The sequence below is a fragment of the Geotrypetes seraphini genome, chromosome 12, assembly GCF_902459505.1.
Source record: "Geotrypetes seraphini chromosome 12, aGeoSer1.1, whole genome shotgun sequence".
NCBI classification, from domain to species: domain Eukaryota; kingdom Metazoa; phylum Chordata; class Amphibia; order Gymnophiona; family Dermophiidae; genus Geotrypetes; species Geotrypetes seraphini.
Window position 1 is genome coordinate 113,694,114 of NC_047095.1, and position 255,410 is coordinate 113,949,523.

Here is a 255,410-nt window from a genome sequence, read left to right on the forward strand (position 1 = left end):
CGTAGAGCTTGACGCGATTTACAGTAGGAGAAATAGGAAGGAACTACAACAGAGGGTTAGAGGTAGAAGTGTGAAGAAAATTTAGAGGACTTGGGATGCCAATATATAAGAGTTTCCTGCCTGGTCAATTTTAAATGTCCAGCTACATTCATTAACTCCCCCCGTAGGGACCATTTAATGTAAAATTTGTGATCATAAACCTGATTTGGATGAGCTAAACAAGGCTACTAACATTTCTTTAAAAATGTATTGAAGTTTTGAAGGAGGAGTTTTGAAAAAATACATAGTTGATTTAAATTCAAACAAAGTTGCCATTCCCCCAACTATGATGTCTCCATTCTTGTGATATCCAGGTGAAGCCAAAAAATCCTTCCCTAAAGAGCATGAACACTCAGTGAACTTCCATAGGATAAGAAAAATAATTAAAATAATCAGAAGAGAATGAGTTTTCATCTTTAAAACTGTGAAATAGTTTGTCCAATGAAACATCTGCTGAGACTGTATATAATTCATTGGTCTGGCAGAAGATGTTGCAGAGTTCTTGCTGATCCCACTCAAATTCATCTTTAAATTATTGACATTCCACTCTCCCTTAAAATCAAATAAAATTGATAAGCAAAGAAACAGAAATCAAATTAATGGGAGTGGGGTATCATTTAAGTATGTTGCTGATTTGAGTTTAACTCTCATGCTAAGGATACAGAAACTTTATAGTGTCCTTCTCCTCCTCCTTAATCTCAAGTGCATCTGCTGTAGTTCTCTGTACTTAACATTAAATATAGTTTGCTGCTGTTTTTGAAGCTAAACTCATATTAAGAGAGAGACAAACATTAATCTGGCTGAAATGTTTGGGGATCAGAATGATGACACTTATCAAGTACATTGCATATGTGGGCAGAGATGTTATTACAAGGAAGTTAAGCCTAAGGTGGACAAACAGGTTGAAAAGGTGACATTGAAAACTAGAAGGATGCTAAGGTGTATATGGAGAGGTATGGCCAGTAGGGAAAAGGGGGTCTTGATGCCCCTGTATAAGACTCTGATGAGACCTCATTTAGAATATTGTGCAAAGTTCTTGAGACCGCAACTTTAAAAAGATATTTAAAAAATGGAGTTGGTCCAGAGGAAGGCTACTAAAGTGGTGCATGGTCTTTATCATAAGGCTTATGGAGACAGACTTAAAGATCAGCGAATCCCAGTCCCCGATCATTGGCCCACTAGCAGGCCACGGCCATCTGACTACTGGGCCACGAGAGCATCAATCCCTCCTTCCCAGCCACAGCCGTCTGACAGTTGAATCGCAAGAGAATCCATCTTTCCTTCCCAGACCACCTCTGTACTGAAAAGTGCAGTGGCCTTCCCCGGGCCTTCCCTCTACTGCCGCATCACTGATGATATCATTCATGAGGCGGCGGCAGAATGAAGGCCCTAGCGGGGAAGGCAGCGAAGCAGCCTGTTCAGTGTTGCCACCGCTGCACTTTACAGAACTGAGGTATGTTAGGGTCTCGCATTCGGAGGGTCATCGGGGTTTGCTGCATGTGGGAGATGGGAGAGATGGAAAAATTGCAGGGGGATGGGTTGTCGAGGTTCTGCTGCATGTGGGGAATGAATGGCAGATATGGAAAAGTACGCAGGAATGATGGGTCCTCGGGGGTTCTGCTGCACATGGGCTGGAGAGATGGAAAGGTGCGCAGGCGGATGGGTTCTCAGGGTTCTGCTGCATATGGGGGATAGGATGGAGAGATAGAAAGGTGCTCAGGGGGATGGGTTGTTAGGGTTCTGCTGCACATGGGGGATGGGAGGAAGAGATGGAAAGGTAAACAGTGGGATTTGTCGGAGGGTTATCAGAGTTCTTCTGCATGGAGGGATGATAGAAAGGGAATGGAGATATAGCCTGACCAGTGGAGATTATGTACTGATATTCAATTTTATACAATCAGGAGAAGGTAACCTACTAACATATGAACCATATTACTCTTCCCGCTAACTTTAAAGTTAAAGTTAAAAGAATAAATAACATCATCAGTAGGGAGAAATTCAGCCCAAATTCTTGTGATAGTATGTCATTTAATCTCCATACACAAGTGCACACATGGATGCACTGCCTCTGGCTATCACTCCAGAAAGCCTTCCCGAGAAAAATATTTCATCTCAAACAAAGACTCTGATGCCAGTGAAGACTGAGCTGCCACATGCCACACAACACACTGTGATTATGCAAGGGGCACCTAGCACACTTATTCTGTGCCTGTCTATGGGCAGATGGCAGCAAGTAGTCAGCCACAGTTATCCATCACCAGCACTGTAGGGATCTCAGAAAGAGAAGATCTAGCAACATACATTGATCACAAGAGTGAACATGGGACTACTTCCAGAATGAGAAGCCAGTCGAGAGGTATAGCAACTCTACTAGAAAGTCTGCAGTAGTGCACAAGATGAACGTGCTTCCCAAAGCAGCTCAACCAACAGATTATCCTCCTACTGTACAAAAAAATAGAGATCCCAAAAAGACAATGTCCAGTATATAAGAAATCACATCCTGTTCTGAAATGTTGAGGTTTGAAGGAGAAGACCTTGAGAGATTGAAAGGAATTGCTGAGAAAATGTCAAATCAGTTATAAGTATTGCTCTTCAATCAAGAACATGGCCAAAGACTGTAAGTGCACAGTATGTGATAGTGACCAACACATCAGTGCCTTACGACCTTGCAGGAGTAGACCAACCTCTCTGAAGGTCCCAGCCCCAGAATCAGGCCAAGGCACAGATAAGGGGACAGAGCAAATAACATCACAGAACATCACCATGAACTGCACAAATGTATGGGGAGAAGTCCTCATTGGAAGTCATGCATCAAGATATATGTGGCAAAAGTATACCCTAGAGCAGAGTGTCCAACCTTTTGGCTTCCCTGAGCCGCATTGTCCCAAAAAAAATTTTCTGGGGCCATACAAACACTAACACTAGCTGATGAGCCCAAAAAAGGTTGAGCAGGTCCCAAATTTACAATCATTAATATAGAAGATGTACATTTCTAATAATAAACATTCATTAAAGGGACACTATGGAGAGGAACCCAAAAAAGCAGTAATACCCTGACTGGGTGATCCTCCACGTACACCGCTGACAGTGGGAGCAGCCACAGACTTCAGCATCCCCATTCTGATGAGAAAGGATGCGAGCTCCTGGTTCTCCCATTCATTTCTATTACAGCTACATTGAGCCTCTTCAGAGGTGAGCCTCATCAAAGTGGCAATGCTCAATCAGCTGTCAGCAGCGCACGTGGAGGATCATTTAATCAGGGTAAATATTACTGCATTTTTGGGCCTCCCACTTTGAGCTTAGGCTCCCTCAAAATGAATATCTCCTCTGCTGTAGCTAGTAGGGATCCCCAAGCTTCATCAACTGACAGCCACATCCTCCCCCCTTGAACTTCCCAAGTTCTGCAGCTGGCAGCAATATTGCAGAGCTGCCGCCTTCCCTCCTCCCTGCTGCCCCTTTGGCTTTCATACATGCATGAAATCAGCGGCAGCTTGAGGATATTGCCACTGGCTGTAAAGCTTGGAGATTTTGAGTTGCTAGACTGGATGAAGATGTCTTCAGTTGGTAGGGCTTGGGAATCCCCACTAGCTCAAGTATTTATAAATTGCACTCAGGCAGGGATAAACTTTGGTGCCCATCCACTAATTTTGGGCTCCAGTCCCTCCCCCAAATCAGCTGTATATGACTAAGCCACTGAATACAAAAATTGTGATACACATATCCCAAAGCTAATATATTCCAGTTAATAAATTCAAAATAAAACAATTTTTTCTACCTTATTGTCTGAATGTTATATTTTTCCATCATCTTGATCCCAGTTTCTCTTTCTGCTTTTTCTCTTTCCAGTGTCTGCTGTCCAGTTTTTTCTCCTTTTCTCTCTTTCCATTTCCTTCTTATGCCTGTCTCCAATGTATTGATTTTTCCCTTTCAGATTCTTAACTTTTTCTTTTCTGCCTCTTATTCAAATCTTGCCTTCTTTCTCACCCTTCTTTTTAAATGTTCAACTATCTCTCAATTCTCCATCTTCACTTAGTCTCTAGCTCTCCCATTTTCCATCTCACTCCTTTCCCAGTCTCCTATTCCCTTCTATCTACTCTCTATTACCACATTTATATCACTGCACTCACTGCTCTCTGACTCATCTTGTCATCTCTATTTTGGACCTGATTCACATGGCTCACCACTTTCAGAATCCCCCTCCCTCTCTCCACTGTCCCTTTCTTTCCATCCCCTAGCATCATCTTATTCTAGCTCTCTTCCCTCCTGCCCTTCCATGGTTTCATCTCTCCTCCTCTATCTCCATGGACCAATATTTTGCTCCCTCTCTTTTCTGCTTTTCTTCTTCCCTCCCCCCTTGAGGCTGAACAATGAAATGGAAAATAAAAGAGAGATGCTGCATCTCTCTGCTTTCCATCCACAGACCTAACATTTCTCCCTCCCTCCCATCCCCAGATCAAACTTCTCTCCCTTTCTCTTCCCAACTGTTCTCCCATTCAATCTATCCTCCTGCCTACATGCCTTCCTTCCCCAGGTCCACCATTCCTTTCTTTCTCTTCCCAACAGTTATCCCTTCAAGTATCTCTTTCCCTCTTCCTCCACACTACCCCAGGTCCAACTTCTCTCCCTTCAGACCATTGCCTACCATCTCTCTCTCTGTCTTCTGTTTCTGGTCCCATAAGCTCTTCCCCCACGCCCAACATGGCACTTCTTTTAAAACCCTCTCCCCAGAAAAAGTCCAGGAGGCTTCCTCAGCCCAGCATGTTCTCCCCATTCTCTCTGTACCAATGCATCTCTACCTCACTCCTCTCCCACCACCATGTCCAATAATTCTCTCTCTGTCTCCGTCCCTTCTCTCTCTGCCCAACAGTTCTCCTCTTTCTTTATCTCCCCAATTGCACCATCTTTCCCTCTCTCAGACACCCAATTCTCCCTTTCTATTATCTCCCTCACCTGCATCTTTCCTTCACTCCCTCCATTCTTCCATCTTATGGCTCATGCTCCCCTCTATCTTTCCCTTCATTCTGTCTCCTTCACTGCTGCCCCAGCCCTCTCCACCTTCTCCTGAAGGGATACTCACTGCTAGTGTCTATATCTCCCACTTCCTAAGCCCGTTGATTTTAAAGATTATTTTAGCACAGGGGAAGAGCTTGGATCCTTATGAGACTGAAGAAGAGAGGGCTTCTTCCATAAACTTTCTATCCTGTGTCCCTTCTCTCCTTTGTATATGATTCAATTCAGCTTCACCCCCTCTCCATTTTTCTGTCTCCACCCCTTTCCTATGCTCTGGCATCCCTTTATTCTCCTTCCTTCTTAACCACTAAACCCTATGGTCTGGCATCTCTTTCTCCTTCTTTTCCCTTCCCCCATGCCCTGGTAGTTCCTCTCTGGCACCTCTTCTCCCTCTGGTATGGCATTATCTCCTTAGTTTCCCTTTTTTCCCCATGCCCTGGCATTTCTCCTCTCCTTCCAACTCCCCCTTGCCCTCCCCCCATTATCTGGTATCCTCTCTCCTTCCTTTCTTTCTCTCCCTCCTTCTCTCCTTCCTTCCTTCATTTTCCATGGTCTGGCATCTGTCTCCTTCCCTCCCCCATGCCCTGGCATCTCTTCCTTCCCCTCCATGGTCTGGTATCTCCCTCCCATGGACTTGGCATCTCTCATTCCTCTCGATCCTTCCCTCTATCCCCCAATTGGGTGCAGCAGCAGCATTTCTCTTCCCCCTTACCTTCCCTGTGCAGAAGCAGCATTTCTCACCCCTCACACACACCCATCAGCAATGCAGCATTCACCCCCAAATTACCCCTCCTGGCCAAAGTGAAACATTTGCCTAATACTGCTGATCCCTTACCCACTCTCCAGCAGGGTAATGCAGAGCACTGGGTTGTTGGCCTTGTCCATGGAGCAGCACTGTAGGTACTACATGGCCATGTGCAGCAAGGGTCGGCACTTGTGCATGCCAGGGAAGGGCTCAAGGGGCACGTTCGCCACCTGCAGCTGCCCTGGGCCACCGGCAGGGAGCTCAATCTCTTTGCTGTTCAGACTCAGCAAGGTGCGGTTGGGCTGTGGCTTGCATGCCAGCTGAAGCTCCCAGTTGGGCTCCTGGCGCACAGAGGTGGGCAAGTGCTGGTTCACACAGATCTCGAACTTGACCGATGGTGTTTAAGTGCCTGCAGCGTTCACTCAAAGTCGCGAGCAAGCAGCTTCCACACGTCTCCTGAGGCTGATCTGGAAGCGTTCCCTCTGATGTCGCAAAGTCAGAGGGAACACTTTTAGGTCAGCCACAAGAGGTACACAGGATCCGCTGTTCGTGGCTTTGAGAAAAAGCTGCTGCAAGACGGAGGATGGAGCCGGCAAGACTGTAAACACCTGGGGGCAGCAGAGAAAAACACTGTATCACCCTCGAGCATAAGCTGGGCTACATAAAATATTTCACGAGGCTGCATGCGGCCCGGGGACTGTGGGTTGGACACCCCCTGCCCTAAAGAGCAACCAGAAAAGGCAGTGAAAATGTATGTTGTCATCATGAATAAAGAATCCCGTCCCTGGCAAGGACAGATTTTTGATATCTCGGTTTACCCAAATGTGTTTTGCGGTCGTTGTAGCTTGCACAAAATGCTGCAGCACGTCTTATTGTTCACACCTTCAAATATGATCATATCATACCGATTCTTCGTGAGCTTCATTGTTTGCCAATCGTTATGCATATTGAGTTTAACGTTCTTTGCTTGATCTTCAAACTGCTTCAGTTCAACTGTCCATTGAGTGTTCGCTCTTTGTTGCAGTGGTATCGTCCTTCACGGGAGTTGCATCCGCTGATAAAACTTGTTTGGATGTGCCATTCTTAGCAATGGTATGACTTTCGAGAAATCACAAGTCAATGATTTCAGTCCAGGCCCAAGCTCTGGAATGCCCTTCCTTTGTTTTTGTGCCAAACTACTCTGCTTTTGCATTTCAGAAAGGGGTTCAAGACTTTACTGTATGAGTGTTTCTTTGGCTCCATCTCTGAGAATGTTTAGATTTTTCTGTTTTACATTGTGTATGCAATATTGTTTTTGTGTGTGTTTTTTACCATATTTTGTATGTTACTCTGTTTCTCTCCTAGATTTGTGGATAGGCAGGTTATAAATTCTTTTAAATAAATAAACAAATAAAAATCCAGGGAAACCACTACCCCTACCACCTTAGAACCTGTTCATGGAGGACTAGGAAGACAGGGAGAAAAGCGAGTGAATAGCAGCATCAAGCATGATTTACCAACTTTAATTGCAACCAGATACCATACATCATGGAAGAAATCCTTACACTTGAAGTTGCACAACAGTACTCTTCTCTGAAACCAATAGCAGAACACCTGCAATCAGTGCATCCAAAAGCCAAGATCCTGCTCTTAATATGAAGAGATACACCATACCTTGTCAGAGCTCTTGAGCTAAAAGTAGGACCAGCTGATGCTCTATATGCTTACCAACTCATCCTCAGATGGGTGATTGTAGATGACGTCTGCCTCAATGGGCTGAGGAGACTAAATGAAGATGTGCACAAGATGTGTGTCTTGGCCAACAGATGCACTACCTTATTCAAGCCTTGTCAGAACCATCTGCATGTAAAAATGTCTACAGTTGGAAAGAACCAGAACCTAGTTCAATCATTTACCAGAGCAATATCCAGAAAATCATTTGGGTGATACAGTGTTCCAAGTCATGAAGGATGATGACAAACTTACTTTCAGATGAGGATAGAGAGTTCCTCAAGGTCATGATTCAGGAATTCTCTAAAGATGAGTCTAACAGTTGGGTGGTTATTCTACCCTTTTGGACACCCAGAATACAACTTCTAAACAATAGAGAACAAGCTCTATCTCAGCTCACTTCACTGCAGAGAACTTTATGGAAGAAACCAGAGACAAAACAGCACTTTATAATATTCATACAGAATATGCTGGACAATGACCATGCAGAACGAGCTCCATCACTGAAAGATAATAATACTTATCTATCATTGACATATATTAGAGAATGACGGGGAAAATTTTTTTCATTGTTCCCACCCTGTCTCTGTGAGATTGTCCCCATCCCTGCTCAATCCCTGTGAGTTCAGTCCCCATCCCTGCCCCATCCCCACATAACATATATGTCTTCCACATTCCCTCCACACTATAAGTAAAATTTCATATACCCTATAGTATTATTCAGTGAAGTATTTAAATAGATTTTTTAAAATTAAAGTAAATTTATAAAGTAATTAATAAATTTAAGAAGTTTTTATAATAAGATGTAGGTAGGTTTGAGAGTAGAAGTTCATTAATTGGTAGGGAGGTGGGATATAAGCTGGTGATGTTATAAGGAGGCAGGAGAGGAAGGCATTTCTTGTTATTTTTTCTCTTGAAAAAATCCCATTATGGGAATTATGCACTCCGAGGTCTGAGGCTTGTTCTCAAAACTTTTAAAATGTTTAAAATTAAAAATAAATTATTTAAATTGAGTATTTTTTATAAAATGATAATTTAATGATTTAATTTAAACTAGTGGAAAATAGTAATTTACAATTATGTGTCCATTTTTGAGTTTTTGCTAATGGTCTCTAATATATAATTTTGCTAATAGATTACCATTGATATTGTGGTTGTTTGTTGTGCATAAAGATTAGTAACAGATACAGGACATTTATCGACACACAGGTTAACCTGGACCCATCTTCGATTAGTATCATGAGAAGAAATGTGATATCCGGTCTATTTCTGACTAGGGTAAGGACCCCATTTCTTTTCCCTAATGCAGGAGAAAAGTAAGGTAAATGGGCCCAGGGAAGTCGTATTTTATTAGCCTCTGTAGCATTGAAATGGGTTTCCTGTAGTAATATGACATCTGGTTGTGAGGAACTTAAGTACAACATAATTTTCTTTCTTTTAATAATATTATTAAGGCCCTTGACATTCAGTGATATATATATATATATTATATATATATATATATATTTAAAATTATTTATTTATTTCAATAAGTGCAATGCTTTATTCATTTCATTAAATGCAATAACTTTCAATAAGTGCAATACAAGATAAAATCATTTTACACTTTAACATCACTTAATACTCTATCAAAGTCTAATTCATATCACATATCTCTCCCCCACATCCCCAACAATTATTCTCAGGCTTAAGAAAAGAAAAAGTACCCGCCTCCCCCTTCAACTTTGACTTGTATATTCAAAGGGAGAAAGTAATATTCATTCTTTACAATATTTTGTTAATGGCTTCCAAACATCCTTAAATTTCTTAAAATGTCCCTGCTGTATGGCTATTAAACGTTCCATTTTAAAGATGTGGTATAAAGAATTCCATCAAAAATTATAACTCAGCCGGTTCCAATTTTTCCAGTTTTTTGTAATATGCTGTATGGCAACTCCTGTCATAATGAGTAAAAATTTATTATTATAAGAAGATATTTGGCTCTTAGCTCCCATTGATGTACCAAATAACACAGTATCATACGATAATGCCACCGGATTTTCCAGTAAATTATTTACTCGACCCCAAATAGATTTCCAAAAGATAAGTACCAATGGACAATAGAATAGCAAATGATCTAATGTCACAGCTTCAAGATGACAATGCCAGCATCTATTAGACTTAGAGCTGTCTAATTTTTGTAAACGAACTGTGGTCCAAAATGCTCTATGTAATAAGAAAAACCAAGTTTGTCTCATAGATGCCGACGCTGTACATCTCATCCTCCAAGCCCAAATTCATAGCCATTGAGATGCAGAAATCTGATGCTTTATCTCAATGCTCCAAATGTCACGCATGCCAGTCTTTGGTTTCTTAATCAAAAATCCAGATATTAATTTATACCACTGAGTGGCCTGGTGTCCCAGGAAGTCCGCCTGAAAACATAAGACCGGCAAGCTATATTGATTTTCAAGATTTTTCCATTCAGGGAACCCCTCCTGAATGGCCTGCTTCAACTGCAACCATCTAAAATTTTGTGATTTATTAAGACCAAATTTGTGTTGCAATCATGAAAAGTCAAGCAGCTTACCATCTGATATGACATCATTCAAAGTGCGTATACCTGCCTTCATCCAATGTTTCCAGAAGACCTTAAACCAATTTGAATCTTGGAGTTCAGCCAAAGGGACTGACAGTTTGATTTATGAATTGAAGTAGGTGTTAAATTATTAATAAATTTTAGTGTCAGCCAGGTATTTACTAAGATTATATTGTCTCGACCGATTTGAACGAAACTTGGTATGCAGATCCCTCACTACCTGGGATGATATGTTCTGGGGGTCTCGCGGCCCACCTGCACACGCGGGCAGAGCTAAAAACAGAAAATCAGATTTCACCCATTCATGTCAATGGAAAAAATGTAAAAATCTCACAGTAATTCAAATACGGCTTGACCGATTTGAACGAAACTTTGTATACAGATCCCTCACTACCTGGGGTGATATGTTCTGGGGGTCTTGTGGCCCACCTGCACACGTGGGGGAGCTACAAACAGAAAATCAGATTTCACCCATTCATGTCAATGGAAAAAATATAAAAAGCTGCCATTCTCACAGTAATTCAAAAACGGCTTGACCGATTTGACCGAAACTTGGTATGCTGATCCCTCACTACCTGGGGTGATATGTTCTGGGGGTCTCACAGCCCACCTACACATGTGGGCGGAGCTACAAACATAAAATCAGATTTCAACCATTCATGTCAATGGAAAAAATGTAAAAAGCTGCCATTCTCACAGTAATTCAAAAACGACTTGACCGATTTGACCGAAACTTGGTATGCAGATCCCTCACTACCTGGGGTGATATGTTCTGGGGGTCTTGCGGCCCACAACTCTATGTTGCTTGCTCAAGGGTGGGTTCAACCAAAAATTTATATGTTCTTGCTCCTGGAGGTGAAACTAAAAATGTAAAAAGCTGCCATTCTCACAGGAATTCAAAAACGGCTTGACCGATTTGAACAAAACTTGGTATGCAGATCCCTCACTACCTGGGCTGATATGTTCTGGGGGTCTTGCGGCCCACCTGCACATGTGGGCGGAGCTACAATCAGAAAATCAGATATCACCCATTCATGTCAATGGAAAAAATGTAAAAAGCTGCCATTCTCACAGTAATTCAAAAACGGCTTGACCGATTTGAACGAAACTTGGTATGCAGATCCCTCACTACCTGGGGTGATATGTTCTGGGGGTCTCTCGGCACACAACTCTATGTTGCTTGCTCAAGGGTGGGTTCACCCAACAATTTATATGTTCTTGCTCCTGGAGGTGAAACTAAAAATGTTGTTTATAATCACGTTTTGCGTTAGTTGTATTGTATTCATTTTGTCAAATATTCCACATTATAATTTGAATATTGTACTTTTTATTAAGCTGTAAAAAAATAATTTCATTCACCACTATAAAGTATCTTTATTTGAATCCATTTACAGTGTTATTGCTATAATTAAATACCCATGCAACGCCGGGGCATCAGCTAGTAAGATATAAAAAGGATGGAGTCGGTCCAGAGGAAAGCTATTAAAGTGGTGCATGGTCTATATCATAAGGCTTATGGGGACAGACTTAAAGATCTCAATACGTATACCTTAGTGGAAATGCGGGAGAGGGAAGATATGATAGAGACGTTTAAATACTTATGTAACATAAATGCACATGTCAAGTCTTTTATTTGAAAGGAAGCTCTGGAATGAGAGGGCATTGGATGAAATTAAGAGGTGATAGGATCAGGAGTAATCTAAGGAAATACGTTTTTACAGAAAGGGTGATAGATGCATGGAACAGTCTCCTGGAAGAGGTGGTAGAGACAGACACTGTGTCTGAATTCAAGAGAGCTTGGGATAGGCACGTGTGATCTCTTGGAGAGAGGAAGAGATAATGGATGGGCAGACTAGATGGACCATTTGGCCTTTATCTGCCATCATGTTTCTATCTTACTATATATCAAGCCTATTCATAAACACAATAGGCATCTATGTGCTTTTCCCCAGAACTAGTCCCACTCATATCCCTATACAAATGCTCACAAAACCTTCTTAAATGCACAAATGCCTATGCACAAATTCACATGAGATCCCAAAAAAGGTAATTGTTTCTGTGTACTCCAAATTAAGAATTTTTCACTACCCCCTCACATTTGCAACTGCAAAAATTAAAAAGAGGTATTGGGGGGGGGGATTCTGCACCTACTCCAAGACCACAATGGGGCAATTCATTGTGGCCAGTTCATTACAGGACTTTTCATCTTAGCCATGCTGAATCATCCCCAAAGCTGGAAGGAGAGGTACTGGATTGAATCATGATCAGGGAAGAGATTTATTTTTTTTTTTGGGGGGGGGCTTCACCAGATCATGAGCAAGGAGGAGATTGGTCCCCCTGCTTCAGATTTTGTCACAGAGTCCCTTATCCCTAGAGCTACAATACACTCAATCTGTCTTCAGCTCCTTAAGGATAGGAAAGTACAAGCCCTTCTGCCCACCCCCATGAAATTAATGGGCCAGCACCTGTTTCTCTCTTTTTGCCCCATGCCAGGATTGGGGGTGGGGCTTCCTTCAGTGTAGCTACCCTAAGCCCATCCTACTGCTGAGGAGACTTTCCAACTACCCTTTCATCACAGCCATAATCATTCTGGTTGTTCAGGTCATGCTATGTCCAGGTAAGTGGAACCAACATTTTAGCCATCAGGCTGTGGTTTTCTCCAGGCTGAAATGCTGGTTCTACTTCTCTGGACACGGCATAACCGATATTACCATAAAGATCATGAGACTAGCTAAGGAAGCTTAAGACAACAAGCTAGGCAGAGTTGTGCATTTCCAACAGGATGGTCAGGACCTACTTGCATTGACACAGGCTCCTGGAACAGCTACTGGGGCTGATGGAAGAAGAATGTGGTAAAATCAGTTAGCTTAGCAGGGTTTTAAAATGGTTTGGATAATTTCCTAAAAGAGAAGTCCATAGGCCATTATTGAGATGTCTTGGAGAAATCCACTGCTCATTCTTAGGATAAGTAGCATAGAATCTGTTTTGCTACATGGGATCTAGCTATGTACTTGGGATGTTGGTTGGCCAAAGTTGGAAACAGGATACTGGGCTTGATGGACCTTTGGTTTGTTCCAGTTTGGCAAATCATATGTCCTTAACTGCTCAGAGAAGCAAGTTTTCAGAGGAGCAATCCATCTGGATCAGGTACTTTAAAAAAATCCCTGAGTCTACCAACACATTTAGCATCAAACATTACAAAACTTTCTTTGAAACAATGCTATGGTACTTTTTACCCTGTTATAGAGGAGGCTAAAGAGAAGCTATTGATACATTTTAACTAGAAAGAATACAAGACAATTAAAGAGAATTTCTAGATATTGCTTGCTAACTGCCTCTGCCAAACTGACTCCCTCTGCTGTTATTATTGTGCTTTTTATTAACAAAAAATATGTTTAAATAAACTGCTTCAGACCACAACTACTTGAGTGGCCTGAATTATCAACTAAGTGGAGAGTGCAATCTGTGTGAAATACCTACGTCTCCCAGGTTTTTACTGATGACAGTCTAGGTTCCCGATTCTAGACATTAGTTATGTGAATGGCCCTCCTTCAGTCTCTGAGTATAAGCAAAGGATGTACCTCATATAAACATATTTGCAACTGCATGGAAAAATTAAAGGAGACATTTTTCTGTGTTTGGTTTGGAAGGTCCAATATATATGTGTATTTTGTATTTTAAAAGGCGACACACATATATACCTCCCAAATTTCCTCATTGGCAAATTCATTTTTGATGTCAATTGTTTTATTGATTATTCTCAATGCTATGAAAAAACATATAGCTATATATATATATATATATATATATATATGTCATTTTTAGAAATTTCATAGTTTGTCCGTACTTGAGCATTGAGATCATTTTCAAATCACACAAAACTTGTCCTATTTTGTACTTAATTTTCCTCCCTTTCATATTATAAAGAATGTGCGTTTACAAGAACTTTATTGATTACAAACTCATAAAATTATATTTAAGAAAAAAACCCATCACATATAGTTTGAGAAATATCAGAGGTGTATTCACAGGGCAGGAACATGGATGGGCCATAGATGGGAATTACATTTAAGTCCAGGGATTTCAGAATAGTACGTGTTATGTGTAAATATTACATCAAAGCACTAACATTTATGTGGTCCATAGACTAGGGCTGAAGGCACCTCAACTTTTTTATATGGAGGTGAATCAAGTGTATTAACTTATAATTGTAGTTTGTCTTCATAAGAGTACAATATTTTATTTAGCGTTTAAGGAAGGAGAGTATTACATCAATAGATATGCAGGTCTGAAGCAGTTTGCTGGAGTGTTATTTGAAAGCTAAGTAACTTTAATGGATACTGAACATTGGATGTTTAATCAAGTCTCCTATTAAGAAAAAGTGCAGTGATTTAAAGAAATGAGATTTTCAATAAGCTGATATTTTTAGAATAAATTATTAAAAATTTTCTAGAAAAGAACTTGGAATAAAATTAAAAAATTTTTTAGTTGAGGTTAGGGACTGGAAGGTTGCCGATGATTAGAGCTAAAGAGCCAGGAATGTACGCAGACTTGTAAGGTCAGAGTCTATGACTTGCGTAGGCTCGTTGACTGAGGCCCTTCCAGTTAGTTACGGATATCCGTTGCACTCTTTCATATCTTGTGGGAAATTAGGGATCTTTATTATTGCTAGTATTATTCCCACGTAGGGATTTGAGTTTAGAGCATATTAATATAAACCAGAAGTTTTAGACTGCCTGAAATTTCAACTCATAATTTTGATTACCGGTGCATAAGACGTACCCCGTATTTTAAGCGCATTTTGAGGGAGAAAAGTGCGTCCTATGCACCGGCAAATATGGTAAATGTTATCTGTATCTGTGTGTTTTATAAAATATGTGAAACACATTTCTTTCCATTCTCTGCAAACACCTTGTACACTGAAAACCATAACTTTAGGCACTTTCAATCCATACAGACACTTTTTCCATGAGGATGTGCTCGTGCCCGGGCCTTTACTTAAGGACAAAGCTCCATAAAATCATGGCAGTGTGCAGTCATTTACATGGACAGAAAACATATCGATGGCATGTCTTCTATGAAAACAGGCAGGATTTTGTTTGCCAGGCACAGGTCTGCAAACGACAGTGCCCTCAAATCCAAGGCCTCACTATGTCTAGGGTTATCAGGCGTCCGGATTTCCCCGGACACGCCTCCTTTTGTGGACATGCCCGGGGATCCGGACGGCTTTTCAAAACCCGGCACTTTGTCCCTTTTATTGCCTCACTATGTCTTCTGTATTGCTCCATGATGTGAACCTCTTCTTGAGAACTGTATCCAATTCTTGTGACCTTATCTCAAAAAAGATACAGTGGAACTAGAGAAGGTTCAAAGAAGAACGACTAAGATGATAAAGGGGATGGAACGCCTCTCATATGAGGAAAGGCTGGAGGGGTTAGGGCTCTTCAGCATGGAAATGAGATGGCGGAGGGGGAAATATGATTGAGGTCTACAAATCCTTAGGGGGTTAGAATGGGTACAAGTGGATCAATTTTTTATTCTGTCAAAAATTAGAAAGAACAGGGAACACTCAATGTGGTTACAGGGAAATACTTTTAAAACCAATTAGAGGAAATATTTATTCACTCGGAGAATAGTTAAGCTCTGGAACACATTGCCAGAGGATGTGGTAAGAGCAGTTACCGTAGCTGGTGTAAAAAAGATTTGGACAAGTTCCTGGAGGAAAAGTCCACATTCTGCTATTGAGACAGACATGGGAGAAGCCAGTGCTTGCCCTGAGATCAGTAGCATGGAATGTTGCTACTATTTGGGTTTTGGCCAAGTACTTGCGATCTGGATTGACCAGTGTGAAAGAGAGAGAGGGAAAAGGATTGAGATTTGATAGGCCACTTGGACAAGGTGTATTAAGTTCACTATCTGTCCCAGTGGGCTCACAGTCTATCTAATCTAATGCAGGCTACTGAGCTAGATGGACCATTGGTTTGACCCACTAAGGCTATTCTTATGTTAGATACTTCTTCAATATTCGTGGGAGTTAGGGGCGGAGCCGGCCCACGAACATTTTAAAAATGTGAATAACATTTGAGCCAGTTCTGGCCCCCCCTCCTCCCGCCTTCTCCCGGAATCCTGGACCTTACTTTAAGTCCTCTGAGACTCCCCGGAACCGTACCTGGTGGTCTAACGGGCTTTCGTGGCAGGAGTGATCTTCCTGCCCTCCTGCCCCGTGCTGATCACTCATAAGCAGTACAAATGGAAACATCAGGTTAGAGTTTTGAAAGGCCTACACAATAAAGTTGACTATGTTAAGAAATAAAAGTTTAAAAGGATAAAATAGATTCAGAAAAAAAATGACATTAAGATCCTGGTTTGTTAAATAGGTAGATTTTTATCTGTTTTCTAAAGTCTAGATAGGAGGAAGCATCTAAAGCGGTTTTTGCAAGCCACGTATTCATTTTGGCCAACTGGAAGCAAAAGGTTCTCTCTAGGAACCTATTGTAGAAACAGAGTTTTATTGAAGGATATGTGAACAAGTGCGCTCTTCTGGAGCTCTTATTGAAATGTCTTAAAGTAAAATGATGAGTGAGATATTCTGGAAGCATACCAAACACTGTTTTGTAGCAGATACAGGAAAACTTAAATAATACTCTAGATTCGAATGGCAGCCAATGAAGCTTTTGGTAAAAAGGGGAGATATGCTCCCATTTTTTTAGACCGAAAATAAGGCAGACAGCCCGTATGGAAGTACCCAAGTACCCAAGTTTCTTGGAAGTACCCAAGTAAATGATATTGCAGTAGTCCAAAATACTTAGAATAGAAGACTGGACTAATAAATGAAAAGCAGCTTCGTCAAAGTACTTCTTGATGGTACGGAGCTTCCAGAGCACTGCGATACTTTTCTTAAATATTAAATCAGAGTATTTTTCCAGTGTAATATGTTTGTCCAAAGTTACTCCCAATATTTTTAAGGATTGTTCATTATTATAGTCCAGCCCATTTACATGCATCTTTGAATCTTTAATTTTGTCATTTGGAGTTGCTAGAAGAAATTTTGTTTTTTCTGGGTTTAATTTCAATTTGAAGGCAGCCATCCATAGTTCGATCTGATTTAAGATTGTAGATAGTAATCTACAATAATAATACTTTTTCAGAATGTTTTCATCTGGAGAGGGGAGTTAGACAAGGGTGTCCATTATCTCCTTTCCTTTTTGACATTGTACTGGAACCCTTGCTATTGGCTATTCAACAGGCAAAGGAGATACAAGGTATTCCTTATGCAGGTCGGGAATATAAGATCTCTGCTTATGCAGATGATATTTTCATTTGAGGAATCCTGAAACTTCAATCCCACATTTACTGGATTTGATTGACCAATTGGCAAATTTTCTGGATATAAAATAAATTGGAGTAAATCAGAGGTTCTTCTGCTAGATGTACACTGTCCAAAAGGATGGTAGATGGTATAAAATATTTAAGTATTTGAATTCAAAAAACGATGAAGAAACGATGAAAGTAAATGAAAAATCTTTATTATTGAAGGTCACAGAAATGTGTGAGCAATGGAACCCATTGCATCTGTCTTGATGGGGGAGAGTTCAAACGGTTAAGATGATGATTTTGCCTGTAAAGATGCTAGAGCAAGCTTGGTCTCTTTTTAAGAATACGGTCACCGAGGCACAAAATCTATATATACCATGTATCAACAAGGGATCAAAGAGAAAAAAGAATAAAGAACCAGCATGGCACACTGTAGAGGTTAAGGAAGCGATCAGAGGAAAAAAAAACTCATTTAAGGAATGGAAAAGATCAAAAATGGACAAAAACTGGAATAAGCACAAACAACATCAATGCAGGTGCCATAAGGTGGTAAAAACGGCCAAAAGAGACTATGAGGAAAAACTAGCCAAAGAGGCAAAAAACTTAAAGCAGTTCTTTCGATATATTAAAGGGAAATGACCCACAAAGGAAGCGGTGAGACCACTGGATGACCAAGGAACAAAGAGAGCTCTAAAGGAGGACAAAGCAATCGCAGACAGATTGAACACATTTTTTGCATCCGTATTTACTGAAGAGGATATACACAGCATACGGGAACCCATCAGGCTATATGCTGGAAGTGAAAACGGGAAACTGACAAGGTTAACGGTCAGTTTAGAAGAGGTATGCAGGCAGATAGGCTCAAGAGCGATAAATCCCCGGAACCAGATGGCATCCATCCGAGGGTCATCAAGGAACTGAAAGGAGCCATAGCTGAACTGCTTCAACTAATAGCCAATCTGTCAATCAATACAGGAAATTTTCTGGAGGACTGGAAGGTGGCGAATGTTACACCGATCTCCAAAAAAGGTTCTAGGGGTGATCCGGGAAACTACAGACCGGTGAGTCTGACCTTGGTACTGGGAAAGATGGTAGAGGCGCTGATAAAGGACCGTATCATTGATCACCTTGACGGACATGGTCTGATGAGGACCAGGCAGCACAGTTTCAGCAAAGGCAGATCTTGTCTGACAAACTTGCTGCACTTCTTCGAGGGAGTAAACAGATAGAAAGACAAGGGCGACCTAGTCGACATTGTATATCTGGATTTTCAGTTCTTTCAGTATGTATTGGATCCTTCCTGAGCTCATGGAACATCTCCCTGATTGGCTTTACTTAGAATGGCAACTCATGTCTCCAATGCGATTGTGTCATGTTTTAAGTATCAAGTTACCCAGATATGTTAAGGACAATAGTATTTCATTTGACACCTGGAAAACTTTGAAATTTATTAACACCTAACAGATGTTCCAGTAAAGAGGTCTACGTGTCAGTCCTTATGGCTAAGCTCCAAGATTCAAATTGGTGAGTCTAAGATCTTCTGGAAGCATTGGATGCAGGCAGGTATGCATACACTAGATCAGTGTTTTTCAACCTTTTTACACCTATGGACCGGCAGAAATAAAATAATTTTTCTGTGGACCGGCATCGGTCTGTGGACTGGCAGTTGAAGAACACTGGGCTAAGTCGTGGGCCAGACCCCGCCCATCTCTACACAATCTCCACCCCAGACCCCGCCCCCATAATAGTACTAATTGCACCTTGCACGTCCTGTGCCTCATCTGGAAGCCTTCCCTCTGAGGTTGCAACGTCAGAGAGAAGGCTTCCGGTTCAGGCGCAGGATGCCCGTAGGAGCCATTGCCTGTGGCTTTGTGCACTGAATCAGTTAGGAAGAGGGAGCTGGCTCGAAGATAACACCGCATCGATCGCACCGTGGACCGGCGGTTGAAGAACACTGTTTTGGGCCTGATGCACGTGCTGGCCCTGTGGCCCGGCAGGAAATTTCTGTGGGTCAGCACTGGTCCATGGACCGGTGGTTGAAGAACACTGCACTGGATGATGTTTTATCAGATGGGAAAATGTTTGATTTTTCACGACTGCAACAATCATTTGGCATAGCAAACTCTCAAGTTCATAAATGGTTGCAGTTGAAGCAAGCAACAGTATAGTTTGCCAGTCCTAGGCTTCTAGATGGATTTCCTAGGACATCAGGCCGTCCAGTGGTATAAATTAATATCTGGTTATATGAATAAGAAACCAAAAACACTGAAGCCTATAAGGGGATTAAGAGTGCATATTGGAAACTTTAGCAAGATTTTATTGAGAGAATTTTGATTCCACATTCTTCTCAGCGTTCTCTCCGATCATCTAATCAAAACTTGCTCTCAATCCCTTGCTCTCAATATCTTTTCTGTATCTGCCCCTACACTCTGGAACTCAGCTCCCAATAACTTAAGAGAGGTTACATCTTTAGAAACTTTCAAATCTAACTTAAAAACATTCCTGTTCGAAGATGCCTTAGAATTTTATTATAATAATAATAACAGTTTATATACCGCAGGACCGTGAAGTTCTATGCGGTTTACAATGATTAGAAAGGTGCTTCAAATTGAGTGGAACATACATAGTTAGAGATTAGTGGCTAACAGTTTAAGGGATCAGATTTATGGGAGAGATTGTGATGGGAGCGATTCTCCAGATTCGTCCTTTTAAGGATGTTTTACAAATATTTTACAAGCTCAAAAATTTTTGCCACAAAATTCGTACTCAAGTATATATCCGCCTGGAAACAGTACTAATTATTCATACCGAAACCTTATCACATTTATATTTAGCTCAATGTATACCTCTTTACATATAGCAGCTACATATATAAGAGATATTTGTATGGACCTTCAGAATACAGCCTGGCATTTCATATCTACTGGCTGCTAAAGTCTCCATCAGTCCAATCTTTTATTGAGATTTATTTCTGAAACTCTTTTTAAAAGCAATTCACTGTTTTATTATTTATTCATAATTTTGTAACTCTATATAACTTATTTTTAAAATTTAATGTAGCTACTTAGCTCATAGTAGGTTCTTAATTGCCATCTATGCCACCTCTCCTGACATGCATGTTTCAAAAGAAACTTTCTTCAGGGTCGAGGTAGCTGAGTAGTCTCATGCATACACTGGAGGTGAATATGCCGGGGGGGGGGGGAGGAAGGTTAGGGGCATGGGAGATTGAGGAGTGGGAGGGTGAGTATTAATCATATAGAAAATAGTTGTTCATGTATTACACTATTAGTAGTTTTTTTTGTCTTTGATGTTCAAGATGCTGTATTGGTTCTGCAAGCTTTCATCCTATGCACTCTCATTCCAGTGCTTCCTTTCAATTAAATGAGACTCAACACATGTGCATTTATGCCACGTAGATGTTTAAACGTCTCTATCATATCTCCCCTCTCCTGCCTTTCATCTAAAGTACACAGATTCAGATATTTAAGTCTGTTCCCATACGCCTTATATCATAAACCAAGCACAATTATAGTAGCCTTCCTCTGGACTGACTCCATCCATTGTATATCTTTTTGTAGATGCGGTCTCCAGAATTGTACACAATATTCTAAATGAGGTCTCACCAAAGTCTTATACAGGGGCATCAATACCTCTTTTTTCCTACTGGCCATACCTCTCCCTATGCACCCTAGCATCCTGTTAGCTTTCGCCGTCACCTTCTCAACCTGTTTGGCAAACTTAATATAATCACATAAACACCCAAGTTCCACTCTTCTGTCAGTTACATAAGCTCTTCACCCCCTAAACTAAACCGTTCCTTTGGTTTTTTGCAGCCCGAATGCATGACCTTGCATTTCTTAGCATTACATTTCTATCTAAATTTTCTTTTATATTATACAGTACAGTGGTACCTTGGTTTATGAGCATAATTCGTTCCAGAAGCATGCTCGTAAACCAAAATACTCGTATATCAAAGCTCTTGGAGAGAGCGTGAACTCGCAGGCCTTAAGCATACGCAGATGCTCAAGGCCCAGCAAAAAAGAGGAGGCCGATCTTCGGGCACCGACACCAACGCACAGGACATGCCGGTGCCGAGGCCAAGATGGAAGTAAGAAGCGTGTTCGGGTGGGTCTGGGGGACTTCAGATTGCGGCGGAGGGTGCCGGATCGCATGGGGGTGTCGGATCACGGGTGGAGGGTGCTGGATCGCGGGGGGTGCCGCTCACAAATCGAGGCAACCTTGGTTTCCGAGGCGCCGATTTTGCGAATGTTTTGCTCGTCTTGCAAAACACTCGCAAAACGGTGCACTCATAAACCGAGATACCACTGTATAATGATCCAGAGAGGGCTAAACTTGTTTCTATAGTTATATATTTCCTTTATGCTGGGGTTGTGTGTGCTGTCTACACCATTGTACAATGTTCTACTCTTGAAATGTGGTTTTAAATATCATATCCCTGAACACTAAGGGCCTGTTTTACAAAGCCGCACGGTAACGGCCCCGAAGACCATAGAGATTTAAAGGGCTTCGCGGCTGTTGATGATTAAATAATCCTATGAAGCTTACCTTGCCAAGAAGGAATCGCATTGAAGTAAGATTTTGCGATCAAATCAAAATTTTATTAAACTTGAAACTTGATAGTTCTACTCCAAGAAGCTCATTTAAACTATGCAGAATCCCAGAAGCTACAACGTTCTTAGGTCAAAAAGGTATATTATTCTGCTGCTCCTGGTAAACGTAATGGTGTAATAATATTTATTTATTTATTCATTCATTAAGATTTATATCCCATCCTCTGCTGAGAGCTCAGAACGGGTTACAAATTAACATTCACAGTATTACAATATTACATTATGTATTGATAGCTAGCAAAATTGATCTGGAAGGCCACTGAGTTAAAATCTACCTCCAAATAGTTGGTCATACTCTACAGATACTTGCCTTATAGGCTCCAATGAAAGATGATTCTGAGTTCTTTATTAACAATAAGATAGAACTTATATCCCGCAAATATCAACATGGAATCATTGTGGCCTACATCAAGTTGAGTTACATTTGTGATATTTGTGAAAGACACATATACAAAACTTATAACCATGATACATTAAAATCTCGATACATTAAAATCTATTGCCTTGGGGCGCTGGCAGGGAAACTGTATAACCAGCACCTACAATTAGGCATCGGTAGGCACCCTGCCGATGCCAAAGTTAATTGAAAAATACCATAAAAATGGTAATGTTGAAGCACCTATTGGTTACAGAATTGTGCCTGATGCAGCCAGTATAGGCGACTGAAATGTAGACCCAGAAAACCCTGGCCTAAAATGTCTGCTGCCTATTTATGCTGCCACAGGATCCTAAAGCCAGCCCGCAGCAGCCATAAGCTGATCACGGCAGCGGAAGTTATCCCTGATCAGGGCTCCCCAAAGCTTAATTTTGACGGGCCTTAGGCACCTGAGCTAATTAGGGCCTCAGGCCCCTACCCAGTACATCTCTGGATGTCCTGGGAAGACCAACCATTATGAAGAGGTGGGCCTGTTGGCCGGAGGGAAGTAGGCATCTCTCCAGCCAGCCGTAATGCGAATGATATGAGACAGGGGGTTGTGGTGAGCTTAGAGATGCTTCAATTGGGGTTTGTGGTTTGCCAGGGTAGGGGCTTCATAGGTATCAGTGGTTAAGGGGTCATGGGTTCAGGTAGCCTGACATGGGACTTCCAGGGGGGTCCAGGGGTTCAGGAAGTAGGGAGTGGGCATTCCTCTAGCTGTAGAACTTTGAGGGGGGTTGAGGGTTGTGGCAGGAAGGAGTAGGCATCCCTCCTGCTGTGGGACTTCAAGGGGGATTCAGGAGTTCCAGCAGGAGGAAGTGGGAATCCTTCCTGCCGATGCCACATATCTTGGCTGCATCAGGCGGAATTATGTAGCTGGTGCTGTTGAGTGATTGACACAAAATCGGCGGCCACTTTTAAGGAAGCTGCCAACATAGGTGCCAGTTACAGAATTCGGACCTAAATGCTCTGATGCTGCTCTGACTCTCATTGGAATTCTATGAGCATCGGAGTAGGATCAGAGCATTTAGTGCTCTGTGCTGCAGTAGAAATCTCTACCATGGCTTAGTGAAAGGGGGGAAGGGGAGTTATATGTCTTCATATACATATATATTTCCTTATATATACTGATATTTATCCACATTTGCTTATTTCTGATCTGAAGGAGGGTTGTAGGAGTGGTTCCTTTCTCACACCTAAGGTTAAGCCTCACTCATGTCAAGAAAGCCTGAACCATCTTCTGCAAGAAACATCTTTGCTGCCTGATGCATTTTGGATGTTTCTATAAGAACTGTGTGTTTCCAGTCAAGGACATCTGCCTATTCATACATGCCCAGCTCCTGTGAATCTGGAGGAAGAATGAACTATGCTATGATCTGTGTTTCTGTGCTTATCTACTGTGGCGCCTTCCAAGGCTACTGTACAAGAAAAGGCTATTTATTATTGCTGTTCTGTTTCGATTGGTCCTGGAGGGTCATCTGACATGACCTAAGGAGAAAGGTGTCTAAAAAGAATTTGTCTATGTTTGGATGTGAGGTAGCTCGGATCTAAACTTAGGCTTCTCTGCACACACACACTGCAACAATAAGAACTCATAAAAGTTACCTCTTGTGGTCTGCTCTCGGATGAGAGTGGAGACACAGAATTGCCTTTTAAACAGATCTGGTTTCTGTCACATAAGAACTTTGGCAGACATATATTACAACTGCTCTAGTGACAAATGTACTTATCTGACCCAAAGAAGTTTTATCATCTGCTATGCTGAGGAAAACTGACAAATTTCATCTCCCGGATCTGCTGAGGCATAATCTAAAGCAGTGGTTCCCAACCCTGTCCTGGAGGAACACCAGGCCAATTGGGTTTTCAGGCTAGCCCTAATGAATATGCATGAAGCAAATTTGCATGCCTATCACTTCCATCATATGCAAATCTCTCTCATGCATATTCATTAGGGCTAGCCTGAAAACCCGATTGGCCTGGTGTTCCTCCAGGACAGGGTTGGGAATCACTGATCTAAAGGGTGAGAAAAGGAATTATCGTTTCTTTCAGCTGGGCTAGATAGAATTGTATTGGTTCTGGATAGGAATGTTAATTCCCCTTGGTGATAAGCTTTATTAGATTGCTGCTATTATCAGGACTCAGTATTATAAGGAATTACTTAGTGTGTAAGAATGTCATATTTACTAATTTACTTAGTGATTACTGTGTAATAATTATGTGCTGAAATATATGTATGTATTCAGATATATTGTGAACAATAATTAGTTATTATTTACTGCTGGCTTGTGAATTATATTTTTATATCTATAAAAAATATTTATATTTAGCTTTGGGTCTCTGTATTTGTATAAGTTGGCAAAAATCGGAATCCATGGGTGTAGTTGTGAGATCTCCTAGAGACGAGATGTGCATGTGACTTGTTTATGTTACACTAATTAGTTATACCCATAAATATACCTACAGAGTTACCTATGAAAGCTCATCATAAAATGCATTGAGTTAGTCCAATAAAAACGGTACAACCTTATTGACTTTTCACACAACATGTAATTAAACTTTAGAATTTGTTAACAGAAAATGTTGTAAAATAAGTTGGCTTAGCAGGGTTTAACAAAGATTTATATAATTTCCTAAAATAGAAGACCATAGGCCACTATAAAGATGACTTGGGGAAACCCAATGCTTATTCCTAGAATAAGCAGCATTAAATCTGTTTTACTACTCAGGCTCTAGATAGGTACTTGGGACATGGGATGGCCACTGTTGCAAACAGGATACTAGGCTTGATGGACCTTTGCTCTGTCCCAGTATGGCAATTCTTATGTTCCTCCTAAAACTAATCACCCCAGCAGTATATAACGTTATCATAAAAATTAGTGTAAGATACCGCTACTACCAGACAATACATATCAGTATTGTTAGCCCAACAAACTTGAAAGGCTATGGCCTCAGAATCGGAGCCTACGCACAGCAGCGAATCACAAACTGAGATAATCCGTGTAGTTATACAGCTCCTGCTCCAATCATTGGCCGGTATTACTATTTTTAAAAAAATTTTTTGAAAGCATTTCAATGAAGCTAATTCAAACCCTTCACCCCAAACTTCAAAAACTTTTAGGGAATACTGTGTATATATTAGCCAGGATTTGAAAAAGTGTAGACCAAAAAGACTTATCTTGTTGCTGACTTGTCTTTAAAACATATTCAGTCACTAGTGTCTATTTGCCAACGCGGCCAGCGTTTCGCGGGAATTTCAAACATCCGCTGCGTCAGGGCCACCAGGACATTCAAAATCACAGGCTCAATCAGTTCACTCATTCACAAATTCACTCAGTCACAAATTTTCAAATTTTGAAAATTTGTGACCGAGTGAACTGATTGAGCCTGTGATTTTGAATGTCCTGGTGGCCCTGACGCAGCGGATGTTTGAAATTCCCGCGAAACGCTGGCCGCGTCGGCAAATAGACACTAGTGACTGAATATGTTTTAAAGACAAGTCAGCAACAAGATAAGTCTTTTTGGTCTACACTTTTTCAAATCCTGGCTAATATATACACAGTATTCCCTAAAAGTTTTTGAAGTTTGGGGTGAAGGGTTTGAATTAGCTTCATCGAAATGCTTTCAAAAAAGTTTTTTAAAAAATAGTAAATACCGGCCAATGATTGGAGCAGGAGCTGTATAACTACGCGGATTATCTCAGTTTGTGATTCACTGCTGTGCGTAGGCTCCAATTCTGAGGCCATAGCCTTTCAAGTTTGTTGGGCTAACAATACTGATATGTATTGTCTGGTAGTAGCGGTATCTTACACTAATTTTTATAATTCTTATGTTCCTACCTTAAATATCAGATCCTTAGTGGTAGGGATATATTCAGCACAAATGCTGGTAACAGAATTTAATTTAATTTCTATAGTCTGCCTTGTTATATGTAAAAGCAGGGGTCCTGAATATTTCAGATATTAAAGTCACTGTGGTGGCACTATACATTTAAACTTAGGGATGGATTCTACAATTGTCATTATCAGCAGCCACCTATAAAATGGCCAACAATCACGTGTCAGTCACACAAAGGTGCTGTTTGTAAAATCGCATCCACGTGAAAGGTAGGTGTTGGAAATATAGGCCAGGGTATTAAAGACCTACATTTTTTTCACCAACTTTCCATGAAAATTGTGTCTAAAGAGGCACTGAAGACACCTAAGGCCACTTTCAAGGTTAGCCAGACCTACAATGGCCCATCCTACCCTTGTTCAACCCTCTTGAGGATGATGGGCATACACCTGGCTTTGAATATTGGATGGACTGTATATGAGTTGGAATATAACTATAGAACAAATTAATTTCTGACATAATGCAAGAATGTGTTTTTAATTTTGTTTTCCTTTAACATTTAGAGAAGTTTAAGTCAATTTATTTTTTTGTGATATATTTCCTGTTATTCCTGTCAGGCCACAATAGAATAATGTAGCACTTGGGGATAAAGATACACCCCAGTATTCCAGAACCAGAGGCCAGGATAGCAAATATCTCCACTGCTACCATATACTTGCCCCTGGTGCTCAGATATGTTGGGATGAAAGATACCCAGACACTGCAGAACACCAGCATGCTGAAGGTGATATGCTTGGCCTCATTGAAACTGTCAGGTAGATTTCTTGCTAGAAAAGCTACAATGAAGCTGATACCAGCCAGAAATCCCAGATAACCTAGAACATAGTAAAATGCAATTGCCGACCCTTCATTGCATTCAATTTGAATGATTCCATCTTCTCCTTGCATGTTAAGATGTGGGAATGGAGGAACAGCTGCCAACCAGACAAGGCAAATGAGGACTTGAAAAAGGGAACAGGAAAGGACTATAGAGTATGAGACCCTGGAACCCATCCATTTCCGGAGCTTGCTTCCAGGCTTGGTGCTCTGAAAAGCCATGACCACAGTGATTGTTTTTGCTAGGATAGAAGAGAGAGAGATGGAGAAATTTATTCCAAAGGCAGTCTGTCGGAGAACACAAGTTACTTCATTAGGACGGCCTATGAATATCAATGAGCAGAGGAAGCAGAGCATGAGGGAGACTAGAAGAATGTAGCTTAGGTTTCTGTTGTTGGATTTCACAATAGGAGTATCTCGGTAATTGATGAAGATTCCCAGAATGATGGCAGTGATGATGAAAAAGAAAATGCTGATATGAATCAGAATGATTCCCAGAGGTTCTTCAAAGGAAAGGAAGCTTATTAATTTTGGGACACAGACATCTCTTTTATCATTGGGCCACTGGTCCTCTGGGCATCTTATACAGTTGTCCATATCTAAGAAGAAAGAATATTTTTTAGCATCTCAAAAATGGCATCAGTTTCCAAGAATGGCTAATTATTGCTCTAAATTTTAAAGATATGAAGGTTGATATACAGCTGGTGGTTCTTAGCATTTTGCTGAACACGGCTGACATTACGTCTGAAAATTGAATGCTGGGCCATGTCACTTGCCAGAGTAAAATAAAACCAAGATTTCCACAAAACATACAGTAAAAGCATATGGGTTCCTTTTACAAAGGTGAGCTAGCGGTTTTATCGCACGCACCGGATTAATGCACGCTATAGCGCACGCTAGCTGAAAATCTACCACCTGCTCAAAAGAAGGCGGTAGCGGCTATTGTGCGTGGCAATTTAGCACTCGCAATTCCGCACGTTAAGGCCCTAACGCACCTTCGTAAAAGGAGCCCGTGGAGTGGAGTGTTAGGGCTCCTTTTATGAAGGTGCGTTAGGGCCTTACCGCGTGGAATAGCGTGCGCTAAATTGCCACAAGCGCTACCCACTACCGCTTCCTTTTAAGCAAGCAGTAGATTTTTAGCTAGCGCACGCTGTAGCACGCGCTAATCTTCTGCGTACGCTAAAACCGGTAGTGCACCTTTGTAGAATGAGGAGAAACAGTTTGTCTCTCTGTGGTTAACATGTAGCTTGGTGGAAGATGGCAGAGAATTGCTCTAAGTAGCTGGCTACCTTTACACGTATGTGGGAGTGTGTGGCATAGTGGTTAGAGCTACAGCCTTAGCACCCTGAGGTTGTAGGTTGAAATCCACATTGCTGTTTTTGCCCCGTGTACATTAGATAGAGTATGAGCCCACTGGGCCAGATAGGGAAAAATACTTGAATACCTGAATGTAAACCACGTGAAAAGACATAATAAAAAAAAACATTTAAGTCTCCTTTTGGCCTAAGGCCTTAAACGTTGAAAGTAGAAGCAGGGAAAATGTCCTTTATCAAAAAAACGTCCAAAAGGAAGTTTTTTTTATAATGGCCTGCCTCTACATTCAGCTGTTTAGACACCCAGATCACCACTACGTCTACACTAACAACATATAATCAACCTAAAAAAAGCCTAACTCCCAAACGCCCAAAACAAGAGTTTTTAGGCGAAAAGAAACCAGTCCTTCACCTAAAAGCTAGGTTCTGTAACCGGTGTCTGTCAAAAACAACATCAGTTACAGAATCCACCCCCCATAACGATTGGAGCAGGGGGGAGCCCAAGCCCTCCTGCCTGGCGACACCCTGAACCCCTGACAGCATCAGGGAAAGAGGGAATCTAAGCCCTCTTGCCCCGCCAGCCCCAAACATCCCCAACAGCTTCGAGGCAAGTGGGAGCCCAAGCCCTCTTGTCCCGGAGATCCCCAACCCCACCTCCCCCCGCCAATTACGATATGGCCAGAAGGGAGCCCAAGCCCTCCTAGCCACGACCCCCCCCTACAAGATCGGGCAGCAAGGAGCTCAACTCCTCCTGCCCAGGCGAAACCACTACCCCCCACTAAAATACGAGCAGGAGGGATTCCAAACCCTCCTGCCCTCGACGCACCCCCCACTGACCCCTCGATCCCCCCACCCCCAATCCCCAATACCTTTAAATCATTGGCCAGACGGGTGCCAAGCCCGTCCGTCTGGCAGGCAATCCATCCATCCATTGAATAGCTGGCCTTAGGACCTGATTGGCCCAGATGGCTGAAATCCCACCCACGGTAGGGCCTGAGATGCCTGAGCCAACCGGAATAGGCCCAGTAGGTTTATGCCCCTCCTGTAGGTGGGGCTTTAGGCAAATAGGCCCAATCTAGCCCATGTGCCTAAGGCTCCGCCCACAAGAGGGGCCTAAGCCTACTGAGCCTATTCCAGTTGGCTCAGGTGCCTCAGGTCCCACCTGTGGGTGGGGTTTAAGCCGCCTGGGCCAATCAGGCCCTAAGGCCAGCCATTCAACAGATGGCTGGCCTGCTGGATGGACATGCTTGGCACCCATCCATTCAGCCAATGATTTAAAGGTATGGGGGGATTAGGGTGGGGGGATTAAGGGGTCGGTGGGGGGGATGTGTCGAGGGCAGGAGGGCTTGGGATCCCTCCTACCTGTATTTTAGTGGGGGTGGGGGTTAGTGGGTTCACCTAGGCAGGAGGAGTTGGGCTCCCTCCTGCCAGATCTTGTAGGGGGGTCGTGGCCAGGAGGGCTTGGGCTCCCTCCTGGCCCCATCGTAATCGGCAGGGGTGAGGGGACGTTCGGGGCTGGTGTGGAAAAAGGGCTTGCCCCGATGCTGTCGGGGGTTTGTGGTGTTGCCGGGCAGGAGGGCTTTGGCTCCCTCCTGCCCAATCATAATTGCCTGGGGAGGGCTGATCGCTGCAGGAGAGATCTCATCTCTCCTGCCTTGATGGTGAATGCCCACCCCCCTCCAAACCGTGGCACTTCAGGGTGAGGATCGCCGGCAGGGGAGATGCCCTGCCACGATGCTCACCCTGATATGCCGCGGTTCGGAGGGGGGTGGGCGATCAACATCATGGCAGAAGAGATGAGCCATCTCTCCTGCAGTGAACGTTGCAGTAGGGGGTAGGCAGGTTGCTGGGTCCGCTGAGCTACAGCGATCAGCTCAGCATCCCCTTTTCGGCACTTATATCTGCTTTGATTTGGTCTAAGTCAAAACATATAAGTGCCGACTAAGCAACCTGCCAAAAGTTTTGGTTATACCTGCTGCACACCTAAGTCTAGATCGGCCCACCTCCCACCCTTTCCCCTCCTCTAAAAATGCCTCTTTTCTCTCTGTGCGTTTAGAGGCAGGGGAAAGGCCTAAGCTGGTTTTAGATACGTCTAAAACCAGCTTTGATTATGGGTACTTGGACAATCAGGCTTTTTGATCGTCCAAGTACCCATTTAGGCCACTTTTTAGACGTTTGTTTTTATTATGAAATAAAACGTCACCAACCAGTTTGATTAGAGATTTCTCCAGCTGGACAGGGAATACAGTCATAGCAGCAGATAGGCTTCCCCTCTTTGGGTAGTTTCCTACTGCCAGAAGCACAGCTCTGACTACATCTGGACTGTGGAGGTGCCTGAGGATTGAGGAAAAAATCCCTCCGTTTTCAAATGACAGTGGGCTGTAGTGTATAAAATGCAAATTCTTTTTCTGTCCACTTATGGACCAATTCAGACCTTTTCTTTCAATATCACAAATTACCCTCTAGAACTACTTTATCCCTAGAAGAGCTAATTATAGCCAGCTATTTTTCATAGGAAGAAATATTCAACTACTTTCTAAGTACAAATTTCTGTAGAAGTATTTAAGGTAATAGAGAAACTAAGGAGCAAAGTTACTACCATTAAGACATGTTGTTTTCCTGTTAACCTCAGTTATTAGTAACTAGGTCTCATTGGTAATATTCAGGAGAAAATTGTGTTGAGCAGAATGGACATGGAGGTATACCAGGGACATAGTAGACTTTGAAACATGCAAACGGAAGTTAATGAAATAGGTCACTATTTGTGATACTGAGCTTAATAGTATAAGGAAAAGCAGGGCTGATTATAAACATGCTGGAACCAAGGGCAAAAATTAAGGAGGAATCCCCAATTAATCTCCTCTCTTTCCCCTCCCAGAATATTCCCACCTACCAAATGCCCTCCCATCCAGCATCTCTCTCTTCGTCATCCTTAACTCTTCCTCTCCGCACCTCTATGTCTACCACATACCCTCCCATCCAGCATCCCTTTATTTTAAAAAATCAGCTGCTCCAGGGGGGTCCATAGCAACATGGTACCACTTTGGGCCAGGATGTTCTTCCCTTCTTCCTACCCCATAATAAAGCCATCCTCACCTTTTAAAATGTGAAGGGATCACCGGTTATTTGAAAGGAAGTGATTATCTAGTTCTGCTTGTGGAATCCACAATGTAGTTTCTCTGCTGCAATCCACCCAAGTGGAAACAGGAAGTTGCATCAGAGGGGGTAGAACATAGTAGAGGAACAGTGCCAAGGAGCAGTGACCAGTGCTAGAGAATTGCTGTTGTGGCGGAGACCCCTCTGCATTTTAAAAGGTGAGAGGTCTTTGAAATTGGGTGGGGAGAATGGAAGGACATCCTAGCCCATGGAGGCCCCCTGGAATACTGTGGCTCAGGACAGATGCCCTGTTTGGCCCCTCCCAACACCAGCCCTAAGGAAAATATTGGGTTTCAATAAATAGACCAAGTGAGTTATTTCCAGCTGTGAAACATTTATCTTATGGGAATGACAGAGAAGTTGTTTATGGTGGCCCAGGTGCTGAGAAGTATGGTAAACCTTGTTTTAAAAAAAAGTTGCTGTAGAGGAAGAAGTGATAAAGCTTGGTTTGGATGAAATGCATGTTCTTTTTGTTGTTATGATGCTATAGCAAGATGTTGGATGGACTAATTTTCAGATGCTAAATGATGCAGTTGCTTTTTTAAAATGTATGGAACTTGAAACCAAATAAATCTGTTTTGGATTTCTGTTCTTCAGCGATTATTAGGCAGTTGGATCAGTCTGTGGTTCAATCATTGATATTTATATAGAATTCCTCTTTGAAGTCTGGAATATTTCTGATGTTCTGAAGTTAGCAGCAGTGAAATCAGCATTGCATTCTGGGAAAGTAGACATTGCAAATAGCTATAGGTAGGAAGAGTGATTGAAAGGGTTGTGCTGAATGAGAAAAATAAGTTATTGAATGTATCTAAGACTGTAATTGTGATGGTTGGAAGACAGTCCGTGTTGCTTCCATTGGAAACTTGTGATTGGGAGTTGCATTGGACTCTCATTTACTGTTCAGAGAGCAGCTTAATCAATTTATAGTTATCATTTTATAGTTATAGGGGACTTTTTTTGATAGTGGGTCTAAGCCTGATTTGGATGTCCTGAGAAATACATCAAAAAATCAGATGTTAAAATCATCCATTTTTGATACTGCTAGACATCCATCTTTTTTTTTATTGCCTGTTTAGACATTTTGGCTAACAGGACATCCAACTTTAGGACACCTAACCTTTTTTTGATCATTTTGACCACAAAAACATCCAAACCCAAGGAATTTGGACATAGGCAGAGCCACCATTTATACCATACTGACTACACAGACATGTCAATAGAGTAATGAGGCACCTAACGGAGCACTGCTGTGAATGTCACATAAAGGGTGCCAGATTTACATCTCACTATAATCCCCTTATAATGTATGGTGATGCCTCCAAACTCTCCCAAATCCAACTATTCCCAGCTCTCTGCCACCTCAATAGCCCTAAGGCTGCAGGTATCATCTATTTGACAGTACAGTAGGATTTTGGTGGGTTTTGATGGCCTCACACTTTCCAACATAAATATAGTTGGTAGAGTGGGATATAAGCCTATAACATAACATAACATAGCATAAATATTTATTTATATACCGCAAAAGTCTTTCGGTTCGAGTTGATTTACAGGAAGAGTGGCTGAAGAAAGTCAGCAAATTACAGCAATGGAGAAAGGACTGAAAATTGTATAGATTACATAGAGCGAATTTAAGCATAGCTTTGTAAGGAGGGAGATAAATAAATAGGTAAGAATGTTCATAGTCATAGAGCAACAACATGGAATAGAGTCAATGGGTCGGAGGTCTTTCCATGGAGAAATTTAAGGTGGTCGTCCTGTTTGGGGAAGAGGAGCATTTTTAGGAGCTTTCTGAAGTGCATGTAAGAGTTTGATGTTCTGCTAAGTTGGTTCCATTTGTGGTCTTTGGAGGCTGCTTAGTAGGGTAGGAATCTGTTGTTGAATCTCTTAAGGATTCATCCTTTAATTGAGGGAAAGGCAAAGAATGATTGAGGTCGAGTAGATTGTCTGTGACTGGTGAATGTGAACTGATTGGTGAGTTAGTTGGGCAGAAGACCATATAGAGCTTTGTAGAAAGACATCTGAATTTGAAAACTACTCAGCTCTCCATTTTCAGCCAGTGAAGTCTTTGGTAGAAAGGTGTAATATGTGGTGTTTTGGTTGATGCTTAGTTTCCGGAAGTGATTGCGTAATCCTGCTAGGTAGATGATGTTGAAGTAATCTAGGATGCTTAGGACTAATGTTTCGACTAGGACATAAGAACATAAGCTGTGCCTCCACTGGGTCAGACCCAAGGTCCATCGTGCCCAGCAGTTCGCTCACGCGGCAGACGAACAGGTCCAGGACCTGTGTAATAATCCTCTATCTATACCCCTCTATCCCCTTTTCTAGCAGAAAATTGTCCAATCCCTTCTTGAACCCTGATACCGTACTCTGTCCTATCACACCCTCCAGAAGCTCATTCCAGGTGTCCACCACATGTTGGGTGAAGAAGAACTTCCTAGCATTTGTTTTGAAACTGTCCCCTTTCAACTTTTCCGAATGCCCTCTCGTTCTTGTAGTTTTCGAAAGTTTGAAGAATCTGTCCCTCTCTACTTTCTCTATTCCCGTCATGATTTTGTAAGTCTCTATCATATCCCCTCTAAGTCTCCTCTTCTCCAGGGATAAGAGCCCCAGTTTCTCCAATCTCTCAGCGTATGAAAGGTTTTCCATACCTTTTATCAAACGTGTCGCTCTCCTCTGAACCCTCTCGAGTATCGCCATATCCTTCTTAAGGTAAGGCGACCAATATTGGACGCAGTACTCCAGATGCGGACACAACATCGCCCGATACAATGGCAGGATAACTTCTTTCATTCTAGTTGTAATACCCTTCTTGATTCTATTCACTCTCTTAGCGGCTGCTGTGCATTGTGCCATCGGCTTCATTGTTTTCTCCACAATTACCCCCAAGTCACTTTCTTGGGTACTCAAACTCAATAACATCCCTCCCATCGTATAGCTATACCTCGGGTTTCTGCTTCCTACATGTAATACTTTACATTTCTCTACATTGAACTTCATCTGCTATCTCGTCGCTCACTCCCCTAGTTTGTTCAAGTCCTATTGTAATTCTTCGTAATCCTCTTTAGTCCAAGCACCACTAAATAGTTTGGTGTCATCTGCGAATTTTATTATTTCACACTTCGTCCCTTTTTCTAGATCATTTATAAATATATTAAATAGCAGCGGTCCGAGCACCAAACCCTGCAGAACACCACTCGTGACCTTCCTCCAGTCTGAGAAGTGCCCCTTCACTCCTACCCTCTGCTTCCTACCCGCCAACCAATTTCTGATCCATCTATATACGTTTCCTTCTACCCCATGGTTTTTCAGTTTTCGAAGTAGGCGTTCATGGGGTACCTTGTTGAAGGCTTTTTGGAAATCTAAATATATGATGTCTATGGGGTCCTCTTTGTCCATACATTTGTTAATTCCTTCAAAGAAGTGCAATTAGTTCATTAGGCACGATATCCCCTTGCAGAAGCCATGTTGGCTGGTAATCATGTTTATTTTTTTGAAAATGCTAATCGATGTTGTCTTTTATCAGTTCTTCTACCATTTTCCCTGGAACTGAGGTCAGACTCACCGGTCTGTAGTTTCCTGGGTCACCTCTTGATCCCTTTTTAAAGATGGGCGTAACATTGGCTATCTTCCAATCCTCCGGGATCACACCTGTTTTCAGGGACAGATTGCATATTTGCTGCAATAGTCCCGCTATTTCCTCTAGTTCTTTCAGAACCCTTGGGTGAATTCCATGCAGGCCCGATAATTTATCAGTTTTTAATTTTTCTATCTGCCTGCGTACGTCTTTAAGGCTTACTTCCATGGATGTTAATTTTTCTGCTTGGTCTCCTTTGAAGATTTGCTCAGGTTCTAGTATGTTGGATGTGTCCTCTTTTGTAAATACAGACGAAGAGAACATGTTTAGTCTTTCTGCCACTTTTTTCTCCTCCTTAACCACTCCCTTCCTTTCTCTGTCATCCAGCGGTCCCACCTCCTCTCTAGCTGGCTGCTTTCCTTTAACATATCTGAAGAATGGTTTGAAATTTCATGCTTCCCTGGCTAGCCTCTCTTCTTATTCCCTTTTGGCTTTTCTGACCTCAAGTTAACATTCTTTTTGATACTTCCTGTGCTCTTTCCAGTTCTCCTCAGTTTTGTCCTTTTTCCATTTCCTGAATGAATTCTTATCTCCTATTGCTTTCTTCACTTCTTTAGTTATCCACGCCTGGTCTTTTGTTCGACTCTTTTTGCACCCTTTTCTGAAACTGGGGATATACAGATTTTGCGCCTCGCTCACCCTGTCCTTGAAAAAAGACCAGACTTGCTCTACCGTCTGCCATTTCTTGGAGGTGTTCCTAAGTTTCTTCCTTACCATTCCCCTCATCGCTTCGTAGTTTCCTTTCTTGAAGTTGAAAGTTGTCTCTATGGTTCTCTTTCCCTTCGGTATTCCTACTTCAACTTTGAACTTGATTATATTATGAACACTATTTCCCAACGATCCCACTACTTTCACTTCCTTCGCAGATCCTCTTAACCCATTTAGGATTAGATCCAGAGTGGTATTCCCTCTCGTCGGTTCTCTGACAAGCTGCTCCATGAAGCAATCCTGTGTAGCCTCCAGGAATCCTGTTTCCCTAACATTTTGAGCTTCTAAGACTCCAGTCTATCCCGGGATAGTTGAAGTTTCCCATAATAATTGTGTTACCGCTTTTGCTTTCTCGCTTCATCTCGGCTTCCATTTCTTCATCGATTTCTTCAGTTTGCCCAGGTGGATGATAGTACAGGCCCATCCTCATCTCAGGCCCTTTCCTTTCTGGTATTTTAACCCATAGCTATTCCAGTTTGTTGGTCGTCTCTGTTGTGTCCGCTCTGGTCGAGTGTATGCGTTCTTTTATGTATAGGGCTATTCCACCTCCTTTCTGTCCTGACCTGTCCTGGTGATAGAGCTTGTACCCCGGCAGTGCTGTATCCCATTTGTTTTCTCCATTCCACTATGTTTCGGAGACCCGAATGATGTTTATGTCCTCATCTTTGGCCATGACTTCTAATTCCCCGATTTTGTTCCTTAGGCTCCTTGCATTGGTATATATGCAATTTAAATCCTGGTACCTTCTTGTCTTCATTTCCTTTCCGTGTGCTTCGATCTTTAGTTTCTTTTCTTGTGCTACAATCCTCCTAACCTCCTCTTCTGGGTTAGTCAACTCCTGTAATTTGCCCGTTGTTTCTTTCCAGTCTTTTTCCCCCTTAGTATCTTCACGTGATACCTTTTTCCGAATCGTCGACGCTTGGTCGACTGTCAGCTTTCCCCTTCTTAGTTTAAAGCTTGTTCTATTCCTCTTCTGACGTTCCCGCCATGCTCAGGTGAAATCCATCTCTCCTGAAGAGCTTGCTCTTGCCCCAGAATGTTGTCTAGTTCCTCACGAAGTGGAACGCTGTTCCTCACACCATCTCCTCATCCATGCATTTATTGATTGTAGTTCCTCCTGCCTCTTCACATCTTCCCTCAGTACCGGTAGGATCTCTGAGAATGCTATCTTCTGAGTCCTCATCTTCAAAGTCCTTCCCAGAATCTTGAACTGTTCTATCAGTGCGCTTCTTCTGTAGTCTCTCCTGCTGACATCGTTTGTCCCGATGTGGATCATTACTGTAATCTCTTCCGTCTCTGCTTCTTCTAGGATTTTCCCAATTTTGTCAACGATGTACTTTGTTCTTGCTCCTGGGATCCTCTCTCCCTCCTGCTATGTGGCTGTCCACATGCCTCAGGATTGAGTCTCCCACTAGGATCGCAGACATCCCCTTTTTCAATTTTCGCTTCGGTCTCAGGTCTATGTCCTTGGAGTGCTTTGCTTCTTCTTCTTCTGGGCATTGACTAGCCCTTTCCTCCCCTTCCTGCGGTTTTCCTCTGTGGGCATCTTCCTTGGGGTCATCTTTCTCTTATTTTCCCTTCCTTGTTGGTGTTAGTGTCACTTCATCTTTCATCTGGAATTCGTTCTCTTCCACCCTCCTCCTGTAGGCTTCCTCAATGAATTTCTTGAGTTCCCTGACTTCCTCCTCTTCAATCCATAGTTGCAGACAAGGGAAAGCTCAGAAGACCCGTTTCGAAATTTTGAGTTTATGTCCAGCAGCGTCTACTATGAACTATCAAGGCTCAAAGTGAACAAAGCCATGGGACCAGACAAACTACATTCCAGGGTGCTTAGGGAGTTGAGAGATGTCTTGATGGAACCGTTATCCACGCTCTTCAATCTTTCCTTAAGTACAGGAAGAGTCCCATTAGACTGGAAAACAGCTAACGTCATTCCACTCCACAAAAAGGGATGCAGGATGGAGGCCGCAAATTACAGACTGGTAAATCTCACATCGATAGTGAGTAAACTTATGGAAACACTAATCAAAAACAAATTAGATACGATCCTGGATGATGAGAATTTATGAGATCCCCATCAACATGGATTTACAAAGGGAAGGTCATGCAAATCCAATCTAATCAGCTTCTTTGACTGGGTAATGAAAAAGCTGGATATGGGGGAGTCCCTGGACGTCATGTACTTGGACTTCAGTAAGGCTTTTGATAGTGTCCCACACTACAGGTTATTAAGCAAGATGAGTTCGATGGGATTAGGAGGAACGTTAACTGCATGGGTTAAAGACTGGCTCAGAGGTAGACTTCAGAGGGTGGTGGTGAACGGTACCCTCTCCGAAATGTCGGAAGTGATCAGTGGAGTGCCACAGGGCTCGGTCTTGGGTCCGATCCTATTTAATATCTTCATAAGGGACCTGGCTCAGGGGCTTTGAGGTAAAATTACATTATTCGCCAATGACACCAAACTATGCAACATAGTAGGCAAAAGCACAGTGCCATAACTTGGCAACTAAGTTTTAATACCAAAAAGTGTAAGGTCATGCACCTTGGCAGCAGAAACCCATGCAGAACTTACACCCTAAATGGTGAGACCGCAGCAAGAACTGCAGCAGAACGAGACTTGGGAGTGATCATTAGTGAATACATGAAGACTGCCAATCAAGTGGAGAAAGCTTCATCCAAGGCTAGACAAATGATGGGTTGTATCCGAAGAAGTTTCATCAGCCGGTAGCCCGAAGTTATAATGCCATTGTACAGATCCATGGTGAGACCTCATCTGGAATATTGTGTACAATTCTGGAGGCCACATTATCAAAAAGATATAATGAGAGTTGAGTCGGTTCAGCAAATGGCTACTAGGATGCTCTCAGGACTCAAGGATCTCCCGTATGAGGAACGCCTGGGTAAATTGCAGTTATACTCACTCGAGGAATGCAGAGAGAGGGGAGACATGATTGAGACATTCAAATATGTCATGGGCCGTATTGAGGTAGAAGAAAATATCTTTTTTCTTAAAGGACCTACGGCAAAAAGAGGGCATCCATTGAAAATCAGGGGTGGGATATTTCATAGCAACACCAGGTAGTATTTCTTCACTGAAAGAGTCGTTGATCATTGGAATGATCTTCCACTGCAGGTAATTGAAGCCAGAAGCATGCTAGATTTTAAGAAAAAATGGGATAAGCATGTGGGATCACTTCAAGGAAGAAATTAGGGGGGTGGGTCATTAGAGTGGGCAGACTTTTTGGGCCATGGCCCTTTTCTGCCATCATTTTCTATGTTTCTATGTAATGTGTCTCTCACTTATGAAGTCCTCGGCTGTCCTGATTGGGTCCTCTGTGGTGTAAAGTCCTTCTAGCTCCTGTATCTTGTCCTCTAGTCGCTTGACTTACTTCTTCAAGCTTTTCAGCTCCTGGCACCAACCGCATACATATGACTGTCTCCCTGAGGGGAGGTAGTCATACATATGACAGTCTGTGCAGAACACTGGAAAGCTCATCTTCTGGATTTTCTCTGCTTCCATTGTCGTTCACCTGTTTTTGAGTACTCTCTTTTATCTCACGGGTTCCTTTGTACTTGTGTGAGTGTGTGTGTTCTTCTGTGCCTGCTGTTTGCTACTTCCTTATTCCCTTTGTTATATGTTTTGCCCTGTATCCACTCTTAATGTGTCATGTTTGTCTAGTGCTGAGTAGTGTTGTGGTGTTCTGTGTTGGTTGGTGTTCCTACTTTAAGTTAACAATTTACGTGTGACCTGTGTCTGCATTGTTTTTGCTTTTATGTTCTTATTGGTTATTTTAGCTGTGTTAGTTGTTGGCTTTCTTACCTTATTGCCTTTCCTTGTTGTACTGACTCTGCCCTTCTTGAGGCCCTTCACATAGGTGCTCTTACTAAGGCGAGCACCTTTGCCGCTTGCCTTCGCCGCATGCCGTTGGCTCCTCTCCTTTTATGGGGGAGTTCGATGTGGGGTGCTGCTGACATCAGAGGGGTGGGTAGAGTTATCTCTCGCCTATGACCCTCTCTATGCCTTGCCTGCCTTTCTCTTCTCTGTCCTCAGCTCTCCTTTCGCTCACCACATGCTCCCACTTCTGCCCAGCCACCTCCCGACTCTCCTGGCTGGCTCTGAAGCTACTCTCAGTGGTCTTCTCGCTGTTGGCTCCTCCCCTTTTATGGGGGAGTTCGGCTGTAGGGTGCCGCTGACGTTGGAGGGTGGGCGGAGTTATCGCTCACCTCTGCCCCTCTCTATGCCTTGCCTGCCTTTCTCTCCTCTGTCCTCTGCTCTCCTTTCGCTCACCACGTGTTCCCGCTTCTGCCCAGCCGCTTCCCGACTCTCCTGGCTGCCTCTGAAGCTACTCTCAGTGGAGTTTGAAATTCACCTGGTCAAAGTATTTTGTGATGGATCTGAGTTTCCAGAGTATGTTGAATCCTTTGCAAGTGACATGGTTGACTTGGGATACATGGATAGTTGTCTATTTAGATGCATGCCCAGGATTCTGATAGTGAAAGAGATGGGGGAAGTTGGTTCCCTTTAGAGTTATGGATTTTATTGAAAAGTTGGTGGTTATGGCTAAGAAGAATTTTGCTTTCTCAGTGTTCAGTTTTAATTTGTAGAGGGTCATCCAATTTTCTATTGTAGATAGGATGGTGTCTATTCTGTGTGTTTCTGTGGGTGTCAGGCATGTGACAGAGAGGACGATTGTAATATCATCAGCATCTATGGTTTACTACACCACCCACCTGCTTGCTGTTCTAGATTTTCCAATACTAGATTCTGCTGTTCTGTTTCATTCAGATATTTGGGTGGTGGAAAGGGGTCAGTGACCACTTGGGAGTGTGGAAGGTCATGACTTAATCCCTTCAGTGGTCATATGGTCAGTTTGGGTACCTTTGTGGCACTTAGATGCTTCAAAACTGGTCTAGCTACGGATATCTAAATTGCATCCTGGACATCTTTGGAAATGTTTGAGGTCGGCATATCACGGATGTTGTGGCCAATCTAGTTCCATCAGAATGACGTGACCCTGTGAAGTGATCCTACAGAGAAAATGACCTATCATGGGCCATGGAGGGAAAACATAAAAAAGGTCCTCACGAGGTAAAGGCTGAACCAATCTCGTGTGTCCTCCTTCACAATGGCTGAAAAAAAGCCACTTTCTTTTTGAACGCCATAGCCATCACTGAAAGGCTTTCTGGGATAAAGGCCAAAGTCATGCACTGAAAGGCTCTCTAGGACAGGGGTCATTATCCTGGGTCCAGAATCTATTGACACTCAGCCCAGGTACTGCCCCCATGGTGATTGACAAAATCTACTACAGTGGCATTGTCTGAGAACACTAGACCACCCTGTTCTGCAATGTTCATTTGAAATGCCAGAAAGCCAGATGAATTGCTTGAAGGTCTAAGTGATTGATCTACCAACTCTTTTCAGAAGAGGATCACCGCCCCTGAACCAGGCTGTCCTGGCAAAGGGCCCACAGTGATACAGACTTGCATCTGTTGACAGAATCACCCAAGCAGAGATCCAAAGAGGAATCCCCCTTGACAGAGAGGATTCAATTGCCATTCGACTATGTCGAGCTTCCAGCATCCTGTACACCACGTCTACGTCTCATGAGTTGTTTCCCCGAACGCTGTAAACTTTGTAGCCATGTTCATCACTTAAAAGTATGATTAAGTGATTAATCATATTTTAAATAAAACTTGTGGAGTGGATTTCTCTATGGGCTCCAATGAGAGATGAGAGCATCCTGGAGCAGGCATAAATGGGCCCTCATCCAGGGGACCACATCTATGGTTACAACCATGGAGCCCAGGACCTGCAGATACTACCAAGCTGTGGAGGCATGAGTGTCCATGAAGGCACAAATCAGCTGATAAAGCTTCTCCTGGCAAGAAGTGGGAAGAAACTGTGTTGGCAGTGGTGGCAAAACAGACCCCCCCCCCCCCCCCCCAGGTATTCCAGATCCTGTGTTAGGACGAGCTGGCTCTTCTGAAATTAAACTACCCATTCCAGGCTTTGAAGCAGCTAGACCACTGTATGCACCACCTTATGCCCTCAAACTCTGATGGAGCCCTTATGAGCCAGTCATCCATGGACCTAATCCCGAGCTGCCTCAGGTGGGCTGCTACAACCACCATCACCTGGGTGAAAGTTCGAGGCACAGTCACCAACCTGAAGGGCAATGTGGCAAACTGGAAAAGCTGCTGCAGAACATGGAATCACAGATACTTCCCGTGCTCCTGAAAAATGGGAATATGAAGATAAGGCTCTATCAGATCAAGGGAGGCCAGAAATTCCCAGGTGCCACAGAGGTGATCACTGACCTCACCATTTCTATTCTGAAGCAGGGAACTTTGAGGGCCACATTAACTGCCTTGAGATGCAGGATTGGTCTCTAGTCCTTGGAGCCTCTCTTTGGCATGATGCAGTATATCGAGTATCTCTTGGAGCCTGAGTCTTCCTCTGGAACGAGTTATATGGCCGCTATGTCTAGTAACCTCTGGACAGTGGTTCTGATCCTGGCCTCCTTGTCTGGCCTTCCCACAGGAGAATCCAGAAAGAAGTCATTTTGCTGAAATTCGCCTTAGACAAGGAATCACTGGACCACTGCCAGATCTATAACATCTGGCACACAGAGATAGAGTACGCCAAGAGCTTACTGACCACTCTAAATGGTCATAAAAGGCATTAGCCACATAGTCCATGCCTGAAATCAAGAGTGGGAGATCATGAAGTACTATGGTGCCAGGATCATGGCGCAGCTTGGAGTGACAAGCGCTGGCCACAAAAGATGCCACAATGGCTGCCTTCAAACCAGAGTATGCCAAGTTAAAAAGCTGTTTAAGGATAAAATCAATCCTGTGGTTTTATGCATCCTTTAATACCACTCCATCTTTACTACAGAAAGAGGTACACTTGGTGACCTGAGCCACCAAAGAATCCACATTTGGGGAAACAATGCACTGCTTATGCTCTTCATTCACTGGATAGAGCTTAGACATAGCTCTCACCACTCTTAGAGATAGTTCCGGTGCCTCCCCAGTGATCCGTGAGCATTTTCGCAATGACCTACTTTGGAAACTGAAGTGCCATGGGATGGAAGGAGACGTACACAGATGGATCAGAAATTGGTTGGCGGGTAGGAAGCAGAGGGTAGGAGTGAAGGGCTACTACTCGGACTGGAGGAGGGTCAAGAGTGGTGTTCCGCAGGGGTCGGTGCTTAGACCGCTGCTGTTCAATCTAATATAATAATACTCTAATCGCGCATGCGCACTCCCACCTGCGTGTTCCGTTTTCTGTGCGCTGTAGTCTCCCGCAGGTAGGAGTGCGCATGTGTGTGGTGGCGCTGAAGCTCTTGCCGTCTGAAGGATAAACCTGTAAGTTTGCGGCCACCGTTGCCGTCCTACCCCAGAACCCATGCTTGCGGCAGCAGAAAGAAGAGGCCGTACAGCGCCGCGTCTACCGCGGCTTCCGAGTGTGAACTAGCCAGGGCGAGATCAGCGGGGGCCGGACCGGAGCTGGAAGGGAGAGGAGCTGCTCTCCACCCTCCTCCACTACCCCAACGGACTTTACTTCCTGGCTCCCATGCTTCTCCTCCTGCTCCGGCTGGGCCCGCGTAAAAAAACCAAAAACCCCCAGAGCTCGCTTCAGGTCCGGCAAGGGCTGCGGATCCTGAAACCTTCCGATTCAAGCAGCGTCTGCAGCACTCTACACACGCTGCTTTGGGGTCTTGATTTGCCCTGATTTGCTGGGCAGTAGAAGGCCCCGAAGCAGCGTGTGTAGAGTGCTGCAGAGGCTGCTGGAATCAGAAGGTTTGTCAGGACCGCGGAAATGGGGGGGGACGGTAAGAGACTAAGAGAGCCGGCAGACTGTGGGTAGGGAAAGGGGGTGTAGGGGAAACGCTGCTTCTGCACAGGGAAGTGGTGTGGGGGGAGGGATATGGAGGGGGAGGGAATGCTGCTGTGGCTGCTGCACAGGGAAGTGGTGGGAGAGAAATGCTGCTGCATAGGAGGCAGGGAGAGAGACAGATAGATAGAAAGACAGACAGACCGCACAGAAATAAAAGAAGAAAGACACAGGAGCAGGAAGAGACACACAAAGACAGACAAACAAAGGGGGCCAGGGAGAGAGAGAAAGACAGCGGGAGGGAGAGAGAGACAGAAATAAAGACACACAGACATATATTCTAGCACAGGGGTGCCCAACGCGTCGATCGCGATCGACCAGTAGCTCAGGAAGGCAACTCAAGTCGATCGCACTCATGTTGCCGTCCTGATCTACGGGCCGATCAGCCTTCCTCTCCAGTGTTCTCCCTAGGGCCTTTTAGCTGGGCGGTCCGCCCAGCTGTCATCTGCCGCTGCTGAACATTAAAAAAAAACCGGCTTGGAGATTTCAGCCCCTAGCGAACTTATGCTCCGGGCTCTAACGTGTGCGTGCAGGCTTCTCTTCTCTTCCCTCCGAAACCGGAAGTTATGCCCGGGGAGGGGGAGGGGGGGGAGAAGGGAAGCCTGCACGCACATGTTGAGAGCCCTGAAGCAAGCGTTCGCTACGGGCTAAGGCGGGAGACATGTTAGTGAAGCATTTCCTCTTCTTGCTGCCGGGTCCTGCCTACTTTCTGTTTCCGCGAAGGCAGGACCCGGCAGCATTTCCCCCAACAGTTCCTCGCGATGCTGGTCGGCCGAAGCAGGGAGAGGTTGGGGCGGCGTCGGCTTTTGGGCGTGTTATTGGCGTCGGCTTTCGGGCCTGTTATTGGTGGCGGTTTGGGTCCTGGTCCCCGATGGCAGTTTGGGTCCCCGATGGCAGTGGCAGTGTCTTGGGGGAGGGCAGGGAGAAAGAAAGAAAGAAAAAGGGCAGGCAGGGAGACAGAAGGAAAGAAGAGAAACAGAAAAAAAGGAAAGGGAGGCAGAGAGAAAGAAAGGGCAGGGGAGAGGAAGGAAAAGTTGGGGGAGGGAATGAGGTGTGGAGGAGAGGAAGCATACAGGCTGAAAGAAGGGAAGAAAGACTGGATGCACAGTCAGAAGAAGAAAGTGCAACCAGAGACTCATGAAATCACCAGACAAGGTAGGAAAAATGATTTTATTTTAAATTTAGTGATCGAAATGTGTCTCAATTTATATCTGCTGTCTATATTTTACACTAAGGTCCCCTTTTACTAAACCGCAATAGAGTTTTTTAGCGCAGGGAGCCTATGAGCGTCGAGAGCAGCGCTGGGCATTCAGCACAGCTCCCTGCGCTCTAAAAACTGCTATCGTGGTTTAGTAAAAAGGGAGGGGGGTATATTTGTCTATTTTTGTATGGTTGTTACTGAGGTGACAGTGCATAGAGTCATCTGCTTTGACCTCTTTGAAAAACCCCGGAATAGGAATGATAATTAACATTTTCTATGCGTACAGTGTGCGTTGTGTTTTTTTTTAATTTTATTGTTGGTAGATCATTTTGACTTGGTCATTTTAAAAGTAGCTCGCAAGCCCAAAAAGTGTGGGCACCCCTGTTCTAGCACCCGTTAATGTAAAGGGCTAAAATACTAGTGTATTTATAAATGATCTAGAAACAGGGATGAAGTGCGAAGTAATAAAATTCGCAGACGACACCAAACTATTTAATGGGGCTAGGACTAAAGAGGACTGCGAAGATTTACAAAGGGACCTAAACAAACTAGGGGAGTGGGGACAAGATATCAGATGAAGTTTAATGTAGAAAAATGTAAAGTCTTGCACGTAGGGAACAGAAACCCGAGGGCTGTTACTGAGTGAGAATACCCAAGAAAAGGACTTGGGAGTAATAGTGGACAAGACCATGAAGCCGTCTGCACAGTGCGCAGCGGCCACTAAGAAAGTGAATAGAATGCTAGGTATAATCAAGAAGGGTATTACAACCAGAACGAAAGAAGTTATCCTCCCGTTGTATTGGGCGATGGTGCACCCGCATCTGGAGTACTGCGTCCAATATTGGTCGCCATACCTATAGAAGGATATGGCGACACTCGAGAGGGTTCAGAAGAGAGCGACACGTTTGATAAAAGGTATGGAAAACCTTTCATTTGCTGGAAAATTGGAGAAACTGGGGCTCTTTTCCCTGTAGAAGTGGAGACTTAGAGGGGATATGATAGAAACTTACAAAATCATGAAGGGCATAGAGAAAGTGGAGAGGGACAGATTCTTCAAGCTTTCGAAAACTACAAGAACGAGAGGGCATTCAGAAAAATTAAAAGGGGACAGATTCAGAACCAATGCTAGGAAGTTCTTCATCACCCAACGGGTGGTGGACACCTGGAATGCGCTTCCAGATGGCGTGATAGGACAGGGTACGGTATTGGAGTTCAAGAAGGGATTGGACAATTTCCTGAAGGAAAAGGGTATAGAAGGATATAGATAGAGTGTTACTATACAGGTCCTGGACCTGATAGGCCGATGCATGAGCGGACTTCTGGGCATGATGGTCCCCTGGTCTGACCCATCAGAGGCACTGTTTATGTTCTTATGTTCTTATGACCTAATAGGAATCACAAGTGATCAATTTAAGAGAGGAAAAAGGGTCTCAGAGACCTGCTTTAAAAAACCAACCAAAAATTCAAAGGCTTGATTCTTATTAGTTATAGAGCTCTTATATTAAAATAAACATGAAGCACTTAATTTTATTGTTTTTAGTGTGCTCTGGACATTAAATTCTATTACCTTGAAGTAAATATACTTTACATATCAAATTATATTATTTGCTGCTCATTGAACAAGAACTTTTTATTTTATTTTTTAATTATTCAATTAACTTCAATTACCACACCATTTAAGCTAATTGAAATAATTTAGTTTAGGCTTAGATTTTAGTTAGGTGTCAATATGCAGCCTCAATAACGGCACCAAGTGAAACCTAACTAGTCCTCCCTTATAGGCGCTACAAGAGTGATTGGAGGTATTCCTCAGAATAAACATGTCACTCCTGTATTGGTTAAGTTACATTGGCTTATGATGTCATGGAGAGACCATTCCAAGATTTTAGTATCTAAATAGAAATTATTTTTATGGTTTTTCTATACTGGCAGGCTTATGTACTTTTTAACACGTGTCTAGATTTATTGATTTTTCACATATTCAAGAATGTTGTACATGGTTAAAGATTGTTTAATGTTTTTATAATTGTCTTTTTAATACAAGTTTCTTAATTTATGTACTATTTATATTAACAAGTTATTTGTTTTGTTTTATTATAAGTTGTGGATATAGCTGTTGACTCAGCCCTTGTGTGGACATGCTTTGTGTTTGTTTTTTTCAATTCCCAAAATTTTTATAACATACAATAAAGCAGGAGGAACAAATTAAACACAGCAGAGGCATTGCTTATGTTCATAACATTATTAACACAAAGTTTAGGATATTAAGAGCCAAAATCCATCCTTGAAATAGACTCTCTCTCTCCACCCACCCACTCAACCCAATTGCAGAGAGTGAAAAACTAACATCTATCCATCCATCCATACCTACATACACACATTTCTATTCTCTTATTACACTTTTATTGCTATGTGTGCCGTGTGTTATGTTGGCATGGTGAATAAAATTTTAGCAAGAAATATTGCGTGATCTGTTGTCATATTTTATCTTGTCGATCTTCTGCTCAGTCGGGGTTTTTTTTTTTCGATATTACAAATGCTACATCACTCTCACCTGGATAAATGCAGCTTTCCACCCTTTCTCTTTTTCATTGATTGTGAAATCCTCACCAAGGGGAGCATAAGGTTTATATCTTCCAATAATTATGTCTTCTATTGTCTTATTGGGCAGAAAAATCAGATTACTAATACTGTATTCAACGGGTAGGCCTCCCTTTTCATCAATAGAGATCTCTTCACCCAGCACATTCTTAAAGCGAACATTCCTCAGATAATGATGAAGCTAAAGAATAAAGGACACATTTTCAGGAATGTCCTGAACAGGCAAGTTTGTTTAAGAACATTTATCTACAAGGCTAATGTACACTTACATGGCATACTTAAAAACATAATTACACTGTTATTCAGACTGATTTAACTAGTCAGCGATGGCCCTAATTGGTTAAATCACAGCTGGTTATCTCTGCTGAATATTAACAGTTACCCTTAGTGGCATGGTAAGGGTAGGAAGTATCCAGGGCGGTGGGCCCCTCCACACTCCGATCCTTCCCGGCCCCCACTCCACACTTGCACTCTCCTTCCCCCTGTACCTCTAAATCTTTGTAAGCACACGTGGCTTCTGCAGCATGCTCCTCATCCCAGCATTGGATTTCCTTCTGGCATCAGACCTGGAAGCGATTTAGTGAGGAACCAGTCTGGCACGAGCAACAGGCAGAAGTTGTGAAGAAGTGCCAGCGCTCCCACTGACACAGTGCCCAGGAAGTCTACACCCCTCCCCTAACTATACCACAGGTTACCCTGTAACAGCAAGCTGGTTTCAAAAGGTTATAAAGAGCAAATGGATGTCATTTCAAAAGACCCTCTTGAAAGCCCAGGTCAGATGGCAGAGGCAAGACCAAAGGACAGCCAGCAATGGCGTGCAGTCAGAGCCTTCAGGGGAATCACCCTACCCCTTAAAGGCCCTGAGGCCACTGTTCTGAATTTGATTGGCTGAGCAGGCAACAGGCAGAAGCTGCTCAGCCAATCAAATTCAGATCAATACTGTCAAAGCCTTCTGGGGATTCAAAGAATATCCAGCCCAAGATCCCTGCTTTTTTTTCCGTTTACTTTTTGTTTGATGCAGTGTGACTGGTTGAGCAGGCTGCCTACTGAACAAATCAATCTGCATCAAGCAAAAAGTAAACAATAAAAGAACGTGGCTGTAGAGCTAGGGATTCTCTGAACCCACTGAAGGACCTGACAGTACTGATCTGAATTTGATTGACTGAAAGCCCTCACCACATGCCATTGACAGCCAGATCATGGGTGTACTTACAGAATAGTGTAAGCTATGTATGTTTCAACTTCATTTAGCTGCCGATCTATGGCTGTCATATGTCTGGGCATCTCCACTAATATTCTATAATATAATTTGGGCGTCTGGATTCTATAAGAGAGTAGACGCCTATTATGTGGCTTTAGGTTACAGAAATGAAGGCAGCCATATAGAATTATCTACTAAGGGGCAGAGTCTATAAACGGCATCCCGACTGTAGGTAGTGGTAGGCGTCCTACCGCTATCTAACCAGCCAATCGGCATGCACTTTTTTAAAAAGTGTAGAAATCTGTTGCAGTTACAGGGAGACACATCAGGACACTTAAGCATGGCCAAGGCAGGGCATGCGTGTAGTTTTACCCAGAAGTGGCCTTGAGTGAGCTTAAGCAGCCCTAGGTGTCTCCTAGGGCTGTGATATATGCCTGAAATTTAGGCCAGCATATTAATATTTATTAATATATGAAGGAAATTAGGAATACATCTTCTAATATACCTCAGTATTTTATAGTAAGTATTTTATCTTCATTTCAGCAACTATTTCTCATCTTATTCATTTCATTTATGTACTATGGGATAAGACCTCAGCGGCTACTTCTGTACAGAATAAATCTGTTGTAGTACAGAATTTCCAACGTAGCTAGCCTCCTCATCGGTATATCCCCTTTTCTTTCATCTAAATAAACCTTTTAAGCATTAACTATTAAACATTAGATATTTTCATGGAGTAATTTAGTAAATAACTTAGCTTTTCTTACTTGAGCGTTTAAACGGGACTCCGGCATGGAACCATGTTTCGCTAGGCTGTTTCAAGGAGATTCACCAATAATCAGACCCACTGTCAGTCTTAAATCTTTTGCAAATGAATAAGATGAGAAATAGTTGCTGAAATGAAGATAAAATACCTACTATGAAATATTGAGGTATATTAGAAGATGTATTCCTAATTTCCTTCATATATTAATAAATGAAGATATGTATATCGATGAATGGACTTATAAAGAACCTCATTTAAATTGGACTTTAAAATCAAATTTGCCACTAAAATATATGATTTTACAAACTATGGGAACATTTCAAATAGACATGGCTGCTTAGCTGAACACAAAAAGAGAATCTCCCTGTCATGATCAGCTGAGGGGCAGGGACAGCAGCAGCAGGAAACCCCCCTGAAACTGACCATGGCAGGAAGGATGCCCAATCCCCCCTGCCAACACCCCCGAACCCTACCACAACTCTCCACAGCAGGAGGGATGCCCAATCCCTCCTGTTGCAGACAGTTGGGGTAGGGTTCGGGGGTGGCAGCAGGAAGGATTGGGCATCCCTCCTGCTACGGACAGATAACAGTGACAGCAGGGGGGATTGATATCCCTCCTGCCGTGGACAGTCTCAAAGGGGTTCCCTGCTGCTACTCAGCTGATCATGACAAGGAGATTAGTTTGCTTCAATCAGCTAATGGCAACCTGATTCTCTAATCAGCGCCTGTGACATGGGTGGCAGATAGAGAATAGGCATCTGTCCATTAGATATGGTTGAATTTATTAATTTTTTAACCACTATTTAACAGATCTCTTCTGTTTTAAAACACTTGCACATAGATTTAAATTATAATGGATTTTTCAGCTTTGTCTTCCGTTTCCTGGTTTGTGTTTTTGCATACAAGTTAGCAGATATAGTGAGGATGTTTAATATGAAATAAGTAGATTTTTATGTTGTACACTTTTAATTTTTAATTTTTCCTTCATACTTAAAAGATATTAATTTAAACACTACATAAAAATATCCCGATTTTATAATGGATGAGTGAAGTGGTATATGGCACATGTTCTATATATCAAAAACTAGAGCAGATAGGAAAAAACTGTTGCCATTTTTTTAATAAGCAGGTAAAATATCCTATTAAGAGGAAAAAAAACTCTTAATTTTTTAAAATGACAGGATGCAGATATATATTATATCCAGGAAACACACTTATCCGCTATAGAATCGATGAAGTTGGAAGGGGGTGGGTTAAGCATTGTTTTTTCACACCAGCAGTGGGTAAGAAGGCTGGGGTGGCTATATTAGTACATAGGAAATGCTCAGCTGCATTTAATCTCATGCAGATGAATCCATGTGGATATGAGCTTGGGGAAAGATATCCTGGTGCTTTTAAACATCTATGCCCCTAATTCAAATCAAGCTGAATTTTTTTGAACTCTTCAGCAGTTGATTCTACCACAGGCTGCTTATAATTTAGTAGTGGCGGGGGATTTTATTGCTGTTATGGATCCATTGTTGGACAAAAAAACCCAGTAAAATACTAAAGTCATTAGGGTTAAATAACTTGGTACAATCCTGTGGATTGAAAGATATATGGCGGATTCTTCATTTTAATGCTTGGGAGTTTATTTCTGCTCCCATGTCCATAAATCATTCTCACGAATAGATTATGTTTTTGTATCAGATAAATTAGTACAGCAGGTCATCAAAGCCACCACTGATCCAATTATTTTGTCAGATCATGGTGGAGTTTAGATTGAATTTAAAATTGCTGAACAAGATGGTAGTAGACCTGTTTGTATTATTGGATGCAGAGAAGGCCTTTGATCATGTGGAGTGGACCTTCATGTATCAAGCATTGGATTGGTTTGGTATTGGTTTCGGTTTTATACAAATGATTCAAACCTTGTATAGTTCCCCTTCTGCCAGATTCTATATTAAAAATACTTTTTCAGAACCCTTGCTATTGGCTATTCAACAGGCAAAGGAGATACAGGGTATTCCTTATGCAGGTCTCTGCGTATTGTAGCATGGCCGTCCCTTAGGGCATAGCAGGGACCGGCACACAACCACCATATAGTCCCAGTGTGCTTCCCCAAAAGGGAGGAAGTCCCTGTTGTGGAAAGCTTACCCTGTGTGTAATAGTCAGAATGGCACAACTCAGGTAAGTATCATAAAGAAATAAATCAAATTTATTTATCATTCAGTTAGGGCAAAACTAAAAATGTATGAAAAGCAAAAGTCCAAAAGTAATGGCAATAATAATGGGAACAAAATAATGCTGCACTCACCAGCCTGGTCTGGTCAAGATTCAAAAGCATATACCTTATGTCCCAGGAAAGTCTTACTTCATTATAGGAGCGAGGGAACAAATACTCAATTCAGTCTCCCATAGTCTTCAGTGCAATCACAAAAAAAACACAACACATTGCAATATTATAGATCTTTTCTTCCCCTCCGAGTTCAATAGCAGAAAGTTGGCGGATTTACCAAATCGGCTCCTTGTACGGACAAAGAGCAAAATAACCCTCAGATCCCACCACTAAGATGTTGGGCAGATCCTGCCCTAGCCTTCAGGGTTTTCTAACTCTATGAGAGTTACTGCTAGTGTTGCTTCACTGCAGCCAAGCCACAGCCTGCAGCAGCCATCTGGCTTCAAGAAAAAAAACTTCCAAACAAACAAAACAATGTACTAGCATACGTCCCTCTGCTAGCATGCTCAAAGAATTCACTTATTGTCCCAGAAGTCAAACATTCAAAAACCCAAAAAGGAAAGTTCACTCAAAAAGAAAGCTATGCAAAACACAAGCCCACAATTCAATCAGCTTACATCCATTTCTTCAGTAAGCCCCAATTCTGGTAAAGCACTCCAGTCCATTTCCTCATGTTCCTGGTTTACCAAGGCTGTTTCTTCTGGCTCTGTGTTCAGCATTTTCACATCTGTGGGATCTGGAGGAATTGAAGGCTCTTCCCACATTAGAACTTCCTTTGACTCTCCCTTCCTCCTAGACAGCCAGCTCTTCAAGTGCTCAAGAGCTGCTGTACCACGCCCAGCCCTACACGGGGGGGGGGGGGGGGGGGGGGGGGGGGGAGGGCTCTCTCCAGCTGAGGCTGCCTTCTAACCTGATTAGCCAGCACTTTCAAAGATGGAGGATTTAAAGGGGCTAAACTATTTTTCCCAGGGCTATGTACTAAGCCCTGCCTGAACACAGCCTATGCTTCCTGGTCTTGTTCCTACCCCGCAGGGACATATTGTTCAGCTCTGATTATTTTCACTGGGCGATTCCTGGGGCTCTTCACTGGTACAAGGCTGGAACTGGGATCAGGCTTGTGACAGTATACAGATGATATTTAGCTTCATTTGAGGAATCCTGAAAGATCCATCCCGCATTTACTAATTTGATTGACCAATTTGGCAAATTTTCTGGATATAAAATAAATTGGAGTAAATCAGAGGTTCATCCGTTAAATGTACACTGTCCAAAATGATTATTTGATACATTCCCTTTTCTTTGGAAGGATGAGGGTATAAAATATTTAGGTATTTGGATTCAAAAAACGCTGGAAGAGACGATAAAAGTAAATGAAAAATCTTTACTGCTGAAGGTCACATAAATGTGTGAACAGTGGAACCCATTGCATCTGTCTTGGAGGGGGAGAGTTCAAACAGTTAAGATGAAGATTTTGCCTGTGGTTTGATACCAAATGGGCATGATACCAGTATTTTTACAGGGGTCCTTTTATAAGAAATTAAATGGTATTCTTACTACATTTATTTAGCTGGGTAAAACTGCGAGAATTGCTTTAGTATCTTTACAAAAACCAATTGCGGTGGGTAGGGTAAATTTTCCCAATTTTTATTGGTACCATCTGGCCTATATACTGTGTCAGGGTATGTATTGGATCCTTCATAACAACTTAACACATGTTCCAGTAGAGAAGTCTACATGTCAGTCCTTATGGCTAAACTCCAAGATTCAAATTGTCAAGATTTACACATGCACAATCTGTCCCATTTAAAAAAAAAAAAAAGAAAACGCCCCTCCCGGCCGATGCCCCCGAACCAATCCCTTCCCCCCAAAATAGGCAGGAGGGATGCTCCTGCCACGCAGAACACCCCTGCACCACAGTTACCAACAGTCGTTTTTTCCGATTGCAAAAAACCCATTTCTTTGGAATAGCCAAGCGATGTTAGTGCATCAATCGCTTGGTTACTTTGCATGGGGTTTTAGCTAATTTGCATGTCCGGATGGGCTAGCAAGATCTTCTGGAAACATTGGATGCAAGCAAGTATACGTACACTAGATGATAATTTATCAGATGGGAATATGCTTGATTTTTCACGACTGCAACAATCATTTGGCATTGCAAACTCTCAAGTTTATAAATGGTTGCAGTTGAAGCAAGCCATTCAGAAGGGGTTCCCTGATTGCCAAAATCTAAAAAATCAGTGTAGCTTGCCAGTCCTATGCTTCCAGATAGATTTCCTAGGACATCACACCACCCAGTGGTATAAATTAATATCTGATTATATGAATAAGAAACCAAAAACTAGTCTTAGAGACATTTGGAGCATTGAGATAAAACAGCAGATTTCTGTATCTCAATGGTCACAAATTTGGAATTGGAGGATAATATGCACAGCGTCAGCATCTATGAGACAAACTTGGGTTTTTTTTTGTTACATAGAAGTTTTTGGACCCAAGTTAGATTACAAAAATTAGATAGTTCTAGGTCAAATATATGCTGGCACGGTCATCTCGATATAGGGACAACGGATCATCTGCTCTTCTTTTCTCTCTTGATACTTAAATTTTTGCGATCCATTTGCAGTCAAATCAATAGACTACTGGAAACTCCAGTGGGATTGACATATGATACAGTGCTATTTGGCACGTCAATGAGGGCTAAAAGCCCAATAAATTCCCATAACAACAAACATCTCTTTATTATAACAGGAGTTGGCATACAACTTATTTTGAAGAACTGGAAAAACTGGGATCAATTAAATTATAATTTCTGGTGGGAATCTTTATGCCACACTTTTAAACTGGAACATATGATGGCCATACAACTGGGACATTATAGAACATTTAAGGATGTTTGGGAACCATTGACAAAATTCTGTAAGGAGTGATTATTGATTTAGCCCTTTGATTATACATGTCCAGGGTGGGGAAATACCTTTAATTTAATTTATTGTTGATTGTAATTTTTTGTGTGTATAAGAGGGGGGAAGAGATATATATTTGTTATGAAATATATTTTGATTGAATTTAAGTGCTGTTTAAAGTATAAAATATATATGTCTACTATGCACCAGAACAGTTACGCACCTTTTTAGATTTAAAGAATCTTGCTACCCGGAATGTTTAAGAGTAGGAAGAAAAGAGGGGGGTTAAAGACTGTTAAGCCTTTCAAGAATATAGTTATTACTTATGTTTGTTATCTCTTCAATATATTCATCTCCTCTCCCTCCAGAATTAGTGGTCTAAGAGGCCGCATTATCGCAAGGATGTGCTGAGACTGGAGTTGGTGCAAAGAATGGCCACCCGGATGGTCTCGGGACTCAAGGATCTACCATACGAAAAACAGCTTGACAAATTACAGCTCTACTCGCTCGAGGAGCGCAGAGAGAGGGGGGACATGGTCGAGACGTTCAAGTATCTTACGGGCCGCATCGAGGTGGAGGAAGATATCTTCTTTTTCAAGGGTCCCACGACAACAAGAGGGCATCCGTTGAAAATCAGGGGCGGGAAACTACGAGGTGACACCAGGAAATTCTTTTTCACTGAAAGAGTGTTTGATCGCTGGAATAGTCTTCCACTGCAGGTGATTGAGGCCAGCAGCATGCCTGATTTTAAGGCCAAATGGGATCGGCACATGGGATCTCTTCACAGGGCAAAGGTAGGGGAGGGACATTAAGGTGGGCAGACTAGATGGGCCGTGGGCCCTTATCTGCCGTCTATTTCTATGTTTCTATGTTTCTATGTAAGAAAGAATGAAATTTTCCTGATAGCAGTAATTGTGAGTTTATTTAATTTGTTTCTTTTCTGTTTTACTTGTACAAGATGAATATTCTTGTGAATTATGTAAAATTTCAATAAATAAAAAATAAAAAAAATAAAGTATAAAATATTTGTATATGTTGCACTTATTGTTAGCTTTAAAATGAATAAAGATTTTTTTTAAAAAAAAAAGACCAATAATATTTCTGAAAGCAGCTTCTTCTTACAAGAATTTGAAAAAAACCACCAGACTCCCTTTAGAACATAAGAATAACCATACTGGGTCATGCCAATGGTCCATCTAGCCCAGTATCCTGTTTTGAACAGTGGTCAATCCAGGACACAAATACCTGGCAGAATCCAAATACTAGCAAAATTCCATTCTACTGATTCCAGGGCAAGCAATGGCTTCCATCAAGTCTATCTGAATAGCAGACTATTTACTTTTCCTCCAGGAACCTATCCAAATATTTTTAAAACTAGGATACAATAACCACTGTTACCACATCCTCTGGCAAATGACTTCCAGAGCTTAACTATTTTTTCCATGGAAAAATATTTCCTCCTATTTGTTTTAAAAGTATTTCCATGTAATTATGTAGTCTTTGTACTTTTGAAGGAGTAAAAAGTCAATTTACTTTTACCCATTCTAAACCATTCAGGATTTTGTAGACCTCAATCATATCCCTTCTTGGACATCTCTTTTCCAAGTTGAAGAGCCCTAACCTCTTTAGTCTATCTTCATATGAGAGGAGCTCCATTCCCTTTATAATTTTGGTTGTTCTTCCTTTCGTTTTTTGAAAATGAATCTGATAGTTGAACAAGAAAAAGTTCAAACATTCAAAAAGTGGCATAAAGGAGCAGATGGTTGTTTATCTCACCAAATGTTCCAATCCACTATTTTCAAAACATAGTTTGTAGATCACCTCTATGGTAGTTGTCTGAAGTCCATCTCAGTCTGAAGAGGACATCTTGAATTCATGGTTTGGGTTTAAAATAAACATTAAAATATAATAAAAATAAATTAAACAATGGGTTTGTTGCATTGGTTAGATGTTTTCTATCTTCGGTCATTTATCTGGTTTCTTCAGTGGGTAGTTGGCCCTTTAAAATGCTTCTGAACTTTTCATGTCATTGATGACATCATTGGGCCAGCCCTTATCATGCTCCGTCTCTCTCACTCTACGTGCGGTTGTTAGCAGAGAGGTCACATTTCCTGACGCAGCAATAAATGGCAAAACAAGGATTCTCTTGTTGAATTATTCAAATAAACCTGGGTTCTGGCAGCCGACGTTGTGGTATGGATTTCCCTGCTTGGACTGCTGCTATAAAGCTCTATACTGCATGACACAGCACAGCGATTTGAAAACTACAGTAAGGCTATGTGGACATTTTTGAGCGTTTTTCTACTGCTAGAAATTCTGGAACGCTTTTTGGATTACCGCCACCCTTAGTTTTTTTTCAATCTAACTTACTCCTGATGATTACTCCCCTTAATGGTGGGTGTTCCTTAACATTTTAAACCGTAATTCTAAGCCCAGGTTTTCTGTAGTTTTGAGAGTTTTTCTCCTGTACTGGGGTTTCTCTCTGATAGTTTTTCCCATAGCAGACCAGTGATAGTCTCTATGTCTCTCTTTCTCAAGTCTCTGTACCTCAGGAAGCCATATCCTTCTGGATTTGAGTTCCTTTTGTAAACCATTTAGGTTTCTTGCTGGTTTTGGAACACCCTGCATTACGTTTAACACACAATTATTATGTGGTCTATTAGTATGAGTGTTTTTTGCTCCTTTTATTTGGGTGGGACTAGGACAGGATTATGATTTGGACATTTTTCTTCAATAATCAAACATTTTAGAAAATGTCCAGTGCAAAATTTGAACATTTGAGGCTTGACTTGTTTTAATAATGAAAAAGTACCAAAAAGGTGCCAAAACTGACCAGATGATCACTGGAGGGATGTAGGCATGATCCACCATACTCCCCCAGTGGTCAGTGGCGCCCTCCACCCTCCAAAGATGTGAATGAAACAGTACATACCTGCCTGTATGATAGCTTCAGAAGTTATGGCCAGTCCTAGTAGAGCAGCAAGAAGGTTCCTGGAGTTGCCTAGTGGTTAGAGCTATAGCCTCAGCTCCCCAAGGTTGTGGGTTCAAGACCAGCACTGTTCCTTGTGATCCTGGACAAGTTATTTAACACTCTATCACTCCAAGTACATTAGGTATATTGGGGACGGTTAGGGAAAAATATACTTGAGTACCTGAATGTAAAAACTGCTTAGATAACCTCCAATGGTAGGCAGTATATAAATAATTAATAAACCTGGTGTGGTGTCCAGTAGGATTTAGAGGACTCACCATACATTATAAGGGGGTTATGGTGAGATGTGTTCCTGGGCCTTGTTATGTGAAGTTTAATGCAGTGCCCCCACGGGTGCCTGATTTCTCTGCTAGAATGTCTGTGGCCTTTCTACTACAAATGCTGGGCCCCTTCTTCATCCTAATGGCTTGTTTTCTTCATTTTTCTTTTGTTTCTTTGCTTTTTGAAAATGTTTCAAAAACACACAGTAGATCAGGGGTGCCCATACTTTTTTGGCTTGCGAGCTACTTTTGAAATTACCAAGTCAAAATGATCTACCAACAATAAAAATATTTAAAACACAAAAAACACTGTACGCAGAGAAAAAGTTAATTAAAATTTATATTCGGGGGGTTTCAAAGAGGTCAAGATCGATGACTTTAAAATATGCAATCAGTAACAACTATAGAAAAAAATAGACAAATATAGAGCAAAATAATAACATATTTTAATCACTAAATTGAAAATAAAATCATTTTTCCTACCTTTGTTGTCTGGTGATTTCATGAATCTCTTGTTGAACTTCCTTCTTCTGACTGTAAATCTAATATTTATTTATTTTTCCCTCTTGCATGCTTCCTCTCCTGTAGACCTCATTCCATTCCCCAACCATCTCTCTCTGTCCGTCCAGGAGTCCAACTTTTCTTCCTCTTTCATCCCCCAGAGATCATGTACAGCATTTTTCTCTACTGCCCACCAGCTTCATGCCCATTTCTCATTCTATCACCCCTCTCCAATATCATGCCACATCTCTCCCTCCATCACTATGCCCAACATTCCTCCCTCTTATATCCCCTTCAATCTATTCCTCTGTTCCCTCTCCACCACCATATCCAACATTTCTCCCTCTCATTCTTCAATTCCTCATGCATCTCTACCTCACTCCACTCTCTCTTTATGCCCAATTTTCCTCTTCCCCATATGTGCCATTTCTTTCCCTCTCACTCACACACTCAGGCCCAACAATTGTCCCTTTCTATTCCCTCCCTCCTATGTCCCAAGTTAGTGCCCCCTTCCTCCCTCCCTTGTGTCCTACGTTCATGCCTCCTTCCTCCCTCCCTTGTGTCCCACATTCATGCCTCTTCTCTTCCTTCTCTGCCCCGAGTTCATGCCCCCTCCCCCTCCCTGCCTTCCAGCCTTTGTCCTACACCCCCGAAGCTGACCCACATCGAAGTCTGCCTGCCCTCTCCACCGCCACCCAACAGCTCCAGAGGTACAGACCTTCGGGGGGGTGTAGGCCTTCAAGGGGGATTTAGGTCTTCAGGGCAGGTGCAGGCCTTCAGGGAGGATAGACTTTCGGGGGGAGGTGCAGTCCTTCGGGGGGACAGGCCTTCAAGGGGAGACAGACCTCCAGGGGAGGGGGTCCTGGTGTAAAAGTACACGGAGGGAGGGAGGGAAGGGGGGTTTCAAAGATACGTATATATGCCGAACTTTGGGGGGAAGAAATAATGGGTCTAAAAACAGAGGAGTGGGAGAAAGATGGTGGATAATGGGATTTATGGAGGGAAGGAACAGAAAGGGAGAGAAGTTGGACACAAGGGATGTTGTGGAGGGAGGATAGAGATACTGGATAGGAGGATAGTTGGGAAGAGAAAGAGAGAGATGGTAGACCCTGGGGTGGTGGGGAAGGAGGGAGAGATGCTGGATGAAAGAGTAGTTGAGAAAAGGTGAATCTGTGGATGGAGATGAAAAAAAAGGAAAGATGCCAGACCTCCGGGGGAGGGAAAGGTAAACGGAAGTGGAGGACAGAGATGGCAGATTGATGGTTAGGATGGAGAAAGAAGAAAGAAGGAGACCATGGCAAGCAAAACAACCAGAGCCTGGGACCAACATGAGCCTGGGACCAACAAGATTTGAATATTGACCAGACAACAAAAAGGTAGAAAAATAATTTTATTTTCTCTTTTGTGATTACAATATGTCAGATTTGAAAAGTGTATCCTGCCAGAGCTGGTGTTAGACCGCAAATGTGAGCTAGGATTTAACAGAGAGGAAAAGTCCTTTTTGTTTCTTTATTTTGTTTACACCACTGGTTCCCAACCTTGTCCTGGAGGACCACCAGGCCAATCGGGGTTTCAGGCTAGCCCTAATGAATATGCATGAGAGAGATTTGCATATAATGGAAGTGAGAGGCATGCAAATCTGCTCCATGCATATTCATTAGGGCTATCCTGAAAACCTGATTGGCCTGGTGGTCCTCCAGGACAGGGTTGGGAACCACTGGTTTACACCACAGTTCCAGTGTGGTTAGGAGAAGCCAAAGGGGGTGAAAAAGCTATAAAATAAACCCACCAGGAAAATCGAATCGAATTGAAAAACCAATTCAATAGGCTGAATCGAATCGAATTTTTTTTCCTGAATCGGGCAGAACTAGTTTGCGCTACTGTCTTAGACTTTAGGACCTGGGATTGGGGAGAGATGGCATCCTTAGTACTTTATAATGCAAGTGAAATGAAGATTTGGTCAGACTTTTGAAGGGTCTGCAGAAGAAAAATATTGTATAGGCCGGGGGAAATGGGAACTTTTCTTCCTTCTGTTTTTTGTGAATGGCAAGGCTGAGGATGTTAAGAGAGTTCAGTTAAAATATGTGCTTTATAAGAAAATATAATAATGTGTTTTATAAAGTTTATAAGCATTGCTGGCCTACCCGGTGAGGTGTCCCTAGTGGTGGAAGCGTGTCAATGTGTTGAGAGGAAGAGGTGGTCTGGGAAATTCTGCTGAGCAAACTCCAGGCCCATTTCCACCCCCCAGTTAGTCCACTCCACTCAACTGGTTCACACACTGAGTGGGTCTTTGGGTGTTGTGCCTGGGTAGTTGTTTTGGGATCTCTTCCAGTGGTTTGTCAGTATCTCCTTGTGGTCCAAGGAAGGAAACTTTGTTAACCTTAGCATTGACCTTCAGAATATGTTTGTAACAGCGCTGCTTGTGTGGCATTAGGCTATGTAGTGATCGAAAGAAAAAACCAGACCTTTGCACATTTTTGCAGTATATGGTGGGTGTATGAGGAAATTCACATTTCCTGCACAGCTAAGTCCGTGTGAAGTTACCTTGTGCTGTATTTGACATCTAGCAAGGTCTCTGTTTGGAAGGAAAGATCTAAACTTAAAAATGAAGTGTCCAGAAGTTATGGTAAAAGCAGATAGCGTAGCTGGATTTAAGAAAGGTATGGACAAATTCCTGGAGGAAAAGTCCATAGTCTGTTATTAAGACATGGGGGAAGCATCTGCTTGCCCTGGATCGGTAGCATGGAATGTTGCTACTCTTTGGGTTTTGACCAGGTACCAGTGACCTGGATTGGCTTCCATGAGAATGGGTTACTGGGCATGATGGACCATTGGTCTGACCCAGTTAGGCTATTCTTATGTTATGTTCTCATCTGTAGGGGCCTTTGTTTTCACTTCTTATTTTAATGTATTTTTTTTCTGGGAACTTATCAGTGTTTTTTATAATGGGAACAAAAATGGAAGAGAATTAATGTGTGTAGAAGGGGGGGTAACTAATTTCTTCAGCTAAATTAGTTTATTTTGGTGTTCAGATGCCAGGCCATTAAAAATGGATATACTAACAGTATAGGATCCCTAGAATAGAGGTTCCCAAACTTTTTAATTTCTCCTTTTTTTAACCTATCTTCCTCTTTCTTTCACCCCTCCCAGTATCCACTTTCCTCAAATGTTCTTAAGATAAGCCATGCTATGTCAAGCCAAGTTCCTTGGGCAGTCTGCATCACAAGTAGCTGGCAAATACCAGAGTAGATCATATTTTTCACAGTTGATCAGAAACAATGTGATGGCTTTTACTGGTCTTTTCATTCAGCCATCTCCATTCTGTTCTCCATACTCTCTCTCTTGTTTGTTCTCCTCTGCTTAGGTTATCGGTCCCAATCCTAACTCTTTAAACTCTTACCCCACTGGTTCAAATTGCCACCTTTCCAATCTTATTCTTATTCCTCCTCTCTTTCTTATGTACCTTGTGAAAAGTCTTTTGTCTCCAACAAGTTTGCCTACATTCATCTTTCTCTCTCATACTTACCAACTCCCAGAGCAATGAACTACTCCTACTAAAAAGACAATGCAGACAACTAGAAAGAAAATAGAGGAAAAACAGTCAAGATTCCACAACCGTGATAAAACAACTACAAACAATAAAAAACACAGCCCTAAGATTGGTCTACTCACTGAAGAAATTCGATCATATCACAGAGGCATACCACGACTCACATTGGCTCCCAATACAAGCGAGAATACACTTCAGATTTTCCTGCCTACTATTTAAAGCAATAAATGGAGACAGCCCAGCCTATAGGAACAATCGACTAGTTCAATCCACTTCAACCAAACATAGGAGAACCCACACCATTCACACACCCTCCAACCAAAAACGTCAAAAGAAAAAAACTGTATGACAACCTCCTAACCACTCGAGCTGCAACACTCGATTCCCAACTCTACAACCTATTGACCTCGACCACAGACTACAAAACCTTCAAAAAAGAAATAAAAACCCTTCAATTAAAAAAACACATAAAACCGAACTAACACAATCAGAAATGTCCCAAGCATTACTTGCAACTACACCATATGTACTTCTAATGTCATGACAATTCAGATATAATTTATGTTATGGCATGTTTGGAATAATGGTTACATATATGAGGTTCAATAAAATAAAATTTTCACTGCCTGTTTCTATTCTGACCATTTATTCTGTTTCATGGTTATTACAAAAAATATTTTTTTATATGCGGGGGTATTAAAAAACAATGGTCCCCGGTTGCCACATACCCTAGGTACGCCACTGCCCTTCCTTTCCCGGAGTTGTGGCGGTGGTGGGGAATGATTTAATGGAGCTGTTGAGTGGCAGCAGCGGTGCTTTTATATTGCGTGGTCTCTTGGCAATTGACTTGCATTGCCATCGCGATCGACGTTTTGGGTACCCCTGCACTAGATGCACTGAGGTCAAGCACATCTAATAACTGGCCATTTTTGAAATAAAAAGACATTTTGCTCTATCAAAAATGGTTGTATTCTGCAAACAGTCTAAACTCAGTTGTGGATGTCATTGAAAATACCACGCCACATATTTTTTTGAGCTAAAGTGACCCTACAAATTCCACAGTTTAGGACCCATATACTCAAATTTATGTGATGATACAAATAGCACAGTTACTTACTGTAATAGATGTTATCCAGGGACAGCAGGCAGCTATTCTCAACATATGGGTGACGTTATCCACGGAGCTCGGATGCAGACAATTTCACAAGCAGACTTGCTTAAAGAACTTTTAGAAAGTTTGCGACTGTGGCACCGCACACGCGCAAGTGCCGTTCTGCCCGTCGCAGGGCAAGCATCCCCTCAGTTCAGATAGCTAGCAGAGAAGCCAACCAGGGGAGGTGGGTGGGCTGTGAGAATAGCTGCATGCTATCCCTGGATAACACCTGTTATAGTAAGTAACTGTGCTTTATCCCAGGACAAGCAAGCAGCCTATTCTCAAAATATGGGTGACTTCCAAGCTAACCAGAATGGGATGGTGGGAGCATTAGCAATTTAGGAGAATAAATTTTGTAACATTGCCTGGCCAAAATGGCCATCGAGTCTGGAAAAAGCATCCAGACAATAATGAGAGGTGAAAGTATGAACCGAGGACCAAGTGGCAGCCATGCATATGTCCTGAATAGGAATTGATGTGAGGAAAGCTACTGATGCTACCATGACTGTAACTGTGTGGGCTATGAATCGACTCTGTAGATGTAGTCCATTCTGAGCATAGCAGAAAGAGATGAAAGCAGCCATCCAGTTGGAGATGGAGTGCTTAGAGAGTGGATGTCCCAACATGTTAGGATCGAACAACACAAAAAGTTGAGGAGTAGACCTGAATGGTTGAGAACATTGCAGGTAAAAAAGCTAAAGCATGCTCACAGTTCAGAGGATGAAGAGTTGATTCTCCAGGATGAGAATGAGGCTTTGGAAAAAACACTGAAAGTACAACGAAGTGATTGAGATGAAATTCTGAAACCACTTTAGGTAAGAATATAAGATGAGTCCGTAGAACTACCTTGTCAGTATGAAAGACTGTGACAGGAGAGTCTGCTACTAAAGCAAGCAACTCACTGACACTGCAAGCAGATGTGAGAGCAATGTGAAAAAACACTTTACAAAGGAGAAGTTGAGATGAACTAAAACCATTGGTATAAAAGGAGGCTTCATCAATTGAGCAAGAACAACATTGCGATCTCAAACCACTGGAGAAAGTGTGAGAGGCAGTTTGACAGTAAAGACTCCTGTCAAATATCTGGAACCCACAGTAAGAATAGAGAGGGGTTTCCTATCAATAGACTGATGAAAACAGCAATTGTACTGAAATGGACTTGAATGAAAGAGTTGAGGCCTGAGGCAGAAAAGTGGAAGAGATAATCCAAAAGTAAACACAAAGAGGTAGACTGAAGCTGCTTGTGATGAGAGGTAGATAGGATATTCAAGTGCATAGGCTGCAAGGTTGAAGGAGAACTCCTTGACTCTATGAAAACAGAGAAGACAACACAGGTAGAAGTTGAAGGAGAAGAGAGAGCCAAAGGTACCTGGGCCACCGAGGAGCTATTAGAATGAGGGTGGCACATTCTTGGTGGAATGCGACAAATGTCATAAGAAGGAATGGAGGAAATGCATAGAGGAACTGAAGCGTCCATTCCTGCAAGAAAGTAACTGCCTATAGTTGGTGAGGATAGTATATCTCAGAGCAGAACTGAGGCAGTGGTAATAGGGAGATGCAAAGGGATCTATCAGAAGAGTTTCCCACTGAGAAAAAATATGAAAAAGAGGTGAGTAAAAGAGCTGCCAGACAATTTTGCACTGCTTGACTATAGACAGCTGTCAGGAAGATGTCGTGAAGGTCTGTCCAATTCCAAATCTGAAGAATTGCTTGGCAAAGAGGGAGAGACCCGGTACCGCATTGCGTATCAACAAAATACAAGGTGACCTGATTGGCTGTACAATGTCATGAAGGAGGTGCTGAAAAGCTTTGAGAGCATTGAAGAATGCTCTGAGTCTCAACTGATTGATGTGACATGGACCTTGAGGAGAGAACATCAAGATGAGCCCCCCAAGCAGAGTTTGAAAAGTCTATCATGAAGACTAGCCAATGAGGTGGCATTTGAAACAGCAAGCCTCTGGAGAAAGTGGGAGAAAGTATCCACTAGTGAAGAGACTGATTCAATGAAGAAGTCACTGTAATATATTGAGAGAGTGGGTTGAAAGCCTGAGCTCACTGAGATGCCAGAGCTCACCGAGGAATTCTGAGGTGAAATCTGGAAAAAAAGAGTCATATGAACGGCAAAAACGATGTGACCTGGAAGAACCATCATGTGACTGGCTGATATCGAAGTGAGGAAAGACACACTGCAGCAGAGTTGAAGAAGAGCCCCCTGATATTGATGAGGAGGGAAGGCTCTGAGTGGCACAGTGCCAAGGACAGCTCCGATGTACTGCAGAGTCTGAAAGGGGTGTAACTGGGACTTCGGAAAGTGGGCTGTGAACCACAGCCTTGTAGGTACCAAGATGTCCATTGGATCGCTACAAAAAAAACCCTGAGAGATGAAACTGTGATGAGCCAGTCATCCAGAGAAGGAGGGGATCCAGAGGCAACCCGGGGAATTATAGACCAGTCAGCTTAACCTCAGTTCCGGGGAAGATGGCCGAATCATTAATCAAGGACCGTATCAATGAACATATAGAAAAAAATAGGCTGATGAGAACAAGCCAGCATGGTTTCTGTACTGGAAGATCTTGCCAAACGAACCTACTTGCACTTCTTTGAGGGAATAAGTGAACAATTGGACAAAGGTGACCCCATTGACATAGTATACCTGGACTTCCAGAAAGCCTTCGACAAAGTACCTCACGAGCGCCTACTAAGGAAACTGTGGAACCACGGGGTGGAAGGGGACATACATAGATGGATCAGAAACTGACTGGCGGACAGGAAACAGAGGGTAGGAGTAAAGGGAAACTATTCTGACTGGAAAGGAGTCACGAGTGGTGTCCCGCAAGGGTCAGTGCTGGGACCACTGCTGTTCAATATATTTATTAAAGACCTGGAAACAGGGACCAAGTGTGAAGTTATAAAATTTGCGGACGACACAAAACTCTCCAGTAAGGTTAGATCTGTTGAGGAATGTGAAGAACTTCAAAGGGACCTGAACAAGCTGAGTGAGTGGGCAAATAAATGGCAGATGAGCTTCAATGTAGAAAAATGTAAAGTCATGCACATAGGGAAAGGAAACCCGATGTATAACTACATGATGGGGGGGATGATATTGGGGGAAGGCAACCTAGAAAAGGACTTGGGGGTTTTGGTGGCTAAAACAATGAAACCAGCGTCACAATGCGCAGCGGCCTCAAAAAAGGTGAACAGAATGTTGGGCATTATCAAAAAAGGTATCACTACCAGAACTAAGGAAGTTATCCTCCCACTGTATAGGGCGATGGTGCGACCACATCTGGAGTACTGCGTTCAGTTCTGGTCGCCGTACCTCAAGAAGGATATGGCAATACTCGAGAGGGTCCAGAGAAGAGCAACAAAAATTATAAAGGGCATGGAAAGCTTTTCATATGCTGAGAGGCTGGAGAAGCTGGGGCTCTTTTCCCTGGAAAAGCGGAGACTTAGAGGGGATATGATAGAAACTTACAAGATCATGAAGGGTATAGAGAAGGTAGAGAGGGACAGATTCTTCAGACTTGCGGGGCAACAAAAACTAGAGGACACTCAAACAAATTGAAGGGGGATAGGTTCAGAACTAATGCTAGGAAGTTCTTCTTCACTCAGAGGGTGGTGGACACCTGGAATGCGCTTCCAGAGGAGGTGGTGGAGCAGAGTATGATTTTGGGTTTCAAAATGGGATTGGACGAATTCTTGAAGGAAAAGGAGATTGAGGGGTACAATTAGAGGGTTACTGTACAGTACAAAGCGCTTTAGAGTAATAGATCACTTACAGGTCATTGACCTACGGGGCCGCCACAGAAGCGGACTGCTGGGCATGATGGACCTATGGTCTGACTCAGCAGAGGCAGTGCTTATGTTCTTATGTTATGTTCTTATGTTCACCTAAAAACTACGGCTCTGCAGAGCTGCAGCCACTACAACTAGGCACCTGGTAAACACTCTAGAAATGAATCCTGGCTCAAGGGAGCACTCTGATCCCACCCAAATCTGAGGAACTGCGAGAGGCTGGGGAATGTAAGCCTCGTGAGATTCAGAAAGCAGAACGAAGCATGCTGAGTCAGAAGGAGATAAAGAATGCCTCAGACAGCATTCAAAAGTAGTGTTCTGAAAGAAGAATTGGATCCAAAATAGGTTGCAGATTCCCCGGTTCCTTGGGAATATGGAAGGATAGGGAAAAATTGCTATACTCTAATATTCCAAAGGAACATGCTTGATGGACAGAGGCAATGCGACGGATTGGAAGGATACTCTCCTGAAAAAAGGACTGGTGGCCCTGATTGAAATGGAGAGAATAATCTGCAATGAGCAGAGAGATGACCTAGAGATATAATAGAAAGCTCTGATAGAATGAACTCCCAATGGTCAGAAAAAGATGAAAATGACTCCCCAAGGGAGAGGAAAAGACAGAGCGAGACCAATGAAGGTGGTGCTTTGGTGGTGAAAAAGACTGAGAAGTGAGTAGGAGGCACCTTCTGAGGAAAACCAAAAATGTCTGGTAGGTCTGAAGGCCGTAAAAGGCTTAGACAATGTAGAAGGAAGCAATTGCTCATGCTCAAAAAAGCAGTGATAGCTGCTATGAAAAACAGTGAAGAATTCATTGCCATGGCAATGAAAAGAAACCAGATGCTTTGATAGTAGCCAGTTCATGACTAAAAAGCGGAGCCCGGCAAGATACCACATCACCACTGAGAAGGCAATGACTCGAGAGGAGAGAGACAAGGCATAATGTGCAACTTAGAATAAAAAGTGCAAAGAAAAGTGGGCAAATTGCGGCATGACATCAGTAACTTGTGATGTAGATTATAATAATAATAATAATAACAATTTATATACCGCAGTACTGTTAAGTTCTATGTGGTTTACAAAAGAATAATGAAGTACAAATTGAGAGAGCTTAAGGGATGGGAAAACAAGAGGGGGATAGGGCGAGAGAACTGTTATAGAGGGGAAAGAGAGGAATGGGTCAGCTGTCTAGATACTTCAGGAACAGGTGAGTTTTGAGGCGCTTCCTGAATACCTCGTAAGTGGTGGGCGAGAGCAGTTGTTCTAGATCTTTACCCCATAAAGTTGCTTGAGGTGAGAGAAGGTATTCATGGTGTTTTTTTAGTTTGCAACCTCTGACCGGGGGAGAAACGAAGTGCAAGTGGGAGCTTCTCTTGTGTCTGTTGGCTGAGAAGGAGAAGAGGTCAGTTATGTATTTAGGGGCTAGACCGGAAAGAACTTTAAAGCAGAGGCAGGCGAACTTTATACGAGCTTACAACGGCAGCCAGTGTAGCTGTTTGTAGTATGGGGTCACACTTGTCCAAGGGCTTGCCCCCGCTGCCAAGAGGGACTGTGTCCAAAACATCAGCCGGACTGGATCTGATCAAAGAAGAGGCCACAGAAAAAGATTTCCCAAAGGCCTTTCAATGGACCATCCTGGATTGAGATTCCGAATGTGCCTGCCCAGCAGGAATGGAATATGTTGACTCAAAATGCCCGTGGAATGTTTGAGGAAGAAGACCAGAAATAGATAATATGAAAGACTCCTCGAGAGAAGGAAACATACAAGAGTCATCCGAATACACTTTGGAGTGGTTGGAATCAGACTGCAACAAGATGTCCAGATCCTGAAGAATAAGAGCCCGGTCTGAAAAAGGAGCTCGTGACTACGAGCCATTGTGCCTCACTGAGAGCGAGGAGGAAGCCTCCATGGAGTACTGATATCTGTGATCTGAATCAGGAAAATAATGTACAGAATGCCTCACAAGCACAACAGATACTCTCAACAAAGAAGGTGGAGGCCTCAAAGAGCCTCCAAACTGATGATCAAAACAACAGACATTAAAGTGTTTCAAAAAGAAATCAAAACATTTCTATTCAAAAAACACTTCCCTGCTTACTAACCTCCTCCCTAGTCGCACATGCTTTCTCCCCCGTGAATACCACATTAGTCAACTCCTCGAACCATACCGCCAATATATTCTCAGACTCCTAAACAAGTACCTCCATCTGTATCCAATAAACTTCTTCCTTCAATGTTAGGTGATTTTCTTCTGTTACCCGAATGTATTGTTACTCTCCACCGTATTCCGTAATTACTTGAATCTTTGTTATGAATTCCCTCGGAAAAATCCAGATATCTTCTAATTTGTAATTCTCTACCATATCATGTAACTTTCATGAATCCTTGTTATGTAATTCTCTCGGGATTGTCTAGATCTCTTCTAATTTGTAATCCGCTTAGAACCGCAAGGCACAGGCGGAATAGAAATCACTAATGTAATGTAGAATCGAGACCCGTCTTGAAAGGAGGACCTGGGGCTTGTCACAATCCTATCCCTAGAGTTCAGCTTTTGCCAGGACAGGTTTTAGCTAAACCCTGCCCAGTTATCCAGAGAGCTAACCATGGGGATAGGATTGTGACCAGAGATAAGGAAAAGGCTGTCTTTCCCTGGGATGCAGATTTTACTGATCTCCAGGGGGGAGAGGAGTGTGAGCAGAACAGCCCACAACAGCCTCAGAGGAACCTCCCTCCCCCTGGTTACTCCCAGCTGAAGGGAATAATTAAAGTCCCAAAGAAAGCTAGACAGATTTTGCAGGTAACTCCTCCCCCTCAAAGGGCAGGGCGTATTCACCTGAGTACTTTGGAAGCTGCTTTGGGGAAGAAGAAAGTCAGTCTATCCTGGGCCAGCCCAGGAAAGGGTCTCTCCCGGCTGTGCTCCTGAATCCCAGGACTTTGAAATGCAGGAGCCAGACACTGACCTTTCTGCCAGCCAGCCAGCAACAGAAGAACCTATGGAGTGTTTGGAAACCCCCAGTCTGCCTGAAGACATCTTGATGGAAGACAGCTAAGTGACAGGGCTGGGAAGTTTGGGGTTTATTAACCCACTGTGTATGTTTTTGAACTGCTTAAGAAAGGGTGCTTTCCTTTATAAGTTGATTGGGGACTTGTGCTGGCTGGGGCTGTCCTGCTTGAGGGAAGCAGGAAGAAAAAAAAAAAAACGTTTTTTCTTTTTTGAGATTTAAAGTTTCCAGCCAGGTTAAGCTGGCTGGGACTGTTACTGTTTGAGAGTGTGAGAGGGAAGTAAATGGGGAGAATCCACTGTCCAAACAGGTTGGGTTAGTGGGGCCATTAGTGGCATTCTGAAATTCAGAAACTTAATTAGTGGATTTGCTTACTCCCCTCCCCCCACCAACTCCTTCTGAGCTGGCTGGGGTCAAGCCGGAATAACTTAAGGCTTGTGCACAGAGCTTTTGAAAGTACTGTGAAGATTGACTTTGTCTGAAAGTAAAGACAGCAGCATTTTTGCTTTTGTGGTTTTTTCTTTGTGTTTTTACTTACCTGGACTACCTGATTAAAGGCTAGAGCTGGAACCTACTCTTTTGGGTTAGCTCTAATTTTGGTTTGCTGACATGAATTGATTTTTGTGGTTTTTGAGCTTGGACTATCTGTATGTCAACTCTTGACCCTTACCACTGAATAAAGTGGATGTTGCAGGATCAGTAAAAGTGACTCTTTGTGTTTTTTTTTATTTCCTGCCTAGAAGGTGAATGTTATACAGCAGGACTTCCTTCCTTCAAGGGAAGCACGCCAGGGCAGCGCTAATGTGAGCGTGAGCCGGACCTACTTGAACCACGGGTACCGGCTGCGTTACAGGCTCGATGTGTACCTCGACAGAGAATGTGGAGAGCAGTGCCTCAAATCACGGTCTCATGATTGAGGGGGGTCAAACCTGGAAGATGAATGTCAAAGAGACCTCACGCTATGCCTCAAAAAGGGCAACGCCTTATGTGAGGAAGAAGGGCTAACAATTGGAGGTCGAGGACGAGACACCAAAAAGGATTCAGCTCCTTGTGACGAGGTGTCTTGAATCACTCTGCAGGACTCAGGTCCATGCATAGAGTGTGTAGAGTGACCTCGAGGCACTCTGAAGCACTCGACTCCTTGTATTGAGTGCGAAGCTCCAGGTCGAGGCACTCTGAAGGACTCAACTCCTTGCATAGAGTGTAGGGATTGAGATCAAGGCACTCTCAAGGACTCGACTCCTTGTACAGAGTGTGTAGAGTGATCTACCAGACCCACCCAAAGGTATAAATTATCCTTCCCCTCTCTACACGGTATTTGCTATGCAGGCAAACTGGGAAAATCCCTTCTCTTCAGAATCACAGGTCTTTGGAACGACCTTACTACCCCGCTGCGGAACCTGGGCTCCCTCCAATTATTCCGCAAGCAACTGAAAACCTGGCTTTTCACTAAAATGTAATTCTATCCCCCCTTACTCTTCTCTTCTATATATAAGTTCATGTAAACCTTTTTTTTCCTTCCCTTCCTATATTTTAAGTTCTTGTAAACCGTGCCAAGCTCCACAACATCCGTGGAGATGATGCGGTATATAAACTTAAGGTTTAGTTTAGTTTAGTATAGAGTGGTGTGGAACTTCAGCTCGAAGCAGTCTGGAGGATTCTACTTGTGATGCTGCTGAGTGCCCAGGCTGGACTGCAGGAAGGAGAGTCAAGGCAGGAGTAACATGGGTAAGAATGTTACTGAACTCCTGATGCAGAATGGACTGAAGCATATGCTGCAAAATTGGCATCAAGACCAGGGAAATTGGTACAGATGGTGTGGAAGTAGACTACAAAAATGAGGAAGGATGAAGCCTCAAGTTGAAGACAGGCAGCGTCGAAGCCACCTGCTCTAAAGATGGCATGGTCGGAGGAGGATGCTGAGCTATGAGATCTGAGGGAGACAAAAAAGAAAAAGGCTCCTCAGAAAAAGACATAGCAGTTGGAATCGGATGAAGACTTCCCAATTGAGAAAAGTTGAAATAAACTCGACGATGATGTAGAGGATGGAATCCCCTCAGGAGATCTGACTCATTGAGACCAGGATTGAAGTCGTGACAGGACCTTATGGAAAGGCCTAGTTACACCGCCCAAGTTGCTGTACCTAAACTCGACATCCGGAAGAAAGGCAGGATGGAGATTGACCCGGATCCAGACTAGAAAAGGCCGCAATGCAATTGAGCCCACAGGATTAGATGGCGGTAGGCCCAACGTTGTTACACGAAAAAATTTGTTTTTAAAAAAATAAATAAATAAAACGCGCCAGAAACACAGTGACCCTAAAGAAAATAAAGCACGAGTCACAGTGAGAGAAGGCATGAAGTAGAACTGAGTATAGCGCAGAGCGTTGAAACATGTCTTGGCTCCACGGAAAACTGAGAACTGAGGAGACGAGCGCCCTGCTTCGGGTAGGAAGGCACTCGCGCAAGTGTGGTACGACAGTCGTGAACTTTCTAAAAGTTCTTCAAGCAAGTCTGCTTGCAAAGCTGTCCACATCTGGGCTCTGTGGATGATGTCACCCATATGTTGAGAATAAGCTGCCTGCTTGTCCTGGAATAAATTTCATTTCACTCAAAATCTGAAGAATTGTTTTGAGATGAATGCAAAAGTCTAGATAGCACATATGGTAATAATAAATCTTTTAAAAAGCATGCAGTGGATCATACACAAATTTTACATTTCACCCTCCACTCTACCAGTAACCAAATTCTGTTTCTGAATATAGCATTCCTTTATAAAATGATGTTACCTTCCATGGCAAATAATCTGATAATCTCCATCTGTCTCCATTCCACTTTGTGGTATTTCCAGAGCCGGAGAAAATCATGTCTTTCAGTGCATGTGCCAGGGCATACACAGCATTGTAAATGGTATAACTGTTGGAAAACTGCATATCGACACAGCTGAAACTGTCGTAAGTATTTTTATCTTTACTACAGGATTTCTTGATGTGGTTACGTGCTCCATTCCACCAATTTTTAATATTTGTACTATTAGGAAACATAATAGGATTTACTTCTCTTATAAATTTTAGAAAGCTCGGAATATTTTTCTGTATTCTTCTGAATAACAAGGTATTATTCTTGAAACTAAAACCCTCTGATTGAAATAGTGAGTGGCCAAAATCAGTTATGAAAATAAAGACCTTGCCAGATATCAACAGAATAAATTTCATTTTAATGAAAGTCAATATATCTTCTATATGAAAATGAACAATGATTACATTAGTTGAAGATGTATAAATAGTCTCATTAATTTTGACAAATCTTTCATATGTCAAACGGAAGATTCTGATTATTTCTATGAATTCAATGCAGGCTCCTGTCTGCTCAATCTTTTCTTTCAAGATTTGGATAAACCTAGGGCTGTTGCTTTCATCAGATGCAATGATACCAACCCAAGTCCAGTTGAAATGTTTCAGTAATGTCACGATCCCAGTAGCAATGTTAAGAATACTGGGCATAATCCAATATAGATATGGAAACTTAGCAACATCTCTATTAAAAGCATTCTGAAAAATATAGTTGAACTGTCAAGAAATATAGTTAATTCAGAATTATCTTTGTCTTCCAGAGATTGTGGAAGTTGTCTACAAAACTACAGTAAAATACCTTAGCTTAGTTTTCTGTAGAGTCAATAACACAACTAGTAATTATGATCAACCTTACAAACTGTATTATTTTATTCCCTGGAGTATTAGGCCAGTAAAGTGAAGTTCATTTCTTCTGGACACCATCTTAAAGTGGACAGTACACATTAAAAAGGGTGTCCCAAATAAAGACTTCCTTACTCAGAGCAGACTCTCACCAATCTGAATTCACTCCAACTTCCTGATGCTACCCCCCTCCTTCAAACATACTACCAGACCCTTGAGTCAACCCTATTTCCCAGAAAGAAATACCTCCAAAGTCACATTCACAGACCCCTCACTCACCTGAAGTCACCCCAGTCCCTTAACTCCCCAGAGATTCCCTGCATCTACCAGAGCTGTCTTGCAGCTGGGGAAGGAGTGATCCCAGTCAATTCTTCCCTATCAGGCTCTTGATTAAAAATCTAGGGTTTAAATTAACAATTAACAATTAATTTAAATCTAGGGTTTAAATTAACAATTAAAAGTGCAATATGAAACTTTCTTATTTAACATTTGACCCTAGCAGCAGTAGCGTAAGAATACTGAAGGATTTAACAGTTTCCATTTTGAACTTGGAGAGTAAACGGGCTGGAACAACTGGGGATTGCTTCTGCCTCAGATGCTAGATCCCAGGGAATGTTTTGGTAGTTCCTGAGGTGTTTGGGGGAAATGGAGATAGGGGTTCTGTGAGGAGTTTTTAAGAGGGTGATTGTCTATTCTTGGGGAGGGTAAGTTGACTTTGGGGTTAGGAGTCTATATTGGGAACTGGGATGATTTTGAGTGCTGGGACTGGGGAAAGAGAAGAAAAGGAGGTACAAACCTCTTTGTATGCATTGGCCCTTTTAACATAGAAACATGATGGCAGATAAAGACTCATCCTGTCTGCCCATCTGCAGCATTCACTATGTCCTCCTCTCCCTAAGAGATCCCACCTGCCCATCTCATGCTTTCTTGAATTCAAATACAGTCATTGTCTCAACCACTTCTACCGGGAGACTATTCCGCGCATCTAGCATCCTTTCTGTAACTTCAATAAAATGGCATCTAAGGAGGAGAGGGTGGTGTAATGGTTAGAGCTAGAGCCTCGGCACCCTGAAGTTGTGGGTTCAGACTCCTTTTGACCCGGGACAAGTCATTTAATCCTCCACTACTCCAAGTACATTAGATAGATTGCGACCCCACCAGGACAGACAGGGAAAATGTTTGGAGTACCTGTAGGTAAACTGCTTTGAGTGTGGTTGTACGACTACAAAAAAGGTGGTATACAAGTCTCAATCCCTTTTTTTCCTTTCTAAGGGCATTAGGCCAAACAATAATAACCTTAATGATCTGGTGCCCCAAACATATAATGCTGGCATTTATTTCCTCAAATAACACTGCTTGCCTAGTCCAACAGAAGCTGTGTTAGTCAATTTGCGTCATAATGAGGTCCTTTGCATTTACTTGCATGCTTTCAATTACATTATATAAACATAAGAATAGCCTTACTGGGTCTGATCAATGGTCCATCAAGCCCAGTAGCCCGTTCTCACAGTGGCCAATCCAGGTCACTAGTACCTGACCAGAACCCAAGGAATAGCAATATTACAGATGTACTGGGCCCTGAAGGAAAGATGGTATATCCAGCCAACTTATTTATTTTATTTTCTATGTTGTTCTCCCAGGGGAGCTCAGAATGGTTTTATTTGGGCACTCAAGCATTTTTCCCTATCTGTCCCAGTGGGCTCACAATCTATCTAATATACCTGGAACAATGGGGGTCCAGGTGGCCTGCTCAGGGTCAGAGATGACAATGTGGACTTGAACTCACAACTACAGGGTGCAGAGACTGCAGTTATAACCCCTGCACCACACTCTCAGAAAATACAAGCTAGCCAATGTTTAATAGAGATGACAAACATAGTTAACAATGCAGGGTAAAGCATAAAATGGCAAAACATGGTACATTGAGCATGGTGAGCATAGAAATGCAAAGCATAGCGATCATAGTATCACAAGCATGGCTGATAAAATGAGACATGACTTGGCAAAAATGGAAAGGCAAATGTGCATAGCATGGAAGACATGGTACAGTAAACGCTGAGCTGCAAACATGAGGCACTCCACTACTCACCTTACCTTCCTTTCGAGCGAATTCCATTTACCATTACCCTCTGGCATCTGTCCGTTAACCAGTTTCTAATCCAGTTTACCACTTTGGGCCCTAACTTCAGCCCATTGAGTTGATTTATGTGCCTCCTATGAGGAACCGTGTCAAAGGCTTTGCTGAAATCTAAGTAAATTACATCTAGCTCATGTCCTTGATCCAATTCAGTGGTCAACCAGTCAAAGAATTCAATCAGATTTACCTTTAGTAAACCCATGTTGCCTTGGATCTAGTAATCCATTAGATTCTAAGAATTTCACTATCCTTGCCTTCAGCAATGTTTCTATTATTTTTCCAATAACTGAATTAAGTCTTACTGGCCTTTAGTTTCCTGCTTCATCTCTGCAACCACTTTTGTGAGGAGGGATCACATCTACTCTTCTCCAGTCCCACGGAACTTCTCCCATCTCTAAAGATTTATTGAACAATTCTGTAAGAGGACCTGCCAGAACCTCTCTGAGCTCCCTCATTGTCCTGTGTGGATCCCGTCCAGTCCCATAGCTTTGTCCACCTTCAATTTTTCAAGTTATTCATAAACACTTTCTTCTGTGAATGGTGCAGTATCCATTCCATTCTCAGGTGTAACTTTGCTGACCAATTGCAGTCCTTCTCCATGTTTTTCTTCTGTGAACACTGAACAAAGAATTTGTTTAGCACATTTGCTTTCTCCGCATCACTCTCCACATAGCATTTCATACTTTCTTTCAGTCTCGTAATTCCATTAATTATTGTCTTCCTTTCACTAATATACCTGAAAAACATTTTATCTCCCTTTTTTATATTTATAGCCATTTGCTCTTGCGCTTTCGCCAGATGTAACTCTCTCGACTTCTTTCAGTTTCATCCGATATTCCTTTCTGTACTCTTCTTCTTGAGTATTTTTCATGAACGCCAATTCTTTTGCCTTTATTTTTTTCCAACACTAGTTTGGAGAACCATATCTGTTTCCTTTTTCTCTTGTTTTTATTTATTTTCTTCACATAAAGGTCAGCAGCTCTATTTATTGCACCTTTCAACTTTGTCCACTGTTTATCCACTTCCCTTATATCTTCCCAGCCAATCAGCTCTTTCTTCAGGTATTCTCCCATGCTACTAAAGTCTGCATGTTTGAAATCCAGGTTTTTGACTTTTGTGTGGCTATCCTCCTCTTTGGCTGTTATATCAAACCAAACCATATGATGATCACTACTTCCCAGTTGGGCCCCCATTCAGACATTAGAGACACTTTCACCATTTGTGAGCACCAGATCCAGTATCGCATTTTCCCTCATGGATTCCATCATCATTTGTCTGAGCAGAGCCCCTTGAAAGGCAACCATGATCTCTCAACTTCTTTCTGATTCTGCAGACAGAACTTTCCAGTCCATATCCAGCAGGTTGAAATCACCCAGCAACAGCACCTCTCCTGTCTTTCCCAACTTTTGTTTATCCGTAATCAGATCTTTGTCAATTTGCTGTGATTGAGTCAGAGGTCTGTAGACAACACCCAAAGTGGACAGAAGTTCCATCCTCTCTTTTCAAAACAATCCATATCACTTCTTCCTTTCCATAGGCCCTCTGCATTTTAATCGCTTGAATATCTGTCTTTACTTAGAGAGCTACTCCTTCACCTTTTCGACCATCTCTGTCCTTCCTAAAAAGATTATAGCCTGGTATGTTGGCGTCCCACCCGTAGGAATCAGTGAACCATGTCTCTGTGATACCAACGATATCCATGACTGCAGGGCTTGCAGATCCTGATTTTTGTTGCATAGCGTTTGTGGTCATTGCTTTCCAGCTACTGTTCTACAGCAAACCCAAATTTTGCATAGTTTTTAATTTCAGCTCATTTCCAGTTGCATCGCTAGGAAGTAAATTGCTAATGTTGTTTTCATTGCTGTCTTTGTCATCATCAAATCTTGACTTTTGCCACCGGAAATAATCTCCATACATACAGCTCCTCCCACCTTCGAGTTTAAATGCCTAAGATGCTTTGGGTCCTATGATTCAGGAACGATGAGAACCACCAGAGTGGTCGATCACTGATTCCAATCTTTGTGAGTCTGACAGGGAGGAAGAATGATCGATGGTATCGAAGTCAGCACTGATATCCAGAAGGATCAGTAGCGCATCACTTCCTTTGTCTAGTATGTTCCAGGAGTCATGGATAATGTCCACCAGGACCATTTCCATGCTATGGAATTTTCTGAAACCAGACTGGTAAGGGGAGCGGGATCTTATTGGATACGGGTTGTATTTAAGAGACATCAGTGATCAAGATAGAGGAAATTACATTACTGATGAACTGGTCAATGACTGGATTACTTGCTCAGTGGCACAAAGTAAAATCCTAAATTCAGTTGTCCTGTCATACACAGCTATGTTAGGATTAAAGCAAAGTTGAAATCCATAGAAATATGATGGCAGATAAAGGCCATCTGCAGCATCCACTATCTTCTCCTCTCCCTAAGAGGTCCCACTTGCCTGTCCCACAATTTTTTGAATTCAGTCACTGTCTCCACCACCTCTACAGGGAATTTATTCCACACATCTATAACCCTTTCTGTAAAAAAGTATTTCCTTAGATTACTCCTGAGCCTATCATCACTTAACCTCATTCTATACCCTCTCACTCTGGAGTTTCCATTAAGTTAAAAGAGACTCGCCTTATGTCATGTATGCATTTAAACATCTCTATCATATTTCCCTTTTTCTCCAGAGATCTTTAAGTCTGTCCACAAACGCCTTATGATGAAGAACACCAGCAATTTTAGTACGCTTCCTCTAGACCAGTGGTCTCAAACTCAAACCCTTTGCGGGGCCACATTTTGGATTTGTAGGTACATGGAGGGCCACAGAAAAAATAGTTAGTCTTATTAAAGAAATGACAATTTTGTATGAGGTAAAACTCTTTATAGTTTATAAAACTTTCCTTTAACAGTTAAAAGGAAAGATATATAAACTATAAAGAGTTTTACCTCATGCAAAATTGTCATTTCTTTAATAAGACATTAACTATTTTTTTCTGCGGTCCTCCAAATACTCTATTTTTTTTTCTGCAGCACTCACATTTAAAGTTCAATATCTTTTCTTTCTCAAAACTGGCACATTTCAATCACTAAATTGAAAATAAAATCATTTTCCTATCTTTGTTTCGTAATTTCATCAGTCACTGGTTGCACTTTAATCTTCTGACTGTGCATCCAATACTTCTTCCCTTCTTTCAGCCTCCTTTATGCTTCCTCTCCTCCAGACCTCATTCCCTCCCCCAACTTTTTCTTTCTTTCTCTATGTCTGTCTTTCTCTGATTCCGTGCCCCATTTTTTGCTTTGTTTCTGGTTCCCTGTCCCCCCTCCTTCTTTCTTTCTTCCTTCTTTCCTCCATGCCCCATTTTTTGCTTTTTTTCTGGCTCCCTGTCCCCACCCCACCTTTCTTTCTTTCTTTCTTCCTTCCTTCCTGCCCTCCCCCATGCCACCGCTTCCGCAGAATAGGCTGCTGCCGCTGCCGCTATTGGGAACAGGCTGAGATCTCCCTGCTTCTCTTCTGCATGGGGCCGACCAACTCTCACTGCCTGACGTCAATTCTAACGTTGGAAAGGACGTTCCGGGCAGCCAGGCAGCGATTGGCTAGCCAGAACGTCCTCTCGACGTCAGAATTGACGTTGGGCCGCGAGAGTTGTTCAGCCCCGCAGGGAAGAGAAGCAGGGAGATCAAAGAACACGGTGCCGGCCTGATCCCCGATGGCAGCAGTGAGAAGGGAAGGGAAGCAGGTTCGGCACCACTACTCTAGACGAGCCGCGAGCCGCACTCTAGGGAGAACAGTGGACCCCCCCCCTTGGTACGCCACTGGAGCAGCAGCGTGTCTGGCCGGCTTGTTTGTTCATAGCCGCGGATGGCGGCTCCTTGCGAGATCCGTGCCTGTGTCTGAAGCCTCTCTGATGTTGTGACATCAGAGAGGCTTCCGATGCAGGAGTGGATAGCGCAAGGAGCCACCAACCCGCGGCTTTGAACGAACGAGCCGGCTGCTGCTCCAAAAGGAAGAGAATGATGCCTCCAGACTGTGGGCCGCAAATAAAACCTGGAGAGCCACATGCAGCCCGCGGGCCGCGTGTTTGAGACCGCTGCTCTAGACCGACTCCATCTTGTTTATATCTTTTTGAAGGTCTCCGGAACTGTACACAATATTCTAAATGAGGTCTCACCAGAGTCTTAAACAGGGGCATCAATACTTCCTTTTTCCTACTGGCCATACCTTTTCCTATGCACCTTAGCATCCTTCTTGCTTTTACCATCTGTTTGGCCACCTTAAGATCATCACATCCAATCAGGAGAGGAGAGAGCATTATATTAGGGGTCAGATGGTCAGAAGCAACTCATGAGCCAAAACAGAAGCAAACAAAATATGGCCTCTTTGCTTGGCATTGTTAAATATGTAACATTATATTAACTACATAAATAATATTAAAGACAATTATTCAGACTATTTGTATGTTCAAATAAATATTGCTTAATTTCTACATATTTCAACTTGATGGAATGTAGTTTACTTATTTTAACTGCATGACCACATCATGGCTCTTTGGAATTACCGCTTGATTTTATTGTTCTTCTTTTTTATCTAATTAGTTTTAGAAGTAGGACAGCTGTCCTGTCTTATTCTGCCCCTATTCCTGTATATTATTCAATCACCCATGTTTTTAAGACTAGATTTCAAACATCTCAGCATCGGGTTCTGTATGATTATACGGAATCCAGCCCTTTCCCGATTCCATTCTTACCAGCATCCCACAGACCTAACAGGCCCTATATTAAAAAACAACGAACTCTAAAAAAATCTGGTTTATTCTCATTATAATCATTTAGATCCTTCCAGTTATCAAAATCTTTGCAGGTTCTATTTAAATATAAGATCTATGAGAAATAAGTCTTTGTTAATTAATGACTGGTTGAGAGAAAATAATCCTTATTTTGTTTTATTCACTGAGACTTGGCTATTATCAGATAATGATGTTATCATTCAAGAATGCCTTACCCATAGGTTTAAAATTTTATCTCTAGCCAGAGCATGGAGAAGGGGTGGAGGACTGGCTATAATCTTTAGAGACAATTTAAATTGTACTGTTTTAAATTCTAAATCCACTGCTAGTTTGGAAATTCTATCTTTTACACCAGGGGTAGGGAACTCTGGTCCTTGAGAGCCATATTCCAGTCAGGTTTTCAGGATTTCCCCAATGAATATGCATTAAAGCAGTGCATGCAAATAGATCTCATGCATATTAATTGGAGAAATCCTGAATATCCAACTGGAATACAGCTCTTGAGGACCGGAGTTCCCTACCCCTGTTTTACACTATCCTCTAAATCACTAGTGGACGTTTTAACTATTACTATTTTTTATGTCCCTCCGAAGAAATGGAATTTAGCAAAAGACGATTTTTTTGAATTTTTGCTAACCAACTCCTTAACTGGTTCATATAATTTATTAAGTAGGGATATTAACCTACATCTTGAACAAGTTGACCAATTAAAAATTACTGAGTTCTGGGCCTTTATATCTTCACTAGGTTATTTTAAATCGTCCCCGGTAATAACTCACCAGAAAGGCCATCAACCAGATCTGATAACCTTTTCTTCCAAAAATTTGGTTAACCCTAAAATTCACTGGAAACAAGTAAATTGGACAGATTTTTTATGGTCTGACCATAAACTTTGCAATTTTGTTTTTGAATGGCAATCTAAGACAACACATGCTGTTAACAATGATACTAAAAAAAGAAATAAACAATTCCATGCTAGTAGAGGCAGGGTTAACCCCATAGAGTTTTAGTCCCACTATGACAGTGGTTCCCAACCCTGTCCTGGAGGAACACCAGGCCAATTGGGTTTTCAGGCTAGCCCTAATGAATATGCATGAAGCAAATTTGCATGCCTATCACTTCCATCATATGCAAATCTCTCTCATGCATATTCATTAGGGCTAGCCTGAAAACCCGATTGGCCTGGTGGTCCTCCAGGACAGGGTTGGGAATCACTACACTATGATATAATTTCTAAACAAGATGAAGAAGCTGATCTATTTATGGATTCATGAATTAGTACTAGTACCTACATTTTAAATGAAATGGCTCCTGTTAAAATAAGAAGAAAGAGATCTAGAAATCTAGATGGTTGGTTCGACTCAGAGCTTTTACTGATAAAAAGGGAATTAAGGAATTTAGAAAGACAATGGTTAAAATCAGGAACTTCAGAGCATAGAGATAATCTGGAGGCATAAATTGAAAATCTATAAAAATTTGACAAAGGAGAAAAGTAAAAATTTTTATACCCAAAAAATTGGGAATGTATCCACTAACAGTAGTAGTCTTTTTAAATTAGTCAATGATCTTTATGATATTCAGACACTTACAGATCCCGCAGAAGAATCCACTGTGACTGCAGATAATGTGACTTTTTCAATTTGAAAGTACAAAAATTAAGGCATTCTTTAGTTGACCCTATTTCCCATCACTGGGATTTCCTTATTATCCAAGATTTAGACGCTTCTAGAGCAGATTTGAGTTGGACCAACTTTACTATTATAGAATGGCAAACATTCAACAAATTCTATTATAAATATGTTAAATCATACTGCAGACTCAATAGTTGCCCTCCAAATGTTATGAAAGCAGCCCCGGTTAATTTTAAGACCAAATTACTTGTTTGGGTTAATTTCCAATTATCTATAAGGAAGTTCCCAGAGGAACAGGGCCAAATTGGGATAACACCAATTAAAAAAATATCAAAGAATCATCAAATACTATATCAAATTTCAGACCCATTGCTGGTATTCCATTATCTACTAAACTACTGGAGGAGATGGTGAATGACAAATTGACTACTTATTTAGATAAGTTTAGCATCTTGCATAACAACCAATCAGGTTTTAATTATGGTTTTAGCACCAAAACAGTTATGGCCTCTTTGCTAAACCATTTATATTTTCTTTTTAGTCAAGGCACAAGTGCTATGATCCTGCAGTTAGATTTAAGCAGTGCCTTTGACTTGGTGGATCATATCATCCTTCTGGATTGCCTGGAATCTATTGGCATTTCAGGAAAAGTTTTAAACTGGTTCCAGGGATTCCTGAGCATAAGATCCTAGCAGGTGTTTAAGGATGATAATCTGTTCTACCGTTGGGACAACTCTTGTGGGGTGCCGCAGGGTTCTCCTCTGTCTAAAATATATCTTATTTCATTGGGTAATTTGCTGCAAAGTCTAAAGTTAAATTTCTACATTTATGCAGACGACATCACTATAGTTATTCCGTTAACTTGTCTGTCATCAGATTTCATCATCTCTTTGGTAAATATTTTAAACCAGATTGAGCTTTGGATGACCGCTTTCAAACTAAAATTAAATACTGGAAAAACTAAATTCTTTCTAGCAACGCCCAATGAAAAGATAAAAGAAACTATGATTCATGTGAGAGGGCTGGAATATAACATTGAACAGTCCATAAAAATATCGGGTATAACTTTGGATAAACATCTGACTTTGGAAAAACATACAGATTTACTGTTTAAGAAATGTATTTCGGTTCTCTGGAAACGCCGCACCATTAAGAAGTTTTTTGATGAAGTTTCTTTTAGTTTACTGGTTCAGTCATCCATTTTGAGTATTTTAGATTACTGTAATATTGTATACTTAGGGGCTTATAAAAAAAATACTCAAAAAATTAAGACTGTTCCGGAAGACTGCTGTTCGTCTTATTTTTTGATTAAAAAAATGGGAGCACATTACTCCTTTCTACCAAAAACTTCATTGGTTGCCAGTAGAGTCCAGAGTCCTGTTTAAGTTCTCCTGTATCTGTTTTAAAGTGGTTTTTGGTATGCTACCAGACTATCTTACCTATCATTTTTCCTTGAATAATTCCACTAAGAGTACACGTAGGATAAATTTTTTTCAACTATCCCTCTATAAAATCCTGTCAATATAAGAAATTCTTTGACAGAATGTTTTCATTCCAGGCTGCTAAATTGAATATGTGGCTTGGAAAATTAATGATAGAGGCTTCTTCCTACTCTGATTTTAGAAAATTACTTAAGACACGTCTGTTTGACAGGTTTTCATCTTAATTGTGTTCCTATTTTACTTTTTTAGGCTTCCCAACTGATGTATTTTACATTTCTAGTAAATATTTGACTGTTTAATTTTATGTTATTTTATTCACACTGTATGTATTCATTTTTTGTTGTGAACCGCTTTGAACCTTTTTTGGTATAGCGGTATACAAAAATTAATTATTATTAATTATTATTAGATAAGACTTTAAGCAGGGCCGGCACGTGCATCGTGCCTGAGAAAGTGTTCTTCAACCGCCGGTCTTTGGTGCGATCGATGTGGTGTTACCTTCAGGCCAGCTCCCCTCTTCCTTTATTGCCGCAGTGCACAAAGCCACGGGTGGCGGCTCCTATGTGCATCCTGCGCCTGAACTGGAAGCTTTCTCTCTGACGTTGCAACTTCAGAGGGAAGGTTTCCAGATGAGGCGCGGGACGCTTGAGGAGCCACTGCCCGCAGCTTTGTGCACTGCATCAGCGAGGAAGAGGGATCCGGCCTGCGGCATAAAATGCCCAGATGGGAGCAGGCTAGAAGGTACATAAGAACATAAGAACTGCCATCACCGGATCAGACCCTGGGCCCAGCCAGGTGCGACCTGGTGAAAACTTAGTCACCGGTATCCCTCTATTTGCTTTCCGAGGAGATGTGCATCTAATTTGCCCTTAAATCCTAGAATGGTGGGTTCTGCAGCAATCTCCACCGGGAGAGCGTTCCAGGTGTCCACCACCCGCTGTGTGAAGCAGAACTTCCTGGCATTTGTCCTGGGCTTGTCCCCCCTCAGCTTCAGTCCATGACCTCTTGTCCTAGTCACATTTGACATCGTAAATAACTTTTTGTCCTGCTCTATCTTGTCGATTCCTTTTATTATTTTAAAAGTCTCAATCATATCCCCTCACAGTCTCCTCTTCTCAAGGGAGAACAGTCCCAGTTTTCCAAGTCGTTCTTCGTAGCTCAAGTTCTCCATACCTTTTACAATCTTTGTTGCTCGTCTCTGCACCCTCTTGAGCCAGGCACAGCATGTGTATAATGGGGAAAAAAAACCATGCCCTTTGAGGCCTCAATGCTTAAATAGTATCCTAAGCTAGTTTTCTACTACCCTATTTTCTAAACTTCTGATTTTTTACATAGTGTATAAATCATATATCACAATCATTAATTTAAGTTTTAATCATATTATTACATAATGTTCATCCACAAAACAAAGCATTAACTGAGTTAGGCAAAATTGTCTGATCTAGGGCTCCTTTTACGAAGCCGCGTTAGCGGCTTTATCACAAGCAACTTTTCTTCAAATTCACTGAGCTTTGAAATAACCTCCCTGCCCCACTGCGGAACCTAAGCTCATTCCAATTATTCCAAAAGTATCTGAAAACCTGGCTTTTCTCCAAAACGTAAAGCTATCTATTTAAAATGTAAAGCTAGCTATCCTCTTCATAACCTCTAATTTCTTATTATGTCCTTCCCTCATTTATTGAGTTACCTCTAAACCGTGTCGAGCTCTAGGTTTAGTTTAGTTTAGTTTAGTCAAGTTCACTTATAACATCTTCTGCCAGGTTCTCTAAAGCAGGAGGAGGAGGAGCATGCAGGTCTTGTCCTAGTGGAGCTGGCCTAATGGATACATAATTTGGTTTTTATTTTTCAAATTGCACTCCTGAACATTAACTAAACAGAAGTAACAGTCATTAAGGTGGTCTTTAGGCTCCCTCCACACCATAGCAATTGCAAATGTAATGCACGTTTTCTTTCCTTTTGTACACAATCTTAACTTCTCAACATAATAGCAGCAAACTTTGGTGTCCATGCCTTATCCTGGTCACCAAGTTTCACTTTAAAATAAGCATAGTAAACTTTTTTCACAGTCTGTTATATCCGTTCTTTGCTTAAGCACTGTATAATTACCACAAATGTAACAAAAAAATATTTGGATTGTTCACACACTTGCGTGTAGACATTGTAATACTTGCAATCACAACGGAGAAATAAAATGGGAACAGCACTGGTAATGCAAGCATCTGAGATAAACACTTCCAAGGTAACACAATAACAACTATTAGCAAAACAGTTGTGCCAGCCTAAAGGCTTACAGGTCTGTATTGAGGGATTTCCCTTCAAGTATTGAGAAATTTCCCTCTAACAATACTCATTAACTACTTTGAAGTAAATCATTAAATCTTTGAAGTAAAAATGTGAAAAATCTATAAGTGATAGAAGAAAATTAAGAACAGTTCTGGAATCGGCATAAAAAGTGAGGTAATGTCCCATATTAGTTTTCAGTCATCCAAAATCATGCAGACTAGTGAAATATATGCTATATTTGGCCAGATAAATATTCAAGATAATGATAGATAGGCAGATGAGAGTACATGCACAATTTTTAGATACATTAAAAAATTATTGTGTTGCTATTAAGCCCATAGAGGTCAACATTTTATAAACCACCATGGACAGAATTAGGCCCAGATTTTCAGTGCAGGCTATGAGATGTCAGTGGCACTGAATATCTGAGGCTATTTGGACTGTAGAGCTACAGACTATTTTTTAATTGCCTGGGTTTTGGCCAGGTACTAGTGACCTGGATTGGCTACCATGAGAACTGGCTACTGGGCTTGATGGACCATTGACCTAACCCAGTAAGGCTAATCTTATGTTCTTCTGTTCAAAAATTGGTTTGATCTCTGAAAACGTGCAGGGGCATAATCAAAAAAATGTCTAAGTCTCCCTTTGGCCTAAGAAGCAGGGAAAATGTCAATAATCAAAAAAAAATCCAAAAGGAGGTTTTTTTTTTATAATGGCCTGCCTCTACATTCAGCTGTTTAAACGCCCAGATCACCACACTACATCTAAACTTATACCCCATAATGAACCTAAAAAACGCCTAAGCCCCAAACGTCCAACACATGGACTTTTAGGCAAAGGAGGAGCCAGTCCTTCGCCTAAAAGCTGGATTCTGTAACCAGTGTCTGTCAAAAACAACACCGGTTACATAATCCACCCCAACCCCCCCCCCCCCACAACATCGGAGCAGGAGGGAACCCAAGCCCTCCTGCCCCACGATCCCCAACCCCCCTCTCCCCCCCACCCCGATTACGTTTGGGGCAGGAGGGAACCCAAGCCCTCCTGCCCTGCGATCCCCAATCCTCCCGAGTCCGATCTGGCCAGGAGGGAGCCTAAGCCCTCCTGGCCTCTCGCCCCCCACCCCCTACAAGATTGGTTAGGAAGGAGTCCAACCCCTCCTGCCCAGGCGGACCCCCTACTCCCCACCCTCCACTACAATATGGGCAGGAGTGATCCCAAGCCCTCCTGCCCTCGACACAAACCCCCCAATGAGCGCCCCCCTGAACCCCCGATCGGCCCCCCACCAACCTGCGACCCCCCCACCGACCCCAAAATGCCCCCACCCCCAATCCCACCCCCTATACCTGTTATATGTTGGCCTGACGGACGGGTCCCAAGCCCGCCCGTCCGGCAGGCCAGCCGGCTCTGGAAAGGGGCCGGATTGGCCCAGGTGGCTGATACCCCGCCCACAGATGGGGCCTAAGGTGCCTAGGCCAACCAGAATAGGCCCGGGAGCCTTAGGCCCCTCCTGTGGGCGGGGCCTTAGGCACATGGACCCAACCCAGAGGGTCGCGGCAGTTCGGGTAGAGGAGTGATGGCATCGCGGTAGGGGAGATGAGGCATCTCTCCTGCCGCGATCATTGCTGTAGGGGGTAGGCAGGTTGCTGGGGCCGCTGAACTGCCCCTTTTTCGGCACTTATACCTGTTTTGACTTTGTCTAAGTCAAAACGTATAAGTGCCAACTAGGCAACCTGCCTAAGGTTTTGGTTATACCTACTGCACGCCTAGGTGTAGGTCAGCCCAACCCCCACCCTTTCCCCTCCTCTAAAAATGCCTCTTTTCTCTCTGTGCGTTTAGAGGCAGGAGAAAGGCCTAAGCTGGTTTAGATATGTCTAAAACCAGCTTTGATTATGGGTACTTGGATGATCAGGCTTTTTGATCGTCCAAGTAGCCACTTTAGACATTTTTTTTATTATGAACCCCTTAGCATATACATTTGACTTTGCAAATAGATGTGCTACTAGAAATGTAACTTTAATTGCTATCCTTTAGTTTTGGCAGCTTATAACATTTGTATATTTATAACAGCAATTTGGATTAACTTTAAAAAAAAATTGATTATAGAATATGAAATAAAGTAAAATGTAGATGTCCACTTACTTGTGGGTAGTGGTATATTGAGATCATATTTGAGATTTGACTTGATCCCTGAGCTTGGAGACCTTCTATGATAGCAGCAAGTGTTCCAGATGTTTTGCAGTTATAATTAATGTTTGGCATGTCCGTTTGTGAAAATATGTTCATGGCAGCCCTAATTTCCATGAGCGGATTATCATGAGAGTCATAAAGGAGATACCCCAGTGTGAGGTTGGGTAAAAGTTCTGAATTGTTAATCTCCTCTACTGCAGAGACAAAGGCCAGGAAGTTGAGATAGTTTTCTGGCTTAAAACTGTAATAAGATTCAGTGTCAGATAATGTAAATAAACACAGAACAAATATATATAGGACTGATAATGTTGAATTTCATGGATTCAAAATTTCAATTTTTCCTGATGTATCAAAGTGGACACAAGCCAGGCGTAAGAAATTCCTGGCTTATCATCCATCTGTTTTGAATTTAGGAGCAACCTTTCAGCTATGTTTTCCCTGTAAATGTTGCATTACTTATCAAGCTAACAGATATATTTTTTTACTGACCTGATCAGTTGCAATTCTTCATTGAAGGTAAAGCAACTACAAGAATTCCAGAGACTTCCATGGAAATTGCTAATCAGGCCAATAATAACTGTGCTCTGTATTTTGGTTTTATTTAGAATAATTTCTTAAAATCCAACTTCCCTTGGAAGTGATTGATCTCCTGTCTCTTTAATGTGGACTTTCATTATAGACACTAGTTTGGTATATTATGTTACTTATTTCCTTTTTAAATTGTAATATTTCCTTTCAAGTGATGTTTATTCAACTTGTAAAAGAATATAAAGAAATAAAAAGAAATGGGCAGATCACAATGTGCTGCATGATTGCACCATATCAGAAGTGGCCTCCAGCATAAGTCCTAAAATGCTAGAAATTTTAATGCAAAAAAAAAAGCATCCATAAATAACCAAACTCTCAACTGAAAAGTCAGACTGCTATATGAGCCAAGAGACCTGAAATAGCAACATGTTTTGGCAAAGATTATACCTGCCTTATGGGTCAATATTTTTCTACATACAGATCTGATCTGCCAAATGAAGCATTTAAAAGACACCCTGACCAGACAAGGATGCAGACCTGAACCAGGAAGTTCAGTCTGTCATTGACTGACAGGATGAAAGGTCTGATTCCATACCACTTTTATCCCAGGTTGAAGTTTCTCTGGCAGAGTCTGCCTTATGGGTCAATATATTTCTACATACAAATCCGATCTTGCAAATGAAGCATTTAAAAGACACCCTGACTAGAAAAGGACGCAGTCTAGAGAGCTGCACGGGAACAGGACGAAGGAAATCCCGCGGCACCCGCGGGTTCCCACTTTGGGTCACGGGGATCCCATGGGGATGCCCCCTAGGGTCGCGGGGATCCCGTGGGGACGCCCCTCGTGCTCTCAGGGATCCCTCGGGGTTCAATGCCATTCCTACCTGCCCTGCTGCGAGGCCTCATCTTCCATTTTCTTCCTGCCCTGCTGCAGCACACATAGCCAATCGGAAGTCTTCCCCGATGTCAGCGCTGACGTCGGAGGGAGGGCTTAAGCAAAGCCCTCCCTTCCTCCGATGTCAGCGCTGACATCGTGAAGACTTCCAGTCGGCTGTGTACGGCAGGGCAGGTAGGGAGAAGGCAGTGGTGTACCAAAGCGGGGGGCGGTCCGCCCCGGGTGCAGCCATGGGGGGGAGTGTGCACAGCCGGTCAGGTCCCCCGATCGACCGACAACAGGCCCGGCTGACAAACCTCCCTGCCCTGTAGCCGCAAATCTAAATTACCTTCTTACAGCAGCTTCAATACTCCAGCTGCTGTAAGAAGGTAATTTAGATCCGCGGCTACAGGGCAGGGAGGTTTGTCCGACCGGGCTTGTTCTGTTGTCGGTCGGGTGGGGAAGTGCCACAAAGGTAAGGGGCAGGGAAGGAGAAAGGGAGGAAAGGTGGAGTGGAGAAGAAAAGACGCTTAATGGAAATGGGTAAAACTGAGGGGGAGAAGGACGCTGAAAAGACATGGGGAGGACGGGAGGGGGGAAAAGGACGCTGAAAGCACATGGGAAAGACAGAGGGGGGAGAAGGACCCTGAAAAGACATGGGGGGAAGACGGGGGAAAAGGACGCTGAAAGGACATGGGAAAGACAGAGGGGGGAGAGAGACGCTGAAAGGACATGGGGAAGACAAAGGGGTGGAGAAGGACGCTGAAAAGACATGGGGAGGACAGGAGGGGGGAGAAGGACGCTGAAAGGACATGGGAAAGACAGAGGGGGGAGAGAGACGCTGAAAGGACATGGGGAAGACAAAGGGGTGGAGAAGGACGCTGAAAGGACATGGGGAGGACAGGAGGGGGGAGAAGGACGCTGAAAGGACATGGGGAAGACAGGTGGGAGAAGGACACTGAAAGCACATGTAGAAGACAGAGGGGGGAGAAGGATGCTGACAGGACATGGGGAAGATAGGGGGGATAAGGACGCTGAAAGGAAATGGGGAAGAGAGAGTGGGGAAATGACGCTGGCAGGGAAGAAGACATAGATGCCAGACTATGGGGGAAGCGGAGGAAAGAAGATGGGTGCCAGACCAATTTGGAAGGGGGGAGAAAGGGAGAGGCACAGTAACAGAGCAAATGGAAGACGCAGAGAGAAGAGAAACAGTGGATGGAAGGAATTGAATGAGAACATGAGGAAAGCAGAAACCAGGCAACAAAGGTAGGAAAAAAATGATTTCTTTTTTTTTTTTTTGCTTCAGGATAAAGTAGTATATTAGTTGTGTTGATAAAAATTTATAAACATTAGAGGATCTGGTAGAAACCCGTTTACAAAGTATGTATTCTTCCCAATTAATATTTCCAAATTAATAAAGTCTTTTTGCTTATTTTTAAATGAATGAAAGGCTCTGGTAGAAACCCATTTAAAAATAAGCAAAAGGACTTTATTAATTTGGAAATATTAATTGGGAAGAATACATACTTTGTAAACGGGTTTCTACCAGAGCCTTTAATTCAGTAGCATAATTAACTGAAATAACTATTTTTGAAGTTTATAGGGACGGGCGGGGACTTAGGGGATTCCTCACGGGGACGGGCGAGGACGGAGGGATTCCTCGTGGGGACAGGTGGAGACGAGTGGGAGTCCTCACGGGGACGGGTGGGACTTTGGCGGGGACGATTTCTGTCCCCGCGCAACTCTCTAACGCAGACCTGAACCAGGAAGTGCAGTCTGTCACTGACTGAGAGGATGGAAAGTCTGATTCTATACTACTTTTATCCCAGGATGAAGTTTCTCTGGCAGAGTCTACTTGTTTTGGAAGAGGACAGCGGTCAAGAGGTGATAGAGACCCTGAATCAGGGGAAGACCCCACGGTGCGCCAGCTGTTCAAGACCTCTGTGATTTCAAGCACTATTTCCACCTCACTGCAGCAATTAATGTGGGAATTTCCTCTAGCTTTCTTTTCTCAATGCTCAGTTATGAGCAGTTCTGTGGCTCCGACTGCATTTTTTCCTCTGAATGAACCTCTCTACCTAGTGAAGGAGCAGTGATATTCAAGGATACTCAAGACCATTGTTCCCTCTAAGGATTGATGAAGTGTGTGCAAAAAAAAAAAATGCATGAGCGACAAGTTACATACTCCACAAATTTATGAGCAGGCGCAGAGGACGAGTGCCTGTGAGATTGTGGGAGGGTTAAATACTCAAAACTTAGAAGAATAACAATTTACTTAAAGTTTTTGCTTCGCCAGCTTTCTGGTATCTTTACATACAGTGGCGTACCTAGCATATGTAACACCCGGGGCCCATCATTTTTTGGCACCCACCCCCCATCTGTACGAAAAACATGATTTTTAGTAACAAGCCACACGTCACACATGAGTACCTAGGAAAAGGCAGCATCTTACATATTGCAGTGAGCAGTACATCAATACACCCATTGTAAAACTAAACAAGCCAGACCAGCACAGATCAATCCTACACCGTCAATCCTAACAGAAAACCATGTCTTTCGAACACACAGAACACAGAAAACACCTTCGCCTAGTATGGAATATGTCATCACAAACTAACTCCTCCCCCTTTTACAAAACTGTAGTGTGGATTTTAGCCACGTTAGTAACAGCTCTGACACTCATAGAATTCTGAGCATCAGAGCTGCTACCACCACGGCTGGCGTTAAAAAACGCTCCACAGTTTTGTAAAAGGGGGGGATAAAATAGAAATACATAGCTTCAATGCTCTAGCTCAGGGGTGCCCAAACTTTTTGGGCTTGCGAGCTACTTTAAAATGACCAAGTCAAAATGATCTACCAACAATAAAATTAAAAAACACAAAGCACACTATACGCTGAGAAAATGTTAATTATCATTCCTATTCTGGGTTTTTTTCAGAGGTCAAGGCAGATGACTCTATGCATTGTCACCTCAGTAACAACCATGCAAAAATAGACAAATATACCCCCCTTCCTTTTTATTAAACCATAACAGCAGTTTTTAGCGCAGGGAACTGTGCTAAATGCCTAGCGCTGCTCTCGACGCTCATAGGCTCCCTGCACTAAAAAACACTATTGTGGTTTAGTAAAAGGGAGCCATAGTGCAAAATATAGACAGCATATATAAATTCAGACACATTTTGATCACTAAATTTAAAATAAAATCATTTTTCCTACCTTGTCTGGTGATTTCATGAGTCTCTAGTTGCACTTTCATCTTCTGACTGTGCACCCAATCTTTCTTCCCTTCTTTCAGCCTGTATGCTTCCTCTCCTCCAGACCTCATTCCCTCCCCTAACTTTTTTTCCTCTCTCCCTGCCCTTTCTTTCTTTTTTCTCTTTTGATGCCTCCTTTCTTTTTTTCTGTTTCCCTTCTGTCTCCCTGCCTGCCCCCTTTCTTTCTTTCTCCCTACCCTCCACAAAGCCACTGCTGCCACCATCGGGGGAAACAGGCCCCAAAGCCACTGCCGCGGCTGCCCCAAGCTCTCTCTGCTTCCCACCGTTGGGCCAACCAGCATTCCCCCGACGTCAATTCTGCCATCGGAGAGGAAGTTCCGCCCAGCCAGGCAGGGATTGACTGGCCCGAACTTCCTCTTCGATGGCAGCCTTAGGGGGGGTGCACAGCTGGCCAGATCCGGCTGCACCCGGGGTGGACCGCACCCCCCCCCCCCCGCAGTACGCCACTGAAGACATGGCAGCGGCTCCTCTCACGATCCCCACCTGCGTCGGAAGTGCGTCGGGGATCTTACTATGCAGTCCTCAGTTTCCCACTGCATATTTTAGTGAGCAACATGAGAAAAATTATGAGCGACGCCAATGAAAATAGTGAGCGATTGCTCATGCACTCAGCCTAGAGGGAACATTGCTCAAGACTAAAGTGAACTTGCTCCTCAAGCGATAATTTGAAGCTTTGGCCCAAGGAATTTAGGCAGCAGTCACGTCTTCCTTTATGGCACGTGCTTGTGATCCTCAGTACTCAGACCCGAAGGATGATGAAGATGTCCAAATGCTCCTCTCTGGTGTGAATTATATTGCAGATGCTCTGTATGATCTTATCTGAGTTATGAGCAACATCTTGGCCTATGCTGTCTCTGCCCGATAGATGCTCTGGATCAGACAGTGAGCAGGAGATTCTACCTCTAAAGCTACACTAAGTAGGCTTCCATTTCAAGGGAAAATGCTATTTGGTGGACTGTCACCCAAAGGCCTTACCGGACAGCAGACCCAAACAGCTTGGAGTTCAGGATGGGGCAATTTTCAAAGATTCTATACATATACGGGAGGCCAAACAATGCAGAAATCCTTTCAGGGACTGCATCAGCGATTCAGCGAGGACAGGAGACAGCAAGCCTCAGGCCCTCACCTGCCCTTAAGAAAGCATAAGGACAGGGCCGAGTTCCCCTAGATAGGGGGCAGATTGTCAGCCTTTTGGTCGGTCGTATATGAGATTGGTGAAGATTGCAGGTTCTGAATGTTGTCTGGAAGGGGTAGAAAATTGAATTTTGTGACCCTTTAACAGAATACTTTGTAAATTCATTGGCCGGCCAGCCAGAGAGAACCCTCAAAGTTCAGGCTGTGGCACAAAGGTTACTGGCTCCTCAGGCCGCACAGTCATTCCTGGATTCAACATCAAGCTTTGGTAGATACTCCATATAAATCATCATGCCAAAGAAAGGCTTAGATGACTGGTGTGAGGCTCAATGGCTCAACTATCACCTAAAATCCAGCTTTTTTCTTAAATCAGGAGGAGAAATTGTCTTATTACCCATTCCCAAAACCCCAAAACTTAGCCCTGCTGATGTGACTAGGAAAATGAATGGTACTAGAAGTGCAAACTTCTGAATATCTTCAAATTCAAACTACTGCACCACATTATAACTTAAAGCACCATCATGCAGTCAAAAAAAAGAGAGAAAAAAGAGAGATTTCATGACGTTAAATGGAATGCCAAACCTCTTTCCAAGACATAAACATTCAGTCCTGCTTTAGAGGGTCATTTTCAAATCATTAGTCTCTTATAAAAACTCCTTTTGTTCCTCATAAGAGGCTCCTAGGAAAATTAAAGATTCAAGGGATAGGATGCACTGTTCAGTTATAGATTAAGAATTGGTTATCATATAGAAAACAGAGGGTAGGGTCAAATGGCCATTTTTCTCAAGGGAGGAGAGCAAATAGTGGAGTGCCACAGGGGTCTGGACATTGGAATGAGTGAGGTGATTAAATTTGCAGATGACATTAAACTCTTCAAAGTGGTTAAAACACATGCAGACCTTAGGAAATTGGAAGATTGGGCGTCCAAATGGCAAATGAAATCTAATGTGGACAAATGCAAAATGAGGCATATTGGGAAGAATAACCCAAATTATAAATAACTGATTCTAGGGTCCACCTTGGGGATTAGTGTTCAAGAAAAAGATCTTGGTGTCACTGTAGACTATTTATTTATTTATTTAGTCATTTATTTAGCCCGTCCTCCCAAAGGAGCCCAGAATGGGTTACAAGTGTACATTTATAGAATGGGTAGGACAAACATTGTTGAGGAATATAGACTTTACAACATTTACAGCAGGGGTGCCCAACGCGTCGATCGCGATCGACCAGTAGCTCAGGAAGGCAACTTGAGTCGATCGCACTCGTGTTGCCGTCCTGATCTACGGGCCGATCAGCCTTCCTCTCCAGTGTTCTCCCTAGGGCCTTTTAGCTGGGCGGTCCGCCCAGCTGTCATCTACCGCTGCTGAACATTAAACCCCCCCCCCCCCAAAAAAAAAAAAAACGGCTTGGAAATTTCAGCCCCTAGCGAACTTATGCTCCGGGCTCTAACGTGTACGTGCAGGCTTCTCTTCTCTTCCCTCCGAAACCGGAAGTTATGTCCGGGGAGGGGGGGGGGAGAAGGGAAGCCTGCACGCACATGTTGAGAGCCCTGAAGCAAGCGTTCGCTACGGGCTAATGCGGGAGACAGGTTAGTGAAGCATTTGTTCTTGTTCCTGTCGGGTCCTGCCTACTTTCTGTTTCCGCGAAGGCAGGACCCGGCAGCATTTCCCCCAATAGGTTGATCACGATCTTGGGCTGATCAGCCTTCCTCTTCCCGACGGCAGAATTGACGTCGGGGAGAGGAATGCTGGTTGGCCGAAGCAGGGAGAGCTTGGGGCCTGTTATTGGTGGCGTTTGGGTCCTGGTCCCCGATGGTAATGGCAGTGGCAGTGGCTTGGGGGAGGGCAGGGAGAAAGAAAGAAAAAGGGCAGGCAGGGAGACAGAAGGAAAGAAGAGAAACAGAAAAAAATGAAAGGGAGGCAGAGAGAAAGAAAGGGCAGGGAAGAGGAAGGAAAAGTTGGGGGAAGGAATGAGGTCTGGAGGAGAGGAAGCATACAGGCTAAAAGAAGGGAAGAAAGATTGTATGCACAGTCAGAAGAAGAAAGTGCAACCAGAGACTCATGAAATCACCAGACAAGGTAGGGAAAATGATTTTATTTTAAATTTAGTGATCAAAAATGTGTCTGAATTTATATCTGCTGTCTATATTTTACACTAAGGTCCCCTTTTACTAAACCGCAATAGAGGTTTTTAGCGCAGGGAGCCTATGAGTGTCGAGAGCAGCCCTGGGATTCAGCGCAGCTCCCTGCGCTAAAAACTGCTATCATGATTTAGTAAAAAGGGAAGGGGTATATTTGTCTATTTTTGTATGGTTGTTACTGAGGTGATAGTGCTTAGAGTCATCTGCTTTGACCTCTTTGAAAAACCATGGAATAGGAATGATGATTAACATTTTCTATGCATACAGTGTGCTTTGTGTTTTTTTTTTTATTTTATTGTTGGTAGATCATTTTGACTTGGTCATTTAAAAAGTAGCTCGCAAGCCCAAAAAGTGTGGGCACCCCTGATTTACAGTATAGATAAAGGGAGTTTAGATTACAGCATTTCCAGTGTACACATAACGTACAGATTGAATAATACAGACTTAGTGGACATAGGGTGGATTAAATTGCAGCGTTGTCATTGTAGATATAACATGGAAGTAAAATAGCTTTTCTTAGCAGGTGGGGGCATTTTTTGTTGTTGGAGAATGTGGTAGTAATTATGGTTTTATTTGTGGGGACATGAGTTTTAGTGAGATTCTATTTTTTGTTTTTTATTTAAATTTTATTGAAAATTTGATGCAATGAAAAACATCTGACTTATACAGTCATATACAAAATAATACGTTAATTCATTGTATATCTTTTTCATAATAAATACTGAAAATTTCAAATTATCTATGATGTCTAATATATTACAACCCTCCCTTCCCACCCTGCTCCCCCTCCCCCACCCCGGTGGAAGGATGTGTGCAGGAGAGATAAGCTATATTGTAAAAAGAATGTCATCTGCAAACAGCAATATTTTTGTCTCCTGCCCACGACAACTTATACCTGTAATGTGGCCATTTAATGTTAAATTCATGAGAATAAACCTGGTATGGATGAGTTAAATAATGTTACTTACGTCTTTCGAAGCCATATGCCAGAGGAAACCAAGGAAGAGGGATCTAGAAAATTAGGGCGAACTGTGAAGGGAAGAACATGACTTACTTTTATACTATTCAAAGTTACTATTCCCCCAATTATGATGTCTCCATTCTTGTGATATCCAGGTGATGCCATCACACCCTGCCCTAAAGAGCACGAACACTCAGCGAACTTCCATAGGATATGAAAAAGCATTAAAGAAATCAGAATAGAATGAGCTTGCATCTTCAATCTGTGAAATAGTTTGCCCAGCAAAACTTCTGCTGAGGCTATACTTAATTCACTGGCATGATAGAAGATGTTGCAGGATTCTTGCTGATCCCACACAAACTCATCTTTAAATTATTGACACAAATCTCCCCTAAAATCCAGTCGTATTTTCTCACTGGAAATGCGTACATAAGCGAAGAAACCGAAATCAAATTAATGGGAGGGAGGGACATTAAAGCTTGTTTCTGCTTTTGAGTTTAACGCACTAAGCTACAGAAGCTTTATAGTATCCTTCTCCTTAGAGTTTATCCTTAAGGGATTTCTGCTCTAGTTCTGTGCATTGAACATTAAATATAGTTTGCTGCTGTTTTTAAAAGCTAAACATATTAACAGAGAGACAAACATTAATTTGGCTGAAATGTGTGGAAATCAGTATGATGACACTTATCAAGGATATTGCAAATGTGGGGAAGGATTTCATAGCAGGGCAGCCGAACTCAAGTTGGAAAAAGGAACCTATATTAAATGTGTGTATAAACACTATACGAAGGGGAGCTGAAAAGTTCTCAGCCCAACCAAGAAGAGAATGATGTGGATATGGTTCAATCAATGATCGGAAACCATGTCAAAACAGAGAATTTTGTGTATTCAAATTGGCACTTTTCAGCTACAGCGGCAAAGTAACACTCAGAATTTAGGGTCAGAATTGATCTTGGAGGATGAAGGAGGGTATTTTTATTTTTTCAAACGGTGATGGCCCCCCTAACATCGATCGGCAATGCTGGCCCTCCCCCTCCCCCCCCCCCCCCCCCCCCCCCCATCGACGGAAAGTAAGATAAGCAAGGAACGCGGGTAAGAAAGGCAATACCAACTGTAATTTTTCAAGCGATGCTGCTTCCCTCTGACACAGCTTCCTGTTTCCACCGGGGCGCGTTAGAACGGGGAAGGGGCCCAGTGTACATGTGTGCCTAGGGGCCTTCGAAGAATTAATCCTGCCCTGCCCGGACCCTTATCCACGCTCTCGTAACCTCACACTTAGATTACTGCAATCTACATCTAACTGGTGTCCCGCAGTGCCGCCTCTTCCCCTTACAATTTATGCAAAACTCTGCTGCACAACTCACCTTTTACCAACTTTGCTACGCTCATGTCACCCCTCTCCTTAAGCCACTTCACTGGCTCCCTATCTGCCATCGCATAAAGTTTAAGCTCCTATTGCTGACCTACAAGTGTGTTCATTCTGCTGCCCTTCAATAACTCTCCTCTCTTCTCTCTCCTTATCCACCTCCCAGAGAACTCCGTTACTCAGATAAGCAGCTCTTAGCTATACTCTTCTCCTCCACTGCCAATTCCAGATTTCGTTCTTTTCATCTAGCTGACCCCTATGCCTGGAATAAATTACCTGAGTTTGTCCACCAAGCCCCTTCCCTTGTTTAAAAGCAGACTGAAGTTCCACCTTTCTGATATAGCTTCAATCTTTAACCCTACTCCTCTGCCCTTCAACCCAGCCAGCTGATTAACTGTTCCTCTTAACTGTATCCATGACATCCTGTTTGTCTATCTTGTCTGCTTAGATTGTAAGCTCTTTTGAGCAGGGACTGTCTCTTTCGTGACTATGAACAGCGCTGCATACGTCTGGTAGCGCTATAGAAATATTTCATAGTAGTAGTAGTAGTGTGAAGAGTTTCAGTCTGGGAAGCAGAGCTGAGATTGTGATGTCATAATGCTTCATTCCACCAATAAGGCAATTTCGCTTAAGAGTGAATGAACATAGGAGCGCCATTATGAGAGGTGCAATAAATGCCCCAATGGTGCAGCACTGTATACAGTACAATCATGAATTCAAAGATCTGAAATGTTTTGTGTTGGATCATATAACAGCAAATCAACGTGGAGAGAACAGAAAGCTAGGGCTTCTGAGGCGGGAACAACATTGGATTTTTCAACTGAAATCAATACAACCTCTTGGTTTAAATGCTTCAATTGATTGGGATTCATTTTTACTAACTTATACCTGGTTATTTTTAGCTTTTTGATGTACTGCCATTGTTCCTTTAAATCTGTTCCGGATATGCTAGTCACATGACAGTTTTCACGTGACCAACTGAGCCTTTTTTTTAATTTTTTTTAGTTCAATATTTTTTATTGAGTTTTTTGAAAAAATATAAGAAACAGTTCAAGTACAAGATATCAAAAAATAAAACAAAACATTTAGTATAACAAATATTCAGTTACAGTGTGCAATGTAGAATTGAATCGTTTTAAAAGATCTAAAGTACTAGGACTGTTCATGAAAAAATAATAAAAGAAAAGATAAGAGGAAAGAGAAATTGAAGAAAGAAAGAAAAAGAATAAAATGAGGAAAAAGATGAAGATAAAGAAAAAGAAGAGGAAGAGGAAGAAGAAGAAGACAGGAGTGTCTATGAAATAGATTGAACATATGAGTCCAGGAATTTCCAGGGTGATTTACATTGTATCAAACTTTTGGAAAGTCGAATTATATTTTTCTTTTCATAAGCATATGATTCAAATTTATGATACATGCTCAAAGAATTCCACCAAAAGGTATAGTTTAGTAATGAAGAGGACTTCCAATTTTTCAAGATGTGCATAAGGGCAGTCACAAACATTGCATCAATGAGTTTAGGAGGACAGTTCGACTGTGTAAAACAAGGGTGTTGAGATCGGAGAATTATAATGTCAAAGGAAATTTCTTCTGAACAATTGGTAATAGACTTTATGGTGTCCCAAATACACGTCCAAAAGGAACGAACTTGAGCACAGTGGAAAAGCATGTGATCAAGAGTCCCAGCTTCTTTCATACAATTCCAACATATAGAGTCTTGTTTTAGGTTAGCTTTCCACATCCGAAAGGGTGTCCATACCGCATTCCACATAATGAAGAACATTGATTGTGAGACTCTGGATGATAAAAGAGGTCGGTTTGTCGAGGACCAAAAGAGTTCCCAGTCAACATCAGAAAGTGAGGTTGTCAGCATAGATTCCCAATGTTTCATGGAATGAGAGGAAAATGTAAAAGAGTGATCTCTTAGAATACTATAAAAGAGAGATATCGCTTTACCTTTTGATATAGCCAATGTGGACCAGTGATACAAAGTGTGAATGGATGTCATATAATCAAAGCGTATAGACATAGAAGATAACATCTCAGTAAGAGAAAGCCACTGTGAGTAAGCAGAAGGAGACAGCGAGTAAGTAGAGCAAATTGTGACAAAGGGAACAAACGAAGTGAGAGTGGTTATCTGATGGAGAAACCACAAACCAGCCCGCTGCCACCTCTTCCATGAAAGAGATTTACTATTGATTTGGATTTTGGGGTTATTCCAAATGGACAAGAGTGGACTGTCTTTAATTGAAATCTCTGCGATTGCATCTAGTATATGAAGGGCATGCTGCGTTGCACTCAATAGGGAATATTTTCTCAAAAGTTTGGGCACTGGCACCGTCAACAAGCATGAAACATGTAGTGGTGCACATATAAACCGTTCCAGGTCAAACCAGGTTGGTGAGTCTTGGGTACTAGGGTTAGTAATCCAATAGGCTCCATATTTGGCCAATGATGCGATATAATAAAAATGAAAATCTGGTACATTCAAACCCCCATTAATTTTAGAGGCTTTCAGCTTGTCGAGAGCAATACGAGGTTTTTTGTTATTCCACACAAAGTCAGATATTTTCTTATTCAACCAGTGAAAAAATTTCTTCTTGCATAAGGAGGGAAGCATTGAGAGGGTATAGTTTATCTGAGGAGTAAGGGTCATTTTGATGGAAGCTATTCTGCCCCACCATGAAAGGAAGAGTGGAGACCAACGAGACAGGGTGTTCAGAACTAAGTTTTTAATTTTAGATATGTTCAGATCTTGAGTTTGGTCGGATCTTTATGTATTAACACTCCCAAGTATTTTACAGCTCCATGTGACCACGTGAAGGGAAAATGGGCGAGATCTGAGGGGTAAATGAGATCATTAAGAGGGAAAATTTCTGATTTTTCCCAGTTAACTGAGTATCCAGAAAGCTTGGAGTAATGAGAGACAATATTAACGAGATTTGGATTTCATTATATATTCTTCTGTGGAAGAACATATTCTCCGATATCTTAAAAACTGTGACACTGGTAAACTTTTCGTAAGGTGTTCTGGATGAGAGCTTGAAAAATGAAGAAAGGTGTTCCGATCCGTAGCTTTCTTAAACACTATTGTTTTTATCTTGTTCTGTTGTCTTGTAATAAGGACATCTAAAAAAGAGATTTCATGAGCACTACACGTCATATCTACTTCGATTTTATCATGCTGCAAATTAAACCATTGAACAAAATCTTGTAAAGATTCCTTAGAGTCCGTCCAAAAGAAAAAGATGTCACCTATATATCTCGTCCATTGATGAATCTGAGATTTGAATGATGAATTGGGTAAAATGCGTTCTTCAAATTGTGTGAGAAACAGATTGGCTATTGAGGGTGCCATGGTAGCCCCCATGGCCACCTTCGACGTTTGTCGATAATACACATCCTCAAATATGAAAAAATTCTTTGTAAGGGCTAAATCAGTCAATTCAAGAAGAAAGGTGGTAGGAATCCGTTTATCAGTTCTTAAATCCAAATAATAAAAAATTACTTCCAGTGCCTCATTTTGTGGTATAATGGTGTACAGGGATTTAACATCAATCGTAACCATACACACCCTTTCTGTGCCAGTAAAGAATATAGATGCCATTCTATTTAAAAACTCTGTACCACATTATCGAGCCTGTCTGCCGTGAAGCAACAGATAAGTGTGGCTTGCACTTCGTTAGATTAATATTTAATCACCTTACCGTTATAGTTGGCACAGTGGGGTTGCCTATGGCGGAATATTGAAGGTTAACCAATGAGGAAGTCGGGTTCTCCTTCCTAGCTCTGGAGCAATGAATGCCCGGTAGCTTCTGAGGCAAATTCCCCTGCATATGTGCTTCAACTGTATGTTCTAGGTATAAAATAGTTAAGCCTTGAGCTTTAGCTTCAGCGTTTGAACTGGAGGATATAAGTATTGTGTTTGTGGATTTTTGCTCTGGTTTCTCTTTATTTTTCTTTTTGATTCTAAAGTTAGTGCAACAGGTTTTTAGCGCCAGCCAATGCGCTGAACGCTCTGCGCTGCTCCTATGCTCATAGGAACTCTACGACCATCAGAGCAGCATACCGGCCGGCACTAGAAACCTCTTACTTGGTTTTGTAAAAAGGGGTTAAATGTTATATGTTCAAACTATTTTTATTGATGATAATGCAAAAAAAAAAAAACCAAAACAAAACACCCCACTGCAAAGATCAAGAACCAGTACAAAATGAGCATTCTGTTCATGATAATGTTCAAAATGATAATGTTCAAAATGTTATATTCTGTTCATGATAATATCATTATCATCATTTTATGAAAAGAATATACTGTAAGCCACACTTTTTCATAATCCCTTCAATCAAACCGTAGGTCACTCTTAGAAATACAGTGTTCCCCCGTCGTTCGCGGTTGGCAGTTGGCGGTCCCGGTCATTCGCGGTATTTTCCGACCGCGAACCGCCAACAAGGAGAGGGCAGCGGGAGAGCAGCCAGAGCGCCGGCGAGTGCAGGAAATCACTCACGGTATGCTCCGACCGTCTCTTCCTACACTAACTCGGGCTTTATCTAATCAGGAGCTGCGTGCCAAATTAGCATGTAGTCAGTGGGGGTGAACCACTCTGGGCACTGTCTTCATGAGGGGCTCAGGCACTTCTCCCCCCCTCCCCCCCCCCAACGCTTACCTCTTTAAAATGTTCACTGGCACGAGCATCTTCCAGGACCAGGTCGTGATGTCAGAAGGAAGCCGAGGCCAGCACAAGCAGGGGGGTGAAGATGCTGCTACTGCTGCTCAAGCTGGGGAACATTTCAAGAGATATGCAGGGGGCACACAACATTCTGATGCCATGCGCCAACCTCCCTCGTTACGGCTCCGTATGCAGTTACTATAAAAGCTTCTACTGTTGACAGCTTGATACAAAAGTACTCTACCCAAATCTGTACTTGTAAAAATGTATGCAATTACCATGTTTGTTTTTATGCCTCCAGGACCAAGCAAGGGGGCAAATTATGCTTCAAAAGAAGGCTCCGCTGAAGAATGTTCTGTGGATGAAAAGATTAAACAGCTGATGTTTGCACATATTAATATGATTCATAAAGACATGCAAGATATTTGTGGCCAGGTGATGAGTCTTCAACAGGCACTGGTGGCAAACACCGATGCTGTGAACCGTGTACAACGCTCAGTTTCTCAAGGTTTTCATAACGTGTCTAAAATATTCAATAACCTGTCAGATGCTATAAGAAATCAAACTGCAGCCATGATTCTAGCTTTGCAGGGAGGAAGGTCATGTAACAGCACTTCCCCAGAGGCTTCCCCTTAGGTGAAATCAGAGAAGCCAAACAAGGGCAACTAAGTCTAACTGAAATGAGCTGTTGTCCCAATGAGAGAAATGTTATTGTGCTGTCACCAATGCATGCAAATGAACAATAAAATGCCAGCCTAAAAATACTTTGGTTCCCGGATTTTCTGTGAGGCCATGTGGCCTGCTCATCTCACACTTCCTGATTTCTTCTTTTCACACACATCAGAGAAAGTGCTGAGGAAGTGTCCTATAACCTCTGGACTCCTCTCTGAAGCCTAGGTTCTCACTAAAGATTAGGGTTTCCTATATATGTGAATTTCTACAGAACTCCATAGCATGGTGTGTTCCATTGACCAGTAAACAACTTTCAAGAGCGGAGGGAACTAGAGAATGGCACGGTGACAAAATTCATCACCATTCCCCATCCCACAGATAACTGCGGGGAAACCATCAAGCCTTGCTTTGAAGAATGCTGGTATAGAACAACTGAGGTGAAAATGGACACCAAAGAATAACACAGGATGGTTTCCTGTGGTTAACCATGGGAAGCCACCCCCGTGTCATTCTTTATGGAGAGAGGGAAGAAGAGTATGAATGGACAGAGCCACTAACCCTCAAGCCTTGCATTGAGGAATGCTGGTGTAGAAGAACTGAGGTTGAGATAGACACTAAAGAAAGACATGGGATGGTTTCCTGTGGTTAGCCACAGGGACAGAGAAGGGGACAAATTCTGTCCCCATGCTACTATTTGGGGTTCCAGAATCTTGCTTATTCTTTGAGATTCTGAAATGCTGCTATTTGGGGTTCCGGAATCTTACTACTCTTTAAGGAGAGAGGGAAGAATCAGATTATGAATGGGCCCAGCCACTGACCCTCAAGCCTTGCATTGAGGAATGCTGGTGTAGAAGGAGTGAGGTTGAGATAGACACCAAAGAATGACACAAGATTGTGACGGGAACCTTCGCATTGCCAAGGTTTCTTTTGATCAAATGTAACCTATAGATTATTTTGGATACTCCATATAATGTAACCTCATGCATATTCTATCTTATCCTCTAACATCAGCCTACTGCTTATGCCCTCACATAGCAGAAACCTTCATAGCATTGGGCCAGAAGAGAAGGAGGACTGTGAATCTTCACTCTTCTATACAAAAGCAGAAGCGCAGTACTTCTTGCTTGCTTTACCTTTGCTCAATAATACATCCTCATAGTCAAACCCCTGATAACTTGCTATCCTCCTATTGGTTATGTATAGATTTAGGAAAGAGCACATTTTACACCAGTCTCATTTACAGAATTGGCCCATCTTCCCTTTGTAAAATATAGGGTTACCATATTTGTGAAAACAACAAATGAGGACACATGACCCCGCCCATGCTCCACCCACAGCTCTGCCCACACTCCAACCACTTCCTTTGTCCCCCTTCCCATCCTCACTCTCTTTCCCTTCCTCCAGCCCTCCTCACTCATGTGTACCTCTCTCTCCTTCTAACCCCTCTCTCCTATGGGTGCTTGTTTCTTTCTTTCTCTTTCTATCCTCAACCCTCCCCCCCAAAGTGGGTGCCCCTCTCTCCTTCCAACTCCCACTCCTGCTGTTTGTCTCTCCCCTCCCATCCATGATCTTTTCTCCAGTACTCTGTCCTTTCCATAATGCTTCTCAAGTCCACCCTCCCTCCCTCTATGTTTTTTCTCCAGCCCCCTCCCCTCCCCACTCCTCTGGTGCTGCTTCCCCTCACAACCTCTCTAGCTCCTGACTTCCCCACCAATCTCCTATCCTGTACCCGGCCACTGTAACTTAATCTTCAGGTAGCTGGCCTACCCCAGAATCTGCCTCTCTGCAAATTCCGCCTATTTGGGAACAGGAAGTCACTGCAGAGAATCAGCTTTCATGGCTGGCTGGCGGCAGCAGACTCACCTCATTGCTGATGCCAGCTACCCAAAGATTAAATTACAGTGTCCGGACCCAGGGAAGAGGTAGGTAGGAAAGTCTGGAGAGCTGGCTAAACCTGGACAGACTGCCCCATTTTTAAAAAAAAAAACGTCCAGGCACCCAGACAGTACTAAAAAATGAAGACATGTCCATGTTTTTCTGGATCTCTAGTAACCCTAGTAACATATAGATGGATTACAGAAATATAGATGACAGATAGCATGCCCAAGCCTTGGGTCCTATAGAATACATAGGTCTTTTGAATCCTATACATTTTCAAAGTAAGCCAACCAAGCACAGTGGAGATAAGTCATACTGAAGTAGAATAAAGGCTGGTTATTCTTTGTGTCTTGTTCTCTCCCCTATGTTTGGCTTGCTATTTCTTTGTAGAGGTTGGCTCTTTTGGGGTGTTTTCCATAGTAAGCCTCCTTGCTAATATGCTTTCCTTGTACTTGAACTCTTGCTCATCTTCACATCCATCATCTGCTCCATCATCGATCACTTCCTTTATGGCAAGGATGGCTAGAAAGTACACTGATCTCATCTCGCTAGGAGTTTAAATAAATTAAAACTTACATTTCCTTCCCTTGGGGGTAAAAATAGAACTTTCAAGAGATTCAGCCACTCTTTCATTTTCAAACTAACTGAGCTCTGGAATGAGTTACCGCTTTCACTTAGAAGTCCAGGCCCTTTTGTTTTACTTTCGGAAAGCTCTGAGAACTTTCTTGTTTACTAAACACTTTGGAAACTAAGCCATTCTAGATTACATTCTTCTGTATTTATGTACTATACTTACATTATTGTAAACCGAGTCGAGCACCTTTTTGGTTGAAGACCAAGGTCTATAAAATTAAGCTTTAGTTTAGTTTAAAGGTATAAGAGCTGCTGCATAGTGTGTCAGCATAGAAACATGATGGCAGATAAAGGCCAAATAGCCCATCCAGTCTGCCCATCCGCAGTAACCATTGTCTCTTTCTCTCACTGAGAGATCCCACGTGCCTATCCCATGCCCTCTTGAATTCAGACAAAGTGTCCGTCTCCACCACCTCTTCTGGAAGACTTTTCCATGCATCTACCACCCTTTCTGTAAAAAAGTATTTCCTTAGATTACGCTGGAGCCCATCACCTCTTAACTTTATCCTATGACCTCTCATTGCAGAGTTTCCTTTCACATGAAAGAGACTCGACTCATGCACATTTACCTCATATAAGTATTTAAACGTCTCTATCATATCATTTTTCCAAAATATACAGATTGAGATCTTTAAATCTGTTCGCATTCGCCTTATGATGAAGACCACACACCATTTCAGTAGCCTTCCTCTGGACCGACTCCATCCTTTTTATATCTTTTAATAATCCTTTGCCTGCCCAGGGTGAGTTCAAATCCTATTGCAGCTCCTTGTGACTCTGTGCAAGTCATTTAACACTTTATTGCCCCTTGTAAACCACACAGAAAAGGTGGTATTTTAAGTCCCAACCCTCCCTTTCCAATATATTCCTGCTGATTCTTTGCGAGCCTGAAACCTCCCCACAGAGCTGTGCATTGAAAGGATGTGTGTAATCATCTGCCACTTTCATTACCCATATAGCTGACCTTACCATCTGGGGTATAGGAAGGATGTGCAGTGGCCTTTCCTCCCCCTCAGTCTTAAATTTCAGCCTATAGATTACCACCATCAAAGTATCATGGTGCCTACTCACAAAGGGCATAGATACACATTTCCTAAATAGCGGTGGTGACCATGAGGTACAGGATTAGTCACAGAATGATTTGACATATAACTGGGTGGAAAGAAGTGACATAAGACCCAATGTCTGAACCAGCACAGCAAACAAGAACATAAGAATTGCCATATTGGGACAGACTGAAGGTCCTATCAAGCCCAGTATCCTGTTTCCAACAGTGGCCAACCCAGGTCCCAAGTACCTGGCCTAAACCCAAAGAGTAGCAACATTCCAGAGCTAAGATTGTGATGTCATAATGCCTCATTCCACCAATGCCTAAGAGCCAACCTCATCAGTGATATCACAATGGCTTCATTGTCCTGTATTTGGTTCACATAAGAACATAAGAATTGCCATACTGGGACAGATCAAAGGTCCATCAAGTCCAGTATCCTGTTTTCAACAGTGGCCAATCCAGGTCCTATGTACCTAGCTAGATCCCAAGTAGCAAAACAGATTCTATGTTGCTTATCCTTGGAATAAGCAGTGGATTTCCCCAAGCCATCTCAATAATGGCCTGTGAACAGTAAAAACTGTATTAGGAAAAAAAAAAATTCAAACTCACATTACATATAATCCAAGGAAGGAGGATTGGAAAGGAAAGAGTGGAGAAAATTAAAATGTAAAGTTAAAAGAGCCCCTGGTAAAGGAAGGATGTAGCTGCCTGTCTAGGGATAATGGGGATCTCAACTGGCAAGAAATGGGGACTGCAGTAGAGCAGTCTCACTCCTCCCCATCAAATGCTCTGACCATCTACCAACCTTATCTGATGCTGCTTCAAATCCATTAGTGCCCCTTCTATGCAGGCAAGTTACTGGCCCAGCTCGCCCTGAGAAGCAGCTACTGCACTATCAGAGAGGATTGCCATGGAACTTCTTCCACCTTAGGTACAGGACGCTGCTAATAAAAAAGTGGTTGCATCTGGAGCAGGACAGTTTACCTGCTCAGATGCGAAGGATTGGGCTCATCTGCTATCAAGGGACCTTCAAGGAGGGAGTCCTACAAGGACAGAGGGATAAGGAAGGCTTTGCAAAATGAAGAGGGTGGGGGTGCTACTTCCTGTGCTGTGGGGGACCTCACCAGGGTTGGCCTCCAGAGTTTGCTAGAGTATAAAAGAAGCATGTGAGTACTTTTTGGGAAGGCTGGATCCTGGTGGAGGACATCCTAGGTTCCTAAGACAAGATTGGAGTGGTATTTGTAGAGGGAGGAGGCTAGGAGGGCCAGAGACCCTGTCAGCCTTCTTGCTGGGGCTGTGAGAAGTAACAGTGACTCTGGGGATGCAGTATCTAGACAGACTGGCACTAGAGAACTCTGCTGTTAACCTGTGGAGGAGGAATACAGTGTGGGTGAGTGTTTTAAAATAATGAGTCCCAACATTCCCCTGAAATACAACAGAGAGTGCATTAATCTCACACAAAAGTAGATTGGGGTGGGCATAGAGGCATAGAAACATGATGGCAAATAAAGGCCAAATGGCCCATCCAGTCTGCCCATCCACAGCAACCACTATCTCCAGGCCGCTATTAAACAGCCAACGTGACCTCTTAAGGATTCTTTTCAGGGCAGCAGATCAGTATATTGAATTGGGGCTGCTGTGAAAATACCCTGATGCAGTGGGGAAGATTAAACCCCCACGAAATGCAGGCCGTGTCGGTTGTTTAATAGCGGCCATGAGAACATGTTATAAGTTCTGAGACACTATCAGGAAGGGAGTGTCCGATGTACTTTATCAAAACAGCTAAAGATAAGTTGAACTTCGTATATTTGGTCTACATAAAGGATATGATTGAACTACAAATAAAAGTAGCGACAGAACTGAAGGGACACACATATATCTTATAAGTTTTCTAACTCTGTTTGTGCTGGGAAACTCAAACCCAGTTAAAAGCCCACCACTTTGAGAGTACTTTCAACTCCTTTTACCTTGGGTTCTGCATCCTCAACCCTATATTATAAGCTCTTCCGAACAGGGACTGTCTATAAATGTCAAATGGTACAGTGCTGTGAACGCCTTTCAGTGTTATATAAGTGATAAGAAGTAGTAGTAGTAAATAGGAGAGATACTGAGGAGCAATTGTAAGTCAATAAGAGAAATTTGAACTACGTATATGTGGAAATGAAAAGGGAGCCATTGAAGTGACTTCAGGAGAGGGGTAATGTGAGCATAGCGACACCGGCATAATATAAGTCATACAGCAGAATTTTGAATGGATTGAAGAGGAGAGAGATGGTTTAGTGGAAGACCTGTGAGAAGCAAGTTGCAGTAATCTAGGCAAGACCATGTACAGTGCTGAAAACTCTTATTCAGTGGTATCGCAAAGGGGGAGCGATAGTTAAGGTGGGCGAGGGGGGACAGTCCACCCCGGGAATGATCTTTGTTGGGGCACCGGCGCCTCTCCTCCTCTCCAAAGACGTTTAAAAGGCACGAGAAAAGTACGCGCGCCCTTCCCCTTCTAACTCGCTCTCTCGATGCTTGGTGGCGGTTTCCGGAAGCAAAGCCAAAACCGGAAGTGAAAAAGAAAGGAAACAAAGCTTTTTATCCTAAGGTCGGAGGTCCATGAATACACAAACATGGCGTGAATGGCGAATAGCAGTCACAATGCATGCAACCGCAGATATGCGAAATCACAAATCAGGAATGCATGAATAAAGAGAATGGACTGAATATAGGGCTACCTATTATGGATGGCATTGCTGAATATATGTATTCATTTGAGCTGAATTATACAATGCAAGTCCATAAATCCACATTGCTCTGGGACTGGGTCAGTCCGGATTTTCCAGATTCTCAGGCAGTACTTTTAGAATTCATATTTAAGGTATAAAGAAGAGATGAAGAAGCCAATTTTGTTGACAAATACATAATGCTTCATTTATCAAAATAGGCATATTTACAGGAAAACAAACAAAGAAACTTAAATATTATATCTCATTGAATTAAACCATAGAAAACATAAGCATTTTACAGTAATATTTATTTTCTAATGTTCATTTTCTCCTGCATTTACTGTAAAAGCTCTGGCATCACCATCTCTCTCTCTCTCTTTCCCCAAGAGTCTGGATTGCAATGTTAAAGAGTCCAGATTCTCGGGTGGCCCAGGTTTTGTAGCATCTGGATTTTTGGATTTGTACTGTATTTAAGCTGAAACTGCAAATCCATAGATGCAGCTGGAACCAAGGGGGTCTGTGATTCGCCAGTAGCCAGGTCGATCTCTAAATCCACCTTAAGGAGGTGGGATCCCCCAGGATAAGACGTAGACACTGAAGGAGGTGCTTTGCGCATGCTCCTCTGCTTTGTCTTTCTCTTGTGTTTGTCAGGCTGCAAAAAAAGCAGAAAAGACTGGGAATCAGAGCAAGAAACTTTCTCCTTCCCCAGAACTGGAAATCCCCACAAGCCCCTGATCTGCTCTCAGCTCCTTAGGTGTCAGCCCAGCTGGAGATTCACCTTTGCCAGAACAGAGAAATCTGCAGCCTGAATCCAGAGGGAAATGTCTGCCTGGATTCCTGATCAGGTAAGAAATGATTCCCTCTCCTCTTGTATACAGGGCATGGATACTAAAAAGAGAACTTTTTACTGTGTGGGCTGTTCCAGCCTTCTCTCTTCACAATGCATAAAAGCATTGTAGACATGGGAGCCTTTGAGTTTTGGTCACCCCTGTGATCAGCAGAGAATTGTAGGATGGAGGGCTAAGAAACCATGCAGACTTTTTCTTTTATTTATCTTTATTCATTTTTAATACTTTCATTAAGTGAATACAAGAAAAATACATTTTACACTTTATATATCACTTAAAATCCTTAGAATATAGACTTTTTCAATTGCATAAAATAAGTCTAATGACCACAAATTATTATAAAGATGTCCTTTTACTCATCCAATGTTCAAATGACTTTATTCATCCAATAGCTCAATGACACGACATGTACATGTTTTGGCCACACACAGGCCTGTTTCAGGCGTCTCTTGAGAATCTACTAAGTTATAACGAAAAGTGTCTTGAATAAATATATAGGCCCGCAGTCCAATATTACGGCGCCGTGATAAAATATTCTGCCACAGTCCTCACAGCATGCATAGTTGAGCAATCGCTCGCACACACATGTACCCAGTGGCATAGTAAAGGGAGGTGCGAGGGGGGGGCAGTTTGCCCCAGGCACCATGTTTGTGGGGGTGCTGGCACCACTCCTCCTCGTCCCACCCCCCCCTCGCCATGTGCGCGGCCCCCTTCCCTTCCCCCATACCTCTAACTGAAGTTGTAGTTCACGGCGGTCAAGAACGTGCTCCGCTGTCATCACTTCCGGGTGCCGCGCACAGGAAGTGATGTCAGAGGGAGAGCCGACGGGGTCGCGAGGAGCACGTTGTTGACCGCTGTGAGCGACAACTTGAACTAGAGGTATTGGGGAAGGGAAGGGGGCGCGCGGGGCAGGTGGGATCAGGGATGGATCGTGGGGGGCAAAGATGAAGGCATGGGAGGGGTACCGCTCACCTTTGCTACACCATTCCATGTACCCTCACATGTACACGCTTGTACTTGCTCCTTTTCACATACATACTCGCACACACAAGCACTTGTACTAGGTTACCAAATGTCTGGGTGCCCAGATGGACTTTCATAACCCAGCAAGTCATCCAGATTTTGGAAGGACCCGAGCTCGAGCCATGTCTAGAGGGCATCCGAGCATCTTCTACCTCCCTCCCCACAAATGCTTTTCTCTCTCTCTCTACAATCCCCTCTCCTGCGGATTATTCTCTCTCCAACTATCCTCTTGTAGGTGCTTCTCTCTCTCTCTTTCTCGCTCCCTTCCTCTAAACTCCCCCCCCAACAAGAGAGTGCTTCTATCTCTCCCCTGTCCCCCACCTTCTTCCTTGCTGAAATTGAATCTTTGGGCCAGATGACAGCAGCATCAAGGTAAGCCTGGTACTACTCGAAAGGGTCCAGAGAAGAGCGACTAAAATGGTTAAGGGGCTGGAGGAGTTGCTGCACAGTGAGAGATTGGAGAAACTGGGCCTTTTCTCCTTAGAAAAGAGGAGACTGAGAGGGGACATGATCGCCAAGGTAGGGAGAACGAAAGGGCACTCTCTAAAGTTAAAAGGGGATAGATTCCGTACAAATGTAAGGAAGTTCTTCTTCATCCACAGTGGTAAAAAACTGGAACTCTCTTCCAGAGTCTGTTATAGGGGAAAACACCCTCCAGGGATTCAAGACAAAGTTGGACAAAAATTCTTGCTAAACTGGAACGTACACAGGTGAGGCTGGACTCATTTAGGGCACTGGTCTTTGACCAAAGGGCCGCCGTGTGAGCGGACTGCTGAGCACGATGGACCACTGGTCTGACCCAGCAGCAGCAATTCTTATGCTCTTATGTTCCAGAAGCCTTCTCTTTGGAGCAACTTCCTGTTCCCGTGCAGGTGAGGTGCTCCATAGAGAAGGCTTCTGGGGCAGACTGATGGCAGCAGGCTTACCTTGATGCTGCTGCTGCTGCTGCTGCTGCTGCCACCCGGCCCAAAGATTCAGTTTCAGCCGAGCCCGGCGGTAGGTGGGGGACAAGGCAAACAGGTTGAGGTTCTAGACACTTTCTCCCCAGACATGGGAGAAAGCCGTCTGGACACCCAGACAATCTTCTATAAAGAAGACATGTCCGGGTAAATCCAGACGTCTAGTAACCCTAGGTATGGGTCTCCTTTAACTGCTACATTAGCTAGCACCTAAGATGTTCTTTGCTTTTATGCAGACCAGAGAATCCATAGAAAATACTGAATATTTAAGAAAACAGGGTTCTCTTCATGACATGCTGTAATGTACTGGAGAACTGATATAGACATAACATAACAGCAGAATTCTAGACTGCATAGCCATGAGTTCAATGCGGTTAACAAAAGATTATACTAAGGGAAAAAACAAAGAATGTTATAAAGAATACAGAGGTATATAATTAATCAAAAATTTAGAAAAGAGAAAGGTTTTCAACAACTTTCTGAAATGTTCATATAAAATAGATCTAACTAGCATTAGTCGGAAATCTTTATCATAAGAGAGACAGCCGTGGATTAACCATTAAGCAAGATAAAGCCATGCTTAGTGCACCAAGGGGGGGGAGGGTAAAAGGAATTCTATGAGCGTTAGAGCTGTTGCTGCCGTGGCCGGCGCTAGAAACCGCACTACACTTTTATTAAAGGGGGGGGTAGTCAATGTTTTGTCTTGTCAGTTAAGTAGTGGAGGGGCCAAGGGACTCCATTGTTGAGCTGGCCATTGTTCAGTTGGCCTTAATCCAGACCTGGATACAGAGGTCACATAACTGTCTGTTACACAAAACACCTAACGAACTGTAGCTGAAGATGTCCTGTTTACTGTTACAGGTATCAATCACATTCAATGATGTCGCTGCTTATTTCTTGGAAACAGAATGGAACATTCTGGAAGAGTGGCAGAAAGAGATGTACAGAAATGTCATCCAGGAGATTCATGGCATCCTCACGTCACGGGGTAAATATGCATTTCCTAACATCTGCCACCTACAAGCCTCGTATTCTAGGATGCCAGTTTATAAGGGATGGAGAAATCCCAGATGCCAGATTCCATGGGTGCCTAAAATTTGTGATCTGGTTCCTGGTGTTTTCCAAGTCCATCTGCTCTGGCTTTCCAGGACCCGGAGACAGATACCACTGCTGCAGGCCTACCAAAAGATGCTGCTCTATGTTCTAACTAGTGAGCTGCATGGGGACAGAAATTTCACCATCATTGCCCATCCTCAGTGGAATCTAACCCATGCCTGTCCTTACCCACTAAGATCTATTCCATTCCCACTTATCCCCCCAATAAATCTCCTCCATCCTCACCCATGCAGAACCTCTGCTTCCTCCCATCCCCATCAGCCTCTTGTAACTTTTTTTGGGATGATATTCACTATTCAAACAATAAGTGTTCCAAGCCTCAGTCTGGTGCTCCAGCTGCCTCTCCTGTGTACGTTCCAAGCCTCAGTCTGGTGCTCCAGTTGCCTGATTCTGGAGTCACCAGCGATTTTGACTATACTCCTGTGGGAATCCTATGGTAACTTCTTCCATTCCAGTGGGAATCCCACGGGTTCCATGGGATTCCTGTAATCCTCATTCCCATGTAACTCTCTGGTTTTAATATCAGACTTTTAGAGATAATTTTAAGAATTGGCAGGATATGCATGTATAAGCAGAGGAATATATCTGCAGCACATACAGATTTCAAGGAGGCATGATGTGAGCAGAAGTTTTATAAACTGGGCACGTACTGTAAGAACATAAGAAGTTGCCTCCGCTGAGGCAGACCAGAGGTCCATCTCGCCCAGCGGTCCGCTCCCGCGGTGGCCCATCAGGCCCATTTCCTGAGCAATGGTCCCAGACTATCCCTATAACCTATCGCTACTCTTATCTGTACCCCTCAATTCCTTTATCCTCTAGGAACCTATCCAAACCTTCTTTGAAGCCTTGTAACGTGCTCCGGCCTATCACAGCCTCCGGAAGCGCGTTCCATGTGTCCACCACCCTCTGGGTGAAAAAGAACTTTCTGGCATTTGTTTTAAACCTGTCTCCTTTTAATTTTTCCGAGTGCCCCCTTGTACTTGTTGTTCCCCATAATCTGAAAAATCTGTCCCTGTCTACTTTTTCTATACCCTTCAGGATCTTGAAGGTTTCTATCATGTCTCCTCTAAGTCTCCGCTTTTCCAGGGAGAACAGCCCCAGCTTTTTCAGTCTGTCAGTATATGAGAGGTTTTCCATACCTCTTATCAGTTTAGTTGCTCTTCTCTGGACTCCCTCAAGTACCGCCATGTCCTTTTTGAGGTACGGCGTAGATTGACATGTATGCTGGACATATGAAGGTACAGAATAATGCCATATACACATATGTGTATAAATGGCAATTTTCTGTAAATGTTGGCTTAACTGATATAACATAACATACCAACATGTTAAATTCTGCAAATACCTCATGGAAGTTTATTTCAGATTACAATCAAGAAAATGATTGCAGATTAAAATCAAGAAAATAAAATAATAAATGATTAACCAATAAAATATTAATAACTACTATATTATAACATTTTAAATAAGTGCTGAATCAAAATTATAAATGAAATAAAATAGGGTCTAATTATTTGGAATGAATTTCTGGTATGGAAGTTTTCAATTCTTTTCTAAAGCTGAAATAATTAGAAACAGAATGAATATGGAATGAGAATTTCTTCCACTGCATCGCTTCTTGATGAGATAGCAAAGAATTACAGATTTCATTGTGACTTTAAGCCTTAAGTCAAAGTGAAAAGTTCACACAATGAATGTAGGGCCCTTTTACTAAAGCCACAGGAGAGTCAGTGGATGAAAAGGAATGTGGCTTCCTGATTTGCAGCCTGCTCCCCTAACCGTGCAGCTCCGCCTCCAAGGGATAAACAAGTGCAATTTAAATGTCATTTTCCTATTTCTTAATGACAGGTTATTCAATTGTTAATCCCGATGTTATATTCAAGATTAAAAGGGAAGACGAGAAATATCCCGTCCAACACTACGAGTGGGAGAAAAAAGAAAACATGACTGACCCCCCCAACAGTAAGTAAATGTTTTAGATTCTGAGAGTTTTCCATTTTGAGATCACAGAAGAGAAGTCATTGACATCAAACTTTCAGAAAATTGAGTTATTTTAGGAAATGGCTTTTAGCAGGTTCTCGGTGTATCCTTATAGATATAAAATAGGTCATCTGACTGTAACATCTGTGCTTTCATTGAGCATTAAATTAGCAAGGAGATGCTACTAATCAGATTTACCCAAGTCTAAAATCCTCCTGCACATCCTTAAGGCCTGCTGCCACCATTTGAACTCTGGAAAATAAACAAAAAACACGCTGGTATAATTGCTGTAACTTCTTAAAAGTCCTCTTGGAACTCCATATTCCTTATACTTTAATCAGTGGATAGATTGTGCTCAGAGACATGGAGGAAAAAGGGGACAGAAAGTCCCCAAAAAACCTCACCACCCAATCATAGCATAACTTCCACCTTAGAAACATTGAAACATAGAAATAGACGGCAGATAAGGGCCACGACCCATCTAGTCTGCCCACCCCAATGACCCTCCCCTACCTTTCTCTGTGAATAGATCCCACGTGTCTATCCCATTTGGCCTTAAAATCAGGCACGCTGCTGGCCTCAATAACCTGAAGTGGAAGACTATTCCAGCGATCAACCACCCTTTCAGTGAAAAAGAATTTCCTGGTGTCCCCGTGCAGTTTCCCGCCCCTGATTTTCCACGGATGCCCCCTTGTTGCCGCGGGACCCTTGAAAAAGAAGATATCTTCTTCCACCTCGATGAGGCATGACTTGAAAGATTGTATTATTGACAAAGCACTAATCTTTTGTGTATAGTTCTTTGGCCTCGACGTGCCACATTTCAAAATTTCTTCAGGAAGCCAAATGGTAACAGCGAAGGACTAAGTCTTCCAGAATGGGTGTCAGTCTCTGGTCTAGCTTGCAATTCAGCTTTCAGTGAACTTCCGATGTCTGCTGACACTCTGACACTTTGAACTCTGACACTGATGGATTATTTTGCAGGAATAAACTATTGGGGAGATAAAGGAAAGGACTGTTCCATTACATATCTTTCCATTATTCCAGGTCTTATGGGAATACAATACAAAGAATTGAGCTGTGCCATATATTCTCAGTCAAATATATGTAGGTGGGAACGAAACACGCAAGGCTTCTCAGACTGAGTGATTACACAGGATATCCTTGAGTATAATGAGAATCACTCGTAATAATTTTCACTATCTTCAAACTAGCTTACAACCTTTGGTAGCTTTTGCGCTCAGAGACCTGGAGACAATAACAGGAGCGAACCCCAACACTACTGTCTCACCACCCAATCATCGCTTTTTAAAGCACCATTAGTAAGTAGTATAAATATTTTAACTGTTAACTACAGATGCCACTAAGGCTGAACTGTTCTTTATACGTTTGAATTCAAGATACAACTTATCTTGTAGCTTGCAGGTACCAGGTTCCATCGTGACACATTTTGTATCTGCTTCAGGGAACCAACAAAGTTGCGGAAAGATTTAAATTATGAACGGTGTAGACTCACAGGTTGAACACTCTTTACTAACTGATCAAGCAAAAATGTTGAGACTTCCTCCTATCCTCAGTCAGCTAGCCCAGTTCCTCAGTATTTTCTATCTCCAGGAGGTGGATGGGCATATTATTAAGTCCTTTGCTCCTGATCCAGTCAATCAGCTGGTTCCCTGATGAGCTTGGTGGGTGCTGGTTTTCGAGGAGTCACACCAGGAGGTGCCAGATCCCTGTCTCTGGTGCCCCATAGAGCCTCCCTTTCCTTCCTCTACCTGGCTCTTCTTTCCAGAGCTACAGATGTTCTATCTCAGTGGTTATTAACCCTGTCCTGGGGGAGGCCCCCCCCCACTAGCCAGGATATCCCTAATGAATATGCATGAGAGAGATTTTCATATAATGGAGGAGGCAGGCATGCAAATGTATCTTGTGCATATTCATTATAGGGGTTGTTTGGGGAAAGAAAGTATGCAATGATTTATGATTGTGATACTGTTTTAAAAGTACAGTGGTACCTTGGATTACGAACATAATCCGTTCCAGGAACATGCTCGTAATCCAAAATGCTCGTTTATCAAAGCGAGTTTCCCCATAGGAAATAATGGAAATTCGCTTTGATAGGTTCCCACCCCCCACCCTCTCCCCCCCGAGGCCAGCAGCACTGCTCCCCCCCCCCACGAGAACCGGCATTGCTCCCCCCGACGGCCTCCCCCCGCGATCAGCACCCCCCGCTGCCATCGGGCACCCCTCCGCCGCGACCTGAGGTCCCCCCAACCCACCCGAACCTTCTTCTTACTTTGCTGTAGCCTCCGCAGCGGCACCGGCACCAGCATGTCTGTGCGTGGTGCCGATGCCTGAAGATCTGCTTCCTGTGCTGGGCCTTGAGAGTTCACGTTCGACGTTAACTCTCAGGCTTTGAGCATGCGCACATGCTCAAGGCCCAGCACAGGAAGCAGATCTTCAGGCCCCGGCACCACGCACAGGACATGCTGGTGCCGGTGCCGCTGCGGAGGCTACAGCAAAGTAAGAAGAGGGTTCGGGTGGGTTGGGGGGACCTCAGGTCACGGCGGAGGGGTGCCCGATGGCAGCGGGGGGGTGCCCGATGGTGGCGGGGGGGTGCCCGATCGTGGGGGAGAGGGTGCCGGTTCGCGGGGGGGGGGGGGGGCGCTCACAAATCGAAGCGCGCTCGGTTTCCGAGGCGCTGATTTTGCGACTGTTTTGCTCGTCTTGCAAAACACTCGCAAACCGGTGCACTCGTAAACCGAGGTACCACTGTAAATGGAATGCTCATTCTTTAGGGATATCCTGAAAAACCGACTGGGCTGGGGGTTCCCAGGAAAGGACTCAGAGCCAATGCCTTAGAATATTGAATCCATAGTGACCATCTTTTCCTCCAACAGGCTTCTCCCATATCAAACCGGAAATTTTGATCCGATTTAAGCAAGAGGAATTCGGGATTGAGCCTGAGGAATTTGAAGAGAGCGGAAGCCTGACAATCAGAGGCAATTATGAGGAACTGCATGAAGCAGGTGATGTAGCTGGATTGAAAGCTAGTGATGGGCCGATGCAAGCATCTCTGGTCCAGGCGCAGCAAGAATTAGGAGTTACGATAAAGGACCGAGGGGCAAATTCCATAAGAAGCGCCCAAAAGTTAGGCGCCGAATTAGGCACCGTTCAGCGCAATTCCAGTGAAATTGGGCGCTGTTTAGTGAATCACGCTGAGCGGCACCCATTTTGGAGGCGCCCAATAAATAGGCCAGCTCTAGTCACTACTAAAAGTTAGGCGGCCTTGCGAGCGCTTAAGCACGCTTAAGAGCAGCGATTCTGTAACAAGGTGCCTAACACGAAGCCACGCCCGTGCCCTAACATGCCTATTTTTTTGGAGGCCACCTAAATTTTTAGAGGCGCCTTGTTACAGAATCGCTCTTTCTTGATAGGCGCCTAGGTTTCAATTATTGCTGATTAAAAAACTCAATTAAGCTTGTTATTCAATTTAGATAGGCGCCTATCTAGTTGGCGCCTCCGAAATAGGTGCCTAACATTAGGTGCTGGTTACAGAATTTGGGCCTGAGTTTCTAGCCTTTGGGCCGTGGCGTAGTAAGTGGAGGGGGGGACAAGAGGGGTAGACTGCTCCGGGTGCCATTTGGTGGAGGCGTCGGCACCCCTCTTCCACTCCGCCCCTTCACCTCTTCCCACTCCTCCCCTTGCCACGCGCACTCCCCCTTTCCCTTCCCCCGTACCTCTAGTTGTTCACCGCCAAAAGCAACAACTTCAACGTGTTTCTCGCGACCACGTCAGCCCTACCGCTGACGTCGCTTCCGGGTGGCCATTGGAACGTCAGAGGGAGTGCCGCCGGGGTCGCAAGGAGCACGTTGAAGTTGTTACTTGCGGCGGTGAACAACTAGAGGTACGGGAGAAGGGAAAGGGGGTGCACGCACGGCAGGGAAGTTTCTGGAATCCCGTGGATTACAGGACCGGATTCATTAGAGGTAGGTCTTGTCAGACAAATCTGATCAATTTCTTTGACTGGGTGACCAGAGAATTGGATAGAGGATGTGCACTTTAGGATTATATGGTATATTTAGATTTTAGCAAAGCCTTTGACAATGATCCACACAGATGTCTAATAAATAAACTGAGTGCCCTCCGGATGGGTCCCAAAGTGACGGGCTGGTTCAAGAACTTGTTGAGTGGAAGGCGACAGAGGATAGTGATCAATGGAGATCGCTCTGAGGAAAGGGATGTTACCAGTGGTGTGCCTCAAGGTTCTGTTCTTGGGCCTGTTCTTTTTAACATTTTTATAAATGATATTGCTGAAAGGCTGTCAGGTAAGATTTGCCTCTTTGCGGATGATGTGAACAACATGGAAAAAGACCTAGCGAAGCTTGAAGAATGGTCTGAAATTTAGCAGCTAAAATTTAGTGCTAAGAAATGCAAGGTCATGCATTTGGGCTGCAAAAACCAGAAGGGGTGAAGAACTTATCTGCATGACAGAAGAGCGGGACTTGGGTGTGATTGTATGTGATGATCTTAAGGTGGCCAAACAGGTTGTGAGACCTCATTTAGAATATTGTGTACAATTCTGGAGACTGCGTCTTCAAAGAGATATATAAAGGATGGAGTTGGTCCAGAGGAAGGCTACTAAAATGGTGCGTGGTCTTCATCATAAAGCATTTGGGGACAGACTTAAAGATCTCAATATGTGTACTTTAGAGGAAAGGTGGGAGAGGGGAGATATGATAGAGACATTTAAATACCTACATGGCGTAAATGCGCATGAGTTGAGTCTCTTTCATTTGAAAGGAAGCTCTGGAATGAGAGGGCATAGGATGAAGTTAAGAGGTGATAGGCTCAAGAGTATTCTATGGAAATACTTTTTTTTACAGAAAGGGTGGTAGAAGCGTGGAAGTTTCCCGGAAGAGATGGTGGAGACAGAGACTATGTCTGAATTCAAGAAGGCGCGGGGATAGGCACATGAGATCTCATAGGGAGAGGAAGAGATAATGGTTACTGCAGATGGACAGACTGGATGGGCCATTTGGCCTTTATCTGCCATCAAGGTTCTATGTTTTTATTACAAAGATGCAGGTAACTGAGCTTTCTGGTTAAGTCCATTAGGTGTCGCTGTCAAACCTTAATATAAATATTTGTTCTTGTTACAGAGTGCACAGAATTCCCATTATCTCACTTTAGCCAAATGTTTTCTTTTTTAAGTCAATACGCAAGAATATTTAAAAGTTGAGAAGATTTTCCTATTTTTCTAATAGGCAGAAGAGGGTACAGTCCTGACCCCATAGCGGATGCCCTGAAAGTTAAAGAGCTCGAAGATTGGGATCATCCAGACGGAGGAAACAAAGACACCGATATCAAGAGGGGTGAGCAAGAAAATCCTTGAAAATAAAACACTAGGGTCCAGATTCTCTAGATGACACCATTGTTGGCAGCTGCCTTAAAAGTGGCCGATAGCATGCCAATCAAGCGACAGCGCCGTTTTAGAGAATCACGTCTCCTGCAAAGGTAGGTGCTAGAAATGTAGGATAGGCTTTTCAAGGCCTACATTTCTGGCACCTGCCTTTGACATGAATCGGCGTTGGTAGACACTCTGAAATTTTTTAAAGTAGCATTTTAAATAGGGTTACCAGATTATCGTAAACAAAAATCTGGACCCATGGCCCTGCTCCAGGCCCGCCCTGTCCCGTTTCACCCCTGGCCATGCCCCGTTCTGCCCAAGTCACGCCCCATTCTACTCCCAGCCCCACCCCCTCAACCTGTGTGCTCGTCGAGACGGTATCCTTACATGCGCTTGTGTGACACGATGATATCTCGCACATGCGTGGATGCCATCCCGATGTCACTTTGGCCAATCAGGGACTTCCATAGGCTCAAACCTAAGGAGGTCCCTGCACATGCGCTGGTTTTATACCATGATAAGAGGCAGGAGCCCGAGGTGCCTTAGCCAATCAGGGCCTTAGGCCCTTCCCCATGCATCACATGATGCACCGGGGCAGGGTCTAAGGCCCCAGTTCATCGGAAGAGGCCGAGGAGCAGGAGGGATTGAACACCCCTCCTGTTCCCAACTTTTAGAAGTACAAGGAGGGATAGGGGGCTGACTGGGATGGAGGAGTTCACGTTTATTTGAGGGGGGAGGGAAGGAAGGAGTTGGCATCTTTTCTTCCATTTTTTTTTTAGCAAGGTGGGGGGAATGCTGATGGCAGGAGGGATTCGGCATCCTTCCTGCCATTTTTTGGGTTCGGGGAGGGAGGAAGGGAGGGAGTGATTTGTTGGGGTGGGGAGAGGCTTTTTTTTTTTTCTTGGCCAGATATTTTGCGTGTGTATACCACATTAGATAGATTGTGAGCCTGCCGGGACAGATAGGGAAAATGCTTGAAGTAACTATATGTAAACTGCTTTGAGTGTGGTTGTAAAACTACAAAAAGGCAATATACAAATCCCAATCCCTAACTATTATATTTACTTGACCATATGTCATCCTCTATAGCTGTAAAATTAATGATCGCAATTTCATTATTAACCAGCAGGTGGAGGATTCAGGAATAATAGCCAGAGGCAGAGAATGCACAATGGACATCAGAAGAAGAAATGGACACACAAGGACCCTCCCAGAGACAACCTAGATCCTTCCGCTGCCTATGAAGGAGGTGTCAACCGACCACTGCTACCCAACATGAAAGAAAAAGGCCCAAAGGCAGAGAGACTACTCATATGTACTGAAGAAGAGAGAAATTACAATCACCTCCCAAATCTTTTGCAAACGCAGAGGCTAAATGAAGAGGAGATACTATATCAATGTACTGAATGTGAGGATAGGTTTACCAACATCTCAGACCTGACAGAACATAAAATAATTCACACACGAAACAAGCTTTTCATTTGTACAGAATGCGAAAAGTGTTTTCCATACAAATCACAGCTTACAATACATCAGAAATTTCACAAAGGGCTGAAACCATTTAAATGCTCAGAATGCGGTAAATGTTTTCATCAGAAAGGCAACCTGCGACTGCATGAAATCACTCATACGGGACGCAAACCGTTTAAGTGTTCTGAATGCGATAAAAGTTTCACCTACAAATGTGTCCTAAAAACGCATGAAAAAATCCACAGTGGAGAGAAACAGTATAAGTGTTCAGAATGTGACAAATGTTTTCATCAAAAAGGCAACCTGCGACAGCACGAAATCACCCACCTGAGAGAGAAACCTTTTAAATGTTCCGAGTGTGATAAAAGTTTCAGTTACAAGTGTGCTCTGAAAACACACGAAAAGATCCATAGTGCAGAGAAACCGTACAAATGTTCTGAATGTGACAAATGTTTTCATCAGAAAGGCAACTTGCGACAGCACGAAATCACCCATCTGAGAGAAAAACCTTTTAAATGTTCTGAATGTGATAAATGTTACAGTTACAAGTGTGCCTTAAAAACGCATGAAAAGATCCATAGTCGAGATATGTAGGCCATGGTGAACTTTTTCATCAAACTAGTCCAACAGAAAATAAACCATAGTGCAGAGGTTAAGGTGAAATTAACTATTTAATATGCTGGTATTATAAAGGCAAAGAAAAAATTAAAACAGACTGGAAAGCAGAATTAGAAATGGTTACTCATCTTTTTGCTGGCTGCAAACCTTTGATGACAAAACACATATAAAAACACTCAGTAAGGTAGTATATCTCATCCAGTGACACTTGGATAAGCCCTATAACTTCACTGTATCTGAAAAACACTGGTAACACTGAGAGACAATGGAGAATGAAGAGGTTCTGATCATTTGGGACCTCTCTATTCCATTAGATAATAATAAGTTTGCTAATGAGCTGCGCTAAGGGATAAACCACGAAGGTAATTATCACATAGCAAGCCTCAAAACCAGAAAACAGGCTTCAAAATAAACCACTATTGGGATCAGAAGCCTAGTTCATATCATAGGTTTGCTCTTAACAGTCGGGAAAAACAGAAGAGTAAGAAAATAAAAAAGAACTCCTATAAAAGAATAGGAGAAAAAAACCTGTTGTACAAAAACCCAGATGTTATCATTTCAAATCAGAATCCCTTATGCAAATCATCTGCAGTTCAAGAAAACATAGTAATATAGTAAATGACGGCAGATAAAGACCTGAACGGTCCATCCAGTCTGCCCATTAAGAAATACATGATTAGATTAACTTGTTTCTTCTTTGATATTTCTGGGCCGTAGACAGTAACCTCTGGTATTGTCCTAGGTTCCAAATACTGAAGTTGCTGCCCTAGCTCACTCCAGCCTCTCCAATCTTCCCGTTATTTGCAGGATATCTACTATAAAGTCTGGCCAGTAACATCCTCATGTTCCAAATTAGTGGAGTTCCCATTGATGCCCACCCCAGCCCATTCTACACCGAATCACTATATGGGACACAGACCATGCAGGACTGTCCATACCGGCCTTAGTTCTTTAATTTATATCCTTCCTTTTTGAATTAGAGATCCTCTATGTTTATCCCACGCTTTTTTTGAATTCCATCACTGTTTTCCTCTCTATCACTTCCCTCGGGAGGGCATTCCATGCATCTACCACTCTCTCCGTGAAGAATTTCCAAACACTGCTCCTAAGTCTTCCTCCCTGTAACCTCAAATTATGCCTTCTAGTTTTACCATTTTTTCTTCTCAGGCAAAATAAGCGCTTATCTTAAAGTCAATATTCTCAGTCGAGTTGATGAAACTTCACATCCAATGCAAAGTAACTTATTTTCAGCGGTCCATACATCCAGCCAGGGAGGAAAACCAATCCTCCCTGGATATGTTTACATAGAATGTGAATTTAGGAAATATTCCTTAAAGAATTAACCCCCCCTTTTACAAAACCTTAGCACGGTTTTTAGCGCCAGCCATGGCGGTAACAGTTCCGATGCTCACAGGATTCCTATGAGTGTCAAAGCTGTTACTGCCACAGCCGGTGTTAAAAACCATGCTACGGTTTTGTAAAAGGGGGAGGTGGGGAAAGTGCTGAATAAGAGTGAGGACAAGCAAGACAGAGTTTCTCACATATGGGACACATCAACTGACGTAGCCCTAGGTGCAAACTCATTACCACTTGCAATCTGTGGCGAAGGAATTTTTAAAGAAGCCTACAGTCTGATTGAACTGGGAACTGGTTCACTGAGATCAGTGATGTGAGGGTGAGAGGCGCCCGGGGAAGTGGTGCCCCTCCCCCACCAACTTCTCCACCCCCACCCGCTCCTTCTCTGCCCCCTCCAGCCTTGCAAATGCATTCCCCTTCCCTCCTTTCGTACTTTTTTAATGTTCGCAGTGTGAGCAGCGACCCCCAACCTGCTGCTCGTGCCAGCATCGGCTCTTCCTATGATGTCACTTCCTATGTGCAGGTCCAGGAAGTGACATCAGAAGAAGAGCCGACTCTGGCGCGAACAGCAGGTAGGGGTCGCTACTCGCACTGCGAACATTCAAAAGGTACAGGGGAAGGGAAGCGGTGCACACACATGCAGTAATGAGGGGGGCAGGGAGGAGGACAGGTGCTGCTACATCCACCAAGAGGGCACCCAGGGAAGACCTCCCCCCCATTATTACGCCCCTGATTGAGATGACTGCCCTGTACTCAAATGAAGTATATCTGTCTCGCTTTTGTCAGTATGAATGCTATCATTATTACCTAAAAGTTGTAGCTCTTTTCTACTTCTGTGTTTACCATTCTATCCTGCACATTATGGTGAAAACCTTGGCAGCTTACAAATCTAAAATTAAAGAGAAAAGTGCATCGTGATTCTAAAAACTTGACAGTGATGGTAAGTAGTAGAACTGTAGTAATAGTAAGAAAAGAGGGTAGGTTGGAGTAACACATAAGATAATGTTTATTTATTTTAAAAATTTATATACCGTTTAAAACTAAACAGTTTACAAAATTTACATACACAGTATTTAAAATGAACACATAATAAAAACAAATACATAGTTGAATAAACATATAAAATAAACATAAAAACAATCTTCAAGGAAATACCATAATGTGGATAAAAAAGATCATGGATAGTTCATCAACTTTATCACTTGATATTCTGCTAATGCAGGGGTAGGGAACTCCGGTCCACGAGAGCCATATTCCAGTCGGGTTTTCAGGATTTCCCCAATGAATATGCATTGAAAGCAGTGTATGCAAATAAATCTCATGCATATTCATTGGGGAAATCCTGAAAACCCGACTGGAATACAGCTCTCGAGGACCGGAGTTCCCTACCCCTGCATTAATGCAATAGGTCAAGGGTAGGCAATTCTGGTCCTCGAGAGCAGAGCCCAGTCGAGTTTTCAAGATTTCCACAATGAATATACATGAGATTGACTGGAAGCAGTCCATGAAAATTAATCTTGCGCATATTCATTGTGGAAATCTTGAAAACCCAACTGGGTTGTGGCTCTCGAGGATCGAAATTGCCTACCCCTGCAATAAGTCATAGCGGCTTACAATCTATATATACACGGAACGCCTGGGTGAGAGAAGGCCGCGAAGCAGCCTGTCTAGATTGCTGCCGACGTTGCCGTTTGTAACAAGGTATTTCAGTCTCATGTTTGGCAGGGAAGAGAAGGAAGGGTCAGTGGGGGGGTGCACGGTGGGGGTAGGAAGATGTAGGGGAAGCGCTGCTGTCAGAAACTAGAGCTTATTTTCGGGGATAGGGCTTATATTAAGACCTACTCTGAAAATCATGCTGGGGCTTGTTTTCGGGGTACGTCTTATTTTCGGAGAAACACAGTATTGTAGTTCCCATATGTACATTCTAGTTTCTTGTTTTGCGAACCGCTTGGAACTGTGAGGTTGTAGCGGTTCATAAAGCTATTGCAATGCTAAAGACCTTAATGATCAGAGACAGTTTACAAGACAGTCCAGTAGCTAGTGAAGGTTTTTTGCCAAATAGTGTGATGTGATGTCACAGTTATGCTGCCGCATTCTGAATCAACTGAAGTAGGTGTAAATATTTTGTAGTTTCATCAATGTAGAGTATATTACAGTAATCCAATCTTGATGTCATCAGGGTGTGAACTACTGTGACAGGTGACAAATCCATAGCTCATCTATCTGTGCATTTTTAAAACTTGCACAGATAATATCAGGCTTTTTAACTCAGTAAACACCCAGATGTTATTTATATAGACTGTGGCCAGGTTAGTTTCCAGCACCACCTCCATCCCTCCCCTCTATCAAATGGTGATATTTGGCTGTTAAGGCCCAGATACAAAATATGAACCTCGAAAATCAGCGGCCAAATAAACAACACTCAACTCTATTCTATAATGAGCACTGAAAGATGAGCACCCATTATAGACTGGCATTGCATGCCGATTTAAGGATTACACCTGCCAAAACCAGGTGTAATTCCTGGCGCCCAATGTGGGTCCACATCTTTGGTATTCTACAACACTGTGCACAAATTTTAGGAACACCCCTGATCTGCCCACGTACCTCCCATAGCCATGCCCACTGTTGAGTGGCACGCCATGGAACTTGGGCGCACATTCTCATAGAACAGCATGTAGAAAGTCGTGCACCCAAATCCAAATGTATGCTAATTAGTGTCAATTAGCTCCCAATTATTGGTATTAATTGGCCAATTTAGTTGGGCAAATGTACATAAACAGGTTTCCCACACAACTATAGTTAACTACTTATTGCAGCGGGAAGCCCGTTGGATGTTTCAGCTCAATACTTTAAAACCTTTTGGTCTTAATAGCAGCGTAGGATGGAATTCTTTTTTCTAATTTTTAACAACAATCCCTGTACCCTGCTCTAAATAAATTCTGTTATTGTGATGTCATCTTGGTCACCTATAAATGCACATGTGTGGCGTACATCTTTTTTGATATGCTAGAAAGTTAAACTGAACGCAGTTTAACGGTTTATTGCTCTTAAAATTTAAAATTTAGCTTATTTAAAATTACATTAATACATGCTTTGGCACTTTTTTCTTTCTCTTTTTTTCTGTAGTTTTTCAAAAAAAGTCCCCCGACGAAGCCAGAATCCTGGCGAAACGGGTCCCGTTGGGCTCTTATCAACAGTTGAGATAAGTGCATTTAAACAAGCTGATTGTTATTTAAGTGCATAACGCACGAGCTTCAAATAGTTTTTTTCAATCAGCCACAAGAGGTTTTTTGACCTATGATAGAGATCCTGTCCTGCTTTTGACCACTTTGTGAATTTATATTCTACGTGGCACAGGCGTCTGAGGTCTTTTCCTCTTGTTTAGTTAACTATAGTTGTGTGGGAAACCTGTTTATGTATATTTGTCGTTCACCATTTTGAGGTTTCTATCCATTCTTGTTTTGTGGTAGTTGTATACCAATTTAGTTCGGCACATATCTTCAATTGACACCCAACATACCTCTTCTGTCTATTGCCAACCTCCTATCTTTCACCTCGTCCCTTTAACCCTTTCAGGACCATAAGGATCGTAGGCCAATTTTTGTGGTTTTGACGACATTTTTATGGTAAAAAGGGCTTGCAGATGCCAAAAAATTGATTTTTTTTGTGAAATATCATTATTTTTATTTAAAAAAATCACACTTCTGGCTTATGGACAGTGTGGCAAGTGAATCTTCTCGTCAATCTAGCAACGACGCTAATGAATGAATGTCGGAACCAGTTTGTTTACATAAAGGTAGTATCATATGGAATCCGTACATATCAAATTTAGAACTGTAGACTATCCCAATCAAAATTTATAGGATTTTAAAGTTATGGGACAAATATGTCCCTTGGTCCTGAAAGGGTTAACATCACTTATTTTCATAGTGTTACTTGACATATGTACAGTAGAACTCAACAATTATAATAATGATTTGGCTACAATACTGTATATACAAATAAATGACTGTATCCGTGAAGAAGGATTACCTTTGAAAGCTAATCAAACAATGCTCTAAGTTGGTCCAATATAAAAAGTATCACTGTTATTCCTTTTGTTTTGTCTTTTTTTTACTATTTGTTTCTATACATTACCTTAAAAAGTGGACTAACATGGTTACCACAACTCTTCATTCAGGTTTAATATGAAGAAATGTTCGGTGTCTGGGAAGATTCAGAAGTTTGAGGTTGTGGTGAAGTAAAAAAGGAAGGGAGGGGGGAAGGAATATATAAGGGAGTGTCAGAGGCTCACAAATGTAGTTGTATTGTGTAAAAGATTCCCATTCTTGTGACTTGGCTGGCATACATATTTGCAAAGAAATAGCTTACAGGTTAGAAAGCAGTGGGTTAAGAACCAGGGAAGCCAGTGTCCAAATCCTGCTGTAGCCCTTTCAGGACCAAGGGACAAATTTGTCCCATAACTTTAAAATCCTATAAATTTTGATTGGGATAGTCTACAGTTCTAAATTTGATATGTACGGATTCCATATGATACTGCCTTTATGTAAACAAACTGGTTCCGACATTCATTCATTAGCGTCGTTGCCAGATTGACGAGAAGATTCACTTGCCACACTGTCCATAAGCCAGAAGTGTGATTTTTTTTAAATAAAAATAATGATATTTCACAAAAAAAATCAATTTTTTGGCATCTGCAAGCCCTTTTTACCATAAAAATGTCATCAAAACCACAAAAATTGGCCTACGATCCTTATGGTCCTGAAAGGGTTAAGAATTAGTGCAGAGTATGGCTTTATATATACTATGCAATAAGGCATATACAGTATAATGCAATAATTCTACTGCTGCTTTCCCAAAGATTCATGTCACAAATGAACTTTTTTACGGAAAGGGTGGTAGATGCGTAGAACAGTCTCCCGGAAGAGGTGGTGGAGACAGACTGTGTCTGAATTCAAGAAAGCCTGGGATAGGCACCTTGGATCTCTTAGAGAGAGGAAGAGATAACGGTTACTGCGGAGGGGCAGACTGGATGGGCCATTTGGTTTTTATCTGCCATCATGTTTCTGTGTACAATGACAGAGACACTTACCATCCTTCCAGCTTTCATCTGTTTACTGGAATCCAAAGTCAGAATCTTTTCAAATTTCTTTTCCAAAGGGTCAGACTCATCCTGTAAACATAAAACTTTTTTTTTGTTCAAAGAATTCCAATGTTATTTCTCAGTCCCTCAATACGAGCTCAAACCACTATTGAGAGTGTGGTACAGTGGTTAGAACTAGAGCCTCTGCACCCTGAGGCTGTGGGTTCAAACCGATGCTGCTCCTTGTGACCCTGGGCAAGTCACTTAATCCCCCCATTGCCCCAGGTACATGAGATAGATTGTGAGCCTACTATGGGGGTAGGGAACTCTGGTCCTCGAGAGCCGTATTCCAGTTGGGTTTTCAGGATTTCCCCAATGACTATGCATTGAAAGCAGTGCATGCAAATAGATCTCATGCATAGTCATTGGGGAAATCCTGAAAACCCGACTGGAATATGGCTCTCGAGGACCGGAGTTCCCTACCCCTGGCCTACTAGGACAGACAAGGAACAATGCTTGAGTATCAGACTAAATTCATGTAAACCATTCTGAACTCCCCTGGGAGAATGGTATAGAAAATTGAAAGAATCATCCTCTCTCAGGTTCTTTTTTAGGTGCCATTGGCTTGTGCTCGAGTCCTAGCGACTTGCTGAATTACAGATCTAAAAAGAAATCGGTTTTGTGCTAGTCCGGTAAGGTCCTCCTGCCTCATCCTCATGGTTGTTTTCAATGTGTCCAGCCATCTGATTGCAGGTCGGCCTCTTCGTCTGGTATGCATTTCACCATAATCTTCTACTACTTATCATTTCTTTAGAGCTTGCACTATATGAGAGGCCGCACTCTTCTTCAAGGGATTGCAGAGCTAAGTGATGCATTATTGCTATCGCGAATTGATTACTGCAATCTTTTGCATCTCGGATTGTCAAAGAAGACATGCAAACCTGTCCAACTTCTAATGTAGTGGTCTCAAACTCAAACCCTTTGCAGGGCCGCATTTTGGATTTGTAGGTATTAGGAGGGCCGCAGAAAAAATAATTAATGTCTTATTAAAGAAATGACAATTTTGCATGAGGTAAAACTCCTTACAGGCATTAACGGCTAGCGCGGCTGGCGGTTTAGAAACATAGAAACATAGAAAGATGACGGCAGATAAGGGCTATAGCCCATCAAGTCTGCCCACCCCTTTAAGTCTATTGACCCCCTTAATTATACTGCCACTCTACTGACACGCTCCTTCAAGTCTATCTCCTAGTGACCCTATTCCTTGACTTGACCCTCGTAGGGATCCCACATAGGTATCCCATTTATTCTTAAAGTCTGGGATGCTGCTGGCCTCGGTCACCTGAATTGGAAGCTTGTTCCAATGCTCAATCATTCTTTCCGTGAAGAAGTACTTCCTGGTGTTTCCACGAAACTTCCCTCCCCTGAGTTTGAGCAGATGCCCTCTTGTGGTCGAGGGTCCTTTGAGGAGAAAGATATCATCTTCCACCTCGACGCGTCCCGTGATGTACTTAAATGTCTCAATCATGTCTCCCCTCTCCCTACGTTCTTCGAGAGTGTAGAGCTGCAATTTGTTCAGTCTTTCTTCGTACGAGAGACCCTTGAGCCCCGAGACCATCCTGGTGGCCATCCGCTGCAGTATTACGCACGTTAAACCCCTACCGCAGCTTGATAAAAGGACCCATGAGTGAATGAAGTTCAGATATATGGCTTTGGAGCTGGAGTTGGCTCCTCAACCAACGACCAGCTGCTTGGCCAAAAAATATTCGTTTCTCCGGAATAAAAAATAAATTTAAAACTCAGGGTCTGTTGCTAATAAAAATTGTTTTAGGGCTCCTTTCATCAAGCCGCGCTGGCGGTTTAACGCGCATAATACTGTGCACTAAACCGCCGGTCGCACTAGCCGCTACCGCCTCCTCTTGAGCAGGCGGTAGTTTTTTATCCAGGGCGGGGGTTAACGCATGATGAAAAGTCACGCGAGTTAACACCGCTGGCGCGGCTTGATAAAAGGAACCCCTAATCTTTATCTTTTCTTTGGTAAATCAAAAATTTTAAGTAGGGTTACCAGATTTTCCATTTGGAAAATCCGGACCCCCCTAGACCCGCCCCCCAGGCCTGCCCAGTTCCACCCATCCACGCCCTGTTTTGTTTTTTTTAGCTCTTTTCCATCTGCATTTTGTCAATGTCAGTATATTACCTTAGTCCTTTGGTAACCAAATTCAATTCTTCTTTCTCCCTCCCTCTGGCCCCAATGTGACAATATCTGCTGACAACTGATGGAATTTTATTTATTTAAAAACATTTGTATTCCGCTTGTAGCCAAAGCGGCTCACAGTTCAACATACGTGATCTTTAAAACACACAGGTCTCATAGTGAACAACAGCAAAAACAATAAGAGGTAACAATAAGAGGTAACTAGACATTTTATCGTATAAGGTCTCAACAAAATCACATATTCTGATCAATGTATGTGCTCAGAGTTGAATCGGTTCAGCGGATGGCCACCAGGATGGTCTCGGGGCTAAAGGGTCTCCCGTACGAAGAAAGACTGAGCAAATTGCAGCTCTACACTCTCGAGGAGCGTAGGGAGAGGGGAGACATGATTGAGACATTTAAGTACATCACGGGACGGGTAGAGGTGGAAGATGATATCTTTCTTCTCAGGGGACCCTCGACCACAAGAGGACATCCGCTCAAGCTCAGGGGAGGGAAGTTTCGTGGAGACACCAGGAAATACTTCTTCACGGAGAGAGTGATTGAGCATTGGAACGAGCTTCCAGTGCAGGTGGTCGAGGCACGCAGCATCTCAGACTTCAAGAACAAATGGGATACCTATGTGGGATCCCTACGAGGTCATGCTAAGGGATAGGGTCACTAGGACTTGAATGAGCGGGTCAGAAGAGTGACAGTATAATTACAATTATTCTTTAGGGGGTCAGTAGATTTAAGAGGGTGGGTAAATAGTGTGGGCAGACTTGATGGGCTATGGCCCTTATCTGCCGTCATCTTTCTATGTTTCTATGTTTCTAATGTAGGGAACAATTAGTATAAAAAGGCATGAACAAAAAAAAAAACCAGTTTTCAATAATTTTCGAAAATGTAGCTGGTTACCACAGAATCTCAATATGCCTGTTAGGGCATGCGGGCCCAGCACCCCTTAGTGTGGACACCTGAAGCTCACCTTCCTTCCCATCTCTGGTTTATCTGTAAAAACGAGTCTGGCTCATAAATTTTGCTTACAGGTGCCGAAAATCTAATGTGCCATGGGGGCCCTCGCATTCCTTTCACAGACCTTCGGAGACTGTCTCTTTATTTCCAGAATAAGCATGACCAGAGGCACTATATAAATATATAGTGCCAATTATTAATACGTTTTATAATTCATTCACCATCAAATTTGATTGTGAACCTGGTTCCTAACCCTGAAAATCCAACTGGCTAGGTGTGCCTCATGGAGATGCATTGCTCTAAAGGGAAGAGTATGGCATGACATACTATGATAATAAAGATATTGACCCACACCTTGTATTCCTTAACAGCCTCCTCTATGGAGATCATGGTGTGAGATCTGTGACTCAGGACATATGATAAAACAGAGAACATAGGAGCCAGCTCTATGGGTTCTGTGGGTTCCTGTGCACCCCCAATATTGAGCAAACTCATAGAAACATAGAATATGATGGCAGAAAAGGGCCACTGGCTCAACAAGTCTGCCCACTCTAAGGACCCTCCCCCCTAAGCACTTCCACGAAGTGAACCCACATGCTTATCCCATTTTTTCTTAAAATCGAGCACGTTGCTTGCCTTAATTACCTGAAGTAGAAGATCATTCCAACGATCAACCACCCTTTCAGTGAAGAAATACTTCCTCGTGTTGCTATGAAATCTCCCACCCCTGAGTTTCAACGGATACCCTCTTGTTGCCGTAGGTCCTTTAAGGAAAAAGATTTCTTCTTCTACCTCAATACGGCCAGTTGACTGTGACTAGGAAGGAGTCATTTCCACTGGGTTTAGCACTCCCAATAATTTTGAAAAGTTGACTCCTATGACAGATAATAAATAATACATACCATGCCGTTCTGCACAGCATTCCCTATGGGAATTACAGAGGGAGATCTTTGACCGCAGTATACCATGGGATCAATCGTCAAAATGCCGCTACTCCCCGCATTCAGCAAGCCAGATTGCACAGATGAAAACGAGCTTGCCCCATTCTGTATGGGGATCACAATGTATGATCTGTGATTTGGGGATCCGTCACACACCACTAAGGTGGGTCTCCTGTCTTCTGCACAGAACAGCTTCATTTTCTGTTCATGCTGTTCACACAGATCCTCCTCTCGCCGTTTCCGTGAGCACAGAGAGATCATTTTAGCCACTTCTGACATTCTTTTCAGCTGTTTTTTTAGGCTTGAATTTCCACTGCTGTTTTTGTCACTCTGTACAGGTGGGTTGGGGGAGTTTGTATCTAAATCTTCCTAAGACTGGAAGATAAAGAGTTTATGTCCACACCCTGTGATCATCAAATCAGTGAAAAAAATATCCAGCGATAGAAGAAAAGGTTTCTGCTCAGAGACACTGGAATACTCACTTCAATCAAGACAGATAAATAGGAACTGTCTGCATTTTCAGTTTCTGTTCCTCACTATTTCTCAGTTCACAAACAGGTAATGTCTCTTTTCCTCATGAATAAATTCTCTATAAAAATGGAATTGTCTGCATTTTCAGTTTCTGTTCCTCACTATTTCTCAGTTAGGAGTGTCTCTTTCTTTTCCTCAGGGATAAATATCGTATTTGCCGGCGTATAAGACGACTGGGCGTATAAGACGACCCCCCAACTTTTACAGTTAAAATATAGAGTTTGTTATATACTCGCCATATAAGACTACCCCTTCTTCCGCACACCTTCTGCACAACAAATAAAACTTAAAAGAACATCAGAATTTATTTCAACAATTTTAATTAATTCACTAAAGCTGAATAGAACAATAAACCCATGGGAGCTGCCATGCTATTTGTTTTCTAAACTGTTAACCAAACTGAAACTGTCAATGATAGAAGGAAGATAACACATAGAGGGAGAGAGCAAGTGCCGGGCAAGTCCCTAGCAAGTTTGCTGGCATGACAGTTTCCCTTTAAAAGCCTTCAAAAGCCTCCTGTTCGCCCCCGCAACTTCCTTAAGGGCTAGACTCCACACACGGCCGCATGTGCGAGAGACGTAGTAAAGAGAAAAGGGGTGGGGCCAGAGCGCCACTGATTCCCGCTGTGCAGGATGAAGGAGCTGGCACCCTTGTCACACTGATGTCCCGCCATGGCCCCGCTGATGTCCCGGCAGGTTTACTAGTACCGTAAGCACCGTAAGGAGGTAAGGAAGGAGATATTAGGGCATGTAAACAGTACCCGGCGTATAAGACGACCCCCGACTTTGGGGAGGATTTTAAGGTACTGAAAAGTCGTCTTATACGCCGGCAAATACGGTACTCTATAAAGCTATGTCTTGACACCTCTCATGGCCCATCCCATAAAGAAAGCAAGAATTAAAAAAAAAAAAAAGTAGCACAAATGATTCAACGAGATGATCGCACACACAAAAAATTTGTATAAAGTAAAACCAAACGTGCATATCATTGTTCCCATTGTCTGGACCAAAAATATTAGAAATTTAAATATTTAACAACTATTTAAATTAAAAACTTTTACATCGAACGATTGCATACCAGGCAGCCAGACAGGATTCCGAGTTACGTATCTTGTTTGCATCCTCAGCATCCTATTTGCATTTCCGAAAACTATTGAAAACATCTTTGTTTGTAAGATTTTGGGGAAATTAATGAGTAAGTCACAAATTCTGTAATTCGCTATTTTGTACAGTCTCTTGCTTATGTAAACCACATCGTTCTGGATTCTGGAAGGTTTTGCAGTCTATAAATGTACTGTAATGCAATATAATGTAATATTCTAGAAACATGAGAAAATGAAGGCAGATAAAGCTCATATGGTCTATCCAGACTTCCCATCCATGCCCTTAGAGATCATATGTACTTGTTCCAAGCTTTCTTGAATTCAGATACAGTCTTCATCTCCACCATCTCCACTGAGAGGCTGTTCCACAACTTCACCACCCTTTCTGTGAAGAAGTATTTCCTCTGAGTATATATCCCTTTTCACCTTTATCCAAAGCCCCCTCATTCCAGATCTTCCTTTCAATTACAAGAGACTTGTGTCCTGTGCATTTATATCATGTATTTAAATGGTTCTGTCGTATCTCTCCTTTCCCATCTTTCTTCCATTGTATACATATTGAAATCTTTAAGTCTGATTTATGGCGAAGATTACTGACCATTTCAGTAGCCACCGTCTGAACTGATGCCATCCTCTTTATATCTTTTTGAAGGTATGGTCTCCAAAACTGAACTCAACATGGCCAGTGTATCGGCACCCAAGTGCCTTTTTCAAGAGTCTTGCCGGTCATCCAGTCAAGACTCTTGAAAAAAGGATTTGGGTGCCAAAACAATGATCCTGTTGAGTACAGACTAACAAAAGACCTAATAAAAATCTCATTTGATGATGAACTCCTGGTTGTTGGCTTCTCTTCCTCACAACTTTTGTGTTTGGATTTTTGTTTTCATCGTGGAGGTGTTCATCTGGTTACACTTTGTTTATTCCATAATTGTACACAATATTCTAAGCAATGCCTCTGTATAAGTCTTTGGCAAGACATCATCACTGTTTTTTTCCCTGATGGCCATTCTTCTCTCCATGCACCCATGCATCCTTCTAGCCATCTACCTCTTTGACCACTTTAAGATCATCACATAAGATCACGCCCGAGTCCTGCTCCTCTTTTGTGCCCAAAAGTTCTTCATCCCCTAAAATGTATACAATTCTGGTGAGACGTCATTCATAATATTGTGTACAGTTCTGGGGACTTCAACTTTAAAAGATATAAACAGGATTGAGTCAGTCCAGAGGATGGCTACTCAAATGGTCGTGGTCTACATCATAAAGCATATGGGGACAGACTTTGTGATCTCAATATGTAAACTTTGGAAGAAAGGCAGAAGAGAGGAACTATGAAAGAGATGTTTAAACACATACATGGCATAAATGCATGTGATGCGAGTCTCTTTCAGTTGAAATGAAACTCTGGAATGAGGGGGTATAGGATGATGCTGAAAGAAGATAGACTCAGAATTAACATCAGAAAATAGTTTTTCATGAAAAAGGTGGTGAATGCGTGGAATGGCCTCCCAATGGAGGTGGTTGTCAGATGAACTCCCAAATATAATCTTATGTGTTTTTATGTATTTTCTCTAATCTATTCTATTTTAGGTCTTGGGTTCAACCCTCAAAGAGGCAAGGGAAATAGAATAAGACAAGAGCCAGGTGGTGCATAAAAAGTATATTTTATATATTCTGTGTGTATGATCATGTTGCCGCAGTGCATATTTTCCACTTAAAATTCCAAGCATGCAACAATGTAAGGTCTGCCAGGCAAATTACCTTATCCATTCAATATCAATTAGCAAAATGCTGGAACCAACTACCACTTACAGTATGATCTTGTGACCACTATCTCAGATTCAGAAGACCTTTAAAAGCATTTCTGTACCAAGACAGAGAGCCAACCCTGAAGTAACTGAAATGGTAATTGTTAGGGTTACAAGATGTGTTCATGCAAAAAAGAGGACATGTGGCCCTTCCTCAATCTACCTTCAACCCCGCTGTATTCTGCCCCAGCCCCCCTCCCCCCCCAAACCTTGTTTCTTCTTCCCTGACTCCAGGCTGCATCTGGAGGGCCTCCAAGCATGCAACATGATAACGCCACACACATGAGTACATTTGACTTCATTACGTCGCATCAGCACATGCTTGGTGACTTTCCAGATGCGGCCCCAAGCTGGACAAACTGCCGGGTTTTGGAAATCCATTTGGGCACCCAGATAGTCCTCTAAAAAGAGGACGTTCAGGTTTTCCAGGACATGTAACCCTAGTAATTGTAAAAGCCCATTTCTAAACTGTCTAATACAACTTGTGGAACATAACAATGAGTCAGCGATGATCTATTTGAACTTGTATATGTAACTATGACATAACTGTATTAGTAACTTTATTGAATGTCCGTGTCAAACTGTCCATTGTAACTTCCTGGGTAACTGACCCAACCTCTTGTAATATAATCTGACCTTGAGCTGAAAAGGTGAAGGCAGAATAGAAAACCTGATTAACATAACATAATGAGTTCACTTTCATTATCCTTGATAATTCTAAAATCTGCTTCATTCCTACCCTCCAAAAATCTTACAAACCTTTAATGGACATACTTACGAGTATATCTAGTGCTATTCAAACAATACTAGAACCCTGGATAAAACTCTAAAAATTTTAAATGATAGGTTTTGGTGACAAAATGCATAAATGAATTAAATATGGGGTCCTTTTACTAAGATGCGTTAGCCGTTTTAGCGTGTCTATGGACGCGTTAGCGTTTAGTGTGTGCTAACGCACCTTAGTAAAAGGACCCCAAGTCAGTTTAAAAAAAGTAACCCTAAGGATGAGGCACTACAAATCCCACACTGCTTTGAGCTGTAAGTTCAAAACCAGGTCTGTCCCAAAATCTCCAGCCTGAAACTGGGAAACTTGACAACTCTGCTTCATTCATGCACGCTGAAAATCTCCCTCTTCCAAACTGCAGTTCTGCTAATCATTGGAGGGTTGTTTTTTTTTGGTTTTTTTTTTTTAAAGCAAATGCCATATTACATGAATTGAATCCTCCTCACTCCCAAACCACATAGGCTTTACAGTTTTTCGAGAACATCCCCCGTCGAGGGTCCTAAACATTTTAGATACTGTATTCTTTTCTCTTTTTTTTTTTTCTGGAATAGAAAAGAACTACCAACATGGCTGCCGCTACCGCAGAGCCCTGGGTTGCCATAGAAACCGGACTCTACACCATGGCGGGGCCGGTCACGCGGTCGCCTCACGTCCTCGGGTGACGTCATCAAGTTGCTTTCAGACGCAGCCCAAGCAGGAAGTCCAACAAAGAGAAGAAACGTGTAGGACCGGGTAAGCGCTGGGAAGCATCTGCTCTCGGCTTATTGTATTCCCTTCGTTTCCAGTTTATTTTTTTTAGATTTTTTTGCACTTTCACAAGGAAAAAATTTTTTTTGGGGGGGTCTGAAAGCTCCCTCAATGGGCTGCCCAAATGGAAACACTAGCAAGAAATAAACTTGGGATTGCATGGTATGAATTCCACAGTCAGTTGCATGGCTTTCAGGTGATCACAGGCGTTCAAAAATCCAGTCCCGGGGGTTGTCGCATTTCTGCCCAAAGCTCTGTTAGTCGTAATGATTTTCTGACAAAGAGCAAATCTATATTTGCAAAAGGACTAACAAAACCTGGTCCCTGACTTGGCTCTCTTGTGTCTGGTCACCGGCACTTGAATTTGCTTTTTTTTTTTTTTTTTTTTGCATCCTCAAGCGGGAGAAATCTTTGCATTAGGAAAGGGAGGGCAAGGGGGGTACGATCTCAGAGGTGTTGCTGTGCAGTATGTTGCAGAGGGGATTTTCTGATTCGTTTTTCTCTTTTTTGATAGCAGGGAAAGTGAAAAGCAAAAAAAAACCCCCACAAAACAAACAAACCCCAAAACTTCGGAAGTCCAATAGAAAACTACTGTCTTCTCCTGGGCTGGAAATCCTTGCACTGTAGAGGCCAGGAGGCTCTTTCTAGGCAGTAGGAACTTTAGCTTTTGAGGGATCTGAGCATCTGCTCAGGAAAAGTGACATCTCCAGCCTGAACCCGTCTCTGGAGCTTCACAATTCAGAAAGAAAACAGAAGGGAAATGTCTGCCCTGGTAAGGAACAATTTTCGAATTTCTTTTATTCAGAGCAGCAGAGCGCTAATTCCTGCACACTTTTTCCAAGCTTCCATCTGCGCTTCACCTTAGAAATTTACTGGGCCACAGTCAGTGCTATAGGCTAATTTGAGCCTGATTATTCAGGGCTATTCCCTATTCAGGTACTGGCCCTGAATATCTGGACACTTGGCAGCTCCTGGAAGTTATCTGGAGAGATTTAGTGTTTATTCAGATAAACTATTTTGGCAAGTTATGACTAGTTCTACTCCCTGAATTTCAGCAGTGCCTAGTTAACTTCAGAGGCATGCAGACTTCACCCCCAACTAACCTGTCACTAACCACATACTACTGTGGTGGTTTGTACTGATATTCAGCAGTGCTTCTCAATCCAATCCTTGAGGTACACCTAGTCCTATCAGGTTTTCAAGATATCCACAATGAATATGCATGCACTGTCTCCTTGGTAGGTTAATATATCTCATAAATTTTCATTGTGGATATCTTGAAAACCTGATGGGACTGGGTTGAGAAGCACTGAGCTACAGTATCCAGTCAAGTACCCCTGACAGGAGTCAGACATCAGAATTTAACCACACAGGAGCCTTTCTACTGGTGTTGTTTAGAGAATCCGGGCTTTAGCATGCATGCAAGAGCCAACATGGGCGGCTTGAGCATCCCGCTGACTTCCTGCTGCTCAGGCAGTGTGGGTGGAGGCTTCAGCGCCAAATCTCTTTGGTTGGCAGGGCTTGAGTGCGGTTTCATACTTAAATCTGGTACCACAAGTTTGAAGGGGGATCCTGAGCCCAAAGTGGGGGACCCAGACCCTCGAGGCTCCGCCACTGCTACAGATGAATTCTAAATGAACTGGAAAGAGGGGGCTGAGTGTATCCCTTTTTCTGTTTTAGACATCCGTCGTATTCAGTGATGTGGCCGCTTGCTTCTGGGAGTTGGAGTGGGACATCCTGAAGGAATGGCAAAAGGAGATATACAAGAAAGTTATCAAAGATATTCACAGCATCCTGATGTCACAAGGTAAATGTGCACTTTTTATCGTGCACTCCCCCCACCACCAGACTTTGCGCACGATCTGTATTTACCATTTTATAGGGCAGATAATAAAACGTATTGTAGAAATCGGTTGCCTCATTGTCCCTCGAATATTTTGTTGGTGTTGAGTATTACAGAGAATGTTTCCATCCTTGTACAGTAGAATCCTGATTAACTAGTTCTCAAGTTTCAAGTTTATTGACTTTTAATATACCGACCATCAACAAGTATCTGGCCGGTTTGCAATAAAAATTAAAAAAAAAGATAAATACTTAAAAAACAATAAAAGTGCACACCAAGGACATTAACTAGACAAACTTGAAGGTGAGGGAAAGTGGGTAGGATTGGGGGGAGAGTTACATGTTAGAAGAAGAAAGGAGAGAGAGGGAAGAGGGTAAAACATATGGGGCGGGATCGCTTTATAAAAGCAGTTGGCTGAATAAGAAAAGAAGAAAAAGATGAAGAATGAAAAGGAAAAAATAAAATTAAAAAAAAAAAGGAAAATCTAAGCACAGGAAAAGGTGTCGCTAAATAAGAAGGTCTTCAGGCTTATCTTAAATTTATCAAGTTGATGTTCGGATCGGAGTAGCTGTGGTAGAGCATTCCACAAAGTTGGAGCTACTACTGCGAAGTTTATTTTCCTAGTGTAAAAGAAATCTTTTATGGAAGGAATTAACAAGAGTTTCTGATCGGCTGACCTCAGTAGACGTATTGAGCGTTGTGGGATGAGGAGCTTATCGAGATATAAAGGCAGGTGAGAAAGTCTGATTTTAAAGGTGAGCAGAATGGTTTTATAAGTGATACGGTGTGTAATGGGGAGCCAGTGTGCTTCCTGCAAAAGCAACCGGGGAAAAAAAAAAAATCATCCCCCGAAGCAACTAAAGCTGTCCTGAGTCGCAAACCTCCCTCCAGCACCAAAGCAACAGCGGCACTGAGCCGCAAATCTCCCCCTCCCTCCCCACCTGTAGAACTACAAAAATTAAAGGTAATATCCCCCCCCCCTTCCGCAAGGCAAGATTTCCCTTTGCTGGACCCATGCTGACTCAGCGGCATGAGATCTCTCTGACATCTCAATCACCCCCACATTGTGTACCTTCAAATCTGAGTTTCCATATAGCACCGGCATTGGAGCGGTACAGCTAGGCCTCCTACAGTAGGCCTCCTACAATCTGCTTCGGTGTGTGCCCTCTGGTCTATCCCGCCCCATGTGGGCAGATTGCAGGAGGCTTAGCTGTATTACTGCAGTACCGGTGCTGTGTGGAAAGCAGACATTTGAAGGTAAAAGCGGTGGAGGGACAACAACAACAAAAAAGGCATTCTTGGAGGGTACAGTAGAGAGTAGAGTTAACATGAGAATAGCCTTACTGGGTCATACCAATGGTCTATCAAGCCCGGTAGCCCGTTTTCACCGTGGCCAATCCAGGTCACTAGTACCTGGCCAAAACCCAAGGAGTAGCAATATTCCATGCTACCGATCCAGGGCAAGCAGACTATGGACTTTTCCTCAAGGAATTTGTTCAAACCTTTCTTAAAACCAGCTACACTATCCGCTCTTACCACATCCTCTGGCAACGCGATCCAGAGCTTAACTATTCGCTGAGTGAAAAAAAATGTCCTCCTATTGGTAATTTTTGACGGAGTGAAAAATCGATCCACTCAGGATTTTGTAGACTTCATTCGTATCTCCCCTCAGCCGTCTCTTTTCCAAGCTAAAGAGCCCTAACCGTTTTAATCTTTCCTCGTATGAGAGAAGTTCCATCCTCTTTATCATCTTGGTCGCTCTTCTTTGAACCTTTTCTAGTTCCAAGTTTATTTAAAACTTGTTAATCCGCTTATCGAATTTCTAAGTGGAGTACATAGAACTTTTTTTTAAAAGAGGGTATCGCATAAAAATTAACCAAACAGACGTAGTAAGACAAGAATGGGAAAGGGGGTAGAACTGCATCAAATTATAGGAAAGAAAACAATAAAAGTCAACATGTAAGGATGGGTGATCCCATCTGTAGGAAAGAATGAAATAAAGGACTTAGGACTAGTGTCCTGAAATTGGATGTTATGTATCAAAAGCGTCCCTAAATAAAAAGCTTTTTAAATTTGTTTTAAAGTAGTCTAGAGATGTTTCTAGAGAGAGAATAGTAGATCTTGGGCGGGGGCGGCAGAGGGTAAACTAGGTCTATGTAGGGAGGGTGGGGCTTGCAGAGAGGTCATGCTGGATCTATGTGGTGGGGTGTGAGTGAGGCAGGGAGAAGGATGTGTGTTTGTGTCCTTTCTTTTGGTTAAGGCCTCAACTTGTGTAGAAAGGTCACGCCAATTTTGGTCACTTTTAGTCCCAAAACTGCTCTCAGCTTATTCACGAGATCGACTTACAGTTGCATGTATACAATAAAATTGTAACTTAGTCTATCTGTGGCTATCGGTGGCTTAAAAACTTCTGATCGCCACAGGCTTGAAAAATTAGACCCTACAGTGTCTTTTTCTTGGAAGAGCACAGGGTTGGTAGAGGAAACTGACACCCGTGATGATTCATACCCAGGAGGATCATCAGTTGAAAATGTGTCTGTGATCCAGAAAATCACTGAGGCTTAATCTCCGTTCACTTTGCACTGCTCTTTCAGAACAGGAAACTGATAAACACCCTCCAAGTTCCTCCAAATAAAACTTTAAAAACGTAATCTTCTTCTATTTTTTTTTTCGTTCTCAGGCTGTTTAATTGTTAATCCTCATGTTATATTCAAAATTAAAAAGGAAGATGACAAATATTTTACCCAGCAATATAAGTTGGAGGGCAAAGAAAACATGAGTGACCCTACTTCTGGTACGTAAATGTCTTTGAATTTAAAAGGCTTCCTTTTTTTTTTGAGTCACCTGTAACAGACCACTGACGTTGGGCATTTGCCAGTCACTATTCAAAAAGACGTAAACGTCTAACTTAAAAAGAGTTAGGAGCTGCGAAGCCCTTTTTGCATGGGGACTGAATATTTATTTATTTTCTTTATTAAACCCCTTTTTACGAAGCTGCGTTAGGCTTTTTTTTTTTAATCATCGGCCGCGTCAGAGTTAATATCACCGTGGCCAACGATAAAAGTATAATGTGGCTTTGTAAAGGGGGGGGTTAGTTATCTGTATTTGTATATCGCTCAATCCAAAGTTCTTGTCAGTTTATAACAGAGCAATTATTTTTACTGATACATTGGGGAAATCCTATCCTTTCAAGCTAACCGAATTATGGAATGATATTTCTCTAAGGTTAAGAGAATTAGGTTCATTTCAACTTTTTTGTTAAAAAATGTGGTTATTTTCTAAATTGTAAACTCACGTTCTTTTCTACATTTTCTTAATTGATGTAAACTGAATCGAGCTTTATTACATGAAGATGGCCCGGTCTATAAAACTAAGTTTTAGTTTACATAACATAATATCATGCTTCTATACCGCATAACCTTAAGTTCAATGCGGTTTTCAAAAGTTGCATAATTAACAAGGGGAAGATTGGGAACTAGTTAGCCAGATATTTAGAGAAAAGAAAGGACTTAAGTTGCTTTCTAATGTGTATGAGTAAGATGATGATAACAGTGAACTTGGGAAGCTGCTTGAAATGAAATCAGGTGGTCATGATATTTCTTGCTTTTGCAATCTTTAACCAAGGGAAAAACGATATTCTTGTGGGATGCAATAAAAAAAAAATCTATCAATTAAGTACAATGGCGCTTTATAGCATAAGCAACGCAGCTTAAAAATGATACGTGCTTCCACGGGAAGCCAGTGCAACTCTCGATAGAAAGGGGTACGTGGTCATACTTCTTCAGGCCAAATGTCATTCTTACTGCAGTATTCTGGATCAATTTCAGTCTGGTAAATTAGAATTAAACAAGGGATTGATGATTTGATCAGGTACTCTAAGTAATCTCCATCTCTGTCCCAGTGGGCTCACAATCTAGCTAAGAACATAACATAAGAAATGCCTTCACCGGATCAAACCGAGGTCCATCTTGTCCGGCGATCCACGCACGCGGCGGCCCATTTAAGTACACCTTATAGGAGACCCGGTTTTCCCGTATCCCTCAATATGGTTTCCAAGAAGATGTGCATCCAACTTGCGCTTGAAACTCGGAACAGTAGTCTCCGCCACAACCTCCGTGGAGGGATGCTCACATTTTCCCATTATCGTACAAAAGGTTTTGTTCAATGTGGCACCTTTTACTAAATACATCTAAAGATGCTGACAAATACAAGTACAGTGGTACCTTGGATTACGAGCATAATCCGTTCCAGGAGCATGCTCGTAATCCAAAATGCTCGTTTATCAAAGCGAGTTTCCCCATAGGAAATAATGGAGACTCACATGAACTCTCAGGCCTTGAGCATGCGCACATGCTCAAGGCCCAGCACAGGAGGCAGATCTTCGGGCACCGGCACCAACGCACAGGACATGCTGGTGCCGGTGCGGAGGCTACACTAAAGTAAGAAGAGGGTTCGGGTGGGTTGGGGGGACCTCAGGTTTGCTCGTCTTGCAAAACACTCGCAAACCGGTGCACTCGTAAACCGAGGTATCACTGTATATTTGCCGGCATGTACAGCAGGTGCATTGATTTCACATATTTGCTGAATTCTGCCCTCTGGTAGCAAAAAAAAAAGAAGTAAGTGACATTTTTCTCGACATTGGTTAATGGCATATCTGACCAGGGAAGCAAGTGCTATATGTGAATGTAATCTTTCTTGAGGAGGAGGAGAGTATGGCGTAGTGGTTAGAGCTATAGTCTCAGCACCCCGGGCTGCTCCTTGTGACCCTGGGCAAGTCACCTAATCTATGTAAACTAAGGAAAGAAGGGCGATTTTAAATCTAATAAATATCTCAAACACAACCCCACACAGAACAAATGAACCTGCTCAGCAACGCTACAGGGCTTAAACATACATACACCCAACCATCCACAGCAGGAGAAACACTCAATCAAACAGAAAACAAAAAAAGAAGTGGAGAAAAAGCCTCAGTTCAGCTTCATTTGGCAAAAAACTCCACTTCACATACACTCCTACACAAACAAACCGGTAGGGTGAAGAAAGCACTGTAATAGCTTGCAAAAGTCAATGTTCAAAAGCACAAGGGGTACATAACCCCACGCGTGAAAAAAATGTGGCAACAGGGTCCAAAGGCACAGTGATCCAAAATCATAGCATTAGGCCAAAAAAAACCACTTAGCTGCCAAAGTCCATCAGATATGTCTCAATCCAGCGTAGTAACACAGCAGCTAGAGTTCCCAACGGGGAATCTCCCGTTTCGCCAGTTCTTGCTGCGTCAGGGGTATCCACACGGCTTCATCTGCCAGTCCACGGATCCTTCGGTGCTCCTCTAGTACACCCACCACGTCATGAATCACAAAAAAAGTGCAGGAAAAGCAGTAAAGCACACACGCTGAAAAAGCAGCACAAACTCCTCCCCTTGCTAACATCCACCAATCCAGTAACCTTCAGGACCCAAAGAAAGCCGCCCACTCAATCCGGGCATTCAATCCATCAGGCTGCACCGATTTTTAACAGATAGATCCACCTTTGCTCCTTCTGCCACAGGAGACGTCTCCAGTTACCACGGCGAGTGGAATAAACCACCTGCTCAATCACAGTACATTGTAAAGAACCAAAATCATGACAGAACTCCAGACAGTGTGCTACAAGTCACCTAATCCCCAGGTACATTAGATAGACTGTGATTCCGCCGGGACAGATAGCGAAAATGCTTGAGTACCTGATTTGTGACCCGTTTTGAGCTCCTTTGGGAGGAAGGGCTAAAAAATTGAATGAATGAACTAAATACTGTAGAGCAGTGGTCTCCAAACATGCAGCCCGGAGGCCACATGCGGCCTGCCAGGTACTATTTTGAGGCCCTTGGTATGTTACCATTGTTCTGAAACGTTGCCCGCCTCACTGCTGTAACCTCACACAAGCATCTTTCCGCATGTTGCACTGCTTTCAGCTGTATATAGCTGAAATTATCAGAAGCAATTAAGGAAAGATATATAAGCAATAACGAGTTTTACCGCATGCAAAGTTGTCATTTCTTTAATAAAACATTAACTATTTTTTTCTGCGGCCCTCCAAGTACTTACAAAATCCAGAATGTGGCCCTGCAAAGGGTTTCAGTTTGAGACCACTGCTGTAGAGGGTGCTTTTGTCCTGAAAGTTTACCTAGCAGCATAAACTAATTGCATTAGTGAATACTTTTTTGTTTGGAAATTGAGGTTAAATAGCTAATTTCAGTTGGGGGGGGGGGGTAATTACTCTGCTTTTTTAACTAAGGTCGTTTTAGAGCAGTGGTCTCCAACTCCAACCCTTTGCAGGGCCACATTTTGGATTTGTAGGTACTTGGAGGGCCTCAGAAAAAAATAATTAATGTCTTATTAAAGAAATGACAATTTTGCATGAGGTAAAACTCTTTGTAGTTGATCAATCTTTCCTTTTGGCTAAGTCTTAATAATAATATTGCCATTGATAGCTAAAGGGACATATGATCAAGAAACTGTTTTATTTTACTTTTGTGATTATGGCAAACATACCGAGGGCCTCAAAATAGTACCTGGCGGGCCACATGTGGCCCCCGGGCCGCTAGTTTGAGACCACTGTTTTAGAGTATAGATTAGCATTAAAAGTTTCTGTTTAGAAGTGATATAAAAGCAAATTAGAGCACAGCTTAGAAGCTAAAGTAAATCCTCTTCTAAACTAGTGCTTACCAGTTTGAGACATTTAAAAGCTCATTAATGCTTTTTTAGAATGATGATTATTGTAGTTAATTGATATTATTTTCAACTTCTGATTTTATGTTGGTTTAATTTATATGGTTTTATTATGTGTCTATGATTTTGTATTCCACTTTGGTTAAAGCAGGATCTAAATGAAAAAATAATTACTGCATTCAGATGACGTTTTCCCAAAATATGAGTTTTGCCACTTGCTTCCTTTTGCCATTGGAAGACAGAGTAGCACATAGGCAGAATTTTGACAGGTAGCCTTAGGTGGTTGAGGAGGGAGGTGGGCCAGTTCTCTGCTGGGGTGAGGGGGTGGCTCAAGGGTACCCATTTTCTACCCGGAGCAAGAATACAGTGCAACAGTTTTGGCTTCGGTTTCAGCCAAAATCGAGTGGTGGATTTCGGTCACGTTTTCATTTTCAACTGAAGCCAAAATACCCAGTTTTGCGTTCTCTACTTCTACACGTACAAGGAGTACATAAAGAGGAATGCCTAGATCGTAGAATTGCCTTTCATGTACCTAACTTAGGAAAGTAAATGTATGCAAAAATAACAAATACAATGAAAAAAAGAGAAAATTATTTTGAAATAATGAGAACAATAACAAAGGGAACTGCAATGGGCGTAGAAAATCACTCCAAACGCTGCTTATGTGAAACGTTGGCTACTATTAAAATTGGCTAAGAACTTTGTATTTTTTGCAGTAAGAGGCGGTCTAGATAGCTTATGGTTTAGGTTTCAACCTGGGTTTGGGTTCCAGACAGTTTTTTTCATTAAATCAGTGGTACCTTGGTTTACGAGCATAATTTGTTCCAGAAGCATGCTCTTAAACCAAAACACCCGTATATCAAAGCAACTTTTCCCATAAGAGTTAGTGTAAACTTGAACAATTCTTTCCACATCCCCAAAAACTTAATTACCATTAGGGACGCCTCCACCGCTGCCTCTGCCACAGACCCATCCACGCGGCTCCTCCTCTGCTGCTGTTCGCTGCCTCTCACTGCGAGTGGTGCTGGCTAAGCAAACGCCGCCGCCGCCGCCACAGAGCCCGACTGGACACTGTTGGCTCTGCACCCCCCCCACCCCCCCGGATGCCACTACCCCCTCTGCTGGGACTCTCAATTTCTGGCTCACCCCTGCCGGACGCACCGCGACTCCCATGCTCCACCCGAGGCCACCGGCGCTGCTATCGCCTCTTCCCCCCCCCTCCCCGACTGACCCTGTCCTTACCCCTGCACCGCCGATGATAAAAGTGCCTGCCGCCGGTCTGCTGCTGAGCCTTGACCATCTGCTCATGCTCAGGCCTTCTGGATCTCACCCTCTCCGAGATTCTCATGAGTCAGGGAGGGGGGGGGGAAGAGGCGATAGAAGCGCCGGTGGCCTCGGAGGGAGCAATACTGTTGGTTCCCACGGTCGGGTCGGGTGGGGGCTCGCAAATCGAGTCAATGCTCGGTTTACGAGTCAAAAGTTTGCTGAGTGTTTTGCTCGTCTTGCAAAACACTCGCAAACAGGGTTACTCGTAAACCGAGTTTGACTGTACTTGGCAATGGTCACTTTGAGATGAACGTTTTTTTATGCCGATGATGTGGGCAGTGGTGGTAGAGCTTGTATGAGTTCACCATAGACCTGGGGCTTTTTGTTTTGTCAAAAAGTGTTCTCTTGGCTAAATAGTGTACGTTATTGTTTTCATTATTGCAAAAATAACAATTTTAAATTAGGGTTCTTCATGTTTAGCCACCTAAAGTGAGTTGAATATTCAGCTGAACGTATAGAAGTGTAAGCTCAGTTGAAAATTCATCTAACGTCAGATTCCTAAATCTGAGATGCCTGGGTTAGGCATTTAGCTTCTTTTGAATTCAAATTGTTGGAAATTTAAATCTTTTTTTTTTCTCATTACAGGTCATCCACTTGTAACATCTGTTCTCTCAGTCAGTGTTAAACAAGAGAGCGATCTCTCCTTCACGGATTCTCCTGAATCCGAGATAACTGAACAGGTTCACGTCCCTGTCACAAGTAAGTTTAAAATTCCTTCTGGACTAGCCTTGCCAGTGAACAAGGCAGAAGGAAAATAAAAATATAAATTGAAACTATATTGAGACATCGACTTGTTACAAAACGAAGAGTACACATAAATGAAAAGAACAGTGAAAGAGAAACTTCCAGAAATCCAGACAAGATATGATAAATGCAAGGACTGCATTTTGATTAAAAATTTTAATTATGGTTAATCACACGATTAAAGGCAGGGCATAGCCAGCAGTCTATGATGGGGGGGTCCAGGAGGGGACTGGACGATCATACATTTCGTCTCCCTCCTCCCCATATTAGTCCAAAGCCACACCAATCAAATTCCACTGCCAAAACTGCCTCATTCCTCCTTATGCCTCAAGAGCGAGAAAGCGGGGTGCTTCCAGCCGCCAATTCCAGCGCTCACTGAGCATGCTCAGTTCATGCGTGAACACAATTTCCTGTTTCAGAAGGGGCAGGCCAGCTCGGAAAGAAAGGCCCAGTGCAGGCCACAGGCAGCCTTTCCGTAGGGTTGCCGCTAACTTGCAGGGCCAAAGGTTGTGATTTAAAGGTAGGTGGCTAAGGGAGGGAGGGGGAAAGAGAAGAGCAGCCATGTTGGATTGGGATAAGATGGGAGGGAGAGAGGCCAGACTGAGTGCATGAGAGGAGAGGTAGGCAGATTAATAATTAACATGTTAATTGCGGTGTTAACCACCCTAATAAATTCATGGGAAGTTGTTTAGCAGGTGATAGAAAAATATTCATGTCTTCACACATTATGGCCCAAGAGAAGGGAGGCAAGTCAACTACAAATAAATATAGACAGAAAAAAAGCAGAGGAACATCAGGTTAGCAATTAACAAACATGTTTTATTACATAAAAACTTTAAAAAAACCAACCATAACATACTACAATAGCTTAATGGGAAAATAAACACACAATTTTTTTATTAGGTCAGCAGCCCGGCATGTTTCGGTGCTTTCACTTGCTTTAAGGGCACATAGCTTAGCTTACTTTATTGACATGTGGCACAGGAAAACTCAGTTTCCTTCACCTGTCAAGGATACTAAACATGTTTCTCCCAGTAGCTAGGGCCGTATAAACCCCTTTATAGACTTACCCTCATTGTAACCATTTTTTTCCCATAACAGACTCCCTTGATGTCATACCTGACATTTTAATCCGATTTCAGCAAGAAGGACGCAAGATTAAGCCACAAGGGACCAAGAAAAGAAGAAAAAACCCCTTCACTGATACATTCGAGGAACTTCATGAAGCAGGTGATGTGTCTTAGAATAAAAATGTTGGTGGCCAATCGGATTGAGGGTACCTCAGGGCTGGAGTGGTGGAAAAGAGTGAATGGTTCTGATTTGGTTGGCTGGGTTAGGGGGGATGGTTTAGATAGCAAGTGGGGTTCATTATGGGAAGGGAGAGGTAGTGATTGGTGAGGCATAAGATCACAGCTCATTGGGAAATGAGAAGTGTAGCCAAGCAGTGAGGGAGGGGGTTAAAGGGAAGGCTCTTATTTTATTTGGTGTTACCCGCGTTAAACCCCTACTGCGCCTTGATAAAAGGACCCCTAGGTCTCCTAGGCATGTTTCTGAATCCATTTTGAGAAGATGATAGCAGGTTCCATTTCATAATATAGCCTTTTAGTTGGGATGCTACTATAAACTCTGTTTTTTTGTCACAAAAGGCATGATAGCTATTGGTCTATATTTGAAAATTTGGGATAGATCTAAGTCTATTCCTTTGGGATGGGTATGAGTAAGATTTTACCAAACGCTTCGGAAAACCATCCTTGTACCAGAATAGTGTTGATCATCTCTGTTAGTTACATTTGACATCTCGTAATACAGGTATGACGGATGTAAGTCTAGTCAACAGCTTGTTTTAGATAATCTTATTTACTAGTGATCTTATATCTTTCACAGTGACAGTGTTGAAGGATGACCATATTCTGTCTGTCGGTATGTTTACCAGGCTATCCTCAGGATTGTAGTCAATTGATAGGTTGTTTAAGTTGACTTTGAAAGATATGAATATTGTTTCTCTCTTATTTGTGAAGACTAATGCCAGTGCATTAGAGGTGGGAGAGATTATGTTTGAGGAGATCATAGAGGAACAATCGGTTATTTTCGTTAGTATTTGAAATAGTTTCATAGTATCTGGTTTGTCTTTTCCAATTATGTCTGAGTAGTATTTGCATTTGTGGTGATCGAGTTGTTGATTGTATTATGAATATAATTTCCTCCATGTTTCTCTCAGTAATTGATCTTCAAATTTCTTCTAGGCTTGTTCTAATTTCTGACATTCTTTTTTCAAGTTTCTCAGTTCTATGGTGAACCATGGATTTTTGTCCTGTCTTGGTAATTTTTTTCTCCTTTAATGGAGCTATCACATCTAATATCATCTTTATGGATTCCATCCACTCTTTGCGGTTTTAGTCAGGATTAATAATAATAATCAGTTTATATACCGCAAGGCCGTAAAGTTCTATGAGTCGCTGTAGAGAAGTTCCTAGTCTTTTTCAGAACAGTTGGATATCAATCTTCCCTCGTAATTTGATTAGCTTTTCTTTTGGGTTAGGGTTTGAAGCATGGTTTATTTTGTAGCCTGCTGGGCAGATATCCAAAGTTATGCAGTCATGGCTATTCTTTAGCCATGTTTCTATAATCATAATTCCTATGTTAAACTCTGTTATCATATCACAGATCAAAGAGGTTTCATCCTCCTTGTCTATTCATTAGTATTAATTTCTAAATACATGTTTTCACAGTATCTTAATAACTTATCTTCTGAATCGACGAACTTACAGTGTTTTAACACTTTCTTCTCATGGTTCACCTTATATGTTACCTGATTTTAACTATTTGTGAACCGAATCGAGCTCTACCACAAGATGACCCGGTATATAAACTGAAGATTAAACTAGAATATCATTTACTTGGCAGGATTTCGTAAACACCTCCAAAAACTAAGCATTATCCAAAACACCTCTGTAAGGTTAATATATGTTCAAATTTCTTCAAGTTGAATAACACCTTATCACTTGCTTCACTGGCTGAAAATGGAGAACCGAGTACTACCGTATTCAAACTAGGTTGTCTCTTCTATAAAACTCTAAACGGACTACTGTCCTCCTACTTTGCCAATCAGTTATTTTTCTCTAGACCTCAATCATTTTTCACCTTCCCTTCAGTTAAGACTTGCGCTCACAAGAGACTCATCTCCAGGCAGCTTCTAAGGATCCGGAGTGGAGTCTATTGGTCCGAACTTCAACTTCCTACATGCATTTTAGAAAGCTCTTAAAAACACTCCTCAAATAGGATGATCTAGTTTAAATAACTCACACTCATTATTGAGAAATCTCTCCTATTCACCCTCATTCTTCCTCTGTTGTTAATCTTTAAGTCCTTAATTACCAAATGTTATTAATGTTTGACTTTGTTTTCTTTTGTTTTATTCTGCAAACCGCTTAGAACTGAAAGGCTTGTGTGGTATAAAAATAAAGATTTATGTTATGTTTTGTTACAAATGGATCATGCATTCACATAAGCCACATGCTATATAGTTTCCCATATTGATCTTTTATAAGTGATGGTTTTCAGGTTTCTACAGGTATTGTTAGTGTGATTTTTTTTTTTCCAGAGTTTTCCTATTGTGTGTAGTGAACTCATTAGCACTGTGTGGTATCCAGTTCTCGCAGTTTATTTGGCATTTCTGTGTGCGATTTTCTGATAAGATTGGACATAGCTTTTTGAGATCAGATAAGATAACAGGAATCCTGTTTTTAACATCTGAGTTGGGTTGTAGGCTTAACAAGCTCCTCATTGTTGTCAGCCATATGCTTGTAATTACAGTACTAACATAGCACTGTGTCAGTTTAGGTCATTCTTTTGCTTCCCAATTTCAGTTTGTCTCTGTTACATGAGTTGGCAGTATATGTAGGTATTAGCAACAAATCCTCATTCAGTAATTCACCCTTAGTGATTACTCGCTAGTCCAAGAGATGTTTAGCTTGGACTAGCGAGTAATTGCTAAGGGTGAATTATTGAATGAGGATATACTAGGATTGCTTCAAGCTAGAAGATTGATTGCTGCTGAGTTAGTTACTGGGTATTAGCAACAAAGGCAGCACTTCTCTGTTTCTGACACTGGTATCTTAGTTATTAAAAAAAAATTTTTACTCGTACAGCCTGCAATTCTCAACGAGTTACAGAGAACATACATAATGCAAACATAGACAATTGCAATCAGATAACGCCTCATAGAGCAATAATCTTTGGATCCTTCTCTTCTGCCCCATGGGCAGCAGGGAAGGAGGACACAGCCTGAGGTGTTGCACTGCCACCCTTTTCTTCTGAGCCCCTTACAGTCTGAAAGGTCGAGTGAAGGCTTTAGGGATGGATAGAGGATGTGACACTAGGAAAGGGGGAGGGGGGGGAGAAAGGACTAGGGGAAATGTGGAGCTGAAGATAAATCAAGAGAAGAGAGTGTGTGATGGAAGAAAATGGCTAAAGGAGAGAGTTCGAGAGAGAATGGGAAAAGGAGAGCTTAGAGGGTGACAGGAAGAGAGTAGATGAGGAGATTTAGAGTGGAAGTTTGGAATATAAGTGAGGAGTTGGACCCTCCACCTATCCCCCTCCTCCTCCTCCTCCTGATCTTGGATTGCCTTTTCCAGTCTGCTTCTTCCTCTCTCTGTTCTCGTGACCAGAGAATTGGATAGAGGATGTGCGCTAGATGTGGTGTATTTAGATTTTAGCAAAGCCTTTGACAGTGTTCCACACAGACCTCTAATAAATAAACTGAGTGCCCTCAGGATGGGTCCCAAAGTGACTGGCTGGGTCAAGAACTTGGTTGAGTGGAAGGCGACAGGGTAGTGATCAGTGGAGATCGCTCTGAGGAAAGGGATGTTACCAGTGGTGTGCCTCAAGGTTCTGTTTTTGGGCCTGTTATTTTTAACATTTTTATAAACGATATTGCTAAAGGGTTGTTGGGTAAGAATTGCCTCTTTGCGGATGATACGAAAATCTGCACTAGAGCAGACATGCCGGATGGTGTGAATAACATGAAGAAAGACCTGGCAAAGCTTGAAGAATGGTTTGAAATTTGGCAGCTAAAATTTAATGCGAAGAAATGCAAGGTCATGCATTTGGGCTGCAAAAACCCGAGGGAACGGTAGTTTAGGGGGCAAGGAACTTATGTGCACAACGGAAGAGCGGGACTTGGGTTTGATTGTATGTGATGATCTTAAGGTGGCCAAACAGGTTGAAAAGGTGACGGCGAAAGCTAGAAGGATGCTAGGTTGCATAGGGAGAGGTATGGCTAGTAGGAAAAAGGAGGTATTGATGTCCCTGTATAAGACTTTGGTGAGACCTCATTTAGAATATTGTGTACAATTCTGGAGGCCGCACCTTCAAAAAGATATAAAAAGGATGGTTGGTCCAGAGGAAGGCTACTAAAATGGTTTGTGGTCTTTATCATAAGGTGTATAGGGACAGACTTAAAGATCTCAATCTGTATACGTTGGAGGAAAGGCAGGAGAGAGGAGATATGATACAGACGTTTAAATACCTACGTAATATAAATGCGCATGAGTCGAGTCTCTCTTTAATTTGAAAGGAAACTCTGCAATGAGAGGGCTTCAGATAAAATTAAGAGGTGATAGGCTCCGGTGTAATCTAAGGAAATACTTTTTTAAAAAAGGGTGGTGGATGCATGGAACAGGCTCCCAGAAGAGGTGGTGGAGACAGAGACTGTCTGAATTCAAAAGGGCCTGGGATAGGCACGTGGGATCTCTCGGAGAGAGAAAGAGCTAATGGTTACTGTGGATGGGCAAACTAGATGGGCCATTTGGCCTTTATCTGCCATCATGTCATGTCATGTTTTTTGTCTCTTTTACATTTATTTTTACTATTATGTATAATTAATGTTTTAATTTTTGTTTTTAAGATTGTAATTTTAAATAATTCTATTTATATATATGTATGTTCATCGCTTTGAAAAATGACAAAGCGATTAATCAAAAATTTTAATAAACTTGAAACTTGATCATGTTTCTGTTTCTATAACCATAAAGCTCTATGACATCACAATGCAGGTGTAAAGAGTCTTAGCCAATAGGAAGAAGAGATGCAAATGTTAAAGAGCCTTAGCCAATTGGGAGAGGAGGAGATAGTGGATGCTCTGGATGGGCCATTTGCCCTTTATCTGCCCTCATGTTTCTATGTCTTCCCCCGCCTGTTTTGATCCTCTTACTGCCGTTAAATAGGCCCCTGTGTTTGTCGTACATTCATACAGGAAATCGGTGAAAACCCATTTATTTGCCAAAATTTGTTTAACCTCCTAATCGTTTTTCCTCTACGTCTTCCGGCATGCTCCTGTTGTGCATAACTACGGTACATGCCTATCTGTTTCCTCCTACTTCATGCTCATGATGTAACTATTTTCACTGATTCTCTTAATTTTGCCTTCTCGTGCATATTTTGGTTGCCAGAGGTCCATCATTGATAAGGCCGGTTTTTGGTCAGACTGTGGCTCTGTCCTACTGACAGCTCCTCAGCCACAGGGTTGGAATAGACAAGCTGAGCGCATGCCTAGGGCCCAAATGTTTAGGAGGGGGCCTCTCAGATGTGAACGAGCAGGTTTTTGCCCTAATAAATCATCTGCTGGCAGAAGGAAGAGTGTTGGGGGAAGAGAACCAGCGCCGTCTTGCCTTCAGAAGTCTGTCTACCTCATAAGCATTGTGTTCCAGTGATCAGGAAGAGCTGACGATCAGCGCTTCTTACCTGCCCATTTCCTCCTCTGCCAGTTCTCCTATGCAGTCGCTCACACAAAGGTTCCAGCTTGTTCGCCTGCTCATCAATGCTCTCTCTAAGGGACTGGCTGGGTGCATGCAATTATTTTTTTTTTTTTTGTGCGAGTAACAAGTTTTCTAAAGCAAATCTGGAAAATTGTTGGAAGTATTTTTGTGAACAGTGCTCCTAGAATATATGAGCAATTCTTCACACGCTCTGCTTAGTGGGAACAAAGATGCTCAGCTGTGTGCTTTCACTCGAGCATTTTTCAAGTAGGCCTCCAGAGATCAACTTTAATTTTTACAGCTGCTTTGGGGTAGGGTCACAAAGTTAAATCTCTACCTGGCATCAGTTACTTTCTAGATTTTTGTGCTGTCTCAATTAGGATACATAGATTTAGTTCATAGCATTCTCATAATTTCACCTTTTATCCAAGTGTTATGTTTATTTTCCTTGAATCTTTAAAATCTGAAGATAGTTTCCAGTTCCTTAGCATCCTTATCAGGCCAGTCTAGAACCAGTGGGTTATGCCCACCAGCCAGCAGATGGAGATAGAGAATAAATATTGTGAGCTCTGCTCTTTCAAGCTCCTCAGTAGTTTTACTCTAGGTATTATTTTTCATTAAGAGCCGAGATCTTCTCATGTTGCATTTAAAAAAAGAAAAAAAAAAGCTGGGGAAAAACTCGGTGTCAGGTCAAAAGCGCGCCGGGACAAAGGCGCGCCCAGACAATTGAGCGCAGCGCGGAGGTGCGCGCCACACAAAAGTACTGTTTTTACGGCTCCGACGGGGGGGGGAACTCCCCCCCCACTTTACTTAATAGAGATCGCGCCACGTTGTGGGGGGTTGTAACCCCCCACATTTTACTGAAAACTTCACTTTTTCCCTGTTTTTAGGGAAAAGTTAAGTTTATAGTAAAATGTGGAGGGTTACAACCCCCCAAACCCCCCACAATGCCGGCATGATATCTATTAAGTAAACTGGGTGGGCTCCCCAACAAAAACCCCCGTCAGAGCCCCTAAAAACTCTAATTTTCTTCGGTGCGCGCCTCCATCTTGCGCTCAGTTGTCGGCGCGCGCCTTTGTCTTTCGCGGGGTTGTCTATGAACCAAAAACTCGTTTGGAAACAGCAACTAGAATGAAAGAGAAGACACCTTTATCATTCAAAATACTGAGGAGCTAAGGCTGCATGGTGCCCTTATGAGACAGCTGACAGCATTTGTTTTGTGTCCCCGCCTACTGGTTGGCAGGCATAACCTACAAGTTCTGGATTGGTCTGGTTGGACTAAAGGAGAAAAAAAAAATGAGCAGGGGGAGACCTAATTTCTCCTTTTTCAAATAGGCAAGCAAGGTTATGATCCAGAACCCACCTTAAAGATCCTGAAAATGGAAGAGCCTTATGTCAGGAGCCAGCAGGATGGAGGAGTGCGAGTTATTGAAACCAGCAACAGTAAGCTAAATTCCTTTTAAAATAAAATGGTTGCTGTGTCGTTCTGTGGGGAGCTGCAAGCTTTTCCTATAGATGTTGAAATGTAATCCTTGTTTTACAGTTACACACGTTTTGTTTGGTTTTTTTCACAAAGCCAGAAATAATTTCCTTTAAGCTGAGAGGTGTGAGGTTCCAGGAACATGGTGTCAGGTCAAAAGCGTGCCGGGACAAAGGCGCGCCCAGACAATTGAGTGCAGCGCGCGCCGCCGTGCCGCTCTAAATTACTGTTTTTAGCGCTCCGACGGGGGGGCTTGGGGGGGGGGAATCCTCCCACTTTACTTAATAGACATCGTGCTGCGTTGTGGGGGCGTTGTGGGGGGTTGTAACCCCCCACATTTTACTGAAAACTTCACTTTTTCCCTGTTTTTAGGGAAAAAGTTCAGTTTACAGTAAAATGTGGAGGGTTACAACCCCCCAAACCCCCCATAACGCCGGCACGATGTCTATTAAGTAAACTGGGGGGGGTTCCCCAACAAAAACCCCCGTCGGAGCCCCTAAAAACTGTAATTTAGAGCGGCACGGTGGCGCGCGCTGCGCTCAATTGTCGGCGCGCGCTTTTGTCTTTCGCGCCGTTGTCTATGAACCCAGGAACATTTGTGCCGTTTGCTTCAACTAGGTGTGACTGTTAAGAACAGAAAAGAGGTGGCTTTGTGTATGAAGCAGAACCTGACCCTGGGGTGTTCTAAAGTTCGATCTCAATATTTATTGCAAGCTAAGGGGCTTGCTTGCATGCTTTTGTATTTATTTTTTGTTTTTCCGCACTGTCTACCAGTCTAGGCGGAATACAAATAAAAAGCACACATAGAATTCCTAACCTTCAAAGTCAGTAACAGGGGGCCAGAGTCTCGAAACCGTTCCATTCGCGGCAGCCACTGATCACATGTCAGTCGAGCGACGGTGCCGTTTCGATTTTTTATTTATTTATGTATTTAAAAACGTAATATACCGCCTGGAGTCGCAGCGGTTTCCAAATATGCATACGTCGATCAAAAACAATACAATACAAAAACGAATGCAAGGAAGTTTTTCTTCACTCAGAGGGTGGTGGACACCTGGAACACGCTTCCAAATGAGGTAATAGGACAGAGTACAATACTGGGTTTCAAAAAGGGACTGGATGACTTCCTGGAAGCGAAGGGGATTGAAGGGTATAGATAGAAGGTTACTCTTCAGGACAGAAGCGAAAAACGTATGAGAGTTTTAGGGTAGGAGCACTATCAGGTCCTGGATCTGAGGGGCCGCCACGTGAGCGGACTGCCGGGCACAATGGACCTCCGGTCTGACCCGACAGAGGCAATTCTTATGTTCTTATGTTCTTAAATCATTCTTCAAAATAATCTCAACACATGAAAACAAACGTTACAAATCCTGCAGTAACGTGTGGAAAAAAAAAAATATTACAAAAATGCCCAAACGACGTTAGGAAAGACAGATCAAAAGTATGTCTCTACAAATTGTGGCCACGACATAAATAGCGCCAGAAATGTAGGCCAAAGTTTTAAAGGCCTACACTACCTAACTTACCTCCCCCCCACCACCACCCTTTGATGAAGCCACATTAGCATTTTTTTTATCGCCGGCCACGGCAGTTAAAGCTCTGACGCCCGTAGAATTCCTAAGAGTGTCGGAACTTTTACCGCCGCAGCCGGCAATTAAAAAAACCCGTAGCCCTTTCAGGACCAAGGGACATATTTGTCCCATAACTTTAAAATCCTATAAATTTTGATTGGGATAGTCTACAGTTCTAAATTTGATATGTACGGATTCCATATGATACTGCCTTTATGTAAACAAACTGGTTCCGACATTCATTCATTAGCGTCATTGCCAGATTGACGAGAAGATTCACTTGCCACACTGTCCGTAAGCCAGAAGTTTGATTTTTTTAAAAAAAAATTATGATATTTCACAAAAAAAATCAATTTTTTGGCATCTGCAAGCCCTTTTTACCATAAAAATGTCGTCAAAACCACAAAAATTGGCCTACGATCCTTATGGTCCTGAAAGGGTTAGCGCGGCTTCATAAAACGGGAATGGGGGGTGGGCTAGTGCACCATTTGTAGAATCTGGGCCTTAATGCCGCATATTAAAAAAAACAAAAATTTCAGAAACAGCACAGCTGGGGCCAGACCTTATACCCCAAAAGCTTTCTGAAGTAAAAATGCCTTCAGGTTCTTTTTAAAATCGTCCAGTCTTTTAATTCCATGTAAATCCAATGGCAGCTCATAGAAACATAGAAAGATGACGGCAGAAAAGGGCTGTAGCCCATCAAGTCTGCCCACTCTACTGTCCCACCCCATTAAGTCAGAGTGCTTCTCGACCCACGTAGAGATCCCACGTGGATGTCCCATTTATTCTTAAAGTTGAGCACGCTAGTGGCTTTGATCACCTGCACCGGTAGTTTGTTCCAGTGATCCACCACCCTTTCTGTAAAGAAATACTTCCTGGTGTCACCACCAAATCTCCCTCCTCTGAGTTTGAGCGGGTGCCCCCTTGTGACTGAAGGTCCCTTAGGAAAGAATATGTCGTTTTCCACCTCGACACGACCCGTGACGTACTTAAATGTCTCATTCCTGTCACCCCTCTCCCTGCGCTCCTCTAGAGAGTAGAGCTGCAACTTGCCCAGTCTTTCCTCGTATGAGAGACCCTTGAGTCCGGAGACCATCCTAGTGGCCATTCGCTGGACCGACTCAACTCGAAGTACATATTTACGGTAATGTGGCCGTAATTGCACACAGTACTCCAGATGAGGTCTCATTCCATAATTGAGGACCAATAATGTAAAAAAAATGGATGACCTATAGTCATCCAAAAATACAGCATGAAAAGAAGGCACATCCAGAAGCTTAGCAGTTTTAAAGCATTGTATGGTCTTGCACCAAGCTATCTTGTAGATCACTTCAAATTTGCAGATAGGAAGCGCCTTTCTCGTCATTCTAGACTATTTGCATTTCTTACTGTAAAAGGCTCTATTTATAACTGAGTTTTTTCATAGAATTTTATCTTAGCAGGTGGGTACTTGGGCCAAGAGTTTTAGTAATGTGATAGCAAGTTCCAGTTCTTATCAAGCTTTTAAAAAAATGTTATCTATTTGACAGATTTTTTTAAAATGGGATTATATTTCACTGTGCATGTACAGTATTTTTCTCTTTGTTTAACTGCACTGAACTGAGAGGTATTGTGGTATATAAATAAATTTTATGTTATGTTAACACTAGAGAATGACACGGAGACAAATTGGTCCCTGTAGGAACTCAATTTCCCCAGGCCATCCCCATGAGTTTTGTCACCGTCCCTGTCCCTACCCGATTCCTATAAGCTCTGCCTTAACCACACAAGCCTTGAACACTTATGACTTTAAAGTATTTGAGGCTTGTCCGGATGAGGACAGAGCTTAGGCATTGGTGGAATGAGGCATTATGACATCACAATCTGAGCTCTAGAATGTTGCTACTTATGATGTTAAAGTGTTTGAGGCTTGTGCAGTCGAGGACGGAGCTTAGGCATTGGTGGAATGAGGCATTATGACATCACAATCTGAGCTCTAGAATGTTGCTACTTATGATGTTAAAGTGTTTGAGGCTTGTGCAGTCGAGGACGGAGCTTAGGCATTGGTGGAATGAGGCATTATGACATCACAATCTGAGCTCTAGAATGTTGCTACTTAGGATTTTAAAGTGTTTGAGGCTTGTGCAGATGAGGACGGAGCTTCCAGGAATGAGACAAGAAAAGAACTTGATGGGACAGGAAAATGAGTTCCCGTGGGGACGGGGAAAAATTTGTCTCTGTGTTGTTCTCTAGTTAACACCCCCTGCCCCTCCCATGGCCATGCCCTCCTTTCGGTTGCCCGCTAAAAAATGTATGCACACGTCTTTGTAGAATAGCACCTAGCAAGATGTTCACATAAATACCAAATTGTAGTCAATTAGCGCTAATAATTCATCGTTAGCGGTAATAGGCTCATTTACCAAACTGCATGCACAGATTGTGCATCTGCCCAAATTTGTTTATGCAGTTTTAAGCACCATATATAGAATTCCCTTGTATATTTCATGCAGAGTTAATTTAAAGCCTATAAAGGATCCTATTGGGTTATCTCCTTATCACGGCTGTAAAAGTAATGCCCATATATTCTTGTTTTTAATCCAACAGCCGTTGCATTAAGGAACAATAGCGGGAGGCAAAGAATTTACAGCGGGCAGCGGAGAGCGCAACGGAATCATAAAGACACCTTCAGACACAGGCCAGATCTTTCTTCGGACCACGAAGACATAATCCAAAATGGAGAGATACCGAACACACGCACCGAGGGCGAAAGGTATTCCAAACGCCACTCTGAGTTTGTACAGTTTCAGGAAGGAAAACATTCATCTCAAAGTTCCGATATTTGGGAAAGCTGCGCCCCAAGCTTGCGTGGTATCGAACACGAAGACCTAACTGAATACACGAACACGTTAACAAAGAATTCATACCACAGGTGGATCCAAAAATATCAAAGAGGCGAGGACAAGTTTACATGGACTGATGGGGAGAAAAGCTTTGCCAGCAAGTCAAACCTCAAAGGAAGAAAGCAACTTCACTTAGGAGGCATGTTATTTGCATGTAACGAGTGCAAAAAATGTTTTACGCACAAATCTCAGCTGAAAATTCATCAGTTTTATCACGCTAGAGAAAAACATTTAACCTATGCAGAATGTGAGAAAAACTTCGCACTGAATTCGAACCATAGGATGCTGGAAAGGCTTCAGACCAGAAAACCTTTCCCGTGTTTTTATTGTGGCAAAATCTTCATTCACAAATCTGAACTGAGAAGACACGAAAGGATCCACACTGGGGAGAAACCATTTAAATGCTCTCAATGTGGTAGAGCCTTTGGTCACAAGTCTGCAATGCGACGCCATGAGCTGATTCATACAGGGGAGAAACCGTTTAAATGTAAAGAGTGTGGCAGAGCCTTCCTGCACAAATCGGCAGTGAGAAGGCACGAAAAGATTCACACAGAAACGAGGCTGTTTCATTGTGCCGAATGTGGTAAATACTTTAAACAGATAAGTGGCCTGAGAAAACACGAAATAGCCCACTGGAGAAAGAGGGAATTGAAATGTTTTGAAGGCGGTAAAAGCTTCAGTCGCCAATCTGAGCTGAGCAGACATGAACAGGTCCATGCAGAAGAGAAACCATTTTCATGTTCAAGATGTGATAAACGTTTTAGGCAGCTAAATGGCCTGCAGAAACATGAAAAGACACACTTTGGAGGCCTGCAGAGAAGTCAGCACATTTCTGTTCACGTTTGAAGGGGGAGGAGAATCGGATGGGTTTTTTTTTCCTGGGTCTTGCTGGGTACCTTCCCATCGTGAGCGTGTATGGCATTTGCACCAAATCTCAGCAAGATGACTTCTGCGTTTGAAGTATAACAGGATGGACAAATGCACCTCACTCAAGATTTAAAAACAAAACACGGTACCCAGCATTAGCTGTTATGTTATATTAATGGTGATAGCAGTAGTGTAGATATGTTTTAGAGGGAGATAATATCCCTGGTGCAGCTTTAGGCCACGGTGACCCTGTTCTTGGACCCACTGCAGCAGGAAGAAGACCACATAAGCTCGTGAAAAAATTAACAGGACGAGTGGACACTTGAAGGTAAACAGGAGACAATGTTTGATTTGCAGATTTCTAGACTTCTCTTTGTTTATCGGTAAAGTAATTTTCACGTAGAGATTTTGAGGTCTTATCAGATGAAAGGAGATATTGGACGAAAGAAGATCATATCTGCTTGAACAGGAGTGCACCCTTTGTCAGAAGAAAAAGGTGATTCACTTAAGAGATTTACAGGAGATACTGACTTCCTGCATAATGGTATGAATTGTCTTTATTGTTACCTTCCATGTAGCTGAAACCTGACTGGATGGCGTTTGTGCGAGAGCACTGAATGACCGCATCTGTGGAATATAAGAATAGCCATACTGGGTCAGACCGATGGTCCAGCCCAGTATGACTACTGCTTCCAGCAGTGGCCAATCCAGGTCACGAGTACCTGGAAAATAGTAGCAAGATTCTCTGCTATCGATGCTGGGGGTTAAAGTAGTGGCTTTCCCCATACCTATCTTCATAGCAGATGATGGACTGTTCCTCCAGGAACTTGTCCACGTCCTCCGGCAGCTTAACTGTTTGTTGAGTGAAAAAATATTTTCTGCTGTTTTGCTTTAATAAGTATTACCGTGTAACTTCATGGAGTGGTCCCTCTAGCTTCTGCATTTAAAAAAGTAAATGATCAATTTATATTTACTCATTTCGCTCCACTCAGGATTTTGTAGACCTCGATCATATCCCCCCATCAGCTGTCTCTTCCACAGGGCTCCCGAAAAATTGTAAAAGCCCAAACCCTTAGCACAGGACCAAGTTATGTAAGAGTATCGACACTCTGGATAGCGGTACTGAGAGTTTCTCCTGGATATACATCAATCAGTACTGCATTGTCTGTGGCCAATTATACTCTCCTGCTCTGCTTACTCTCTTCCAGCACATGGGCTGTTAAGGGTTTCCATCTGGAGCTTAACGATCCAGTTACAATGTAGAAAGCTGATGCACAAAATTTATTAAAGCGCCCAAGAAAAACACTGGAGGCAATTGGCCGTTTTAAGGTTTTAAAACAATGACTTCTTTAATAGGCGCGGCTCAAAGTTAGGTGCCTAGGCACGTAACTGAATCGTTGAAAAACTTAATTGGCGCTGATGAATGACAATTGACAACATGTAGTTGACATTAATTGTACTTAATTGGATGGTAGGTGCCTACTATTGTGAGGTAAGCGCCTAGTCCAGGGCGCCTAAGAGAAAGGCATGGTTAGAGGCGGATCGTGGGCGTGTTTTACATGTAGACGTCTTTTGGGGCGCGGGCGCACTCGGGCCAAGAAAACCCTGACATAAATAGGGTGTGCCTAAGGTTGGGACGCCTGTCGGTGCCTAAGACCCACTTTGGGCCCTGCTAGGCGCGATTCTATAAAGGGCGCCAAACGTTTAGAGAATTGTGCCTAAGCGCCACAGAGAAGAATGAAAAGTAAAAGGCAAACAATCCGTAAAAAAATGCCCCCAAAAGGGGCGTGGCCACGGGAGGTCGGTGGATAGTGCAGGGCTTTCCCAATGGTAAACTAAACCCATCCAAACTTTCTTCCGTCTTTCTATAAATGGCACCCAAATTTAGGTACTGGGAATTTGCTCTGAATACCTGCAAGGACAGATTCCGCTGCGCAACAAATTTTAACTTTTTTTTGTCCGGGGCAAGAAGAAAATGAGGTTTGCTTTATGGAATTTGACCTCCTGTGTGTGAAAATAGCCTCAGTTTTCTCCTATCACATATAGTTTTTCAGCAAATCGTAAATATTTATAGCTTGAGAAGTCATAATGCAGCACCTTGTGCCGATTAAGAGTTCCTATAAACATTATTTTCTACAATCGTTTTGCTGTTGAAGCGCATTTATAAATGAGATTAACCCTTTCAGGACCATAAGGATCGTAGGCCAATTTTTGTGGTTTTGACGACATTTTTATGGTAAAAAGGGCTTGCAGATGCCAAAAAATTGATTTTTTTTGTGAAATATCATTATTTTTATTTAAAAAAATCACACTTCTGGCTTATGGACAGTGTGGCAAGTGAATCTTCTCGTCAATCTAGCAACGACGCTAATGAATGAATGTCGGAACCAGTTTGTTTACATAAAGGCAGTATCATATGGAATCCGTACATATCAAATTTAGAACTGTAGACTATCCCAATCAAAATTTATAGGATTTTAAAGTTATGGGACAAATATGTCCCTTGGTCCTGAAAGGGTTAAGGAGCATCTCTAATTAATGTCCAACAATAGTCAGCCGGCATTGATGAATTCCATCCGCCCTGATATCGTTTCTCCGTTGTAGCAATGTCCTGGTGAAACCTTTCCCCGTGCTCATCACTAACACTACCGAGATTATCGGGAGGGGGAAAAAATCCAGATGCGGGTGGAGCAAACGAATTTTTAGTGACATGTTGCATTTGAGATCACAGAATGCTTTAGGCATCGTCTCCACCATTTGGATATAGTCTGGTGCCTTCCTAGCCCCCAGAAAATTCTCAATTTACATTCTTCAATGCTATCTATGCACTTTTCTCACTGTAGCTTAAAAATCTAATGTGAGGCAAACTCGTTTAATATTTCAGAGATTGTTATAACATTTACTCCAAGCATTAGAAAATAATAGTGAAAATGTTAATTTTTGCATTATAATGTTCTTTTGCCAAAAATCAGAGGGTTACACCAAAAAAATTAAGGTCAGTTTGAATTCAGCAACCCTAAACCACTACAATTCATGCCCCGAAACCTCTCTGTTACCTGCTCATCCCTTTGGTGTCAGGTCAAAAGCACGCTGGGACAATTAAGCGCAGCGCGGAGGCGCGCGCCGCTCAAAATTACTGTTTTTAGGGCTCCGACTGGGGGAGTGTGGGGGGGAACCCCCCACTTTACTTAATAGACATCGCGCCGTGTTGTGGGGGGTTTGGGGGGTTGTAACCCCCCCACATTTTACTGAAAACTTCACTTTTTCCTTGTTTTTAGGGAAAAAGTTAAGTTTACAGTAAAATGTGGGGGGGGGGTTACAACCCCCCAAACTCCCCACAACGCGGCGCGATGTCTATTAAGTAAAGTGGGGGGGTTCCCCAACAAAAACCCCCGTCGGAGCCCCTAAAAACAGTAATTTTGAGCGGCGCGCGCCTCCACACTGCGCTCAATTGTCCGGGCGCGCCTTTGTCTTTCGCGCCGTTATCTATGAACCCATCCCTTTTCTTCCATTTCTAAGTGAAGCCAAGGAATAACAAACAACTGGACACAAATTGAAGTTAAAGCATAAAGGCCTTCGTGGGAGAGTACTCGGATGGCCTGCATAATTAGGCAGTATCCACCCAATGGGCTGCAGGCCATTTATTAATTTTATGACATCATGTAATTAATTACTATTCATACTCAAACATAAGTCAGTACATTTTCAATCACAGTATAATTACATAATTAACATCTAATCATAACTTGCATACTCTTACAGTTTGCCACCAGGCCCATATCAGATTAGTATGGATCGTATGATTTCTTGTCAGTCTTGTCTCGTTAGTCATTTTCCCTAATGTTAGCAAATCTATAATGGTTTTAGTTAATTACACGCAATTAGTTTCGCACTTATCAACAATTTATCAAACTTGCGGCCCACCAGGTACTATTTTGAAGCCCTCGGTTTGTTACCATGGTTCTGGAATGTTGTCCGCCTCGCTGCTGTAACCTCACGCAAGCGCTTTCCTGCGTCTGTACGCGATTTGTGATGTGGAGTGGAGAGGACAGTCGCCTACAGACGCAGGAAAGCCGCTTGCGTGAGGTTAAAGCAGCGAGGCGGGCAATGTTCCAGAACGTAAGGTAACCATTGGAGGCAGCGCAGCTTGTGCGTGTGTACGTAATCTCGTGAAACTTTCGCGAAATTCGGCACCTCTCCTGGCGGTGACTGCTTGATGTAAGATGGCGGATATGTCCCAGTGCTGGAAGGCAGTTGTGGACGCGACCACCGGACACTTAAGGCACAAGTTTTCCAGGCACAAGTCAGATATTGATTCTCACCTCTACAAAAAAGCCTAGAGGACTAAACCAAAATCTTTTCTCTTGCAGTTGTACTTTAGATTAGAATCTAAATCACAATTTTGCATGAGGTAAAACTCTTTATAGTTTTTAAATCTTTCCTTAATTGCTTCTGATAATTTCAGCTATACACAGTGAAAAACTATCTAAACTTCACACCTGGCCAAAACTTGGGCGAATAAATGAACTTATTCTCTAACAGTGTCTCTCAAACCTTTTTAGCTCTGGCCCAACAAACGGAGCAAATGTTTTTTCGCGGCACATTGAAATTCTAAAATTACAAAACCAACAAAAAATTAAATTTGAGAGTTATTTAGTTACAAGTTCTTTAAGCTATGTATGGGTAATTGTAACAACAGTGAAACTAGAGTAGATAGACTAGAATTGCTAATCAATTTTGACGGATGTACTTATTTTTGAGTACAAATTAACTCAAAATGTAGCTCGATAGTTGACAAGCAAATGCGCATTTCATCATCCACCATCTGGAGTCATTCTCTTTTGATTTAATTTCTGTCAGTTCACAAAGATAAGAAGATCCAAACAGTAATAAAGCCTCGATTGCTTTGAGGCTCAAGTCAGGATAATTACCAATCACATCAAAGAATGATGCTTGTCTGGATGACTATATCCTTACACCAGGGGTGTCAAAGTCCCTCCTCGAGGGCCACAATCCAATTGGGTTTTCAGGATTTCCCCCAATGAATACGCATGAGATCTATTTGCATGAACTGCTTTCATGGTATGCTAATAGATCTCATGCATATTCATTGGGGGAAATCCTGAAAACCCGACTGGATTGCGGCCCTCAAGTTTCAAGTTTTAATAAAAATTTGATTAAATCGCTTTATCTGAATTCAAAGTGATGTACATTTTGATAAAATTACATTGTTAAAATTATTACTACAATAAATAAAACAAACTCAACTTAAGACAAATGCAACAAAATTGGAAACATAAGGAATTGGGGGGAGAATTTACATTGTATTAAAGTCTCGAGGAGGGACTTTGACACCCCTGCCTTACACACACCCAGACGCTCATAACATTGACAGACTCTTGTGTACGCAATGTACGTGTCATTTATTCTGGTGTATACTTATGAAGGGAATTTTTAAAAAAATAAAGTAAAATTCTGGAATCTCTTGTGGCACACTCGGAATCTCTTCGGGGGGGGGGCGCCACTGTGCCGTGACACACAGTTTGAGAGACACTGTTCTATAACCTCACACCTAACTTCCGGAAATGCCCCTTGATTTTAGCCCCTCCCCCCATTGTAGCCACACCCCTTTTGAGTTTCACTCTAAAATTTAGGTGCGCCTGTTATAGGGTCTAGGACGGATCTGCACATAAATTAAGTGCCAATTAACACTAATTATTGATTGTTTAATGGCTCATTAACTAATTAGTTTGCACACAGCTGGGATCCACAGCCAAATTTTGGTTACCTACACGGTTCTGGAGAGATTAGGGCTTATATGATGAAAGAGGTTAGGGCTCTTCAGCTTGGAAAAGAGAGAGCTGAGAGGAGAGATATGATTGAGGTCTATAGAACGGGTAAAAGTGGATCAATTTTTTTTTAACTCTTTCAAAAAATACAAATACTAGGGGATATTCAATGAAGTTACCCGGAAAGACCTTTAAAACAAATAGGAGAAAATAATATTTTTTCAGTCAAAGAATAGAACTCATTGCCAGAGTATAGGGTAACAGCAATTAGTGTATTTCAGCAGGATGGAATTGTATGTATTGTTTCCTGTGTTGTGAGCCGCTTAGAACCTCCCCGCTATGGCGGCATACAAAAAAATTATTATTATCTGTATTTAAAGAAAGGTTTGGCCAAGTTTCTGGAGGAAAAATCCACATTCTGCTAAAGACAGACACAGAGGAAGCCAGTGGCTTGGAGTGTTGCTGCTAGTTCAGCCGTAATGAGCTTTGAAATCATTATCGCAGTTTGGCGATGAAGGCAGCTAATCCCCTGAAGAAGATCTTTGTAGAACTAGTTCGTGTATGGGTGAGAGTCGGGAGTTGCTAAAGCTCTGCCAGCGCTGGAACCAGTTTAAAATAAGTTTTGCCAATACTGGATAGGCTGTGGTTCTTTGCGTTAATATTTGTATGACTTGAAAACAAGAAATTTAGAACAGTGTTTTTGGGCACAAACAAGTTTTAGATTTTTGATAGTGGTGGGAGTGGTGTTTACGTGATTAGAACCTGTGATCCCAGGATGGGGATCTGGAATAACATTTCATTATAAGAGATCCTAAGAGATCTTCTGGGATATACCCACCCCACTAGTTGAGTCTATTGTCTTAAAGTATTTTGAAACTTCTGTGGAGTTGACACTCTTGTTTAATTGATATTTAAAAGTTATTAGTCTTTCTCTTATTGTAGATGCGATTGTTTGCATATTTGGGGCTGGTTTAATTGAAATTAATAAAAATGATTTGAACAAAAAAAAAAGTTATTAGGTTTGAATAGCTATTTAGTATATTTTCTCCTCAATACTACCGGTACAGCTTACTGTTTCAGCTTCTGCCAGGTACTTGTCGCCAGGATCGGCCATTGCTGGAAACAGGATTCTGGGCTAGATGAACCATTGGTCTAACCCAGTATGGCTGTTCTTATATTCCTATGGTATTTGAAGCGGTGCACATTGGGCTCCGGGAGTCCACTATAGGCAGCCTATGAAACACTGAGCATTTTCTGTGGATGTATGACCTGTGTTTTTGAAGCAACGTTTACTTTGCCCCTGATACAGGCGTTGATATGCCGAAACATGTCGAGTGCTTATTGTCTACACGTCCACTTGAGGCAGAAGCTTCAACTAGAAAACCTCACGCCACAGCTTCTGATTGTTAGTAGAGGACTCCCCAACCGGAACGGGCTTAACACACTATCAAAGCGGAGGAAAAAAAGGCCTCGGCAAATAAGGCAACCCACACAGCACTAATGTGCATTAACGGCTGACCTCAAAAACACCATCATCGTAGGTTCAAGAAAAAAAAAAACAAACCTCCACTTACAAAAACTGAAAAAACAGTAGAAAAACTATAGCCCAATTCAAGAGGGAAGGGACTGGAACTTGATACTGTCTTTTTGTAGTTATACCACCACACTCAAAGGTACATCCAGGTATTTCAAGCATTTTTGTATCTGTCCCTGGTGGGCTCATAATCTATCTAATGTACCCGGGGCAGTGGAGGATTAAGTGACTTGTCCAGGGTCACAGGGAGCAGCGTGGGGTTTGAACTCACAAACTCAGGGTGCTGAGGCTGTAGCTGTTACCATTACACCACCCTCCTCCCAAAATACCCCCAAAAGGTCATGTAACCTCAATCACTTGACGCTGATCTGCATATCTTCACAAGATTGCGATCGGCTCCTACACAGCAATACATGTTCCATTACTGAAACTATCCAACAAGGGAGTCCCTGTTTTGCATTAGCTGCATCCAGGGAAATTTCATTCCTTTCATATGCCATGGAACAGGAATGAAATTTCCCTTGGATTGCTCTATAGGAGCTGTGATCTTGTGAAGAGTTTTGAAAGGAAGATATGGAGATCAGTGTCAAGGGATTGAAGTTACATTACCTTTTTGGATATTTTGGGACGGATTCTCGAAAACGCGCACCCCTATGGCAGGTGACAGTAGGCATCTTACTGCTTTCTCGCAGCCAAATGGGATGCACGTTTGAAAAAAAAAAAATTCTTTCCGAGGCAGGACGCCATGTTGTAGGCCTCTGGAGCACGTCTCCGTAGATGCGTAGCAACGCTTAAGCACCCCCAAGGTGGGACATGGCTTTTTGCCCGGAAGTTGTCTTGGGCGGGCTTAAACATCACTTCGCGTCTACATAGATGCGAGACAGACGCCTTAAATGTAGGCCTGCAAAATGCTGGCCTACGTTTCAGGCATCTGACTCGGGATTGTAGACCCGATTCTGTTGTGGATGCCAATGCGTGATTGGCATGGCCAGTGTTGGCGCCCAAAAGAGAATCAGGCCCTTCCTGTGTATTAGTGACTTTTCACCCTTGATTTGGACTAGTTTTTCTACTGTTTTTCAGTTTTTGTAAGTGGAGGGTTTTTTTCTTGAACCTAAACTCAACTAAACCTTGGGTTTATATACCGCATCTTCTCCACAACGTGGAGCTCGGCACGGTTTACAGGAGTTGGGATAGAACGGAACTCCAATGGAATTATAGAAGTAAGTATAAAGAGAGGTTAGAGGGCTTAGTGAACCAGAGAGGGGAAGAAAAGTTACAATTTAGAGAATAGCCAAGTTTTCAGATGCTTGATGATGTGCTTGACCTAAAAAATGCCATTAGTGGTTTTTTTCCCTATTTGCTGAGGTCTTTATTTTTATCTCTACTTTGATAAGTGTGTTAAGCCTGTTCAGGTTGGGGAGTCCTCTGCTACCAATCGGAAGCTGTGGGGTGTGATTTTAAAGTGTTTTTTTGTGATGTCTAAATGTTTGGACGGCACAGTTTTAACACCACTGACGGGTTGCATTTTCAAGAAAGTTCTTTATATCTGTGGCTGCTGGTTGATACTGTGCTGCACTTGTTTTCGAAACGGTTAGTCTGTAGCTCATATCTGCTACGTTAGTACTTTAAACAAATATTATTCCATGCACATTATTGTATGTTGGCAACAGATCTGAGGAAGGTTTGGGGCCTCTGAAAACGGAGTTAAAAATTGTATTAAGTTAGTCCAATAAAGTTGTTTTAACCTTATTTTCCTTTTTTTTTTTTTTGTGTTTCATTTTCTTATGTACAATGATACCCATTGTGCTAAATAAGTTCAAGTTCATTTGCATTTGATTACCACCTAGTCTCGGTTAGGGCGCTGGTGTTTGGCCAGAGGGCCGCCGCGTGAGCGGACTGTGGGCACGATGGACCACTGGTCTGGCCCAGCAGCGGCAATTCTTATGTTCACCCATCAGCTACAGCTTTGGTCTCAAATCCGCGGCCCGGGGCCCACATGTGGCCCGCCAGCTACTATTTTGAGGCCCTCGCTATGTTTTTCATAACCACAAAAGTAAAATAAAACAGTGTCTTGATCCTATGTCTCTTTAGCTATGAATGACAATATTATTATTAAGACTTAGCCAAAAGGAAAGATTTATAAACTAGAAAGAACTTTACCTCATGCAAAATTGTCATTTCTTTAATAAGACATTAACTATTTTTTTTCTGAGACCCCCCCCCCCCAAAGTACCTTTGAATCCAAAATGTGGCCCTGCAAAGGGGTTGAGTTTGAGACCACTGAACTACAGCCATCTGAACAGTTCACAAACTAATCCGGTACTAAGTATTTTCCCTATCTGTCCTGTCTAACTGGGGCAGTGGAGGGTTAAGTGATTTGCCAAGGGTCACAAGGAGCGGCAGTGGGACTGAACTCGCAACCTCAGGGTGCCAAGGCAGATGCTCTAACTTGGCCACCCCTGCACACTGTCTAAATCTCTGCATATATCTTATGATAGCTTTCATAAAAGTATTAGAAGCTCCTTCATAAGGCATGTTATAAATTTAAACAATATTTTGAAAAACCTTTGAGTGGATTGATATTATAGAGTGCCTAATAGGATTGAGGTTCTATATTCAGCATATATTTAATAAAATATGGCAGTTTTTCACACCCGGACCTAATCCTCTCTGACCTGGATGTTCTATAGACGTTTTGGCTACCAGTCTGGTACAGCGGTGGTATTCTCTGCCAGTCTTTGAGGGCTTGCGAACAGGTCAGATTCTGAGGGTGTCCCTAATGAATATAAATGAGAGGGATCTGCATGCAAACCTTTCTGATATACAGATTCTCCTGCTTAATCAGTAGGGGTGTCCTGAAAACCCGACCTTTGTTGTGGCTTTTGAAGATGGTCAGTGAAAACCCCTGTGGTAAATTATAACACAGGTTATTACTCGCAAATAATTCTCTTTGATTCTTTAAACGTTTAACCACATATGAAAAATCAGAATTTGCGCAATACCCAAGAGCAGTGTATCGCAAATTGTGTGCCACGGTGAGATTGCAGGTGTGCCACGAGAAATGCGTGACTGCCGGCACCTCTCTTCCTCGCTGGCCCCCCCCTTACCCAGTGTAAATGGAATTTTAGGGTTATCAAATGGAGGGGATTTTCAAAACCTGACAGATTTTGCGGGTTTTGAAGGCCCCCCGAAGCTCAGTGCAACGAATGTCAACATGGCACCATGCACATGTGTGTGATTATCATCGGTCTATGTCTACACCTGCTCGGAGGCCCTGTAGACACAGCCCCGAGTTTAGTGTGCCGGGGCTAAAAAAAAAAGTTTGCGAAACACCGCCCAGGAGTTTGGTTTCTTCATTCCCAGTCTGGGAGGTGTCGGATTTTCAGAGCTCTGGTATTTTTACCTTCTCTGCTGACGCCAGGACAGAAGTACGGCCGAAGTTCGTCAGTAAAGGTGTGTGTGAAGGTGAAGATATGAAATTTATTGTCTGCATTGTAAAACGATATTTTTCCTGCCTCGTAGTCCAGGAGAATCCCCACTGCTCGGGGGCTCGCATTCAGCAGTAGCTCAGTGCTGGGGGAGGTTAGGGCCCAGTATGTATCCCCTTCTCTCAGCCTGACTGCCCAGTATCCCTCCCCAGGTGTTATGCTGATTGTCCCCTTCCTGCTGACAGAGTCTTTACAAACGCCCAAATCCCAACGAATTTTGTCTCCCACCTCCACCTCCCAATAGTGGCTCCCTGAGGTGAAGCTCTCGGACCCTAACACACAAACACCAGTATCAAATCTCTTGAGGCCTTCTGACTTGTTCCGAGTTTTGTCTCCATGTCTGACGCTTTTCCGATCTTTAGACAGGATGAGGTTAGGATGAGCAGTTTTGGGATCCAACGTGATATTCACTGGTGGGAGGAGAGAAGTTAATGACAAACATGAGTAAATGCCTATTGGTTCCTCATACAACCATCTCTAACTCTCATTGACTGGTTCTTCACCTTCTACATATATATAAAATCAGATGTATCTGTGTGTGTGTGTGTGTATATGTTCCAGTATAACTCTGAAACGCATGGACAGATTTCATCCCTACATATCGCTTATTATCTGGGGAAAAATATCGTGGTGGTAAGAAGGAGGTGACGTAAAAATTCTCAAAAACGACCGATTTTACTGTCTAATCCATAGTTTTCGGGCTCACCAAGCTGAATACTCAGCACAACTCTGATACGCATGGACAAATTTCAACCAAACTCGGTATACATATGATTTACTGTCTGGAAAAAAATACTGTGAGGGGTGGAAAGGGGGTGACATGTAAAAATTATCGAAAACAACAGATAGTAATGTCTAACCCATAGTTTTCAGCCTCGCTGAGATGAATACTGATACTCCCGATGCCGTTTAAGTCCAAGTTCAGCCCCATCGAGAGGGACATTCTTGTGGGAAGGGGGTGACGTGTTATATATAGAATGGAGCGGAAGATTGGGATAAATAAATATCCAGGCAACGCCGGGAGATCAGCTAGTTGTTTAATAATAGCAGCTCTCCTACTGGCTATCATTCTATGACATGTCCTAGGATACTAACATTCCTATTGGCTGTTAGGCCTTTGCATTCAGCCTATGCTGCTGGCGCTAATGTCAACATTGGTGAATGATTCAAAAAAAAAAAAAAAAGGGATCGATATTCAGCTATGATGTCTGGTCAGATTCTAAGACACTGGCGTCCAGTCTCAGTCCTTGAGGGCTTACGCATGTGACTTACGTAGGTACATTGATTTAGAGCAGGGGTGTCAGGCTTTCCGGATTTCCCCAATGAATATGCATGAGATCTATTTGATTGCACTGCCTCCATCATATGCCTATAAGATTTTACTCATATTCATTGTGGAAATCCTGAAAAAAATGGGCTAGGACAAAGTTAGGACACCCCTGTTATAAGCCAATGCACATACAGTCTTAAATTTGTAGCCTTAAAGTTAGTTGGATAAATTATCCGATTAACTTGAGAACTGTTTTTTATGTAGTCTGACTTTTATCGCATAAAGTTAACTGGAGGGTGCCATCCAGAAAAATTTTTTGCTTGCCGGCAGAAAGCCTCCTGATCCACCTTCACTTAAGTACATAACGTTTGGCTGCAGCAGGAAAGAGGGAAAACAGAAGCGGAGTAGACAAAGCACTGCAAAAATAAAATAAAGCACAATAGTTCCCGAAATTTAGGAGATGACCCGCCATGGGCCATGTTTCAGCAGCTTGCCTGCAGCACAAAGCATTCTCGCTCATGTTGTTAAATGTTGAATTAAAATTCCCAATTATACAGTGGACCCAATCCATCCACAACTGCTGGGCTGAGCGCGGCAGGGAGATTCCCTTGTTGCGATCAGTTCACGGCCGCGTCTGTTTGAAATGTGGGCCACCATTTTGGTGGTCGACATTTCAGGCACCTATCGCGGCCCTGGGCAGGCACCTAGGGCCACCTAAGCTCCCCTAAGGCCACTTCCAGATGAAACCTCACCCACGCCTACCCTTGGGCGAGCTTGGAGGGCCCTACAACCTAATAGCCTCCAAAGCAGCTAAACTGGACAGACAAATCACCATTCTGTTATCATCGACCACAGACTACAAAACCTTCAAGAAAGATATTAAAACCATACTCTTCAAAAAAATACATAAAACCCATCTAGCACGTCTAGTCCCTACCCAAACCCCACCTACCCTCTCTATACCCTTAATCTCTCTAATTTGCTTCTAACTACCCAACAAAGTCTAAAATGCTTCTAATTACCCAACATTTATCACCTTAAGATCTCGACAACTCTTTGGTACTTCTTAAGTAACTATTATGACATCGCTTATGCTATTCCTGTACATTTTTATGTAATTCTTGATAACTGATGTAATCCGCCTTAAACCGCAAGGCATTGGCGGAATAGAAATCACTAATGTAATGTAATCTACATGCTTCCCTAGGTCACAAAGACACCTACAATGTAGGCAGCCTGCCTCGGGGTGTTGTTGTTTTTTTTTAAATGTGCACCTACTGCCACCTACAATCGGGATGACGTTTATAGAATTTGCTCTTAAGTGATCTTTAACTAATTGGTGCTTAGCACAAATTTTTCACAGCGCTTAACTTAATCATGTTAATGTAATCATATATATTTTAATGAGTATAACTAATGGGCAGACTGGATGAACCGTTCAGGTCTTTATCGGCCGTCATGTACTATGTAATTGAATAGAGCAATTTAATTTTGTTAAAACACTTGCCAAGTTGACTCCTAACGCAGGCTATTCGCTGAAACATGGCCTAAGTCAGGTCATCTAATAAATTTTTGTTCATCTATACCAGGGGTCTCAAAGTCCCTCCTTGAGGGCCGCAATCCAGTCGGGTTTTCAGGATTTCCCCAATGAATATGCATGAGATCTATGCGCATGCACTGCTTTCAATGCATATTCATTGGGGAAATCCTGAAAACCCGACTGGATTGCGGCCCTCAAGGAGGGACTTTGAGATCCCTGAATAACGCTATCCCTCCTTTCCTCTAGGGCAGGGGTGTCAAAGTCTCTCCTCAAGGGCCACAATCCCAGTCGGGTTTTCAGGATTTCCCCAATGAATATGCGTGAGATCTATGCGCATGCACTGCTTTCAATGCATATTCATTGGGGAAATCCTGAAAACCCGACCGGATTGCGGCCCTCGAGGAGGGACTTTGAGACCCTTGATCTATACCAATTGTTTGGGACCACAGTGCTATTTTTTTGCTTGGATAACTTTTGCATGCACGTCAAGCTCAGGGCTCCTTACATCAAACTGTGGGTACAGCTTTTTACTGCGGGCTGGCAAGGTAAATGCTCCAATGCTCATTCAATTCCTATGAGCGTCGGAGTGTTTTCCCTGCCGGTCGGTGATAAAAAGCTCCACCTCGGTTTGATAAAAGCCAGCATTAAGTAGCTACTGAGAGACTTTGGACCTCTTTTACAAAGGCGCACTAAGCATTTTAGTGCACGCTAAATCAACGCTTGCTCTAACCACTAATGCCACTAGGATAACATGCACGCGTAAGCGTTTAGCGGGCGCTAAAAAGCTTAGCGCACTTTTGTAAAAGAGGGGGTTTAACTTCATTCCCATTTAGAAAGAAGAAAATCTGTTGACATCTTTTTCATTTACCCCCCTTTTTAACAAACAGTAGCGTTTTTTGTTTTTTTTTTGCGCCGACCACAGAGGTAACAACTCCGGCACGCACAGGAATTCCATGAGCGTCGGAACTGTTGCCACCATGGCCAGCACTAAAAAAACGCACTACGGTTTTGTAAAAAGGGGGAGGGGTAATTTTAATGTCTAATTTTATTATAGATTACACTGCCAAACGCTCATTTTGGTGCCTCAAATTTTAGACCTGTTTCTGGGTATATTTGACCTGCTGAGTCCAAAAAAATGGCGCCAGTTTTCTCCTATCAGCTCTAGTTTTTGAGATACAGAACATATGCCATATACCACTCTTCGCTCTTCTTGCCCATTAAAAAATCAGGATATTTTAATATAGTGTTTAAAATCTTTTAAGCATGAAGGAAACATATTAAAATGTGCAACATGAAAATCTACTTATTTCGTACCAAAACCACAAGTTTATGCTACAAATTTTCCAGTCGTTCGACATACAAGAAGCTCCTTTTGTAAGACTTCTGAGAGTGGGACAATCCTGCATAAGATTCTAACAATATTCTGTCTTCAAGTGTGCATCCCATCTTCCTTGGTCTCTGGCTTCCATTGTTTTTATGTCTCGGTGAAATCGTTCACCTTGCTCTTCGCTTAAGTCACCAAGATTCTCTGGAAAGCGATCTAAGTGACTGTGCAGATAATGGACTTTAACACTCATGTTACAGCCAATGAAATGAAAGAGTGTATCCTCTACTAATTATGTGTAGGTGTCTGCCTTCTGGTTGCCAAGAAAGTTTTTCACAAGAACAAATGAAGACCAGGCGCATGATTCAATTTTATTCACTGATACTATGAAATGTGGATTATTTATAAGTTGTCTGATCTGTGAACCATCGAAAATTCCTGCCTTCAGTTTTTCCATGGTAAGTCCAGGTAACATATGCGCTATGTATTCAGTGGACAAAACCGTCTTTATTCAAAGCCTTTACAAATTGTTTCATCAGGCCTAGCTTTATATGTAGTGATGGCAGTGTGAATAGTTGTGAAACAACAAATGCGGGTAATTTAAATACATAAATTTCCCATTCAAGAAAGAAAGCTTGTTATGACATCCTGATTCTGCAGAAGAGATCTTTTAAATCGCGGTAAAAAAAATTAATTCAACCTTTTCTAAGAAACAAGAGCTGATGCAGTCTATCCAATACAATTTTCTGAATCAGTACCCCGAATAACCAAGGAACAGGTGAAAAAAACCCAAGGCACCAAGAAAAACATTTTTTTTTGTTGACCTGTGTTATAAATTGCTTTGATTTCACACATTAAAAACAATTTAGCAAATTTTAATAAACAAATATTTTCTGCTGAAAACACTTATTTTATATCAGGAATATACTGTATAAAAACTTTTATTTACAATAACAAAAATGGCATATTAATACAATAAAATCTAAAAGATAAGTACATCAAAGCTAAAAAAAACTAACTAACTAACTAGCAGAAGGCATTTAACCCAAAACCTCTTTTAAAGAGCCAAATTTTCAGTGCTTTGTGAAATGCTACTTAATTCTCCTAGTAGTAAATTCCAAAGCAATGAGGCTGCATAACAAAACACTCTGGTTCTAGTAGTGGTTAGTTTAACAGAGTTTAAAGAAGTAAGCCAACTCTTACAGAAATGGCTTTCATACATTTTTTTTTCCCCCCTCAGGAAAATATGCACGCACTGATATTCAGTAGATTTTTTTGTGGCAATTTTGGGAGTTATCCAGACATATTTTTAAGGGCCCCTTTTATCAAGCAATGGTAGAGCTCTTTACCGCAAGCCGGCAAGGTAAACGCTCCGATGCTCATTCAATTGCTTTGAGCGTCAGAGCATTTATTTCGCCGGCCTGTAGTAAAAGGCTCTACCGCTGCTTGATAAAAATTTTTAAAAGCCCTAAATTTGAAAACTCAGGCTCTTGTAGTACTTAGTTTTTGGACAAACAACTCAGCAGAGAAATGTTCTGTCCCTAGTCTCTCCTTACCACCCTCCCAACCTTCCCCCTCACGGTAGAGAAATATTTTGGCCCTATTCTCTCTTTACCAGAGGGATCACTCCCCTGACCCTGCAGGATATTATCCCTACCACTATATACAGTACATACTCGTATATCTTTGATGGGAGGTTACATAGTAAGGGCCAATGTGTTCTATTTGTATTATTGAATACATTTAATTGTATAGTAGATTCAATTACCTGCATTTCTGCCACATTTCATCCACCACTCTGAAAGAAAACAATGACAAGCTGTGATCAGATAACAGAAAGAAAAAAAACCAACAGTAGGAAGAAATATCTTTTATTAACTGGGAATAAAACTTACCAAGATCTGGAACGTTTAGTCCTTAGTAGGTCATAGTGCGTGAAAAATAAAATACAAATACTGTATTAAGACAATCCATTTTTAAGAAAAAGGTTTATCACAAATTATAATATTGCCTCTGGCACATCCCCCCACTCCTTTTACTAAGCTGCAGTAGAGGTTTCCACCACAGCCCGGAGAGCTATATGCTCCGACGCTGCTCCGAGGCTCACAGAATTCCTAGGAGCGTCGAAGCATTTAGCGCTCTGGGCCGTGGTGGAAACCTACGCAGCTTAGTAAAAGGGGTGGGGATAATGACAATTTAATTAAGCCATCTGTTAAGTAAAAGTGGAGAAAGCACACAGAGCATGGCTCACGGAATTCTTTCCGACCCCTTGCTTGACCATACGCATGCATGTGTGTGTATGTTATTCAGGACTATGTTATCCCTCTTTCTTGGAACTCCTCAAACCCTAATACCACCAGATCCACCCACAAATTAAAACTATCCTTCCCTTCAGTAAGAGGCATCTCCCATAAAGGAAAACTAGGGACCTCCCTTCCTTTCAGAATCACCGAGCTCTGGAACAACCTTTCCTCCCCTCTACGGAACATGAGCTCCCTCCAACTTTTCCGCAAACATCTGAAGACCTGGCTATTCTCAAAAATCTGATTCTTTTTCCATCTATGACATCCTAAGCCCTCAAAAAACTCTTCATACTTGGTCCTCTAACCCTTCATTGTAGCTCCTTTCTTTCCCATCTCCTGTAAACCTCTACCTTTCATTGTAGTTCCTTTCTATCCCATCTCCTGTAAACCGTGCCGAGCTCTATAAATGTGGAGATGATGCGGTATACAAACCTAAGGTTTAGTTTAGTTTAGTTAGGACTAATTATCTGATGGGTGATAAGCAAAACGTATAACCTTTCCTAGCAACAATCAAGAAAAATCAAAAGAAGAGAAAATAGGAAGAAGAAAGAAAACAGAATTAGGAACACAAGCAAGAAAGAAAAATGTTATGTGTACACAGGTGCTGTACGAGTATTCTCTAAGAAACTATTAATGAATTTAAAATGTTAAAAAAAAAAAGTAAAGGATACTTTTTCTTATTTACCTCCAAATTTTGTGATCAGTTTCCTCAAAATAATAGGCTGCTGAGGTGAGCTCGGCTGGAAACCTGTTTTCATTACTGCAGTAGCCTCTGGTTTTGGAATCTCCACGTTCTGACACCTGAGGGTGGGAAAGTGACTGGAATTATTCTTGGAGACCCCATGGATAGAGGTGGGGGGCGGGGCAAGGAAGGCGATGCAGAGGGGCATTTTTGATATGACGTCTAAATCTGGGTTGGGACGTTTCGCGGAGCACGCACAAAAACCCGACAGCGAACGTGTCCATTTTCAAACCAGAAAAACGTCCTATCCTTTTGGGTTTTTGAAAAGGGCCATTTCGTAGATGTGTTTGCGCACCGCTTGTCAAACCGTTTTCGAAAACTAAACTTCCAAAAGAAGTTTTTGCACAAAACAAGCCATTGCGATGTAGGAGAGAGCAGTGTTTTTAGTAGACTGGCCACACAAACATCCCAGCAAAGCAGTACGGCTCCTTAGGAGGCATTGCAATGAACTTCATATTAAAAAAAATATTCCTGGCAGAATTCTGCGCAACTGCACAGCGCAGAATTTGCACAGATTTCCCCATCCCCACAGAATTATGCACATGCTGTGCAGAATGCTGCGTAAACTTCCATTCTATCCCTGTTCCTGTCCCTTCCTCCCCCATGTGGGTCTGGCCTCCCTCCCTCCGACTGACCCCCACCTGTGAGATCTGACATACCCATGGGCCTCCCAAGGAAGTAGTAGTGGCGGCAGCCGGCTGGTTAGCAGAGGCAGCGCTGTGTACGGGCTGCTTGCAGTCGGCCCCACCTGGGCCTTCCCTTTGCTAGACCTGCAGAGGGAGAAGGGGAGGGGAGGGGACATGGATGCTGCACTGCAAGTTGGGGGAGAGAAGGGGACATGGATGCTGGACCCGTAAGTAGAGGGGAAACAGGGTGAGAAATAAAAGATGCTTGACCGTAGAGAGAAGGGGAGAGAGATGCCAGACCATGAGAAATAGGGAAGGGATTCAAGCTGCAAGCAAGAGAGGGGTGCGTTGAGGGGACATTGATGCTGGACCCACAAGTGGGAGAGGGGGGATGTAAAGAGAATAAGAGAGAGTGACCAGGACCAGAAAGGGGATGGGAAGGGATGAAGAGATTCTTAGCCAGTGGAGAAAGGGAGAGAGAGATGCCAGACTATGGGGGCCAGGGAAGGGATTAAAATCATAAGAACTGCGCTGCTGGGTCAGACCAGCGATCCATCGTACCCAGCAGTCCACTCACACGGTGACCCTTAGATCAAAGACCGGTACCCTATGTAAATGAAAGAGGGATGGGATTTAGAGAGAAACAGAACTGCAGTTGGCATGAGAGAGGGAACTAAGTAAGCTGGAACCTGAGAAAGGAAAAGGCAGAAGGAATTTCAAGCCTCAGGACAGGCGAATTCTGAGCAATACACTACAAATAAACTTTGCAGAATTTTATGTTCAAATCTTTTTTATTGTGGGTGCAAAAGTCAACAAGAAATACAGCAAGATCAAATGAACAAACATCCAACAATACAAAGAGATTTTTTATATAACAGAATAGATAACCCAGCACCCACCCACCATAGTCCCAAAGTACTCCTCCCTTCCCCCAGGCTGATCATACAAAAAGACGACCAACAGGTCTCAATCGCTACAAAGGCCCGCACTCGTGTGGCCCTTGGGCAACTGCCAAAATCAACCTCCAGCAAAAAGAAGAGGAAAAAAAAGTGCCTGCAGTGTCCGATCCTGGGAAAGAGCGCATTAGAGAGTTGCGCGGGGACAGAAATCCCACCCGTCCCCACCAAAGTCCCATCCGTTCCCACCCGTCCCAGTGAGGAATCCCACCCGTCCCCGCGAGGAATCCCTCCATCCCCACCCATCCCCGCGAGGAATCCCTTCCATCCCCACCCATCCCCGCGAGGAATCTGCTCCATCCCCGCCCATCCCTATAAACTTCAGAAATAGTTATTTCATTTAATTATGCTACTGAATTAAAGGCTCTGGTAGAAACCCATTTACAAATAAGCAAAGAGACTTTATTAATTTGGAAATATTAATTGGGAAGAATACATACTTTGTAAACGGGTTTCTACCAGAGCCTCTAATGTTTATAAATTTTTATCAGCACAACTAATATACTACTTTATCCTGAAGAAAAAAAAAGAAATATAATTTTTTTCCTATCTTTGTTGCCTGGTTTCTGCTTTCCTCATGTTCTCATTCAATTCCTTCCATCCACTGTCTCTCTTCTCTCTGCGTCTTCCATTTGCTCTGTTACTGTGCCTCTCCCTGTCTTCCCCCCTTCCAAATTGGTCTGGCACTCATCTTCTTCCCTTCTCTCCCCCCTTAGTCTGATATCTCTGTCTTCTTCCCTGCCAGCGTCTTCATCCCACTCTCTCTTCCCCATTTCCCTTCAGCGTCTTCTCCCCATTCTCTCTTCCCCATTTCCTTTCAGCGTCCTTCTCCCCCCATCTTCCCCATGTCCAGTCAGCATCCTTCTCCCCCCTCTGTCTTCCCCATGTGCTTTCAGTGTCCTTCTCCCCCCTCTGTCTTCCCCATGTCCTTTCAGCATCCTTCTCCCCCCTCTGGCTTCCCCATGTCCTTTCAGCATCCTTCTCCCCCTCTGTCTTCCCCATGTCCTTTCAGCATCCTTCTCCCCCTCTGTCTTCCCCATGTCCTTTCAGCATCCTTCTCCCCCCTCTGTCTTCCCCATGTCCTTTCAGCGTCCTTCTCCCCCCTCTGTCTTCCCCATGTCCTTTCAGCGTCCTTCTCCCCCCTCTGTCTTCCCCATGTCCTTTCAGCGTCCTTCTCCCCCCTCTGTCTTCCCCATGTCCTTTCAGCGTCCTTCTCCCCCTCTGTCTTCCCCATGTCCTTTCAGTGTCCTTCTCCCCCTCTGTCTTCCTCATGTCCTTTCAGCGTCCTTATTCCCCCCCCCCGTCTTCTCCATGTCCTTTCAGCATCCTCCACCCCTTTGTCTTCCCCAGTGCTTTCAGGGTCCTTCTCCCCCCCCCTCAGTTTTACCCATTTCCCTTAAGCGTCTTTTCCTCTCCACTCCACCTTTCCTCCCTTTCTCCCTCCCTGCCCCTTACCTTCATGGCGCTTCCCTGCCTGACCGACAACAGGCCCGGTACGACAAACCTCCCTGCCCTGTGGCCATGAGTCTAAATTACCTTCTTACAGCAGCTGGAGTATTGAAGCTGTGTGTGGCTGCCGTAAAGGTCTTCTCTGACGCAACCCGGGTTGCGTCAGAGATGACCTTTGCATTCTATGGATGCATTAGCATTTATCGCTAGCTGAATCGGCTAGCATGCCTTAGTAAAAGGTCCCCTGTGTTTCATAAATATTTTTTTCTTATGTAATAAAATAAGTCGTTTGAATATGACAAGCTAATTTTCTCAACAGCACCTGAGTTAGTCCTGAGTTTGACAGCACTCCTGGCGCACCTGTAGTACTAAATTCAAATGGGGAGGGAAGTAAGTTAGTAAAACATGTAATTGGAAAAACTTTTCCCCCATCTACAAAGCCAGATGCTTGGCACTTCAGTGATGGTAATGTTTATGTGTGTCCACCCCGAATGGATTTGGGAATGAGCAGCTCTCCCTCGGTAAACCCTGCAGTTACATCTCTTGTTTCCACTGACAGTGGGCATATAGTTTGATTTTTATACCCTCAGGTTAAAGGCTCGTGCATTTCACAGATATGGAGTACGGGCCTGCCTCTTTTTACCTTCGGTTTTGCCCAAGATCCGGCAGCAAAGGGTCTGCAACAGAACATTCGGTGACTTCTGGTCCGGGGCCGCCATTCCGAAGCTTGTGAGCGGCTCCCAACAGCCGAGTTCGAGTTCCGGACGGCGACGAGAAAATGCGTCTTTCCACCACCGGCACTGATGCTTCTCAACTCTAAATGGTCAGCACCTCATAGCTAAAGCCCGCCGAAAATGCCTGGCCTTATGTTACTGTCCACTTCTGTCGATTCCTAAGCGGGTTCAACTTCTGACTTCAGTTGCTGTAAGAAGGTAATTTTGCAGCTACAGGGCAGGGAGGTCTATCGGGCCTGTTGTCGGTAGCTGTGCATCCACCCCCTAAGGCTGTACCAGGGGCGGCCCGCCTTCCCCCCCCCCCCCCCCCCTTGAATTCTTCTTTCCGGCCTGCCGCAGCACACAGTGGACCGGAAGTCTTCCCGATGTCAGTGCTGACGTCGGAGGGAGGGCTTAAGCAAAGCCCTCCCTCCGACATCAGCGCTGACATCGTGGAAGATTTCCGGTCGGCTGTGTGCTGCGGCAGGGCAGGTAGGGAAAAAGACGCAGCTCGAGTGCATCCATGATCCAACCCCGCAGGAACCCCGCGACCCAAGGAGGCGTCCCCACGGGATCCCCGCGACCCTAGGGGGCGTCCCCATGGGATCCCCGTGACCCTAGGGGGCGTACCCACGGGATCCCCGTGGCCCGAAGGGGGAACCCACGGGATCCCCGTGGGTCCCACGGGATTCCCGTCGTCCCCGTTCCCATGCAGCTCTCTAGAGTGCATTGCACACCATCAGAGCTAAGCAAGAGGATTCAAAAGGAGACTATGACCTCTAGGTGATAAGGAAGCTAAATAAGCTCCCAAACGAGCAAGGGTGACCCACCGCCTCTCGGACTTCCCACAAGGTCAAAGTATGCAACAAAGATCAACTCCAAAAACAGGGATGTTCAGAGACAGTCCAGGATTGCAGGATGCATTTGCGAGCAAGAAGACACAGCTTACGACACCATTGGGGAAACCCACCCCCCTAGGGAGACCACTGAAAGCCCCAGACAGGTCCAGGACCAATTGCTCCACAGTACCCGAAATAGGACTTGAAAATAAGCCCTGTCTATAACGGATGACTTCCAAAAAGCTTGCACAGTCCATAAACTTTGCAAAATTTTAAAATATCGTGTGCAGAATTTCGCCAGGAGTAAAAAAAAACAAAAAAACCCAAGCCCAAGTACACATCTCACTATAACCCCCTTATATTGTGTGGTGAGCCCTCCAAAACCCACCCAAAACCTACTAGACCCAACTGTTCACCACAACAATAGCCCTTATTCCTGCAGGACTCGCCTATACGTCGGTATAGTAGGATGTGGGGAGGGGTTGAGAAGGAAGAGGAATAGAGCAAGCCAGCACGCTAGTAATTGGTTCTGATTTCTTCTCCCTCACCTTGCTGGTTCAGCACAACCCCCCTCTCCCAAAGACAATTCTACTAGAAACAAGACGTCAAAGATGGATGCACATGACCCAAAATGAAACAGCCTGTTCCACTAGGGCCCTCTTTTACTAAGGTGCACTAACTTACCTGAGTAAAAGAGGGGGGTAAGTTTTTCATGTCTTTCTCAAATGACAGCACATCTCTACGCCCTACATTTCAGGATCAGTATTTTAAGGTAAAGGGAGAGAGGAAATCGGAAGCCAAACTTACCTGCTCAGGGTGTCCTTCACATCCTAGAGGGGACATAAGAAAAGATCATTTCTAATTACTTTCTACCCACAGCTCTGTGGAATCACATTGCAAGCCTTTCAATTTAGACAAAATAGAACCACATCCGAGACAGAAAAGTACAAAACACTTGTTTATTCATCCCCAGACGTATGAGCCTCAACTAGGTAAGCGGCTATACTGGAGAATAGTCAGGCTACATTCGGGTCTGGTTAAAAAATAAAAGCTCCCAATACAAATGTTCCCTGACTTTTCCAGAGAAACTCAAAAGCATCGTAGAGAATTCTTACTTTTGAAACCTGGAGTCACTTCCCTGGGAGTGACGATCTACTTAAGACAGTGGTCTCAAACACGCGGCCCGCCAGGTACTATTTTGAGGCCTTCGTTACGTTTATCATAATCACAAAAGTAAAATAAAAGTTTCTTGATCATATGTCTCTTTAGCTATAAATTACAATATTATTATTAAAACTTAGCCAAAAGAAAAGATTTATAAACTACAAAGAGTTTTACCTCATGCAAAATTGTCATTTCTTTAATAAGACATTAACGAGTTTTTTTTCTGCGGCCCTCAAAGTACCTCCAAATCCAAAATGTGGCCCTGCAAAGGGTTTGAGTTTGAGACCACTGACTTAAGATATCCTTGCAAGTGTATTATTTGCTACCGTTCAGTCAAATATGGTTTGTTTTTTTTAACCTCATCAGTTAACTCTTTGTCTCGACTAGATAAAGAGGAATCATCAATAGCTCACTAGTTTATATAATCTGTTCATCACATCTCAGTTCTGTCTCTAATTTGTTCAATTACAACAATAGTTTTCTTTTTTTCTCACATAACGTAATCTTGGATCTATTTTTTTGAGGACTTGAGTTGGGTTAGTTGGAAGAATTTTCCCTTTTTTTTTTTAAATTTAAATATGTTGATTGTGATTTATATTGGTTATAAGTCATATCTCCACTAACCTACTTTCTGTACAAGTGACTACTCGAATGTAAATTTAAAATCTATAAATAAATAAATAAAAGCTCCCAAAAATAATTACCCAAAGAAAGATAATCTGATTGATATTGAAAACCATTTATTTCATTGGCTTTGGGTCCTGATTTCATACATGATTTTTTTAAAAATGATCCCATCCTGTGGAATACATCACTTTAAAGTATATGAGGGGCCGCTGAAAAGTTCTCAGCCCAACCAACAAATTTGGGGCAGTCTCCATCGAGGGCTATACACGTAGTCCAGCCATTTTCCACTTTTTTTCGTTCTGTATTTTTCATACGGAATGAAAAAATTGGGAAATCACTGGACCTCGATGGAGACTGATCTGACTTTGTTGATTGGGCGGAGAACTTTTCAGCGGCCCCTCGTAAGTTGCTATGAGCTTATTCTATAACTTGAGGGCAAATATATATTTGCCGATTACATGCATAAATATTTAGAATAATATCTTATGTACAATCTTTTATATAGAAACATAGAAACATGACGGCAGATAAAGGCCAAATGGCCCATCTAGTCTGCCCATCTGCAGTAACCATTATCTCTTCCTCTCCCTATTGGCTAAGGCTCTTAACATTTGCATCTCCTCTTCCTATAGGCTAAGGCTCTGTGCCTGCATTGTGAGGTCATAGAGCTGACCATCTGCAGTAACCATTATCTCTTCCTCTCCCTATTGGTTAAGGTTCTTAACATTTGCATCTCTTCTTCCTATAGGCTAAGGCTCTTTACACCTGCATTGTGAGATCATAGAGCTGCCCATCCACAGTAATCATTATCTCTTTCTCTCTCTGAGAGATCCCACGTGCCTATTCTAGGCCCTCTTGAATTCAGACACAGTCTCTGTTTCCACCACCTTTTCTGGGAGACTGTTCCATGCATCTACCACCCTTTCTGTAAAAAAGTATTTCCTCAGATTACTCCTGAGCCTATCACCTCTTAACTTCATCCTATGCCCTCTCATTCCAGAGCTTCCTTTCAAATGAAAGAGACTCGACTCATGTGCATTTACATTACGTAGGTATTTAAACATCTCTATTGATTGACTTCTTTCTGTTACCTCGCCCTGAACCCTGTTTTAAGGATAAAACAGGTTATAAAAACATTAAAATAAAGTAAAGTAAAGCATATCAACTCAGTTTTTTTTTTTCATTTAAATACCTTTAAGGTCTCTTGAAATGAAGGTGATCATTTTTCATGACCAATTTGCAGCATATCCTCCTTATAAAATTTATTGTAGGTTTAATTGTAATCTAGAGTCACCAATAATAGTTGAAAGACTCATTACATGTATTTCCCCCTCAATATCTGAGATTATGCCATGGGTATAGCTAGCTATAATCCCAGATTCATTAGCACTGCCTAATGGATTCTCAAACAGTGGCAGGGCCTTCTGAGAATTCAGTGAATCCCCAGCTATACAGCTATGCTTTTATTTTTTATTGTTGTTATTGTTTACTCTTTGCTTGATGCAGTTTGGTTGAGCAGGCTGCTTGCTCAACCAATCAAACTGCATCAAGCAAAAATTAAACAAACAAACCAAAAAAAAAGCACGGGCTGGGGATTCACTGAGTTTCCCAAAGGCCCCGAAAGCATTACTCTAAATTTGATTGATTGAGCAGGCAACAAGTAGAAGCTACATTATGTTCTGTCTGCTGCCTGCTCAACCAATCAAATTGCATCAAGCAAAAGTGGCACGCCCTCGGGGCCTTCGGGGGATTCACTGAATCCCCTGAAGGCCTTAAAGTACTGCTTTTGGATTTATAACACAATCTCACCTTCAGTAACTCAATAGCTGACTGCTGAGCCTTCTTCTCCATCTCAGAGATCAATTTCTTTAAGGGGGAGCTTTGCTCTTCTAGCAGGCTGATGCTTTCTTGGATTCTCTGGAGAATCTCCGTCTCTTCCTCCTTTAGTTTTGAAAGAAGGGCCTTCTTCTCCTCACTTAGGAAATGGTGCAGCTCTTCAAACTCAGACACAATTTTTTGTCTCTTGAGTTCTGCCTCATGCTAGATTATAAAAATATGATAAAAATTATTGTAGCTGAGCCTCATCAATTTCCTCTGTTATTGTAGATGAGAAAATACCTGAACCTATACTCCCAGGACTAAAATCATCGCTGATAAAAATTAGAATGAGTGCGCTAATATGTTAGAGTAAGGTGATGTAATGGAGACTAGGACAGTTGAGAGAACTACAAAAGGCCTCGATGACCCTCAAGAAAGGGACTTGAATGTGTTTTGTCTATTGGAGCAGCAGGAATAGGGTTACCATATTTGTGAAGTCCAAAGACAGGACATATGGTCCCGCCTCCCATCAATCTTGCCCCTGGCCCCACCCCTGCATCCCACCAGTCTCGCTCCTGCCCCATCCCACCCCCCACCTATTTCCTTAGTCCCCTTTCCCACCCTCAGTGCTCTTTGTTTCTCTCTCCCACAGATGCTTCTCTCTCCCCCTCCCTCCTTCCTTCTAACCCTCTTTTCCCCCTCTCTTTCCCTCCCACTGTGGGTGCTTCTATCTATCTCTCTCTCCGTCCCTCCAGCCCCCCTCCTGTGGGTTCTTCTCTCTCTCTTTCTTTCAACCCTTCCAACTCTCTTCTGCTAGTAGGATCCGGGACTTTCTTTCTCTCTCTCTCTAGCCATGGTTCTCCCCTGTCCACCCACTACCTCCTCTGCTGAAATTTTCAATCTTTGGGCAGGCTGGCAGTGTCCACGAGGCAAGTCTGCTGCCATTGGCCTGTCCCGGAAGCCTTCATTCTGCAGCAACTTCCTGTTCCCGCATAGGCAGGTCAGCTGCAGAATAAAGGCTTCTGAAGCAGGCTGATGACAGCAGGCTCACCTCACCGACACTGCCGGCCTGCCCAAAGACTGAAAATTGTGGCAGAGGAAGTAGGTAGGGGATGGTTGAGCCATACCCAGACAAATTCCTTCAAAGTTACCAAGTTGTCCGGACACCCAGACAGTCCTAAAAACAGGACATGTATGTGTACATCTGGACATTTAGCAACCCTAAGCAGGAGGAAAGATCCTGTCTCTAGGCCAGGGCAGGCTAAGCCTGGAAGTTTACGTAGGCCAGCAATGCCAGACAAGGGAAAGGAGGGAAAAAAATGTTCCGGGACAGGGCTGGGGTAATTTGGTATCCAGAGAACTTTTGATGAAATGTTTTAAATAACAATGGATGTTAACCAGACAAATCCCAGAGTCTTCAGGATTTCTTAGCATTTAGCATGTGCTAATCGTTAGTGTGTGCTACATTCATTAGCGCACCTAAGATATTAACAAGAAGTATGACACCGACTCTTACCATCACCTCCTTAGCTTTCTTCTCTTCGTTGGCTCTAAATGTCAGAATCTCTTCCAACTTCTCTCTCAAAGGTTTCAAGCAATCTGCAAATTTCTCCTGTGCATATAAAACATATTTTAAAGAATTCGGAAATATTTTGAAGTCACCAATGTCAACCTAAGACACCCTTAAGATTAACATCCCTTAAAGCAGGGGTGTCAAAGTCCCTCCTCGAGGGCCGCAATCCAGTCGGGTTTTCAGGATTTCCCCAATGAATATGCATGAGATTTATTTGCATGCATTGCTTTATCATTGTATGCTAATAGATATCATGCATATTCATTGGGGAAATCCTGAAAACCCAACTGGATTGTGGCCCTCGAGGAGGGACTTTGACACCCCTGCCTTAAAGGATTAAATTTGATCCCAACTATTATAAGGGTTGGTCCTCTGTTTTCTCTCCTATGGGCAATTTTGGATGTAAAAATCATCCAGTTAACATTATCTTTCTGAAAAGGGGAGGAAATCACAGGCATTGTGAAGGTGGGACTATTTAGATGTTTATAAGATATCAGAGGGAAGGCTTCCAGGTCAGCCTCGAGCAGTGTGTAGGAACCGCGGCCCGCAGCTTTGTGAAGAAGCAAGTGCAGCTAGAAGGCAGGAAGAAAGAGGCGCTACTTGTCAAAGATGTCAAAGAGCCAGGTATAAGGTGATCATACGTCCCGTTTTGAACGGGACCGTCCCGTTTTTGGATCCCCTGTCCCGTTGTCCCCACGCACAGCTTCGGGACGCTGAAATGTCCCGTTTTCACAAAGAGCGTCCCAAAGCTTTGTGTGGAGACAACAGGACAGGGGATCTGAAGCAGTGTTCTTCAATCACCTGTCCACAAAAATGTCCTGTCGGTCCGTGGAGATCAGGGGGGCCCGATGAACTTGCCTGCATCAGTGCCAGTAGCGTCAGCGCAGCAATCAATTAGGCAGCCTTGGGGCTTTTGCTGAGTCGTGGCCTGCCTCTGATGATGCAACTTCCTCTTTCCTCAGAGGCGGGCGCGACCCATCAAAGGACCCAAGGCTGCCTAATTGAATCGCTGCGCTGAAGGTACTGAGAGCTACTGGGAGGGAAAGAGAGGAGAGGAGGGTGGAGGGGAGAACAGGAGGGACGGACGGTCGGACGAATCCCCGCTTCCCGGTACCAGCTCTGTTCTTGCAAACCCACCTGTTCCCCTTTTCTGGCAGCGGTGGGCAAAGTGGCCTGGGACCCGAGTCTTGCACATTGCACGCTGGAGCAAGAAGTCGACCTGCACTTTTCCCTGGGAGGGCTGCAATTGCCCACAAATGACATCAAATAGGGTCAGCCTCCAGTAAGATATTTGAACAGGAGTACAACCTGCAGACGCACACTAAATATCACACTTTACCACCACTCCCCACCTCCGTTAGAGCTTCTTTCAGATCGCTGGTCTTTAGCTGAGCTCACATCCAATAAGATCAGTGAGAAAGTGGTGAGCAGGACGTGAGGCGCTCAAAATGTAATTTGTTTGAACTGGAACTTCTCTCTTTTGCACTAGGGTCATTGCAATGATTGACCCGGACCACAAGTCACATAACTTGGCTCCTTTTGGAACGCTACAACAACCAAGACCCCTGATTGTGGCCATCTAGGCATAACTTCCATGGAATGACCACAAGTACACCCCCCCCAGACCTGTACTCCACTAATTCTGACCCAAAAAATATAACTGAAGACTGTTGCAGTTGTCATTTGATCAAGTGGCAAAACGGCCTTCATCTGCCAGTGCCAATGTATCATATGATATCCTCAGTGGAAATGTGTACTGGGGAGTTAACTCTGCCCTCTAAAGCAGTGTTCTTCAACCGCCGGTCCACAAACTAATTCTTTTATTTCCACCAGTCCATAGGTGTAAAAAGGTTGAAGAACACTGATTTACAAGTAACGCTTCTCCCTGCTTCGCCGACACAGAAACAGATCAGATGCGTGCAGCATCCCACCCACCCCTTCCCCCCGACATCAATTCTGACATCGGAGAGGAAGTTCCGGGCCAGCCAATCGCTGCCTGGCTGGCCCGGAACTTCCTCTCCAAAGAAAGAATTGACGTTGGGTGGGGGGAGGCTTGTGCAGTCGCTGCACACACCTGGCCTGTTGCTGCAGTGGCGGCTTGGGAAGTGAACATCGTACAAGCTCCTTTTTGCACTTCTGCCAGCTGCAATTGTCTAGGACGGTCCACAATGCCGGTTCCTGGAGCGCTTCTGCTTGCTTCTGAGCACTTGTACTGCCAGTGTCAAAGAGGGCCAGGGCAGTCCTTGTCCATAGTAGATATTTAAGCCACTATTTCCTGCCGCAGCTTGATTGCTCCACCTCCTCTCTGTCCATCCTACAATCTGTAGGGGAATTTTCTGTGACACTTTGGTGATGTCACACAACCAGGAGAAAGTTATACAACTAAATGTATGAGGGAATTCAATCGTATGTATCAGAATGTAAGAAGAGACGTATTGAAAATAGTATATTAGCAGTGGGGCATCATTCATACCACATTAACAGCAACTCTTGACATCACACCATCAATATCAAAAAGTATAAAACAACGGAGAAAAATAAACCTCAATTGTGAGAGGCCGGGACTACACAAGTGCCCGAGCCTACTCACATCATCATTGATTTATAAAAAAACTCCGTGTACATTTAAATAAATGATTTCATTCATACACAATTAGTGTTTTTCAATGATTTTTTCTAAATGATTTTTCTCCCGTGGTGTGAATAATATATGCAGAGTCCATTAATTTCAAACTTCTTTGTAGCATAAACAAGATCCCAAACTAGCTAAAAACTAGACGAGGGCTACAGCTCAACTTTATGGGAAATGGCAGTTGTCGCAGCAAAGAGTTTAGGACAAAAATAAGAGAACAAAACACTCATCTGTAGATGCAACGTGACTCAAAAGGTCCTCAGTTCCATATCCCGACAGAAAAGTCTTTCTGTTTCGCCAAGAAGGCCCGGAACCATTTTGAGAGGAGCCAGCTTTACATTTGTGGCGTTGGAAGAAGCGTGAGATATTTTGGACAGTGAATTTTCCCCTGAAGTAGCCTTCTTGGCGAAACAGAAAGACTTTTCTGTCGGGATATGGAACTGAGGACCTTTTGAGTCACGTTGCATCTACAGATGAGTGTTTTGTTCTCTTATTTTTGTCCTAAACTCTTTGCTGCGACAACTGCCATTTCCCATAAAGTTGAGCTGTAGCCCTCGTCTAGTTTTTAGCTAGTTTGGGATCTTGTTTATGCTACAAAGAAGTTTGAAATTAATGGACTCTGCATATATTATTCACACCACGGGAGAAAAATCATTTAGAAAAAAATCATTGAAAAACACTAATTGTGTATGAATGAAATCATTTATTTAAATGTACACGGAGTTTTTTTATAAATCAATGATGATGTGAGTAGGCTCGGGCACTTGTGTAGTCCCGGCCTCTCACAATTGAGGTTTATTTTTCTCCGTTGTTTTATACTTTTTGATATTGATGGTGTGATGTCAAGAGTTGCTGTTAATGTGGTATGAATGATGCCCCACTGCTAATATACTATTTTCAATACGTCTCTTCTTACATTCTGACACAACCAGGAGAGCCAGAGAAAAAGGGCAAAGAGCAAGTCAGACATTCCTGTGTGGCAGCTGCCATGTTATGTGTGTTATGCTTGGGGAGGGTAGGGGAGAGCGAAAGAAAGAAAGGATGCACAATCAGAAGGAAGTGCAACCAGAGAGTCATGAAATCACCAGACAGCAAAGGTAGGAAAATGATTTTATTTTTAATTTAGTTATCAAAATGTGTGTCTATATTTTGAACTATTTTTTTTTGTTTTTCTGTAGTTGTTACTGAGATACATTGCATATTTTAAAGTCATCTGCCTTTGACATCTTTGAAAAAACCTAAAATATATATGATAATTAATATTTTCTCTGCATACAGTGTGCTTTGTGTTTTTTGTAATTTTGTGGTTACCATTATGTATTAATAAAATTATATTGTGTGTATATGAAAAATAGATGGAAGAAATTGCATTACAATTAGTATTATTATGGGGGTGGAGTCAGGGGCGGAGTTTGGGTGGAACTGGGGCAGGATTGGGGGGCAGGACTGAAAATTAGTAGATGTCCCGTTTTGAGGTAACACCTGCGGGAGCCCTGCAAGAGCTGCATCCATCCCCACAGGATCCCCGCAACCCCAGCAAGATCTCCTTGGACCCAGGGGGGGGAACCCCACAGGATCCCCGTGGATTCTACGGGATTCCCTTTGGCCCCATGCAGCTCTCTACATCAAAGCACTGCAGTGGTGGACAGTTGATGATGAATAACCAGTTATATTTTGGAGAATTTTCAGAGGTTATCTTGTGCTTTGAATATCTGGGAATAACCTCGATGTTCTGCAGCACAGCTCCCGCCATTTTGTTGTTCACCTACGCTCTCTTTTCACCTTTGACCTATGCCCCCTCATTTCAGAACTTCCTTTCAGCTGCAAGACACTTGCCTCCTGTGTATTGATGTCCAAATTTACATGTTGAAATCTTTAAGTCTATGCCCATACACTTTATGACAAAGCCCAATTTGCAAGGTGTGATCTAAAATATGGTGAATGCTGCTGCCGAGCTCCATCCAACAGAAAGGCAGGGATCTTCAATACGGGAAGCGGCGAGTCAAACCTTCTCTCTCTACAAAACAGGAAGTTACGTCATGAGGGAAGGAAGGAGAAGGGAAGCGGACAGCGGCACGCACAGCGTTTGAGCCCTGCGGCACGGGTTAGATCTGTTTACAGGCTGTGGCAAAAGCAGGAAAAGGGCAGCAAATGAGTCACAGGCAAGAAAGGGAGGGAAGCTTTCTCACCTCACTAGGCAGCCGAGGGCCCCTTTGTAGTTGTGGAGCTCAGGACAACTACCCTGTTAGCCCCCCACTAACATTGGCCCTGCAATAATGTCCGTGATAGTCTCCAAGCTGATAGATTTTTTGGCAAGAATATTGTGGCGAATATTTTAATAGGGTTACCAGATTTTCCTTTCGGAAAATCCAGAACCCTAGCCCCGCCCCTATGCCCGCCTAATTCCACCCGTCCCCGCCCATATCCCGCCCTGAAGCCTGCCGGGTTTTGAAAAGCTGTCTGACACCTGGATAGTCCTCTAAAAAAAAGGACATGCCTGGGTAAATCCAGACATTACATTACATTAGGGACTTCTATTCCGCCTATACCTTGCAGTTCAAGGCGGATTACAAAAGAGCTTAACTGGACATTTCCAGTGAAGTTACAACAGTTTTGAGGTTGTTGTTTTTTTTTTTTGTTACAAGGGAGGAGAGGTACCTGGATTAATTCCGGAAGAACTTGCAAATTGGATATTAAATTGACTGTACGTTACTGTGTGATATAACAAATAGATTACAGTTAGAGTACAAATAAGATTACGTTACATTTCAGGGATCTGAATACTTGGTTGGCGTTTTGGGGAGGAAGAGATTATTTAAGTGGAGGTTTTGGGGGAGAATTTATCTAGGAGGAGGGGGGAAGGGTTGGGTTAAGATATCTGGATAAAGTTTTTGAAAAGTAGGGTTTTGATTTCTTTTTGACATCTTACAACCGTAGTCTGTGTTAGGGTTACCATAAGGCTTCAGAAAAAGGAGAACGGATTGAGGCATCCAGGTTTTACTTCTGTTGCTTTCGACGGAAATAAAGCCCAGATGTCTTTATCTGTCCGCCTTACTTCTATTGCTTGCAGTAAAAGTAAAACCCGGATGTCTCAATCCGTCCTCCTTCTGTGTGCCCTGAGATAATTGTCTCGCTGTCATCTCAGAGTATATTGTGGCAACAAAGATAATAACACAACACCCACCTTGTACTCCTGTGCGGCCTCCTCTATGGGGATCACAGTGTGAGATCTGTGACTTCGAGATTTGTCACACACCACACAGATCGGTGTCTGGTCCTCCGCGCAGAACAGCTTCAGTTTCTCGTCATGGTCCTTGCAGAGTTCCCCCTCTTGTAGCTTCTGCAAGCCCTGAGCGAACTGTTTTGCTATTTCTGTCATGTTGGCCAACTGCCTGTTGGGCTTGAGGTTGCCCTGCCGCGACACGGCCCTGCACTGGGGGCAGGGGAAGTTCCTTTCGAAGCCCTTCCAGGACAGAGTGATGCAGGAGCGGCAGAAGTTATGTCCACAGCTTGTGATCACCGGGTCCACAAAATAATCCAGACAGACGGAGCAGGTAGCTTCCTCCCGCAGGCTCTCAGCAGAGCTCGCCGCAGCCATGGGCGCAACAGAGAACTCGGAAACCACTTTGCTTTGCTTTCAGTTTCTGCTGCAGACTTTTAACCTCAAATTAAAGGGAGTGTCTCTTCTTGTTTTCCCCTCAGGGCAGGTTCTCTTTAAGTGTTCTCCCGGAAGAGCTCAGAGCAGGTTACAAGTTTACATAACTTTAACTTTAGGAAATTGTTAAAAACCTCTCTTTTCATTGTTACATGTTGTATAAGTGTTGAATGCAAGGAAGTTTTTTTTTTCACCCAAAGGGTCGTGGGCACTTGGAATGCGCTACCGGAGGACGTGATTGGGCAGAGTACGGTACAAGGATTCAAACAGAGACTGGACGGATTCCTGAGGGATAAAGGGATCGTGGGATACTGAGAAAGCTAACCAGAAAATAAGTATAGAAACCCGACCAGGTCGTGCATGGGCAAGACCGGAGGGCTAGGACTTTGATGGGAAGATAGGACGCAATAGGAAACCAAGGTGGCATGGGGGCCCCTTCTGGTGATTTGGACAGGTCGTGACCTGTTTGGGCCGCCGCGGGAGCGGACTGCTGGGCAGGATGGACCTATGGTCTGACCCGGCGGAGGCACTGCTTATGTTCTTATTATATGATAGATAAGGGTGGGGAGGGGGGGGAGATAAGAGAATATTATATGTATCATTGTTGATTATTAAGTGATATATTTATGGTTATTTGTATAGATATGTTATCACACTTATTATAAGTTTAAAAATGAATAAAGATTTAAAAAAAAAAACACCTCTCTTTTTAAGAAAAACTTTTAGCAACTGAATTGTTATCTCCCTGCGTAGGCGCAGTTTTGTTTATTTGCAAACCGCACAGAGCTGCGAGGTTGTAGTGGCGTACAAGAATACTGTTATGTTATGCTATGTTATGTTACGTGACAAAGTGTATCTATACAAAGGGATGGCAAACATGGCATGACAGAACATTGCTTGGCAAAAATGGCAAAACATACCCTCCCTCCCTTTTTACAAAACTGTAGTAGCGTGGTTCCTAAGGAAGTCCCTGATTGGCTCAGGTGCCTCAGGCCCCTCCTAAGGGAGGAGCACGAGGCGTCTGAGCCAATCAGGGCCTTAGGCCCCTCCCTGTGCATCACATGATGCACCGGGGCAGGGCCTAAAGCCCACATTGCTGACGGGCGGAGGAGCAGGAGGGACTGAGCAACCCTCATGCTCCCAACTAAAGGTATGGGGAGGAGGTTGTGGCAGCGACAAAATCTGCAGGAGGGAGTGGGCATCCCTCCTGCCTTATTTTTCAGCGCATCAGGTGGCAGGAGGGAGTGGGCATCCCTATAGCCATTTAACTCCCTCCTGCCATTTTTTTGGTTCAAGAGGGAGGGGGCTTTTTTGTTTTGTTTTGTTTTTATTATTGGACAGATATTTTGCGTGTGTAATACTGAGCGATTGAGTCGGTGAGTTTGCATGCAAATAATTTGCACCTCCGTGCAAATCATTTGCATGTAAACTTGATAGTGAATCAATTGCTATTTAAAAATCGTCTAGAGAATCGGCCAGCAGCGATTGAGTCGCTATCTTTAGAGCAGCAAAGGGACAGTAGAGATATTTTTGAACAAAGCAGGGAAGGACCCCTTCACTATGCCTTTGGTGCAGGTATACCAGCTTTTATTGGGATGGTGTTAGGCACACTGAATACACTCCAGTGAATTATGTATAAAAAAAAGAAAAATTTAAAATAATGTACATCAAAATGCAGCTTAATACAGAATTGTATTTTCAGTATTTTGGAAACACAATGCAAATGCTTTAACCCTTGGGTCCCAGTCAGGCTCATCTCCCCAGCCCAGCAGCTCCTCAATATCTCTCCTTGCACTTTTTCACGTGAACTCCATTCATCGGGCAAGCCCCTCTTATCTGTACCCTTCTCCTTTACTGCCAGCTGCAGATTACGTTCCTCCTCTCTCGCTGCCGCCACATGCCTGGAGCAAACTGCCCGAGGTCAATGCATCAAGCTCTGTCCCTGGTAATATCCAAAACCAGGCTAAAAGCCCACTTCTTTGAGGTTTGCTTTCAACTCCTAACCCCACTCACTGGTAAAGCACTCATGCCAGCTCGAAAAACTCCCTCCCCTCCCTCCCCCCCCCCTTCTTCTGTTGATTATTGATTAGATTATAAGCTCTACTGAGCCGGGACTGTCTCTTGAATGCTTTAATGTACTGGAAATAAGTAGTAGCGTCTTCCCTTTGGCCATGTGAACAACAGGGCTCAGCAGCACTGCAAAAGAAATCCTGTGGTGAACGGCAACCGTAAAAGGAGACTCAAAGGGGCTGGGAAATCTTTTGAAAAATGATGCGGGGGCCAGTCAGTATTCAGTGCTGGCTAAGGTTACCCTATTGTTTGGGGAACCCTAGCCCAGGGTCACGGGGAGCACCGGTGAAATGCGAATCAGGCTTCCCTGGTTTTTGCCCCCCCATCCCCCCTCCCTCCCTCCCCCCCCCCCTCACACACTCTGGCCTTACTCCTTTTTCCTGTGGTAAAATCTGGAAGTTTCTGGGTTTCTAGCTGCTGGCTGTTACTCAAGCTACAGTCTTTTGCAGGAGCGGCAGTGAACTGAACAAAGACTATTATGTAGGCTTCGGCATGTAGAAGCACCCTAGTTGACAACCAGCCAAGCCAGGCTGAATTTCCAGTTCTGCTTCTTGTAATCTTGGACAAGGCACTTAACTCTTCATTGGCCTGAGGTATAAACTTAGGGGCCGATGCGGAGAGCTAGAGCTAGCATGGGCAGTAGCACAGAGTTAATGCTGAGTATGCATAAAGATTAACGGTCATAGGATACATAAACAGGTCCAGCACATTAAAATCAGGCTTTATTAGCGCCTCTGCCCTGATGCAGAAAAATATACAGCTGATTTTACAATGCAAGAATTTCAGCACCAGATTTGAAGCAGTGTAGTAAAGTTGGTTAGCCCTCTGCATTGGGGCAGAAAAACTAATACAGTCAAACCTTGGTTTGTGCACATAATTCGTTCCGGAAGCATGCTTGTAATCCAATGCACTCGTATTTCAAAGCAAATTTCCCCATAGGAAATAATGGAAGCTCAGACGATTCGTTCCACAACCCAAAAGCTGTAATACAAATTACTATACGTACCTGTATTGCAAGACTTTGCTCGTTTAGAACAGTCACTATACAGTGGTACCTTGGATTATGAACATAATCCGTTCCAGGAGCATGCTCGTAATCCAAAATGCTCGTTTATTAAAGCGAGTTTCCCCATAGGAAATAATAGAAACTCGCTTTGATGCGTTTCCCCCCCCCCCCCCCGAGAACCGGCATTGCTCCCCTCGAAGGCCCCCCTAACGATCCAGTACCCCCCCCTGCGATCCGGCACACCCCCCCTCGATGTGATCTGGCACCCCCCGCCATGATCCGGCACCCTCCCCGACGCGATTGGGCACCCCCCTGCCACTTTCCGGCACCCCCCCAACACAATCAGGCACTCCCCCGCCACGATCCGGCACCCCCCCCGACACGATTGGACACCCCCCTCGCCGCTTCTTACCCTCATCTGGGCACCCTGAAGATTGGCCTCCTCGTCTGCTGGGCCTTGAGCATGCGCAGATGCTCAAGGCCCAGCAGACGAGGCCGATCTTCGGGGTGCCCAGATGAGGGTAAGAAGCGGCAGGGGGGTGCCCAATCATGTGAGAAGGGGGAACCGGATCATGGCGGGGGGGGGGGGGATTGTGGGGGGGAGGGTGCCGGATTGCGGGGGGGGTGTGTGCTTGTAAATCGAGCCATGCTCGGTTTCCGAGGCACCGATTTTGCAAATGTTTTGCTCGCAAACCGGTGCACTCGTAAACCGAGGTACCACTGTACTCTTGCAACGTCAGAGAGAGAATAACCATCAGCTCAGTTCTAATGTTGTGATGTGTGTATACTGTATGTACTCGTATTGCAAGACATTGCTTGTATATCAAGTTAGAATTTAATAAAATGTTTTGCTTGTCTTGTAAAACACTTGCAAACCAAGTTACTTGCAGTCCAAGGTTTTACTGTATTTACTTATTTATGGTATTTGTATACCACTTATTTATTTAATTTGGTTTCTATTTCGTTTTCCCCCAAAGAGCTCAGAATGGGTTACAGGTTAGCGAACATACTGCTAGATGCACTAAAATCAACGATCGTCACTAAACCCTTTTGTAAATGTTGGGAGCTGGAAGGAAGCACGTTCCCTCCAGTTCCAAGGCCCACCCTTTTAAAAAGATGGGCCTTCCCCTCCCCTGTGCACTATGTCAGACCTTAGGCCCTTCCCTGTGCATCACATGAGATACAGAGGGAGGAGCCTAAGGCCCTGATTGGCTCAGGCGCCTAAGGTCCCTCCCCTTGGGCCTTAAGCGCCTGAGCCAATCAGGGAGTGGGGTGGAGTTCGGGGGAGCATCCGGTGGCAGGAGTGAGTTGGCATCCCTCCTGCCTTTTTTTTGGAAGGGGGGAGGGGATGGTTTAGGGGGAGATTCGTTGGTAGGAAGGAGTGAGCATCCCTCCTGCCAACTTTCTCTCGTGGGGGGTGGGGACTGCATGGCAGAAGGGAGCGGGCATGCTGTTTTCATACTGTGCGGGGGGAGGGGAGGAGGGTTGGTTTGTTCCCGGTACTAGGAAGTCTCGGAGGGCTTTTTTTTCTTTTCTTTTTATATGGGGTAGAAATTGTGTGTGTAACACACGCACAACATCTGTCCATTAAAAAAAAAGAAAAAAGGTTTCCTGCCCTGAACAGCAGCAGGCTGCTTTCAGGCCTTCCCCTGCCTCTCAGCTGCTTGGGCTTCCCTTTGCCGGCTTTGTGCATGTGTGAGCGTCACTCTCACACTGATCAATTTGGGCAACAGAGACTTGAACCTCCATGCGAATCATTTGCATGCAATCTTTTTGGTACATCGATTGCTCTTCCACAATTGGCCAACAGCGATCCAGTTGGTATTAATGATTATGTTTAGTGCATCCAGGCCAAAGTGATTTACATTCAGGTACTGAAGCATTTTTCCCTGACCGTCCAAGTGGGCTCACACTCTGTCTCAGGGCTGCCCAAGTCCGGTCCTCGAAATCTACTGGCAGGCCAGGTTTTCAGGATATCCTCAATAAATATGAGTGAGAGAGATTTGCCTTCTTGGTATACAAATCTCTCTCAAGCATGTTCATTGTGGATATCCTGAAAACCTGGCCTGACAGTAGATCTCGAGGACCGGACTTGGGCAGCCCTGCTCTTTCTGATGTACCTGGGGAAATGGGGGATTGAGTGACTTGGGCTGGATCATGGAGGAGCCGTGTGGGATTTGAACCCACCACCTCAGAGCGCTGAGGCTCTAGCTCTAACATCTTCCTACTTGCAACTTTGCAAGCACACTTTCACTTTACACAACCCCACACGTACAACCAGAAACAAAAGCATCTTTGCATACCCAAAGATCACAGACTGCAACTACAAATCCTTCCTAGACAGAACCTTCACGTTCCAAGCAAACAGACAGCAATCCTGGCTGGGAAACCACATAAATAAAGCCGAACAGACCTACAACACATTCCGAAAACCAATTAAAACCGCTCTATTTGACAAATTCCTTGCCTAACTAGATGACCTCCCTCAGACATTCTTTCCCCTTACACCCCCAATGCATTGTGTAACTTCTTTCTCTCATGTATTCCTTCACTATGCTTCCCTAATTATTATGTAACTTCTTCCTCTCACACTGTGTAATTCGCTGATTGTCCAGCCTTCTTTCTATGTAAACCGCCTAGAAGTCAATCTATGGCGGTATAGAAAAATAAAGTTATTATTATTATTATTATAACCACTGTACCACACACTCCCGCCTCCCTGCTCCTCTCAAAAATGTAAGTGCCACACCCTAATCCCACCACTCCCTGACCTGCGATGACCCCACTACCCTTCGATCCTGACAAAAAATTGCTGGAACCCCAAACCCATCCCCCTAAAATTGCCAGGTCTAGGGTTACCAGATTGTTTTCTTCATAAAAAGAGGATGTGTGGCCCTTCCCTGTTCTACCTCTGGCCCTGCCCCAAGGTTGGACTCCCCTCTTTTTGTTTCTCCTGCCCCATTCTGACCACAGCCCCCCCCCCCCCCCACCTCAAAGAAACTTAGAAGATGACGGCAGAAAAGGGCTACAGCCCATCAAGTCTGCCCACTCTGCTTACCCACCCCCTGTCTATGCCCTAATGACCCAATTTCCTTATCTTGACCCTCGTAGGGATCCCACATGGGTATCCCATTTATTCTTAAAGTCTGGCACGCTGTCTGCCTCGATCACCTGCACTGGAAGCTTGTTCCAATGATCAACCACTCTCTCTGTGAAGAAATACTTTCTGGTGTCGCCATGAAATTTTCCGCCCCTGAGTTTGAGCGGGTGCCCTCTTGTGGCCGAGGGTCCCTTGAGAAAGAAAATATCATCTTCCACTTCGACACGTCCCGCGAGGTACTTAAATGTTTCGATCACGTCTCCCCTCTCCCTACGTTCCTCGAGAGCGTAGAGCTGCAATTTGTTCAGTCTCTCTTCGTACGAGAGACCCTTGAGCCCCGAGATCACCTCTGCCCCACACAAACCATGGGATCCTTTCACCAAGGCACGCTAGCCATTTTAATGCGTGCTAAACGCTAACGCGTCCATTATAGCCTATGGATGTGTTAGCGTGCCTTAGTGAAAGGAGCCCTTTGTCTCTTCGAGACCGCGTCTGGAGGGTCTCTGCGCATGCGCAGATATGACACAATGACATCACACACCACGAGGGCATGCACGTGACATCGTCGTGTCGCATCTGGCCCTGAGCTCAACGCTTTTCAAAACCCGGATAAAGCGACAGCTGGACAGTTCTCTAAAATGAAGATACATCCGGGTAAATCCGGACATCTCTAATCCCTCGTTTGTCTATTTTGATTAGATTGTAAGCTCTGTCGAGCAGGAACTGTCTCTTATGTGTTTGGTATACAGCGCTGTGTGTGTCTAGGACACTACAGAAATGATACACGATCATTTATTTTATTTTTAGTATTTATATTTCATTTATAGCCTAAGGGGCTCATAATCAAAAGAGAAAAATGTCCAAAAACTAGCCTAAGTCGGCACTTGGACGAACATTGTTAAAATATGTCCAAGTGCCGATAATAAAAACGAGTTTTGGACGTATTTCTAATCGACCTAGGCCTTCATAGTGCCGCTGAACAACCATAGCTACTCGGGGTGTTTCAGGAGGAGTGTCGAGGGGCGGAGTTGGGCGGGACGTGGGCCGGCTTAGACGTAGTCGTACAGCATGTAGAACCGAAAGTTATACAGCACAGGATCGACGGAACTTGGACGTTGTGACTTAGACCATTTAAAACATGGTCCAAGTCACAAAAACCCACCTAAAAGTTACCAGATAAGCACTGCAAACACATAATACAGACCCCCACACACTACCCCAGTGATCACCGACCCCACCGACCCCATAAAAATCATAATCGCACCTTTAAAATTCAGCCTCCAGACCATCATCACCTGGCAGCCCGGCATAGGAAAGCCTAGTTGATCTGCACAGAGGCGTTTTAAGCCGTCTTGGGGATGGGTTAGGGACCCATGGAGAGGAGGCCCCATGCCCATAAGCCCCTGTAATCATTGCATTGATACTGAAACATGTGCACTCCCCTATACACCCCAAAACCCTTGTGCACTGGCATATAAGTGGCTCCTGCAGCCATAAGGGCTATTGGGGTGCTAGATAAGTGGGTCTAGGGGATTCTGGAGGTGGTATGGGGGGTTCACCGTGACCTATAAGGGAGCTGTAGTGAGATGATGACATGGCACCCTTTTTGTGAAGTTCACAGCAGTGCCCTGTAAGGTACCCCACTGTTTAGGTGCCATGTCTGGGTGTTCAGTCCATCACTTTGCAGACCCCTCCCACGTCCAACAGGGCTTGTTCTAGGCGTTTTTGACTTGGGCGAAAATGTGGTATAAAGATGGACGATTTAGCGGCTTCGACGATCAGATCAGCAGGACGTATAGTTAGACGATTTTCGAAACGAAACAAAATTTGGACGTATTTTTTTGAAAATGTGTCCTAAGCTATTTTTTACTTTGGATGAATTGCGACTTGGACAAAAACGGACTTAGACGTTTCTTTTGATTATGCCCCTCCACATGGTTTACATGCAGATACTCAAGCATTTTTTCCCTATCTATCCTGGTGGGCTCACACTCTATCTAATGTACCTGGGACAAAGGAGGATTAAGTGACTTGCCCAGGAGCAGCCTGGGATTAGAACACACCCCATTCAAAACTGTGGGCTAGATTCACTAAGCAAACTGATCATGTTCTGATCGGTTTGCGAGCCCTTTGCGACCCAATTTCCCTCCGACCCGATTCACTAACCTGTGTCCCGATCATCCTCCAATCCGCGCATGCAAATGAGGGGGAACGGCATTCAAATGCAGACAGGAAGCGATTCACAAAAATAAAAAAAGCAACACCGACTGGGTTGGCCGATCCAAACTAAGCGGCTGCTGAGGAACAATCGCTGAGGTCCTTTCCGACTGCCCTGCTTCTCTGCCCCGATCTGCTGCCCTGTCTCAGCCCCGATCTTCTGCCTGCCCCGATCTCCTGCCTGCCCCGATCTGCTCTCTGCCCCGTCTCAGCCCTGATCTCCTGCTGTTTCCTGTCTGCCCCGAATCTCTCCTGCCACCCCTACTATCCTGCCCTTCCCCGCACTGCGAGCCTGTGGTTTTAACCCATGGGTTCGCTGGGCTAGTAAAAAATTTTTTTTAAAAAAAGTCGCGGCTCTTAGACGCATGCGCAGACTATCTACAGATGGTCTGCGCATGCATCGGGATCGCACAATAGCAATCCGTACAGTCGGAGGGGGGCGTTCCCCTGATCGCCCTCATTTGTTTTGTTTTGTGGATTGGTCAGACCTGCACGGATCGGGCATGCTAAGGAGGTAAGTGAATCTAGCCCTGTGTATGCTATGGGTGTCTTTTGTCAGTCACTGCTGCTAAGAGCCTATGTTACCAGTACCCATGCCAATTCACCTAAGAGAATCTTCGTTTGATCGCTTCAATTCTAATCGGAAAACTTTCCTTTTTAATGATGTGTTTGATTTATGATTTTTTCTTCCTCTGCAATTTAGACTAGCACACTCAGGATCCCCTCTCCTACTGTACTAACCTTTCGTGTTTTACTCTCCTACTTAATATTGTATTTCTACCCTTTATCCTTATGTTTCACTGTGTATATGTTTCACTGTGTATGATAGAGACTTTTAAAATACTAAAAGGATTTGACATAATAGAGCAAGAAACATCGATATTCGCTTTGTCAAATGTGACACGGACAAGAGGTCATGGACTGAAACTGAGGGGCAGCAGGCTCAGGACAAATGTCGGGAAGTTCTGTTTCGCCACAGCGAGTGGTGGACGCTTGGAATGCTCTCCCGGAGGAGGTTGTGACGGAGACTACCATTCTGGGGTTTCAAGCGCAAGTTGGATGCACACCTCCTTGCAAAACACATTGAGGGATACGGGTAATCAGGTTCTCCATCTGGGAGCACCTGACTTGGCCTCCGCGTGTGCGGGTCGCCGGACTAGATGGACCTAGGGTCTGATCCGGTGAAGGCGTTCTTGTTATGTTATGTTATGTTACAGTCTTTTGAAGTATAATTGTAATCCCCGATTTTATGATTTTTTCAAAATATGTACCCAGCTTAGAAATGTGATAAGCAGGCTAACAAATTTTAATAAACTTGAAACTTGAAGTTTATGTTTATTAAAAATCTTTATATACTGCTTAGTTTGCCAATTAGGATCAAAGCGGTTAACAAAATAATCCACTAAAATGATAAAAAGAACTCCATTAAAAAATAGGAAACAAAAAGGAGAAAGAAGGAAACAAAAAAAATCACAGTATACAAAATAACTTATGTCTATAATATATAATTTAAATTCTAATATAGGGGTCCTTTTACTAAGGCAAGCTAACCGATTTAGCGCGCACTAACCGGTTTAACGCGTACTAATCTTTAGCGCTCATTAAATCAATTAGCATGCGCTAAATCGATTAGCGCACCTTAGTAAAAGGACCCCGTAATATGATATAGATTGAAATAATGAATGAGTCCTGTCGATGTTAAAAAGCCAATTGAAAATAATAGGCCTTCAGATGTCTTTTAAAATTGAATAACGATTCTTCTTTTCTCAACTCCAGAGGTAAACAGTTCCACAAAACTGGAACCACATTTTTCAAATGTACAATTTCTTTTTTTATTTTTTAGTTCAAAATTTTTATTGAGATTTTTTTAATATAACAACAAATAATATTCATATAATGGAGACAATCAGCGGTGCATAACATAAGAGAACAAAAAAGATAAGATCATAACAACAAACATAGCGAAACACAGACCTGTACAGAGGAAGTTCCATCATGGATGTTATTGGTGTATTTATGTGGAGTTAATTTGATTTAAAAAAAAAAAATATTCAGTTGGATCCACAGCACACTACTACACCACTGAATTATATTTTTGAATTTCTAGATCAATAAGATAAATACCATTCATATTATTTAGGGCTCCTTTTACGCGCGTGACTTTTAGGGCTCCTTTTATCAAGGTGCGCTAGCGGGGTTAGCGCGTCGGACATTTCATCACGCGCTAATCCCCGCGGCAAGCTAAAAAACTAACGCCTCGTCAATGGAGGCGTTAGCGACTAGCGCTGTAGGCGGTTTAACGTGCGGTTCCACGCGTTAAACCCCTACCGCACCTTGATAAAAGGAGCCCTTAATCACGCGCTAATCCCCGCGCTAGCCGAGAAACTACCGCCTGCTTAAGAGGAGGCGGTAGCAGCTAGCACGGCCGGCAGTTTAGCGCATACTATTACGCGCGTTAAACCGCTACCGCGGCTTCGTAAAAGGAGCCCTTAGAGACTCTGAGGTCGTTATAACATTTAGAAATTGTGAACTTTGGAGCAATGCAGTGATGGAAAAAGAAGTTGCCTTTTCAATCTGTTCATCAGAGGTGCTTGGTATTTTGAGCACCAAAAATTTTTTTCAGTGAGAGTTTATTTACCTAATTATTGTCGTGTTTGTATATAATGGTTCCCCAAATTGATGAGCAATGTATATGTGTAAGATAAATTTTTACATGTGAAAATGTCGCAATAGAAGAGTTTCTTCAACCCATACCTCATCTCACATCCTCAAAAGATAGGGAACCCAGCATTAAGGGGAATGGTCAATGGGTGTTCTCCCATTGGGGGTTTTGATTTTTCCATCCAAAGAATACCGACGCGGTCAGTGACACAGTTGAATTTCTGTCCCAGTTCTTCCAATCCAGAAGAAGGGAAGGACCCGTTCCCCAAAAGGTTCTGAGAAATGGTAGATGGGGGACATGCCATCTGCATCGTAAAAAGAGAGCTGCTCATATTCGAAGTTCAGAAAGACTCCAATCTTCTTGGGTATCTTGCTCAAGCCAAGTAAAGTCTCGGGGTTGGTAAGGGCCTGGTACCGATCCACGAAGAGAGACACACACCAGATCCCTTCTTCTGGCGAGAACATGTATGCTCCCCTCCTCCTCACAGACTCTCTGGCAACCCCCACAGCCCACTCAGGCCCATCCCCGACTTCTGCCTCCCAATAATGCTTCCCACTGGAGAATGTTTGTTGCCCAAGCACACAGTACTCAGTGTCAAATCTCTCATCATCTTCAGGGAGATTCTGTCTGACATCTGAACGACTCACATTCTTCTGGTCTTCAGACACGATGAGCGCAGGATTTGCTGTTCTTGGGTCCAGGGTTATAGACACTGGAGAGAGAAGGAAAGACAGAGAAAGAAAGACATAGTCAAAAAAGAGAAAAGGGAAGGCAAATAAATTACACATTGTAATAGCCAAAACAAAAAGAACACTGTGGAATCAATGTTCTTGATGAAAAAGTTTATTGGAACATCCGCCAAATTGAAAATCTAAGAGGCGCAGATGATATAAATACAATGGGACACAGTTTATGATGCAAACCCAAATAATGGGGCATTGATACAGACTCAACACGGTCCGTGTTTTGGCTAATATAGACTTCTTCGGGGGGTCCAAACTATAAAAGTGGCTTTATTAATAATGATATGGAAAGAGTCCAAACAAAACTATTAAAAATCTGAACAATCAATCCTGTACAGTTTATAGCCATAAAAACACTGAACACACAAAGCACTGCCGTAGTGACTTGCTGTAAGCCTTCTCAGGAGTAGCCCTCAACCACAATCTAGAACTCATTCCCAGAGAGGCTATGTCTATCTCAAGACTACTTCTACTTCGAGAAGCAGGTAAAAGCCTGACTCTTATCTCACATCTTTAATACACGTGGCGACCGACTATCCAGATCTCGTCATCTGAACTAGTTTGCCGTATACCTTATAACTAAGAACTGTTTCACATATCTTTGCATGTCATTTGCCTGCAATTCAGCCAAGCGTCTATTTATGATTTTCTTCTACCCAACTTTGCTATCTATGGGGGTGATTCTATAATTTAGCACCTCCAGGAAGGTACACTGATTGTTTATTGAAAACTTTATACCTCTACTGAGTCAGTTCTAGGCGGTTTACATGCATGGTAATACGGTGGATGGTGCTTGCTGATAATAATCTCTTCTAGGTATATCAGATTGCACCCTACATATTGCTAGCCAATTCAGATATACCACTCTCAACTCTTCAGTTCTACATTTACGCCATTCCCTCTCTCTTTCGTAAACTATTGCGCAGACTGAGTAGTGGAGGTGCTAGATGCCCCTATTTGTCTGATTCTTTCTCATTGTGATTTCCCGGTGTGGGGCAACCATATCTAGCGCTGTAGTTAACGATGACTGCTATCCCTCTATTGCAGTATCCGACGACGAATAATCTAGGTTATTCATCAAACTTTGCCATTCGTCCCACAGTGTTTCTGGATTAATCTTAGACCTAACTTGTCTCTTTTCTGCCACCATTCTCCCTCTATATAATAAGGTCTTCCGTTTTACTTTCGACACCACTAATGCGTGGTTTGTCCACGGTTTAAACGTAACATATAACTCAGTTTCACAATATTCACATTCTGAGGAAAAAAAAAGACTAAATACGGGAACTTATCTGTTCGATGGGTAACCTTTCCCACCCATTGCTTCAGCCCCAAAGAGTGAAGCGCACACAGAAAAGCATTTGCTGACTGACTTTGCAATTGTAAATGTCTATTAAAATCCCCAATAAGAATCAGTTTTGACATATTTACTTCTACTACTACTATGAATTATTTCTATAGCGCTACCAGATGCATGCAGCGCTGTACAGAGTCCCAGTCCCTGCTCGAGAGAGCTTACAATCTAAACAGCCAAGACAGACAAACAGGATGTCATGGATACAGTTAAGGGGAACATTTAATTATAAAAGAATATTTTAAAAATCTGAAAAATTCTGTATCAAAACTCCAGGTAGCCAATACACAAGACATACAAAACTGGCAATGGCCAGTTTTTTGATCATATGTCTCTTTAGCTACAAATTATAATATTATTAAGACTTAGCCAAAAGGAAAGATTTATAAACTATAACGAGTTTTACCTCATGCAAAATTGTCATTTCTTTAATAAGACATTAACTATTTTTCTGAGGCCCTCCAAGTACCTACAAATCCAAAATGTGGCCCTATAAAGGGTTTGAGTTTGAGACCTCTGGTTGTGGCGATAAAAGATGATAAAAAGAATACTTATTCTCAAATTGGTCCTATTCTAAAACAATTTTTAAAGTTTTATAAAGATCTGTATTCTTCTGAGCCTTATTTAGACAAAGTAAAGGATGGATTAGAATTTTTAAAATTAATTAAGGGCCCAAAATTCCTGAGCATATAAAAGCCAATATCAATAAATGAGTTGCAAACAGCACTGAACTCCCTTAGAGTTGGATCCGCTCCAGATGGGGATGGTTTTACTGTAGAGTTTTATAAATCACTAGCTGATGCCCCGGCGTTGCACGGGTATTTAATTATAGCAATAACACTGTAAATGGATTCAAATAAAGATACTTTATAGTGGTGAATGAAAGTATTTTTTTACAGCTTAATAAAAAGTACAATATTCAAATAATAATGTGAAATATTTGACAAAATGAATACAATACAACTAACGCAAAACTTGATTATAAACAACAATTTTAGTTTCACCTCCTGGAGCAAGAACATATAAATTCTTGGGTGAACCCACCCTTGAGCAAGCAACATAGAGTTGTGGGCCGCGAGACCCCCAGAACATATCAACCCAGGTAGTGAGGGATCTGCATACCAAGTTTCGTCCAAATCGGTCAAGCCGTTTTTGAATTACAGTGAGAATGGCAGCTTTTTACATTTTTTCCATTGACATGAATGGGTGAAATCAGATTTTATGTTTGTAGCTCCACCCACGTGTGCAGGTGGGCCGCGAGACCCCCAGAACATATCATCCCAGGTAGTGAGGGATCTGCATACCAAGTTTCGTTCAAATCGGTCAAGCCGTTTTTGCGTGATCGCGGCACATACACACACACATACACACATACATACCTCCGATTTTATATATATAGATTTCAAATTACCCTATTACCATATTTGTTAAATTTATATCAGACTCAACTAACTAAAGGTTGTATTACAGGTACCATGGCAGAATCATTAACTATAGTTTTGCCAAAGCCAAATAAAGATCCCACACTGGTTTCAAACTACAGGCCTATTTCCTTAATTAATGTAGATGGAAAACATTTAACTAAAACATTGGCTATTCGTTTGGCTAAAGCTCTCCCTTTTATTATTGGAATACACCAAACAGGATTCGTTGCTCAGAGACATTCTTCTAACAACTCTAGGCTGACCTTACATATGTTGAATTTGTCAAAAGCCTTAAATGATCCAGCTTTTTCTGTATCCCTGGATGCAGAGAAGGCCTTTGATCGAGTTGAATGGACCTTCATGTATCAAGCCTTGGAGTGGTTTGGTATAGGTTCAGGATTTATACAAATGATTCAAACGTTGTATAGCTCCCCTGTTGCTAAACTGTATATTAATAATAATTTTTCAGAAGGTTTTTGGTCTTCATTAATTTTTAAGCGGAGACTGTTTTGTGTCCAAAAGGCCTGAAGGAGAGCTGACAAATATCTTTCTACTTGGGGCCATGATGCCAGTAGCCCTTCTCGACATTCATCCCTTCCAGAACACCTGGCCTTAGGCCCTCTTATACTAAGGTGTGCTAACCGATTAGCGCGCGCTAAACGCTAACGCTTCCATAGACTAGCATGCACGCGTTAGCGTTTAGCATGTGCTAATTCGATTAGTGCACCTTAGTAAAAGAGGGCCTTAGTCAAACAGTGAAGCCTACGCAGACACAGGACTACAAACTGAAAGTCCTAATATACACAATTGAAACCCATAATGCCAGACTCTGCATGCAGTACACCACCAGAGAAATGCATTTCTTCCTGAACAGTGAAAAATATAGGCAGCAGATGTAAATTCTTAGAACAGACATATTTCAATCACTGAATTAAAAATAAAATAATTTTCCTTAAAAAAAAACCAAAAAACTCCAGCAACAGAAAAGTCAGCGTTTTGGTTTGGGTTTTTTTTTACCACTGCAGGCTTCCCTGCTTTTTGCCCCCATGGGACAAGGAGGGTGGGGCCAAGAAAGTGGGCAACTCTATCCCTAGTAGAATTTAAATGGTCTGTCTCTAAGCTTAACCTGTATTGATGCTTTTATTCAATCTCTTTAGTATTGTTATGTTGTTAACAGAATTGGTGAAAAAGACAAAGAGAAACATAATGTGGGAGCAAAAAAAGGGAAAAGAGAGAATGAAAGAGCGTGAGGCAGGAGAAGCCAGCCAATTTGACCAAAATAACTACTTGTAGGCTTCTAGCATAACTATCTAAAATTCATACACTACAGATTTCCTTCTGATTGTGTGCTGCAGCTCACTGTGATGCCAAAGGGTTGAAAACGTTTATGGGATATTAGAGGAGGCTCAAGATTCAGAGACTCTGCTCACAGAGAGATGGAGAAGGCCTCAGAGCACTTAAAAGAAGGCATCAGAAGCCCTGCTAGAAGTGAAAGGGTGAAAGTTTCAGAGTATGTACAAGCAATGATAAAAAGGAGACCCCAGAGAAGCTGCTAGCAATAAGATGGACAAGGCCTCTCAAGAGTACCTACTCACAGCGAGGAAAGGAAGGCCTCAGAGGCCCTGGGAAGGCATCGTAGATTACTTGCAAAGGCCTCAGAGCACCTAGTCACAGTGAAAAAAATATCTCTGAAGCTCTGCTAACAGTGAAATAGGGAAAGCTTCAGAGGCCCTGCTAGCAATGAGATAGAGAAGACCTCAGAGTACCTGCTCACAGTGAAAAGGGGAAGACCTCAGAGGCCCTGGTAGCAATGAGAAAAGGAAGGCATCAGAAACTATAATGGCAATTACGTCTGTAATTATCTTTATAGAATTCATTCTTAGCATGTTCTATCGGGACATCCAACTTTAGGTGCCTTTTCTGTGTCTGAATGTCATTTGCCTTGAGTTGCCAAAGAAAAGGTGTGAACTAAATGTAAAAATTATACAAAAGTAGCGCCTTGTTATGAATCAATAATAAAACCATATCAATTCAGAAAATTTTCAAAGTGCTTACCTGGATTCATAACACCTCGTCTCCATACTGGAAGTCAAGGAGAGAGGGACAGAGATTATTATCAGGTTACCCAACTCATGGAGAGGGGCAAAGTTTGGTTTGGTTTACATATCCCACCTTTACCCAGGGCGGGTTACAAACTTACATACAAAAATACAAAATTACTTACACAAATGCATACAAAATCGACACTAAATACACCCCCAAAACAGAGCAAAAATACAAACAATAAAATACATAGGTGGCCAGCACCTTACTATCATCATCTCTTCCTCATTAACCGCACAGTCTCATAGCCTGTATTTCATCTGGCAAAAAAAGATGCCGTTCAAGCAGTTTTTTAAAAATTCTGTATATTCTGTTGCCGACGGATGTACTCAGGGAGATTGCTCCATTCCCTATGCCCTATACAACGGAATATACTATCCTTCGGCCTTGTCAGCCTCAGCTCTTTTATAGATGGAATTTGCAGCTCTAATTGTTCTGAAGATTGAAGTGGATGAGACAGAACATGTGGCAGAATGCTCTCAGCAAGATGTTTAGGAGCCAAGTTGTGCAAGCACATATAGACGGTTAGTAATAGCTTAAAGTGAATCCTATCCATCAACTTCAACCAATGCAAACTCACATAATTTTCTGTCACGTGTTCCCGTCTCCCCAACCTAAACAGAGTTCTGATCACTGAAAGTCAATTGACGAAAGGGAAGTACTCACCTACTTCATTAAAGAGTCTCTCTAAAAGGAAGAATGAGAAAGAGATTTTAAAAAACTGGGAGATGGGAACATCAGATTAATCAAAATAATTTAAGATTATAAGTTCCAGCACAGAATAATAGAAAATGATAGCAAATAAAGACCAAGAACTATATTCAGTAAATGGTGCCCAAATTTGGATGCCCCCCAAAAATGCACACCGAGCTCTATTCTATAAACGGTGCTAAAAGTTGGACATCATTTATAGATCAGCAAGCAGCGGCAGGATCTGCGCTCAACTTTGAACATGAACCTGGTATAAATCCTCAATCGTAAATTTAGTCTTCTCTTACAGTTAAACTATGCACGAAGCTTCAAATCCTTCAAAATACAGTACTTCATCTTAAGAAGTTGTCGGAGCTTCTCCAGTGCTGTATAGTCTCCCTATCGAGACCCATAATCTATTTAAGTTAGCATGCAGACTTTTTAAAATGTTTGAGGGATCCACTCCAGAATATTTATTGACCTTACTTTCATTCCCTTCTAATCGAAGAGAGCCTAGGACCAGAGATCTTTCTCAGGGATATATTTTAAGAAAATTTGGGACAACTCCCTAATTCATTTCTGCTTATCTTTACCTCCTGATCATCGTCTTGTGATATTTTCCATAAAAATTTTAAGACTTATTTATTTAGAAAATATTTAATATAATGTGATGCTTATTCTTTCTTTTTTATTAACCACTTTGAACCTTCATTTGTTGGGATTTAGCGGGATACAAGAATATTATTATTATCTAAACCAGCTGAATATTATTATTATCAAATATTATTATTATCAAAACTGTACAATCCTTTCCTCTTGTCCCATGACTTTCTTGAATTCAGATACAGTTCTCATTTCCACCATTTCCACTGGGAGTCCATTAAACACATTCACCCCTTTCTGTAAAGAAATATTTCCTTAGATTAGGGAAAGGGAAGGAAAGGGATTGGGATTTGTATACTGCCATAGAACATCATGATTTAATAGCAATGGGGGGGGGGGATATTGGTTTGTATCGTGTTGATGATACTTTTGGACCACGTGGTCAGATTATTTATTGATGTGTATGCGTTTAGCCATTTGTTAACTACGAACCAGCTTTTATAAGATAAGTGCAATTTCTAAGCAATTTTGATACACATTTTTGATATACGTTTTAAATATTTATTACACTTTGCACTTTATAAGAGCTTTATAGTTGTTTGCAGTAGTGTGCACAAAAAATATACAATATATACATACCGGCTCAATGAATGATACCAATTACCTGTTAAAGTGGTTTTAAAACACAGCTGTGTTTAACCATCACAGGTCTCTGAGAGCGGTATTGCGACAAGAGCAAGAACTCCTCTTGATGTTAGTCTTCAGTTTTGACTGTTATACTGTAGACTTAGCAAAAATGGTTTTGCCTATATGTTGACATATAAATGTGGACTTACACTAGAATTCTATAAGGAATCTGGGTGCAATTCATTCTAGAATTTCTCCCTTAGATTCTAACTGTTCCAAAGGTACACTAAAATCATCCACATAAAATAATTCCATCCACATAAAAGTAAATCATCCACATAAGAGCCTTAAAGGACCTAGTCCTCTAGGGATACAGGACCCAACACGGTCCGCGTTTCGACAAAAAGTCTTCTTCAGGGGTCCCTGGGGGTCCTATAACGGTGAGTACGTGGGAAACAATTGTGTGGTGAAATGCAAGCATTGTCTCACTTCCGGTTCACCACACAATTGTTTCCCACGTACTCACCTTTATAGGACCCCCAGGGACCCCTGAAGAAGACTTTTTGTCGAAACGCGGACTGTGTTGGGTCCTGTATCCCTAGCAGACTAGGTCCTTTAAGGCTCTTATGTGGATGGAATTATTTTATGTGGATGATTTTAGTGTACCTTTGGAACAGTTAGAATCTAAGGGAGAAATTCTAGAATGAATTGCACCCAGATTCCTTATAGAATTCTAGTGTAAGTCCACATTTATATGTCAACATATAGGCACAACCATTTTTGCTAAGTCTACAGTATACACATCAATAAATAATCTGACCACTTGGTCCAAAAGTATCATCAACACGATACAAACCTTTGGAACTTTGGAACTTTGATACTTTCAAATAAAGTCCATTTGGGAACATCGTCACTCCACAGAGTTTTTTTGGTTTTCTCTGGATTTTCTTCTACGTGGATATTTTGGGGTCAATTCCTTTTGTTTTTTCCCTTAGATTCTAAGCCATTTGGGAAAGGACCATAGTCTATGTGGATACTTATCATCACTGTATAAAAATAAGTGGTAGACGATTTATTGTTGTAAAATGCTTAAGAACAACACCCGACTAGACCACATTTCGCCAGGACAAAGGGTGGACTGGGTCAATACTGTTGGCAAACAATATAATGAATTAAATACAAGCATTAAAAACACAAATGAACATCGAGATCTAGTCACTTTTTCTTGTTGTTAGTGTGGTCTGTTTCATGAGCACTTGCAAATCATTGCCTATCACTTTTCCGGTAAAAATGATGTGTTATAATGCAAGGGTGGACTCACCTCTACTCCGGGAAAGCTTTCCTATAAGAAAAATAAGAACATATTACGATATATACAGTAATTGATCCCTTACTGAGACGTAGATTATATGCCAGAATTGAGAAAGCATGAGCCCAAAATGGAGGAAGCTCAAAATTTTGCATTCCAGAATGCTTTTTGTGCCCTCCCCCCTCAAAGCGCCCTCCAAACACCTGAGCTGGAGGGGTTTGCCAAGCCCCGCCAGCTGAAGAGGTCCTCTGCTGGTGGTCTGGCATTCAGTGGCTCTTTCCATGGGCCAGCTTTACTCCGATCCTCCTCCGATGCATGCTCAGTTTTGGGGGAGCCAGCATGGTAGCGTCCCACTGCAGTCAACTACCAGGTTACTGGCAGGGGACCTCTTCCATTGGCAAGGCTTGGAGGGGGGGGAGCTCAAGTCCCCAGGCCCCCTCATGGCTAAAGCAATGGCTGTATATTAAAACACATATTGAGATACCTTATCACCTTCCATCTTTCCCTGTTGTCAACATGACATTCAGCTGTTCCAGGCCTAACCAGACAGACTAAATGAGGCTTCAGGCCTACCCAGAGTGTTAGCTAAAGGACTCTGGGAGATATTAAAAATATATTAAGACAAAAGATTACACCTGTCTCTCAACCACCCATCTATCCCTGTTTCTTACCTCACCCACACTTTCCCTCCTCCTGTGAGATTGTCATTGTAATATTTTTATGTTTCACTTATATATTCTTATATTGTTGTTTGGTGGAGAGTTGTGTTTTTGAATAGTGTCACTTATATATTCTGACATTTGTCAACATTTGCTCAGTTCTGATAAGAACATAAGAATAGTCTTACTGGGTCAGACCAGTGGTCCATCTAACCCAGTATCCCGTCTTCATGGAGGACAATCCAAGTCACAAGTACCTGGCAAAACCCCAAAATTCCATGCTACCAATCCCAGGGCAAGCAATGGCTTGTCTCAACAGCAGACTATGGACTTTTCCTCTAGGAACTTGTCCAAACCCTTTTTTTTAAAATTATTATTATTATTGTGTTTATTTAATTTCAATCTTAATTACCAAGCATAACTTGTACAGAAAGCAAAATACATTACATTACATTAGTGACTTCTATTCCGCCTTTACCTTGCAGTTCTAAGCGGATTACAGTATAAGACAGCTGGACATTTCCAGGAAATTACAATTTAGGGGATGCTTACAATTCTAAGCGGGATATAGTATAAGATAGCTGGGATTTTCTAGGAAGTTACAATTGGGGGATGCTTACATAATAGATGCAAGGAATTACAATTTAGGGGACATTTACATAGTAGATGCAGGGAGATTACTGTATAGGGAAGATTTAATAGAGGAGGCAGAGGGGAGAAGTTGGGGAAGGGAGGAGAATTGAGGAATACTAGTAGGGAAGAAGAGTTTAGGCTTGGTTACTTGTTAGGGTCGGTTGGGAGGTTGTATAGTTTTTTTGAATAGTAGGGTTTTGATTTCTTTTCGGAAGTCACTTGTAGTTGATAACAAGTTGGAGATAAAGGGATCCAGTTTCCAACATTATAACAATAACAAGTAAAGAAAATAAAATTTAGACTAATTAAGCTCAAGTCCTCAAATTAGGATCCAATATGTTGTAATCTAGCGAGAAAAGCAAGAAATATCTTACTTTAGAATCAAAACTGGCTAAGGCATTTGAGTTGCGACGTATAAACTATCAAAACAGCTAAGATTATTCTTTTCACAAACGAGATAAAGACAAAAAGGTTGTCAACTGGCTTGGTTCATAGAAGACATATTGAAACTTGTCCAAATCTTTTTTAAAACTTGCAACCTTAGAAAGCTAATCAAGAAACGTATTGGTAGTCCAATAAAAAATGTATCATTTTATTTTTTTAAGTTTTGCTTTATTTCTATGTATTACCTTTAAAAGCAGACTAACAGAGCTACCACACCATTTTGCTCATGGTCTCTACAGGAATCCAGAGTCCCATTTGCAATCAGAAAACCCAGGTCTACCATCCCGTAGGTTCCTGCTCCTGACTTTACCTCTTTTCTTGTGCTGCTTCACCAGGTGCCAAAATGCCAGAGCGATGAAGCCAAAAAACACAACCAAAGTTACTGTGAGGGCGACCATCCACAGAGAGATCCTGGGGAAGAAAGCCTCTATGGAGAGATGAAAAACATCATATCACAATCTTCTTCCTTACCTTCCGTTCTCTTTTTACGTATATACCTGAGAGTAGGGTTACCAGATATCTGGGGAAACCCGGACATGTCCTCCTTTTAGAGGACTGTCCGGGTGCCCGGACTAGAGGTCTGCACGGGAACGGGGATCGCGGGAATCCCGTGGGTCCCGCGGGGTTCCCGCGGGAATCCTCCCCTAACCCATGGGACTCCCATGGGGACCCCCCTCTAGCCAACGGGACTCCCACAGGGATGGAAGGCTTTGGAAGCAGGGTTCGTCCATATAATATAATGGACACGTTAGCCTTAGTAAAAGAGGGGGTTTATAAGTTAATTACTTGAACAGAAAACAAAAAAGGGTTCCACCAAAGAGATTCCACAAGGAAAAAGGCAGAGCAAACACAAAAGAAACTGTGGAATTGATGATCCTGTAAGAAGTAATTGCTGCTTTTTATGGGGACGGGCGGGGATGGAGGTAATTCCTTGCGTGGATGGTTGGGGATGGAGAGGATCCTGGCGGGGACAGGTGGGAACGGAGATGACCCTGACGGGGATGGGTGGGGACGGAGAGGATCCTAACGGGGATGGGTGGGGACGGAGAGGATCCTGGTGGGGACAGGTGGGAACGGAGAGGATCCTGACGGGGATGGGTGGGGACGGAGAGGATCTTGGCGGGAACAGGTGGGAACGGAGAGGATCCTGACGGGGATGGGTGGGGACGGAGAGGAACCTAACGGGTTCGGGTGGGGACGGAGAGGATCCTGGCGGGGACGGGCGGGATTTCTGTCCCCGTGCAACTCTCTAGCCCGGACGGATTTCCAAAACCCAGCAGCTTGTCCGGGTTTTGGAAAGCCGTGAGCTCGGGGCTGCGTCTGGAGGGCCTCCGAGCATGCGCCGGATGTGACGCGATGATGTCACAAGCATGCACCCATGCAGGTGGCATCATTGCGTTGCATCCGCTCATGCCCGGAGGGCCTTCCAGACGTGGCCCGGCCTCAGGGAAGAAGAGATGAGGTTTGTGTGGGGGAAGGGCTGGGGCAGAATGGGGAATGACTGGGGGGGGGGAGGACCGGGGCGGGGCCGCAGGGCCTCTGTTTTTTAATGAAGAAATTTGGTAACCCTACCTGAGAGGCCTCATCAGTGGTAGTCTCCAAGATGCTTCTAGTAATGCACAACCTCTTTCCAAGTAGAAAATTGCATTTTGGGCTTGATAGTCAAAGGATTTATGCTTTTAACAGTGAGAGCTCTGCTCCTAATCTGGCCTCTTTGAAAATTCATTAGGGCTGTCACTTATGTGTGCCACTTACAGAATAGAGCAGGTGCAGGGAACTTCAGTCGGGTTTTCAGGATTTCCGCAATGAATATGCATGAGATCTACTTTCGTGCACTGCTTTCAATGCATATTCATTGGGGAAATCCTGAACACCCGGCTGGAATACGGCTCTCGAGCACCGGAGTTCCCTACCCCTGGAATAGAGTATGCGCAGACGTCAACACGAAGATGTCACATGCATGCACACGTGAATATTGCGACATTGCGTTGACATCCATGTACGCGCAGAGAACCTCCAGACGGAGCCCCGAGCTCAGGGACTTCCAAAACCCGGATAAAGTGCCAGGTTTGGGAAATCCCTCCGGGCACCCGGACAGCAGGAGGGGGGGGGTGGAATGGGGCGGAGCTGGAGGCGGAATGAGACGTGGATATGGCAGGACGGGGAGGGGCCAGGTATCCTTTCTTTTTTTAAAGAGGAAATCTGGCAACCCTAAGTTAAGATCTCGAGACTACGACGGGAGCTCAAGGCAGCCATTTCCTATGAGCGATCTGCATGGGGCAGGAGCGTGGGAAGATCACTCCTGCCCCGAAAACCCGCTAAACCACCAGGTAAGGCTTAAAATAGCCGGGGTGAAGCAGGGGTTAGGGGCAGAAACCGGCCCAAATATTATTTGCGGGCCGGCCCGTGGATACAGAGGGAGAAGTGTAGTAAAATCTGGCAACCATATCACTTGGTAACCCTCTCTTAACTGCACCTAACTTTGGACACCATTTACTGAACCGAGCCCTATAGCACTTCCATGCTCCCTTATAGGATGGTGCTTAGTGCTCTTCCATATGAAAGGGCCGGTTAAGACGCCACCACTTACTTGTGCAAACGGCGTGTGATCGCAGGTGTCCAGCTACAGAATTGCTCGTCACTTTTATACCCAGAGGGTTAAGTGGCTTGCCCAAGATCGCGAGGAACAGTATTGGGATTTAAACCTGGCGGCCCTACTGTCAGCCTGGTGCTGTAACTGCTACTATTTATCACTTATATAATGCTGAAAGACATATACAGCGCTGTACATTTTGATATTTAATTTTAATAGACGGTCCCTTCTCAGAAGAGCTTACAATCTAACTTATTCGACAAGTTTATATGATCCTTCAGAACCCTTCCATCCTTCCTACAATCCCAACCCGCACCCCCCGCCTACCTGCGCACCCTTGCATAATCTCAATGCTGCAATCTCCATGCTCTGTTCACTTGTATCGATACCTGCGGTATCCACACTGTATTTCTACTTTTCTGTATACCATCTTGAACTGAAAAGGTATGACGGGATATAAATAAAGCTATTCTTATTTGACATATAGGGTTAGGTAACCACTAGGCTTCTCCTCTGTACCTCAGCCCACAGGACTGTCACTAAGTCGCCGGTACATCCCAGGGTCCACTTTTATCCAAGCAAGTTGGCCTGATGTTGGTTGTACCACCATTGCTTTCTTCAACCTCAGCATGTAAGGAAGGGTGTTAGATACATGGAACAGTCTCCCGGAAGAGGTGGTGGAGACAGAGACTGTGTCTGATTTCAAGAAAGCCTGGGATAAGCAAGTGGGATCTCTCGGAGAGAGAAAGAGATAATGATTACTGCGGATGGGCAGACTGGATGGGCCATTTGGCCTTTATCTGCAACCATGTTACAATATTTCTATAATCATAAAGCTCTATAACCTCACAATGCAGTTGTAAAGAGCCTTAGCCAATAGAAAGGGGGGGGGGGGGTTATAGTGGATGTGGCATATTGGCAGACTGCATGGGCCTTTATCTGCCATCATGTTTCTATGTTTCTAAGGGTAAGACCTGGGAAAAAAAACCTGTCATGGCATTGCGAACAACAGACTACAAACTTGATATAATGATCGTAGCCGCCACTTCCTGTCTCAGGAGGACATTTCTGAGCCTGCAAGAGATCTTCTGCTCCGCCGTGTTGGTGATCACAGCCACACTGTGCACGCTATAAAGCCCGTCCTTGGCCACCCTTGTTTGCTCGGAGACTGAAGACAGATTCTGCCCGCTCTCCTCTTGCCAGATCACCTCTGGCTCCGGGTACCAGCCCGAGGAGCTGCACAGCATCCTGATGCCGCCGTACTGGTGGCCTTCCATGTGAAGGTACGGGATGCTGCCCAACCCTGAAAGAGGTACAGTGGAAAACAAGATCATAGAATCTCGGAAGGAATTAATTGCTCCCAGTATTTCTGAGTCGAACTAGGCGACTTACAATATAAGAACATAAGAATAGCCTTACTGGGTCAGACCAATGGTTCATCTAGCCCAGGTGGCCAATCCAGGTCCCTAGTACCTGGCCAAAACCCAAGGAGTAGCGACATTCCAGTATCTCAAAGAATAGCAAGATTCCGGAACCCCAATGAGAGCAACATTCCAGAGCTGAGACTGTGATGTCATAATGCCTTATTCCACCAATGTCTAAAAGCCATCCTCATCAGTGATGTCACAGTGGTTTGATTGCCCTATACTTGGCTCACATAAGCTTAACTATACTGGGTCAGACCAATGGTCCATCTAGCCCAGTATCCTGCTTCTAACAGTGGCCAGTCCAGGTCACAAGTACCTGGCAGAAACCCAAAGAGTAGCAACATTCCAAAGCTGAGACTGTGATGTCATAATGCCTCATTCCACCAATGCCTAAGAGCCAACCTCATCACTAATGTCACAATGGCTTGATTATCCTATACTTAGCTACTATTTAGGGTTTTCCCAGGTACTTGTGGCTTGGATTGGCCTCCGTGGAGACAGGATACTGGGCTAGATGGACCATTGGTCTGACCCAGTAAGGATGTTCTTATGCTATTCAAGCCATTGTGATATCACTGTTGAGGTTGACTCATAGGCATTGGTTGAATGAGGCATTATGACATCACAATCTCAGCTCTGGAATGTTGCTGCTATTTGGGTTTTGGCCAGGTACCTGGATTGGCCACTGTGAGGACAGGCTAGTGGGCAGGACCATTGGTCTGACCCAGTAAGGCTATTCTTATGTTCTTAAACATCATAATAATGAAAGGAAATTCAAAAGAAAAAGGATGAGAGAAGGACAACCAGAGAGAAACAGGCAAAGACTATAAATAAAAAAGAACACAAAGAAATGGGAGAAAAGAGAAACAGAGAAAGAAAATAAAGTGGCACAGAGGGACAAAACTCCTGCACTGCTACTTTACCTGCCACCCTCAGCTCCAGCACAGCTTCCTCATACGCAGTCTTGTTGTCGAAGAAGCAGCGATACTGCCCCTGGTCGGAGACCCTGAGCCGGTGTATCCGCAGGGCCACACTGCCACGGCCGATGTCCTCCTTGATGAACTCTGTCCTGTCCTGGTAGTCCAGCAGCTGCTTGTCGTTCTCGTCCTTGCCATTCTGGTACAGATGCACGACGTGGTGGAACTGGGAGCGGAACCAGCGCACCTCCATGTCTCGCGCACTGACCGCAGGGAAGAGATGGCAGGGCAGGACGGCATCCTCGCCGACGATTGCGGTCAGAGGCTGGTCCGGACCTACGACGGAGAATTTATCCACTGGAGAGGAGAGAGAGAGAGAGAGAGGAAGGATCTAGGAACTGACAGCCTTGGGAGATAGTGAGGAATGGAGGACCTCGGGAATCCATGGTATTGATGACAAAAGATCTATTTATGCCAGGCATGAGATGGGAATGGAAAAGAATTGACTGGGGATGGGTTGAGGATGGATCCAAATTGACTGGTGTTAGGTGGGATGGGGACCAGAATACGTCTCTACCAATCAAATGAGATGTGTTTGAAAGCCAAAAAGCAGCCCAAGCTCAATTGAAACCATGACTTTCAGTAGCAAAACAAAGGTGTTCAAAATGGAACTCAGAAACTGATGGAATACCAAAAGATTCAAGTCCAAGACTCATCCAATCAATGATCCCATTAAAAAAAAACCTCTCCCATTAGTTTATCATTTTTCATCACCTTTATTAAGTGATTTTTTATTTAATAATTAATTTTTAATATGATTTTACTTTTTATGTGTCAACTGCACAAAAAATCATTTCAAGCGATAGCAGCTGACAAATGAAAGAGAGCCAAAAAACTTATCTCAGATTTATGATTGCACCAGTCCAATCCCGACAGTGCCCACCTCGCCAAACGTCTCGAGAAAGGAAAGAAAGTGCAATTTCTGTTCCTAAAGTTTAAGCGGACAATATAACCGTTTTCTCGAGCCAATTCGGCTTTTTCCAGTCCTAAGTACATCCTTGGAAGAAGCCGATAAAATAATGGGCGAGGTTTTTTTTATGGAATCGGTGATTGGAATCTGGAGCTGATGAGTCTTGGGCTTAAATCTTTTGGTATTCCATCGGTTTCTGAGATCAGAATACGTCCTCATGCACACTTCAGACCTGATTCTATAGGGGAAATGTTGGGAATAAAGGGATGATTGAAAGGAAAAGGTACTCTCTATCTAGCTTTGAAACTGAATGATCAACTGATGTTAGGGTGGAACTTGGTCAATGGCTGGGATGGCCGAGTTACAAGGATTTTGATGGAGGTGTATGTGGAATGGTTAATAAAAATGGATCCTGGTTGATTTTATATCTTGGAATGTGGGGGGGAATTAATTCTCCCATCAAACGTACTAAAATTTTGCAACAATTACAACGTCGCAAGGTGGATGTGGCCTTTCTCCAAGAGACTCATTTAAATGATATTGAACATATGAAATTGAAGCAATGGTGGGTTGGGGAATGTGTGGCAGCTTCTGCACAAAGTAAACACAGAGAAGTAGCGATTTTGTTTCGTAGGGGTTTAGTGGATAATTTAAAAATTTTGAGTAAAGATGGAGAGGGACGATATGTACTCTGTCAGGGGGTTATAGCGCAACAGAATTTTGTTTTTTGCTGTGTATATGCTCCAAATGATAGTGACCCAGGTTTTTTTGTCAACTTAACTCGATTATTACTGCCTTTTGCTCAGGTCTCTTTAATTATTGGGGGAGACTTTAATGCTGTACATGATTCTAATTTGGATTGCACGGGGCCAGGGGGTACTATGCGTCGAATAGGGGAAAGGGAGATACAAAAATTTAGTGAAAATTTAGAATTAATAGATTCTTGGAGGGTATTGCATGGTATTGAGAGGGATTATACTCATGTATCTCGAGCATATGGTATACAATCTCGTATTGATTACGTTTGGGTTACAGATTTGATGTTTCGGAATTTGGTACAAACGGATATAGGTCCTTATACAATTTATGATCATGCTTGGGTATATGCGAGATGGTAGAATGGTAGGGGGTCTCAAAGGAGCTGGTGATGGGTGTTCCTGCTTGCATTATATAGGGACAAAAAATATAGAGAACGTCTATTGAGTACATGGGTAGATTATAAGAAGTATAATGCTCATGCAGAGGAGGATCCTATCTTATTTTGGGAAGCTGCAAAGGCGGTGTTGAGAGGAGATACAATAAGTTATAGTTGTCATGTTAAAAAAGCTTGGGATAGGGAAATTTTGCGTTTGGAGAGAGATATAGTAAAGGTTAGGAAGAAATATGGGCACGCTTAGACAACAGTTGATGGAATACCAAATAACTTTAAATTCCCTTCTACATCAGCGAGCACATAAATCTATAGCTTATTATAAATATCAACTGTATAAACAAGGAAATAAAGGGGGAAAGCTATTAACCCGTTTGGTTTCATCTAGATTGGGTCCCAATAGGTTAGAGCTTTAATAAATGAACAAGGGAAACGAGTTATAACTGATCCGGAAATAGGAGATATTTTTTTTCGTTATTACAAGTCTCTTTATGGCCCTCCATCAGAAAGGGGTTTATTAACAAAATCATATTTAGATGAGATAAAATTGCCATGTATTTCTGAAAGTGATTGGAAGCGTCTGAATGAACCAATTACACCAGAAGAAGTGTACTGGGCAATTGGGAGTAGTCCTCTGCTGAAGGCACCAGGTGAGGATGGTATGCGAATAGAATGTTATAAACTCCTAAAAGAAGAGATTATTAATCCTCTTGCAAGGATGTTTAACATCATGGTTGGTGCAGAGGCTTTGTCTGATGGTATGAATAGGGCACAAATTTTGGTATTGCCTAAGCCGAATAAAGACCCTGAAAAAGCGGGATCATATCGGCCTATTTCTTTACTAAATACAGAGGCTAAATTGTTAGCGAAGATTATGGCAAACAGGATGGCTTCTGTTTTGCCTTACCTCATTCATGATGCCCAAGTGGGATTTCTGAAGGGAAGAAGAATTGCTAAAAATATGAGAAAATTATTGATATCTTTGGAACAGAGGGCGATATATAATTTATCTTCGGTGCTGGTCAGTTTTGATGCTGAAAAGGCATTTGACAGGGTACGATGGGATTTCCTATATGATACATTGAAAGTGTATGGTTTTGATGGAATTTTTGTATCTGCGGTCCGTGCTTTGTATGCACATCCACAAGCTAAATTGGTGTTAAAAGATTTTGAAACTGAAAAGTTTTCTATCTATAGGGGAGTGAGACAGGGATGTCTGTTATCTCCGCTATTATTTGTGCTTACTTTGGACCCCTTTATTAGAGATATATACGCTATGTCATTTATACGTGGGATTGATATTGGAAACACAACTTTTAAACTTTCGGCTTTTGCAGATGATATTTTAGTATACCTCACAGACCCTTTGTCTTCTTTATCGTCTTTATTGAAATTGATTAAAGAATAAGGTGATTATTCAGGTTTCCGTATAAATTTTGGTAAATCTGAGGCACTTGCGTCCTATGTTGCAGTAAAGGCTTTATGGGGGTCGTAATTTCCATTGACTTGGGCACAAGGGCAATTTATGTATTTGGGGACAGTAATGTCTATGTAGACTACTCAATTATATTGTCTTAATGTGGATAGACTTCAACAGAATATGGAGATTTTGTTAGATACCTGGCAGGGGTTGCCCCTTTCTTTAATGGGTCGCATCTGCTTGGTTAAATTATTTATCTTTCCTAAATGGTTGTATATGTTACAAACTTTGCCATTATGTTTATTCAAGAGGGAATTAAAGATTTTTTTATAAAAAAAATTACTCATTTCTGTTGGGCTGCTAAGAAACCTAAATTAAAGATGACATATTTGCTAGGTAATTGGAATAGAGGGGGGTTGGGCTTGCCGGATATGCAGATTTATAATTATGAATGTTTACTTCGTCATTTGGGTGATTGGGTAAATATGACAAGCATTTATACTCCACTTCAGATGGAACAGGAGTTTTTAGCTCCTTATGATATATTTGCGTTACTACATAGTACGCGAAATGCGTTACCATGTTTTATTCGTTCAAGTGTTGTATTTAATACTTTACAGAAGGTTTGGCATTGGTTTGTGCAATTATTGGGAGGAAATCCATTGGTTACTGATCTCTTGCCTTTGTAGGGTAATCTGGCTTTTCTTCCGGGTTGAGATTCTAGGGAGTATAGATTATGGGATGCAAGAGGAATTTTAAGATTGGAACACATACTGGGAAACAAGGGGGAACTATTGAATCGCACTGAATTAATGGCTAAGGTGGGAGAAACTTGGGGAGCGCAATTTGCATGCATACAAGTGGAACATTATGTGAGATCTCTTGATAGAGTGCAGTTGAGTATACATTTGGGTGTTAGATTGAGAGAGTTCTTTGCTCAGGAGGAGGGGATGTCTCTTTCGGTGTCTTATATTCATTCTATGTTGCAAAAATTACAACCAGACAAAGATGATCAGAAAATTAGGGATAAATGGGAGAATGAATTACAACTTAATTTGAGACATTGGGATATTGCCCGTACTTTAAGAGCAACACCTGGGGTAACATCTTGTTCATGGTTAATAGAAACATATTATAGGGTTATATTACGTGCCTATTACACACAAACACAATTGTTTTATAGTGGAGGTCTTCCTACTCCTTTGTGTCATAAATGTGGGAAGGAAAGTCATACATTAGGTCATGCATTTTGGTTTTGTCCCATAATTCAGTACTTCTGGAAACGAATAATAAATTATATGGCAAAAATAATTGGAAGATCATTGCGCTTTACTCCTTCTTTCTTTATTTTGGATTTGCCAGAAGCTCTTGGCCATTTACCAAAAGGAAATAGGGTGTTGTGTAGAAAAATGAGTCTCTTGGCTAGAAAATGTATATTACAATATTGGATGATCCCCGATCCTCCGAGGTTCTGGCATTGGCGGAACCAATTACATCAGTTGGCCATTTGGGAAGCTAGAGATGCAGGAATTGTAAGAAAGCGAAAGATGTTATTTATACAAATTTGGGATTCATATTTGCAAAATTTGCATCCTAAGGGTCGTAATGCGATTTTAAGTTGGATCTCTTAATTGGGCTTTTTATTAAGTTAAATGAAGAGAGTACTATTGGATGTGAAGGGGTGGGTGTGGAGAGGGATGGTTAAGGTTCAAATTCATATAGATAAGTGGGGGTTTAATGATATTGTAATTTTTTTTTTTTTTTTTTTTTATTATGTATATCAATAATTGATGTTTTCAAGTTTATTAGAATTTTATATACCGCCTATCAAGATTATCTAAGCGGTTTTTTACAATCAGGTACTCAAGTATTTTCCCTCTCTGTCCCGGTGGGCTCACAATCTATCTAACGTACCTGGGGCTATGGAGGACTGAGTGACTTGCCCAGGGTCACAAGGAGCAGCGCAGGGTTTGAACCCACAACCCCAGAGTGCTGAGGCTGTAGATCCAACCACTGCGCCACACACACTCTTGTGATGCTGTATTTATTTGCAAGTTTTGTACCCTAAGGGCTGTAATGAGATTTTAAGTTAGATTTCTTTATTTATGAGAACATTATTGGGTAGAGAGTACTATTGGGTGGGAAGGGGTGGGTATGGAGAGGGAAGGTAAAGGTTCAAACTCATATAGATAAGTGGGGTTTATTGATTTTGGAATTTGTCTTTTATTATGTTTATTAATAATTGATGCATATTGATGTTTTTGTTTTTTTTGATGCTGTATTATTGTATTTGATGATATTTGTATCAATAAAAACTGTTTGAATCTAAACCAGTATATCGCAAATTGTGTGCTGCGGCAGATTCCAGATGTGCTCCGAGATTTGGGCAAGGAGGAGAGGCACGTCCTATATTCAGTCAACCGGCGCCTCTCCACCTCGCCAGCGCATTTAATCCTTCTCACCTCTCCTTCTGCAGCACCCCCCACCACCAGTGGTAATAGGAGGCTCAGGACCACGACTGGAGAACAGGATGTCTACATGATGACATCACGTGTGCACATGACAGCATTTGCATCAATGTCCACGCATTTCCAGGTGCCCTCAGCCACCACCCTGAGGTGAGTATGCTGCAGCTTAAAAGGTTTGCGACACACTGCTGTAAACAGAGCCTAAATTGATAGATGCCGTTGGAAACGGCACGTCGATCCGACTTAGGCACTGTTTTATAGAAAACATGCCTAGCAGCGTCTAACTCAACTTAGGCGCTATTAGCATCCTAAGGTCAGACACCAGTGTATTAGGCCAGGGTTTTCCTGGCCTACTTGTAATTTGCTGGCACCTAAGGCAGATGCCCACCGACGCCTAAGTCATTCCACACCCAAACCCCGCCCCCTAACCCCGCCCACTTTTGGGGTAGGTGTGTGTAGGCGCCGCACTGATTTCTATGCAGAACTTAACCATTTAAAAAAAATGTTTTTAAACCAGCTTTTAATGGTGATCATCACATCATTTAAGCCAATTAGAAAAAAATTAAGTTCCGGGCGGAAATTGGCCAGGCGCCATTTATAGAATCAGGGCCTCGAAATGTCAACTCAGTGGAACAGCGAAAAGATTATGGACTTTGAAATTTAAGAAAACAGCTTGCGGACCGGTACTTGTTTGCGTAAATTTTTTTTTTTTTAATTTACTTACTTTCTTAACATAAAGTGTCATTAATGGGCTGGATATTCAAAATGATCTAGTCAACCGCTGGCCAGTTAAATCACTTGGTTGAGGCTAACCGCTAATATTGAGCAGTACTTTTCTCTAACTGCCAGGACTACCCTCACCGGAACCCCAACCCACCTAGAAGAGATCATAATGCCCCCCCACAGAAAAAGAATCAGCTGCGGCAGACAGAACTTGGTCCCACTTCCCCACTATACAATGGTCCGACCTTAACAAACTCTACAAAAAATACAACCACGCAGCCTGCGATCTCAACCACTGTCTTCCATACCTATTAAAATCCTCCAGTACCAAATTCCGTGCTCTCCTCTTACAATGGACATAAACCATGCTCGCAGATGGCCTTTTCCCACAAGACCTCAGCGAAATCGTCGTCACCCTGATCCTAAAAGACCCTAAAGGAGCAACGGATCAACCATCCAACTACAGACCCATAGCCTCAATACCACTCTATGTCAAACTAATGGAAGGCCTAGTAGCCAAACTCCTCACTAACTACCTAGAAGACCATAACATACTCCACCCTACACAGTTTCAGAACCAACTAGAGCACAGAGACACTACTGGGTTCCCTCATAGACACAGCTAAATAACACCTCAGCACAGGTAGAAAAATGCTGATTATGCAACTGGATCTCACCGCAGCATTTGACCTGGTGGACCACAACATCCTACTACAAATACTAGAAACAATAGGAATCATAGACAAGGTACACACATGGTTTCAAGGATTCCTACAATCCAGAACTTATAGAGTAAAGTTGAACAAAGAAAATTTAGAACCATGGTCCAATCCCTGCGGCGTACCCCAAGGATCTCCACTATCCCTAACTCTCTTCAATCTCTACATTGCATTCCTCGGCACCTGCCTGGACAATTTAGGCTTAACCTCCTATAGCTATGCAGATGGCATCACCATTCTCTTTCCTTTTGACCAACCAACATCCTCCATGACAGACATACTACACAGAACACTTGAAGCAGTAGCAACATGGATGAAAAATCACAAACTGAAACTGAACCCACAAGACAAAATTCATCCTCCTTGAAAATAATAAAACTCCAACCATAACAAATCTAGTAATAAACTCAATCACATAACCCATACAACCCACTCTAAAACTTCTAGGAATGACAATAGACAGATGCTGTACTATGAAACCACAAATCAACAAAACAATATAAAAATCATTCGTGGTCATGAGAAACTTGAGGCAAGTTCAAAAATTCTTCGACAGAACACAATTCCAGCTCTTGGTCCAGTCCCTAATCCTAGGTCTTCTAGACTACTGCAACATACTCTATCTCCCCTGCCCTGCAACCATGATAAAACAACTACAAACAGTTCAAAACACAGCGCCAAGACTTATCTATTCACTGAGGAAACACGACCACATCACGGTGGCATACCTCGACTCACACTGGCTCCCAATACAAGCCAAGAGTACAATTCAAATTCTACTGCCTACTATTTAAAACCATAAACGGAGACAGCCCAGCCTACTTAAACAACCGCCTAATCCAAACTACCTCAACCAGACATAGGAGAACCCACAAACCATTCACGCATCCCCCAATCAGAGACGTAAAATGAAAAAAACTGTACGATGGCCTTCTAGCCACACAAGCAGCAAAACCGGACCACCAACTCTCCAATTTACTCATAACGACCCCAGACTATAAATCGTTCAGAAAAGAAATAAAAACTATGCTATTCAAGAAATCCTTGTAGACAAACTAACACCGCAAGACTCATCCCAATTCTCTGAAGCAACCCACTCTTCTCTTCAATTCCTCTAGAAATGGCCAGATAACTTATTTTGTAATCCGCCTTGACCCACAAAGTATTGGCGGAATAGAAATCACTAATGTAATGTAATATACTTAACCGGCTAAGTGCCACTGAATATCGTGGTTAGTGCAAAACACAAAGCTGGTTATATGGGGGGCAGTGGTATAGCAAGGGAGATTGATGCCTGGGGCGCTGGCATCCAGCATCGCCTCTCCATGTACCCTACCATGCCATGCACCCCCTGCCTCCGTGTACCTCTTGAAATGTTTGCTGGCTTGAGGGCACCAGCACCTCCCCTCCTCTCCAACCCCTGTGAATCTCTTTAAAGGTTCGCCAGCACAAGCAGCATCTCCCACTTGCTGCTCGCGCCGGCCTTGGCACCCTTCTGATATAACATCCTGGTCCTATGACCAGGAAGTGATGTCAGAAGGGAGCCGAGGATGACGCGAGCAGCAAGTGGGAGATGCTGCTTGTGCTGGCGAACCTTTAAAGAGATTCACAGGGGTTGGAGAGGAGGGGAGGTGCTGGTGCCCCCTGCAAAGATGGTGTCCAGGGCGATCTTCTCCCCTGTCCATTCCCCTTACTCTGCCACTATCTTGGGGGCATTCTGGGAGCGGAGTCAGTAAGACCCTTTAAGTAGCCAGGGCAAGCGAATAAATGACTGTCTTATTTATTATGCAGTAACTTATGGCCGTTTAAGTGATAAAAATCAACTTAAGTGCTATATAGTGTTAGCCAGCTTAAAAATAATCCACAGTGCACAACTACAAGAGTGGCCTGGACATGGGAGAGCTGTCAGATAAGATTTGCCTCTTTGCAGGTGATACCAAAATCTGCAAAAGAGTAGACACGCCGGATGGTGTGAATAACATGAAGAAAGACCTGGTGAAGCTTGAAGAATGGTCTGAAATTTGGCAGCTAAAATTTAATGCTACGAAATGCAAGTCAAGCCTTTGGACTGCAAAAACCCGAGGGAGCGGTACAGTTTAGGGGGTGAAGAATTTTTGTTCACAACCAAAGAGCTGGACTTGGGTGTGATTCTATGTGATGATCTTAAGGTGGCCAAACAGGTTGAAAAGCTAGAAGGATGCTAGATTGCATAGGGAGAGGTATGGCCAGTAGCAAAAACGAGGTATTGCTGGGGGGGCGGGGCCACGTGTCCGGGTTTTTACTTTGTGAAACCTGGGAACCCTAGGAAGGCCGTGGAGTTGACAGGAGGAGAGACGCAGGATGCGGGTGTATCTCTGTATCCTCTTTTTAGCTGGGCTCACAGGCAACAGGAAATTCCTTATCTGGTGAAAGGCCAAAGGGCGGAGCACAGGAAGCAGAAAGGGGTTCTGCTGAGGGACACTGATTCTGCAATTTCACAACATCTTTTACAAGCAAACAGTACACTCTTATCTTTCAGTTTCTAAATACAACAGCCCCAGTCTTCTATGCTTATGTGCTGGGAGATGAGGTGAAACTGCCCGAGTGGCTCTTACCGGAATCTGTCTCTTGTAGATGCAAAAAGATGACGGGGATGATAAAAGCCAGCAGGGAGAATGGAATCATGATCCTGTCAGGGAGAGAGAGATACACACACACACACACATAAGTTTACCTAGTGATCATGAACTTAGGAATAAATGTGCAAAAAAAGGGGAATGAATTTTACAGAGAAGTTATCAGTGTGGGCTACTATTAAAATGGGTTATTTCATCACAATTGCACTGTTTAGCACAGGTCCCATTTTATGCCTCCTGCCTGACCAATGCAGGCAGCGTGGGCTGAGCTAGGGCATAAGAACATAAGAATAGCCTTACTGGGTCAGACCAATGGTCTATTAAGCCCAGTAGCCCGTTCTCACAGTGGCCAATCCAGGTCCCTAGTATCTGGCCAAAACCCAAGGAGCAGCAACATTCCATGTTACCGATCCAGGGCAAGCAGTGGCTTCCCCCATGTCTGCCTCAATAGCAGACTATAGATTTTCCTCCAGGAACTTATCCAAACCTTTCTTAAAACCAGCTATGCTATCCACTCTTACCACATCCTCTGGCAATGCGTTCCAGAGCTTAACTGTTCTCAAAGTGAAAAAAAATTTCCGTATTTCCCTGTAACTTCATCGAGTGTCCCCCCCCTAGTCTTTGTAATTTTTGACGGAGTGGAAAATCGATCCACTTGTACCCATTCTACTCCACTCAGGATTTCGTAGACTTCAATCATATCTCCCCTCTGCCGTCTCATTTCCAAACTGAAGGGCAGGACTAGGGTGGAGATGGGCGGGTATGGGGGCGGGTCTAGGGTGTCCGGATTTTACAATCATAAAATCTGGCAACCCTAGTAGTAAGAGAGGGGCACACTGCCCTGGGTGCATTTTTGGTGGGGGTGCCAGCACCTCCCTGCCCCCAAAACAGATTGAAGTAGGGTTACCAGATTTTGCCTAAAAACAAGAGGACGTGTGACCCCAGCCCTGCCTCTTTCCGCCCCCTCCCCCAAGCCCCAGCCCCCACACAAACCTCATCTCTTCGTGGCCACGTCTGGAGGGTATAGAAACATAGAAACATAGAAAAATGACGGCAGAAAAGGGCCAAAGCCCATCAAGTCTGCCCACTCCAGTGACCCTTCCCCCAACCTCCTGCCCTTACCTCATCAGAGATCCCACATGAATATCCCATTTATTTTTGAAATCTGCCACGCTGTTGGCCTCAATCACCTGCCGTGGGAGTTCATTCCAATGATCGACCACCCTCTCGGTGAAGAAATACTTTCTGGAGTCCCCATGAAATTTCCCTCCCCTGATTTTCAGCGGATGCCCTCTGGTGGACGAAGGTCCCATAAGACGAAAGATATCCTCTTCCACCTCGATATGACCCGTGATATATTTAAATGTCTCAATCATGTCTCCTCTCTCTCTTCGTTCTTCAAGTGAGTACAGCTGCAATTTATTCAGCCTTACTTCATACGGAAGATCCTTGAGCCCCGAGACCATCCTGGTGGCCATCCGCTGCATATCTGCATAAGGGCGGAGGTGATGCGGTGATGTCACATGCATGTGCACATGGATGTGGCAACCCGGCAGCACACGCACAGATGCCCTCCAGGAACACGGCCCCGATCTCAACTCTTTTCAAAACCCGTGCAAATGGCAGGTTTCGAAAAGCCGTCCGGACGCCCGGACTAGGGCTACCAGATGCCGTATCCTCTTTCTAGAGGACTGTCCGGGTTCCCGGATGGACTTTCCAAAACCTGTCCCTAGAGCAGGGACAGGGGAAAGCGAGATCTTGGTACTCGAATAACTGTACATTCCGAATATATCCCCCATCCTGTTCCACTTTCTGTGTACCAAACAAAACGACATACCTGCCATGGCCTGGTGTACAGATTCATTTGTTAGTATGAGAATGCCCGGCTCTCTCCGAGGTTTGCTTTTCCCATGTCTAACTGGGTATCAGCCGCCTGCCTCACTGTGAAGATTAAGAGAGAAAAACATGGCTCTCCAGCCACAAACATTCTGAGTTTGTAGTGATGCAACTCTGGTCATGTGCTTTTGCTCTCCTCCCCGGCTTCAAGGGGCTGAAGGAGGAAATGAAACCTCATTTCCTGACAATACATCATTCAGAACCAGAGCAGGAAGCGATTTAACCAGTTCACCGTCATGGTGCTGGAAATAGCAGAGATGCCAGGGACGGGCCTGCCCAAACAGTGAGGTTTTACCGCCCCACAAAGCTAGAGTGAGATTTTTTTTTTTGTTTTCAAGCAGAGCATCCAGGGAATCAGTCTAGACCAGTGGTCTCAAACTCAAACCCTTTGCAGGGCCACATTTTGGATTTGTAGGTACTTGGAGGGCCGCAGAAAAAAATAGTTAATGTCTTATTAAAGAAATGACAATTTTGCATGAAGTAAAACTCTTTATAGTTTATGAATCTTCCCACCCCCTCCCCCCCGAAGGCCTGCGTGTTCCCCCTCTTTTTTGCAGCATCCTCCAACTCCTTCCCCCCTCCCCCCAGCCTCACGGTCTTAGTTTTAGCTAATTACTGCAGCCTGCAGAGAGGATCGCCGCAGCATGTTCCCTCTGCTGTGGTCCCTTCCCTCCTCTGACGTCAGGGGCATGATCGCAGCAGAGGGAATATGTTGCTGAGGACAGCGGCAGCCTGCAAGGATCGCTACAGCACCGGCACTCCTGGCGGGCCGCATGTGGCCCCCGGGGCCGTGAGTTTGAGACCACTGGTCTAGAAAGATTTAAGTGTTTTATTGCTATGCGAATGGAAAAAATAAAAATAAAAAAAAAGCAGCATAAATATTTGCCTTTCTTTGGTGCTCTGAAAGGATAAAGACGGAGTAGAGACGGTTTTCAAAGAATTTGCCCACAAAGAAATGAATAGTCACATGCTATTTTTCCCATTAGCCCGTGAGCCTCCCATTTGGAAACCAGTAAGGGTTCATGCGCTAACCACTCACTAAGCCCTAGATTCTGTAAACAATGCCTACATCGGCTGACGCCTACATAAATCGCACCATCTGCGTGTCAGTCGTGCTTAGAAGCCGTTAACAGAATTAAGCTACCGGCACCTAAGAAAAAAAAATCATAGGTGCCGGTAACTGGGTTTTAAAGGCCTACATTTCTGGTGCCCGAGTTTTACGGAGAATCGCGCATAGTGATGCCTAAGTTTATCTCCGCCCCCCCCTAACTGCGCCTATGTTGACTTTAAGCGCCATTAGACGCCATGCTGTAGGCACGATTCCGGCGTCTACTTTTTTAATTGGTTTTAAATGGCACGGTTAATTACTGCGCCAAGTACAGCAATTAAGTTACACGTCGGTTACAATGCAGTGATGCAAATGAGCTAGCCAATTGCAGTCAAACCTCAGTTTGCGAGTAGCGTGGTTTGCGAGTATTTCGCAAGACGAGGGCGTGCGTGCGCGTCACATGTAAGCATGCACAACGTCGATGACTTGCTCATCGACATGCATGCTTATACGTAACACGTATGTGGGACGGCGCTCAGCTACGTGGGCTCGGGGGTTCTCCAATGTGGAAGGCTGGCGGACGGCAGAGGCATCTCCCTGAAACGGTGCTGCCTGCAGCTGTACAGGGACCCCCGAGGGTTACCAGCGCCTGGCCACCTACAAATTGCAGAAAGGGTTGCGGCATCCGGGCATCATCCAGACAGGTACCCACCCCTGGGCCACCCCTCGTCACTTCCTCCCAATTCCTTATAGTGTCTTTTGGGTTGTGGAACGAATCGTCTGCATTGCCATTTTTTTTTTTAATGGGGAACTTTGCTTTGATATACGAGTGCTTTGGATTACGAACATGCTTCTGGAACAAATTATGCTCGTAAACCAAGGTACCACTGTAGTATAGTTAAGGTGACCATACATCCCGTTATTAGACCGACCATCCCGTTGTCCCAACCCACTGCTTCGGAACACCGAAATGTCTCGTTTTCAGGGACAGCGTCCCGAAGCTGTGCGCGGGGACAACGGACCGGCAAGCGCTTCCCCTCCCTGCCATGCTAAAGCCTACCTCCCTCCCTCCAGTGCTGATTCAAACCCACCACCCCCGTCCGTCGCAGCCGCTGCTTCTTGATGCCCAGAAGCCTTCTTCCCGACGTCAATTCTGACGTCGGAGAGGAGGTTCCGGGCGATTGGCAAACCCAATCGGTGTTTCTTCTTCTGTTTAGTGAATCAATGTCTTCCTACTTATGCAGGCCGTTTCCCCTCATGTGCATGGGCGGATCGGATCGGGTGGGATCAGGCACAAGGTTAGTGAATTGGGTCGGGGTCAGGGAACGATCGCAAACTGGTCGGGACACGATCGGTGCGTTTAGCGAATCCGGCCCTTGGAAACTAGAGTCTTCAAATGAATGTGACACATTCCTAAATGAGAGCTGACATTTCTGAAACAGACAAGAGTCAGGTTCAGGCATGAAAGGAAACAATGGGACACCGAACTGCCTCTTAAAAGCTTTCTGGGAGTTAAGCTTCTGTGTTCTTCCTCATAGCTGGATCTTAAATTTCACTCACATCCTTCCCGAGCTTCCTTCTGGGTTTGCCTCATTACATACAGGCGGTGTTGTTTAAAACACTAGGTCATAGTATTTAAGTAAATGCATATTTTGAGACTTCAGCAAAAGTATGAGAAACAAATTAAAATATTTCCTCAGGTGAAAGTAAAAAAAAAAGCAAGGCCCACATTCTAAAATCTGTGTCGTTAGGAAGGCGCTGGTAGGCGCTCTACTGGTGCCTAAGTTAATTGTTTTAATTGGCTATTAATGGCATGGTAATTGACTGCATTGTAAAAAGCCAATTAATAACAAAAGGAAAAAAAAAGTAGGTGTCACGCAACGCTTACAAAACACAGTGCTGGAATCACATCTACGCAGATGCCTAGCGGCGCCAATGTCCAAAGAGGTGTGGTTTGGGGCCTTAGGCACCCGAGCCAATCAGGGCTTTAGGCCCCTCCCAGTGCATCCCAGGGTGCTCCAGGAAGAAGGCCCGTCATTTTGATGAGGCGGACCTGCCAGCAGGAGGGAGCATCCCTCTTGCCGGTCTTCCAGCCGGCAGGGGAAGCCCCAAACAGCTGAGCAAAGGGGAAGCCCCGAAGCCAGTGGCTTTGGGAAGTCCTGATGGCTCAGTTGATCAGGGATTCCTCTGCCACATCAGTTCAGCTGGCAGTGAGAGCAGCAGCAAGCAGCGAGCTGAAAAAAGCTTTTAAAATTTTGACAGGAGGTATGAGGGGAGTAGATATGCCTAGCAATTGCTCTTATGAGCTCTTTTACCAGGATCGGCTGGTGACCTGCCTACCAGGAGCCAAGGTAGAGAATATGGTGAGCCGCATCGACAAGACCATCGATAGTGCGGAAGAGGTAGATACAGGGGTGGTGATCCACGTTGGGGCAAATGACGTGAGCAATAGGAACTACAGCAGGGAAACACTGAAAGACAAGGAAAGAAGCTGATGATCAGAACGCCGAGGGTAGCGTTCTCGGAGATCTTGCCGGTACCCAGGGCTCACTGGAAGAGGCAGACGGAAATGCAAGCAGTCAACGCATGGATGAGACACTGGTGTGAGGAAGAAGGATTCCACTTCATGTGCAACTAGGTGACGTTCTGGGGGAAGAGCAAGCTATACAGGAAGGATGGACTCCACCTCAGCGGAGATGGAACGAGGCTACTTGCAAGCAACATCAAGCGAGAAATTGAGAAGTTTTTAAACTAAGAAGAAGGGGAAAGCCGACAGTCGACCAAGAGTCAATGGTTCTGGAAATGGTATGCCCAGAGGATACCGTGCAAGAAGATTGAAGGGAAGACTCACCGGATCATAGGCAAGATAGAAATCCCGATGGATCAAAAGAGATGGACACAAGGGAGGCAGAAGGGGGAAGGAAATGTAAGAAAGTAACAGGCCACAAACTTAAGTGTATGTACACAAATGCAAGAAGCCTAAGGAATAAAATGGGAGAATTGGAAGCTATAGCACAAAAAGATAACCTAGGCATTATCGGCATCACGGAAACATGATGGAATGAGGACAACGTCTGAGACACTGTGCTACTGGGATACAAGCTATACTGCAGAGACAGAGTAGGACAAAAAGGTGGGGTTATTGCCCTTTACATAAAAGAGGGAATTGAGTCTACCAGGGAGAACATGCCAGAAATGAACATTAAGGTAGAGTCTCTATGGGCCAAAATACCGGGAAATGGAACGGATACAAAGATCGGCATGTACTTCCAGGGCAGTCCGAAGAGACTGATGGAGAAATGACAGACAAGATTAAACACCAATGCAAGGGAGGCAGCACAGTTATCATGGGCGACTTCAATTATCTGGGGATTGGAACCTAGGCAACTCCTGCTGCAGTAGGGAGACCAAGTTCCTGGATGCTGAAGGTGATTGCTTCCTGGAACAACTTGTCAAGGAAAATAAGAGAGAAAATGCAATTCTAGACTTAATTCTAAATGGAGTACGAGGACCGGCACAAGGTATAGAAGTAGAGGGGATGCTGGGAAACAGTGATCACAACATGATCTACTTCAACCAGAATGACTGCCACAGCAATGAACTTCCGAAAAGAGAACTACGAATGGATGAGAGTCATGGTGAGGAAGATTAGGAAGAGGATAAGCACTGTAAATACTCTAGAGCAAGCATGGTCCCTTTTGTGACAAACCAAGCACACGTGCTAGTTTTGCACCTAAAACTACTAAAAGGATCCTGTGCAGAAGAGCTGACCAGATCAGTTCTAGTGACCAACTTGAGGCTGACCTCCCTTGTCCATATTATAACAGCAGTGGTGATCTGGATCAGGGGCAGGCAGACTCACTGCATTGGCATCCTGCCAATACATCCGCTAGGGCAGCTAAAGACAAGGTAGCTGTGCCTAGGAAACCAAGGCAAAGCAGACAGGGAAAGCCTTCAATAGCCCATCCCCCTCTACAGGCTGAAGAGGTGTGGCTTTGAGCTGGTTAAAGGCAGACTGAAGCAAGCAAGGCAGACTGAAGCAAGGGGAGGAGAGAGTGACGAGGCTGAAACACTCCAGCAGCACAGAGCAAGGCAGGAGCCTTGGGAAGAGGAAGCAGACTCTGAGGTCCCTGATTGGCCTATGCAAGAAGTGGAAGAAAGTCTCTCCACTTCTCACTTCCAGATTCCAGAGTTTGTAGAGAGAATGGAAATTCAGGAAGCTGGCCCTATCTCAGAGAGCCAGGCAGAGCTAATGGACATTAACTAAAAACAGTGAGTAGCTGAGAGGCAACTGGTGATTTTTTTTTTCTTAGCAAGAAATGCTTTATGTTTTTGCTTCTTGCTTTTGAGTTAAACATCATTTTGGCTGGGAAGTTTTACTTACCTGAGAGTTAGTAGCCTGCTACCTTTATGTGGAGTTTGGGCTAAAGAACATTGGAACTGTGTGAATGTTTTGTAAGCTGAAAATCTTACTGTGTGTGCCATTGCTGGGAGTGCAATCACAGTATCTCTCTCAGCTGTGCTGCCTTCCAAGAAGTAGCTAAAACACTGGTGAGCCTTATGCAAAGCAGACCTTCTGTTTGCTGTCTCAGAAAGTACCGTATTTTTCGCTCCATAAGACGCATTTTTTTCCCACCCAAAAGTGGGTAGAAATCTCAGTGCATCTTATGTAGCAAAGGTATAAAAAATATACCCCCTTTACCATTTAAAAACACCCCGCCCGCTGTGCCGCCACACACCAACTGCACCTTTGTTAAACACCCCTCCTGCATGCCCACCACCGCTGCACCTTTTTGAAAAGTTATACAGAGTAGTGAGGACACAGAAAGATTGCAAAGACCTACAAGAAGACATAAACATGCTCGAGGAATGGGCCGCAAAATGACAAATGAGGTTCAACTTGGATAAGTGCAAGGTGATGCATGTTGGTAACAAAAATCATATGCAGGAATACAGGATGTCTGGTGCTGTACTCAGAGAGAGCCCCCAGGAAAGAGACTTAGGAGTACTTGTAGACAAATCAATGAAACCGTCTGCGCAATGTGCGAAGGCGGCGAAAAGGGCGAACAGAATGCTAGGAATGATTAAGAAGGGGATCACAAACAGATCTGAGAAGGTTATCATGCCGCTGTACCGGGCCATGGTGCACCCCAGTCTGGAATACCGCGTCTAACACTAGTCACCGTACATGAAAAAGGGTCCAGAGAAGTGTGACAAAAATGGTTACGGGACTGGTGGAGTTGCCGTACAATGAGAGGCTAGAGAAACTGGGCCTCTTCTCCCTTGAAAAGAGGAAACTGAGAGGGGACATGATCGAAACATTCAAGATATTGCAGGGAATTGACTTAGTAGAGAAAGAAAAATTGTTCACCCTCTCCAAGGTGAAGAGAACGAGAGGGCACTTTCTAAAGTTAAAAGGGGATAGATTCCCCTCCATCACAGAACTAGAAATAAACGCCTCCAAATACCCTATACAACCTACCCTAAAACTCCTAGGAGTAACAATAGACAGATGCTGCACAATTCAGGCCCAAATCAACAAGACCACACAGAAAGCATTTCTAACCATACGCAATTTAAGAAAAATCAGAAAATTCTTCGACAAAGAGCAATATAGGCTAGTAGTCCAATCCCTAGTACTAGGTCTATTGGACTACTGCAACATACTCTATCTGCCTTGCCCTGCAACAATGATAAAACAACTACAGACAATCCAAAACACTGCACTCAGATTAATCTACTCACTGAGAAAATTTGACCACGTCACCGCGGCCTACCTGGACTCACACTGGTTGCCAATGCAAGCACGAATTCAATTCAAACTATACTGTCTATTATTCAAAGCAATAAATGGCACAGCCCCCAATTACCTAAACAACCGCCTGTACCAAAATGCCACCACTAGGCAAAGAAGAACTAAGACCCCTTTTACCTACCCCCCACTCAAAGGCACCCAGCGCAAGAAGATATTTGACAGTCTGCTGGCGATGCATGCAGCGAAACTGGACCACACTATCTCCAACCTGCTGATAACAACAAACGACTACAAATATTTTCGCAAAGAAATTAAAACCCACCTATTCAAAAAATTTATACAGATGGCTTAACCCCAACCAGACCCCCCTCAACGCAACTCCCCCTCCTCCCCCCTTCACCAGTTCCCTTCTCTTTAGCCTCAAGCATGTTGAAGGGACACGTCTTGTAGTTTTCCTTATGCTATGTTTGAAGCTGTAAATCCAGACACTGTTTGCCTTCTCGTGCTGAAATACTGCAAGGCCATTTTATGTTTGAGAAGATGTGTTCTTATCTTGTTGTGAAGTGAATTCAATTGTTTTCATAGCTGTATTTGCAAGCTGCTTTAGATAAGAAAAAGGCTCTGCTGACCCTTTGGACTTCAGCCTTTAGATAGTAAAATGCTTGTTATTTCTTTAAAGTTTCATGTGATCTGTGTCCATATATGGTTTGTATTTACGTCACATGCTGACGACATTGACTCATGTAAAATAATATAAAAGAGTTGTAAAGCTGACAGTAAACTGGACATGTTTATACTGTCCCCAGATGCATCTGTCTTGCAAATGACAGAGAGAAAGTATGGGGCAGGAATTGGGACCTAATCCTTTTCACATGTCAACTGCTTCCCTAACGGTATATATACTGGATCTGCACTATTTCCTATTTGTACAGCATCTTGTAGCTCTTGAAATATACAGCTCCATTACATAAGAACATAAGAACATAAGCAGTGCCTCCGCCGGGTCAGACCATAGGTCCATCCTGCCCAGCAGTCCGCTCCCGCGGCGGCCCAAACAGGTCACGACCTGTCCAAATCACCAGAAGGGGCCCCCATGCCACCTCGGTTTCCTAATTGAGTCCTATCTTCCCATCAAAGTCCTAGCCCTCCGGTCTTGCACCTGCACGACCTGGTTGGGTTTCTACATTTATTTTCTGGTTAGCTTTCTCAGTATCCCATGATCCCTTTATCCCTCAGGAATCCATCCAGTCTCTGTTTGAATCCCTGTACCGTACTCTGCCTGATCACTTCCTCCGGTAGCGCATTCCAAGTGTCCACGACCCTCTGGGTGAAAAAAAACTTCCTTGCATTCGTTCTGAACCTATCTCCCTTCAGTTTCTCCGAGTGCCCCCTCGTACCTGTTGTCCCCTTCAGCCTGAAGAATCTGTCCCTATCCACCCTCTCTATGCCCCTCATGATCTTGAAGGTCTCTATCATATCACCCCTGAGCCTCCTTTTTTCCAGAGAGAAGAGCCCCAGCCTATCCAACCTCTCAGCATATGAGTAGTGTTCCAGCCCTCTTACCAGTTTCGTTGCTCTCCTTTGGACTATCTCATTATTCTTGTAACTTCTCCTGGAAATGACCAGAATTCTCTCTGTAATTATCCTGGAAATGTCCAGTTGTCTCTTTTGTAATCCGCCCAGAACTGCAAGGTTGAGGCGGAATAGAAATCAGTAATGTAATGTAATTCCATTCCAATGTAAGGAAGTTCTTCTTTACCCAGAGAGTGGTAGAAATCTGGAATTCTCTTTCAGGGGCTGTTATAGGGGAAAGCACCCTTCAAGGATTCAAGACAAAGTTAGACAAGTTCCTGCTGAACCAGAACGTACGCAGGTAAGGCTAGACTCAAATAGGGCTCTGGTCTTTGACCTAAGGGCCGCCGCGTGAGCGGACTGTTGGGCACGATGGACCACTGGTTTGACCCAGCAGTGGCAATTCTTATGTCCTTATGATTTTCTAATTGGCGCTGTCAAGTATTCGGCACACGATCGGCAGCCGCTGACATGGATGCTAGTTAGAGAATCTGGGGGCGACTGCCTACATACAAGAGGGTGCTGAAACGTTCTCAGCCCAACCAACCAACTTCCTAAATTCCGAGCGTTATTTTGACACTGTAGCTGAAAAGAGCGTTATCTTATTTCGTTAAGTTATAGAAATAGTCAGAAACCACTTCACAGGTCACAGACCTGATGGGCCGCCGCGGGAGCGGACCGCTGGGTGCGATGGACCTCTGGTTCTGACCCAGTGAAGGCAACTTCTTATGTTCTTATGTTAAGTGCCAATTTGCAGAAACAAAATTCTATGTTTTTTTTTACATTGTTTCGGATCATTGATTGAACCGTATCCACGTCATTCTCTTCTTTTCAGCACCTTTCGTAAATAAAACAACACAAAAAGTGCACCTAAAGGGTTAAAAATGACCCAGCTGTCAAACAAATAGAGTAAAACCTTGGATTGCAATTAACTTGGTATGCAATTGTTTTAACATTTTATTAAATTTTAACTTGATATACAAGCAAGGCCTTGCAATACAAGTACATACAGTATACACACATCACATCATCACAACCGAGCCAATGATTCTTCTCTCTCTGACACTGCAGATGTGTAGTGACTGTTCTAAACAAGCAAGGTCTTGCAATAAAGAGTACATACAGTATTTTGTATAAAAGTTTCTGGGTTGTGGAGTTACCATTATTTCTTATGGGGGAAATTCGTTTTGATATACAAGTGTTTTGGATTACAAGCATGTTTTCGGAACGAATTATGCTCGCAAACCAAGGTTTTACTGTAAAAGATAAAAACAGGGAGCTGATGGGAGCAGTCAATTCTGCTCATTTAGATTTTATATTTATGGGACACAACACAAAACACTAAGCTTAGAAAACATAGTATGATAGAACCTCCCACCTTTAATACTATTAGTTCAAGTTTCAAGTTTATTATAGATTTGATTAATCGCTTATTCAAAACTCTAAGTGATGTACAAAACAGTAAAATTACAAATTTCAGGGGGAAACAAACAAATAAATACGACTAACCTGACAGAACATATAATAAAGAAGGAAAAAATGGGGAAAGAAATACAAGTTATTGATCTATAATAATAAAATGCCAAGCGCGCATGCAAACTCTTACTGTCGTGTTTCCTGATCCCTCATCTGTAGGGCTGTGGTCGGCGGGAGTGCGCATGTGTGACACCAGGACTCCTCCTCCCAAGCCCCAGACACGCTGACCAGCGGGCTTCTCAAGCAGCAGCGGTGGCAGGGATGGTGGAATTGCTACCGAGGTGGCTGTCAGCTTCAGGCGCGTGCGGCGGCTGTCGGTGCCTGCAGGCCGCGGTGACTTGAGGCAGATGTCGGCGGAGGGCAGACACGAACGGAGATAAGGGGTGCTGCTGGACAGGGGAAGATATGCTGATGGGCAGAAAAAGGAAGGGAGGCATACTGCTGGACAGGGGGAGAATGAAAGAGGTGCTGCTGGACAGGGGAAGAGGTGCTGCTGGACAGAGGGGGGCAGAAAAAGGAAGGGAGACGTACAGCTGGACAGGGGAAGCAGGAAAGAGGTGCTGCTGGACAGGAGAAGAGGTGCTGATGGACAGGGGGGAAGAAAAAGGAAGGGAGGCATACCGCTGGACAGGGGGAGCAGGAAAGAGGTGCTGATGGCCAGGGGAAGAGCTGCTTATGGATGGGGGGAAAGGCAGGGAGGCCTACTGCTGGACAGGGAGAGTAGGAAAGAGGTGCTGATGGACAGGGGAAGAGCTGCTTATGGACGGGGGGGAAAGGAAGGGAGGCCTACTGCTGGACAGGGGGAGCAGGAAAGAGGTGCTGCTGGACAGGGGAAGAGGTGCTGATGGACAGGGGGGGAAGAAAAAGGAAGGGAGGCCTACTGCTGGACAGGGGATCAGGAAAGAGGTGCTGCTGGACAGGGGAAGAGGTCTCTCTCCCTGGCCCCCTGTCTGTCTCTCTTTATTTCTTTCTGTCTCTCCCCATCCTATCTTTCTGTCTCTCCCCCCTGTCCAGCAGTAGCCCTTCTCCCTTCCTTTGACCTCTACCCTGTGCAACAGCAGCATTTCTCTTCTCCCTCCCCCTTCCCTGGCCTTCCTTCTCCCTCATTCCCTCTATCTCCCCCAAAGGGTTCTGCTGCAGCATTTCCCCCACGGTCTCTCACAGCCATCAGCAGCGTTTCTCATTTCCCCCCCTCCCAGGTCTCACACAGCCATCGGCAGTTAAGCATTCACAACTCGCTGCTCCTGCTTGCTTCAGTCCTTCGTTGCTGCCGGGTCCCACCTACTGTATGTTTTCGTGAAGGCAGTACCCGGCAGCGAGGAAGGCCCGAAGCAAGCAGGAGCAGCGAGTTGAAGCCTCCCTCCCTGCCCTATCTTCCTTCAATGCCGCCCTAACCAGGAAGCGACTTCGGCCATGCTCTGGGGGCTCTAACACTGTGCTTGCCGGCTTTGCTTCAACTCCCACCCCCACCCCACCCTCATCTCCGGTTTCGGAGGAACAGGATCGTAGTCAGAAGTCAGCCGGCATCGGAGATCAGGAAATCAGCTGAGGCAGGCCCTGCGCATGCGCGGGCATGGCACCATGGATCACAGACCCACCAACTTTGAAGTGTGCATGCGCGCTAAGGGAATTATTATAGTGGATAATTCTTTCTTCCTTTTAATTTTGATTTTTTATGTAAAATCTTCTCCACCGAATCTTCCCTTAAAACTATATTCGTTTGAATTATTGTTCAATGTATTTTCAAAATTTACTTATCTCAAATGTTGCAGGCAACCACAGCCCGACGGCACCCGTTTCGCCAGAATTGCTGGCTTTCTCAAGGGTTCACATAGGCTGCTCGGTGTTTTTGTAATGCATACATATATATTAATATACATATTCCTTTCTTAATGCTGCTACAGCTCTTGCCACCATTCATGCTATATACCAGTGTCTCTCAAACTGTGTGCCCCAAAGAGATTCTAGATGTGCCATGAGAGATTTCAGAATTTTACTTCATTTTTAAAAAATTTCCTTTATAAGTATACACTAGAATAGACGACATGTACATCGTGTTATTCAAGAGCTTATCAATGTTATGAGCGTCTGTGTGCGTAAGGATTCAACTGCACAGACAAGCATCATTCCTTGACGTGATTTGTCTTTCAAAACTAACAGCAAGCAATTTTATTTTTATTTTTTACACAGTAGTTATCCTTACTCGAGCAACAAAGTTTGGATCTTCTTATCTTTGCGAACTTGGATTTTCAGCTCTGACGGAAATAAAAGAGAATGACTGCAGATGGTGGATGATGAAATGTGTGTTTGCTTGTTGACTATCAAGCCAAGTTTTGAGTTAATTTGCACTCAAAAAACAAGCACATCCATCGCATTGATTAGCAATTCTATTCTATCTACTTTAGTTTCATTGTTGTTATAATTACCCATGCATAGCTTAAATAACTAAATAAATAACCTTCAAATTTATTTTTTTTTGTTAGCTTTGCAATTTTATAATTTCAATCATAATTTTATTTTGCAAGCACTGTGAATTGCTGAAACCAGTACACTGAACTGAATGTTGGCAAATTGAACAAGCTGTTTGGGAGCAGGCTTGTGTTGGCTCCGAGGAGAGCTGAAAACTCAGCTGCTATTTTGGGACTTTATTTTGTGCTGTTTTACTTTCTTGCCTTTTGCATTTTTGCTTTGATGATGTTTGCTCTACTGACATTTTGGCAGCTGTAGTTATGAACTGCTTACCTTTATGAAGAATGAGTAAAGCTGAATTATTTTCCTACAAATCTCATTTGTGAGACTGTGGTTTTTGGTCCCTGCTTAATGTTAATCCAGTCCTGCAGGGTGACTCGATTTCGGGTCGCACGCTGGTGTAATTCATCCGGGTAACCTCTTGGAGCGCTGTGGAGTCCCGCTCAGTCCACAGTGTGGGTTACAATGTCCAAGTTTTTACGCTGCTAAATATAGTAACCCTAGCATTAAATACCTAAAGGTATTTCAATTCTTGAAAACCCGGTGTCAGTTTTTACAATATTAAACTCAAAAATCAATTAAATTAAATCAAACAAAAAAAAACACCAATATAGACCGAAATGACACTGAAGGTCTTTTTTTAAAGGAACAAGCCTCAGATCATGGAGTTTTACCCATTCCGGGTTTTCTCAAAGAGACAAACAAATCTGTTCAAATACTCCTATTTGCATCACCAGCTTGAACCCATCCTACCTTTAACCCAATTAATTAATTTTTTAATTCATTACTCTTTAATTCATTAATCTTCTATTCATCTATAATAAAATTAATCTAAATAAAATCCCTCAATTGATACTAAACTAAACCACTTAAATGCTTGATACTAAAGAACCTCACAGCTCATTTCAGAACACAGAACTGACAGATAAAAATTTTTTTACTTATCTTGGAAAAGTGCACTGGTGCTTCTAAGTGCTATATTGAAAAGTGCATTCATGCTGTAAACTGCTTCAATTCATTTCCAGCTTTTGTAGCTTAAAGTGCTTAACTTCTGCTCTAAAGTAACCAAGGCCGTTGCTTATTACTTTCAGTCATCCAATGCGGCCTGCATTTCGCAGAATACACTGATCCCCGCTGCATCAGGAAAAAGTCTCTCTAGCAATGCTTCTCTGGGCTACTTGAGTATCAAGCATTTAAGTGGCTTAGTTTAGCATGAATTGAGAGATTTTATTTAGATAAATTTTATTATAGATGAATAGAAGATTAATGAATTGAAGAGTAATGAATTAAAAATTAATTAATTAATTGAGTATGTTCTATAAGTAAATTATTTGATGGAGCTTAAATTATTTTCGTTAAACGTTAATGGCCTCAACCATCCTATAAAAAGAAAGAAAACACTATTATTTTTAAAACAGAATGTAGATATATGTTTTATCCAAGAGACTCATCTAGCGGCATTAGAATCCCAAAAACTAGAAGGAGATTGGGTGAAACATTGTTTTTATGCTCCAGCAGTGAAGAAAAAGGCAGGTGTAGCAATACTGGTAAATAGAAAATGTAATGCTATCTTTAAGATGATTGCTACTGATCCATCAGGAAGGTGGATACATGTTGACATGAGTATGGGAAATACTGTCCTGGCGCTTTTCAATGTATATGCACCTAATTCGAGCCAAATGAAATTTTTTAATTCTCTACAACCATTGATATTACCACTGGCTGCTTCTAATCTAGTAGTGGCAGGAGATTTCAATGCTGTTATGGCTCCTTTAATGGACAAAAGACCTAGTAAAGGTATGAAATCATTAGGATTAAATAATTTGGTACAGAATTGTGATTTGAAAGATATATGGCGAATATTTCATTTTAATGATCGGGAATTTTCTTTTTGCTCCCATGTTCATAAATCTTTTTCAAGAATAGATTATATATTTGTTTCGAATTAATTAGCTCAAGTAACACAAGCTTCTATAGATCCAATTATTTTGTCTGATCATGGAGGGGTGGATTAAATTAAAAATAAATGATCAAGATAATAGAAGACCTGTATGGAGATTTGATAATACACTGCTTGCAGAGCCAACTTCTATTGAAGAAATTCAATCAAAAATAAATGATTATTTCCTAATTAATAATACAGAAGATATCTCCATTGAGACTATATGGGATGCTTTTAAGGCTACCATGAGAAGTCAAATTATTTCATTTTCGGCACATATTAGGAATTTGGAACAAGACATAAAAATTTTAGAATCAAAATTGATTGATAAATGGGAATACTCTACACTACAAGATCTCTTGAAAGCTAAAGGGAAATATAATGAGATCTCTTCTAAACTGATAAGAAAAGACTTATTTTCTCAACAAGCTTTGTATTATGGAAACTCAAATAAGGCGGGAAGATTATTGGCAAATTATCTAAAAGTAAAAAAAATGGTGCCGTGGTCAATGTGGCCCAGGGAAGCCAAAAGGTTGGACACCCCTGATGTAGAGCATTTATATGGTTTTTCTCTAGTGTGGGTTCTTTCATGTATTCTGAGGCCATTTTTATTATTGAAGATTTTATTACATTCAGAACATTTATATGGCTTTTCTTTCATGAAGTTTATATGGATTCTTTCCACTTTTTGTTTGAAGCTCCTACCACAATCAGAACATTTATATGGATTTTTCTCCAGTGTGGATTCTTTCATGAATTCTGAGCATTTGTTTTAAACTGAATCTTTCATCACATTCGGAACATTTGTATGTTTTTTCTCCAGTGTGTGTTCTTTCATATTTTCTGATGTCAGCTATATTATTGAAGGATTTATCACATTCAGAACATTTATACAGGTTTTCTCCAGTGTGGATTCTCTCATCACTTCTAAGACTTCATTCTTGATTGAAGCTTTTATCACATTCAGAACGTTTTTATGGTTTTTCTCCAGTGTGTATTCTTTCATTTATCCCGAAATGTTCTTTTTGATTGAAGCTTTTATCACATTCAGAAGATTTATATGGGTTTTCTCCAGCGTGGGTTCTTTCATGTCTTCTGAGGCTACATATATTATTGAAGGATTTATCACATTCAGAACATTTATATGGGTTTTCTTCAGTATGGATTCTTTCATGAAGTTTGAGCTGGATTTATTGGTTGAAGGTCCTACCACAATCATAAAATTTTAATGGATTTTTCTCCAGCGTGGGTTCTTTCATGAATTTTGAGGGCATCCTTTCGAGTGAACCTTTTATCACATTCAGAACATTTATATGGTTTTCACCAGTGATTGAAGCTTTTATTACACTCAGTACATTGAAATAGTTTTTCTTCCAGTGTGCATTCTTTCATGAATTTTTAGCTGGTTTTTCTTTTGACATTCTTATCACATTCAAAACATATATATTGTTTCTCTACTGCTCTATTGCAGATTTTGGTATCATCTGCAAAGAGGCAAACCTTACCCGACAAACCTTCAGCAATCTAAATACACCAAATCTAGCGCACATCTTCTATCCAGTTCTATGGTCACTCAAGTCAAAGAAATTGATCAGATTTGTCTGACAAGACCTACCTCTAGTGAATCCATGTTGCCTCCAGTCCTATAATCCACTGGATTCCAGAACTTCACCATTCTTTGTTTTAAAAGTGTTCCATTAATTTGCTTACCACAGAAGTCAGACTTCATGAGAGAATTGGATTCTCTCATGAAGTCTGACTTCTGTGGTATGGGGACAGACTTAAAGATCTCAATCTGTATACTTTGGAGGAAAGGTGGGAGAGGGGGAGACATGATAGAGACATTTAAATACCTACGTAATATAAATGTGCATGAGTCGAGTCTTTTTTCATTTGAAAAGAAACTCTGCAATGAGAGGGCATGGGATGAAGTTAAGAGGTGATAGGCTCTGAAGTAATCTGAGCAAATACTGTTTTTACAGAAAGGGTGGTAGATGCGTGGAACAGTCTTGGAAGAGGTGGTGGAAATAGATACTGTATCAGAATTCAAGAGGGCCTGGGATAGGCACGTGGGATTTCTCAGAGAGAGAAAGAGATAATGGTTACCGTGGATGGGCAGACTAGATGGGCAATTTGGCCTATATCTGCTGTCATGTTTCTATTAGCTAAGAGATAGTGATGTCCTGTATGACCTAGTTCAAATGCAGTGAAAACACAGGAATATTTGAAGTCTCTAGACCACTTTGGATTATTTAACAAATGGATCCAGTCCACCTTTTATCCTCACTGAATGCCAGGCTGATTGTCTCAAGAAAAGCAGTGAACAATTAGAACAAGTCTCTGACACAGTAGTGTAAAATTCAGGACTTGATCAGTTTGGTCGACCTGGGATGGAGTAGCAAATCCATGGTCACATTTGAGACTTGCTAGACCAGCCCTCAGGATGGCTACTGAAACAGCCTGTGCTGTATAGAAGCTGTGGAGTATTCCCAAAAAGCAGATAAGCAAACCCAGAGCTACCAAGTTGCCCAGTTTCAGGCTGGAGCCTATTTGGCCAATCTTGGTTTTGAACTTTCATCCTAAAGCACTATGGGATTCATAGTCCTTGGTTTTACTCACTGAACTTTGTGCTGAAAATCAAAGGCATCAAGGATAAGGCTATCAGAAACCCAGACCTGATCTATGATCTCCCTTCTGGATCTGGTCAATATGGCAATTGTGGCACATTGCCTCCAAAATGCATGTCTCTAAGATCTTAGAAGCAAGGAGCTAATATACTTAAGATTTGTCATCCTTCTGCTGCCCTTTGTATGTTTTAATAGATAAGCGAGAGTTAAAAATAAATTTCAGAATGTTTAAGATAGAAGACCTACAGCTAGCTGGCCAGTCTGAGAAGGGACAGAGAAGGTAGGGTGCAGTAAACGTTGCTGTAAATTTATACCAATGATTAAGTGATTATACCTGTATTCTGAAGAATGACCACAGGAGGACAGCACTGAGCTATTAAATATACAGTAGGTCTTTCTAAGGTAATTGGCGCCCCCGTGTGGCACTATCCAGAATAGCGCCTATAAATCTAAGATTTGAAATTCAGCATAAAATTTTTTATGTAAATCATATTTATTAAATTTAACACTATTCCGATTCATAAATCCACGTGTCAGTCCCTTTGTCTGAACTCCAAGATTCAAATTGGCGGGTTTAAGATCATCTGGAAGCATTGGATGAAGGTGGGCATGATGTAGTATCAGAGGAAAAGTTGCTTGACTTTTCACAAGTGCAACAAACATTTGGTATTGCTAAGTCTCAAAATTATAGGTGGTTGCAGTTGAAGCAAGCCATTCAGAAGGGGTTCCCTGATTGGCAAAATCTTAAAAATCAGTATAGTTTGCAGGTCCTATGCTTCCAGAGAGATTTCCTGGGGCATCAGGCCGCTCTGTGGTACAAATTAATATCTGAATTTTTGAATAAGAAACCAAAACTGGTCTTTGTGACATTTGGAGCATTTAGATAAAGCAGCAGATTTCTGCATTTCAATGGCCACGAATTTGGACTTGGAGGATGAGATGTACAGCCTCTTCATCTATGAGATAAACATGGTTTTTCTTGTTCCAGAGCTTTTTTGGACCCCTGTTCGATTACAAAAATTAGATAGTTCCAAGTCTAACACATGTTGGCACTGTCATCTCGATATAGGGACCTTGGATCATCTATTGTACTATTGTCCCTTGATACTTAAGTTTCCGAGATCCATTTGGGGTCAAGTGAATAAATTATTGGAAAATCCAGTGGCATTGACGTATGATACTGTGCTATTTGGCATGTGGCTATTTGGCTAAAAGCCAAATATCTTCTCATAATAACAAACTTCTCTTTATAATGACAGGGGTTGCCATACAACTTATTTTGAAGAACTGGAAAAACTGAGATCTGTTAAATTATACTTTCTAGTGGGAATCTCTATGCCACACTTTTAAAATGGAACGTAAACCTTATTTAGATACATTGACACCACATACTCTCAGACGCATATTATTTAATATGTAATTACAGTTCTAAAAAGGGGAAAAACGGGAGGGAATTGAGTATATTTGTTTTTAATGATAATGTTTATTGCATATTAACTCTGTAAATTTTGTTTTTCTTCTTGTTGCCATATATGTCTGTAAGATCAATGTGCTTTTCTTGTATTATTATATGTATACAGTGGTACCTCAGTTTACGAGTGCACCGGGATGCGAGTGTTATGCAAGACGAGCAAAACATTTGCAAAATCGGTGCCTCAGAAATCGAGCATGGCTCGATTTACGAGCGCCCCCCCCCCCCCCCCCACTGCAATCCGGCACTCTCCCCCCCCCCCCCCCCCCACGATCCGGCACCCTCCCCCCGTGATCCGGCACCCCCCCATGATGTAATCCGGCACCCACCGCCGTGATTGGGCACCCCTCCCCCCCCCCGCCGCTTCTTACCCTCATCTGGGCACCGGCATGGTGCCAGTGCCTGAAGATCGGCCTCCTCTTCTGCTGGGCCTTGAGCATCTGAGCATGCTCAAGGCCTGCGAGTTCACGTTCAGAACTTAACAATATTGCGGTATATAAACTGTTATTATTATTATTATTAAGTAGTTTGAAAGTGAGCCCCAAAGTGGAATTAGAAAATGTACAGAGAAGGTTGATGAAAATGATAAAAGGGATGGGTTGACTTCCCTATGAGGAGAGGCTAAAGCAGCTTGAAGAAGACACAGCTCAGGGGTGATATGATAGAGGTCTATAAAATACTGAGTGGAGTGGAAAGGGTAGATGTGAATCGCTTGTTGACTCTTTCCCAAAATACTAGGACTAGGGAGCATGCGCTGAAGCTACTAAGTAATAGATTTAAAACAATCTGGGGGAAAATATTTCTTCACACAAATGTGTAATTAAACTCTGAAAATCATTGCTGGAGAATGTGGTAGATGTAGTTAACTAAATCTCCAGCATCCTCAAAGCAGGCAAGAGCCAATCCCAAAGCTGGAGAAAACAGGAACCTCCCTGGGCTATAAATAGCTGGCCCTGAACAGGAGGCCGGACTGGAAGAGATCTGGGCTCTCTGTGTTCTGTCACCCACCACAGGATTAAAATGATCAGAGATGAAGGTACCTTCCTGAGAGGAGTCGGCTTCACTACCAACAAGTTGTAAGAAACATGGAGACAGTAGAAGATGGCTTTTTTCCCCTGAAGTAGCCCTTGCCGGGCGAAACAGAAAGTCTTTTCTGTCGGGATTATGAGTTGGAAGCCTTTGGTGAAAATCTCCTTTTTCCAGATGAGTGTATTTTTTCCATATTGTTTTTGACTGTGTGCTTCATATCTCCAAGAGCTCTTACACCAATTTAATTAAGCTGTAGCCCTTGCTAACTAATTGAGTTA

At 43.0% G+C, this 255,410-nt stretch overlaps 5 protein-coding genes and 1 long non-coding RNA gene across 9 annotated transcripts; 3 read left to right on the forward strand and 3 right to left on the reverse strand.

The window, feature by feature from the left end:
* Nucleotides 1-26,558: 26,558 nt before the first annotated feature.
* On the reverse strand, nt 26,559-134,328 carry LOC117346953 (vomeronasal type-2 receptor 26-like). The gene is made up of 5 exons (XM_033917261.1): nt 133,977-134,328; nt 129,915-129,995; nt 47,619-47,846; nt 30,670-30,796; nt 26,559-27,748 (listed from the first exon to the last, which is right to left on the reverse strand). The coding sequence occupies exons 1-5, from the start codon at nt 134,292-134,294 to the stop codon at nt 26,853-26,855; spliced, it is 1,650 nt and encodes a 549-aa protein (XP_033773152.1). The 5' UTR covers nt 134,295-134,328; the 3' UTR covers nt 26,559-26,852.
* LOC117346955 lies at nt 56,845-103,803 on the forward strand. The gene is made up of 3 exons (XR_004536688.1): nt 56,845-57,144; nt 72,852-72,954; nt 103,402-103,803. It is a non-coding gene; the product is annotated as an uncharacterized LOC117346955 (long non-coding RNA).
* Nucleotides 110,648-124,159, forward strand: LOC117346954 (zinc finger protein 184-like). Of its 2 annotated transcripts, none has more exons than XM_033917263.1 (6): nt 110,648-110,890; nt 113,737-113,863; nt 115,840-115,953; nt 118,866-118,994; nt 121,233-121,340; nt 122,505-124,159. In XM_033917263.1, the coding sequence occupies exons 1-6, from the start codon at nt 110,867-110,869 to the stop codon at nt 123,437-123,439; spliced, it is 1,437 nt and encodes a 478-aa protein (XP_033773154.1). In that variant the 5' UTR covers nt 110,648-110,866; the 3' UTR covers nt 123,440-124,159. The 2 variants fall into 2 exon arrangements, with proteins under 2 accessions (XP_033773154.1, XP_033773153.1); XM_033917262.1 differs by having other exon boundaries at nt 122,502-124,155.
* Nucleotides 134,329-138,788: 4,460 nt separating the features above from the next.
* Nucleotides 138,789-165,409, forward strand: LOC117346382 (zinc finger protein 135-like). 3 transcript variants are annotated; one of them, XM_033915859.1, is made up of 8 exons: nt 138,789-138,972; nt 139,505-139,759; nt 140,668-140,794; nt 143,511-143,624; nt 149,449-149,562; nt 150,709-150,837; nt 157,698-157,805; nt 161,997-165,409. In XM_033915859.1, exons 2-8 carry the CDS (start codon nt 139,748-139,750, stop codon nt 163,136-163,138), a joined length of 1,746 nt encoding a protein of 581 aa, XP_033771750.1. In that variant the 5' UTR covers nt 138,789-138,972; nt 139,505-139,747; the 3' UTR covers nt 163,139-165,409. The 3 variants fall into 3 exon arrangements, with proteins under 3 accessions (XP_033771750.1, XP_033771749.1, XP_033771751.1); XM_033915858.1 differs by lacking the exon at nt 138,789-138,972 and adding an exon at nt 138,985-139,149 and having other exon boundaries at nt 139,502-139,759; XM_033915860.1 differs by lacking the exons at nt 138,789-138,972; nt 143,511-143,624 and adding an exon at nt 138,985-139,149 and having other exon boundaries at nt 139,502-139,759.
* A 7,244-nt stretch (nt 165,410-172,653) lies between these two features.
* LOC117346384 (E3 ubiquitin-protein ligase TRIM39-like) lies at nt 172,654-197,223 on the reverse strand. Its single transcript, XM_033915862.1, has 8 exons — nt 196,731-197,223; nt 190,858-190,953; nt 189,333-189,563; nt 186,540-186,562; nt 181,093-181,208; nt 180,000-180,020; nt 179,873-179,902; nt 172,654-174,380 (listed from the first exon to the last, which is right to left on the reverse strand). The coding sequence occupies exons 1-8, from the start codon at nt 197,142-197,144 to the stop codon at nt 173,836-173,838; spliced, it is 1,476 nt and encodes a 491-aa protein (XP_033771753.1). The 5' UTR covers nt 197,145-197,223; the 3' UTR covers nt 172,654-173,835.
* Nucleotides 197,224-207,964: 10,741 nt separating this feature from the next.
* Nucleotides 207,965-235,870, reverse strand: LOC117346624 (butyrophilin subfamily 1 member A1-like). Its single transcript, XM_033916507.1, has 9 exons — nt 235,685-235,870; nt 233,827-233,900; nt 223,789-224,139; nt 222,460-222,741; nt 219,156-219,272; nt 217,122-217,142; nt 214,547-214,567; nt 213,833-213,859; nt 207,965-208,968 (listed from the first exon to the last, which is right to left on the reverse strand). Exons 2-9 carry the CDS (start codon nt 233,894-233,896, stop codon nt 208,457-208,459), a joined length of 1,401 nt encoding a protein of 466 aa, XP_033772398.1. The 5' UTR covers nt 233,897-233,900; nt 235,685-235,870; the 3' UTR covers nt 207,965-208,456.
* Nucleotides 235,871-255,410: the final 19,540 nt, after the last annotated feature.

Bases quoted from the DNA above. Each gene is read 5' to 3' on its own strand.
- LOC117346954 (XM_033917262.1), top strand. From the start codon at position 110,867: ATGTCTGCCTGGATTCCTGATCAG. The intron at 113,864-115,839 runs GTAAATATGCAT...TCTTAATGACAG, and splicing joins TGGCATCCTCACGTCACGGG to GTTATTCAATTGTTAATCCC. The intron at 121,341-122,501 runs GTGAGCAAGAAA...ATTATTAACCAG, and splicing joins AGACACCGATATCAAGAGGG to CAGGTGGAGGATTCAGGAAT.
- LOC117346953 (XM_033917261.1), bottom strand. From the start codon at position 134,294: ATGTCAGAAGTGGCTAAAATGATCTCTCTGTGCTCACGGAAACGGCGA. The intron at 129,996-133,976 runs GTATGTATTATT...TTATGTTTACAG, and splicing joins ATGCTGTGCAGAACGGCATG to GATGAGTCTGACCCTTTGGA. The intron at 30,797-47,618 runs GTGAGAGTGATG...CTCAATCCTCAG, and splicing joins GGAAAGCTGCATTTATCCAG to GCACCTCCACAGTCCAGATG.
- LOC117346382 (XM_033915859.1), top strand. The intron at 149,563-150,708 runs GTAAGTTTAAAA...TTCCCATAACAG, and splicing joins GGTTCACGTCCCTGTCACAA to ACTCCCTTGATGTCATACCT. The intron at 157,806-161,996 runs GTAAGCTAAATT...TTAATCCAACAG, and splicing joins AGTTATTGAAACCAGCAACA to CCGTTGCATTAAGGAACAAT.
- LOC117346384 (XM_033915862.1), bottom strand. From the start codon at position 197,144: ATGGCTGCGGCGAGCTCTGCTGAGAGCCTGCGGGAGGAAGCTACCTGC. The intron at 190,954-196,730 runs GTGGGTGTTGTG...TTATATGCACAG, and splicing joins AGGCCGCACAGGAGTACAAG to GAGAAATTTGCAGATTGCTT. The intron at 189,564-190,857 runs GTAAGAGTCGGT...TTTATAATCTAG, and splicing joins AGAAAGCTAAGGAGGTGATG to CATGAGGCAGAACTCAAGAG.
- LOC117346624 (XM_033916507.1), bottom strand. From the start codon at position 233,896: ATGATTCCATTCTCCCTGCTGGCTTTTATCATCCCCGTCATCTTTTTG. The intron at 222,742-223,788 runs GTAAAGTAGCAG...TACCTCTTTCAG, and splicing joins GCTGGAGCTGAGGGTGGCAG to GGTTGGGCAGCATCCCGTAC. The intron at 214,568-217,121 runs GTGAGTCCACCC...TCTTCCTTTTAG, and splicing joins AAAGCTTTCCCGGAGTAGAG to AGAGACTCTTTAATGAAGTA.